Source organism: Lichenostomus cassidix, chromosome Z, assembly GCF_008360975.1.
Source record: "Lichenostomus cassidix isolate B80296 chromosome Z, HeHo_3.0, whole genome shotgun sequence".
In the NCBI taxonomy this organism is placed as follows: domain Eukaryota; kingdom Metazoa; phylum Chordata; class Aves; order Passeriformes; family Meliphagidae; genus Lichenostomus; species Lichenostomus cassidix.
In genome coordinates, this window is record NC_139511.1 from 52,740,464 (window position 1) to 53,028,821 (window position 288,358).

Genomic DNA, 288,358 nt, shown 5'->3' on the forward strand with positions numbered 1-288,358 from the left:
TCTGGACAGGCTGGACCATGGGCTGAGGCCAATATTGTGGGTCCTATGAGGAGCAGTTGAGGGAGCTGGGGGTGTTTAGCCAGGAAAAAAGGAGGCTCAGAGGGCAATTCATTGCTCTCTACAACTCTGTGAAAGGAGGCTATAGGTGGGGATTGGTCTCTTCTCCAGTGTAACAAGTGATAGACAAGAGGAAATGGCCTTAAGTTGTACCAGGAGAGGTTTTGATTAGATATTAGGGGGGGAAATCATGGGAAGCATGGTAAAACATTGGAGCAGGCTTCCTAGGAAAGTGGTGAGTTGCCATCCCTGGAAGTGCTCAAAAATGTGTGGATGTGGAACTTGGGGAAATGGTTTAGGGGCGAACATGATGGTGGTTCTGGGTTGATGTTTGGATTTGGTGATCTTAGAGATCCTTTCCAACCTTAATGACTTTAATAATTCTATGACTCTATCTACAGCCAGTAGATAAAACACCTACAAGTAGGGAAAGTAGTAGCCATAGTGAGTCTTAAATTTTCTCTTACATCTCTCCTTCAGCCTGTAGTGACAGCACTGATTTCTGTTTCTGCAAGTGTCTAATTCAGTGACTGCAGCAATGTGAGAAGCACTCTCACTTTCTCCTGTTTTAATCTACAGTCAAAGCATGTATGTGTGGGAGTATATCATGCAAGTATGGCTTCACAAGGACTGACAAATTCTTAAAACACTTTCCTCTGATTGCATTCCTGGAATGACCCTAGTGCAACTGATGAATATTTGGACAGTTTTATGCCAGCTCATTAGTTCTTGTAACTGAGATTAAGGAAAAGGGAAGAGCATTTAATTAAAAAAAATTTTTTTTAATTTTTTTTTAAAAGGCTGTGTGGAACTTTCAGGGAGAACAGCAGAAGACAGGGTAATGTTTCTAAGCCATATAATTCTGAGTTAGTAACTCAAAAGAGATGGGTCTGAAATAGCTGGGGTGCTGCTGCTGTTTTAGAGAAGTGTCCAGAAAAGGGCTGCAGGGCTCTGACTGGAGGATGACAAGGGCTATTTGGTTGCAAAGGCACCAGTATGGGCAGGGTTGTCAGCATGGACTCTGTCCAGGGCACCCTACTTCACAGGCCTTCAGGACAGGTGGCCCAGCAGATGCTCGAGATACTTAGAAAGCTCTGTTCTGATGGCTGGGAGGAGGAGGTGGGGAGACTGGAAAGCATCCTCTGCAGTAGCTTGTGCTTTGTTTTTGAAACAAATGCTATCCAAAAGCTTCTGCATCTTTATTCAAATTCCTCTCTCCACTGCAGGTCATAGCAGCTGTCAGATCATCTGCTGGGTTGGCTGGGGTGGCACTGGGGTGCTCTGGGGCTGTTTGGCACCTCCCTGACTGCCCCTTCTCTTGGTGGTGGGTTCACTGCAGGGGCCAGGGCCTTTGGCACAGGGTGTAGTGCTGCTGCAAGGATCTGCTGCCCACCTGCTCCCTGGCCACAGCCTTATTCCGACAGGAGGCCAGGTTGACCATGGCCTCCATGTAGCTGCTGACTGCCCTTAAGGTGTCCCGAATGTGGCTGAAAGGCTGCCTGCAGAGCAGTCACAGCTGTCACGGCAGCTTGCTGCTGGATGCAATAGAAGCAGAAGGTGTGTAAGCTTCTCTCAACAAGGGCTGCATTTCTGACATCACTCAGGCAGCTGGAGCTGGGGTAACATGCTGCTGCTTCCCAACACCCTGCCCACTGCAACTGTCTGGGATTGGCTGTGGTGGCAGAGGGACTCAGCTCCTGGTTGTCCCCAGCACCCAAAACATGTCCTGACAAGAGGGATGTTCAGAGATTTCTTGGCACTACAAATGGAAAAGCAAAGAAAGACTCAGGAGAAGGTGGGAGAAGGGAGTCAAAAGCCTTAAAAACAGTTCCCTTGAAGGCTGAAAAGTGGCAGCAGAAGCAGCCCTGTGGCACAGCCATCCCCAAGGACTGCCATTCCCACCTCCCTCTCTTCCCCCATCCTCTCTATTGCTTCCCCAAAAGCATCACAATTTGAGCAAGCACAGGGTACTTGAAGGAGGCAGCCAGGGAAGGCAGAGTAACAGGATGGAAGCCTTCAGTGGCACTCCCAGTCATGACACAGCTGCCACATGGAACTGCAGCATGCTGCCAGCCAAGGCTTGGCACAGAAGTAGCATGCCAGGCAGAGCCCCACAGTCCTGATGGGCCACCAGGACCCACAGGTCCTTATCTGTGTAGCTGCTTTCCAGTCAGCCAGTTCCCTACATATACGAGTGCTTGTTCCTCCCCAAGAGCAGGACTCTGCAATTCCCCTCATTGAACCTGATGGTTTTTTCACCCCATTTCTCCAGGCTCTCAAGGTCCCTCTGGCCAGCAGCCTTACTTCTGGCATATCAACCACTCCTCCCAGTTGTGTGTCACTGGCAAACTTGCTGAAAGTACACTCTGCCTCACCATCCTATTCATTGCTGTACAATATTAGACCCAGTATTGAGTTCCTGGGGTACATCAAGTGTTACTGGCTTTCAACTTTGCTTTTAACCATTGATCACCATGCTGAATCCACCTGCCCAAGCTTGTAACAAAAGTATCCTTTGTAACCCCTTCAAAATTTATTTTAAGCTGCTGCAGTAAAATTAGCACCATATAATGGAAACTTTGCATGAAGTCACATCTCAGTGGGATGTTTGAGCTTCACCGTGACATTCTGGTGAGGCAGATCCCCAAGATTTTGTGGAGGTCTGATGCCCACATAGATACTGCTTAGCAACCAAGAGCTTCTTTAGGAGAAAGCAAATCCTTTGCAGCCTGGGAGCTGGTTGCTGTGACTTCCATCCAGGAAGGAGGCGGAGAGCTGAAACTGCAAAGTGAGTGGCTCACAGCTCATTCATCTCCAAGAAGACACCAATGGCTTTGTACCTCACCCCATGGTCTGTGTTGCTATCTGAACCAAGCACAGCTCAGAGCCAACCACTGCCTTGCAGACTTCCCTGGTGCTCTGAGGACATGAGGACTGCTCACTTGTTTTCCTCCAGAAATTTTTTGCTCATAGGTCTGCAAGAGAAGTCCTGTTGTTAGAACCTAGACTGTTTTGAGAAAGTCTGTCCAAAGTTTATTAATTTCCTCAGTTCAGGTTGCATTAGCCTTATCTTGAGGAACACTGGCCATGTACCTAGTGGGAAGCTGGGGCCAGCTGAGGCTCAGTACTTGCTTGTCATAATGTGAATCTCTCCCTTCACCCATAAAATTACCACAGGAGACCTGCTCCATAATGTGCAGTGTCTACTGACTTTTCAGAGCTCTAGAAGTGGCTTTGCAAAGAGACAGATGAAGGAAAGGAGAAATTGCTGAGCTAGACCAGAAACAACGCTTATTTTCTAGTGAGTGATGGGCACATCCAGAGATGTCTGTCACAGTCCTGTCTGACACAGTCCATTCAGATTATGCTGCAGCTGCAGCACCACTGGCAAAGAGGTGCTTGTCCTGGTTGTTGACTCCAACTGAAGTTGAACTCCCACTGGTATCCTTAACCTTTTATGGAGGATAAAGAATATGTCTTCTTCCCCTGTAATTGTAGCTTTCCCAGCCATGAGAACAAAACAACACACTGTATACAAAGAGGAGACAAAAGGAAAAAAATATGCTATGTTTCAAATAATCTCTTTGTTAGAAGCTGGCTCTAAATCTTTGATATCACCTTTGCTAACTTATCTCATGCTTCTCATTTTTTCTGTCATTTTCATTGTCCTTTAATAGGTCCATTCTGATATGGATTTACATTGCTCTGCCTCTTCATAGGGTCATTTTGGTAAAAATTAAGAGGTTGCTTTGGAATTCCTTCTGTAAATATTAAGGCAGTCTTAACCAGCATCTTACATGATCTGTGGCAACATTTTGGAGCTATTTTTAGGGCCACAGTCTTTAAGGATGGTGTGCAGACTTCACAATCATTTTGCTCAGGGAAGTTCTCTTGTCCAATAAAATTTTAAATTCTATAAGCTTTCTCAAAAGCAATCTGGTACTTGATGTTCCTTGTGGCTCCAGATTTTTTCCTTGTGCCAAATGTAAATGTTCCTTGCTATGCTATAAGCAAGTGACATACAGAAAGGTCTATTTCTTTCCATTTTTCTGATATTTATTTACATTGTTGTGCCTCTGTAAAATATTGTCTTTGCACAAATCCAATTTCTAATCTATTTTCTCACAAATTTTGTATCCACACCTCTCCACAGCAACTTTTCATTTTCTGTATGCTCCCCAACTGCTATACTCTTTTTGTAGTTTGGCTTTTCCCTGACATCTACTGACTAATACAAGAAATAGAGACCAGCTAGTACTGAGTCAAATACCAGGAGTATTTTCTCTGAAGTCTTACTTATGTTTATGTGTTCCCATGAAATATATGTCTTTTGTACAATAGTACAGTTTATGATCCAGTGAAACCTACAGATCCATTCCCAAACCATTGCTGCCATGCATGACTGTTCCCACCCTATGCATGTGTAGCTCTATATTCTTACCTAAGGGTTTTTTCCTCTTGTTCTTCAGATAGGGTAGGGTTATTCTGGGCTCTGCTTCTGTCTTCCAACACCCTTACACCACTGTGACTGTCCCCAGCCTCTGTTGTAGGTTCCTGTGACAGCATACAAATCACTGAAGTTACTCTGAAACAGCAGTGGACTTAAAATTCCTTATTTCATCTGGATATTTTGGAGATGGGAAACATGTATTTTCCAATAAAAATTCATCAACAATAGATGTTTTTCAAGAATAAATTTCATTTCTGCTTGCCTATTTTCTATAAGAGGGCAATATTTAGCAATAAGTATTGAACTGCACAGATTTTGCTGTCAGGACCCAAGACTAGGTGCATTTTTGCCACCCAGTTGTCTCCACTTTTCTTCGTCAGAAAAGGAATTTGAAGGATCTCAACCTGTGGTGTTGTTGATGTCTCACAGCTCTTGAGAAGCTCATTTTATTTTATGCACATACGGCCATCAGCTTGGACAGTGGTGTGTATCTATCGTTAGAGAGAGAAAAAGTTATTAGTAAGAGAAAATGGCAACTTTTGTTTTCTTTTTTGATATGCTGTATGAAGAACAGCATTGTGGTACAAATACAGTGTTCAGCTGAGACTATGCAATTTTGGAAAAATTATTTTGTCAGAAATGAATGAGATTACAAGAGGAATATCCTACCAGTGGTATTGAAAGGGAAATCTAGGTCAGTTCATTGGCAGTTCATTCACCTTTATACCTTTATAGTAGTTCTCCACATAGAAGGGGGAGAGGGAAAGAATTTTCTAGCTCATGTGTGACTTCGCTATTCTTGGAACAGCCTTCACATTACATAAAAAAAGCCTTATGGGCAGAGGCCACTGATACCCAACAGCTGGGATCAGCCAAAAAATTATGTTCCAGATGTGTCTGATTTCCTTTACCTGTGCCACAGTCTTGGAGTGGCACTGCCAGTAGCACTCTTCTGTATGTGAAACTCAGGTGTCTGCCTGTTCTAGACATGGCTGATTATTTTTGATTGAGCAAAAGTGGTAGTGCGGTCGTCTGTGTGTCACAGTGATGTGCACTTGCAGTAAGAAAGCAGTTTACATCACTTTCTGACAGATGACAGCAGTGATCACTACCTGTCCTGAAAAACATGCAGGATGGGATGTGCAAGAAGAGACACTGTGTGATAGTTCCAGAAGGAAAAATATGCACACACCCTGGTAGTCTCATCCTCTTTTCTGTTAGTCATAGACTGAAAGATCTGAGGGGTAAATCCGTAACCAGATCCACTGAGCTGAGGACAGTAATTGTGAACTGGGGGGCCAGTACTTGGCATCTGTTAAGAGAGTCTCTAATAGGTTTTGGTTGGTTCCAGCTGCTGTCATCTGAAAGACATTCTGAGTAAATTGTACTATTTAAGTATTTTGGTGTATGGCAATGTTCTGAATGTGTTCCAGGAACAGTGGCAAAAAATATCTTCACTCTGCTAATGAGTAAAGTTGTTAGCTTCTACAGAGGCCAGCTTCCCAATATCACCGAAATGCCAGGCAGTCTGAGTCAGTCTTGATCATCAGTTTGGGAAAAAATTCACTCCTTTTCTGAAAAATAGCATGAGAGAGGAGTGACCTCCCAATTACTGTGCTGTTCCTCAGAGCTGGGGAATTTGGTGTGAAGCACAGCACAACTTCCTGAGGCTTGGGATGGGCCATGTGACAGACAACTCTCCTATGCCCCAATGCTGCAGGTACAGAAAAAGAAATTTTGGCTTCCATGATGCTAAATATTCTTTCCCCTCTGTACAGCCTAAGCCTGTTTTTCTTTTCTGCCCCTCTTCCTTCCCAGGCAGGGGCAACCACGACCAGTGGAGCTCTGATTCACTTTTCCGTTTGACTTTTCCCTTATGCCACTTTTAGTTAAATGCTTCAGAAAATCCACGCCAGGTTCTATGCTGACAGCAGTTGAGCCCTTGTGAAGAGATGGTGGATTCATATTTGTATAGCCTAGTCTGGAGCATTAGCCCCAGTAAAATGTTATGCAAAGTAGTTGCTGCTTCCTAGCTGGCTTGTCCTATGGCTGCACACATGTCCCTGCCTCACACCGGGATGTGGGATGGTGGGCCTTGGGAGACCTCTGTGTGGGATTTTGCAAAGCTTCCCATCACACTGCCTGTGGCTGCAGAGAGCCAAAGCCAAGTGAGCACCAAAGGACTCAGGTTTGAAGGTGTATACTTATATTCTAAGTGTATCCAGTCTCCTTAACTGGCCATATAACTCCTTACTTCAACATAGTCTCTGTCTTAATATCAAGTATATCTCTAAAATTAGAACTAACAAGAATACTAGGAAAACAGAAGAGGGAGATAAAGTGATTTAAAATTCTAAAAGTGAAAACATTTTTCTCTTATGAATTTGATATGAAGAACAGATGGTCCTCTTTAAAAAAAAAAGAAAAAAAGAAACCCAGAAATTTCAGGCAGAAGAGAGGAGCCTAGAATGAGTCTCCCACTGCACCAGGATATGACCAACTGAAAGGCTAATGTGATTGATTGTGCTGTAGAATGGAAATGTTCATCACTTAGTGGTTCTGATGCAGAGAAAACAGCTCTGTTTGTTGAATTTTTTTTAATTCATAGTTGTACCTTATAATTTTTTTCTCAGTAGCCAATGTACAACAAAATCACATTATGTGATGCTGAAATACACTGTCAGTTGGAAGCCTTAACTGGTCTTCTTAGGATGCATTTTCATGACTAATCTATATGTGCAAGAGCTAGACAATCTCTCTAAAATGATGTTTGAAATGGGATTGCCATTGTGAAGATGAAGGAGCAAATAGTAAGACCTTTTACTTTCTTGATCCTAAAATACACTCTATTTCCAACCCTCAAGATATTTGCTTAGTAGGTTAGGGTGTGTCTATGAAGCTGAATGATTCTTCTCCAGAGATTGCTCTAAAAAGCTCTGTTGTTATTAACTAAAACCACTGCCTCCAAAATGTAAACCCCACTGAAATGGGTTTGGCCTGTAAGAAATTATTTGTCTACTTCAAAAAATCTAGTATTGCTCTTTCCTGATGTCTAATGATGAACAGCTGGTAACTGAAAGACCAGATAAACCTTCTTGAAGTCAGTGCATTACTTGCCTTAGTGGACACCACAAAATCTGTCAAAAATCCAGAACATCTTGTCTTTTCCTTCTGTTCTCACAGCCCTCTTAAGTTTCTTTCTATTCATATGCAAATAATTTTGAAAGTGGAGGCCAAGCAAGTGATTCTCTTATGGTACATTTTTATTTAAAACTATTTGGTTATTAGGTAATTATGCTAGCTTGGTCTCCTCCCATTCCTCTGTGGCAGGCCAGTGATGCTGTGTTTACAAGGAGGTTTGCTTCTAAAACTAACATATAAGGTCCATTTCAAATTGGACTAGTTAAAAACTCATGGCTTGCCAGGTGCCAAAGGGAGAGTGTTTTGAAGTAAACCAGGATTTGGACCTTTCATCTTGCAAATCAAAGGATGCCTCCTCAAATCAAATGCTTTCTAGTCGAGCTTTGTTATCGTGTTTTGTACCCTTCCTTCAAATTGTTTAATTTGGCAGGACTGTAATTACAGGACAGACATGGACAAGTGTTCATCTGAGGCAAAGAACAGTGAGTGAAGCACAAGAGTCTTGTTGAATTTTCAAGAAGCATTTTTCAAGGATGAACATCCTGTTCTTTAAGCCTAGAAACTCAGGGAAATGACAAGGCTGTGCTTTTTTCTAATTGCTTCTGTTCTCCTTTAAAATTACTGCAATCAGTAGTTTTAAAGGGGAACAAAACAGAGCAAGTTCATTCCAATCACAGTGCAAAAATGGGTAAGAACTCACTAGAGGGTCATCAACCAAATTCAGACTGCAGCTGTCACAGAAATAGACATTGAGAAACTTCCTTCACCTCTGCAGAATCAATGCTTTTGTATCACTTTTATGCCATTGTAAGACTTCGATTTTACTGGACTAACTCCTGGCTTATTCCCCTTGTCAACAGTGGTGAGTATATGCATGTTTGTGCATCCATCATTGTGGGAACAGCAGCCCATAAAATAAAATTAATCAATGGAAAAAAATTAAGAAGCATCCTACTAATGAGAGTGTTTCCCCAGAGGCAGAGGTAGAGAAAACTGACTTTGCCCAAGAACAGGTTCTGCATGCTCTGCAGGTTTCATCCTTTGGTACCTGTGTGAAAAGGGCCTTTGTGCTTGAAATTAAATACCCAAAACTGCACTTACTATCACAAAGAGTTTCTGTATGCTACAAAAGTTCCCACCCTGAATACTTGTTGCTCTTTCTGCTTTCTGATACTTCTGCATGAGGAAAGACCATTTTTGTAACTGGAGTTGAATAAAAATAACACTTGAATGTGAAAGATATTTGCTGGGTTTTAGAACATTTTGATTTCTGGAAACAGACCACCTGCTGCGTAGGACCCATAAGTCTCCTAGCTAATAATCTTCTCTGCACTTGGACTAATTTTAGCTATTGCCACTTGAAACTTTTAATGGTTTCAGCCACCTACTGCCTTAACGTAACTTTTACAGCCCCTTTCTAGAACTCTGCCTGTTCATATATCTGTGAATTATAAATAGTTTTATTTGGAAAATGGTCATTGGAGATGGAGGTGGAGAGACAGGAATCATTTGAGAGTAAATAGATTGTTAATTCCCTTCTGAGCACTGAGCTGCTGATTCATTCCCAATCAATTCCCACACAGCCGGGGCTGAGTCAGCCCAGAGGGTGTTGAATAGTCAAGAGCAAAGACAATTCAGAGGATAATGGTTCTGCAAAGTCCAAAACAGAAAAGTGATTCAGAAGGGGTAGCTAAAAGAAGAAAAACACGTAGTGGGACAAAAGAAAAAAAAAAAGAGAAAAACAACAACAACAAAAAAAGACAAGTAACCCCTCTACTGCCACTTCTGTATGGGAAACCAAGGTGTTCAGGGAGCTTAGAGAAGAAACAGGTAAAAAAAAGGAAATGAATGGATGGAAGAGGTGAAAAGTTATTAAAAACCAAAAATAGTATTGGAATGAAATCATCAGAAAGAGCCAAAAAAGAAGATGGGTATAGGCAGAAAATGAAGTTGAAGTAGGAACACACTTCCAGGTATGTCTCAGCCTAGGCACTGACTTCCCATCCATGTAAGTATGCACATAAAAGCTTGTGTCTGTAAATGTCATACCATACACATCCGTGGGGAGGAAATATAAGAAGAATGGCCCTACAGTCAAGGACTTTCTATCTTCACAGATCAAAGAGCATAAGATGGAAAAATAATGAAATTCATATGAGAAACGGACACTTCAGAGATATGTGAACTTATTGGGAAGCACATCCACCTAGATTAAAGTCAGGCTTCTTCCTTGGAGTTTTCTGCCAATTAAGTGAAGAGGATGAAGCTGACCTGGATGCTCTGAATCAACCTGTGAGACATTTCCACAGCCTTTGATTGCTCTACCACTTCAGAAAGTTCTCTAAGCCTCCTGAGTCCTCACAGTGCACTTCTCTTAAATCTGAAGTCCAGTACTGCAGCCTGCTTGGGCTCAGGACAGAGACTTGGCACACTGGAGAGTGTCTTGTGTCGTGCCTTGTGCAGCAGCCTTCTCTCCTTGCACTTTGTTCACATGAAAGGCAAGCAGCTGCCTTGGTGCTGTGACTCCTGCAGCAATAAGCTCCTTGCTTGCATTTAGTACTGCTGAATATACATTCTGCCACAGTAATACAGGCTCTGATTTCCTTCTTCTTAAAGCTTCTTATTTTAAAATAGTTTGTGCATATTTAACCTGAGTTAGTTTAAGGAGGCCATAGGGAAGGCTTGTCAGCAAGACAGAAGGAGATTGTTAGCAAGAGAATATATTGCCTTGAATCAAGCAGATTAAATTACAGTAATGGTTAAGATCTAGTCACAAATTGGTGGTATTAATTCCAAAGCTTGAGGATAAAGCTTACAGGCATGTCCCTGGGTACATTCAGCACTGGTCTGTACAGAACTACATGGATGATGCAAGGCATTCTTGAGTGAGATGCCTAAGTTAGAAGTGTTTGCCCAGTGAAAGGTGTGGTGTGAGTGGAGAGAGGTGGCACCTGAGATGATGATTCAGCTTTCAGTTGGGCCAACTTGGCTTCTACAGGTTCCCCCCAGCTCCCTTAGTGAGTCAAAGAGCACTTGTATGCCCAGCCTTATCAACTCAAACAGATGATTAAAGATAGAAGGAGATGAGCCCAAGTCTACATCCCCAATTCAGACATTAGGATAGGTGTTCAAGTGAGGCTGTGCAAGTTCCTCCAGGAGCATCCTGATTACTTATATGCAGAAGCAAGTCCCAAGTAACTGTGATGGGAATGTTTGCATGACAATTAATCCCATCTCATTCCTCTAGGGAGCTGAGATAGGCTTAGCACTGCATCTAAGCCTTCTGTGTACTGCTCTTATACCCAAACACTTTCCAGAACTGAAGAAAAAATATAATTAACAGTTCTAGTATATTGTTCATAATGCTATGCTCTTCTGCCAAAGGGAGAGACTTGTGTGATTGTGGTTTATGGTCTGGTAAGCTCTTGAAGTTGTTTAAAGAAAGTTGTTTTGCTTTAATTTTGTTGTGTATTCTCACAGAGAAGGAAAACTCTAGAAAACACTCTTCAAACTGAGCAAATACCATTGAGCTTTGAGATCCTCCCTGGCTCCTGGCATGGCTGGAGAGCAAGTTCCAGAGTCTCAGACTAGCTCCTGAGAAATGAGGAGAAATTAAATGGAGGTAGTTATTATATCTCTGAGACATTGATAGGCCTCCAAAGGGAGTGTTCTGGTTGCTGACTGGGAAAAATTACCATGTGATGCCTACAGAAGGCTGTGCTAGTGTGATAGAGCAGAAACCCCGTGAACAGTCATGCTGCCTGTGTCAGAGCTAACCAGGCTGTAGACCCTGCCGGTGTGGCAGTGAGCTTCCCTGGGCCAGCTGGAGAGCACCTGGCTCAGCCTGGTATTGACCAGAGGCTTGACCACTCCATGGGCACTGCTCAGCCATGCTTCTCTTCCTTGTGGGCTGGAGGCCTGAAACCTCAGTGAAAAACATCTGTTCATGTCCAATTCAGACATAGCTCTTTGCTGGACACCCTCTTCATGCCCAATTCAGACATAGCTCTTTGCTGGACACCCTCTTCATGCCCTACCATGCTACAGGCCTAAGGCATTCCTTGCTCAGCTCACTCTCACACATGGGTGGCTCACTCTCACACAGTGGGGCGAGGGGCTCCAAGCAGATTTGAATCCTGGGCATGTCTCCTCTCCCACCACTGCATGGTGTACTTTTCACTTCTTCCTAACACTCTGCTCTGGGGCTTTCCGAGTTTTCTTTGCTGCTCTTCCCACAAGGCTGTTCTGTATAGATCTACTACTACCTAACAACACATTTGAGGGGACAGGGAAGGAAATGGAAGTATCTTCACCTTCTGAAAAACTACAACAGTAGGAGACATGTCAGCTTGAATTGTTCCTTGCTTCAGAGAGTCTTTGGTATTATAGCTGTTACACTGTAAACATGACATGCATTTTATAATTTACACGCTTGAACATATGACTAACTTCAGAGGACTGTTCCCACAATTAGAGTTAAATCTGTATTTAAGTGTTTTGCTTAATCAGTGACCGAAGGCTAATGCAGAAACATTGATTCATTATATAAGAATAAGGATAGAATCAGAATTAATAACACCTTAAGACACTAATAAACTCCTAATTGGTTTCTGCCTATTTGCACTGATAGGATTTAAGAAAAAAACAGTGTACTTGCAAAACAATTTGGGATCCTTATTAAGCAGAAATGAATGGACTTGCCTTAACTCATTATGTTTGACTGGAAAAATTATGTTTATTTTTTCTGATAGTGTAATCAATTGTGTCCAGGTTAGGTGAAAAGCTTTTTATATCAGCTAATTCCTCAACTCTTTAAGAAAATTTTGATAGCAAGTTTTTTCAATAACTCACTGTTCAGTGGCATGGTTCTGTGTGTACATGCTTGACAGATGTGGATCTGGAAACTTATTAGGGTTTTCTTTTGAAAAAAAAAAAAAGCTGGAATAATGATATTTATATTTTATACATATATATATATTCCACCCAGAAAGTAAAAAAATATTTTGTTTGCTTAAAGCATTCATTTTTTGTTCAAAATTGAACATCTCAAGAGTTGGGAGACTGCAACTAACAGAGTAAGAAGCTTGCATTTTAACATAAAAGCAAGTGGAAACATCAAAAATATTGAGTAGAAAAAACCCCAATTTTAAAGGACAAAGAAAAGTAAAAAATTACATAGGAAACTAAGGCACAATCAAGTTAACAAAGTAATGTATTAAGATAATCTCTTGTCTATTAGCAACCTCCAACTGGAAGATGTGAAATCCAAATCTGTTGTCCACGAATATCTGTCTTGGGATATGTTTTAACTCTGTTCTATGGGATGAAGGACCTTATGCAGGAAGTATGTCTTATGAGCTAAGGTACAGTTTCATATCCTCTGGAAAAGACAATTGGCTTCTAGGAATTTGAATCCACTATGTGTGCATGTTTGATCATCTGGAAACTCAGCAGGAGAAAAGGGAGAGACCACAGAATCATAGCATATGTTGAGTTGGAAAGGACCCATCAACATCATTGAGTCCAACTCCAGGCCCTATGCAGGACACTCCAAGAATCACCCCCTGTCCCTGAAAATATTGTCAAACACTTCTCGAACTCAGATGCTCCTACTACAGACTACATCAGTATGTTGGATGGCTTAGGCTGGGTACTAGGTAGTTTAGCTACCCAATACCACACTGGAGTTAAGAAGTCAGCTAGAGTTTTCTGAGAATACTGGAGGGAAAAATATTTTCCTTCACTTTATTCACTCAGTTCAGGTCTTAGGATATCAGGCAGGTCAGAAGAGCAGAATAAACAGAAACAGAGAACTGAGCTAAGCCAGTGGGTGCTCTGGGAGGCAGATCCAGACTTGAACATCATGGCATTTGAAAAATCTCAGTACAGCTTCTCTGCCTGGATACCTTCTGACAGCAACCTCAGACGGGGATTGCATCTGGAGCCGGAGTGCATTAATGTTTGAATAACCTTACTTTTCCAAACACTGAGTTTTCTCCAAATTGTTGTGCTTAATGAATCATATAAATTACTGGCAATTCCAACAGGACACTGACTGAAGTGGTCCACAGTGAAGGAGCAAACTGCTTCTCTCTTTGAACTGGGGTAAAGGTGCTTTACAAATAAATCTCTTTCACAACACTCCTGTAAGGGAGAAACAGTTTGTGGGCTTCTTTTGCTGGTTGTTTTTTGTTTGGGGTTGTCTGGGTTTTTTGAGGGGTGGGGTAGGGGCTGTTTTGTTTCTTTAAAAAAATTGTTAACTCTCTGGTGTGCTATTTCTTTACTTGTTTTTCTCCAACTTAAATCGCAACAACATTATTTTCTTTTACTTTGGTGTTGCACAGACTGGGCAATTTTTAACAGCTTGTTTTTCTCACTAAATTGGAAAAACTGAAATTTCTAACTGAAATACTTCCCAAAGGCAGATGCTTGGGATTGGTGCTATTTCTAGCAAAGGATATTGCTTAATGGGACAGTGCCCAATGGGAACACCAGCAGCTTATGGCGTTGGTTTACCTCTCATTCCTGAGGTAAACCTGATGGTGCTGCAGGTTCCTGGAGACTCTGCTCCCTTAGATGCCACTTCTCCAGCTTGCCTCGAGCCCAAGACAGGCAGAAAAGCTCCTCTCGTGTCCACTGAACACCAGCTACGAATGCAGAGGCACTAAAAACTAGGTATTTTATACCTGTTACATGTGATCAAGGGGGAAAGTCTTCATCCTGTATCAGCCAGGCCGCACTCACAGTTTCATTTATATGCCAGTCAGTGGAGCCAGGAGCTGCTGAGAGGCTGCTTCTCTGAGAATATCCTGCTCTAGTCACACAGTTTATGAGCACCACCATTTTTCTGTGCTGTTTTCCTTTCCAGTGGGAAGGAGGATATTTGGAGCAGAAAGTGCTGTGAGGAATCTGCATGGGTTTAACACAGTTTCTTCTTGCAGAGATTTAACACTGAGTTCCAGCTCTCCCACCAAGATAAGCCAGCTACCCCTTAGCAGCCTGGATCAGAGTCTAATCCTGCCACATCATCATTTTAAACAGGGAGCAAACAGACTTTATTGAATTGGCTAAACTTTCAATTAAAATAATTGGAATGCTAGAACACTACAAATGCTTAAGCAGTGAAGTGAGGACTAGATAAAAATGGTTTTAGAAACCTCTACCGAGAGAGAGAAAAAAGAGCTCTTAAAGAAACCCGAGAGCATAATGCGTCATATCTACCAGGGAGGAAAATAAGTACTAGGAAAGAAAAACATATTATTATGATGATAAAAGAAACTATGTCGGAGTGATTGTCTGCAGACTCCAACATCAAAATTGGATAAATTTCTTTTCCCAGAACTGCAAAAGAGTTGATTCTCTAAATGAATAATGTGTTTACCATGTATTTTCTTGTGCTCTTCATTACTGAGACATTGCAGAAAAGAACTCTTAATTTTTTCTTGGAAGCCAGTAATTGCTACAGGAACAAGTGAGGCTCCTATGACCCATCAGTCCAGAGGTCTGTATATTAGTGGAGAAATCTGATGTTCATGGTCTGATCATAATCCAAGGCTTGCAGGAAGCTACAAAGTGTTTTTTCTTCCTACATATTGCTAAATGACCTTCATAATACATAGTACAGGTCACTATGAGCTACAAATTAATGCTGGGAAGTGAAGGTGCATCCTTTGTAGCAGCGTGGGGATGTGTCAGCCTCAAACATCTGCCTCATTATAGTTGCTGGGTTTGTAGCATTAATATGAAAAACATTCATATGAAAACACTTTAATAACTAGTTTGAGAGACCATGGAATATTCTCTTCCCCATAGAGCAGTCTTCGAAGACTGAAGAAGATGGTTAAACTATATTGGCTGATCTAACTAAACTACATGACTGGATAATTGTTTGCATGTGCATGGCAGCACAGTGTGTGGCTAGCTCTTGCTTTTGAGAACCAATGTGCATGTATCAATGTTCCTGTGTCACCTAGCAAGCACTGAATAGCTGAGCAAGGATGGAGGAATAAAGGTTCTTCTCAGTGTGGTCATCTGAGAAGACTCCACAGGGAACAAACAAGGAGAAAATGCCCGATGAAGTGTTAGTGAGGGAGTGGGAGTGTCACAGAAAACATGTTTAGCCCAGAATGGTTAGTCTGATTAGCCTGTGAGTACTCTGCTTTATCTGATTCCTCATTATGTTATATTGGATTAGACTGTCCCACAGTCCCTGCTAAATCACCTAACTGCTCATCTTTTTGCCCCTGTTGTCTGACAAAGCATGAGCCTCAGGCTGCCTATGCCTATGAGCCTCTCCTTGCACTTAACAAGTGGAGGGTGCTTCCACACTTGTTTCCTCTTATGCAAAAACACATCCCCTTTGTGATCTTTTTTATCTCTTGGCCAAGAAAAATGATCTCCTGCTGCAAACCCTCTTCTACCTTGGATCGTGCTGTCATATGCCTTTACTCTGTCACATCCACCTAAACCAGGGAAAAGCAGGAATAGAGAAATGGGATCACACAGACTTTCTCTGCTGAGTAAGTTTCTAGCTATTATCTGTTTATTTTGTGGTTTTAAACTCTGTTTCACCATCCACTATAAGAAAATACTCTGGCCATAACTTGCAATGAGTAGAGTAGGAGAATTTTGGTTCACCTTTCCAAAACCAGAAAACAGCATATATCTAACATTGCCTTTGCTACTTACACAAGACTAATGGAGAAAAATATGTAGAATTATGACCACGTCCTCACCTGATCTCCTCCTATGTCTCTATGTCTTCTGGCAAGCTGCTTTCTGAGAGCAGTTAGAGAAAACTTGAGCCTAAAAATTAAAAGTTCCTCTGTACCACAGAAAGGGCAGCAGGCAGGACTCCAATTATCTAGCTGTGAGCACTACAAATCTAGTATTTGTATTAGACACATTAGGCATATTCTAGTGGTAATATTCTAGAATTATTTTTTGGTTTGCATTTAGGGACGGATATAGATATAATGGGTGGCTAGATTTCAACTTTTTTGTTCCACTTTTTGAGAGCATTTTGACCAAGCCTTTCTCTGTAGGAATGTTACAACAAAATCAAGCTCTGTGCCATCTCTTAGTCCCTTTCCTGAACCACAACCAGTTGCTGATTGGATTTCCTGCCTTTGACACTTGCTTCTTGCCATATTGGATCCCATCTGGTCATACACCATAAAAATTTAAGATGCTGATGTGCTAGATCTCTTTATACCACACAGGAGGTGTAAACATGGGAGAAATCAATGACCTTTATAAGCCATCAGAGAGAGAAAGTGAGCAAGTATTGGAAAAATGTATGTTGGAGCAAATAGAGTACAATGGAAATACTTTAGGCCTAAAAGGTAAATGAATTTTGTCCTCAATAGTAAATTTTTTTGAGGCAGTTTGAATTTGTTATTAAGGAGAAATGTAAGGACAGAGAAACAGGAAATTTTTGACAATTGATATTTGTTAGACCTGCGGAGGCTCTCTCTGGGAGGATGAAGGGAAAACAGTGGATGGTGTCTGCCTCAGCTTCAGCAAGGCTTTCAATACTGTGTCTCATAACATCCTCATAGGCAAACTTAGGAAGTGAGGGCAGAATGGGTACAAAATGAAGTGGATTGTGAAGTGGCTGAAAGGCAGATCCCAGAGGTTCATAAACAGTGGAACAGGATCTAGTTGGAGGCCTGTCAGTGGTGTCCCCCAAAGGTCAATGCTGTCCTGTTTAATTTATTCATCCATGACTTGGATGAAAGGGAAGATGCCTGCTTAGCAAATTCAGAGGACACAAAGCTGGGAGGAATGGCTGATCCTGGATTACAGCCCTTCAGAAGGACCTTGACAGCATGGAGAGATGCAGAACTGTCAGAAATTCAACAAGGGCAAGTGCAGGGTCCTGCACCTGGGGGAGAACAGCCCTGGGCACCAGCACAGGCTGGGGCTGACCTGCTGGGGAGCAGCTCTGCAGAGAAGGACCTGGAGGTCCTGGTGGACAGCAAACTGTCCATGAGCCAGCAGTGTGTCCTGGTGGCCAAGCAGGCTGATGGTATCCTGGAGGCACTAGGAAGAGCATTGCCAGCAGGTCAAGGGAGGTGATCCTGCCCCTCTACTCAGCCCCTGTGAGGCCTCAGCTGGAGTGCTGTGTCCAGTTCTGGGCTCCTCAGGACAGGAGAGACATGGAGCTCCTGGAGTGGATCCAGTGGAGGGCAATAAATAGTATGAGGGGTCTGGATGAATAGTATGGTTCACCTCTCCTATGATGAAAGGCAGAGGGAGCTGTCCAGGCCTGTCCAGCCTCAAGGAGATAGAACTGAGAGGGGACCTCATCCGTGTATACAAGTATGTGAAGGAAAATTGCCAAGAGGATGGATCAGGCTCTTCTTGGTGGTGCTGAGCAGTAGGACAAGCAGCAATGGGCAGAAACTGATGCACAAGAGGTTCCACCTGAACATGGGGAAGAACTCCTTTACTGTACAGGTGACCAGGTACTGGAACAGGTTGCCCAGAGAGGTTGTGGAGTCTCCCTCACTGCAGGGGAGAGCACTCTGGACACAATCCTGTGCAGTGTGCTCTGGAATGACCCTGCTTGAGCAGGGAGGTTTGGCCATGTGACCCACTATAGTCCCTTGCAACACTACCCATTCTGTGATATGATCAGAAAAATGAGGGAGAAGGAACTTTTATGTATTTATTGCATTCTATAAACAGCTTTTGTACTGGACATCAAAAAGAATTAGAATGGTCAAGAGATTCTATAATAAAAAGATGCAGAAATTCATCAGGAGATCAGGTTCTGCCATCTTCACATTTATACAGCTGAAAATTCACTTTGGCAATATTGCAGCAAATAAAGCATGTCCCACAAATGACTCTGCCAGAAAGATCACCAGTGAGAATTCCAGATACTAGAAGATGCTAGAAAAACATAGATCAGCTTGCAGGCTTAAAGCAATAGAAATTGGAATTTTATATCTGGATATCCTTGCAGATCCCTAGACCTTTTTTGATAGACAACTAGTGGAACAACTGGGAGGTTACCAAGACTGTGCTTTGGAATTTCCTGAGGAGTTTAGCCATAGTATGTCCTAATTCTTGACAATGATTGTGGATATCTGATATCCACAATGGGATTTTATTGCAAACCATGTGTGCAGTTAATTCTACTTTGATTTTTTCCAGTTGTCATGAGTCTTCACTTTGTGGATGTTGGATAATCTATTATTTTTAAAAACCACCACTAGAGATCCAGTTCCTGTGGTAGCACATGAAAATTTTTGGCTTTAAACAATTTTAACCCAAGTGCTGTTCTACGTCACAAAGATGAGAACTGACTCATAACAACTCAAAGATAATGATGATTTTGGATATGTAGTATTGGTTCCCTATCTCTTGAGCAAGATAGTTCCTGGAAAGGTTAAACACCATTCTGGGAGTTCCTTTGAGTCAGCTTTCACCTCTCAACAGACATCTCATCCAGCAGAACCTGGAACTAGATAGAGGCTGTAGAAATGGGCAGAGCCTGTGGCCTTGTAGCCAAGAGAGGAAAAAACCCTAAGGCTTATGGTGCACAGAGAGGGTCTTGGTCAGATGGGGTATTGGTATCTGTGGGTTGCAGGACACTCTGTTGCCTAGGTGAGGGCACAGAGACTGGAGACTGGCATCTATGTCCACTTGTACAGCATCTGCCCCAAACAGAGCCCTGCCCCATGGCTAGGGAGTGCCCTTTGCCACAGCATCAGAGCCACTTTCTTTATCCGGTCGCCTGCTGAGACTCAGGAAGACAGTCTGCATTCTTTAATAGGATCTGCTAATTTAAAATACTGTTATGGTGCAAGTCCCCAGTTTCATCCATCATTGAGATTTAATTATGTGGCACACAGGAAGATTTTCACTGCTTTTTTTTTTCTTTCTTCGATGAAATTCTGAAGGTGTCTCATTATCGTCTCTGAAAGACTTCTCAGAATGTTCCCTGAACTAAGGTCATAATGCTGTTGATGAGTTATGTTCAGTTGTGTTTAGAACGCAGTGAGCATAAATGAGTGGAATGGAGCATGAATGGAATTCTGTCCATTCCTATTAGGCCCTGTACTTCTTGAAAGACACCAGGGATTTTTACCCTACAGAATTTTCTATGTATTTCAGTGATAATGCTCTTCTAAACAGGGGTGAGACTAAGATATTCTGACATGAAAAAGTGATTGTCTTATCCACCCATGGATTACTGAGTCCATGTCTCTAAAATTACAGACCCTGGGACCCTGATACTTAATTATTGACATAAATTTGAACACCATTAAGAAAAGATAATTGGTAGACTCCAAGAAGAGAACTGTTAGTGTTCTCAGAGCTCTCAGCAGGGCAAGTTGATGATAGACTAGATGAGCTCCAGACCTTCCTTCCTGTTAGTACTTACTGTTCAATGATGCTGCTGTTGCTAAGAACAGGCAGCTGAAGCATCATCTTGAAATTCCTATGTAAAAACTCAGACCATCAAGCTCTTGGCTGCTCTGAGTTTCTACATAGGAATTTCAAGATGATAATTGAAGGGGGCAGGTTTTAGAGAAAGTATTTCTTCAGAAAATTGCTCCTCATGTCTCATGTTGCATTCTTGGTGCTTCACCAAGGCATGTTCCCTTAGAGGTTGCTCTTAACCAGTGCTGCCTGTACTTTATGATGATCCAGTTTTGCATCAGAAATTGTTTAAGTCTGGGTAGGTCATACTCTGCTACCTGTTAGTTAAAAGTTATCTTGACTAAATCTTTGTAGATTTGGTAGATTTGGTAGATTTGGCCTCACATGATTTAAAGAGAGCTACAAATGGCACCATGTGACTTACCCCTAAGACTGTGTAGTGCACCAGCCTGATACTTTCAACACATAGATACTGAGCTGGCCTTGTAATGCTGTCTGATACAGAGAAATTTTTCTGGTAAACAAGATGGAGTTTCTGAATTGGTTTTGTTTTGTTTTGTATTGGCATGCATTGCTCTCTCCGACAGCATATTTGCTTGTAGACTAGAAGAAAATACCATGAGAGAAGCACAGCTCCTGTCTGTTCAGGCTGCTAGGTGCTTGTGACCTGTTGAGTCAATGAAGATGTTGACTGTTTGTTAAATATTCTTTGCCTAAGATTTGGTGTCTGCTAACCAGCTGAGCAATTCACTGCAGGTTTCCACTCACATCTGCATAATTTGTATTGCACCCACCAACACCAAAACTGCTGATGTCTGCAGCAGTGCCAAGTGGGTTTGGAAATGACATCAAACACAGCTTGCAGTACATGATCAGGTGTTTCTAGGCCTTCCTTCAAGGAACTGTCGGAGGTCAAGTTAGACACAATATTCCTCTGTAAGTGTATTGCATGTGAGAATGCACCTGTCCTTGTACACTTTCAGCAATGTATTTCAGGTTTGACCCATTCAGGATGTGCCCTTTCCTTCATATATCAGTCATAGGTGCTAAGAATGGTAGCTGGATTTTCTGCATATCATGTGTTTCTTTCACGTAATTCTAGTACTGCATGTTAGAGATGTGATTGTTTCCCTTACCTAAACATTGTATGTACAATGGTCCAGCCCCTTCTTAGTGTTAAAGAATCACACTCCTTGGCAGCTTCTGAAGCCCCTACAACACTCTGATACTGATAAGATTCATGTCAAAGGGGTGATACAGTACCTTTGTTCTGTTTCATTGGTCCTTGTTAAATTTGTACAGACTTCATACAGACCTAGCATGTGTCTTGGTTTTGCAGCTTGTAGATAGTTTTGAATCATCTTAGGTGAAATGTCTACCCCTCCAGACAGTAGAGGAAAGTGACTCTGGATCATTCCAGTCAGGGAATGATATTCATCTTTCAAGAAAGCTTTTGTTATAATCCAGTGGACAGAAACTTTGTTTTTTACATAAAAAGGTGTTGCAAATACCAAGCTACAGATGCCACTTCTCCTGAGGAGTTCTGCAATTCAGTAATGATCTCAGAAATAACACACTGATCACCTTTGCTTGGGACCTGTTTCCTCTGCTTTCATCTATTCTGACTTCCAGTGGGGTTATTCCTGTTTTTCTGGTGATCTGATAGACCTCATCTTTTGCAGGCCCTTCATGATAACTGTGTCTCTCCTACTCCTACTTATCTCAAGGCTGAGAGAGTCAGATCCCACAGCAAGGTCCCTACCACCCTTACTGCTATTTGCTTACTTCAGACTACCTGCCTCATATAAGTAAAGACATTTCTGTTTATTTTGCTGAAGTATGGGGGCTGTTCACATCTGTGTTTTCTCTGTGTTTTTGTATCTTCCAGCCATAATAAGGCATATAAAGCAGAAATCTTGATTTCTGGCATTTTATTTATTTTCACTTGATTCATGGCCATTTCCATTAACCACTGGAACAGAGCTCTCTGGTGTTGAATCTTTTCTCTGCTATTGCAGTAACATATCCCATCCTGCTCTCTCTCGCACCCCTCCATGCTGTGGTGTTGACTTTTCCCCCTGGCTATTTGTGTTGGCACCTTTGGCAATAGCATTTCAGCCCCAGCATTCTTTCCAGGTCAGGAACAGCAGGGAGTTTTCCTTCTGAGTGCTTCTGATAATTTCCTACAAGGTGAAAAAAGAATGAGTGTGTGCTCTGAACTCCCAAATGGGCATTGATTTACATGTTTGGAGTTACAGGTCTAGACAGCCATTTGACTAATGACATTTTGAAAGTGCAAATATGCTTTTTTTTAGCGCACCTTCTGTCATCCTCCTCTAGAAACAGACAATCAAAACGTTTTGCAGGTGAAGCTAGCTCCCATGGCCTCTGGGTATTATTGGTTGTCAATTATTTCTTTTTGAGATCTAATGTTGACAAAGGCAAGTACCTCTCAATAAAGCTTCAGGAGTGGGCTCCTTTAGGTGAAGTTCCCAGTTGTAAACTAAAGTGTTATTTACTGTCTGTGTAGGAAATTAATGTAGGAAGACTAAGCAAAAGACCCTGTGAAAGGAAAGTGGGATTTTATTTTGCAAATCTCTGTGTAAGTTGTTTCTACCCACTGACATTCTCACAAGCAATTATTCCAAAGCAGGAAGGCATATAGTCAAGTTTCCTGACTGTTTTCTTTCCCAGTGTTGGGCATTTGTGCAGCTATGTTCTGTTGTCCTTTTGGGAGAGCTGGAAGAAGCACAGCAGGTGCCACCAGGCTGTACTTCTGTTGCCACCTTTCTTGCGCCACAGCATGGCTTCATCAGAGCACAGGCTGTCTGACCTTGTTGTAAACATCATATTCCTCTGTGTTGATCAGTTTCATTGCTTATGCTCAAGTCCTATCAGCACAAGCCATTCTTCTAACTGTTGCTCTTTTTTCCTGTCTCCTCTGCTTCCACATGCACATTTCCAGTTTATATTAGAATTGTCATATTTCCGTTACAAATGTCTGCACCTGCCAGCAGGTATCAGGATAGCTTGGGGGTGGATATTTTCAAAGGATACCATATGGCAGGTTTTCTCACCAAGTGCAGTCCCATGTCACACACTAATACCAATACAGCCCCACTCTGCCCATCTCACTGGCACTTGTTTTCACAAAATACTAAGTAGCATTTTATATTCTTTAAGAAGCCATACATTCCTGATTCTTGTGGAGGTTAGACCTGGAGGAGGATGGTGTCTTCAAAGAAAAACAACCCAAACTTAGTTTGGAGGAGTGTACCAGTAGGAAGCCACACATCAGGTCGATTCATTTGCTGTGTACCCACAAAACTGGCATCTCTGCTGAAGCTTCAGCCAGAGTATGAAGCCTTTGACTGCCTTTGAAGTGAGACCTGCCTGGGATGAGAGCATCAAAACACATTCGACATGCATGGCCCAGCAGCCCCTTTAGGGAAGGCACGCTGTGCCATCTGCTGTCCCCAGCAGAGCAGAGGCATGCCGGTCATTTTCAGCAAACAGAAATGTTGGCATGGAACAGGGAGTGGTAATACTTTCAGTCTGTTAGCAGAGCTTTCTTCATTCTTTTAGAAAATCCATCCTTTTGGTTTCTTGCCTTAATCTTTTGGGGATCATAACTGGGCCTGTCTTTATTTAAAGCTCGTCTTTCTACTGAAGAAGCATATTTCTTCAGCACTGAGCTCAAAGGATCTCATTGATAAGCTGCTGAGCTTCTGGGGAGTGTCATGATAATGTCATTGTGAGACATATGTTCCAAAGACCTTACATGAAAGATACCCATTTTCTTTTAATATGAATAAAGCTTACTTAAAATGGCTCTAAAGCTGAATAGAGTGTAAACAAATAAATCACATGCAAAAGAATTCCACCAATATAGTTATTCTGTAGTTTTGTATAAAGACATATTATCTTTATTAGCTGTAAAAGCAAAACTGGAATCATCTGCAGGATTTTTTAGTAATTCATTTAATTTCCTGTTTTCTGAGTTATTGGACTTCTAGACCATGATTATTAAGATGGGGACTGAAAGCATCAACTGCTTTTCTTTGAAGATGATACAGGAAACTCAGGAAACTGAAGTTTCAAAAGATTAGCCAGTTCATAAAAGGAATATATTTTACCAAGTCCATGTATATTCCAAGTAGTGAACTAACTCTCAGCTGAGCTGTGGTGATCAGCAGCCTTCATCTGTTTTTAAAAAAGGAGAAATAATGTTTTTCCCATATGTCAAGGACCTGGGAAAAAAGGTATATGTGAAATGGTTGTGTAGCAGTGACAGAAGGTAGGTACCTGCCACCTTTAATGCATCAAGATAGTTGAGGTTCTCTCTCCTCACTGCCTCTCAGTTCCACCTCCACCCCAATGTACAGATCAGATCTTCACTGATGATGTCTTCACATCAAAGCACAGCAAATGTTTTCCTTCTCACGCCCCAAATCCAGAACCAGAAACCTCCCCTTCAGGGAAACCCAAGTATGTTGTTGGGGAGCAGTAAAACCATCACTCCAGATTTGCCCAAAGAATCATTGTCTTTCAGTGTTCAAATCTTTGGCAGCTCTGCCCTGTCTCTGTGGGATCCCCGGGCCTTTGCAGACTGTGGTCTCACTCCCATTAGTGAACTCCAGCAAATATGCCTTACTCTGTCTTCTAGAGATCCTCAAAAGACACACGGTGCAAAGGCAGCAGCATGAACTGACGACACGTTAAAGAGAAGCCTGATGAGAGATGTGGAAACATTCAGAAGGATTCCTCCTTAAAGGCTACATGAAAAAGAGATTAATGGTAGTGCCCATAATGCACATGTCTTTATTCTCATGTCACCTGCTCCCAGGATCCCATGACACCACCCTGTGATCCCTCCCCAAATGTCAGGACATGAGTGCAATCTCACAGAGGCAATTCAGCTCCCCTCCAGACACAGCACAAGTTCAGCAGCCAACCCCTCTAAGCAAAATAAATCTTCCAGGGACTAAATTCACAAATTATCACTTGTTGCCACCACTGGATGTCAAGGGAATGCCCTGGCTGCCCTATTCAACAAATGCCAAACTCCTGCACAGGCTTCTTCTTTGCTCCTGGGGAAGAAAAGCAGTCAAGTAAGGGAACAGAAAGTCTCCTCAGAGAAAAGCTTTTATCTAACTTCAAAGGCAAGATCTTCAGAGAGCGATGGCTTAATGAGCTTATTAGCAAACAAGTTCCATGCTTCTACAGATAATAGCCATATCTGATTTCTATCACTAAAATATTTTGATTATTCCCATATTTCCAATCCAGATCCTTTGAGCTATCTACTTCCAGGACCAAGCCTCAATTGTATGGCTGAAAGGTAGGCCTGGTGCATGCAGATGAAGTGTAATTCCACGACAGCTGGGCTGGGGAGGAAGCAAGTGTCTCAGGGTCCAAAATCCAGAAGATATGCTGTGACCATTCAGTCCAAGCTTTTCTAAACTTAGGCCAGAGATGCATCCTGAATTCATTTCAGTTCATGTTGGAGCAGACCAGTTAGAAAACTAGCCCTCTCACTTTTAAAGTTTCCATGGAGGTGGAACTCCTGCAGCTCTTTAATAGAAGGCATTTTTTGATCTGTTAATCATCCCTAGTTCTGCTCTGCCTCTAATTCACCGGCACCCTTTTTGAACTGTGGGCATCAGGAGCCATCTGAGTGCTTTGGAATTCTCACTGATGTCAAAGACAGACACGTGGCAACTTCTTTACAAGCAGATGCAGGCCCATTTTCATGTCCTCCTTTAGTTGTTTTGGCTCCCATGTCCCATGGGGAGCTCACAATTAGCTAAGTATCTGCCATGAACCCTTGTCCTATTTCAAAATGCTGGGACAGGTTCCCTTTTTCTGCAAACATTCATGATGCTTTGTCGTCTTGGATAGATGATTTGCCATTTAGCTGTATTCAAATGTACTCTGTTTGCTTACCCCACACAGTCAGCCTGTCTAGGTTCCACATGGTTATATCTTTATTTTGCACTCCTTCGCATTCAGGAGTATTTTTTGCCATCTGTGCTGCTAACAGGCAGTGTGATAGAAAATAAAAAGAATATTAGTTATTCAGTCCAGAAACAGCAGGGAGGGTGACTACTCTTCAGCACCCTCCTTCCCTTTTTCTCTCTCTTATGGCTGCTGCCATTTTGGCTGAGCATAAGGACTGTTACAAAAGAGGACAGTGCATAGTAACGCAGATGGAGAAGGGATGCTTTGATTTGCAGTGACTGTGGATGCAAGCATGTGGGATCTGCTCCAGAGCCTCTCCTCTGTGCTCACCCCCACGCAGTCCCTGGAGGCAGGGCATGGACACAGAGATGACCACCTTATACAGCGTGACACTTTTGAGCTTCCTGGCAGGTGCACGGGAACAAGCTCCAAGCTGGCTGTCCAGGTATCCCAGCAGCCAGCCATGGGGGTTTAACATGGCCAGCTGACCTGGCCTGCTCAGGGGGCCTCAGCTGCTGTGACTGCTGTGCCATCCAAAGCCACCTCTGCAACTGGCATGGCCTCTGCTGTGTGATATGTACTCTAAGGCCATTCTGGATTCAGTAATGCTTAACTTTTTAAGGTACTTTTTAAGAACACCTTCCAGAATTAGTTTGTAAAGTATACCTCAGAGTCTTTTCTCATTTTCCTTTTGACTACCAAAGGGAATTAATTAGTATCAGCATGAGTGTAAGAACTGCAGGAAGCAGAACAAGCTATATGAACTTTCTTGAATCTATTCAGCTCCCAGAGAGTTCTCCTCAGACTTCATCCAAATGTCATCCTTGGTTTGCTTCTTTCAGAAACCTACTGTTCCTATGTGTTTAAAATGATTCTCTGGATGTACTATTCATCTGAGCTAATTAAAGCCTGTAGACTAACAGGCACATTTTGCTCCTTTTTCTATCTACAAATGCTGTATGTGCAAAGATGTATGGTAGATTTTGGGGTTAAATTATGGCAGCTTTATGTGTAATAAAAGGGAAATATCTGAGCTGATACTGTTTATTGCAGAACTGGTTTTAAGTGTTCTTTTTATTTCAATGTTTCAATAATAACCTAATAATTCTAATTCCAGGAAGGATGACTATATTACATTCTCATCTTTTAAAATAGTTTCACTTTTATATGAAAGTTAATATTAAATAGGTTAATGTTATAATTTGGTTTATTAACTCTTTCAAATATTTTTTGGCCAGCTCTTGATAAAATTTTTTTAAATTAAAATCTTTTGGCATAATATTTGAAGAATGCTAGTCAGGCATTTATTGAATCTCTGCCTTTTGAATCTATAGTGATTTGCCAACTAAATCTTTGAAAACTCACTCTTTAGTCTGTGTAATGGGCTATTAAGCAAATAAAACAGTGGAGAAATCTAATCTGGAATATATCACTGTATGCTCTATTCTCATTTTTTATTGTTGTCACTATCTTCATAACATTAAACTGCAAGAATTTGGAAGGAAATACATGCAAGACTATTTTAACAAGCAAATATATAATGATGCACAGGCACACTTCTGTCAAGATTTAAGAACAGTGCTCTTTAATTTTTCTTGTGTTTTGGTATTGGTTCATCTGTGATCTTTTATTGTTGTCTACAGTTTGCCCTGTTAGCTGCAGCTCCTTTTGAAAACACAAGTGCTGTTCTCTGCTTGAATCAGCAAAGGCTGTTCTCATAACGTGTATTAAGACCCTGTTGGAATGAAATGTCTGGGTAGCAAACTAGATTTATAGACAGATGGATAAGACAGGCAAATAGATGAATTAGATAGAGATCCAGTCCCAGATGACATTTGTTGAATCAATATTAAAATAGCTGTGTTAAACCACAAGGCTTTTACAGACGGTATGTTGACAGCAGTTAATGAGTGGAGAACAAGAACAAGCTTCTTCCAGAGCAAGGTAATGGAACAGTTTTTCCATTGATAATCCCAGTAAGCCAAGGGCATTGCTATCTCCACATGGACAATATTTGCTATTTAAGACAATATAGTACTGGTACAGATTCATCAGGTCATCTTGTAATCCAGAGTGAGGAGGAGGTTGAAGAGGAGCCTAACACAAAGAAAATTCTATTGCTTGTAACATAAGAGTTACTGCTGTAATTGCACAGGCCTTCCCCCTGCTCCCTGGCTGGACAGCAAGGGAAGGGGATGCTGGAAGAGGTAACCTGAGACAGGCTGAGCTGCTTAGCACCAGCTGTTGGAGGGATGCTCACTGCCGTACAATGACTCTGATACTACTACCGGCCCTTACATATTTCAGGCTGTGTCTCACTTAATCAGATCTGATGCCCCTGCATATAATATTCTGCAATAATATTCATTGCAATAATGCCTTCAGTCTCTGCAAGGCTGGGGTCCTTTCACAGTAGGCATTACAAAAACCCATAGTAAATTCTAATCCCTGGGATTGATAGCTCACTCCTGTTGCACACAAGGGGAACTTTATTTCTTGTGCAAGTAGGAATTGCAGCATACCTTCCCATGTAAACCCATGCATGTCGTTTGTAGTACAAAATTCGGGTAGGAAAGTGTTGCCTGAGACTTTATCACAGTAAGGTAGGCAAAACCTGCCATGAGAAATAATGGGGTCAGTGGTCATGCTAAGGTAAAACAACCAGCTTAAGGGCAGGAGAAGAAGCAATAGGTATTTGAACATGAGTTTAAACCACTACCACTACTTCTGCATTGACCATGAGCCGGGGAGGAAATGTTCCATTAGCAAAGATTCAAACCTTGCATATCACATTTTTCTAAGGTTAAGACAGACAAAAAAAATCAAATTGAAATGAAAGAAAACAAACCCAAAACTACTGAGAAGACATGGGTCTCAAGGACTAGTTTTCTGGCTAGGGGGATGCACAAACAAAATTTGTTATCAACCATTTTTATCACACAAATCCAACACTGATCAAACTATTCCCTACTTTCCTCTTCCTCATGAATGCAAAACAGATTTAAAAAAAGCAGAGGCGCACTGCTATTTAGGTACTTTGAAAATACCTGATGGTGATCAGAAGCCTCTGTGTCAATTAAGCCAGATCACAGCTGGATTAATTCTAAGAAAATTAATATCTTCCACACCTACTGTTGAACCCCTGAGGAGTTGGGTAAAAGTGAGGAATATTATTATTAAATTGCCTCCTGTCTTACCAGCTGGCTGTGCCTTCCAAAAGAGAAAGGTATCCTGAGTCCCCATTTCTGGCTGAGCGACAAGGTTGAAAGTTTCTTGATTTGGGTTTCAGCTGTTAACAGGTGCCATGTCAAAGGCACTTGGTGGTACAGTGCTTGGCAGGAAATCACTCCTGCCATGTACTGTAGCGTCAGTGTAGTCTTGATATGTCCACCCTTATGCAAAATCTGGAAATAGGTCTGGATCTGGAAAAGCAAAAGGCAGATCAGCTCATCATATATACAGCTATCTCCCACCATGGATCTCTGAGGCCAGACTGACTGTTTTGAATAGCCAAGCCTGGGCTGGAACTGTCAACGGCTGCCAGGTTTGAGCCTTTTCTCTGCATTACACAATTTGGAGGTGGCTGGATTAGGGGAGTCTGGGATCTCCACATTCAGCAGTTACCAATATTAACTGCTATTTCAGTGGTGTGTTGATACTCTTACAACAAGGGGTCATCACCAGCTTGTCATGCTTTGTGAAGTGCTGGGATCCTACCAGCCTGCTCAGATTTGGTTTCTTTCTACCAGGGTAGAATTTATATAGGGAGGCTCTTGAAGGGCCTTACTTGGTTTATGATGTCAGACTTAGTCCTTGTATCTCCTCCAAGAAGAAATTCAGAGCTACTGCAGGTTATGTAGACTCTGCACCTGACAGCAGGTGAAATAGGAAGGTATTTTGACAAGATGGGAGAAAATGTTGTACTGCTGTTGACTTTGCCCAAGTGGCTTACTTGGGACTTCATCTTGTCAAGAAGCCATGCAAAGTGGAAATTCCAAATGAAAGGGCATGAACTTCCTTTTTTGAGGCACCTTGAGTATACAACAACTTTCTCGTGCTATTTTCTTTTTTTTTTTTTCTTTTTTTTGGCCTATTCATTCTGACGAAGCTCTTGGGACACAATGCTGTCAAATGAAGTACAGCACACAGAGCCAGTGAGAAATTGCGGTATAGCAGGGTAGCACACTGCCCAGCGTAGGCAACATTTTACATTTGTGCATCTTCTTACTGTAGCAATTTCCAAACTGTAGGGTTTTGGAGCATCTGGCTTCCTCAGGAGGTGATAAGGTTTAAATGCTGAGGTAGATAGGAAAGCTTGTCAAACAGCCATGGTGATTGGTGAGGTTCTAAATCTAAAATCTCATGTTTGTCACCATCTCTTCTAATTTATCTTTCAATGGAGGGTTTTAACAGCGTGAGAAGTAATTAGAAGTAAATACGGAGGTTTTCTCCATCTGCTCATATTTTAAATCCACAGTCGGTCAAGCCTAGCACAGTGAATTTGCATTAGGTTTTACTCTCTGCTATGTACTGTACAACACACTTAGACCCCTAGGGATGTTTCAGGAGGAGGCAGTGAAATTGCCATAGCACTGATCCCCAGATCCCACTGTGCCTGCAGGGCACTAACAGCAGGACAAACTCCAAAGCTTCCAGAGTGTTTTCTGGCAATGAAGACAGAGCACCTCTGCTGTAGGAGCAAGATAGGAAGCTCTGGGTTGAGGAAGATGTGCAAGGCACAGAGAAAGGGTTGCTGTAGGGTATAGCAATCACAGCCAGGCGGGGCAGGATACCAGCAGGAGCTCTGCCACCCCACCTTCCTTTGCTGCTGAAGGACTCACTATCGTCACCGTTTTTAAATTCTCTGCAGTGGTACCCAAAGCAATCCTGACCTGAAAAAGAAGAGTATTTTTCTTTCCTTAGTTCAACGTTCCATCAGGTTAACTAGGCTGGAAAGACAGGTTTATCCTAATGAATCCTGGCCTATATTTCTGTGAGAAAAATGATAAGGGCTTATAATGCAAAGGCATAGACTTAGATCACCTTATGAAAACACTTAGATTGCCTTTTCAGCTAGTGTTGACCTTCCAAAATTTCAAAACCTGCTGATATTGAGAAGTTTGGTGTTTTTGTGGCAGGGACACAGCTGAATGTTTTTGTTCAGATGGACACAAAGTTTGTCAGAATATTCTGCATGGTTATACAACAATCAGGCCTGCTCAGATGACACATCTGTTTTTTCAGACTCTGGCAGAAATGGCATCATAACAGCAATATTTTGTTCCCAAATCCACTAGAAATGAAAATAATAAAAACAAACCAAACCAAAAACCCAACAAAGCTAGTCACTGTCTCCACCTGGAGGCAAAAGGCTGCCTGTCATAACCAGCTCATCCCATGAAGAAGAGATCATGCAGACAACAGGGAATATTTGCCAAAAGCCCCTGAAAAGCCAGGTATTGTCAGCCTCAGGTGTAGTGTCAGGGCTTATTTTTTCTCGTATGAAACATGAATGTAAGAAATGCACTACTACTATTTAAATAACAAGTGTTAACTTCTAACTGCTCTGAAATATTTCTGGTTTTCAAAGAACTGTAGTAGGAATATAGTATCTGTATTCCTCAAGAAGTTGTTTTTCTGGTTGATGAAAAAATCTTCCTCTAATTCTTTCCTCAACAGTTTCTTTTTCTTCTCTTTTTGGAGTCCATAGTATCATGCCAGTGATCTGATCCTTATCATTTCACATCAGTGCATAGTTAGGCTGAAGTGAGTTTCAGCCCAGGGCACTTGAAGCATGTGCCAAGTGTCTGCTTGCTGATGCTGGGGACCAAAAGTCCCCCTCAACAAAAAGCATCACCACGCTCATGGATTAATGTTAAATGCTTATTTGACACTAGATCATGTTTCTCCGTGTGGAAAAGGGTGAATGTGGTCCTCTTTGATCTCCTGGAAAAGCTCCCATCTGGGAAGATGGAGATCCCTTCTCAGTCAGTCAGAACAGCAATTGCTGAAGAGAATCAGGTGAAGTAAAACATGTCTAAACTCCCAACCTGACAACCATGAAATGCATCCTTTTGCAAGTCAAAATGTGACCCAAGGCTCTCTGATACCACTGGGCTGTCCAGATAGTGAGGCAGAGCCTTGCTCTGAGCCATGAACATTGTGGGCACAGTCAGTAAATTCAGTAGAGATTTAGATCAGTACTTGGGTGAGCTGGAGCTTTCCTGGAAACAGCTCAGAAAAAGATTAATCTGATTCTCAGTCAGGAAGACATGCTATCCCTAAGGAGAAGATGTCACATGCTGCAGCGCTTTCTCTGCACTTTCAGAGGCCCTGGGGACCTCACCAGCAGCCACAGAGAAGACAGTATTCTCAAATGGAACATGAGACTTGCTTTTGGGTTGGCTTTTTATCCCAGTGCTATGTAGGACGTGGTTTGTCTTTTCCATTTGCCTGGGTTGAACATTACAGGAAAGAAACTGCAAAGACAATGGAACACAATAGAGGTAAGGGTTACAGGGAGGAAACTGGGAGGACAATGGAGCACAAAAGGGGTAAGGGTTACAGACAATTTTTTGTCTCTCAAGAGGAATTCTACTGTGCAAAAATTTGTGAAACTAGTAAATTTTACCCAGCAGTTTCAGAGAGAAAAAAGCGGCATGACAGAGCTCATGACACTAGTTTTGAAATGTTAAGAGGCAGGGAGGGCTGATCACATCTCTGGGGAAACAGTTGTGCAAACAAGAGGCTTGGTCTCATGGGGGTGCACAGATGTGCCATGGCTGGGTAGCCTGGCTTTAGAGCAGGAAGGACCCCAGAGTGTCACAGCCTGGGATGTAGCTCTGTGCACAGCCCCAGTCAATGATCAAGCAGTGAGCCTTTGTCATCCTCTACCTGCCAGTCACTTAACCACACCTCAGATTCCTGATCTCCGTGTGTGACTTGTGGCTTTCAGGCCCAGTGACAGGTTGGGGCTTCCAGGGCTGTGAACACAAGCTACCATGAGTGTCATTTAGATGTCTCCACTGTCAATAGGAGATGAAAATTAGAACAGGGGTGAGATGAAGCTGAGATACTATTTTAAAAAAACCCTGCACCAGGAAGGAACTTCTCTCTTTACTCAGTACCATCTCAGAGGGTTAGCAGGCTGGACATGGATGTTCTGACCTTGAAGTTTCACCATGTGAGTATCCCACTGCTGTTGTGAAGACACAGATATCTGCACCTGTCTATGTTCAGCATTTCAGTGTGAGGAAAGCCCAGGTTCATTCTGGTCTTTGTGGTTGCCATAAAGTAGTATGATGACTGTTATGTTGAAGGATGCCAAATATGATGAGTATTTAGATGAGAGTTACGTTTTGGAATGGGTCTGTGATGGGTTCAGTCTCACCTGCCAGAGTTGCTCCAGGAAAAGGAAAAACTCAGTGTTTAATGTCAGAGCACAGCTGCCTAAGGAGCTCTGTGCTCAGTGTCTAGCCTTGTGTGTCTTGCCAAGACTGCCACACACAGACACCCTCTATCAGTGCTGCCCCAAGGCCGTGCCTACACCTAGCATCTCTCCAGATCAGGAGCTGCTGGAGATTCAGACTGCTGCAGCTGGACTGCATCTGTGCAAGGTAGTAAAATTTATGTCAGTGGCAACCACCCTGTCATTTGTCGTGCCTTGGAAATGAAGCAGGACAGTACTTGGATGAGAGTCCTCCAAGGATGACGTACATGCTGCAACTTGTGATGGTACTGACTGACTAAGCAAAGTTCGCTTTAGAAGAACATAATTGGAGTGTGCTACAAGCAGTGCTGTTTTTGACATGAGGCATGAAAGAGAAGTCCTCATGGCTTACTGCTATTCCCATTTCAGGAGTGTCTTTGTGTGGGAGTGAGTGTTTAGTAAAGCTTTTGCATCAGGATGCTAGCTTGGATTTGTTGGATGGATTCCAATTCAGGCAGTTACCATCTATCTGCAAATTTTCCATGCTGTTTCAGTTGGCTGCAGGATGATTTTTCATTTCGTGTTCAAATCTGACTTTAATAGTTACTTCATACACTTGAACAATTCCTTTATTTCATACCCAGTGGTGGGTGAAAGGATGTTAAGTAGCACATACTTGGATCCACTTCAGTGGAAGTTATTACCGTCAGTACTAGAGTTGCAATGATGAATAAATCCATGCCGAAGGGAGCAAACCAGCAAAACTGGAGAATACTTCATTGTAAAAGATAGTGTGGGGCTCAGAGTACCCTACTAAATATACCAGCAGCTCATGACAGAAATCTATAGTAACTCCAACACTTTACTAACAGTAAGTGTTTTGTTCTCGGAAGGGTTATTAATGCTTATGCTAACCATAAGAAATTATATCTCTCTTCACTGAAAACAAGCTCAGTCTCTGCAACAGGGGCCAAACTTCATCCTAGATGCCTGCAATTTTCAAATACTCCAAGAGGACTGACTCCTTCTTGGCTACTCAAGTTCCCTCATTTCACAAGTAAACTTTTTTCTTCTCTTGTATTCCAGTTGTTGAAATTAATTTGTCACCCTCTGCTCAAAACTGCATTTATCCTTTTCCTCCCACCTTTCACAACTGTCATGATTATCAGCTCAGCAACGTGTAATGTAGATTCTTGAGATCTGATGTCATCTTGCTTGGCATATGTTACACACTCAAATAAGCTGTTGTGGTGAATAATGTACCATATGTATACCTCCCAGGTTCTCCCAGCATTGTGAAGTCTTATCAGTGCTCTAATTGCGTACCACTTAAACCAGGATTTTGTTATGTAGAGCTCCCAAGCCTGGTGTAACCAACGGAAATAAAATCCCCATCTCACCCTCTCTTCTCTCCAGCTATTTTCTCTGCTCTGCATATCAAACCCTGAAAAGGTTCCAGGAAAAGCCTATTCTTTTAAAGACCTGATCTTTTGAAGACCTCCAGCAGACCCTTCTGGACAATACTGTGGGGATGCTGTGTGCCAGAGTCTGGGATGCTGCAGACCATGACCTCAAGCCTGGGAGAACGAGAGTGAACCAGAATGTCCAGAACACACAGAGTGGTTCCACAGTGTTAACTGCTCTAGCTGCAGGCCATGCCCAGGCCTTGGGTACTCTTGAAAAGACCCAGCAGAGAATTGTCCCAACCTGAAGACAACACAGCAGGAAGACACTCCACCCAAGAGCCCCTTCCTTCTTTTTGCCAGAACTTGGGCATCCTGTTACAGAGCCTCCCTTCAGCCAGCCCTGAGCATGACTGCCTTGCCCCTATCAGCCTGCTCCCATCAGCACCACCTGAACTTGATTTTAAAATCCCCAGCTGCCATGGGCACACATGGGCACTGAGGCAGCAGTCATGGCACTGCTCATGCCGAGCCAGACACACACTGGAGCACTGGACTCCTCTTCTGCTTTCTGAAAGAGCTGTATAACAGGCAGAGCCAGGTTGATTCTAGGGGCAAGGGGCTGCAAGTGGTGCCACAACACACCAAATTCCTACTCAAATGGAGCCTTTCATTTTAACTGATGAAGTCTCTAAAATACCCCCTTTTCTGAGAAACTTCCGTAATGTCCTTTCTTGGAGGAACACAATTAGTCCACAGAAAGTAGTGCTGTCCAACTGTTGCTCATGAACAGAAGTGTCAGCTCTAAAGAACCACCTTCAAAGCTTTAATACTTTCTGCATGCATGTTACTGGCATCATGTGTTTAAATGATGCAAATTTAAAAACTTTGAAGCCATTAGTAGAAACTGGAATATGACCACCATTGTGGTATCTGATTTACAGCTAGCAACACATTCTGTTTTTCCTGGATCCCATTTGCACCCTGGGAAAACTCCAGGAACAGATGGTTTACGATCCAAATTTTATAAGCGGTTCAAAGAGGAGTAGGCACCCTGCATGCTGCAAACATTTATAGAGGTTAAGCATAATCAGCTCCTGCTAGCCACTGCCAACTGCATCAATTAAGTTAGCAGTAAGTATGGGGAAAAAAGCCTAAGGCAATACAGTTTTATGAACATATCATGTTGTCCTGCACAATATTTAAGATTACAGCTAAAGAGCTGACACAGATGAGAGTCCCGTGTCTAGAGCAGAGTCTTTAATATTCATGTTAGGTTATTTGCCAGTACCAGTGGCTAGAAAAATAAACCTTTAGTTTCATTTTACCTTGCAGATGTGAAAGGCTCTTACAGCAGTTTTTGATGAGGAGTACTCTACCTGAAGTGCATTTTTTTGTTAACACTGATCTCTTAATGCAGAGGCAAAAGTAATGGGAAGGTTTTACTTGATTAATGGTCTTTTGGACAACTGAAAAGGTATCTTTGGTAGTCTTGGTTTTGGCCAAAAAGAGTTAAACACTATATATCTCCTCTTTCTTTGAGCAAGACAGAGAGATTCTGGTCAAGGTTTGCAAAGCTCAAATTGATACAGAAAAGTAAAACCCCATCTTCTATAACTACATCTGAAGTGCAAACCAACAAGAAGGTCTGTCTTTGATGTGTATGTTTGATTTCTAAATGTATTTTTTTAAGTTCATTGAGAGCTGTACTTCAGCAGACATCAACAATCAATAGAATATGCAGTCTAATAGTTTTCTTTCTTGCTTACCTAAAGTGAAAAGTCTAATGAGTAGCACACTATTTCTTGCAGGTGAAATATTTCCACAGCTTCCTCTTGATATCTGAAAATATGAAATGCTGTTAAAATCGGCATAATGACTCATTTAGTAGCTCAAACAGATCTGCTCAGAAGTCACTACGACTCATGGAGTATAAGGAATAGGTTCTGTTCCATTAGTCTGTAGGAATAGTGGCTTAGAGGAAAAGATTTCATGACAAATAAATGCTATTAGCTAAGAGCATCCATGCTATAAATGAAGTTTTAAATTTGGAATTTGGAGACAAGTAATGTAATGTACTCCATATTGCAAACAGGGTTTGTTACACAAACTTTACACTGCATTTTTAAACTAAGCCATAGGTGTTAGTAGCTCTAAAATGTCCTCTGGTTATCCATAGGGTTAGGGATTCAAAAGGAAAAATCCCTTTTTTTAGAGTCAGTACTGAAAGAGAGTGACACTCTTTTACTTTTAGGACACAAAGCCTAGGATTTGATCAGTTGGCATCATTTACATATAATACATCTTAGTTTAATATGCATTGAATTTTAATGTGACAAAGAAGTTGACTTCTGGAATCTGAAGAGAATTGAAGTACATTTACTGCTTGTACTGTGACAGCTAGCATTTCATTTCCTGGAAAAATCTACAGTCACTCTGTTCAAGGTCTGCTGAGAACTGCGACTAATTGTGGTGACAAGGCATCATCAAGTTTGGCACTTCCACAGCACCTAAAGTTCTGCTCTTCTTTCCAAAGACCTAAAGACATTAAAATACCTTTGGAGAAAAAAAACCCAAAAAACCCACAGCTCAGCCTCATATGTTTGACTCCTCAGGAAGAGAGTTTTCAATGAAAAAAGAAGTTTGGAAAGGAAGGAAAACAAAATTCACTCATGCTCTATCACAGCTTACGCTGCTAAAAGAAATTCAATCCATTATTGATAAATGGATAAAATGATCCCACCAGCAGCTAGACTCTCCAAGGACACTTTGGGGTTCAGTCTCAAGAGGCGATGCAGCTGCACAGCAGGCTGGGACATATCTAAGCACTAAAGACTCTTCTTTGTCTTGCTTCAGTGTACAAGAGATATTAACACACAATTACAAACATTTTCAGTAAATCCTAAATGTATACTACTGTTTAATAACAGTTTTTTAATCTTCAGGCCCCCAAAAATAATATTATCCTCCTAAAAAAACCTTCCTCAAGGTTTGCCCCGACCAGTAATTTTGTTCTGTGAGTTAAACAAGAGAAATGCATACATGTCTTTGCCAAAATAATTGGTTCATTATATCCTCATCCATATGGCACAGGAGATCCTAGGAAAATATCCTAGTTTCCTTCCAAAAGGCAACATCCTTCCAACATCCACACCAGGCACTGTGCATCTACCTGAAGTACCAAGAAATTTCTTTCACAATTCAGCTACCAAGTAATTGGGAAGGTCCTGGAAAATGATGAAGAGCAGAGGAGCACAAGCAATACAAGTGCTGGTGTCAGGTCAAGGTATTTCATCTATTCAGTTTTGATGTTTGATCTGTGAAAGCATTGGAAGATTCTGTAAAAGTGCACCAGGAAAAAACTAATTTTGTAAAAACATGGAGGGGGAAAAGTGGTAGCACATTAGTAAATCTGCTATTTAATGTGGTCAGAAGAAACAAGTAAGCAATCTTAACGCACCTATGTCGACTTAAAATGACTTTATATTAGTCCTTTCCAGGGTGTGTCAGCTTCATATGAAGAATTACCTAACTTTTTTGTAGTGATTATCTCAAACCAAGTTTCAGGAAGACATCTGGTAAAATCTACAACTAAATGAAGTGTTGCTAAAGCTGAAAACATACAAAAAAGTTATTAAAACCTAAGGCCACACTAAACTGACTGAAAAAGAATGAAAAGGATATCATTATTGTTGAGAGCTAGCAGATAATTGCTTAATGAAAATCATATGGTTTACATCCTGTGGTAATTTCCAAGAGTGTAGCCTATTTTATTTCGTTCAAATGGTCTTTGGAAGAAAAGTGGTCTGGTTTTGTCCTGTACTGTCCCATTTATGGCAATATGCTATTTCAATAATAGCTCTAACAGAGCAGCAGATGCAGTGAAGCACTGCAGGCTCTAAGGCTGTCGAAAACCCTTCAAATAGCCTGACAATTCAGAGAGCAGATGTCATTCTGGAACTTACTGTTTCTTTCTCCAAGAATACAATTTGTGATTCAGGAAGTAAGATACTCGCTCTGTGACAGCAGACAATTTTCTTAATGGTGAACAAAGAATGTCTCAAAATCTATTTTTCTTTACATCAGACTACCAGGCACACACACAAAAAAACAAAAATGGACAGAATACAAGAATTCTGTGTACCAGAAATGTGAATTAAAAACTTGAGAGTAGAAATGCAGTGTTATGCAGATGAGGACAGGACTTTTCTACAAACATGTGCCCTTATTGTGAAGGAGGTAAGGAAATCTTCCTTTACTCTGCCAGATAAAACAGCAACCTCATGCTCTGCAAAGATTTTCCAGACTACAAATCATTTTAGAGACTTGGCGAGTACTTTAACAGCTCTGGAAACCAGCCCCTTGTATTTCTCAGGAACACCCACCTCTCCTGCAACCGGATGAGTCAGACAGCATCCAGGAGCCTCATTCCAGGAATCCGGCCCACTCAGAAACCCAGGAAAGAAGCACAGAGGACTGACATTTTCTTTATAAAAGAGAAAACACAGTGAGAAAATACTCTGGACAAAGCCTACATAGAACATTGAACAAAAGGCCCTAAAAAATTGCCATGGGCTCCTCTTCAAATGTTTTCCTTAATGAATCTATACAGATTAGTAAAAGAGATATCTACCCCCACTCTTCTGTCACTCATATCACACCTTCCCTCATCTAAGCTGTCCATCAGTCTTTTTTCAGAGTCAACCCTTGTTACAGCTATGGGTGAATTTCTGATGCCCCAAGACGGGGCATTCATGTTTATTTGTCTCATCTCTTACTGCCAATGGGTCCTTAAATCCCAGGACAAAAGCTGTAAAAACAAGGATGGTAATATTCTAACATGTGTTGGAACATCCCAAACTAAACATGATGAGCAATTATATGGACAGCTGGCAACTTCAGGTTTAGTCTTCATCTGCTAGAACTGCAGGAGAGCAAACTGGCACAAAGCCAGTGTAAAGATACAACAAAATAAGTCAGATATTCTACACAGAGCCTTCTACACAAAACTGACAGAAGCATACCGAAGTGTGACCTGAGGCTGACCCAAGAGAAAGCTGCGTTAGTAATTTAGGAGAAATATGGGTAATGCCCACTGTCTGTCACTGAGGGACTGTCATTTCAGCTGTCCTGCTTCTCTTTAGGGTCTCTGGTGGCGATTGATGTCTACTGATCAGGGCTGCAAGCAGCACAGAGCCCTTGGGAATTGCTGTCATGACTGCCCATTGCTGGAGGTGGTACCCAGCAGATATGGTGCCTCCCACAAAATATTCCTCGGAAAAAAAAAAGTAAGTGTTCTGCCTGCTTCAGTCCTTTTGAGCATGTCACTCCGTTGCTATGTTCTCTGCACTGGGTGCCACTGATTGCCAGCACCATTTCAACACTTTGTCTTCCCTCTGTGAAGACAGCTACCTGGCTCAGCTAAAATAAGGACACCATATAAACACTATAATCCTTGTGTGCTGCTAAGGAAGCAAGCAGAACAGATGGGAAGCTGCTTTCTTACCCCATGGAAGTCAGGGGGATTTCTGAGTTTCTCATATCCTGCACCAAGGAAACAGGACCTTTCAGGGATTTTTGTGAAAAATAAGGTACCTCTGCCCACTGCAGAGAAGCTACTAATCCACTGGCTCAGACACTTGCCAAGAGCTGTGGAGCAGCCAAAATGAGTTCTCACTTTCCTTAATTCAGAGCAGAGAGCTGAAATCCCTTTCCCACGTAATCACAGAGTATCAGCTATTCCAGGAGAATTTTTGCCTGTTCTGTATCCATCAGTTCCCTTCCCTCCTCTCCAAATTTCTATCTGGGTATGAGCAATCCTTCCTGTCCAATTCACTACATTTCTTTGTAGAACATGTAGGTGTAAAAAATTAGCTTTTCCAACCGCAAGTTGCAGCAGGACATGTGTCACTGGCCACGGAGGTGCTGCAGCTCTACCTCTCACCATGGGTGCAGCTGAGCAGTGTAACATACTACTGGGGGGATTTTTAGAGATATCTCTCATTAGTGGTCACAAGTAAGAGCAACACTCCTTGTGAAATCCTGGCCTGAACATACACAGACCAGGATATGTTCCGTGTATGTTTCCTTTCACCGCAGCAAATGACAATACAAGCAAAGATGGACTCCACCTCCATCACCTGAACGTTGCTTTCAGTAAGCCAGAGCTTTGCAGAGACTTCCACTTTCTTGTTTGTGCTCTCCCTCTCTCACCTCTCTGTTCTTGAAAACAAAAACCATGAGGTGTCTGTGTGAGTTGGCAAGCTGCCTAGCCACCCTTGTCAAAATGGCTTGGCAAATTTGAGTTGAGCATTGATGTTTACACAAAGATTGCTTCTACTTAATGAGCTGCTTGAACTCAAGGCATGTAATTTCTATGCACTGAGGATTTTAATGAAGGACTACATTCTGTATTTTCATAACAGTAAATCACCAACAGAACCCACATGCAACACTCAAACATTAAAAAAATTTGGAACATTGACATCCATGATGAGGTGAACAGCACTGAGGAACATCCTTGTGTCATGGGCTGATTTACTGCAAGATCTTACTTGCTCTGGAAGTACAGTTCTTCCTGGTCTCAGCTTAACTTTTAATGAAACACAGTAAACCTTGCTCACTTGGTTCTGCACTGAGGCAGACTGACTTAGCACATTACAAATAATTTCTTTTTTTCAATCAAACTTGCAGCAAGCCACTGGATTCCACCCACATTTTACCCACAAGAGCAGTATGCTGTAGCTCATGAAGCAGAGTCTTTCAGTCCCAAGTACCATGACACTCATAAATCTCTGACAAAAAGTCATTGAGGGTGAAAACAGATGCCCCTGATCCCTCTCCCTTGATCACCTTTTCTTTCCACCTCTTTCCCAGATTCTTATTCCAGCCTGATCTGATTTGGTGTTTTGTGAGCTGGGATCTGTTCCTGGGACCTTTGCTCCGGGCACAAACAACAAACCATCATGGCACAGGGAACCCCAGACTTAGTCTTCCCTTCTCTGCTTTAACACATCCCTGAGATGGTGTAAAGAAGTCACCTGCCATCCTGGCAGCTACCCCTGATGCAGAACTCAGCTCCAAAACAGGCTGCTCCTGGCCCTTACCACTGATGGGCACATCTCCATTGTGTAAGGAAGAGACCATAGAGTGGGGCTTGGCCTCTGCTCTGCTGCCCAGATCAGGACACAAGGCGCTAGAGGAGCATTAAGCCCCACATCACCATTATCCTGGTATGGCTGCGTTTCACACACATGCAGGATGGCAGTGCTGCTGAGATGTCTCCAGGCCAGACATCACATACCATGTGCCTGGCAAGTGGCTGGGCACAGGGAATATCTTCTCACCAAGAAACATGCCTATGATCAACCACTCACAACAGCTTGTTGCCAACAGCACAGGCCATCCAGATTTTTAAGCTAGTTTGTCAAGCTAACTTATAAAACTGCTATGTCTTTCTGCATGGAAAAGAAAAAAAAAAAAGCACTATGAATGGCTCCCACTGCAATGCCAAGAATCATACCAAGCAAAAGAAACCTACTCAAGGGAGTCTGCAAACCATTTTAACCAGGAATCAAATAGGGTGTTTTTTTCCTTAATGGAGTGCTGTGCTACATTAGCAAAAGTGATGTGACATCATGAATGTGTAAGTGTATATAAAAGCCTAATGTAACAGTATTTTCAAAATGGGGAGGGGCTGGGGGGAGAGGAGGGGAAGAGAGGGGCAGACTTTTTAAAGCAGTCCTGGAAATGTTAAATACAATGTACTTGTATTAATTTGTATTAATTATTAATTTGTAATCTTTTTCCATCTTACTTCTTCTGCAATATATATCTGTCTACAACCAGCTGACACAGAAAAATACAAAATAGCCCTAAGGATATCTACACATAGCTTTCACCAAAAGATTGCCTGGGAGCCAGGAGCATTACATTTGCAACCTGCTGAAGTGGTCCACACCACTTAAAACTGGCAGCTGGATGAGCTGCTTTCGAGGTAATATCTGTTCCTAGGCACCAGCTTTCTGGGGTGGGGGGCCAGGGAGGATGAGGCTCATCAGCTGCCCTGATGTCGCCAGGCCCTGGGAAGCCAGGGCTCTATCCCACACTTGTGCATTGCAGGCACGTGCACCAGAAGCGAACACATCAACCTGAAGTATTTGGAGACTGCAGAGCTGCAGCAGGCAGTGCTCTGCACAGGAAGCAGGCTGCAAACGTCGGTTCCAAGGCCACACCACTGCTGCCTGGGCAGAAGCCTGCCTGACCCCTTGTGTTTCAGACTACCCATTAGCTCAGGCAGTGGAGAAACCAATCAACACAGCAGGTTTTCATCTCATGGTAGTTAGGCAGCCAGGGCTTCCTTTGCACACAGCAGACACAGCACGTGCTGAAGACTCAATTCTTAGGCGTCTGCTCTCAGAAGTTGAATCACACCTCGATATCATCTTTACCCCCTAGCCAGAGGAGCAGCTTTGACTATTTCAGATGCAGACAGACAGTTACTCATATTGACCCCACTCTGGACAGCATTCACCTCCCAGCTTCACAACTCAGGCACACAAAATATGCCAATAAACTAATGGGCAAGCCTGAGTTACCAGGCCAGGGATGACATTGCCCACACCAAGGAGTCTGGGCTTGAATTCCTCTTGCGTAGAAAGTAAAATAAGGATGTACACAGCTGTGCAACCTCACTGGTTGCCTGAGATGGTGTGCATGACTGCAGGCAATGTTTGCTGTGGTCTCTAGCCCTGCTGTCCTCTGCCACTCAGTGAATGAAATTCCTTGAACATTTGTTTGCCAAAATTTCAGAGTCACATAGCCCAGGGCTCACATTTAGTAAGATCAGCAAATGCATGCCTCTCCACTCACTCCTTCCCAAAAGCAGCTGTGTTGAAAGAAAGAAATGGTACTGAAGAGGTGTGATAAAAATTAAAAATCTGATCTCATGGATACGCTAAGCTGCTTCAATTTCTTGTCCTAGCAGGCAGCAGCGGTTTTCTTGGTTTGGTTTGGTTTTTTTTTTATGGACAAGGTAAACCTTTTTACAAGAAAAAAGAAAAAAAATTCCAATGTAAATTCCACAAAAAAACTCTACCAAAATTCCACTAAAAATTCAAAATTTTAATCTTGGCACAATAACTGTTTTTACAAAGACATTTTATTTTTGACTGTATATATTCACAAAAGCAATAACTAAGGCATATTCTCCATACCCATGTTTGTAAAAGAAGAACTCTGGAAAGCTATGTGACTCGATCTTATGTAAATCTTGTCAAGACACAGGCAGTAAAAATTTTAAACTTTTGAATTACTTTTGCATGTAATGGACTGTCAGTTTTATATAGTTATCATAAATATGAGCTAAATTAATTTCAAATCACTGCAACAAATACTCTAGTAAGAGCATGAAGCTTAAATAGTATTTTAAAGTGCTCATTAGAAACCAAACATTTCAATTAAGAAATGTTAAAGATGTTACATTCTTCCATATCAAGTCTGAAGGTACAATATGTACATAATCTACTGTCTTGCCTTTACAAACAGGAAATAATTTATCTGTGTATCTCAAACACGACTAGCAGCCAAAGGGAAGGTGAAAAACTATCTTGATTTGGCCAGAAAAATAAAAAAAAATTTTAAAAAAGCCAGAACAGTCATCTGACACATACAACCATCAGAATTCTGTATCCCAAGCACTGCCATTTTCGCCAATCTCTTTGACTAGTTCTCTTTACACCTACTCATGAAGCACCTGCCAGCATTTTGCCAGTAAGAAATTACAGCATCTCTCTTGTAACAGAATTGCTTGGGTCTCTAGAACTGGCAACGCTGCTATTAAAGAGAAAACATAAATGAACCGAAGAAATATGCTCTGCAATATACTAGTTTGCAGAAAGAAAAGAACTCTGAACTAGACAGACCATCATACAACAAATATTTTGAAAATTTTTTGTTTAATTTTTGAATGAACTGTAGTGCTTACTAAAAAAGAAGACAAAACTAATTAAGAGGCATTTGTGACAAATTTAAAAGCCTACATCAGCCTTCTTATAAAGCCCTAACCAGTCTCTTTCAAACCATAAATGCAGTGTGTTTGCTAGTCAAGTCCCTTGTCCTAACAGCAACTAATCAAACTTCTCCATCTACTACAAGTCTTCTGTGATTTTGACTTAACAGTTTTGCAGCATGTGGTACTATCCTGTGCACAGGTTAAGCCTGTTTCACAAACTACTAATATGAGGTACTGTGAAATGTTAGCATTGTGCATCATTTTAATCCCCATAGCACACATGCTTTTCAATAATCCCCTTCGAAATACATGACAGATTTTCAAAGATACAAACAACCATAAAACATAAACCCACGTTCATTAAAGCACAATAAAAATATTTACCTTCCTGTCATTTCTTTTCATTTCTCAGCTGCCACGAATAGCAACATTTTGTCTTTTCAGACTCTGCAACTGGACTTTGTCCTTTTCAGACAAATAGTACACCCACTCACATACAGTAACATGATTATAGTAAAATAAAAACCACAAAATAAAATAACAGTGAACATTCCATAAGCAGATTTTTAACTTTTGGTAAAAATTTCTGCTAGGCTAAAGGCAAAAATATGCTGTACAAAATCATGTTAACATCTGCAGTAATAAGCTCTTTTTAGCTTAGCTTAGCTTCAGCTTAGTGTACAGTCGGCCTGAACTATGCAATTTCTTAAAAGAACAGGTAGATAGAAGATTGTGAAGCTTTATTTCTTCTCTGCTTGTACCGATCAGCAGATTCTTCCCTTGCAAAACATTCATATGAAAAAAATTTACTGTGGCACTCAGTTGAGTTACAAAACACATGTACAGGCAACAAGAGGTGTCAAGGTGACAAACGACTCATTGGACTGCTTTCTTCTCCACCTGCAGCAAGCTTGAGCGTTGTGAGTTTACGAGGGGGATGCTGAGGACTCCTACGAAGGTTGTCGTCCATCTGCAGAGAAACAATGAGAGCCGGATCTGGCAAACAGCAGAGTATAGATTATACGATTAGTCTTATTTGTCAGGGCTGCCATCATTAATGCTGGGTTGGGATATGTTTACAGTCAGGACCAGGCACAACTGGTGCTTTGGTTTCTTTACACTCCCAAATATATACTTGTGTCAGAGCTGCTACTCATTCCATTACATATGGTGCATCAAGCTCAGGGCAAATGGGTGTGCTTCTGCTCAAGTCATTTTGTCAAGATTACTGAAGAAAGCAACATCCTGTCTAGAGGTCAAATATGATACATTAGCCAAACACTGCTAGAAGGCAGATCAACAGTCAAACTGCTAACATCAATGAATGCTTCTGTATATTCAGCACCATCCAAGAATAAATCTTTTCAAATCAGATATGTTCTGGAGATGCTGAGTGAATTTGTATTAGTCAGAGATTTCAAAAAGTACTTAATAAAGAACTTATGATAAGACCTTTTCAAAGACAGGTTTAAAATTATCTCTGAATATAAACAATTTACATTTTCATAGGAAATCAATCTAATGCCCTATGTGTAATGTGATCTCAAAAAGTTTAGCTAGTACAGAATAAGACAGCACAGGAGAGGATCTGCAGAGGCTGTCCAGTCTATTCCATTTCCACAAGGCAGGATCAGTTTTTTCTCAATCATGCCTGACAAATGTCTATGTGACCCATTGTTTAAAACTTACACAGCCATACTTCAATTCCAGAAAGAGCATCAATACCTAATGCTACAAAAGCTGATCATAGTTAATTATCTATTTCACACACTGTTCTTTTTCAAGAAGAAATGCCTTCTACCCCTTTAGCTAAAGTGTTCTGTCTGTATGAAAGGACTAATTATTCACAAGTATTTTTCAGGTAAGTTGTATAGCTTTTGATAGGTGCTGACTGACAGCCTTAGAAATAACATAAAAAACAGCTAGATGGAGAACAAGCGGGAGAAGAGTGACTGCCAGTTAGTTACTACAGCATGCAGCTGGGAATAAGGAAAGCTGGTGATCAGTCTTAATTTGCAGGACCATTTCTGAGGTTTGACCAATACATTTGCCTCCTCCTTTGCTGACTGTACACTTGCAGCAAGATACCACTCCTTTGTTGGTGTGCACACCTGCAAGACAACGTTCTTTTGGTTGTATTAAGAATACATTTTTAACTATAAGGCTTCATTAATTCCTCCTTCCAAATGATGTAATATTCTTCCCACCTCTCTACACAACACAACTCGCTAGAAAGGAAGTAATTAAAATAAGATCCACTGTACAGTTGCAATTGCCATGCAAGAATACCTGTGAACAAGTTAACCACAACAAAGCAGTAAAATTAAAGAGACTGATGCAAAAGTAACCTTTTCAATCAAGTTGGATTCCTTATTTACAAGCTGTGTGAGTTTCTGCAGATTAGCATCTGCTGTGTCCTGTCCAGCTGGAGAATGGCCTGGAGAGTGAAGGCAGAAAGATGAAGAGTGAAAAGGTATTAACAAAAGCTTTTAAATTCTTTTAGAAATAAACCCACATTGGAGAGAGAGTTCATACAGTACTTTTATGCAAAGAAGAATTTAAGTGGAAAAGCCATTCCATGTGAGAAAATCAGGAGAACTAAGTGTGAGCCATGAGATTTTGCCAGTGTTTGATGGAATCTGAGTAATAACACTTGCTTTTAAATTTTGAATCCTTTCTCCCCAACTTCAGAAATTTCTTCACTTCCCCACAGAAACTCTAGCACAAACTACATGAAATCTAATCTGTTTTGGTGCACAAATGGATTCCTGGAGTACTAATCCAAACAGGAGGGAAGGTGACAAAAAGGATAAAAGAAACTCAACTTACCAGAGACAGTTAACCTGAAGTAGCAAGTTAAAATATCATCACAAAATCGACACAGATTGGGAAGCTGTTTCAAGTGCTCTTGCAACTGTACCCTGGGGAAGCACACTTTATAAATTGGTGCAAGGAAACCAAACACGAAGGCATCCAAGGTGGTAGGCCTAAAAAGCGTGACACAAGAAAACACTGACGTAACTTGAGGTAAGACATTTAAGACTTCTACAACCTAGTTTTCTGGATATGTCAAACACAACTCAGGACAGAATATAGTCAGCTCTTCTATCATTCGACCTTTCCCTATCAACCTGGTAAATGCTTTGTACCATCTACTCCTTTCAGCATCTCTTAATTAGAGACATGCTGGCAAGCTGAAACAGTAATATCAGTATTAAAACATAGTCATGCTGTCACCTATATTGATAAACAAGCCACTCTAAAACACCTTTCCGGCACCACAAAAGCCACGGTGTAAGTATGGAACTAGGATCCCCTCTCATAGAGTGGTCCAACTTCAACAGCTAAAGGAAGAGATCATGCTTTGTAGGACCTGTTGGCACTATGCTGCTGGCCCTATCTGCTTCCTGCTCTGCACACATACCACAGGAATAAGTGCTCCTGGACCTACATCCTCCTCCCGTGAGGGCAGTAGTAACACGTCAGCCTAAAGCCTTTTCTTGCTACACAAAGCCAGGAAGTGACATTCAGTGGCTAGAACAGTGTTCTCCAGTACACCTCACATTTTCTTAGCAGCTGTGGGCAGCATTTCCCTCTCTGTGGAAAAAAGCAGGATAAGGGAGACACCACATTGACTCAGTCCAATGATCTTGTTTGTGCTCTGTTTGCTCAGTCAGACTTATCTAAAAACAGAGTATGAGTATGGGAGAGTATGGGAAGCACTTTTAACATTCTGACAGGCTAAAAAAAAAAAAACCAGTTCAAGTGTTCACAGAGTTGTGTGACACCTTTTTTATTAGCCATTTACCAGAGAAATTAAAAAGAAAAAAAATCACACTCACGTATCTCTGAAGAAAAACTGAGAAGTTCCCAATCTCTTCGACAGGAGATTCAGGCACTCCTTGGCATCCCTGTATATCTGATGAGACACAAGACTGTCTAAGAGCCCTAGGTGTAGCAAGGCTGTAGCACAGCACCATTCCTCATTTGACAGTGTGCTAAACTGTTTCAGTTCTTCTCTTTGACAGAACCAACTTATGAACTACTCACTGCACGACACATACCTGTGCTTCCACTTCCGTGAGACTGTAGAGTGGAGGCCCTCCCTTAGTCAGCAAAATTCTGTTCAGTGCTTCCCTGGACATCTTTCCAGGCAGATACAAACTCAGTGGGAATGCAATCCTTGAGGCAAACCATGGCTTTGTCACACTGCAGTAATTTTCAGCCTCAATCCAGAAAGTGTGCAGCTATATCAACATGAGGAAAAATATAACAGATTTGAATTACATAAGTAGGCATCTCGTGAAACCTAATGTGTAAGACCTCAGTCAGAAAAGCAGAACCAGGAATTATTGTAATTTAAGGCAATCAGGCTCTGTAAAGGAATATACTAATCCTCTGAGTGCAGGAATACGTAAGTAAGGCAATAGCTACCTTCCAAATAAAGAAAAACACCAAAGATAGTCCAGAGATCTATATGCATCTGCATAAAACTATGTGTGTACCATGTATGCAGAGATACACACATGCACACACACACAGAGTTCATATTGAAAATATATTACAAAAAAAGTTGCAGACATACAGCAACAGGTCTGCACTTTCTGAAATTTTGTTTGAAATTTTATGTAAATTTTGAAAGATACTCCAAAATTATGAATTTGAAACCAGGGTCAGCTGAAGAGGCTAGCTTATGGTATCATCTGGTCAGAGTATTTTTCCCAGTACAAACTGAAGCCAAAGTCATTCAAGAGACTCAGTGTCTGTGGGTTTTATAGCTCTAATGTAATTGCACTGAAATGGCAAGGACAAATTGCCATGTGTTATTTAGAACTTAAAAATTAAACTACTGATGGGCATTTAAATTTATTAGAAGTTTTAACTCAACAGTTCAAAAGGCTTTCAGTTGTGTATCTCAAATGAGACACATCTTAATCAGAGGTTTTTCAGGAGAATCAAATGAAACAAGAAATGGCCAGAATAAGGGGCTTTCAGTATACTGTTTCCCAAAGACCAGTAGAAAAAAATAACCTAAAGGAAAAAATTCTTGTAAGTGTGCTTTTAAAATGTCTTTCACAATTCTACTATTATTACTTGACACCCCACAAACACACACTTCTTTCCTTCTCAAAAGCTGCTACATGGTATTTCCAAAAAACAGACTAACAAAGCAACTACAAAGTTCCAGCTTTTAATGTCTCTCATGCTGGGGACCTCTTACAGCATTCAATTCCAAATATTCTGACCATTACAAGGTATTTATCAATATTTACCAGAGCAGGAAGCAGTTTCTCTTCAAGTAGTGCAATATATGCCAGTGTATCAGCTCCTTGTTTTGCAGACAACTCATAATCAGCATTGTATTTCTAGAATTAAAACAAAACAAAACAAAACTATAAAAATAGTCTTACACAGAACTTTCAAAATAGATGATCAATGCAAAGTTACTTCAAACTTAACAGCTATCAAGGCCATAAATAGATAAACAATTTTTGGAACAGAAAGCCTGCACTCACTAGAATTTTCCTTCATCAGACTAGCTATGTCAAACCTTGCTGCATCTCCCTTTTCCACTTTCCCATTCTTAGAGCTTTGGGCCCTCCTATTACCAAAATAAATATTGTGTCTCCTTCCTATTTGTTTCGAAGCAAATGCCCAGTGACACAGAAGCAACTTTTCAATGCTGAGAGATGTAGCAAACCTCTGCTAAGTGTGCCTTGTTATTTCTGAAGAAGGATCTGACACTTCAGGTGTAAGCATAAAAAAAGGCACACATTCCCATATTTTGCTTTTAATGAACATCCTAAAAGTTAAGAAATTGGATGCTAACAATGTCAGTGACCAGATATACAGCTAAACTAATGTACTTACTGACTGAACTTTTAATTCTAACACTGGATTCTTTTAAGATACATTATAACAATTGATAAATTTTAAGGGGACTGAGTAGATTTGCTTCATTAATTTATAAACGAAGGGCCAGCACCGATACTTGGACATCCGAGAAACAAGTATATAATGGTTATACTTAAAGAGGATATTTTTCCCCCCAACATTACAGAACCTTTGGTATTAATATGTATACCAAATCCAAATTAATCCGAATGCATCTGAAACTTCTGAATTTCAAAATAAGTGTCTCAAATTCCATCTCAAATGCAGCTTTTTAGATTCTGTTTTTCTCCCTATGAAGGTTTATTGTTTCACTAACATGGCATTCACCAAAACACCTGAACAGACAGGAACTGCATTTCTAATGTAAAAGCAGAATAATGGGTTAGAGGACCATCTTAGGAATAAAAAGATGATGCCATGGTTTATTAGACATATTTATACTTTGTGGAAAGCAGAAATTGCACAGCTTTATTCTTTGTAAATGAAATATTACGAGATCTACAAAAGCAAGCATGAGGCAATAACAGGGTGTGCATCAAGAAATGCCTGCAGACATTTTTCTATTACAAGCTATGGAAAAAATACATGGATTAAAAACAACGCTGTACATATTATCTTTCAAAAGAAGAGCACTGGGAAATGACCCATTTAAACTGCTAACCTAAACTGTGATATTCTACGTCTGCAAAGTCATAATGACGTTAAAAGTGTTATAATTACAAGCAGGGTGATCAGTAAGAAATTGCTCAATAAAGTTTGTTTTCCTTTTAAATTCAATTAAATTTTTTCACGCTTTTTAATTTTTTAAATCTTTCACACAACTAATGAGCACACTTTTAAAGAACAATTTCTTATCCTTCATTTTGCAATTCTCATGCATGTATGAAAAAAAGAAAAGCACTGGCTCTGAACTAAATTCCAAGGTTTTGGAAGCCTGTACCAGTGTTTAAAGGACAGATGCAAGAGTCACTCAAGGCAAAGAAAAGAAATCTTTTTGAAAGAGACCTACCTGCTTTCTTAAGAAGTTTAGTATTTTTGCTGGCTGAGAAATAACAGTGTCTTTTGATACCAGGACTGGTATATCTCCTAGAAGGCACAAATAAAACAGTCAATGATTTGTATGGATGAGTTCTAACATAACTAAAAAGCAATCAGTCACTTTATGTACTTCCCTTTTCTCCGCAGCATGCTCAGATTTTCCTGACATGTAAACATAAGCATAGAATTTTACACAGCAGGGGAGTTCCACCAAGGTTACAAATACTCTTAGTCTATTGTGGCCTTTACTAATAACAAGACAAAAAAAGGGGCAACATCAAATCAGACTGAAGCCAATATTTTCTGCTAGATGTCCAATCCTTCAACAACCAGGCTACTTCTCTGAATTTCAGATGTTCATCTTAAGACAAAAATTCCAACTCAGTCCAACTGCCCTCTCAATTCATTCACCTCTGAGCCTCTTCACTTTTTCCTCTGTCCTTCCCCTCCAAATCCATTTTAACCACCCTTTTTCTCTAGACTTGCTACAACCACTACCTAACCACGAACTACTCAAAGAACTAAATAGCTCCCCTTGCCCAGAAGTTGCCTGGACAGCCTTTAGTTATAAGATTGCAGGATCAAAGCTTATAAAGTCTCTGTAACAGGGGCCACCTTACTGCACATTCACAACATAACTGCCACAATGAGCCCAACAGGACAGCACTAAATAATATTAAAGTATCAATTATCACCATCACTTACTATTTAGACTACTTTTAAAATTAATTTTATGTATATTCTTTATGAGGAAAGCTACCAAAATTCTAGCAAGTCCACCAAGCTAGTCTGTGGTATTTTTACCTAACAGAAAATAACACACTGAAAAGCAAGAACCAAAGGCTCCACTTCTGCATGAAAAAAGTACTGCCTGAACTGATAATGTGGTTAAGCGTAAATGACAGAGGACTTTAACCCTGCAGTGATTTTACCTCTCTGAAATACACCAGGACAATTACTGCTGAGCAAACAAATAAGCAATGAGAAGATGCATCCAAAACAAAGAAGTCCTCTCTGACAGCTCACCTTCACCTTTTCTCAGCCAACGCCTCTAGCTCAGCACATTGCTAAACATCTGTGCTGGTGTAAGCTATACTTGTTGAGGCTCACATTCCACTTCCAACTGTACCATCCCATGAAGCTACAAGTAAAGAGCTCTTTGATACACAACTCCAGCTACTACCTTTATAAAAATGCAAAGTGCAAAAAGCTTACAAATTTGCTTTCCCTATACCATCAATTCAGACTGCCTGACTGAAACAGTTATGTACTTGGCATTATTGCTCTGTTAAATATCTGCTGCTTCACCCATACACTTCTTAATAAATTGTCCTCTGAAGCACTTTATTTATGCCTTCCATTATTTTATTCCCACAAATTCATTACACTTGATCCTGTGAAGCCATTTACCGGGGGCAGACTGCATTCAGGAACACAAACCCAATGGAAATGCAGAAACTGGAACCTGCATGTATAACATGGCTGTCATGAAAACAGTAAAGGCTGCAAAAAGGTACCTTTCGGCGCTCTCCAGGAGTTATTTATAGTATTCACTATCAGGGGAGCACCAGCAAATTTGGCGTAAGCCTGCAATAAAGATTGGAGAGCAGGGGAGAAAACCTGTCACAATGTGTAAGAAAAGCGTAAGACAGAGCTTTAAAAGTTGATTTAAACACCTTCGTGCACTGAGAACCAACCACCAGCAGGTGCGCGACAGGCTTCGGTCAGGCTTCAGTGCCCTAATGCGACTCCAGCGCATGCCGGGCAGAGGCCCCGCAGCCCCGGGAAGGGCGGCAGCGCTGCCCGCGGCTCCCGTGGGGAACGAGCCAGGGCCGCGCCGCGGGCCCAACACCGCGCCTCCCACCCCCGGCCTCTCCTGGGGCAAAAAGGAGCCCCGCGGGCGTCCGTGAGGGCGGCAGGCAAGCCCCGGGGTGCCGCCGCTCCCCCCCTCCCTCCCGGGCCGGGCGGTGGCCGCCGCCCGTTACCATGACGGTGAGAGACTCCGGGTGCAGGGACGGCAGCCCCCAGTCTCCTCCCCAGCAGCTCAGCTCCATGGGAGCCGCCATCTTGTCCGCCGCACCGGTCGGGCAGCGCGGCGCCGCTCCCCCCGCACGGCGGCGCCCGAGCTCTCGCGGCCGCGCGCGGGGGCGGAGGAGGCGCTGAGGGCGGCGGGCCGAGGGCAGCGCCGGGAGGGCGCGGCGGCTGGGGCAGCGCTACCGGGTACAGCCGCCCGGGCTCGGAGCTGCGAGGGGAGTCACAGAGTCATCGAATCGATTGGCTTGGAAAAGACCTCTGAGATTACTGAGTGCAATCTGTGAGCGAACACCGTGTCAACCAGACCATGGCACCAAGTGGCACGTCCAGTCTTTCCTTAAACAGGAATGGTGACTGCACCACCTCTCTGGGCAACCGGTTCCAGTGTCTAATCACCCTTTCTGTGAAGAAATTCTTCTGCATGTCCAGCCCAAAGCTCCCCGGCAGAGCTTAAGACTGTGTCCTCATGCCACCCGCATCCCTTCCCATGAGGCCGACCCCCGCCGGCTACAGCCTCCTTTCAGGGAGTTGTAAAAAGCGGTAAGGTCTCCCTCGAGCTTCCTCCTTTTCTCCAGGCTAAACAAACCCATCTCTCTCAGCTCCTCCTGACAGGACTTGTGCTCCAAACCCTTCCACAGCTCCATTGTCCTTCTCTGGACTTGCTCCAGCACTCACTCTCCTTGAATTGAGAACTATGGCTTCTTGTCCTGTCACTGCTTGCTTGGGAGAAGAGATTTGCTCCTGCCTGGCTACAACATCCTTCTAGGTTGTATCCAGATGGGGGTCAGCCTTTGGGGAAGGTACATGGATGGCCGGTAGCTGTGATCCTGTGGGAAAATGCCCCAGCCGTAGTCCTCATGAAACACTTTTGGTACTGTCTTGAGCGAACCCTCACCCTCTGGCCCTGACACTGCACACAGAATTGTAACTTTTCATGCAAGCAAAAAAAAATTGTGGCTCTCAATCAACTGTGGAGAGCCATCATCAGCAATTTGGTTCTAAAAACAAGGAGATCAGATCATAGGTTACCAGTTTTGACCAGGTTATAATGATAACTCATTCAGTGTGGTTTTAACTGCAGACCTTTAAAGACATCAAGTTGTCAGCTGTTTGTTCCAGACCTTGTGCAGACGTGCCACAGCACGTCTAAACACTAAGTTTCCATCCTTCCCACGAAAGGAAAAAATACCACACACTGACTAAAAAAAACCTCTGGACTGACCACCCTTATTCAGGTCTTCTGTGCATAAAGAGAATAGGAGGAGAGTAAGGGTAAAGCTTCATTTCTCCTTTCCCCCTGCCAGACCCACGATTTCAGATTCACCTGAAATTTGTGGAAGAAAGTATCATGATGAAGACTTGTGCCACAGATCTGAGATCATTCTGCTCCCTTTTACGAGGAACCTGGGAGAACAAATACATACCCACTTTTTTCTTCAGAAAAAAATACCACTGGCAATGTTGACAGAAGCTTTTTTTTTTTAATGGCTACATTACATTTTTCCCTGTGAGGGCTTATTTAAGATACATATTCTTAAGGACATTTTTTAATGTCTTTTCCTCCCTAAGGCACCAGCTAACTTCTACTCAGTCTGTCCAGATACTTTGCTGTCATATGTTCACTCTGATTGCCTCACTGAGATGCAAAGCTCTGAAAGAGTATGGTGGATCCTAACAGCTGTGATCCCAAAGATCTATTTCTCTAAGGAGTTAGAGAAATAGAGTTAGGGCTCAATACTGACACCAGCCCTATTTAGTATCTTCATCGATGACCTGGACAAGAGGATTGAGTGTGCCATCAGTCAGTTTGCAGGTGACACCAGGCTGGGTGGGAGTGTTGATCTGCTGGAGGACAGGAAGGCTCTGCAGAGGAATCTGGACAGGCTGGACCATGGGCTGAGGCTAATGGTGTGAGGTTTAACAAGACCCAGGGCCAGGTCCTGCCCTTGGGTCACAACAACCCCAGGCAGTGCCACAGGCTGGGGCAGAGTGGCTGGAAAGCTGCCCACAGGAAAAGGACCTGGGGGTGCTGGTGACAGCAGCTGAACATGAGCCAGGGTGTGCCCAGGTGGCCAAGAAGGCCAATGGCATCATGGCCTGGATCGGCAGTGGTGTGGCCAGCAGGACCAGGGCAGTGATTGTCCCCCTGTACTGGGCACTGGTGAGGCCACACCTCAAATCCTGTGTCCTGTTTTGGGCTCTTCACTGCAGGAAGGTCGTTCTGGTACTGGAGCACATCCAGAGAAGAGTCTGGAGGACAAGTCCTATGAGAGGCAGCTGAGGGAGCTGGGGGTGTCTAGCTGGCAGAAAATGAGGCTCAGGGGAGACCTTATCACTCTATAACTACTTGAAAGGAGGGTTTAGCCAGGTGAGGGTCTGTCTCTTCTTCAAAGTAACAAGTGACAAAACAAGAGGAAATGCCTCAAGTTACACTAGGCAAGATTTGGATTAGATATGATAAATTTCTTCACTGAGTTGTCAAGCATTGGAACTGGGTGCCCAGGAAAGTGGTTGGAGACACCATTCCTGGAAATGTCGAGGACATTTTTTAGTGGTGAATATGGTGGTGGTGCTGCTGACTCAATGGTTAGACTTGATGAACTTAGAGGTCTTTTTTAATGAAAATCCTAACCTTTCTATGAGCCATCATATGGCTTTTCTTAAGGCAGGCTGCAAGAAGGTTTAGGACGTAAATAGGGACATAAGCTTTGCATTGCCTTCAGCCCAGTTTATCTCTGTGTTGTTGTGGAGTCTGGAGCAAAGATGAAAAGAGAGGCAATCTCTAACTTCCCTCCCCCATGTCAGGAACTTTTTCCTCTTCATTGCCTGAGTGGAATTCCTATCAGAGTAAATGAAAAGGAAGTAGGTGCACTGAAGATGGATATATGACTTGACTTGAAAAAGTGGAGCTTCAATTTGTGTTTCGGAAAAGCAAAAATTCTTTTAAGACCTGTCTTTGAAACTTGAAACCCTCGAAACCAACCAATTTTTTTTTAAATGAAGCAGTGTCAAAACCAAGAGTATTGACATAGATATGGAAGGATGTAGTTTAGAGCTGATATTTCACTTGCATTAAGATTTCTATGTCTTAATTGCCCATGAATCCTGATTTTTAATCATCCATATAATTCCATAAAAACATTGAGTCTGCTGATGCATGTTAGGAACAAAACATGAAAGGTGAATTAAGTAGCAGGGATTCTTTTCCCTTACTCTATTATTTTGAAATTGAACAAGCCACAGACACTTCTGTAAAGTAACATTTGTAATGTTTGCAGCTTCTCTGTATTCTGTGCACTTAAAATCTCACTGATTTACATAATCAGGTCAAATATTATAATGATTGAGGTTTTCTTGCAGATTCTATGTTAAAAATTACTGTCACATGCTTATGACTTCTTTACAAAATGTGACTGACATTATGAAAGTTTCTTGGAAACACAGTTCATTAATCATGTTTTGTTTCTTGATTCTTATTTGACCTCCAGTAATTTAAACTGAAGTTTATACTTCAGAGAATGCACAAGAGTGAAAAGGCAATTGCTAGTATTCCATTGTTTTCATGGAAAAAGTTGATTAGAAGATCAAATAGCCCCTTCTAGACTGAAAATAAACATTCTATTTTGTGAAATCCTTTAAAGAAGGTTGTGCTTGAGCACAAAATCCCCTTCAGTTCGTAACATATTCCAACAATAAAACTCATCACAGGAATGAAAACTGGAAAAATTTCAGTGACCTTTTATGTACTAAGTTCATCAAAACATGGACTTAAGCTTCTTTTTATGTGCATTGTGAACAAGTTCCCTTCTGTCATATTGTATCCCGCTGCATGGTCTGCCAAACATTGCTTTCATGTGCATTCTTTGTGAGGAAGCACAAAGAATAAGCAGATACAGATCAAGAACAGAATATGGCCCTTGCAAATCTAACACTGATGAATATATAATACTACAAACAAAATCCTCCTCCTGGAGGACTGCTCAGCACCAGTGCAAGAGAGTCCTCTGTAGTTAAATCAGAAGGGAGGAATGGCAAATTATAATTACTTAATAAATACTTTTGTCAGATAAGGAAATCTTTCAAGAAAACATTTCATATGTTTTGATAAACTCAAATAAACTGAAACAACACAAAGTACATAATAAATGCCTGCAAATTACTGATGATGTTCCCCTTAGGTGAAATCAAACTTTTACTATCCTTTTCTCCCCCACCTTTTTTTGTCCAGAACTGTAATGATTTTACAGACCTTCATAGTGTTTTCCTGTAATGCACTTAAGTATATGTTTGCAAAAAATGCCTTCATTGAATCAAGGCTTTTCCTTAATAAACAGTAGAACATCATCAGAGTTGCTCTAGATCCATGTATTAGCCTCTGCAGTGTCATTATTGTCTCAATCCTTTAGGCTGAGGACAAATTCTGAACCAAGACTTCTTTTTAAGGAGCTTGTAGCACTCGAAGTCCCTCTTTTTCTTGTTACATGTCCTTGGCTCTTGCTCTACCCCCTTTAGCCTCCCTCTTTCTCCCTGCTGCACAGCATTCTGCACCTGATGCTGTTTTTCTCACTTCCCTGTGTAGCTCTTGGCCAGCCCATTGACACTACTACATCATCCTGTCACTTCCACTGCATGGACAAGGATGTGGGAGTGAAGCTGACATATTTCTTGTTGTAAGGAGACATATCTAGAAGAGCAGTGGGGTGCCGAGGAGGAATAGCATAGTGCTGTGACACTGCGGGTACAGCAGAGCACCCTTCTGCCTGGCAAATGAGCAGAGGAAGAAATGGGCAACTCAAGGAGCAGGTCAACACTGCTAACATGAATAAGCTAAGAAGTAAAGGGTGTGTTACAGGGTATATGTCATGTGGGGAGGGCAAGTGAATAAAGTATCTGGCTGAAAGTATCTGAAAATCTCGCTGGGCCTGCATTGGAGAGCAGCCCACAGCTGTGCTCTGCACAGTGCCGAGCTGCTGAGGCAGCCCCTTTGCAGCGCTCGCAGCTCCCGCCCTGCAGCGTGCTGTGTCTTGCCTCGGACACAATGAGCCCCCCAAGGGCTGTTCTCTGTGGTGCTCGTTAGATGTATGCACCAGGCCTGATGTGACTGAACATTAATCAACACTACTTTCCTCACTTAACATAAACTTTCCCTTCTATTGTTGCCCTACTTTTTATGATGTAAATAATATCCGACAGCTCCAACTTTTCCAAATGACTGTGGATAGCAAGCTGCGATGGGGCCAAGCAGGGCTTCCTGGGTTTCTGATGTGACAGGTTCATCAGCAGAGCTGATGCATACACAGAGGTTCAGAATGAAGAGGGCTGTGCAGCAGGATGCAAAACCCACTATGTGCTTGGGTTTCTCACTTGCTCCCTTTCTGCTGTGCTTTCTTAACAGCAGTGCAGAGGCTAGAATTTTCTGAAGTAGAGGACAAACAATGGGATATCCTAAGGGAACACACGATGCTTAAAATTATTGTAATTGAAAGAAGAAGGGGTTTTCTTTAATTGACTTTCGCTAACTTACTGATGTTGGGAGTTTATTAAGACAAACAGCTTTTTTCCATAGTCTCAGTCTGGTCAGTTTGAGCACTCCCAATGCTTCTGAGGTCTTTAAATGAAATAAAGGAGCAGATAATATGTTCCTCACTTTGCCACTCAGTCTTTTAGAAACCAAATTTGCCCCAGCCTGCAATCTGCATGACCCCTTTTAGTGACACTCTTCAGTTAGGAAAAGTGGAGTAATTAAATTCATACCAAGACCAAGTCTACACACCAGAGCATCCCCATTTGTTTTGACTTGGGATATACATGAGAGAGAATCTGCTCTAATATATGTGAAACCCTTACAGCTGATACTCGAAATGTGATTGCAGAGCAGGCAGAGAAACTTGTGCATTGTGAAGATGACGGCTGTATTACTGTTAGAAGACAAACAGAAATTTGTGGTCACCATCTGCTAAACATAGGGAAGTAAGAGGAATTTTTAAAGTAAAATGGTGCCAACCTCGAAGTTAAACATCCTACAGTCAGCAGGACTGGGTGAACGAGGCTGCATTATCTTCATGCTTCTGACACTCTTCTACATGCCTCACCAAGCTGGTGTTTCTCTGAAGGACTGTTTGCAACAGCACTGGACTTGCTGTCCCTCCTAAACTTACAGAACTCTTACTTGGCTCTTAAAGAACATCCAGTTCACTTTTGAGACCATCTTCTTGTGACTGGTAGTAAGCATAGCTTCTAATTAACAGTTGAACCCCATGATCTTAAAGGTCTTTTCCTACCTAAACAATTCTGTGATACTATGAATTCAAAGCCATTACACACATTTCAGTTTCCTGGGCTCCTCACAGGGCAGACTCCAGCCAGGGTCCCCACAGGTGTTGATTCTGGCAGGCGTCGCCAGGACCTCCGGTTCTGTCCGACTCCCCCAGCTCCACCGGTGCCAGTCGTTCCCAGCTCGGGTCCCGACGGCGCGCTCCCTCCTGGTCCACGCCGGCACTTGGCTGTCCCCCGCCACGGCCCCCACCACGGCCCCCGCCCGCCTTCGGGAGGGAGTCCCGGCCAATGGCCCGCCGCCTGCCGCCAGCCGTGCCCGGCCCCGGGGCCGCCCCCGTTAAACAGCGGCGCCCGGCGTGGAGCGGCGGCCGTCCCTTGCCGCCCTGCCCGGCCCGCGGCCGCCATGGGGTGCGAGCGCGGCGCCGCGCTGCTGCTGCTGCCGCTCGCCCTGCAGCTGTGCCCGGGCCGCGCCGCCGCGCCCGCCCCCCGAGGTAAGGGCCCGCGCCCTCCATGGAGCGCTTTTTCCTTTCCCCGCTTCCATGGAGAAGGCTCTGGGCTTGCAGCGTCCCGTCCCCTGCCCTCTGTCGGGAGCCCATCCTGGCAGCGAGCAGGAACACCTCTGCAGGTGCCAGGGAAGCAGGAGCCGTCGCGGGCAGCGGGAGCCGCCGCTGCCCGTCGGGGCGCAGAGCGCGCTCGCAGAGCCGCCCCGCCGCCGCGCTGCCCCGGCGTCCCCCTGCCGGCTGTGTCCCGTCGGACTGGCCATGGGGACCGGAGGTCGCGGTGTAGCCGCTCTGTCAAGCCGCCCCCATGCAGCCTGCAAAAAGTGTTTTTCTAGGTAGGCTGGTAGGTACGTGGAGCATCTGAATAGCCCTTTCTCGGTTGCAAGTGCTCCTAAATTTGAAGTGAATTTATAAGCCATGAAAACTCTTTGGGAAAACTCTACTACAGAGTAAGGTGCATAGGAAAACTCGTACTTCTAAACCCAGCATTGCTGTGGCGATACTATGCACGTAGTAAGTTAGGAGCCGCTGTATTTTAGAGCTTGAGTAAAGTGGGTGGTATCGCTCTGCGGTATCAGCTTGTGACTGGAGCCAGCTTGGCTGCCGAGTGCAGCAGTTAGTGTAACTTCATGCCACTGCAGGAGCCTTAAAGCTGTGTGTGGTTTTCGCTGCATTTTTAACCCCCTCCATTGCCTTACAAAACGATATTTGACAATTGAATTGGTTATTACTTAAACAGATCTATAAGACAGCCAATCACAGCAATACAGCTGCATTTCCAAAAGCCTTTGCTGAAGACCTTTATGATGCAAAAACATTTCAGAAAATCGTTGTAATGACAAGTTGCATATTGCCTTTTTTAAAAAAACAAGATGCATTTCTAACTTCTCAGGGACAATGGCCACCGAAAAACTACGCTCTTAAAAATTGATGCTTTCAGCCTCTTGGGGTCAGTGGGAAATTGTTGTGGTGGGGATTAGGATTTCACTCCAGCTGTCTAAATCATCAGTAATTACCTTGAAAAGTGTTGTGCAGCAGTGGAGCAGTGTTTACATCTACGTGAATGATAAAGTGTGACCAGAGAACAAACTTGGATGCTCTTAAAAAGCTGGTTTGACATTGCAACATTTAAGGCAAAGAAAGGATGTTTTGAGTTCCATGCTCTCCTGTGTCACTAATTTCAATTCTCCATGCCTCCTCATCCTAACACTTCCCATCATGTCTTCTAGCTCTCATCTAAAGAGCTAGCCTTGATGGTTTTGGGCAGATTTCCAAAGTGTGGTTTGCCACTGTCTCACCATGTGGTTCATCCCTTGTTAGCATTTTCTTCAGGGGGTGAGCAGATCTCTTCTAAAAACCACAGAAGGAAGGTAGAGGAGAGAATTCCTGCTCTGTCTCACAAGCAGGCTCAGTTTAGCCTGGTGGGTATGCGCAGTTGTGCTCAAAGGCATGAAGGCATTTCGGAGTCATCACTCTTATTGCATGGATTGAAACCAGCTGCTTGTGCCTTTCAGCTTTAGCAATCCTATTCTATACATTTGCTTTCAAGTCTGCATTTTTAGGGAGAGGAACAGAGATGAGGTTCTTCAAAAAAAGAAATGTGAAATTCTTATGGATCATTTTCCCCCTATTCCTTCCAAACAAGTAATTGTCTTTGTATCTCTAAGAGTTGTGTCTCTCTGCCAGCTCTGCTAAGGACATGAAATTAATTTTTGTAACTCCCTTGTTCTTCCACTAACTATATTTGCTCACATGTGTGTAAGCTGTGCTTAAGGATGGATCTGGTCACATAGTGCATCCACATGCTGGGCAGTGAACATATCCCAGGAAAGGGTTTGATAACGTGGTGCTAAAGGATCCTGCTGAGGCACTGTGCTTTGCGGAACACAACTGCCAAACTAATTTGGGTATTCCTTTAAATATGCATGTGTCAAAAATTTCAGTAAATGTTTTCTGCAAGGTTAGACAGATATTTCACTGTGTTTAGTGATTACTTTTGCAATATTTTTAAGTGACTCTAGCATAGATTTATTAGTATCACAGGAATTGATATAAATTTAGTCAATAGGTCCAGAAGTACTGAACAAAATGTATAGCTATATACTGTGCTCTCAAAGTCTTTGATATTGTATTGCATTGCTCTGGCTGAAGAAACACAGTTATATTTTATGAATGGCTATTACTTGTAAAATGCTGTTGTACAGAGTAGTGAGTTGCATTTGAATCTCTCATGTGGGCAATTGCTTTGCTCCCTCTGCACTAAACATGATTAAATACCCAGCCTTTTGCTTCTGCTGCCCGTGTCACCGGTTTCAGTGGGAGCAGTGGTTGTCCTGGGATGCTGTAAATCAGAACTCAATAAGAGAGAAGTCTTCTTCTCTTTTCTTGTCTTCAGGTTCATCTTAGATATATGTTTTTTCGTTGTTTGACAACCATACTACTAGTGCAGGCAAATCAAGGGCCAGATATTTTAGTATTGTGTCCTGAAAATTCTCAGTAGAGTTGTGAGATCCTTGGACCCCATACAAGTGCAGCCTTCAGTGATGATTTCAAGGACCTCATGAAGCGAAGGGAAAAAGGTCTTCATTTTTTTTCTCTTTTTTAGAAACTGCATTAGCATTTAGATGAATGGATACTTCAGAATGAGTGATGTGAGCAGCATGAACCCACAGTCTAGTATAAGGGAACAGGGTTTCCCTCATGTCTGTGGAAAGGTCTGTGTGCCCACGTGATTGTCTTTCAAGTGCTCTTCAGGTTTTTTCTGTGTGTAGCGTTTGGAAACACTGGAACAGTAGGATGGCCTGATCACCTTAGTAGAAAACAACAGCTTTAGGGTTGTGCTGACAAGGCTCATCTGCAAAAGTCTAGTGTTTTTTCAGCCTGAGAAAGTAAATTTATTAGTACAACCATGGGCTTGAATCAAGCAAAGGCACAATGTGCTGTCATGGGCCTTTGCCATCTTCCAGGTGTTACGGCTCTTCTCTGGTGACAGCTCTGCTTGTTCTGGTGTGGGAGAAAAATACGGCCCAGCTATGGTAGGCCAATGAAGTGCAGTCATATACAATAGCTCAGTATGCCCTTATGTTTAAATAACATTTGTGCATAATAATTTATCAGACTTTATTGCCAGGGTATGATATATATAATTCTTTAATTGCTGCAGGTTGAAACAGGAGATAATCAAGGAACCTAACAGAAAAGTTTGTTGAGTTTGGAGACATCATGGACTTAGGAAAATTGAGGAAAACCCCAGTTTGTTGTTTCAGTGCCGTAAGGGACGTAACTGACATACGTATGCATAAAATTGTAGACACTGCTGATGCATTGTGGAAAAAGTAAAATAAAAATTTGAAACAGCTTTCACTATGCCTTCAGGGTTTGTTGTTTTGGGGTTTTTTTGTCAGGCCTGTATTTCTTTGTTTTCTGTGCCAGAAGGGAAAGATGAGTCTTATTTATATAAGATATATTCTGAAAAGTCAGTGAAGTGAGAAGAAGGTTGTGAACATCATATTGTTTACCTGGCTGTCTGGCATTTTAATTGGTGACCTGCAAATTCTATAAAAGGATCAGCACTGAAGAAATCTGTCTGAAAATTTTAATGCTGAATCCTTATCTAATTGATACGTGAACACAAACATCTGAGTTTATGAAAGCAGAAATAGGTTAAAAAGCTTTCTGTTGAGGTGAATACTCAGAAGAGAAGAACTTAGAAATTACTTGAAAATATTTGAGTATCTCAATTTGAAGACTAGATATTTCTATGTTAGCAACTTCTCAATAATACATTTGAAAAATAAAAGTTGCTACAATAGTGTCAGTTGCAACAAATTCTAGATATTTTGATAGAATAGTTTTAGCTGGCAAGCACCATCTAGTCCAAACTTTCTGCATGTGTGGGGACATGTTTCAGCAGATCAAGTTGCTTAAGATATCACTTCCAGTGCCAGGGGTTTGAACTTCACGATCTTTACAGATGATCATCATATTGATAATTTTTTTAAAAAATTTTATTTAATGTAGGTCAGAGTTTCCATATGAAGAGTGTACCGTGTCCAAGATGTGGCTTCAAATCACTTTCTTCTTTGGTCATTCTTATATTTAAATTGCTTTTGAAATTTGCTTTTGTTTTTCCAGTTTTTGATCTTCTTCCTTATTCCAACAAGCGAGTGGTACTGAACGTCTTGCAACAGGCATTTGGGGATCCTATGCTAAATGAAGTGTACTTGCTCTCAACATTCAAACTACAGCCAAAGAGCACAGCCACTGTTTTTGGCCTATATTCATCAGCTGACAATAGCAAGTATTTTGAATTTACTGTAATGGGAAGGATGAGTAAAGGTGAGTTGCTTGGAATATGTATGGTAGAACTAGTGTTGCATTTGTAGTTACTGGTGTGTGACAGATGAATGTTGACAACTGTGATTAACTTTTGTGCTTGAGTCATTCTTGCTGCATGCTGTCACCTTTCACATCCCCTCTCACTCCTTCATCTCTTTCCTTCTTCTCCTTGATGCTGTTGTTGATGTTGAATGTCTTGGCCAGGGGGAGCTGACCTGACAATCAGCTGGTGTCTCAACTCAGCTGTGGTGCTTAATCTGAGCAAAGCTGAGAAAGGAGGAAAAAACCATGAAGAATGGTGAAAGGGGTCGGTTTGGTTTGGTCCTTTTTTTTTTCTTTTCTTTTTCTTTTTTTCTTTTTCCCCTAGGGACAATCGCTGGTTCTTATTACTCAGGAATGTGAGGGACACACGCACATGCTGCCTCATGCATATGAAAGACAGGTTCTTGTTCCGATGACCCTGGAGATTAAATGTGACCATGCAAGACAAGTATTCCCAGCCCTTACAGGATGTGATGGGGGAAATAAAGTGTTTGTTCTTTATTTCTTGGAGTTAATTAATCAGTGTAGGAACAGCAGCAGTTTTAGAAATAGAGAGTTTAATTGATTTCTAAACCAGATCTTGGATATACTACAATTTTAAGATTCAGTGAAAGGTTGTTGAATTATGTGTGTTGTTGCTGCATTGACTTCACCACTACCATAGTAATTTGCTACTGAGTAATTAGCTGAATCAAATATACTGAGGAATTTCAGTTTATACACAGGGAAATTATTCGATATGCTGCAAAAGAAGAAAAACACACATTTTTGTTATACATCGTTGGGGAATGTGTTAGATAAAACATTGGTAGTTTTATCAGGTCTGCCAAAATCCTTCTGAGGTAAGGGAATAAGCTATGTACGTATTGGATATGTGGTCACATAGCCTTATTGGTAAGTATTATACAATTCCTGACACTGAGTTACTTAATTGCTACATAAACGATAGATGATTCATACTCCCTCTCTCCCTCTCACACACGCACAATTAGTGTGCAAATGTTTTACATATATATCTAGTAACACATATGTGTACACACAAATGTGTCTATATACATAGAGGTTTGAACATATGGAACTCTTGATTTTCAAAAATACCTGCATGTCTCATAGTTACTGATAATCTCCTAAGTCTGATAAAGTGTTTCTTGTGGAAGGTTACATGGTTCCTTTCAGTTTTGTCCTCAGTAGGTTGGTGTTTGAGAAGCATCTGTGGACAGGACAAACACAACAGTGGCATATAAATAGGCAACATGAAGCAAGTTGTCCCGTCAGTGACCAGTGTTGAGTAGATGGGGGACATCTGTAACCTGACTGATGAAAAGGATTGACCAAACAGAGGGAGGTTTTTTGCAGCAAAACTGCTCATTGGATCTCTTTGCTTTCTTATTGCTTTAGAGCACCTTGTTCAAGGCATGTAGCAGTGAGCAAGTAGTAGGCAGTGTTTTCATGTGTGATTTCTCTGGAAGTGTTAGGGATCCCATATGGCTGCTTCATACAGTAAGTTAAACTGCATCCAGGAGATTGTCATGTGAGCTGAAAGTATGGAGTGTGTGAGATGTTTGTGATCCTCTCAAGACTGAACGTCATCACTTAAGTGGTGAGCCAATGCTGGCATCTCAGCAAAATGCAAAGTCTAAATATCTATGGTTTTGAAGAATAGATAGTACTTTCTCTGTATGGTATTTCCAGTTATGCACCCAAATTTGATCTAAGGTGCTCAAAGCAGGCCTTAGTTATACTTTAAAAGTATGTCATACTTAGTTATACTTTAAAAGTATACAATAAAACCATGTTCTGGTGTTATTGTGATATAACTGATAGTAGCATGTTTATAACACCTAAATGTTTTTAAAAGCACAGGTCTGAATTACTGAGTTGACAGCTAAACTTATGGTAGACAATTGTGCTTTTCAGAGGCAGATAGCATACATGAATTTTTTTATCCTTTTAAAATTATTCCTTTAAGGAGCAAACAGCAGTTAGTGTATAGAAGAGTTGTAATTTAAAAATTCTGTGAAGCAGCTCCTATTTTAATCAAAAATCTGTTTCTTAAGCAGTACAGGTGACACTCTCATGAATATCTGTAAAATATTCAAGCAGAAAATGTACTGCAGGGGCTTGGATGAGTTAAATCTTACAGAGGTGGAGGCTGTGATCCAAGAAAATCTCTCTTTAAAAGCCTACTCTAATTTACCAGATAAATATTTGTCTTTGGCTGAGGAAAGAATACTTGATCCTCCTTCCAAGCCTGATTCCACCTTGTCCTGAAACTATTCTGGCAGGATGTGTTCTGGGCCCTGCCTGCATCTCCTCTTTCTTTCTCTAGGCTACTGTTGTGTTTGGTCACTCTGAATGCAGGGCCCAGATCCAAAGACCTGGCTTTTATATCACCAGGCATGCATAATATTCACAAAAATAAAATGCCTGCAATGTACTCTATCTTGCCAGATCTTTGTGTTTGCCAAGAAATGCTACCTTTTAGCGAGTTACTGGTGACCTCATGCACCTTTCCGGAAATCTCAGCTCTGGCAGTGTTTCGACATAGACAGCAGTGAAAACATTCCTGATATTGATCACAGCTGTTGAGGCTCTAGCACTACTGTTGACTTCAAAGATAGAGACATACTTTGCCCCATTCACGCTGGCATAAATCTGGAGATTTTTTAATCATTAGACTGAGGAATTAGAAAAGTTTTAGGGAGTGTGTGTGCAGTAACTTGGGAGGTCACCCACAAACAGGTATCATAGCATCAAAGCAATTATATTAGTAGTGGAAATATGGGAAGGTAGTTTGTGAATTGGACAGAAATTGAATGGTTTCAGTGAGCAGGTGTTGTTAGCTCCAAAGTTAGTAAGAGCTTTTACCTCCACCATATTCACAGTATTTAGTTGACTTAGTGTCAGACCATTGGTGAGCTCTTAATGCAACTGTAGCAGCCTTCTGTGAATTTCAGAGTTTTGCAAGAGCCAGCATGCATGGTGTCTGTGCAGGTTGATTCCTCATGTGCATAACTGTTCCGATCAGGAAATAAGGGACTGTCGGCTGGTGATCAGTGGGATCTTTGAAACAAGATCTATCTGATAGTGTAGGGTAGTGATACACTGTCCACATGCATTCAGCTCATTGCTTCTGCAGATGTACAGTTGGAGAGCCAGGGAGAGATTTTGTGGAGAGAACTAGCTAGCTGATCTTAGAGATCTGGCTCACAGATCCTGGCTTACTGATCCAATTTCCTTAGGAAAGAGACTTTTTTTTTTCAATATTATTCAGCAAATATTTCTTGTAAGAGTATTTATTTGTCTGCTGTCATGTTTTTTTGATGGTGCATTTTACTTAATAAAATGAAAGTTTTTATCAGGTAGATCAGTCACTAATGCTTTTAAAAAGAGTTGAGAGGAGGCTTAGTCATTGCTAGTAGTGGAATATGCCTTTTCTGCATTATATTTTGGTTTGACTGAGTATTTGTTACAGAGAAGTGCAGGTTATTGGCTTGGAAACATGTGTCCTTTGGTTTTTAACTATGCATTTGGGTATCCTCATAGATGGCTTCACTGTATGCGGTATGCATCACTGAAATTGATTTTTCTAGTTGTACATTTCTGCTACAGAGTATTTCTAGGTATATCAGATATGTACATACCAAAGTGCTGACTGCAGGCTGCCTGCTAAACTCTGTAACTTTACCACTTGCATTTTAGCACGTTATGCCCTGTAAAGTGACTTTGGTTAAGCTATTTAGAGAGGCCTGGCCAAAGCAGAGGAAAACTCAGCACAGGCAGAAGAGCTTTACAAACAGGGAGTCATGTAAGCCTCCTGGTAGTGCTGCTCTGAGAGTCAATGTCCCATTTATTATTACCATTATGTCTGCATATGGGATGCATTTACAAAGGCGGACGTGTGGAAAAATACCAGAGCAATGGCAGATTTCCACAGGATCTTCCTTGATCAGCCTTGGGCTATGTGCTACCCTCTGATAGTCCTTCTCTGTATTTTGTCCTAGCGGTGCTGCGCTATCTGAAGAGTGATGGAAGGCTGAATTCTGTGATCTTTAGCAACACCCAGCTTGCTGATGGGAAACCTCATGCTGTCATCTTGTGGCTGAGTGGTCTGCAGCAAGGATTGAGCACAATAGAGTTGTATTTGGACTGCCTGCAAGTAGGTGCCATTGAGGACCTGCCAAAACCATTTTCAGCGCTGTCTCACAAGCTGGTGGCAGTTGAGCTGCGCACTCTCCAGGACAAGCCACAGGTGAGTGTGGAAAGTGGGAACAGGCTCAGCACTTAGAGGGATCACAAGCGATCCTCTGGATCACTGAATTCAAACTTCAACCCTTCCAGCAGCCAAGCTCTGTACAGTAGTACTTTAGTATTAAGTTGTGAAATAAATGTAAATATAAGTTCCCTATAGAGCAGGTGAAATCTTAGCTTACATTAACCCTATAATAATCATGCTATTTGTTTTTTAAAAAAATCTTAGTTTTTTTTTAATAAAAAACCAAAAAATTAGTGTCTCCTTTGCTTCAGTCTAGGTGTTTTTTGGGGACTGGACTTTTTGCAAGGACTTCGCTAATGCAGTAAGGGCAGCTTTTCACTGGCTTCTTATAGCTGTTCTCTATGAGCAATGTTTGTGTATGTGGCTTTCCACTTCATGATATGCCAAGAGACCAAAACAGGCAAAAGAAAGGGGAGACTCTTGTGGTACCAGCGTGCAACCCTCATCTGTTTGACTGCAATAGCTTTTCTTCTTTTGTCTGCTAACCAGGAGTTGACATAGCTTCTTGTCATCTCCCTATAAGCAGTCCAAAATAAACAGTGTCTTCCACAGAATCTTCCATCATCATTTATCAAAAATATTTATGAGGAGGTGCAATGGCACTCTGCCCCCAAGGTTGCCTGCTTACTTTGTTTCATTACAGGCTTGAAAATTGTTTTTATGGAGAATGAGTGAGGTACCCACGTTCCTGACATGAATATATGTATCTGTTTGAGAGGAGAGGAAAAAAGACTTCTTTGGATGCACTTACAAAAAAAACCCCAAACATATGCCACAGATACAGAAATATGTGAACTTCCTAGTATGTGAGATCATATAAATTGGAACAGTAAAGAAAAGTTGGGAATAAAACCACAGCTATGTGAAAATCTGCAAGGCAAATATTAGAGATTTTATACAGTTCAAATGGTCATGGATAGTCCTGAAGGGAAAAGTGTAGGAGCCCTGCATGCATAGGAAATGGACTACTTTTCTTAAAAAAAAAATATTATTTTGTCTGATACTTCATACTTTTTCCATTGCTGTACCAGAATTATGAGCTCTGTTTTTCTTGTGAGCCCAGGATACACTAGATGAGCTGAAGCTGGTAACTGGAGGAACCCTTGCCGAAGTGGGGAACCTGCAGGATTGTTTTCTTCAACAAATTGAGCCTGTACCTCAGTATACTGGTAAGGCCTGCAACTGGGAGTTAAAATTACTCCTGATGATACCAGTGCAAGGAAGCTAATGTATGAGTATTGAAAATGTGAAGAAGCTTATAGTTAAGTAATAACAATTATTTGACTAAATTGTAGCTATGACAATTTCCTGTAAATGTTTTAGAAATAGCTCCATTTGGAGAGAAAACAGTCACCGTGGCTGGTGATAAAGGAAAGAATTGTTGTTCTAGTTTAAGACAAGTCTGTAATGATTGAAAGAGGCTTTTTAGCCTAATCTGGAAAGCAAATTTTTGGGACGATCTGTTTGTGTCAGCTTAATAATAATTTAAGTATTCAAACTGCAAACAATTGCAGATGGAAAGTAATGCTAAATGGGATACACAGCTACAGGCTGTATGAAAATAGGTAGATAAATGGAGTAGCAAGACCTGTCCATGTACATATCCACACTGACAGTATTCATCTCTTGAGCACTGGACTGTCTCCAAGAGGGGAGGAACAAGATGTGAAGAAGTTTGCAAAAGAATATGTTTATGCCACAGCTACAGAGCCTGTAGGTCTGTGTGGGAAAAGCCAGTGCAAAGTAGCCACTAGTCCTGCCACAATTTAACCAAGGCTTTTGTCACCTGCTGAAGGGGACATTGATTTAAAACCAATTCCTCTTCTGCCTGTGCCGAACATTGTGGAGACTGAGCTGGAAGAGGAAGGAAAGGAAGGAGCTGAGGCTACTGGGATCCTTGCAGGGCCCCAGGTTTTAAGTGAGGGCTAGACTGTCCCAGCTGTAATCCTCCTAGTCCATCTGCCTTTCTGCATCGTATCTGAGGGATAAGAATAGAGACAATATGTAGAACTTTTATATCAGAGCATCCTGGGTACATCACATGAATGTAGGCATCAGTGGTGTGCAGTGATAACAGAATCTGGTTTACATTTTAGTTCCGTTGCACATACTTCTATTTCCTTGGTTCTTAACATATATGCACTTAGGTAAAAAAATTAGTTTTATCCTCAAAGCACTCTCTTTTTCACTAAATCAGTAGGCATTTGAACATGGAAGGGAAGGGTAATTCAGTGTTTACTTGTGCAAAAACTGACAGCTCTCTCACAGCGAGTTTCCAAATTACAGACTTGCAGCTTTCTCATTTGTAACTTTTGCTCACTAATCAATAATGCAAATGGTAGTATACAGACAGATACTGTCTCTCTGTGGCTGCCTCCATCTGGCTTAGACTCTTAAATTCAGTTAACTTTCCAGTGGAATTAATATAATTAATAATAATAAACAACTCACATGAATACATTCGAAGTCTACATAGTCAAATCCACCAAAGGGAAAGGTGGATGTTCCAACAGCAATTTTAACTCAGCTGCCTTGAACTTTGTGTATGCTTCATGATTCTGTTTTATGGCAATAATATATCAGACAACAACAATTTTGCCTACTGCGAGGAAAAGCTGGAATGCAAACTCTTAGCTGTATGGGGGATAAGACCTATCTATCTTGCTAAAAGTGTGTGCTTTCATGTTAATTGGAAGATCCATGGGAGTGTATTGGACCCAAATAATTGTACATGGCTTTGACTGTGTACCTGGTTATTGCTCATTGCTTTGGCGACAGCATTCCCTCCATGTTCAGTCCGTGAGGCTGAGACACCTAAGCAGTGAGATGAGACTATGATGATTGGACATGGGCTGAAGATGTATATATTTGGATCTTTGTGTCTGGGTAGGAAAACAGAATAAAAGATGCACTGGGTTTGGTGGATGAGATTAGTCTGCTGCATGTGATCATCATCACAAAATCATTCTGTTCAGAAGGGATCTTTGGAGGTTGTCTAGTTCATGTAGGGCACTTGAACCTGACAAAGAAAACCAACCATGTTGCGCCCTGCCCAAGGTTCTTTTAACCAAGTTGCTGTTAGAGACAGTATGTCAATATAGACCCAAGGGCAAGAGTATAAGGGAATGGAGTCTTAGTGTGGTTTTCTCTGAATGCTTCACTATTCTCCAACAGTTCATGGTATTCAGAGCTCTTGACTCAGAGGTGAAGTCTGTGTGTTTTGTACTCAATATATGTTTTCGGCCATGAATCAGTCCAGTCAGTTTTGAATGCATGGTCAAGAATGTCTCCTGGCAAGAAAATTCATTGCATATCCAAGGAATATCTCCTTCTGTTTACTTGGAACTTGTCTTTTCCTAACTGCACATATATCTTGTATGTGCAGCTTCTTTGGTTGATGATTACAGGCTGTCTGAAAACTTTTTTCTGGTCAGTCATCATGTATCATGATCAGTAATCATGGCTCAGTCTGTGGACAAGAAGACACAATCTTCCTGTGTTCAAGAAGTTGGACAATGTTCTCAGGCACATGAGAATTCTTGGGGTTGTCTCATGCTGGGTCAGGATTTGATCCAATGAACTTCATAAGTCCCTTCCAACTCAGGCTGTTCTATGATTCTTGAATATCACTCTCTTTGAATGACACGTCAGGATTCTGACTTTGCCAGATGGGGACCAGTGTGCTGCTTGAGCCAGAGAGCTGTTGTTCCCAAGAGAGGTAAAAGAAATACCTATGAGGTGTTTCATGGTAGCTAGTATTTTTGCATTTGCTCTGCCTGGGCCAATTAGCTGTGCAGTGAAACTGGTTGCCTACTCCAAATCCAAGGTCCTGTACTTGAACAGGTTGCCCAGAGAAGCTATGGATGCCCCATCAGGAAGTGTTGAAGTCCAGGCTAGATGGGACTTTGAGCAGCCTGGTCTGGGGAAATATGTCCCTGCCATGCCAAGTGAATCGGACTGGATGATCTTTAAAGGTCTTTTACAATCCAAACCATTGTGTAATTCTAAACTGCAGCATCCTGGCAAGAGAAAGACAGGTATTTCAGTTCCCTGGTCAGTAATACTTCAGAGCAGTCTCTGAACTTAGTTGTTACTGTGAAAGCCATTCTGTTATTCATATTGTTGCTGACTCAAGAATATAGAACTAGGGGCTAAATGAACTGAGGAGTTGCTTTAGTAGGTGTGGTATGGCTGAGAGAGGCTACATGGAAGGCCCAGATAACTGCATAGCTTCAGGCTGGTACCTTTTGCTTACCTGCTTGCTCCTGGTCTACTATATTGTGTACCGACAGCTTCCTTAAAGGCTTCTCTGAGTTCTTATCCCTGAACACTGGTCATTCTGCTCCAGGTGGGATGTACTATTGGAATTGGTTTTACTGGAAGACAAAAAACCCAAAACGAGGGGTATTGAGCTGTTTCTGCTCTCCTGTCTAAATTTGCATACAAGATGTGTAGTTCATGGCAATGTAACGTGTTAAGTCCACCTTAGTGTTCAGCAATCTGCAAAACTTAACTACAGAATAGATCTGGTTTTGATTTTGATGCTAGCCAACAAACAGCATCTGAAGTCTTGAGAATTTGTTGCAGATTTCAATCAATAAGGCCTGAATGAGTCTTTGTTTTAAAAATAAAACAAAACCAGATCCCAGCATCTGGGCTGACAGCCTGTGTCCCAGGTTCCACTATGGAATTCTAAAATACCCATGATGTTATGTCCTGCTGTTGTCACCCAAATAAAAATAAGGCAAGATTAGGACTAGAACAGAGGCAGGCCCTGAAACAGGTGATTCCTGACTCTCTGAACTTGTTCAGTGTTTTGATGAGAAAATATGAAGCAAAGAAAACATAGTATGTGAGGAGTTGGACGGTTCCCACTAGGATGTTTGGAAACAGTTAGACATGCTTTGAAGTACAAAACAATGAGGTAAACATTAAGAGAAGCATTTTTCATATAAGCTTTCAGTATTCACAAAAATAACATGTGAATAAATCTCCCTGAAGCTATTGGGCATAATATCAAAATATCCTGCCTGCCTAGACTGTGAAAAAGCATATATTTGTGAAGTTTGTTTTAAAATACAGACTTAGAGAAGTAAACAAATATCTGCTTGAGAGAGGTACAAACTCAGATGTAAGCTGCAAACAGAGGCAACCACAAGCTACTGTGCTAAATATGCTCTCTGCTTCTTCTCTTTCACTGGCTCAAAAACAATGTTTCATTTCACAGATAAAAATCTCCTGTGAAGAGCTTGGGTTGGATGTGGTCCTTCCCTATGACTTATTACAAATGTAACTTTTGGTTTTGTCTTAGAGATCTTTAATTTGTTACTTTGTATTGAGGACTGATTTTGGTGTGAGTTCACAGTGGGCTGAGTAGATGTTTGGTGAGTCCATACAAACGCTGCACCCATCAGAAGCAAATACAGCCATGAAACTTGTGTACAGTGTGATGAGCTGCCTTGGAGAAGAAAAGCCAAGTGACTGTTGCAGTTACTAAAAACATTGTTTTGTCAGAGTGGGCACTGTTGATATGTTAGCAGAGCTTCTCAGTGAGCTTGCTCAGCAAGCTGGGTAACTTCACTCTGAAAAATATGTATGAATCAGTTGCAGTGACAACTGTGCCAGCAGGGCTAAGAAAGTAATCAACTCCCTGTACTCGATATTGGTGAGGCCTTACCTCAAATCCTGTCTTCAGTTTTGTGCCCCTTACTTTAAAAATGAGATTGAGGTGCTGGACCATGTTCAGTGAAAGGCAACAGGGCTCGTGAAAGGACTAGAAAATGTGTCATATGACAAACAGCCGAGGGAGCTGGCTTTGTTTAGTCTCAAGAAGCAGAGGCTCAAGGGGGCCTTATTGCTTTCTACAACCACTTGAAAGGAGGGTATAGCTGGGTGGGGGCTGATCTCTTCTGCTATGCAGGCAGCAAGAGGACAAGAGGAAATGGCCTTAAGCTGAGACAGGGGAGATTCAGATTACATATTAGAAATTTTTTTTCATCATTAGGTTGGTCAGGCATTGGAATAGGTTGTCCAAGGAGGTAACTGAGTCATCTGGAGGTGTTCAGATGGTGTCTGGATCTGGTGCTGCGTGATGGTTTAGTGGTTTAGGGGTCATAGTGGTAGTGCTTGGTGGGTGGTTAGTCTGCATGATCTTAAAGGTCTCTTCCAATCTTGATGAGTCTATGACTGATTCTATGACACCCCTTCTGCAGGATGTCTGCCCCTTGTATGCATATATGCTTCTGGGTCCCACCTGGCCCTCCTGTCCCTAATAGGTTATCACAAATACCCAGTCCTGAAATCCTGAGGTTTCACATTGGGTTGCTGGTCTCAGGTCTCAGGAAGGAGCCAGTAACACTGGTGGCATTAGTTGCCTTAGAGAACCTCGATACTGAAGTAATGGTAGAAGAATCATGATCTTGTTTTTCTCTCTGTGGAGAGTTTTCTGCTTGGCCCATTCCTGTGGTATATGACGAGTTCAGTCCAGAAAAGCCTGGAGTTCATGCAAATCATACAAAAAATTTGAGATAAATACTGTGTTTGCTCTGATGGTTTTTACAGGGCTTATGTAACAGTAATGTCTGCTCTCTGTGGTTCTTTATCTTATATCTCAGAAATTACCATGGCAAATGAAGGAGAGTTATGTTGTGCACTTTTCATTGCTGTTTCCCTGCAGGTGATTTTAATAGGCAGCTGATGGGTCAAATGATGCAGATGAACCAAATACTGGGAGATGTGAAAGACCTTCTTAGACAACAGGTATTGTATAGAGGATTTAGTGTGAAATATCCCTATTTTGCCCCTTTGATAGAGTCAGTTGAAAATGCATGTAAGCAATAAACCCCTGTGTAGAGGTCATTGCCTTGGAGGCATGACACAATGGAGAATAAATACACATATAGGCCCTGGTACCCTGCGCTTGCAAGGAGGGACCATTGAATGTGGGAGTGCTGGGGACTTGCTTATTCAGGTCCAGAAAAATTAGTGGCTGGTGAGGACACAGAGTAGCCATCCTAGCCCACTATTAGATAGCTGTGGGTCTGTTGCACAGAACTGAAATTGCATTTGTTTCATTTACTGGTCGGTGTCAGAGCTGGAATTGCTGGTGGCACATTCCTTTGATTAAACAAGGACCTTTGGACCTTTAAATGTCCTATTGATGAAGGCTGGACTGGAGTACATCCATTATCCATATCCTTAATTTTATGGAGTATAAAGAGCATCTCATTTAAAACAGATTTTCTATGTTGCAGGGTTTGAGTGGCATCTTGGGGTCTAATGGTTCTTCTTACAGCCAAATGCAAACTGGAACTACGTGTACCCAAATAATACTTATTTTCTGTACTCTCAAGGTCAAAGAAACAACTTTTCTGAGAAATACCATAGCTGAGTGCCAAGCATGTGGTGAGTATCCCTGTTATTGCCTGTAATCTAGAAGACATATATAGATTTGTTTTAAAACTAGTATTGATCATGTTACCTATATGTGATTTCTCAAAAGTACTTTTTAAAAAATACTGTGTCCAAAGTTCTAGATGTATTTGTATTTGGACACAAATTTAAAATAGATTTTCATTAGCGAAAAAGCTTCTATAGACGTGACAATCACATATTGGGGGATAAAATGCCACTAAACCAAGTAGTACCGCTCAGGCTGTACTGTGAGATCTGACTCTGCCACAAAGCTGTGCAACATGTTCCTGTGGAGGGAGACACTGTATCCCAGCCATCTCGTGCACAATCTTAGTAGAAGGACAAGGGATGAATAATGTTCTGCTCTAGCTGTTCTGCTTGGTCTCAGGAAGATCCTATGCAGTCTACCTGAAGTTTGATTCTGAGTTGACAGTCACTAGTTAACAGCAGTAACACTCAAAAAGTGGTCTTCATCTTTTCTCCATATGAAAGAAATAAACACTTTTCCAAATACTACTGCATGGCCCTCCTACACAGCTGACAATCAGGACACAAGTGCAGTCAGTATAAAGACCAATATACTCCCTTTACTATATAAGATGGATGGTCTTAAACTCACCAGGCCTTTTAGCTGATTTCTTCTGCCTGTCTGTCAGCCTCATCAGGATTCAAGTTAAGCTCTAGGCAGGGTAACTTTTATGAGTAAGTGCCAAATGAAAGGTCAAATTCCTACATACATTTGTACAAGGGTTCAGTACCTGCCAGAGTCCCAGAAAACCTTGGGCTGGTCTCTGTGCACCAAAACTTGTGTAGTTGCATGGTTCTGCAGTGTTTGTGCGCTGCCAGCTGCTGCTTCTTTATTCTTCTGATCTGTAGACTGTCAGAGATGCTGTTGTGAAGCCATAACATTGCTTTTCTTACGAAGTAGTAGTGTTGTCCATTTAGCCAGAGAAATGCCTTGTACTTGTACCCTCATACTTGAGTCCCTTGGTCTCAGGTCACAGACTTCTAGAGTTTCCTCCCTGGCCAGCAGCAGATATGTTTTAGGACTAACTTAGCAGGAGGGCTCCCATATGTAGCTGGGAGGAGCACACGGACCTAAAAAAATAGCCTCAATTTGCCCTTGCTGGGGACACAGTAACTTCCTGGGCCATTCCTGGCATGGAGTATTTTCAGCCACAGCACAGCTGGCAGCAGCACAGGGCAGAGACATGAAGTGTCTTGGGGATTTCTTCAGAATGCTTGCCAGCTGAGAGCCATGATGGATGTTTCTTTCAACCACTAAAATGGTTGCTCTTTCTGCATTAAAGGTTTGGGAACCGTGAGTTTTCCAACGCAGCTTCCTAGGCGCACTAAACCAAAATGTGAAGTAAATTCCTGCTTCAGGGGAGTGAGGTGCATGGAGACAGCAGAGGGATTTCAGTGTGGGCCCTGCCCTGAAGGACTCACAGGAAATGGAGTTACATGCTCAGATATTGATGAGGTAAAACAGTGACTTTCATTGAATTAAAAAAAAAAAGCTAAAAAGCAACTGTTTCATACATATCAACGGGTTGCTGATAGTTGCTGTCTTCAGCATTTCCTGACTGCTTGCACAGTGAATACTAATTCATTCTGATTTGATTTTATATCCCTATTTTGCTGTTTCTGCAACTTTATGAAGGTTATATATGTGAAAACTTGAAATGCTCTGGTCAGTTGAGAAGTTATTTAAAGGAGCTTAATGTTTGGAAAAAACCCCAAAACCTAAACCCAACCAAAACAAACTTTTGACATTGTCATTTCTATTCCACAAGTAGCTTCTGTTACAGGCTGCAGAAGCACTTCTTGTCAATATGGGCTTTGTTTCTTTAAATTTTTCTGCTCCTGAACCAGCCTTGGAGACCAAAGTCTTCTCTTCAATCCAAACTGGAGCCATGTTTTCAGACTTACTTTAAAGGTCTATGAAAGAAAATAAACTATTATTGTCATTGTTCCTTTTGCTTCTTTGTGTTTGTGTTGAAATACAGCAATGTTGACTTAAGTCTAGTTCTTTTTTGTGCTATATGTTAGAAACTCAGAGCTTGCTTGTATTGAGGACTGAATTAATAAATTTACAGTATCTAAAATGATTAAAGAAAACCTGTGTTAATTGGAAAGTGACACTTACTCAGAACAGAAACAACAAAACCACTTACAGGTTCACTGAATTTTTTCTGTGGGATGATTTTTACCATTACGCTCTAGTCTTTTTTGTGGAAAAACACCTGGATGTAGTAGACCAAGGAACTAGCAGAATTAGGTCATAAACTGCGCCTGTGGATAACACAGTACTACCAGTGTACCTGTTTAATGATGTAAAACAGCAAAAGCAATTCCCTTTTTGTCCTTCCTAGCCAGGAGGAAAAATGCTTTGACTGCTCTTTTGATTTACTCCCTCCTGTAGACCATCAGTAGAGAGGATGTGATGTGCATAACTTATACCTGTCTGGGAAAAACACTGTGGAGAGAAAGTGAGTTGAGTGTGGCAGTTTCCTGAGGTGTTGGCAATGTCTCTTGTTTTGCCTTACATGACATGAACTGTGTCTGCTACAACAGCAGGTGCAAAAAATGGAGGTGAAGCTCTGAAATGTGAATGCAAGTGGTGGATCCAAGACAGCTGTGGTGTATGTTTCATGCTACAGACAGGGTGAGAGACTCAAGTGAGCCTAGGAGGAGCCTGCCAGTACAGATGGGTTTCACCTCCTGAGCTATTTTCAGACTGAGGCAGAGCATGGCAATAATCTCCTCCCTGCCATTTTTAAGGTTGGAGCAACTCTGCCCATTACAGCAGTGGTGGGAAAGGAAACTGAGACTGGTATATGGTGGCTTGATATTAAAGTTGTTGTCTGTTAGCAGTCAGGCTCTAATCACTGGAGATTCATATACCCTCATCTTCTTGCCACCACTCCACATGACAGATCGGCTCTCACATTAGAAACAGCAAGGAATTTTTGCCAAAATTTTGTCACAGAGATACAGTCTTGCTTATAATGAGGTCTTTATGTGGACACTGCCATTAAAATGCCACCTTGTCAGGAGCAGGTTTGTTCACCAGCAAACACCTACTTTATCAGCTGGACTTTTACTTAGAGTTGTACAGGGAGAAATAAAGAAATAATAAATGGCAATAATTTTGAATTGTCTGATTAGAGGGGATGTGCCATAGTACGGGTTTTCCTGAGTTAGCTGATATGAAGGAAAGTGGGGGGTTTTTGTTTGTTTGTTTTGGGGGGTTTTGGGTGGGGTTTTTTTTTATTTTGGTGTTTTTTTGGTTTTGGGGTTTTTGTTTGTTTGTTTTGTTGTTGTTTTTTGGTTTTTTTTATTTTAATTTATTTAAAGTTTTTTATTAATCTCTTTTGGGAGAGCATCTTTCTCCTGAATGAACTATTTCTGTACTTCCTAATAATAGGCATTTATGAAGAAGCTACTTTACAAATTTTAGGTAAAGAAAAATCTGGAACATTCCTCACTAAGAGCTGCTGTCATCTTTTCTGAGGTTGTTAGCATCTCTGCAGTATGCTCCCTAATTCATTACCAGTTCGAAGACGTTACTTTGATATGCTGGTGCCCATTATGATGGCAGCTGCAGCTCTGCTCTGTGTGCTGTGTAATTTGGGTGCCCTCTGCTGCCTATAATAAAGAATCTACAGCAAAATAAGGAGGCACAAAATGTCTGTCTTAGGTTTTGCATTTTCCTTATATTATTGATCAGTGTACTATTAACAAATCCATCTGTTAAACACACTTTGATATTAAATATACCTTTTCTTGCTTCCGTGTGTGTGTTTGGTTACAAGCTGTATGTCTCTTGCACATGGATATTGTCTGGTGGTTTGTTCTCTCTCCATCTTGCAGATGTTTTTCTGTTAGTGATGCAAGGAGAAAAAAAGGCATATTTAAAAAATTATTTAATATTTCTTTCTCATGTTTCTCATTTATTGTTGTCTTTGAGCCCTGTGCAGCAGGATGGCATGTTGATATTTTTGGTACTCTTATAAATGTTACCTAGCAGCTAGTGTTGATGTTGGAAAGGCAGCAATGTGGGATGTATTTCCCAAACTGGCACCACAAAACCAGTTAAATCAGTCACAGCCATTTTGTAAAACTGCGTAAGGTGATTAAGTGACTGGTGCCTTCAGGACAAGGGTGATTTTGTGGATATGTGATATTCTGGGAGAAGTTCCAAGGATTGTCTGTGGGCCTCTGGTCTAGAAATGTGTTGGTGCCACTGACACATCCCTGCTTATCTGGTCTATGTTTGGATTCCTTCTGGCTATGAGATTTGTCCAAACATAAATGAAGGAAAATGCTGCTGCCACTTCTATGTGTACAAAACACATTACAAGGGGTGTTTGGAGGGTTGGAGTTATGAGGCTTTCCTGATATTGTGGTCTGGACACCTCAAGGGGGCTTTCAGCCTCCAAGGGATCTGAATCTGCCAAGCTAAATGAAGGATTGAGGATGAGAGGTTAGGACAGCTACTACAGGCAGTAATGCAAGGTTGCAAATGTTACAGAGATAGCTGAAGACCTGCTGAGGTCAGAAATACCTGCAGAGACAGTTTCCTCTCTGCACAGAAGACATACAGGTGTTGACTGTAGCATTGCTTTTCGTGAGAGGTGCGTGCACACAGTCAGAGTCTGGATGTTACTGAAGCACGAACCTGTGCTCGGTTCGTTTTTTCTTTGCAGTGTCGTTACAACCCTTGCTTCCCTGGAGTGCGATGTGTGAACACTGCTCCGGGTTTCCGATGTGAGACCTGTCCTCCAGGATATACAGGACAAACCGTGCAAGGGGTAGGACTCAGCTATGCCAAGAGCAATAAGCAGGTGAGTGGCAGCACCCCCATGACAAGGTGCTGGTTTTATATTAGCAGTGCATCTATATTGAATTGTATTTATTTTTAAGTCATTCCATAATTGCCTTATGCTGTTAGGCAGAGCTTTGTGTGTTTCAGTTAGAGATCTGAATTGTATTTGCTTAGCTTTGATGGGAGTAATAACAATCTAAAACTCTTTATAGGCATAGAGACAAGAAAAAATGTTGTTATCTTTGTAAGCATCTCTGATCAGCTTCAGGGAGCTCTGTTGATTTCTGTAAACTGGGTTTGAACTAGGAAGAAAATTATGAAAAAGGCCTATTTTACTGTAATTTGTTTTGCATATTTCTGTAAGCACCCTGCAATGGGAACACAGGTTTTGTGCAAACTCTTGTGGGTCAACCAGAGTTCATCCTAAAGTTGAAATTTTCTATTTCATAGTGTCTTTTCAGAGTTTGGAAAGTTAGCCTGTGGGTATGTCTGTGACATTCTGAGACCAGTTTCAGGAGAGGCTATGTCTGTTTTCTAGTTTTAAATTTTAGTGTTGTTTCTTCAGGCTTAAATCTCAATAAATTGACATTATTTTTATTATTTGTGGATTTGGTTTATTGCTAGGTCTGCTTAGATATTGATGAATGTCAGAGTGGTGGACTGGGACTCTGTGTTCCGAATTCCCATTGCATAAACACTTTGGTAAGCACCTTTTCATTTATGGTGTTAAAAACTGATTGTTTTAAAATTCCATGAGGCTAGGATTGGATTTATAGGTCTGATGGAAGAGCTGAATAACACCATTTGTTTCTTGGCTTCATATAAATCAAAGAATCCTTTTCTTCTTTTCCTAATAATAAAAAATCAATGCTTGATTTGTCATTAACACATCTGTCTAACCTGTATACTTATTACATTCCCTGAAGAATAGCAGAAGCTCTCCTCTCCATACCATCTGGTGATGTGTGTTTATGGATATGTTATTGCAAGGAACTTCCTTTGAAAGATTAAACCTTTGCTTCCCTTCATCTCCTGCCACCTGAGAACTGCTGCAACCAGATGTTCCCCTGGGTGCTCTCTTTCTAGCAGTATACAGTATACAGCTATCCCTCCAAATAAATGGAAACAAGGAGAGCTGCAATTGGTACAAGACTGTTAATGCCCATAGATATTAAACCCAGGAGAGCAAGCATAGGAGAAGTAAAAATGGTTTGAAAGATGTTAGGAGCCAATAAAAAGGGCACACAATCACTTTAATGCTATGAAGCAAATTGTATGTAGAATCACATGATCATAGAATCATTTATGATAGAAAACACCTTAAAGGCCGAGTCCAGCTGTTAACCCAGCACTAAAATCCCACCACTAAACCACTTTCCCAAGCGCCACATCCAAACCTATCTGAACATTCTCAAGAATAGTGAGCCCACCATTTCCCTGGGCAGCCTGTTCCAATGCTTGACAATCCTTTGCATAAACAAATTCTTCCTCATTTTCAGTCTTAATCTCCCCTGGCCTGAGAGGGCCTGAGGATCTGAGGCCGTTTCTTCTTATTTGGGAGGAAAAACTGAGCCCCCCCCATCTATAGTTTCCTTTCAGGTACTTGTAGAGTAATAGGGTTCCCCCTGGGCCTCCTTTTCTCCCAGCTAAACACCCGCAGCTCCCTCAGCAACTCCTCACAGGACTAGTGCTCCAGACCCTTCCCCAGCTCCATTGCCCTTCTCTGGATGCACTCCAGCATCTCCTTGTAGAGAAGAGCCCAAAACTGGACACAGGATTCAAGGTGCAGCCTCACCAGGGCTGAATACAAGGGGAGACAATCACTGCCCTGGTCCTGCTGGTCACACCATTGCTGATCCAGGCCAGGATGCCATTGGCCTTCTTGGCCACCTGGGCACACCCTGGCTCATGTTCAGCTGCTGTCACCAGCACCCCCAGGTCCTTTTCCTGTGGGCAGCTTTCCAGCCACTCTGCCCCAGCCTGTGGCACTGCCTGGGGTTGTTGTGACCCAAGGGCAGGACCTGGCCCTGGGCCTTGTTGAACCTCACACCACTGGCCTCAGCCCATGGTCCAGCCTGTCCAGATCCCTCTGCAGAGCCTTCCTGCCCTCCAGTAGATCAACACTCCCACCCAGCCTGGTGTCACCTGCAAACTGACTGAGGGTGCACTTGATCCCCTCGTCCAGGTCATCAGTGAAGGCATTAAACAGATTTGCCCCTGTATTGAGCCCTGGGGAACAACACCGGTGAACAGCCACCAGCTGGATGTAACTCCACTCACCGCCACTCTCTGGGCCCAGCCATACAGGCAGTTTTTTACTGAGTGAACAGTGCACTTGTCCAAGCCATCTGCTGCCAGTTCCCCTAGGAGAATGCTGTAGGAAATGGTGTCAAAGGCTGATCCACTGAGCAGGTTACCCTGTAACAGAACCAGCAAGACTTACCTTTCATAAATCTGTGCTGGCTGGGCCTGATCCTCTGGTTGTCGTGTACATGCCACAGGCTTTCTTCATAGCAAGAGAAGGATTAAAAATATCTTTCAGGTGTAAAGATGGTCCTTCCTGCAACAAGGTATCGCTGAGACCACCATTTGTGTTCAGTGTTAGCTTTTCTTGTGAATAAGCTGGTTTTCTTAGGGCTGCTTTCATGGTTCAGTATGTTTGTATCTTTGTTTTTAATATCTAGAACATTTAGTCACATGTTGTTTCTTGCTGCATTATTAAACATGACTAGTCCTCTTTGGGAGGCCACTGGGCCCTGTCTGCAGAGGGCAGGCACCAAGTGTCCTGCCATCTGTCAAAACAGAACAGTGTGGGGTTTCTAAATCTGTATCCCTTCAGAAACAGTCTGGTCTGGAAATGCTGCTTCAGAGGCTATTTTAACACATACCAGAGCTTGCTATAGGACAGAACATAGCAAGCAAATTCAGCAGACTCCAGAAGATACTGCCCTGGCGTCCATTAGGATAAAGTGCGCGGGCTGGTGTGTTTTATATAGGCCATACCATTTCCATGGCCCAGGGATAATTTTACCCTTCAGGCATCTGTTTATTTTCATCTTCATCCTGAAAGAATGCAGCCAGAACAGAGTTAAAGTGTGTAATGAAGTTAGGAATAGAGGACAAAAATAATGCTAGTCTGGGTAGTAAATAGATTTCTCTATGATGGTGGATTAGAACAGTGTGACAGCTCCTTCAACAGACTTTGTACAGGAAGAGTGAAGTTGTATGAAGCACCTCAGTTTCACCAAGGGTTAGATGCACATGTTTGTCAGAGATCTGCCCATTTCTGTCCCTTGACATGTAAAAAAAATATTCTCCATAAGGTGAAGAGATTGTTCTCAATTAATTTTATGTCTACAGGTCTACAAGAATGTGAGACAGAGATAAAAGCCATATTAGAAGCCTAAAGAGGACCTCACCTTATCAGAATTTACCTGTTTATATCCCATATGGTGATTGCCCCAGCACATAATGAGATTCCTTGGCTTAGCTCCTTTGTGTTTGTTTACACAAGAGAGTGACACATACAATATACATATGCATGTGTTATGGTAAACCACAGCAAACTTACATGGATGTTCTTATTGCAGTGTTAATGAGGATGGCTCTGTGTTCAGCTACAGAACTCTTTTCTGAAGAAGAAGATTTGGATCAAATTGGCTTAAAAACATTTAAGCTTAAAAATAAAATGGGACAAAGACATGATGAACTTTCTTGTCTCTCCTTGATTAAAATTTGTGCCCAGTTGCCTTCAGATAAACTGATGGGTATGCTTTACAGTGAAATAAGATCATCCAGTCTGATTAATCAGCTGCTGCTTAGAGTTTTGCACAAAGTTTCAGTCACCTGGAAGCAGCTCAGGATGATGCTGGTAGGGACAAGGCATCATGAAGAAGCTTTTGCTGCTGCATGACTTTTCTTTGGCTTAACAAAAGACTAGTCTAAACAGGCAAGAGTTGAGTATGTTTTCCAGCATGCACTCTGGGAGCCAAATATAATTTTCTTATAGAAAATTAAGTTTGTTCACAGTGCAAGAGGCCTCAATGGATGAAAAACTACACTTGTGCAGCATAAAGAGTGTGACTTAATTCTTGCTTGTGTGCTTGCTTTCAAAGAGAAAAAAGTCCTGTTAAAAGGCTGGCTGGTGATTTTATTTTCTTACAGGGGTCTTACCACTGTGGCCAGTGCAAACCAGGATATACAGGAGACCAAACCAGAGGATGCCAGGCTGAACGGAGCTGCAGGAATCGAGCCCTCAATCCATGCAGCATCCATGCCCGTTGTATTGAGGAGAGGAGAGGAGAGGTGACATGTATTGTGAGTTCATTAATTCATGCATTTTTACAGTGAAACCCAGCTTTTCTTAGGGTGGAAATCAGAAGTCTTTGTGGTCATTTTTTATAATTGGGTGTTTTACCAATTGTGGCAAACTGACCAAGACCAGCTGTGAAAACTGGGCTGAGACTATTTTGAAATTGTTTTATTCTTGCCACACGTCTGTAAAGCAGCCGTATTTGTATATCATATTTACTGTGTCTGTAATTAGATCTTTAGGAATCACTTTTGTAGCCTTTCTGTGGTCTCCTCAGAAAAGACTGTCGAGCGTTGCTCTACAGCAGACATCACAAGGACAAATTCCTCGCCTGGTGCTCAGCTACATAGCTGTGAGTAAGGATCCTCTCTGCATAGCCAACGTGCCTATATTTGCTGGCTGGTAGAGATGGTGCTTTTTCAAGTGAGATCACAAATTCCAGGCACAGGGAGGCTGTACTATGTTTACCAGCTAAGGGAGCAGAGGAGCACCAAGTAGCATATGAACTTCCACTGTAAGGGTATACTGAAGTATATTACTTAGTTTTTCCATCTTGCAATGGAAAGCAAGAGACTAATACTGTGTCCTAAATTTGGATACAGTGCATGCTTTTGCTGGCACTTGCTTTGGTCTCATTTTTAAGTGTATCTGTTTCAAAGCAGCATAATCTAGGATATTTTAAGTGCATGCTGTAATAGGAAGATGCCTAGATACTTGTATTAGGCAACTCCTGGTTTTAAGGGAAAGCCAGATTTTGTTATACAGTTCTTTGTAAACGTCTTCGACACAAATGATTTGCTGGTTTGAAGCAGTAATAATTTAATTGGCTAGGAGAAACTTGTGTGCAGATGCATTTGCTTTGCTGATGTAAACTTAGTAAATGTCAACACAGTTTTCTCTTAAAACTTCCTCTAGTTGCAGGTGTGTTCTTGAGATACTGCACAAAACACAGTGATCTCATCTAACCTTGTGCACCTCGACAAGATGCTAGGTGCATACTCTGCCTAGGTCTCCTCTTTCCTTTTAAGTCAACTTTCAAGTCAAGAGCCAAAATTAGTTCCTGAGCAGTGTCTACAAGAAATCCATAGCTCCCACTGAAATCATTAGGTGTTGCAGGCACACATTCCAGTTGACATCAACTTGCAGCTCTTTCTAGCTATGTCTAGATACACTGCAGCATCTCTCAGTGTGGAAAGAAAATCTTTGTTTCAAGCCCTCTGTATCTCATTGTACTTCGGTATCTGGTCATGACTTCTGAATTTTTCAAGAGTGATGTGAGTTTTCCTTCTTGAATATTTCTACAGTGACTCATTAACCTTTTGATAGTTCTGCCATGATGTTTTATTGATAGTGTGGCATTGGCTGGGCTGGTGATGGTTATATTTGTGGAAAAGATGTTGACATTGATGGCTACCCTAATGAAGAACTCTCCTGCTCTGCTGAAAATTGCAGAAAGGTAAGAAATGCTTTCTTAATTCTATAATAATTCAAAGCGTGAAGGGATAAAAAGGAAGACTGTGAGAAACATGACTAGATGGAGTCATCTTTTTTTCAGGTTATTGAATTTTATTTAGTCTGATGAATCAATTAATTAATAATAGGAAAAAGTCTCTCAAAGTATGAAGGCATCCAGTTTACCTATAGAACACCAGACTTGTTTCCTTTTTTGTCTAGGACAATTGCAGATTTGTCCCAAACTCTGGACAAGAAGATGCTGATGGTGATGGGATTGGAGATGCCTGTGATGATGATGCAGATGGAGATGGCATTCCCAATGAGCAGGTGCTGTGTATAGATCAGGATGCAGGGGTCTGTGCAAACAGAAGGATTTTCCATTGCTGCAATGGGAAGTGATTCTGAAATCTTAATCACTATTTGCCAGAGATAATACTATTTGCCAGAGATTGTTCCATACCCATCACTGTAAAGGGCCCCTTAAATCTCGTCCTTTTCTTTTATATAATGTTTGTTCTTACAAGACCTAAATCACACAGCCTTAAATCCTACCTGTGTATCCTCCATCAGGATTTTATCATTTAATTCTAGAGCTTTTTGTGTATAGAACTTGTGTCCTTCTGTCAGACTCTCCCATAGCATGACTTTCAGGAACATTACTTGAATTAACATCTGTCTATTTATAGAGCAGGTTGACCTGACAATGCATTTCATCAGGGATCCAAAACCCACATAAATTAATAAGTGTCTTGCCAATAACTTGAAAAAGCTTTGGATTGTGTCCTCAAAGCAGAAGAGGTTTCCATGTGGGTGCACAACAGCGGAATATATCAGAGGATAAATTCAGACTGGAATGGCTGTTTTGTTTTCACCCTGAATTCTTACAAGCTGTTGTTCTGTATTAAGATCCTTTACTGATACTGCTTAATGTGCTTCCAAGGAAGCCAACCAAAACGTGCTTTCCAGAGTACAAACGTCCACGTGGAGCTAGGGCAGACTAGGAGTCACAGAAGGTCTGTCTCACACTGTTATGCCACAGAGGTCCACCCTACATTCTGCTAGCTTAAATCAACTGGTTTTATTAATGTTCTAAAAGGAAAAAACTAAATCCTCCTACAACTGTAAGTCTATTTTTATGTTCAGCACCTTCATAATCAAGTAATTTCTATATTGTTGCTAGTCTCTGTTGTTCTTCTCTTTGTGCAAGAGGATGAGGTCATGGGTCTGTTAGATGGGTGTAGAAATTTTATACCACTTTGAAACAAAATTTCCTCCGTTTACCTCCTGTTGGAGTTTAAAATTCAATAGCTTGTTTGAAACAAACAAATAAACAAACCCACCAAAACCAAACAAAAACTTTTACCTTTTTGCATCAAAAAGTTCTTTCCCCAGTTTCCAGCTTTAGTTTGAGTCTGTACCAGAAGAGGGCAATGGCCTTTCACTGAGAGCATCTGCAAACCTTGTCAGTCTCTGAACTGCAGCTTTTGAGAAGGGCCATGTGAGAAAGCTAGAGCACCACAACAGGTTCCTCACCATGGACGCATCCAAAATGGCAATCAGAAATCAAGGTTATAAATAAATATAAATAAATAATATAAATATGAATTATATTGGGTGTTTATGATTAGGGTTCCTACAGTGTAGTGCAAAGCGGAGCTTTGAGGGAGCAAGTGAAGTTTGATCCAGAGCTAATATTCACGTAAGATGTCAAACTGCTCTTTTCTTTATTTTTTCCTTTTTTTTAAGTAGAAATAAATACAAGAGTTAAATAAATCAACTAGAGTAGAAATTAAAGATTCATTACCTGACTCATGTCTGATTCTGTGTCTCTTGCAGGATAACTGTGTCTTGGTTCCCAATGTTAACCAAAGAAACAGTGACCAAGATATCTTTGGAGATGCTTGTGACAACTGCCGTAATGTCCTGAATAATGACCAGAGGGACACTGATGGTGATGGGAAAGGAGATGCTTGTGATGATGACATGGATGGAGATGGTTGGTGATTTTTCACTTCCAGCTTCTCTGATGTTATTCAAATTTGCCCAGAGTGCACCACATGTTAGATTTCATGTCACCCGCTGCAACACATAGTCTTTCTTCATGAAACCCTTAATTTAGTTAATAGTAGCCTTATTATTTAGTTAATATTTAGTTAATATTTAGCCTGCATTGGAAGCACTGTACACTGTAACAGAGAAACCAAGCTATGTTTCATGTAGAAGTTGAGGTTGTTGGTGATTCAGCATTTTCTTAAATGTACAAACGTCCCAGAGCACCCAGCTGCTGCCAGTCACCAGTACCCAAGGGCTACATAACATATTATTTTCATTGCTGTAGGAGGCTTGAAAGAAGTGAAAACTCACACCCCTTCAAATGAAATAACAAAGATGAAATATCCCGTCTTGTAAGCTGTGATACAGGAACAGGATAGAATCAATTGTGTGTAATTAATGGGTGTGATAGGGTAGAAAGACGTTCTTTAGCAAGATGTTTCTAACTACTATTAAAGGAATGATGCACACATAAATATTTACTGCGCAAGCTTATAATTTCATTGCAGGATTAAGTAATTGCTGGAAAGGAATAGTGTCTTTACTGTTTTTAATGTTTATATTGTCCACTAATAAATATGGGAATTGTCTTTAACTAGCATGCAATCCACTTTTCATTAGGTGTTAAGAACCTTTTGGATAATTGTCAGAGGATTCCCAATGAAGACCAGGAGGACACAGATAATGATGGTGTTGGTGATGCCTGTGACAGCTGCCCTACAATCAGCAACCCAAACCAGGTTAGCTGGCAGAAGGAAAAATTATCCTTTTTTAGGGAGGGGCACTGCTGAGGCCTAAAAAGATGCAAGAGAATGAAGCAGCCCATGCAGCTATAGTGTTTATATTTTAATAATAAAGTATATTTCCTGGATAATGTAATATAATGTATATCTAGGTACTCAGGAGAGTTTTACAGACCTGCAGATTCTCCTGACATGCGAAAGCAGAATCACCAGTTGTGCTCTCATGGTTTGGGATGTTGTTAGGACCTCTGCCCTGCATGTATTTTCTACTGTCATGCTCTGATATAGGCTCTAGTCCCACAGAGTTCTATGCCAGACTCCACAAAGAGGTGTAATTTCATTACACTTGATATTTCTTTAATCAGGACAAAATTCTGGTGTCTTTATTTATCAAAATTTTCAATGCCTCTAGGTGAGAAGTCATTGTAACTTTTCATATGTTGGAATTCTGATTCAACCCTTTATGACTAATGAAAAGTGTTGGAAACTATAGAGTAACACAGTATATTTTTAAAGATGCTTAAGAAATAAACCTTGGTTAGAAATTAGAGATACTTATTTTCAGTAGAAGAGGAATCTTGCGACTTCAATTAATTTTAACTGTGTTTATTCACCGTGTTTATTCACTGTCTTTTCTTTCAATAAAACTGACTTTTTGGTTAGATGGATGATGCCAAAGAGAAAATATATTCTGTAAAACAAGAATATATATTTCATGCTTTTATTTTAATTGTACTTGATTTGGCTGTGTTTTGATTTAGTCCTGCAATTTTAATAGATGTTCTTGACAACTGATGCTGGAACTTTCTCTGTTCCTTTTTGCAGTCAGATGTTGACAACGACCTGGTTGGAGATTCCTGTGATACCAATCAGGACAGGTATGCTGTGAGACAGGCTAGTTCTAACACGAAACATGCTGCTGATTCCTGAGGAGCTATAATCCCTTAGGCTAGCCTGGATTTAATTAGAGAGATACATTATTTCAAAAACAGTGTTCAGATTTATTAGTCTTGTTTGTTCAGTTCCCTGTGGTAGTATAGTTACAGAGCCCTCAACCTTGACCTAATTCACACAGGCTTTCTGTGAGTTCCTGTGGAAGTGACATTCAAGCAGTTCTCTGGCTATAAAACCCAGAGCATTGATTGGAGCTTCTTAGTGAGAAAACGTCTTTTTTTTTTGTTTCTTTCTTTCTTTTTCATTCCTCTTTTGTTTCTCTGTTTCCTTAGCAGAAATTTCACCATTAAAGGCTATATGTTTTTCCTTAAGAACCTAGTGTTTCAGAATTTTATTATCAAGTGTAAAACACTTGCAGAGCAACCCCTTTGCTTTAGCACAGCAAGACTGGAAAGGATCCTCTGTCTGTGGCTTTCATATGCCTTGGGCATTCACCAGAGCACATCCCATGACAAACCGCCTCACTTGTCTGGAAGCAGTTTTGCATAACCAACTTTAGGGATGGCAGGTCCTCCTATGTGCACCTCACTTACAGGAAGAGACAAGGGAAGTGATAAATCCTGTGCTGTCACAGCAATTTATCAGCCACCAACAGCTGAAGGGTTTCAGCCCAGGGCCATCAGTGCGTGCTGCTGTCTACAAAGGGGGCTGCAGGGAGCCCACTTCCATGTCTCTGCAGAGATTATTCCCAGTCTTGGGCCACTAGCTGCCAAAGCCATCAGCATTTTACTCTTAAGTAGATAGTTCTTTGGTTTTTTTGATGTTTTGAAAAAGGACTTTTCTTCCCCCCATAAACTTCACTAATGTGTATGATGCATTTCCTGGTAGAAATGCTGTAACTCTGCCTGAGGTTAACCTTGCAATACACGTGTATGGTGCTCATTGCATTTTGCCTCAGTATTGTGTAAACACTGATTGCTCTGGCCTAAAATTAAAGCCCATTTCTTAGGCAGGGTGAGGTGGTTGGGAAAATGCATAGCTATGAGCCATAGCATGACCTTAATTTGGCTTCAGATCACTTCTGCTCCACTTGTGCTAAGCAACAAGCTACCAAGGGAAAACATGCCTGCTTATTGTCAGAAAGAATTTTTGTTTTGGTGTGTATACAAAACATACCACACTTCAGGCATTTTTCTTTTCATGGATGCACCTAACTGGTGGCATGGAGAAGTTATGCAGCCACCCCATAACTTCTTGAACCTTTTCTGTAGTCTGTGTCCCTGTTTCCAGTGGCTCCTCACTGTAATTCGCTGATGCAGCCATGGCCGGGGGGGATGCTTGGGAGCTACAGACCTTCTCCTCTATTTCTTACTGCATTATCTCTCCTGCAGGACTGTAATCATAGAATCATAGAATCATTCAGTTTGGAAAAGACCTTCAAGATCATAGAGTTCAAACAGTAACGTAGCACTGCCAACTCCACCATGAAAGACTTGCTATGCAGGAGGGTGAGAACAGTGCTTGTTTTCAAACAAGTCTGATTTCAGGTGCTCATAGAGAGTCTCTGCTCATAGAGAGTCTCTCATAAAGTTTCATTTACACTCATACCTGCCTGTTCATGGGCACTAAGACACATGTGCACAGAAGACAAGGGACACAAGGTGTTCCAGCTCTTGCTGTCTCCTGAGTGCCTTTTAACTGGTGACACTGCACTTGTTGCATGTTCCTCACATGCTCTTTAGGAGTGGACGTTGTTTGGCGTCTTGGGCTCCAGTATGTTTCCCACACCATGAAAGGCTTCTTTTTCTTTTCCCTGTCTCGTATTTTTATAGGTCCTGGCTTGGTGTTTGCTTTCCTGCCACCTTATCTTAGTCTCCTTGTTCCTGGTCTCTTTGCAGTTCAGTCACCTGAACAAAAACAGGTTGTGTTGCCCACTGGCGTGCTGCCGGTTCCAAAGCTGCCACTGGTGTGTTTCCCCTCCAGTGCTTGTGCTGTTCCCTGTGCAGAGGCAGGAGCTGATACTGGCATGCCATTTCTTTGTGTTTCTGTGCTTGCAGCGATGGTGATGGGCACCAGGATAGCACAGACAATTGCCCTACTGTTATTAACAGCTCCCAGCTGGACACAGATAAGGACGGGCTGGGTGATGAATGTGATGACGATGACGATAATGATGGCATTCCGGACCTCTTGCCCCCGGGCCCTGACAACTGCAGGCTGGTCCCTAACCCAGGGCAAGAAGATGATAATGGTAAGATGGGCCTTCAGGATCAATTTTGATTCTCAGGCACTGCATTCATCTCCAGGCATTACTCATGTGCACCAGGATGCAACACAGTCACTGCCAGTGCATATGCTCATTCCAGGAAGAATCTCAACACTCGGGCCCTTTAGCCAAAACAGAGGCACTTTCTCAGGCACTGCAGCCAGCAGGGCTGACACTCTGTCTGCTTCTTGGACACCCTGATCCAGTGGCTGGGCCAGATGTGACTAGTTGCTGCACCGTAAATCTCCTTTCACTTCTCTGATGCATTCAGGCGACGGAGTTGGCGATGTCTGCGAGTCTGATTTTGACCAGGATACAGTGATTGATCGGATTGATGTATGCCCTGAGAATGCAGAAATCACCTTGACAGACTTCAGGGCCTATCAGACTGTGGTGTTGGATCCAGAGGGGGATGCACAGATTGATCCCAACTGGGTGGTTCTGAACCAGGTAAAAATACACTTGGTCTTCCTTACGTGTCTAAGAAAGATAATTTGGAAACCACAGTAAAACTGGCTCTGTAATCACTGAACCTCCAGCAGACATGAAAAGTGGAAGCTGTTGGTTGATAGACTATTTTCAGGAGTAATAATGAAGAAACTTCCCTTTAGCTTTTTTGATGGCTTGAAGCTTTGATGCTCCTAATAATCTAAAATAACTACATGCTGGCCAACTTATTCTGGGTGGAGTTCACTGCTGCCAGAAGGCAGACATGTATCACCCTGTTGAAATATTTCTGTAGCAAGTGAGTTTCGTGAATCATTCCTAGAATTTAAAAGTCTGACTTGTTGAATAACAGAGTATTTCATAGAATCACAGAATGGTTTGGGGTTGGAAGAGACCTCAAAGGTCATCTGATTCCAACCCCACTGCCATGGGCACAGACACCCATCACTAGACCATGTTTCTCAGAGCTCCAGCCAGCCTTAAACACTTCCAGGTTTGGGGCATCTACACCTTCTCTAGGCAACTTGTTCCCGTGCCTCACAAACCTCACAGTAAAGAATTTCTTTCTTATATCTAATCTAAACCTACTCTCTTTTAGTTTGAATCCATCCCCCTTGTTCTGTCACTGCATGGTCTTGTAAAAAGTCCCTCTCCACCTTTCTTGTAGGCCCCCTCGGGTACTGGAAGGGCACAATTAGGTCACACTCAAGCCTTCTATTTTCCAGGCTGGGCAGATCCGATTCTCTCAGCCTGTCTTCACAGGAGATGAGCTCCATCCATCTCATCATCTTGTTGGCCTCCTCTGGGCTCACTCCAGGTCTATGTCCTTCCTGTGCAGGGACCCCAGAGCTGGACACAGCACTCCAATACTCCTAGATGGAGTCCAGTAACTTACTTACACTAAGAAATTATAGCCTTCAGGAGACTAATGCATTCTGAGTCACAGGGAACACGCAATTTATTCCCATTTCAAAAGTCTCTGCCAAACCAGCTGGGATGTATACATCTTCCTTAACCCACTCCTGGCAGTCAGTTTAATCCTGAATTCTGTGATCCAACTGTATGAGCTAAGCCTAGGAAAAGCTCTCTTCCTCCCACAACCCTCTTCCCCTGCACCCCAGTTTTGGCCAGATTCAGATTTCCAGAAGATTGTGGTAGGGAAAGAAAGTATCAAAATACCAGTCTGACTAATTCTGCACTAGGAAAAGACAAATCCTTCCTGACTCAGGGTATGCAAACAGCTGAAACATTAGTATTTGATTGTAGTTCTCACTGATTTTAGTTCAGAGCCACAGATGTCACAGATATGTTGTGAACAAGCAGAGGAGATGGATGAAGGTGGTGCTAGAGGGAGACCAGAAAAGGCTGTCAGGCTTAGCCAACCTAGATTGTCACACATGCTAACCACCCTGAATTTGCCCTTACAGGGGATGGAAATTGTGCAGACTATGAACAGTGATCCTGGCCTTGCTGTTGGTATGTACCCTCTTCTGAGATTCAAGTTTTGCAGCATAAAATCCACAGAATATGAACACATGTTCTGCAGAATTGTTTTTAATTTGTGTGTATCCTTAGGTTACACGGCTTTTAATGGCGTTGACTTTGAGGGCACTTTTCACGTGAATACAGTGACAGACGACGACTATGCTGGCTTTATTTTTGGTTATCAAGACAGCTCTAGCTTCTATGTAGTAATGTGGAAACAGACAGAACAGACGTACTGGCAAGCGACTCCCTTCCGAGCTGTCGCAGAGCCCGGCATTCAGCTAAAGGTACTGGTGGTGGCCCCTAGCTAAAGACATGGTGCTCACTGCAGCCTGGCTATGCCATCCTGCCATGTGCTGGCCATGGACTAGGCCATCATGCCATGCATGAGCCAAGCCACTGCACTGCATGTCAGCTGTGCTGCCCAGCTGCTGTTCTCTATTTGCAACTGCTGTCAAAATGGTTAAGTCAGGCAGCTGCCACACAGCCCTTTTAATAGCACTGTTTTTTAAGGAACTTCATCTTGCCTTTCTTATCAGCTGGAGCATTTAGTCTTTGCAGTGATTGTGTGCTGACCATGACTGGTCAGACTGCTTCCTTTTCCTTTGTCCAGATAGCCAGCTGGTTGCTTGGTCCATGTAGGCAGTGGCTGCATCTGTGTAACAGAAGATAGGGGCGTGTGAGCAGCAGAGAGGATACTTCTGCAGACTTGCTCCTCACTAAAAAAAGATCTATGGTTCCTGAAAGTGACTTTTCTTTGTGGTAAGTGTTGGAAAATTGTATTTTTGCAGGCTGTAAAATCCAAGACAGGTCCTGGTGAGCACCTCCGCAACTCCCTCTGGCACACGGGGGACACCATTGATCAGGTCAGGCTGCTGTGGAAGGACCCCCGAAATGTAGGGTGGAAAGACAAAGTCTCCTATCGCTGGTTCTTGCAGCACAGACCCCAGATTGGTTATATCAGGTAAGAGAGGAAAGAATGGATAAGGTGAGTACAAATACATGTCTGCCTGAGCTAGTTTCTCAACACATGATTCAGATGATAACCTGAGAATTTGTATTATATCTGGGCTTTGCACTGATGAAGCCTTATAAAAGATCAGACTTTTGAAATTCAGCCTGCAGTTCTTTTCCTGGGACAGACAATTCTAAGTTAAGCCTGTTTGTAATGGACCATCTGTCTTTTTTAACTGTGCCTTATCCTCATAAGCTCTTTTCTGGCTTTAATACCTTGTTTTCCAAGCTACTGCTGGCCAGTGATCAGAAAAGCAATGTATTTCAAATTTTCTTAATTTTGATATTTTAGAATATTTTTGTTTGAGCTGGCATAATTTATTTATGTATTCTAGGATAATAGAATTAATAGAAATTGTCCACTTAGAGGCTGTGATTCTGAGACCAGTAATTATCTTGATGTGATAGATTTGTGATTACTTAGCATATATTCAGAAAGCTCGTCAAAGCTTTGTAATGCATGTTATATATTCTTTCTTTTTAGTGGGGAGGGACGAAATAAAAGTTATTAATATTAAAGAATCACCATTCAGGATGAAACATTTTACTCTGCAGCATCCAGCAAAGAAATCAGCAGGAATTTTACTTGTAGATCAAGGCTGATGTTAAAATGCAAAAAACTAACTGCCCTGGCACATCAGCTCAGGTTTTTCAACCTTATAATAGAACAGAAATATGGGTAAGTCAGTTGTTCTTCAAGAAAATCACCACCCTGCAGTTGAGATGAAGTAACTTGATGGTAAAATTATTTCACTTCACTGGTACAGAGCATCATCTTCAGCAGTAATTGGAGTGAGCATGATTGACTTTTACTCTAAAATGGATTAAGAACATTTATACTGTTAATTATTGTGTCCCAGCCACAGCGCAGTAATGAATAGATCTTGGGAGGTAACTTATGTTTACACCAATCAGTTGGTGAAGCTGCTGCATGAGCAAACATCTATGGCTGCAATCTCTCCAACCAGCCAAAGTAGGTACTCCCTGTAACTGGGAAAGGTAGCAAAGCCCATGTCACAGAATCTTTTAAAACTTTTAAAAGGCAGACAGGCCTAAAGTGCGCCTCTGCCAGCTCTCTGTCCATTCTCGCTGTGGTCTGGTTAGGCCAGAGCCACAGACCACTATGTGTCTAGCAAAGATTTTCCGAGGCTTCAAGGAAGCCTAGGAAAAAGTCACTTGAGCCAGCCTCTCCCATGGAAATTTGCAAGACAACAAGTTCTATTCATTGTACAAATAATTTTGAACTGCCTCAGCAAATCAGTAAATAAACTCAGAAATATAACAGGAATTGGGGTTTTTTTTTCTTATTTTATGAAAAGACACAAGAACTTTTCATTTCCTTCACCACTTGCTACTTTCTTGTAGGTCTGATCAGCAGTATCCTCATACACAACAGGGCTCTCTGGGCTCATCATCCTCTAGGTCATCCCACTACCCCACAGGCAGAACATTTGGTGTGGACAGTGCTGCAACAAACAGCTCAGCTGGCTCCAGTGTGGTCCTGCTCAAGCCCTCCATACAGGGCACGCTCTGGGGAGCTGGTGGGGTGCAGCTTCTACAGAGCTATTTAAGAATTTGCTGATGCGTTTTCTAACAAGAAGATGCTAGATCAGCAAAACAGTTCCTGGAGTTAATCATATTCACATTTTTAAAGAAATCTCACAGACAAGTTTAAGATTCCAATGGTTTGTTTGAAACTTTTCCTATTAGAAAAAAAGTTCAGCTTCAAACTGTGTGAGACGATATCCATCTGGCCCTCTTCAACTGATCTAGTCTGGTTCTCCTATCACTATCAACTGTGGAAAATTTCAAGAGCTAAAGTGCTCAGCCAAACTGACTACAGGAAAAGAAACATTCCAAGGCTTTAGGATATGTAGAACCCCCCAAAACACCCTCCCTGTCTGGCTATTGCCAGCATGCAGTATTGCTTCAGTTCCCAGCCTACAGAGGAGCTACCTTAACTGCTTTTTCTCCCCTGGGCTACAGTGGAGGGATAGCATGTCCAAGAATAGAGTCTCCATGGATAACAACATTACTTTCAGGAATGTTGCAGCCTTAGAAAAGAGACCTAATAGAGCTTCTGTTTGCTTTCATTAAGGGCAAGATTTTATGAAGGCTCTGACCTAGTGGCAGACTCTGGTGTAACTATAGACACCACGATGCGTGGAGGACGGCTTGGAGTTTTCTGCTTCTCTCAGGAAAACATTATTTGGTCCAACCTGAAATACCGCTGCAATGGTAATGTTGCTCTTATGTAATTTTAGCTAATAATGAGCAAGCAACCATTAAGAACCAGTAGCGAGGCTGTTGGATTAAGCCATTTTGCATCCTTTCCTTTGCCCTTCCTTCACAAGTTATTCACAGCTGTGAAATGCCTCCCCTGATACCAGCAGCACACTGCAGCCCAGCCAGACAGGAAAAGACACCTCACAGCTGCTCCTCCCAGAGCAGTCACTCTGCTGCAAAGATTGTGCCAACTGAGTGGAATAACTGTCATCAGAGAATTAGGAATGTTATATAAAACCAACTGACTGTGAGAGCTGTATGCACACAGTAAATACAGTGACACCATCATGGATGTAGATGTCTTGAGCTTTAAATACAAGGTGAAAAACACCTGGAGAGCCAGTGGGCTCAGGAACCAGGCATCAGTGTCACTTGCACACTTGCTGGCCCATCCTGTGTGTTGGGGTACAAGACCATAACATGCCTTTCCTCCCATGTAGGAATGCTCCTGGTTCTCTGGGAGTGTGCTGGCTCACTTCTCTTGGGAGAAGAGTCTTTTAGCTTAGCGCTGATCATCTGCTATATAAAATAACTCAGACCTTGGTCACTCACACAGAAGCTGTTAATTTCAGGGTATTTCTGCCCCAGCAGTTCAACTACCTTGAACTGGGGCTGAAGGGACTGCCCCATCTCCTCTCAGCATGCATACCCAGCCTTTGGAAAATGATTTACCATCCAAGTTGGACTAGTTTCCTTGTCTGCCTTCTGTGGATCTAAGAAAGCAAGTCCAGGACTGTAGGAGAGAGACATGGCCGCTCTGTGGCATGTTATGCTGATGGACTCTGGTACTTGGACACTCACTACATCTAGGCTGGCTCCTAGAGGTCACAGTTAAACAGGGAACTTCTAGACAGTAGTGCTTACAGATAAAAATTACTTCATAAGTATTTTCAACAGTATTGTGGTTTCCCCAAGATCATGCATCAAAGCTGCCACTGAGTCACACTTACATGGCAATGAGCAGGCAAGTGGCTGCGCTGCAGGGGCTACATTAAGTCAATGAAACCCACTCAAAAACTCTGGAGTCCCCCCAGTACCTCTGCTTTCATTTCAGACAAGTTCCTACATTTGCAGAAAAGGTTTGAAAGGCATTTCAAGCCTTTAAAAAGTGCTCAACAAAAAGCAAAGGACTTACCCCTTTTTTTCTACATATTGTGTGTGTTTATATACACATCCTTTTTTTGAGTTGAGAGCTACCTCTCCTGCATAAGGGTGGAAATAAATCAGAGTGAAGCTGAGGTCATGCAGCTGAGCTTTGCTGCTGTGGCTCCATTTCTGGCTGCAGCTTTAGCTCTGTGGTTGCTCTGTGGGTGTCCAGATAAAATGTTCTGGGATCTGGCAAAAGCAGATTGCAAATAACACTTCAAACAGAACTGTAGCTACTCTTGTGCCATTGGTCCATCTCCAGCTCCCTTGCCTAAGTCTCAGGTCTTTATGGCAGTTGCTGTTGGTCCTGTGGTTAATGCTTTTTGTCCCTTCTTGTGACCTGGGAAACCATCACAGGGAAGTTGAATTAGGATACATGAGAAACAGAGATGCTGACACTAAAAATGTGTCTGGCATGCAGAGCAAGACAATCACTTCTCTTGGCTTTCTGGTTGGTGTTTATTGATAAAAATTTAGGAGTGCAGGCCACAAAGTTTTCAGAGATATGTAATTTAAACATTGATAGTATACCCTTGTGGGCTGGCACTGTAGCACTCACTATCTCGTTAGCCTCTTTGTGTTTTTTCCGTGGGGTACAGCTAAAACTGATAATACTCCCTGTTCATTCTTAATGTGTAAACATAGAGAAGAAACATGTTACCTAAAAAGAGAGTAGGTGGGTAATTTAAGTGCTCCTTGATTTTGTCAGAAGAGAATAAACTTTTCCATATTTTCCTGTTTTCAGACACCATCCCAGAGGACTTCCAAGAATTTCAAGCGCAGCAATTTGGTGTTGGGGATATTTAAAAAGTAAAAGCAAACTAACATTGCTATTGCAAACAGTAAAACAATATATTTTAAATCCTTATATGATTGTTGTTGTTGTCAGAGTGCAACCGCAGCTTTGTTCTCATTGATTTGACTATGCCAGAATTTTTTTTTGTATAAAAGTGAAAATAAAAAGGAGATAAAATAGATTTGGGCCTCACTTGTTTTCAAATTTGCCCTAAAATCTAGAGAGTTGCATGTAAATGGAGCAACAACCTGCTTAAAACACTCTCAGTAAAAGTTTGAATTTATTGCCTTTTCGGATTCAGTATTAAACGGGGTGGGGAAGAAAGTGAAACTTTCTCTACCTTGAATGTTTCATAAACAGGTTGCATCTGTCATGACGTGGTTTGGAGCTGTTTGGCTAAGCCAAATAATACCTTTCCAGGCCTCCTATAACAAGCTGTATCCCCTTTAGAACAGTTTAAGGCCTTTGGAGACTTTTATCTTTGGCAGACCTCCTCTTAGACCTGCCTGCCCTCCTACTCCCAAAAACTGTAACTGTATCACATCCTGTGAAAGCAAAAAAAACTGATGGCAGAGCATTGTAGTCACATCCTACGACTTGCATGTGACTAAAACTAACAAGCAAAAAGACTACAGAGATAATAAATGCGGAATCACCTAGATAAAATAATCCTAACTTTCACATACACAAAGCCAGGCTTTAACCTGTAGCCACTCAGAGCCGAGCTCTCTAGGTAGGTACTGCAACATTATGCAAAGAAGTCACCAAATTAAAACCCCAAAACATTGTATTAAACATTAGTAACTATTAGGAAAGGACTGAAACCAGAAAGCCGAAAGAAAGTGTATCACAATGCACACTCTAATTTGAAGTGCAGGAAGGTATTAATACAGTGTGCATTTTTACTACATTCTCTTTCAAAACGGAGCTAGGAAGGGAGAACAAGCTCCAAGGACTGTTGAATAGATAGCGGTTACTTTAAAAGTAATTATATACTTTAAAAATAACTATAGGATAGTTATTTTTAAAAGGACAGTCAGAAATGGAGGGGAAGGGAAGAAATACAAAGGGAAGGAGTACAGTGAGAGTTTTAAAATCGGAAGTAGCCCTGGGAAAATGAACAGCCCTAGCTCCTTCCCAGCACAAAGATACAGGGGTAATGCTGAATTAAATTATCAGGTGAGAGAATTAAACAGCAAAAAAAACGTTTCCTGTTCTCAGTACAATAAAAATACCCTAAGGATATTACAAGTTATCAGAGGCTTTGGTAACTTGCAGAGTTTTCCCATGGACTCGTCCAGCATTGCCAAAGCTTCTTGAAGCAGGGCGGCCCTGGGATCTGCCCCACAAGGGATCCTAAAGTCCCACTACAAAAAGCATGATGCAGGAATGTTCCTCTGGTTCCGTGCTTCATGATGAAAGGTCCTCCAGTTTCAGTCGTCCTTTTCTCTTGGCTTCACTAAACCCAACCACTCCCCAGATGTCTGAGGACTGAAAGGCTATTTACTTTGAAGCAATACAGAGGGCATTGCCAAATTAGGCTGAAAAGATGAGAAAATACTTTTTTTTTTCTGGCTGAACATGGGCTGTAACTGCAGTATTGTTCATTTATGAAGGAGAACACACACTGTAAAACAAATTTACATCTTCCTTATCATACATTTGCATTTCACCAGGACCCCCTTGTCCGAACAGAAATCCTCTCTGAATGGCACAGCCCAGGCAGAAGGCAGTCACTATGCTCACACACACCACTAGTGAGGAACAGCTGGGGCCTGCAGTGCTCACATTTTGCATCAGTGGTCTCCTCACAGTGGATGCGACACGTCTGGCCCACCCTGACCTGTCTGCAGCACAGGCAGTACACACCAGCTCCATCAGAAAACATGATTGCGTTTGGCCTTCAAATCCCTGCCAGGCTCCAAAGTTCTGCTCAGCAGAGGCTGGGAGGCAGCAGCCCGGTCCTTTGCCTTATCAGCTGGCTTACCACAATGGAGCTTGCCTGTTTCCAGGCCCTCTTTCAGTCCATGGACATTGGAGGCTGAAACATGAGATACAGGCTCTGCCTCTCATGCTGTTGTCAAAGGTAACTGTGTGAAGCTGTGAGCCTCTAACCTCCCCCGACAGAAAACATACTGGCTTGCTCTGCGGGCAGCCACAGATACTAACTACAGGTCAGCCAGCCAGAACTTTTGTGTCCCAAGGTGCTATTGGGACCTTATGATGGGATGCTGGAGCTTCCTATGTCTGTTACATTGATACACCAACTGCTGGGCCACCTACAAGCTCAAGACTAAAGCCAGCTGTTGCAGACAAACATTTGCCCCAAGAAGATCATGGTCTGGGCTTGGGAAACCTTCTGCCTCTCACATTCTCATCAGAGATTGTGCAGTCCCTGTTTAAAAGCATTTAAACAAGCTTCTCTTGTCCATGACCCCTTTTTGGACTATAGTACAAAGCAGACACAGCTCAATGTGTGGCCTCTGGCAAGTGAAGACATTGCAATCTCGCATCTTTAAAACTGAACATGTAGCTCACTCTTGACCCCACCGCCTGCACAGCAGGGCTGCTCTCAGCTGGAGCAGGAGCTGTAACTACTTTGAGTAGTTCAGAGTCCTGCAGCTTCTGTACCAGGATCTAACACCTCAACAAAGGTTAACTCTTTCCTGTGTGCTGCATACACCATGGCAAACACACTTCAAGTGCTCCTGCTCCCTGAAGACCATCTGGTTGGAATCACAAGGAAGGAACGTCCTGCCAGGATGCTGAGCTGTTGGTTGAGGGCAGGACTGGGCAGATTGGTAAGAGGCTGTGGAGCACAGGACTGTCTCAGCCCTTGAGCACCACTAAGGAACCTGTCTCTGCTTTGCTCCTAGCTCCAAACACACACCCTTCCAGCTGCATGCACCAGAGCTCTCATGCACCACAGCTGCACAGGGAGTAAGAGCCACCATTGACTCTTCGAAGCTTGGTCAGCAGTTTCTCAAAACCACAGGGAACTGTGTCCTGGTGTGGGTCTGGTCAGCTCTCTGGCACAGGTGCCACCAGTACCAGAAGGCAGGCTGCAGCTGGCACATGCTGAAACAGGACATGGATGGTGAGAGGGAAGGAACCACCACCTCTGAAGACAAAGCACTTACCCTAGTGTGGATCTCAGCATGTCAAATTCAACAACTGCCCACCCCACCATCTGGGCAAGTGAGGGGAAAAAATATTAAACATCAGAGATCTCTGTCTCAAACAGCTGCACAAGCTTCAGTGCTACATCGACCTTGAAGTACTTTGTTTGCACTGTCAGGGTATCTTACACATCTCAGGCATGGATTGTACAGAACAGATGCCATTGACCAATCTCTGCAATCTGCCATTGTCCAGTATCACACTCTGGAGAAATACAAAAATAACAGGGACAGTGAGGCCATCTAATATTCCCTAAAGCTACATTTTTTGGTTAAACAACACCCAAATTTAGTGAACAAAAAAAAGACCAACCAATTTACTTCTACTGGCTCAGTAACGGCTTAGCTCATATATTTACATATTTTTTAAGTTTCTCCTAGAATGAATTGAGTTTACAACTTTAATGTATAAAACGATTCATTTCAAATGTAAGAAAAATTTTATTGGTCCAATTAACATTAAATCTATAACAATACATTCACTCAGTATACAAAAGGAAGTGTCCATAAAAACCATTAACATGCTTTAAAAAGGCAAAGCTGTTGACTATTTTACAGTTAAGATCTTATGATTCTGCAATCTTTACCAATCCTTAAAAGTCAAACTATTACAGTTACTAAAGACCACAACACTTGCAAAAAAGTTAAATAAACTAGCAAACTTCCACTTCACTGGGCTACAGCTTAATAAAATAAAACCACACATACACACCAAAAAGTTCCCTTGAGATATTAAGAACCTTGAAAAAGACTAATTTAAATCCCCTCACCATTAAGAAATTGTGTTTACATTTTGACTATTTTGCATCCAGTTTTTGAACATGGCATATATAGGACTGAACACCCCACACTGGTGGTGAACAAAAAGCAGGATCTGAACCCATATGTTCCTAGTAATTATTCTCTCAGCTTGTATATTTAAAGTAGAATGACTTCATCTGTATGTTAATTCTCCTTGCTTTAAGTCTGCATGGATGTCCAAAGGACACCTAAGCACCTGGACTTGTATCCGTAAGAGGAAAACTAAAGCTACAGTATGAACAATGTTCTGTTATTTCACCTTAGTTTTCCAAAATTCTTGGCTTCACACTTTCTTCTTGGCTTCACACTGAGGCTTCTTTGGCAAAAGCATGGCTGCACTGCTGCACCCTGCAGCTCTGGTGAGCAAAAGCCCTGGAAGCTTTAGGCTGCTGGAGTGCTGGCGACTGACGACTGGGCCTCTGAACAAGTCTGTGAAATTGTCTGTATGCTATGCACTGGGAACTATCGGAGACTGGCAGGCAGTAGGAAGCCAACGTGGCTTCTATCTGAAATAAATTCTAACTTTTTAAAAACAACATTATTGAACAGGTGTAGAAAGAATCAAATCCAGATTCAATAAAAAACCCCAAACAAATGGGATTTAAGGCCTACTTGAAACCTATAGAATTTCTTCGGGCATTGCAAAGCAGTCATCATACCAGCCTCTCAAAGTTGCTGTTTTGAACTCTGCACAGTGTGTCTACATCCCCATCCTGGGGCACTTGGGCATTCTGCCATGAGGATGTAGAAAATGCAGAGACATAGCAGTTCCCAAGCTATGTATCCTGTTCCAAGTCGCAAAAGCCAAAGCTTTCTAAGCACTTGACCCCTGGCATTCTGTTGTACAGTCATGTGAAACACTGAATTCTAACTACTGTTTACAAAACTGAAAACAGAAGTAAAATGTCATGGCATTGATTATGTGTTTCCCTCTCACATGAACTCGTAGGCCACTTCAGAAAACAAGCAGTTTTCACAAAGGAAAACTGATCCGTGTAATAAACTATGATCCTTGACTCTGCTTCAGTGCTGAAGGTTGTCCTGCTAGGAAAAGGAAAGGCTCAGTAAGACTTGGCAAAGAGGTCTTTGCTAGTTTCTAGCACCAAAGATATCCCATGTGACACGCAGCAGGTTGTCTGGGAATGAAGCAGACTTACAATGCCTTTAAAAAACAAATCCAAGGAGAAAAAGGCAACTAAAACAAGGAGATATAGCCTACAAGCAAAAGACATTCTAAAGCCTGGAAGGAAAGATCAGAGCAAAATTTTAGTTATGGATAATCTTAACTAATCTAGCTACATAGGTACAGTCTTATGATATTTTGCTTCATCAACTTACTTAGGAGAAAAGCCTAGCAGCTTACAAAATCTTTATAGCACAGTTTAAAAACAGTCAGTGGATTACTTTGTTGCTGATCTGTTTAGAGATGCCCACGATACTCTGGGCTCCTCGCCAAAGTTCAAGCAGCAGTATCTTAAGTACCCAAATTCTCCTGATCCCATCATTCAAAGCCATAGAACTGTTAAAAACCAGCTTTTTCCCAAGTGCAATGGTTGCTTCCTTAGTAACAATGTTCTAGCCCAGAAATGGCTGAAGCAGTAGCTGCAAAGCAATTACATTACAGATGCGTAATTTATAATCTCAAAGCACATACAGACTTGTAAAAAGGTGCTAAAACACTAAATAAATAAATAAATAGACATGCAGTGTTTATGATTCTGTGAGGGGACAAACCCTCTCTCTGGACTATGCATACATTTGCAACGCTGAATCATGCATTTCAGAGGAAAGCAGCCCAACCCAGACAAGATTTACCACATCAACTGGGTACGCACAAGCTGTTTGAACCTCGTGGAAATGCTGGAAGGAGAAAGCTGAGAGTATCCCAAACATGCAATACCTTCGATGTGTGACTGCAGTGGAGCTCCTTACTTGGCATCCAGCTGCAAGGGCTGCCTGCACACTTTGAGGAACTATGTGGCAAACAGGAAACAAGCATATCCATCTGCTTTCCACACATTTCTAGTAAAGTTTTATCGTCTCATTTGTTAATCCAGTTACTTGGATTCAAAGACTTGCTCTCCAAGTCTGTCCCACTGATTTTACCCCAAACAAGAACCAGTCACGACTGTGCCTTTTGGTCGTCTTCATGAGGAAAATTAAAATTGTTCCAGTCTCAGACGATAGTGCAGCAGTGACGTCCCAAATAGACTTTATGATGGCAAATTTGAAAACATAGAAAAAGCCAATAAAATTGTTTCACTTTCCCAGCAGAACTTCTGTCAACACTACCTGTTCCTCCAAGAGTCTACTAAACTACAGCATTATTTCAAATTTAAATAGAGGAAATTTAGTATAGGACGCATTCTCTGGTCTTGCTGTCTTTGTATGCTTCCTTACTTCACACAGCCCAAACCCACTAGGAGCCAGTGCTGCACCGCTTACATCTGGGAACAAATTCAATGAACAATCGTGGCAAAAGGCAGCATAGACACTGTGCAGTGAACTGCTTCAGCAGACAGTCACCTGCACTTACAGGTATGGGAAGAGAAAGTTACCTGTTTACAGCTTGAATGTTAAATTACTCATTTATTTACAAAAGCATCAGGCTACTTGTGAGTTTTCTCAGTTATTTTTCCACTGCACAGTAGTATCTGAAGCAGTCTTATCCCCAAAGGTTTGTCAAGCACAGATTATTTGGTCTTCCACATGCACCCTGGGTCTGATTGTGCCTTGTACACCCTGGTGTAACATGCAAGGCAGCATCACCCAGTCAGAGGCTCAGTCCAGGTTTCCCAGTTCTAGTGCCACCTGAATTAATAGTTATCACAGCAGTAGGTATATGAAGGCACTTGCAAATTTTTTTTAAAGCCCATTTGCATGAACTGTTCAGAATCTATGGGCTGGGAATTTACTTCCTTGACCCGAGCCGAGGATTTTGTAGTGTACTTGCACATGGAAGTTCACAGTACAGATTTTACAGCAAACACTAAGGCTGTAACATTTACCTGGCCAGCAGGAAGCCTTGTCTTGGTGAGGAACTAGAGGCTTGGCACAACCAGGTGCCACTAGTTACTGATTCCTTAGAAAGGCCTGGAAGTCCACAGCTGGATCTGGGGCATCATGGACATACAGGCCCTTGAGTTACTCTTTTTGGGGGTTTTCCCCAAAAAATTTGCTCAGAAGTAGACAAAACTGTGTAAACAGGCACTGCCCTATTCCCACTCTATGTATACATGCAGATCTAGATGCTTAAGGTCAAGAGTTGGTAGTAGGAAAGGATGAAAGAGCAACTCAGTGAGGTGAGTGCTGTGTAACAAGAATGGACTCATGCCTCACTGTGGACTTTCTTTTTACAGCCTTGGTTCCTGTGAGCAAAACCTATTTTCCTAAACACAAACTATATAAAAAAGAGCACAAGGAGGTACAGAAAGTCCTGATGCAGATACTTTATGAAGTAAGTGTTTTCGTAAACAATTAAGAACATCCAAGGGCCAAGATATGTATTAAGATCATCCACATTTGTGACTGGGATGTCTGCCATCAGAACCAGAGAACAGGTACTATTCCCTGCCTCATAACTTGACATAGTGCATGCCTTCTTCTGTAAAGCTCATTTCTCTGATTGTTCTGTTACAAAAAACATGGCTAATTTAGGGGGAAAAAAAAAAAAAAGCTTGATTTCTATACACAACATATATGGCACTAGAAGGCAAATCTTGCAAGCCTCTAGGGATCAGGCAAGGCAGGAGCAAGAGCCTGGACTATCTGAGTTGCAGCACACTCTAGCACTGGATCAAAACTGTTTGTCAAAACTGCTGCTATGAGTTAGGTGGGACAACTGTTAGTCATCACTGCACAGCCCATAAGGTCTTATCTTAGAGACACAACAGATAAATGCTTCTGGATTGAATATGCATTAACAAAGGCCTTTTTCTGCTGCAGAAAAGGCCTTTTTCTGTGTAGTGAGACTACAAAGGCAGGCAGAAACATTCTGACAAGTCTCCATCCCAGCAGAGATCTTGGCAGGATCAGAACGTCCCAGCAGAAGCAAAGGGAAAAACCTGCCTCCCAATCCAGAGCTATTAGTTGCTTTTCTAACTCAGTGTCAAAGCCCAACTTCAACTGCTCTTTTTAATTCTTGGTGCAAACAAGAACACCAAGACTCCTCCTTCCCTCAGATCTCAGGACAGATGTATTTTGAGGCTCTAATCACTGGGATAGGTGGTATAAGTGGACAGGACTGCAGACCTGAAGATTTTGTTTCAAGTAAGAGTGCACAGGGTGGGGAAGATCACATCTCTAGAAAGCTCCAAGCAGAACAGAAGCCCTGGGACACCATAGCAACAAGGCAGCTAAAAATGGAAATGAAAACAAAACCAGAATAGAGATCCAATATACTAAGATTACTCACTTTGTGGGCAGTAGCCATTAATTATTGCAACAGAACAACTAAGGCATGCAAATCTTTTGGCCAACCCCTTGGCGTTTATGCTGTGCTTTTCTTTGTTTTGCAGATAGCAGTGGATGAAGATTTAAGGCTCAATCATATTTTTTAAAAAGAGAGAGCTGCTAAATTGGTTGATATTTCACACTGTATGTGTGTGTGAACATACATGAAACAGCTCCAGGACTAGCTTATGTCACAAATTCATCCCACCAGAATGTAAACAACTATGGGGATTCAACCCTATTCAGCATTCAGGGCATTTGAGCCATTGTTCTACCACTAAATCATCTGCTTAAAGAAAGAAAAAAAAAGGTGACAAGGTAGTGTTTAATATGGTCGAGTCATTTGTACTAAGGCAGCTGCTTGTTATATTTGTGTCTTCTGGTTTCGCGTGACTGCTTACTTCAGTGCTTGGAACAGGAGTTCCACAAAAGAATTTCTGTCTCCACTAATATATTGGTTGGCAAGTCCCATCCTAACAGCAAAACTAATAGCAACAGAGGAGTATAAAAATATAGCAGTTAGAAAAAATACTTTCCAACCAACACACAAGCAGAAAAGATGATGACACACTATAATCCTTTTCTGACCATCAATGCATCTAAAATATTATAAAACTAGTCATGGAAACTGAACTGAAGATCCTGGGAGATCTTTAGACACAAACTGAAACAACAGGGTAGAAAAGTAAGCAAGCACCCCACTTTTAAATTTAACAGCAACTGGCAGTGCTCCCCTAACTATCATTTTCTTAACAGCAAACATTGTGAATAAAGAATGTACTTTATCTTACATCCCCATGCAGTACACTCTACATTTGAGTAACATGGCAAAGCAAAATGGGACAAAATTCAGTTTGAGAATTTGTGTGTAGAACTCCCCTTCAGTTATTAACTGGGCTAAATCTGAATTGCATAAAATATCCAGGTGCCTTGAAAGCAATAATAGAATAAATACTTTACTATAGTTGGTACATTCCTTTCTCAATCTAGGTATACAATAACTTAATATATTTAATACTTCGATAAACAATTTTTAGTAGATGCTTTGGCAGTCAAATTCTTATATATTCTCTTATTTCTACAGAAGTATTTAGATACATTTTTGGAAAAAAAACTATCTGGATACTACTTACAAGAATTATATGCTGTACAAAACAGCAGTCCAAATCATCACTGCAAACTGTAAAAAAACCAGTTAACAAAAGAGTATAAAAAGGAATGAATGCATATTTGCTAGAAGATACCAAATATTCATGGGAAGTAAGAAGATACATCTGCACCATGATTTTTTCTCTTCTTGTCAATGAAGCCAGAGAAGGATTGTCAGTTATTTGAAAAGCATTTCACTTATTCCAGTTTATGCAACAACTGTTTTCTACACACCACACACAAGCATTGTAAAGTTTCAAAATAGATTTGTTCCCTTAGGCAACGCTTGTTCACGATAATAAAAAAACAGTAAAAAAAATCTTCAATCATTTGCTTAGTCTGACTAAAAAGGTAATAAATGGTACATTATGATAAGTGGGTAATAGGTGTTTCCGCATTCCACCAAAAAAAAAAAAAAAAAGAAAGGAAAAAAAAAAAGAAAAAAAGAAAAATGTAAAATGACCTTTTTACTGTTCACACTGAGAACTCTCTGGTTGGGCAACAGAGTGGTGCAATAAGAGTCCATAAGTACAGAAAGACACAAAACCAACAGGAGACCATCTTAATCCAGAAGATAGACCAGGTTCCAGTGAAGAATTTTTCAATCTGAGCACTTTCGTAACTGTTAAGGGAAAAAAACCAAAACAAAACAATGAACTTTAACAATAAACAAAAGACTTTAACTAGGTTAACCCAGAGGAGGCAAGGGACAGCAGCCCTTTACAGAGTAAGATCTTGCTCAAAAATGCCCGAGAAACACTTGTAATATCTCTTCAAACTTCTACCATAAGTATACAAAACACCCAAATAGCAGAACTTCCTGTTCACATCTTCCCTCTCAACGGAGAGACGTTAATTTCTCAGCATTAAAGAAACACACTTACTGGAACCAGTGAGTTACTGTCATCATCACATAGAGAGAAGCCAGGAAGAAAACAAAGTGGAAGTAGGCATAACTGTACACTGTGCCCTTCTTCTCATCGTAAACCACTGTCTGGCCTCCCCTTTTCTCAACATGCTCTTCAGAATCAGCTGTAAGATACAGGAAACAAGAAAGTTGTGCAAATGTAATGAGAACTGAAAACAGCAGCTGGCTTCACAAAGAACACAGCAGAACATCTATGGCTGATTCAGGAAGGTGTGATTGACACTGAGTAGCACTCAAATATTTCTGCACCCTCAGGGCACTGGCCTAAACCCTGAGTCAAAAACTGGACTAACACTGAAATCCTGCCTTGTATCAGCTTCCTGGCTTACTGAGCAGATTTTGAGCATTGAGAGCATTTAAATTGCTCTACCTATGCAATATTTTTCTGGCAAGTCCAAGCTGATAATCCAATTGTACCAGGTCTGCAAACAGGACACTCCCTTCCTATCTCACTCCTGAACTGCAGCCCTGCAGAGCGGCTGAGCCAAAAATCCAGCAGCCAGTTACTCCCACAGGCATGCAAAAAACAGAGGCTGCTCTTTGTGTGTTGCCACAATGAAATGTACTTCAATGAATTATTAACTAGCCTTGTATTTTTAAAATGGTGTTGTGACATCTCTTGCTTCCCTGTGTAGCCTAACTTTGAGCTCTTCATCTGCTTCAGTTTGCATTCAGTGCTCTACTGAATGAGGGCATGAGCAGCTCTCCATCCACTGCTGTGTCCTAACTCTCTTCGCTTTGGTCCAAAAGCCACAAATAAGGTAAACTGTGCAGTGAAAATATAATTACCATCTCCGTCAGGTACACAGCAAAAACAGCAACGAGCTACCTGTGGAACAGACAACAGAAGGGAGTAAGAACCTGTGCTACAGCAAAGAACAGCTGGGGAAAGAAGGTCTGTTATGTCTAAGCTACAGACACTAATTTAGAAAAGCCTGGTTTGTATTTCCGACCAGCACAAAACTCAAATTAGAATTTGCCCAGTAGCTCATAACAGCAGTTTCCAAGCTTTGGAAAAACCTACTCAGTAAATTTGAAGAAATGAGCCAGTCTTTAAAAATTACCCATTTTACATAACTCTAGGTCCAACACAGATGCAAACAATTACGACAAAATGGTGGAAAAGCTACACTAAAGTACATTCATATTTAGGGGACTTATCTATTTAGATCTACATTCAAGTGCTTTTTAGGACATTTCTATACTAAGACAAAAGTACAAGCAACTTTTGAAGTTCTGATGCATTGGTTGGAACTTACAACTTCACCAGTGTAACTCTGAAATATACTTATCTTTGCAAGATTTTGCTGAAATGGCACCAGAATGAGCACAAACAGAATGAGTAAAAGCAGAAACCTGGTTGTACTGTTTTATTTAAATGAAGATTTCCCTTTTTTTTACCTGATGGAGAAAGAAAAGCTGAAATTTACACTTTTTGTGTTAAATGGTAATGTAAATGGATAAAAGGTGTTGACCATCCAGTAAATACTTATTTCCTGCACCAGCCTACAGTACAAGTCAGCATTTTGAATCAACAATATAGTTTGTACTGATAATATCCTTCTCAGGGATTTTAATTTGGTCTGATTAAGACAATGAACCCTGTCAGGAAAATTCACTTCCATAACAATCACATCAATCAGACTTTAAACTACGAAAGTGTATTAACTTTGTTTACTTGTATTAGTTTACAGTATACAGTGCAATGTAATGAAGCACTGGAATTTTACTGGAGACTTTGTTATTGTTCATGCTTAAGTAAAATAAACTAAAGGACAGCCTGGAAATAAAGACTTTGCTTCTTGGAAACTTAGAGCTGTCCATGAAGGATAAAACATCTTGGCCCTGGACAGCCAAGATAAGGCAAGCTTCATAGGGACCTTAGAAACCATACCAGCATCATAGATAAGTAACTGTCTCAAGACTTACTTAAAGGATGTCCAGATCAACAGACAAGCAGCAAGACTGCTGCAGAAATACAGTTGCTTTGCGAAGTTTTATTATGATTAGTAATAATGGTGTGGGTGCCAGTGATTAGACAAATCATGCTGCGCCTGAATGCCTGAAGGGTAGAAGACCCCTGTGTATAACTACATTTGGGGTGCCCCAGTTTGGTTAGGATACCTCACACACATGAATAAATATTTATGCTTTGTGCTTCCAACCTTTATGTTTTAGCTTCTCTACTCTTACAGCAGCTGGTTGCATATTTTCCCAGACAGGTAATTCCCATTCCCAGGTAATGTATCCAGCAAAAACATCGTGGCAGGTTTACCCTGCATATCCATGACTACCTCTACTCACCAGGTTCATAAAATCAGGAAAAGCCAAAAAACTCATTCTTTTTCAAAACACTGTCCAAGAGTTTAAGTAAACCCCTTATTCTGCACTTCCTTCTACTCTTGTTGTGACAAGCCTCACCTGCAGTGTCAGCCTGAGATACCCTGGGGCTGCACTCGCATTCTGAAGCAAGCACTGGGCTCTCTTCAACATTTTAACCAGTTGCAATTAAGCCCTGGCACGGTCTGACTGATGACATTAGAGATGCTGGCACACGCCCCCAGCCCCTCATAATGCCCTCAGCTGCCTCCAGCACAGACATCGACAGACCCTCTCTGCGCTGGGAGACAAAGGCCCTTTGCCACAGGCAAAGCAATCAGAGTGCAATTAGCTGCTCTTCACCAGTCATTTCTTTATATTTACATTCAGTGGCTCTTGTACACTCTTTAAAACCCAATGGTCCCGAACTAATCCAGTGGGCAAGTACTGTGGCTGATGAGATGGCCCCTCCCAGTGAGGGGCCACATCCCAAATCCACGCCTGCCAAAGGTGCCCAGCCTTCCCGTCGCTCCTCCATAGGGCACAGACCCACACCTCTGGAAGAGGCCTCCTACAGTGCGAGGCCAGCAGAGGAGGAGCAGGGGCAGGAAAGGCGGCTGTTTTCTCTCCGGTGCTCCCCATCCTGCCCCTCAGCACGGGGTGGGAAGGCACAGGGCCCATCTGGATCTGCCTAGGACAGGCCATGCCAGGTCTCAGTGCTCCCTGCCCAGCTGGCAGCAAGGGCTGGGCTGGCACTGGCACCCTCTCCAGCCGCAGCATCCTCACACAGAGAAGTTCCCTTGGCACCCTGGCACTCCCACACTGAAATGTGTTTTGTTTCCCCATGCCCAGCTGCTGCGAATACCAAGGGCCTCAGCACATACCTCTGCATTTTTGAACTCTCACAAACACTCTGATTAAAGACTTGTGAAATAGAAGCTAAAACTGCAAACACAAGTAACATCAATGCAGAAAGAACTAGGGATGGAGATTCATCTTCTGAACACATATGCATATTTGAAGAGCATCGCTAGCAAGCCTAAGCAAGGGAAAATTATTCAGCAAAACCCCACTCATTTCCCAGAGTTTTTTGGGTGTTCCCAGGACAAGGAAGCCAAAGAAATAGGCAGGTGGAATGAAGAAACCTGTACAGCCGAAATGGGGACAAGAAATATAATTGGAGATGAAATTATAGCAAAAATAAAGGAAATACCAATGTATGGAAATAAAAATTAGAGATAAGAACTTGGGATCATAGTTGCTATGAGAACAAAGGCAAACAGTTCTGAAAATGTTCAAGAATGCATGCTCTCCTTCTAGCGCACTTTTCCTTTAAATGAGAGGACATGAGCTCATGTAGACCACAAGATTTATAGGAAGTCTGCACGACGCTGAATAAACTCCAATAGCAGCAAATTATTTCAGTACATAAAGGCACCTCCATGGGACCAGCAAGACCTACAGAAGGGCCACTGTGGACAAATGTTCTGAACAGTCCATACCCAGAAGCATACAGGATACATGCTACCAACACCAGCTTCTGTATTCACCTAATTACAGATTACTGGCCATAAAAACCATAGTAGTAAAAGCATGGGTGAAAGTCTGCACAGAAATCCTCTGGGAAGAAGCAAGAACTCACTTCAGTTTCAGCTGTTGCATATATTCCTCTCAGTGCCTCTGAACTTGCACGTGTTGTTGAGGTCAAACTAGGAGGAAAAGAAGATAGTGTCAAACCCCTGAGCATAACTATAACCCCAACAGGGTGACTCTTCAACATCACAGAAAATGTAAATAGTCTATTCCAATGTCTGAGCTAAGCATTTGACTGGATGCTATCATCAAGCACTAAGTATATGAAAAGTTTGTCCTGCACTAGGTATAAATCAGCCTGGCAGATGGCCACTGGCCAGCTCAGACTGAAGCATAAGCTTAAAAGTAGGTCAGTCCTGAAAGGTGATGAATTCACCACCATCTGACAGCAGCAAAATCTAAGTGCTCCAATTTGCAAGTCAGAAGAGATCTCCCCTGCTGTGCACAACCAGTGCTTTTATACTCAGTTCACAGCCATCACTTTGGCTCAGCATTTCTGTAAAGGCTTTGCCAGAGAACTCACAGGTCACTGGCAGCAGTCAGTTTTCAAAAGGAAATTACCAGCAACTGTTGTCAGTGTACAAGTTCCAAGAAATCACTTTCTTGCATGACTGTAGTTGTCTGGGGGGAATCCTTTCTAGTTTCTTCTGACAGGAAACACTTCTTACCCAGTCTTGCCCTTTTCAGATGTGAAATGCAAACTTCCCATTACCCACAACAGGGAGGCTTTGGTGTACACACTGAGCCTTGGTAAGCAATGCTTCAAAACACTCCCCTTGAAAGTGTGCTTACCTCCCCAGTTACTTGGTACACTTCAGTAGCAGGCTACATAAATATTGTCTGTATCCTGAAACACCTCCCTGAGGCACTGGAAATGCCCTTCTGATGTGAACAAATCCACGATATCCATATTTATGTATTTTATACCAGAACAAAATGGAACACATATGCATATTTGATAAATAGAAGAGTAAGTCTCTTGTTTTCACTTCAAAAATATGAAGGGGTTTTTGTATGTGAATATTGAAGTGGACTAATTCAGAAGCAGAACCTGCTCAAAAACCTGCGTGCTGTCTCCTGGCAAGGTGCACAGCCAAAACAAGTGACACATCACCTTTCCATCACCAGCAACTCCCTGTCCCAGAGCATGACTTAATTTATTAAAGTGAGCTGCAATAATACAAGGTGAGCATGAAAGGTGAGCATCATGGGCACAAGAAGGGTTTGTTTAAGAGCAGATCAATAGCAAATCCTGATTTGTCTTGTGATATATTTGTCTTCTGATACTGTGCTTGTCATTTGTTCAAAGGAAACCCTAAACCCTCCCAAACTTTTTGTTTCTTTTAAAGACCCTGAAGGACACTCACAATCTCTGCCAGGAGGCCTCAAATATTTCAGATAGAATTTTTAGGTAAATGTAACCGCACAGAGTTTTTCTTATAAAAGCGTAAATGTAGGATCAAAGAACGCTGAGATTATTTGGGATCATGGACAGGTGGAATTTTTTTTCCCTTCTGCCTCTAGATCTGAATTGCCCTATTTGATTTTAATGAGATATATTTGTTTCAAAAGTTGTACTATCTTGAACATTTTTGGCTAAAACTTCCAAAATTCTGAAGCTGAGGATCATAAGAACCTTCCAGCTCGGCTCTATACCACATCTCTCTGTGATTTTGCATGAGGCCTGCTATAAGCCTTCACTGTTTGCACCACAACATTGTATTTACAGAGAGGTAACTGCAAACTGCCAGACTTACCATGAATATAAAATGCAGCCAAACAAAATCGTAGTACCTAAGCCAGTGACCAGGTTTTCATCTCTGTGCAGGCCTTGACTGAATTCAGGTACACAGATTGTGATATTCCGGTTGTTTTCATCCAGGACTTCACAAAACAGAACAAATAAAAAGAACAGTTTGCAGAGCTCCTTTCATTGCATTTTAAGGTAATTTTCAGACTGAAGGTTTTCATTGAAATATTTTATTATCAGACAGTAGGTAGGTAAATTTTGGTTGTTTCTATCTATCTTTTAGAAAGATCACAGAGAAAAAAATGGGTAAATCTGACCTGGCAGATTCTGTGTTTCAGGCAAAACAAAAATGCAACTTAGTAGAGTACTAAAATTTCCTGTTTGACCACAACAGACAAACAAGAGAAAAAAAAACCAAACTGTTTTGTGAACTGAGAAGTAAGTTGGAAGTCTGCCAACAGTTCACCCAAGGCTCCAAAACCATGTAAGACCAAGATAGGACAGACCTCAGTCCAGAAATTTGACAGAAAGGATGCCTTGAGGACAACTATGAAATTCACACACAGTGAAAAAGGTGCTTGGTAGTTGCCCTGTTCTCAGACTGACACACAAAAGGCCAAGGAAAAAAAAGATGCACCAGCTACAGGCAAGTTTTTATCTTGACATGTAAGCAAATCCTACTTTTTGAACTGTGAAATGAAACCAATTCAGTCCTTGATATTCCAAGTTGCCCCTGGCTTTTTAATATCTCCCTGGAGTCAAGGCAAGGTACACAGTACTCTGCAGCATCATCCCAAAGCAAGAGATGACAGCTGCACCTTGTATCAAATCAAGAGCTTTTTCCATCAAGGTTGCTTAAGGCATCTCCTCTTTCCTTCCAGCAGCCATGAAACACCCCTGTTGAGGCAGCACAATTGTTCATAGGGGCAGAGGGAAAAACACAGCAAAGGCTACATCCAGGTTAAACATAAACTCAAGAGTCAGTCCCCTGACCCAGGGGAGAGGACTTTGTATGCCCCTGCAGGGCTGCACAAACAGCTTTATCAGCACACAGCAGGGACGGCACCGAGGTGAGAGAGAAAAAAAAAAGGATGACCAGCCTTTATAGAACACCTCAGCCAGAGATGTACAGATTCCTCCAGCTGTGTCCATCAGGGACACATCTGCAGCCAGGCAGGTCCACTGTTTGGCAGATGTTTTAGCCAACTCTGGCACCAAAAAGCTAAGGCAGGCTGTAATTAGCACCGATTCAAGAGACACCACTTTCTGTTCACCCATTCGTTCTGAAGACATACAACCCTTTTAGGGTTTTGCAAATACTTGTAACTTGCATTTTCATCAGACCTTGTATGCAAGGTGTCCAATTTGCAAGATGGCCAATTTGGAAATTCCACCTTGACAAATGAGTAACATTAGGTAAGTTCATGGCACACCTGAGTGACAGGGCCTGGAGCACCACAGCAAGTGCCAGCACCTTATACATTCTCTAGCCCATGCCACCTTGAAAGCTGACATGCAAATGTGGAGTCCTCATCACCCAGACAGGGGAGGAAAGAGCATCTCTGAGAGCAGATAACAACCATGAAAATTCTCAGGCATGGGAAGACAAGGAAGTCTGAGAGTGTGCTTGATGTATACTCTAACAAATGCAATAACCATGCTTGCAATGCATACAAGAATCAGAGCATTCACTTAACTGCTGAAGACTTTGTCTGTGACAAGCATGAAGCATCACAAGGTAAATGATTTAATTCCATTTATCACTCTCCTCCCCTTCCTTTTCTTTTTACGCTGTGTCAAGACTTTTGAGTAACTCAGATGCCTTCTAAATTAGATGCCTTCTAAATTCAACTCTGTATTAATTCAAAACATTGCTAAAGTTCCATAAGTAAATTTTACACCTAAATACTGTCTGGTTGACTTCCTAACTCTGGAATGCTCTTGTGGCTGTATGTCTGTACCTACCCAAGTGTGACAATTTTTTCCCCATCTCTCCCCTTTCTTATTGTATAAACGTTTCCTTCCTGCCAGTAGGCTTATTTTCATCTAGTTATTGTTGTTTCAGCTATTGAACACCAAAAGTTGAGCAATAATGAAGAAAGGGTGTTTTAGTACTAATTCAAACCAGAAAAATCTTCTCTAAGTGAAAAGAATGCTTCCAGTCCAAACATATGAATCTGATATTTATTTGGGTAAAGGAAAGTTTGAATGATGCTGTAAAGTCTTGCTCTGGTTTTGTAGTGTAAAGAACTTAAAACTCTAGTGAATTCCATACTCCTGACTTGCAATGCCAGTGGCTGGAAGGCAAGTGGAGATGAGGAACTCTGCTGAAGAACAGCATCATCTCAACTGCAACATAACCCCACGTCCTTCCTCAGAACATTTCCTCTCAAAAAAAAAATTACAAGTGGTACTCAAGTTTTTGCTCCATTAGCAGTCCAGTGCTAGGCTATCTAGCAGACTAATTCTAGGAGAAAAAAAAGTCATATTAGTATCCACTGTGATGGCCTGCACCTACTAACTGGACCTTGTAAACTTCTGGACAGAGCTGATCACCCAGCTTCTTCCGGAGGAATCCAAGAGACATTTATTCCAATTCCTTTCCTATCATGTGACCAAACACATAATGTATTTTGTCATATCCGGCTTTATGAGAATCTGTAGTTGCCGTAGGAGAATTGACAACAAGACTTTGGGAAATTTGTTCACAGGAAAGGGGAAATCGTGCAACAGATGCAACTCCCTCAAGGTAAGTTAAGTGCCTCTAGAACAAAGCATTTAACACACATGGGCAGTGCCAATTGCAGTCTCTTGGCTGCACAGATTTATTTGTACTATTTGCAATTTCTTCTATGAAGACCAAATCCAGAACTTCTCTATCCCTGAGTTTGTTAATTCAGGTTTGCTGAATTCTTCCTTTTAATACATGGCATATCTAAAAGAATTTACATAAAGCATTAGATAACTTACTAGTTTCTGGTGGTTTGCTGGATAGTGCTGAGAAAGTGAGGTACATGACGTAGCAGCTGATAACCCCTGACTGCAGCAAACCAGAATGGGGCTGGCCTTTACAAGAAAGAGGAAAATTAGTTACTTTTGTAGACACTTAAACGAGCTGCAAAAGAAATTTATATCCTTTAAAGAACAGCACACCAGTATTTTTCACTTAAGGCAGTTAGTGTTTGAGGCCATTTAGATACAGTTCCACTGCACAGTAAAGAGAAAAATATCTATCCTTTAGTTCTGCTGGCTGTTTCAGAAAAGCATTAGAGATTCCCACGTAAATAAAGAATAACCTCTGTGCTTTTGCCACATGCAGCAGCTTTTCAAAAGCTATTGACAAGCTGCCACAATAATTTTATTTGCCTGTAAAATCTCTACTGGAGTCACTCTACTATTTTCAGGCCCAACGTATGCAAGACACTAACTGCACACAAAGTATGAAATAACTGCTGGCAACTCCTTCAGGCCCAAACTTAACACATGGTAAATCACAAGAAGTCAAAAGTAAATGGTAGAACAGTGGGCAGTGAGCTTGACAGCTACCACTGCCAAACTTAGGTAAATTTCACAACACAGTGAAACACAGTGGCACAACACAGTGCCAGCCATCAGCAGGTGAACCTTCTCAACATTATGTGGCCTCTCACACCTCTTTAGTTTTAGCAGTCAAGCTGACAATGAGCAACAGCACTTCACAATCTAGATAAAGAGTCAAGAGCAGCACCAGCTCTGAATGGTCACAAGACCTTTCACCCAGACATGGTTTATGCCTCCAGGCACACAACTGTGGAAGCACCAGAAATCCAGAAGGAGAAAAGGTCAGTGGACTCACGATTCTGGACACAGGGTGATATGGCCACCAGTGACACAACGAGGCACAGGCCACCGTTTACTCCAATCAGGACCTTGTTGTACATGCAGCCCTCTGAGCGTGTGTAGAAAAGAGCCATGAGGACCAGAGCTGCCACAGCAATGGAGTACAGGATGAGAGTGACCAAGGCAAGCAAACCGTTCCACACCTGCTTGTGGTTTGCACCTGCAGTCCTGGAGAGAGAGACAAGCATCTTATCTTTGTCTTCCCTTCCCCAGAACATAAAAAATTCTAATAGCTGAATAGTTCATATCCTCAAACACAGAAGACAGTGTTTACTTTCCCGAAGCATGTGTGCGTCACTACACCATCACAGACTCTTGCAAGGTTCCTACCCATGAAACAGAGGGGAATATTCCTTATCATCAGTGTTTATCTTCTGTTTCATCACAACAACCTCCTTCTGTTATTACAGCCCAGTGTTAACCCTTTGAACTCCCAGTCTCTAGGATCAGTCCATCAGCATATCTCAGCTCAATACTTCAGGGGTTTCCTCAGTGGCAACTCTAAAGTGTCCCAGGCTGGGCTAATGAGTGGTGCTCTCCACACAATGAAAGCAGAATCACATTGCATGACATGGCCTCTCTTCTGCCCCTTGTACGTCCTTGATAGTTTTACTACTCTTTCACTCAAAAAGCCTCCTCTCCATTTGGGTCTAACCACCAGTCTCTCTCAGCTGAAGTGTGGTCCATCTTTCTTCACCTTCCAAACACCTCTTGCAAAGACCACCAGGGTTTAGGGGGAGCAACTAAAAGAGTTGTTTTGACACAGTGGGTTGTTTGGTGGATCCGAAGTCTTTTTAGTGTTTCTTTTTTTCTGTTGTTTTGTGGAAACAGGACTTATTTTAAAAGAATATCTAACGTAAAGAGAGCTAAACTTAAATGCTGCTGCTGGAAATCTTTCATCCACAAAAAAGCAGCTACAGTAGCTAGCACTAAAAATATTTGTGATATAACAAGTTCTCACCTCTTCCTCCCTGAAAACAGGAATCTAACAAAGCCAAAGGTTTGCTAAAACTCCTTCTCAGCAGGTGTTATTTTAACTAGAACAAGAGACGACTGCAAGAGTTTGTAGAGGAAGAAATGCAAGACAGAAAGAGTGGAGGTGGAGGCAGGAGTTCCTGCATACATGTGGGAAAACAATTTAAAAATTTTAAACTGATGAGAGGCAAAGGGCTAGGAATGCAATAGAAAATATACTTAAACCAGAAATTAAGTCAATCGATGCCCAAGTGGTGCGTATCTAGGTTGATAATGGAATCTTGCATATTTAGATGACAGGAAAGAAGCTGAACACATATTAGAAGTTCTCATGTTGAAAAAAAAATTGTTGTGCATTAAGCTGACAAAAAAATGCAGGATTTATCAGCTTCCAACATTGCACAGAGTTTTACTATTACATTTTGGAAATCCAGTTTTATTCTCTTACACCACTCTACTTAGCAGATGTGTTTTCATATAAAATATAAAATAACTTATAGTAAGATGTCCTTGCATCCTAAGACACTACTACTTAATGGAAGCCAAGCAATTCAGTCTAAGAATACATCAGCAGAGCAGAAGTGAGCGAAGAGGAAACACTTCTGCTGGGGAAGGAGAAAGTAGATGAAGTAAATGTGAACAGCTCTGAATATTGACATTCAAGTCTCTTCTTTCAAAAACTACATCCAAGACACTTTTACATTCTTTGTTATGAGAAAAGTACTGGTCAGAGTCCACCAGAATTTTAAGCAAATAACTACTTGCCCAACACATACCAATTTTTGTTCCACTTGTGTGCAAACTCAACCAGCAGGATGAGCTGAATGGCAATGAAAAGGAATCCTCCTGTTGCTCCCACGTAGCGCCAGGCTGCAAGGCAGAGAGGCAGAAAATAGGTCAAACTGCAGTCGCCTTTCCCTTGAGATAAAATGGATTTATTGTCTATGCAGTGAAGCTGTTAATGCTGTTTGAGTATCTCAAGCCCACAAATGTAGCAGGATACTAGCGTTTTCAGATGAAAGGCCAGCTCAGTTAACTGAGATTAGCTCCCTGATGAATTCAGTCTGCAACCTGCTACACTCTCCACATAATCACGTTAGGACAGCAACTGAGTTTCCCCAACCTAGAGAATTTTTGTGGAGACTGGGAGTTACTACATTCAGACAGAAAATACTGAAACCTTTATTTGTGACTGGCAGAAGTCTGGCAGTGGTGTGAAGGCATTTCACAGGAATCTAAACCCTGAAATTGCAAGGTACTGGAACCTAGAACTAAAAAGAGTAATTTCTTCCCATCCGGATTCCAGAAGCACAGAAAAACAAAGGTGGGGCTTATCTATTCACAAATGCTGTTCCGAGCCACTCCCAGAGAACACCTGGTATTCACAGACTGGTTTTAAGACAGGTTATTTGACTACTTAACTGTCGACCTACATATCCTGTATTTAGGTAGATGTGTGGCTATGTCAACAACAGATCTCTTATATGCAACATCAGAAGTCTCCGAGGAAATACAGATGCCTATTTTAATTTTCAACTGTATATACAGCTTGTGATGTGCTGCAGTGCATAGCCTATAAATTACTCCAGGTGTGCAGCTGATTTCAGTGAAGAAAAGACCAGGGAAGTGCACCAGCAAAATTCAGCCATATCCTTCCACTGTGTTTTCCTTTTGAAAAAAGCACGTGTAAGTTAAGTGGGAGAACAGGACAGTCAGGGCCGTGTTTTCATTAGAGATTATTTAATTTTTTCCTTACTCTATCATAAGCTCATTATTTGAAAGCAAGCAATAATGTCTTTGTCTGGTTTGCTATAAATATATTGCATACACTTGACAAGCATTCTGTTTTTCAAACATACAAAACAAAAAAATTGATGAAGTTATCCTATTTAAAAGTACATAAAAGTATGGCAGGGCACAAAGTGGCATGAGTATTTGGGAGAGGAAGGGTAGGAAAAGTCAGACCACCAGTGGAGTGAATAATTAAATAACCACATTCTCATGATCTCCCACTACCACAGTATGTTTATGGATCAGTCACAGATGAGGTTAGCATGGCCAGAGTGGATTTAACACTACAGCTCACAGAGACCTAGTGCTTGCTCATGATGTCTCTCCTCCATGATTAACAAACTGCTGAGCACAGAAAGCATGACAAAATATTTTATTTTTTAAGAAAAAAATAAGCAGTTGGGAGAATGACCCCCTCCCTCAAAAAAAAACCCCAAAACCAACTAACCAACCAACTCAAAGACAGTGTAAGTTTCTTGAAAGGAAAGAAGAGAAGGAAGGAAAGAAAGGAGAGGGAAGAAAACCCCAAAAACAAACTATACACAAACCATCTGTAAATCTCAAATTCAGGGGCTGACTAGAGGTCAGTTTAGCAACAATTGCAGAATACAGCTTTAGAATGAAAAGTCAAGAGCTAGTTTGGGGAATAAAGCTTGTTATGCTGTCATCTCCAGATGACATTAGGCTGCTGTTGAGAATCAGCACAAAAAATTCTGTTTCTCCTTCTCCGCAATCACATCGGTTCCTGAAGACTTTTCCCCATGAAAAGGGACACTTGCTCACAAGTACAAGGCATTGTACTGCTACATCTTTCTAATCCAAACAGTGAATGGGTCCTAAGGATAAACACATCCAGCCATCCCATGATTTCACAGAGGAGATGGACAAGGGACATCACACTGAGCCAGGACCAAACACATTAAGAGCAAGAAGCTGAATTAGACATGTCAGTGGTTTACTTGTAGTGGTTTTTACTTGAGTTTCCCAGAGTACTGTGCTTATAGTCTGTCTGCCCACTCTGTTCTCTTCCCCATGTCACTCCTTCCTCTTGCCCTTTTAAACATCCTGGCTAGAGGAGATGGGTGTTAAGAACAAGGTAACCAAGCAAGTCTTACTGGAAGCAGACAGCATACACAACTGCTTCTCTGCATTACTGATCCCAACCCTCTTCACCTTTCCAGACCCAACAGCTTAAGAGCTTACAAGTAGCCATAAGATTTACCTATTGCAAATGTAAGAGAAAAAACTCACCTTGGTATCACTAGGATTTTTACTCCTGGCCCACAAGATTCCTGTGAGACTCCCCTCCCAGCTGGAACCTCAGTACTGGGCTAGTACCAGTGTGCCTGCGCAGTGCCACCATGCCTTCCAAAACTGGAAATGCTTCTGACATGGCATCCTCAGCAGAGCACTCAGACCAGGGCCCAAGAACTCTAATTTTACCCTACTGTATGTACAATACCAACCTGAAAATGAACAGCATCCCGAATTCTTTTGGGGCACTGCAGGTGTCCAGGCAGCAAACACCAGTGCCCAGCAGGTTACTGTGCCTCCTGGAGCACTGGCACCTCTTCACAGTGCAGCCTGGCTGCTGCACTATGCCAGACCTACCTCCACAAGCCAAACTAAAATGCAGCTCTGTGTTCTTGAGTAAACAATTCTGTCTGCACCATGCCAGTCCCCTGTTTCATAAAGTATTTGCAATGCAGCACTGCCATGGTATGGTTACCTACCCCTTTGGTGTGCTCTTGGTCAGAAAAAAACATGGTGATTCCTGCACATTCACACAAAGACCACATAGTCTGTGCACACACTATCCTCCCCAAACAGCTCCAAATATCCTTTTTGCACCTGGCCTGTAAAGCTTTTACTGGAAGAAAAAAGGCAATATTCATATTGATCAACCTCTCACATTTATAACCACTCACAAGATAGTACAGAACAAAGCTGCATAACCAAACAAGAGGACATACCATTGAGGAAAGTGTCCTGATCAGGAATGAAGAAGGCTCCTGAGCACATTGCTGCCAGAACTATGAGTTTAATAAGCCAGAATCTGGATGAGAGAAAAAAAAAATCTAGTTGTAACAGGAATGAGAGTACCACAAGAAATCTCTATTTAAGGCCTAGTGAGGAAAAAAAACCCCTTCTTTGATGACCAATTACCTCTTTAGTTAGTTTTCACTTGACTGCATTTTTTCTGACAATAGGAGAGAAGTAAAGTTTTTTCTTTCGGTTAGTTGTTTGGGGGTTTTCCTCTGCCGAGTACTACACACAAGTGGAAAGCTGGTGGCACAAACTTGTAAAGAGATGTAAAAATTAAGCAATCAAACAAAAAGCTCACCCATTATGAATGTATGCTCGGCAGCTTTTGCTGCTGTCAATTTTGATGGTGAACAGGAAGAACAAAAAGAAGAAACAGGCCATTCCAAAACAGACTTTGTACACTGCAGAGTATCCCACCAACTTCTCACACATCTCTCCCGCCTGAATACCCTTGCACATCTGCTTGTAGAAAGGAATCTGAAAAGCAGAACACATTATAGGCTGTTAGAAAGGGGATGAGGCACACATAACCAAGCATGTCTGTGCACCACTGACTTTTAACTGGCTTCATTTAATACCTTTCACTTTTGACACTCCTTCAGCCTGGATTTCAGGGTTCAGAGGGCATAAAAATGTCTAAAACATCAGGGACTAAAGTCTTCCAGACCCTTCACTCAACTCCCTACAGATCCTTTGTGGTACAAGTCCACCTTCCTTCAGCTCTGTTGGCTCATACTATCCCTGCCCATTAGTGTTTATTCCCTCACCCAGGGGACTTTCTCCCTTCTTCCTATGCTTTACAGCAAAAGACTGCGATTGCTTCAGTAATTCAGTTTACATGAGACATAGCAGGACATAGCAGGGGCTTGTGCTGCCCCAGGTAGAAATGCAGAGTGAAGCACACCCAAGTATCACATGGACAGCAACCAGCCTGCTCTCCATCACAGCTTCTGAAAGGGCGTTGCGCCATTTGACCTGATTTTTTTTTAAATTAACAGAAAGGTGGAATATTCCTGCCTCTCTCGACTCATTAAATATTTGCCTTTGAGGCTTTCCCCTCCGAGAGGAAAGCAAACAGCTGCACATTTTTGCTTCTGTTTCACCACATGAACAGGATGCTGGGTGTTCAAAAACAAGCAGGTCTGTGTGGCCAGGACCCGGTGCTGTGAGGCACCTCTGTGCAGACATCTGCCCCTCACAGCCAGGGAGCCATTCAGCTGCACAGAAACACAGGAATTTAATTAGAAAACCACTGTCCATCTCAAAGAAAAAAGGGCCTCTCTGTATGTTTACAGCCTTCAGCTGAGGCTGGAAAGACCAGCTGAACAACCTGATGAAACTCTCTGGAACTGACTGCTGGTACCTGTACAGGTGGCTGGAGGAGAGAGAAGACAACATGTGGCAAGACACAACATGCACAAATCGATAGCTGTGGCAAAGGAAACACCTTCATTCAGCAAGCAGGTCAGTACACAAAGCCATGACAATGAAAGAACAGGGCCTGGATGCCAGCCATCAGGCAGCATTCCCAGCCGGGTAGAAAGCCCTCTGAGATGCAGGAAACAAGGGATAAACAAGTGAACTGCCAGCTTCCAGCCACCAGGCTCTGAAAGCCTGTCTCTCTCAGGAATGTAGGTAACTTCCATCCATGTTCTATGAATCCAAACCAGTCAGGAGCTCAACAGTCCTCCCAGCAGTTTCTCGAGGAGCTGTTATTAGCAGCTCACAGCAACAAGGGTAGCAAACCTAACCACGATATGGAGCTGATCCTAGGTGGGCTAGAGCTAGCTGACGAGATGAAAATTGGTCTGTGTGGTGTTACAAGAATGGATTCAAGCTGGGCCACTCCAAGCTGCTCCTTCAGCAGTAAGTCAGAGATGAACGGCTACTGCGTAAAGAAGCTGGACATTAAATGAGTAGCTGTGGCTAATTCGCATCCAAGACTTTTTGGAAAGCTCCTGAGAAACGGTCAGGAGCATCAGCAACACTTTTCCCAGGTTCTGAAAGGCAATGAAATGTCAGACTGGGCAAACATGCCAGCATTCAAAATGAGCAAATGGATTGACTGGAATAATTACAAGAACTATCAACAACCACAGAGATGCCAGGGCAAGCCAAGGGGCCACAGTGATGCCAGAGAAAGCCACTGAGCTATCAATTAATGCATTCCTGTTCTTTGCTTATAATAACCATCAATCAGGAGAGGTCAGAAAGCAGCACAATATTGAACTAAAAATATTTCTGGGAAAATTACTTGTTTGATATAGATGACAGTACTCACCAAGGAGACAGATTTCTACAAGATCTGTTCTCTTTACTTACAAAACTTCCAAAACAAAACAAAACAAAACAAAAATACCATAAAACTTGATTGACTGACTACCTAATTAAAAACAGATGTCTGGGTAATCATAGGCACCTTCTTTAATTGCATAGGTTTCTACATAGATCTTGACGGGATTTTTCACCCCATATGTTCTTTCCTCCTGTAAGTATTAACTTCATTACAAGTCTGGCTGAGAGAAAATAGATGGATTCACAAGAACAACAGCCCAGTTAGCCCTACACAAGCAACAAAGAGCTCAGCAACCATGTAGTATTCACCACACTATGCAGTAAAAAGTGATGGCCACAGGAACAGTCCTGTGGGACTGAATGCCCTTTTAGGAGACCCGTGGTCCTGAAGGAACAAAACAAGAATAAAATCAAACTCTTGGAGACCCCAACAGATAACAAACACAAACACAATGCTGGGGACAATAGGACTGATGTAATTAAAAGGGCATGTGTTTGTGAAAGGATGGTCTACTGCTGGGAACAACTGATCAAGGCTTATGTGACTTCACTGAAAGACAAAAAAGGTTGATGTTTTTTTTCAGTCTGCATCTCCGAAATATATTCAGCTACTGAGAAGCCTGCCCACCCTATGTGATTTACCATGCTTTCCATTTGCTGGATATTTTTGACAGCTGTTAAGTCACAGATCAGTTACTTGCCAAGATACAGGGAAATAGCTACTTTTATACCTTTAAGAGCAGCAGAAGCTAAATTCTTTGGCCTCCGCCTAGAGGACAAAGGATTCTTGTTGCAGAAACTCGGTATCCGCTCCAATAACACAAACGCCTCAGCTGCTGCGCAAGCAATGGTGTTATCACAGCAAAGCTGGCAATTTTCCTGCATGCACTGAAGCCCTCAGAGATGATCAACAACTTTGAGCAGCATCTACAGAAACAGGGTGCCCCAGACTTGCTCTGCTCTCACTGCAAGCTGCAGGCACACAGAACCTGCTCAGTGCTAGAATCAAACACGGCCATGCTGCACCAGCCCCGGCCGGACAGGGTCTGTCAGCACCCAGACGTGTGAGTGCAGCAGCACGGCACTGAGCATCAGATGGCCTCAGGAAGAAAGAAGTGGGTAGAAACAGGCCTGAAGGCACCTGCTTTCATCTGGATGTCCTCATCCAAGGAGGGAGAATATGGCAGGCAAACTTTGTCAAGGAAACAGAGAAAGCATGAAAGAAAATCTGTGCAGGTGGGAAAGCAAGAGCAAAGAACCCCAGGTAAAATCACCTGTCCTGGGCATCTGACAAATGGAATAAATAAAGAAGAAAAAATTAGACCAGAACAAATGTAATCTTGAATCTATGGCTAAATTTTTATCAGAAATATACAATGGGCACCTGCACTCAGAATTCTTGTGTTTGGTAGCATATTTGGGGTATAACATACAATAATGCAGTTAAGGGCTAAGATATAAACCTAGCTGGGGAAATAAGCCTGAAGGTAAGTTTTGCCAGAACATGTGACTGACCACCTAGTACCAAAATGTTTTCACACAACTGAACTGAGTTTTACTGATGTTTGTTTTCCTGAAAACATCTTTCTTATTTTCCTTTTCATTATTTAAGTAGGACAGGAATACTTTCAGACTGAAACCATTAGTTTTGAAAGAGCTTGTACATTAAAAACGTAATTTAAAAAAAAATCAAAACATTGTTTTGAGAGAACCAAAACAATTCTTTCCCTTTTCTTCTTTCAATTACCCTTTCAAAGCCTGTGAAATACAATGTTTTGCTTCAACAGAACACGTGAGAAGAGCTGTATCTCCTTTTTTAGAAAAACAGCATAACAGGAAAAACAGAATAGTAGGTATAGAAGGTACAGAAGCACTTCAAGTTGGGTCCTGCTTTGCTTCATTTTGGAACAGAGTCAAGTCTCTAAAGCATTTTGTGTTACTCCATATTGGTCTTTTCTGTATTTCTTCTCCCATCACCAGGCTCACATGTCTTGACTGAAGATTACCCCACTTTTTGCCTTGATGTTTTTGCTCCTGCAAAACCTATTTTACATCCTCCTATCCAAAATACTTTCCTGGACATAACCATCAGCTTCCTCCCTGTTCCTCCATTGTCCCTTGCTTCTTTCCCCAGAGAACTACTACTGTAGATTTGGGAATTCATAGCGAAACAACTAAAGGGAAAAGAAACACCTCTCACTGACAAAATAGGCACATGATTCTTTGCCAAGATTTGCACTACAATTTGAAATTCTCTCCCTAACATTTTTTTAAAAAATTCTAATTAAGATTAATCAAAAATCTGACTTCTCTCTGAAAAACAGGGAGTGAGATCCCAAAAACATCATGCAAAGTATTTGCTTGCAGTCTGGCTTCAGGAGATAGGAGAGTTCAATGACCCAGCCAAAAGCAAAGAAATCAGTAAGTGCACAGCACTTCCAAAACACAGTTCACCGTTGAAAAGCTGCTACTGGTTAGTCTGAATAAATATTTTCAAGGTGCACTCTATTACAACTGTGCTGAATTAGCTTCAATGGTCTTTGAAATTTTAACAGCTCTGAACATAATTATTAAATTAGAGAGCAGATAAAGAAAGCCTACTTTCAGATGGTCTATTTCCCATTCAAAGACATCAAATGCTCTAAACTAAGAGAGTGATTATCTTTCCACTTCACACTAACAGCTACTCTTTGTGCCATTTCTTCCCACACTGAGCTTTCAAGACTATGAACTGGAAAAGAAATTTGGCAATACTGAAAAGCACGTTGTTGAAGGCTTCTTGAATCACTTTTCTGTTGGATAAAGAGTATTTTTTGTTAGGGATACAAGCTGCATTAAAACCACACTACTGATGGAAAATAACTTTATGAAATTTGGATATGAGCGCATAATTTGTCTCCCACACGCTTAAGTTCCTTGGGTTATTCACTTTATTGCCAAGCTAAGCACCCAGTAAGTCAAAGTAATTCCTGGCAAGCAATTTCAGCACACACATGTTGAACAGTTTTTAAGTCACAGCTGACAACCAAGCATCATGTGAGTACTGGGTGCTCCTACAGGGTGGTCATCAATTTCTGGTGGCCCAGGGTATGAAGGTGGTACTGGGGTAACTCATGCAAGGTGCTACTAAATAAAAGAAAATTAAGACAGAAGATACAAAGAGGGTACAATTGGAAGAAAGAAAGGTCACGGGCAGCAGAGCACAGAAGCCCTCAGATCAGCCTGCTATAAACCTGCTGGTTCATCTGTGTTGCAGGAAGGAGGAGCTGCCACCAGCTTCTGCATCTGGCATGCTGTGGAGGGAAGTGCTTCAGAGATGATCAAAAGTCAAGTGCAGAATGCAACCAGGGCATCAGCTTGTTCAGCAAACTGGTTCAACAAGCAAGGAGCCCTCACTATGCAACCACAGCACTCTCTTGGGAGAGGAGCACAAAACAACTAGATGCCCACAGTGTGGGAAGGCTTCTGAACGTCCAGGACAAGAACATACACAACCCCAAAGTGGGCCCAATGATGCATTTGGTGCAGAACCTTCATTTCGAAGAATTAAGCAATGCAGCCCTTGTTCTCTCTACTTAAAAGCAGACTTTTATTACTGTAGTTTGTAGCGGGTGAGAGAGAGGATTTGTGCTACTTGGGTGGCTTATGAAACCAAACCAAATATGTGGTACAACAGGACCAGTGTGCAAGCACAAGCAGGCTGGTGAGCATTAAGCTTAGGAAAGTTATATTAAGACTCTGAAAGAAACTTGAGTTTTAAAATCTAGCTTTAGCCACAGCTCCTTTCATGCTTTTGAAGCCCTTTAATTAAAAAGACAATTAGAGATGAACAATATTTGCTGTGGTTAGAGGCCATGTGAACACAATGATTCAACACACACTGAAGAAAACCCCTTGTAAAGGCTCTGCAGCATTGTGCTTTGCAGTAGTCCCTCACACCAGGAAGGCAGAATTAATATTGCAACATTTGAAGAGTTATTTTCTAATTTGCTGCTTCTGCTGCTAAACAAGCTACCAGAGTCAAAATCAGGGTTAGACTGAACTGATTTGTTCTACTAAAACAAGTTCCCTAATACTTCTCCCTCTTGTGACACTGCCTGCACAGCAAACCTGGGGTGGGTTCACTGCAGCGGATTTCTGCACCAGAGAGGAAGGATGCTAGGCCTTGGCTCTTCCTGTTGTGAAACATACTCAATGGGTGACAGGAAGAGGCTAAGCATGGAAAAATCAAGAGACTGAGCATGGAAAATCATCCCATCTGGGTCTGGGAGAGGACGGGTGGAGGAAACTGACCACCTCTTCTGAGGGAGCACTCTTATACACAAAGAACTGTGGAAGGAGCCCCATTTTCTTCCAGGGGAAGCAGTGACTACATTTCTGTTACTTACGTGAGTTTTCATTTCGTTAGCTACTGTTGTTGACATCATGACACAGCAGATGATGGTCACAAGGATGAAGTAAAGCGCGTACATGAAGCGGGTGCTGGTTGACTGTTTTATCTTGGGGCAGCATTTGCAGCACAAGGAACAAGCAGCAGTACCGCAGCAGCAGGCCAACTGGAAAGAAACACAAAAAACCACAAGTCAAAAACTCACCAAAACCCTCCACCTTAAGGTTTCTATTGCAAAAGTCAGACAGGGAAGTTGGGAGCGTCCTGAAAAACTTCAGAATTTCTCAAGTCCTCTCCTTCCAGCTGAGCAACTTTAAGTGGAAGCAGACTGTCTTGTTTATCAAAACTCACTAGTTCTAAGCACATCAGTTTCTAGCTTTCCCACATTTGCTAAGGATGAGAGACAGATTTTCTTGTGTATTTTAGTTTTTTTCTACCCACAACTGAGGGCCCACCAAGATAAAAACCATGAAGCATAGCGAAAAGCATGTAATTACATTATTCAATAAGGAAAAAAGTACTGAATAAATCCTGAAAGGGATCTCAATTGATGTTCATCATTTTCTTGCTGTCAACAGTATCACTGACTTTCAAAGAAATTGGATTCACCTTCCCTGCCTTCTACTTTTAGAAAAGGTGTATATAAAATAGAAAAGTGAGCCTTATTCATATACATAAGGCAGCACTGTCCTTGGCCAGACCCTCCTTGCAATAAGCAGCAGCTCCATATGGTTCCTGTGCTTAACCCACCAGCCATGACCACAGGAGGGATTTTTGGACATCAGCAGGCAGCCAGGAACAGGGAGCCACCCTCCCAGGTCTCACTGCTGCCAACCCAGAATAACCTCATCCCCCTGTACTCCCACTTTCCAGGGCTCCCTGAGGCTAGGTATGGTGTGCCACCAGAGCCTGATGCTCAAGCACACCAAGGCTGCTTTTTGTCAGTGTTTCCTCAGCTTTTGGAGGGGCCACGGGAACATCCAGAGGCCCTTCTGCTTTCAGCAAACAGTTGTACAAGGTGGATGCTTGCCAAGGCACTGAAAATGCACAAGTGCCACATTTCAGTCATCCAGACAAAGTCCACTGGTTGTGTGTGCCTTCAGGTGCCCAACCATCATGCACTATTTTCTTCCCAGGACACTTCCTCTTCCAGCATCAATGACTTGTCTGATAAAGTAGAGGGGATTTCATATGTGTTTGCAGACATATACATCTAATTCCACAGAGTCTCACAACCAGATGGCTTGCTCAAAGAGCCCCAAATCATTTTGAAGAAGTCTCTTGGAAAGACTCACAGTTTATCATTTCCTTGCCATGACTATCTCTACAACACTCAAGCTCATGCTTCCTGTCTTCAGCCCCCAAGAAGGGGGTGGCAGACTGGCCCTTTCCTTGCTCAGCAACAGCTCTTCAGCTGCAGAAGACATAAAATGGGGACAGTCCAACCCAGCTCCCATGCTGCTCTTCTCTCCCCTCACCGCTGGATCTCATGCCAGAGGAGATGGGGCCTCAACGCACGCAGCTGCTAAAACTGCTGCTGCTGCAAAACAGAAATGCTCCCCAAAACCCAGAGCTCCAGCTATGGGGAATAAACAGAACAGGGTCATGCTGGCACCAAAGCTGGAAATTAAAAATACCATATGCAAAAGCACATCATGCACGTATACTTTCAAAATAGAAGGCAGTAGTGGTTGAATGGCAATTCCATTTTTTATAGGTAGTGAAATTGCATTACCAAGTTCAGGATATAAGGAAGCTATGGCAAGTTACTGATTCAGCAAACAAATGAAATAACAACATTTCAAAACAAACACATACCAGAAAAGTATAATTCACCCACTTCTGAATTATAACCAGAAGAATAAAAAATTAAGACCAAAGGTTCTTTTAACCTGAAAGAATTTGGTATCAGCCCAATCCGAAGAATCCACAATGAACTTCCACTGCTGGCCTTAGCATAACATTAACAACTACAATATAGAAGTAAAAAGGTATGCAGCTTTGGCATTTGTAAGGAGAAAAACATTTTCCTACACCAGGTGCTAGAGAGCTCTGCCAGTAAAATCTCATCTACATCCAGCAACGTCTGTTATTCTACTCCTGGGTCCCTGGAGCTGCTACTTAAAGCAACAAATACTTAAATAGAATATATAATTCATTTGTGTACTTTTCCACATTACTTAGGCTTTAATGATAGTTTCTAATACTGAGCACATGCCCTATAAATAGCAAATATTTGTGAAAAATACCAGTATTTTCATCTTTTTCCAGATGCAGCTCTTTAAGCACTCTGAATAGCCATGGAAACCATAGAAAGTTGGTTAGATTATTCAGCCACAGTCCCAAATTTGGTGTTTTGGGGGGTTTTTGTGAGGTTTTTTTTTCCCTTTTCTTTTTTAAACTGTACCACTAACATTCCAGAGTAAGCCACGATGAAATAGGTGTTATTCAAAAATAAATGAGAACAGCCTCTGTCCCAAAGAGTGAATGTTGGCCACAACCTACTGACCCAAGAGGTTTCAAAGATATTATCTTTGGGTGACAGACTTCAAAGCCCACATATACAAAGAGTTCTCTGTTAAAAAGTTTTGGTCAACATGCAGCAAAGCCACACAGATATTCTGATGCCACATGGTTTACTGCAGGCTTGGTCCACCTCACTTCTCCTTTGCCTTTTGACTGCAGTGACTCCAGGAGCTCAAAACCCACCACATGCCAGCAACAAGTTTTTGTCATGCTATAAAAAACAGACTGTGAAAAAAGTGAAGTAATAGCAAAAAACTTTTTCAGATTTAGCTTACCGTTGACCAAAAGCTCCTCCAAAGTATGTGGTTCTGCAGGAGGAAGGTACTGTGTAGTTTTTGAGACAACACAGAAAACAATGAAGGCTTGTGACCACTGCCAGCAGGCAGGCCTTGAAAATCCAGGTCTGTACGTACAGAGCTCCTTCAGTCTCATGATCCTCTCAAGCCCAGGTTCTCCAAGAGCCCAGAACGGTGGCACCTAAAAGCCCTGCTTCTCTGCCCTTTTTCATCCTGCACCATGTTCTGGCTACAAGTCCTTCTCATCCAAAGCCTCCCACAAGTCAGGCAGTAAGCACAGCCAGCCCAGCTCTCTCTCTAGCTTTACATCTCCTCACCGGCTGAACACCACAGTCTGACAATAATTGCAAACACTAGGCAAACATTTGTGCTTTCCACAAACACTCACCATCAGCCAGCTCCCTCACACTAACCCACCATGACACCACAGCACAGACCAACTGCCTGCTCTGATCGGTGCTACTCGTTCAGAGCTCACAGAGAGTACAGCGCCAACTTTCCTGAGACCCCAAAATCCCAAAACCTAATATATTTGAAAACAGACTGCACCAGGATTTGAACTGTCTGCATGATGGCTGACTTGACTGGTTTCACAACAGCAGCTGCAGAAACCTGTGTGGGAAATTTTTCTGTTAAAATATATCCAAAGCACGTTCCACATACATTTCTTCTGGTAGCCAGGCTGGCTTAACAACGCCTGGCTCCCCCCAGCCTTTCTCCTAATGATGCCAGAGTTGTGGGTATGATCCCCACACAAGCCATTCACATAAGAATTGGACTCAATGATCCTTCCAACTCAGACTAATCCGACTCCTCTGCCAGCCACTCACTCACTCACTCACTCCCACCCCTGCTCCAGCACCTCATGAGCCCTGACAGTTCTTTCTTCTGCTAGGGGTGACCAAATACAGCAGCCTAGTGGCTTTAAAATAAAACCCAAGGTATGCGAATTACGTATCAATCCTTCTCAGCTGTTGATTTATTATGCAACAGCAGCGACAGTTCTACCATTTCACAGGAGGGCACAGTGCAGGGGCAGGAGGGGAAGGCAGAGGTGAATGTCTTGCAGCTGTCATACACGCCTTCTCCCCTCCCTGAACAGATGTTTCCAGTGGCGTTTTCCTACCACCTCATTCCATGTGAGTGCTGTAGGTGCCTGCCAATGCAAGGAACAGTAATTTTGACATCCACCCAGCAAAGAGCAGAAGTAAACAGACACGTAACAGTCCTAGTTCATGCAAACTACTTTTCCCAGTCCAGGCAGGCCCGGACATATTGCACAGTCCCATCTTACAACAGCCTGGGGAGCACCTATGGTTAAAAAGAGTTAGGTTAACAAAACAGGGTAAAAGCAGGCTTACCAACTTGTGCACAAACCGTCAGTTTCCTACAATAAATACTCCACCAACACACACTTAACATCTGCCACACACTCAAGTCTTGATTTTTGCAAGCTGTGATCCAATCTGATAAATCAGTGGAATGAGGTTATGAGGGTAATGTTAAGCACATGTAACTGTTTACACACAAGACTGAGAAGTAAGTGAATCTATCTTGCCTGCTGCTTTTATAGAGACAGTGAGATTTTAGAATGTATTTTCCACATACGTTTCCAAAAAGATCATGAAGGTTTTACAAAATACTTTGTGTAGTCATTAAAGTGAAGAGTTTCAGGATCACTGCCCAAAATAGCCTATGGTATTTTTAAATTATACAAACCATAGGCAAGTATCAAGCTTATCACAACAAAGCACTTCCTTTTGGGAGATTTCAGCAGAAATGGTAAAAATCAAAGGGGATAAGAGCACAATGGGAAAAAAAAAATCTGCATACTTCAATGAAATGAAGACTTAGCAGCTTTTCACTTCTTGCCTCCTAACTGACAGCCAGGCCAGAGCGTCCGGGGAGACTGCATGCCTTCCAGCCTGTCCACCGAGCACAGGAATGTGCCTTGCTGAAGCTTCTTTTCATGGGGGCCTAGAGCAGCTTAGTTTTTCAGGCACTGCTTGATTACTTGACTATCAGCATTATCTGGGCCATAAGATTTGCAGATAATGCAGTCACTGAGCTGTTAACAGCAGTGTCTATCAAAAACACCCAAACATCTACTCTCACAGCTACAGGCAGCATCCGAGCAAGCTGGACAGGCAAAGCAGCCAGCCCTGTGTGAAAAAGATCCTGAAGTGGCTACACACCTGCCCTTGCTTGACTTATGGTTTCAGAAAAGAGTGTCTAGAAGCATTTTGTTAGTGCACTGGTTCATGAAAACAAGACATGTCTGATGCCAGGTGTCCTGAGTGTTAGGAGCTGGTCTCAGACTATCATTGAAAACCTACTGCTGTTATTCATATGCATTTTCCAAAGGCTTCTTCAACTGATCACATGATTACACAGCTGTTTGTCGCTCCAAAGCAACTAAATTCACCAAAAAAGAGGCTTTATTTTGTCCTTTGTCTGACTTAACTGGCTTTCCACTGCTTTTTATTTAATATTCAGACTCACCCTGTGACTTAAGCCAAGAGGTTTTGTAAACCAACATACCAGTTAATCAAGTGATGACCTATTTTGAGGAGCATGTCTCCCACTGCAAACTGTGCAAAATTAAAACAGACTTCAGAGAAAAGTCACGCCAGTCCAGACACTGCCTGAATAATGCTTTCCGGTGAGGGTTTCCTGCCCTCAGCCACCATGGGACACAACCTAGGAAAGAAAGCTACACAGAAAGTTGAACTGTGGGTGAGCCACTGCCAGGCACTGGCACAGTTGAAGTTAAGCTCTCTGTGCACAAACGTTACTAAGTGGTGAGTCAGCTCAGCATTAGAAAATAACATCACTGCAAAATGTCTAAATTCAAGTCTGCTCAACTGTTCTTCTCCTGATGATTTTGGAAAAACCAAGTCAATTGTTTAATATGACCTAAGCCTCACAGTGTATCACATCACCCATCTCCTCAGTAGCACAGCTATTTTCCATTAGCATAGACCATCTGCATTTGACAGAGTATGAGGAAGATTGGCCCTCCCTCTGCTTAGTTAAATCTGACACTGAAAATAGAAAAAAAAACAACCCTACCTTCTAATTTGTCTGCTGCTGCTCCCCAGGCACTGGTTCCTGGTGAGGCTTTCTTTACTAGCTTAGAGAGCTAGTGAAGATTCTGCCTGGTCTTTTCTCCCTGCTCATCAAAGAAGGAAACCAAAACATTTATCCTCAGTCTCATTTGAAGGCTGTAAGACTTCTCCTCCCAGCACCTAAGTTGTTCAGGATCTTTTTTTCTTGCAAAAAAACTGGAATTTGCCCAGTCCCTCCTACAAAATCATGGCAGTTCAACTGCCAACAGTCCAGCAAGTCACCCCACAGCTCTCCCCAGCATACAGCCACAAAGGGGGTGCAACTCAGCCTCACAGCACTCCATGCACAAGGTGGGCAACCAGCTAGATGGCTGTACTTAAAAAGTTGTATTTTATTTACAGAGGAGTCATGCCATCTGGGTTACATCAGCTTCAACAGTAGTCTCTGCTCCACCAGTCCTTCCATCTGCCTGTGTGCTTGTGGGAGCAATTTTAAATATCCTCTCAAGTCACTGAGGAAAATAGACCTGATCCTGAAGCTTCTTTGTACTGATCCCTTCACATTCTTCACTGACAGAAACCTCTGCTGGGCGACAGGTTCAGCTGTCCTTTCCTACAATTTCATATTTCACAGTTTTCTCATCTGCAGGTAGTTCAAGATCACATTGCAGCCACTTCTCAAGCTTCACAGCACAGAAGATATTAACTGAGCAACTGGAAGATGAAAGATAAGTCAGCAGTGGCAAAGTCTGACAACTGGGGCCATCCCTTCTGACAGAGAGCAGATTTTCTCCAGGTTAGCTCTGATGTTTGAGACCAGGACTCTAGAGGCAGAATGGCACATGGTGCAACATGCTGCATCTCCAGGTACAGAGAACAAAACGCAGGAAAGTAACTGCCTAAGTCCAGGTACCACTAGAATGAAGAAAAAGTTAAAATGAAATTTCCATATGCATTGACTTTAAAGAACATAGCTGGAACAGCTGCTTTGCCTTTGAATGAACAGACAGCTTTGAGCTGTTCCTCAACACATTATGTCTTTAAAAGATGGTTTCAGTAGTGAGTCCAGGAGGACTTTAGGGTGGGAAGTAGAAAGAAAAGGTATTAGCACTTTTTGTACAGAGTGACAAAAGCCAATAAATTGGTACAAAGCCTTAACTCTTTTTCATCCCTTCATATTTAGAAAAATAACTTGTTCAAAGAATTGTTAAAGATGCTCCAGTTTAGATCAATGTCACAACAGTCACACATTTTTCTAGACTAGCACGTTCAAAGTGGAGCCAGCTCATGTCCTGACATTGCTTCTTGACGAGCATTTTTAAATACAATGCCTATATCTTCCTGATACAGGAAATATTCCTGAACCACTGTTTTGCTAGTGACTATTATAAGCCAAGAGAAAAACCCACACTACAGATCTTTTCAGAAAATATTAAGAACAGTTCCTGTTAAAACTCTGTACCAGAGACTACAGGTTGCCACATTGTGGATCAGCGCTGCTGGACAGAAGGAAGAGCAAAACTTTATGTTTTCAGAGTGTTAACGTTTATATGTTTAAACACTTGAGCACACACCTTCTTTAATTGCTGGAAGATCCAATTACTAAACTGCAAACGTTAGTTCCAGCATAGCTACCACTAATTAAAATGATGATGAGATCACTAGGTGTGCAGGACTCCCTTCAAAACAGGCACAGAGCCATCTTCCCTCCACACACCATCACAGGCACACACTGCAGCCCCCCAGCTCTGGCTGGCTGAGTCCCTCACTGCCTCACACTGCAGCACATGCTGATGCTGAACCTTATTGCCCAGTTGACCTAAACAAGGCAGTGGATCAAATCCCACTGGCAGAATGGTCAATCACAGCCTAAATATCTTGGAGGCTAGGCATTTAACATCCCAAAACATATTAGGGCCTGCACAGTCGAGAAAGAAATGAAAGCACTGTTGACTGGCATCCTTGAGAAGGACACTGGAAGCAACCTAAGGTTCAAGCATCTTCACACGGCTAACTTGAGAACACCAGCCTCAGCATGTGTTTGGGATGACAGCAGTCACTGGCTCTAACAAGACTTTCAGCTTGTGCCACAGTCCTAGCTCAGGCTTTCATCTAATTGCTCCCCTGAAATGTCTTGTACCCACATCTAACTGTGAGTGCACCCATTGCAATGGAAGTCCCAGTAATGGGAAAAACATATCCTGGAATATCCACACCTCCAAAAACTAAAATAAAAGCAGCAGTAATATTTAGATCCTTCTGCAGGAAAGTACTCCCTTGCCCTTAAAAGTGAAAGCTCTGCTCTTACACTGCCTTCACTCCACAGCTGTGGAGCTATGGGTGTTTAAGGCATTTTTTTTAAAACCACAATATAACCAACTCTTGGGGTGCAAGACAAAAAGTCTAAAAATGTAGGCAGCAATTGGAAATTAAGCAGGAATGAGGAAGACTATCTTCTGCCTCTTACACAGTAACAGAGAAAGGATTCCAACCTAGAGATGCAATGTCAAGTGATACAACACTTAAAGGAACTCCCTGTCTTTTGGCCACTTTCTCCTCCTTTTCTGATCACTTTTGAATCCAGCAGTAAATTTTATCCAGCTATGGCAGGCAGATGGGACTTCAATGACAAGCTATCATAGTTTCCTTGAAAACAGGCAAAAGTTTTAGCAGAGAAAATAAATATCTCTCAACCCTGAGCAAGGAAAAGGCTGCAACACAACTTCAGTATTCTTTTAGAAAGGGAACCAACATGAGATACACACCTCAGTGGACAAAGATGCAGGAAATCTGGCTTTGCTAATTCAATTATTCAGGAAACCATTTATTTAAAGCAAAACCTCCATGCTTCTGCAAACTGGGAAAATAGTCCTTCACCATGCTGTTTTTTCTAACATATTTCAGTGAAGTACACCACAATGTTCTACATCTGAGTTCAGACAGCTAGTTTCATCTTCTATCATGATTAATACTAGCAGTGGCAGGGGTGTAGAAACACCAGCAGCTATGTGTTCAGGTCAAACACACTGAACAAACCCCTGTCACCCAAGAAGACCATTTGCAGAACAAGAGATGTGTTTTGGGGAGCACTGGGTGGAGTGGAGACAGGAACACCACCGGCATCATCCCACAGCACTGCGGTACACCACAGTACACATATGTGCTGTAATGCTCCTGTGACCTCAGAGGCTGCACAAGGGTGACAGGACCACCCTTCTCCCCTTGTAATGAAAAGAGCAGACCACGGGGACAGGACTGCAAGCCCCCTTCTCAAGCTGCAGGGGCGAACAGGCAGTGCCAAAGGCAGGCAGTCCCAGAGTGCACAGGGACTTCCCTCCTTTCCCCAAAAGCTATGAGTCACTGAAGTCATAAGATGGGCCGAGGTCAACCTTATAAATACAGCTGCACTGTTTTTACCCGTTTTTTTTTCCTTAGGAATTAGGAACCATCAGAATTAGAGGTCTGAGTATAACATGAAAACCTGACAATCTAACTTGCAGTGCATCTTCTATTTACATCATGATACAATTTCCAAGAGCAGAACACTGTTAAGAACATCACTCAAGATTTAACAGACCTGCAAAAATAGTTTCATAAGCTTTAATAGCTACCAGTTCTAATTGAAAAATTAATCTTCTTGAACAACCCAGCTACAACATTCTGTCCTCCCAAAATGGATGTTAACGATCTAAATTACATTTATTTAACTCTGGAAAAAACATATTCATTCTAATACAGATTTTCCGCAACAGCTGTTTTCTTTAACCATGATCTCAACTTTATTCTCTTGAGAATAACAACTGAAGAAAAGCCAAATATAAAATCCTGTTTCCTGTCAATTTAAGCAGAGTTTTTATGTAATCAAAAGCATTGTGGAGGCCCAAGCCAAACTGTATTCTCACTGCATTTCCAAAATAGTTCTATCGATGAGACACAAGCAAAAGAACATTTAGCAAGCTTATTACAGCTCAGAAACCTAAAAATTACATTTGTCTTCAAACCAAAGTTGTGCATTGCCTAATAAAAAACAAATGCAAAAATTAAAGTTTACAAATGGCCAAGTTCCTTCATAGAAAGTTCCCAGGGTCTACTTGGCAAGGATGCAAGTCACACAGTAATGTTCATTAAGATAATTTTAAATAATTTTGGAAATGCAAAATCAGCATAACCAAAGTACACTGAAGTCCGGCAGCTTGCTGCTATATCCTTTAACAACAGGGATCTGGGATGCAAAACCTGAATGCATTCATTCTGACAGGCACCATCAGCTGAGGATTTAGCATGGTTTGACCCCAAACCAAAAGCACCAATCACGCAATGTCTGCTTCACACCAGGAGAACTTTCTGGAGTGAAAATTAATAGTCATATTAACTCACAATAACATTTTGATATCAGGAACAGACATCCACGAATGACAATTGCACTTAAACAGCTCAGAAAGACAACACCAAAGTTCTCAAGTCAGTTCTAGGAAAGCAGATCCACAGAAAGAGAGAGGCATGCATAACGTATGTACAGGGCAAAAATACTTCCCACAGAAAATCCTCACGCTACAGGATATCAAACCCATTAAACTACTGTATTGTAGGAAAAAAGATCAGGGACCTAACATGAGAGTTGTTTTGCAGAACTCTTAAGTTTCATCTTTCCTCAAGCACTTAATCTCTGCTTCTGGACATACAGTTAACTTCATCTTCAGGGGAACGCTGCAGGAGAGGCCAAATTCCTTCTTGATTTTCCAGCTTGATTAACAGTATCCACAAAATGCCTGAGGAAGCTTGGTTGAGACAGAATGAAGAACTTCTATCCTTTTCGTTTTTCTTGTGTATTAATCATGTTAAACAAACATCCCCTTTTCAAGGCTGGAATAAATCAAGTAATGGAGGCAAAGACCAGTTCTCATTTTAAAAATGTGACACTGCGTGCTATTGAAACATGGTTTATGCTATTTATTTTCTTAGCTTATAAAAATGTTGTCCACACTACGTTTGCTGGTGTAACTCCAGCAATGTGTCATATTTAGCATAGGTAAGTCTTACATCAAAAGTAGTGCTTAAACCAGCAGAATAAGCCTCCCCAGGGGTTTCTGGCACTCTGACTACATCTACCTTAGGGCTTTTGCTTCATTTTCAACAACATTGAGGAGTTCAGTTTATTTACAGACTCCAAAGTGACACATCAGTGTCAATTAAACACATGACTATCAGAGATTACTACATGGGGTAGGGCCAGAGGCTTTAAAAATGTCTCAAAGGTTGGTTGCGCTAAAGCCATGGCATTTACCACTGAGCATCACAACAGTTTCATCCTCTATTTAGTATTTAAATTACTTCTCCAGGAGAAGTACATTAAAAAAAAAAAAAAGCACAATGAAAATGCAAAGAGCTATGAACCACTGCAATAACAGCACCTACTAAAAGCATTTTGTTGTGCTGCTCCCCAACTTGTTTCACACGCTGCCAAAATGGTTTTGAAGCAGCAGACATGGAGGCCCTTGCTTTAAGAGCATTATTAGCAAATGTAGTTCCTGATGTCCCCGACGACCACAGGGCTGTTTGGAGAGGACCAGGGCAGCTCTCAGAGGACAGGCAAGTGGATGCATGCTCAGTAATCCTCCTGTCCCACTGAAGACTGAAAGAACCTCAGACAGAAGACCAAATCTAGCCCAGGATTTCAAACTACAGGAAAGATGTAAGACTTTTCCCAGGTGGTTCACACAAAAGCAAGTGAATAAGCAGATTCTGAAAGTGGGCAGAATGAACAAAGGAATAGAAATACCAACAGAATTAGGACCATAAGGTCCTAAACATGTAAAACAGTATGCATACATATTGTATACATATTTAAATATGTAAAACAACAGGAATAAGCTCACTGATGAGTCTGTTGCAGACAGAAGTATTAAAGGGTTTCTATTGCACAGAGATTTGTGAAAATAAAGCACGAAATAAAGTGCCTGGGGAAGATGTCCAAAGCAACAACTATTAGGAACAGGAGTCCTTCCCTTGAGTGCAACCAAGAAGGAGATTTGGAAAGGGCCTCACTACTGCCTATCTCCTGCAAGCCATAATCTCTCATCCATGGAATCGATTTAAATAGGTAAACAGGTGCACCGTGCTAACATGTGGAGTACTGAATCCCCACCCCACAGATGCTGAACAGTCATCTGCACTGCCCTCCATCACGACTTGCTCTCATCCCTCATTTCCTCTGTCAGCACCTGAATAAGCCGAAACTTTCCTCAAGCCGAATTTAAAGCGATTCGTGAAAGGGTCTGAGGACGTCCATGCAGCCAGTGCCTACCAGATTGGTCAGGACCGTTCCAATTATACCATAGGATCTCCATCTCCCCACCACCTGGAGACAGTGGCTATTACCAGACCGCCCCTCGCAGCTCTAAAGAATCTACTGCCCCTTTGGCAACTGCGCCGTGCCGTGCAGGGTTTGGGAAGGCCTCTCTCCATGCCGGCGCCTCCACCCGCACGCTGCCCCGCCGCGGCAGGCGGAGCGGAGCGGAGCGGCTCCCGCCTGCCCGCACGCACCGCGGGGACAGCCTGCGCCCAGCCTCCTTCCGACACACGGGGCAATCTACCCACGAAACTGGCACTGCGGGCACTCGCAGAGCCTGGACAGACACCCCGCTCTCTGCAAGGACTGCTTTCCCTCTGCCGCGCCGCTGGCCCAGGGAGCCGGCAGGGAGCCGGCAGGGAGCCCGGCCCGGAGCCCGCCGAGCCGCGGGCAGCGCAGGGAGGCGCGCCGGCCCCTGCCACCCCGGCCTCGGCTGCCGCGGACAGCGCCCACCGCCCCGCCGGGCGCTCGCCGGGACCTCGCTCCCCACCGCGGCCGAGGAGCCCCCGGGCGGTTCCGCAGCGCCGTGCGGAATGTCCGCCCGCCCCGCACACCTGCCGCGCTCCCCGCGCCCCGACGCTACCTGGCCGGCGCAGCAGCGGGCGGACATGCTGGCGGAGCGGGGCGGCGCAGCTCCCCGGCTGCTCCCGCAGGCAGGAGCGCGCAGCGATGGGATGTCCCGGGCTGGGCAGGGCTGGGATGTCCCGGGCTGGGCAGGGCAGCGCGGGGCCGCGGGCGGAGCGGCACCGCCTCTGCCCGGCTGCCGGCCCGACCCGGCCCCGCCGCCCGGCTTCCGCTGTCGTCAGCCCGCGTGCGAGCTCCGCGGCCTCGCTCCCGAGCCGGCGGTAACGGCGGCAGGAGGGTGGGTCGGTGTGGGGCATCCTTGGCAGGCTGTCCTGTTTGCAAGGTCGCTGCTGAGATCACTTGCCTGCTCATATACCCTCTAAAACACCTGGTTCTAAATAGCTGGAATCTAATAAATTCGCTGGATAAGGCTTTTAAACAGGCGGATCTTACGAGGCCGGGCTTCACATGTAAGTTTAACGCTGTAGTGCACCAGCCCCGGTGTACACTGCTTTGGCCGGCTTACAAGCCCGTTCCTGCGTGGAAAAGCCGTGTTTGTTCCAAGGACAGCTGTAAGGCTGTACTTTCTGAACAGCAGCTGAGACCTTTCCTCGGTGTTTCCGAAACACGTTCTCAGCCTCGGTCGCTTAGAGCCATGCGCAGTACCAGGCAGGAGCCAAGGATTTCTCAGCTTCCCATGTGACGATAGGAACTTGCAAAGCCAAGCACAGATATGACAGGCATAAGATGAATGTGTCTTTACAGACAGACTGTGTGAATCTGCTTTTAGATAGGGCCAGACACTTGTAGATAAGGAAATAATGAGAGAACCCTTTAATTTTAGAAAGATTTACTAATTGACATGGACTGCTGCTCAGTCAAGGTCGTGCTAAATTCCTGAACTTTGTGAAGAAGAAGAACAAAGAATTAATACGGTTATGAACATTTCCTTCTCTTTCCAGGGCAGACTTAAAACTAATTTTAATGATCACGTATCGTGTGTTATACAGGAGGGCTACATAATTACGGGACATGGAGCAGGCAGATTGAGAAGTCTGTACTTTCACAGGACTTCTCTGTCTCCTTTGTGGGCAACAATCTCTAGTTACAAGAATTTTCTGTACAGATAGGAATTACTACTGCAAAACTATGAAAAGTAGAAATGAAGGACTCTGTGGAAAGACTCCCTCACCTTGACTGCTTTCTGTCCTCCAAGTGTGTGTGTGTGCGTGTGCATGCTGTAATATTTAAGGTAACTATTTTAAACTCTATTTCTAGTCTTAACTGCCCTTATTTTAGGAATTCAGTGCAACTACAAGCTATTATTCTGAATGTGGGTTCATACGTGTAGATAACATAGCAGCACCTACCAAGGAAACTGGGATGGATTGCAGGGTGTAAAACCCCTTCTTCTTTCCTCATGTATGCAGAGAGTTGATGCTTTAGAAAGTGGATTATATGATGAATCAGCATTACATAATTTGGTGTTATACTTGGGACCAAAGAGACCAGTTACTGTAGGGGAACAATTAATGTAAAAAACAGACATGTTTTTAATAGTTCTCCAAAAGCTGCATATTGCAGCGACTCAGCCTCGTGTTTCACGGGCAGCACCCCACGCCGCACAGGTGGGGAGCCGTGCGGAGCCGAAACACGCCGCGGGTGCACGTGGCACCGCGGCGGGCAGTGCAGCTGCAGGGGACACGAGTCTTCGTGGACGCACGGCGAAGAAAGAAGTGTAGGGTCTCAGTCTGTGGTTCCAAGGGATTTATTAGGGTCCACAGGCACAGGGCAAAGGGAGAGGAAGAGGGACAGAATGCAGGGAATGGTAAGGTACAGGGAACGAGAGGCTACGAGCCCAGAACAAAGCAATGCAGAGGGTTAAAAGGAGAGGGAAGAGGGGCGTGGTTAGCTCCAAAGAGCCAACCAGGGAAAGCCAGAAGGGAGGAGATAAGGAGGGGAAAAGGGGTTACACCAATAGGTTTACAGCAGAAGAGGGTAAACTAATAGTACCTTCAGCTAGGGAGAGATTTCTAGAACATAAACCATATACAGCTCGTGTAAATATGCATACCCTAAATCCTACTAGCACACTGCAACAGCATATAATGAGCTAGAGGCAAGGTATGTATTTACCACTCTTACAAGATTAATTCTGTCAACCATACGTTTATTAAACTGCAAAGGACACCAGTCTGTGGGCATCTGAGAGCACAGTTCAGGCTCTGATGTGGCTGATCTCCTGCTTTGTAGAAGCAGCAAAAGTCCCAACCTCAGGTGAGGACTCCTCAAGTCAGGACTGGGGCTGGAGGCTCAGCACACCTCTAATTTATAGCTCCTTTCCCTGGAAGCTGCAGACATAGACTCAAGAATTGAACAACAGACAGGAAGGCAGCATGAACAGCCATCAAGCAGCAGGAAACCACTGGTGTATTTAACTTTGAAACACAGTCAGCTTTCCAAAGAATGTGGTTAAGACATGGGAACAAAAAAATCACAGCACAGTGAGAACTCAGCAAAACTGCAATCATCTTCTATTTCTGTTCCAGACTTCTTATACAATTGCAAGAAGCTGTCTGGTCAGGCTTTGTTTAATTTCCATATCTGCAAAATCAACTCAAAATATGAAGGAGAAAGTGAGTTTAATTAAAACATGAAACTGTCTTGCAAAGAGAGACTGGTGAAGGTGATGTATGGGCATGGTGGAAGAGTGCCAGTGGCTGTACCACACGTCAGCCTGTCTGCGATAGCAACAAGCATTCACTGGGTGGGGAGCACCATTAATTCACTGCTCTATGCAGGTCTGTTAATGCCAGCCAGTGTTATGAATAAATCCAGCCTTTGCACTGAAGAAAACAGCAGAGCTCAGTAATGGACTTTCCTATCAATTAGAGCACCCTAGAGCTCTGGGATGTGTGCCTTGGCTTTTTCAGTAAAAATTCGTCACCAGAAAGGCTTGAACTTCCCTGCTGTGTTGCTGGCAAACATTACTCGGGCTAATAGCAAAGAAATGTGCAGATGTTACTACATGGAAGGAATTGTCACTCTCAAAGTATCAGTGCATTTAGAGTAAGTTTTATCCATCAAATACACATTGTGAAATCAGACAAGACTGATCTGATTAACTAAACAGAAATCTGCAACCAGTAGTAATTTCTGCATCAAAATCTTCCTTTTGGTAGGGGGCCTCTTTAAAGAGATGCTAATTCTGATTGTTACACATAATGGTGGTCACTTCTGTAAATTTGGAATTTGTATGCCCGTTAATTAAAAAAGGCATGAAATTGTTTTTTTAGAAAATGTGTATTTTGGTGGAGCCTAGTAGTTAAGACACCAGGCAAAAACATAATTATGGGCAGGATGAGAAATGTCTCTGCATGTGCACACACATGTTCTGGAAACCACAACTCAGATACCCATTTGGAGCTCAGAGGCAGCCAATGACCTTACCATTTGCTACAGTTGTTTCCTGTGGAAAAGGTAATCCAGTAGGGAAGCACTGTGCAAAGGTGTGATCAGACAGCAGAAGTAACTTACTTATCACCTGCAGTTTTATTTGTGTGTCACTGCAAGACCATCTATGTCATGCAGTCTAGGTGGCTGCAAATCAAAAGTTGTGACTTTCTCCAGTTTTTCCTGAGTATGTACCAGCACCTGAATTATGGACCACTTCTCCTCACATTCTTGTAGGTAGCCAAGGATTTCCAGAACCCTTGGCCTTTGGACATCTTCCAAAAGATAGCACACCCTAGGAATCGTGCCAGGAGCAGCTAGAACAGCACAGTATGTCTGAGCTGCAGGCCTGACAAAAAGAGAGTTGGAATATCCCGGTACTTGTTACTGCTGTACTGATCACCCTCATGACTGCACATGGAGGTTGGGGAGGCACACAGAACAACCACGAGAGCAACATGAGCTCCCAAGGCTCTGCCAGAGGCAGGCAAGAGCAGCCTGCAACGGTAAGTCTCTGAGGTTGGCTGATTGCAGAGATCATCAGTGCATGTGGGGCCTGTGTGGCACATGAAAGAGGAATGGTCCCCAGTCATGGTATAACCAGAGACTTTTATTAAAAGTGTGTATAGCTTTTTATAATATTTTCACTATCAGATTAGAATAACATGTGCCTGGATAGCCAGTAGCATAATTGATCACACAACTGCCTCACCAATAGTGTAACTGTCCACACATTCACTAACCAATAATATAAGTGATCACATGCCTAACATTCACATCAGACGTTTTTTCCTAGAAAAAGTGCTTATATAACAATTTTTCTGCAGCTACTGTGGTTCTGCTACCTGTTACATTTTAGAAACTTTGATACATCTCTCCTGCCTTGACTGAATACTCCTTGCTCTTCTTAACCAAGCAGTCTTTGTTCTCTTATTACTAAGTGTTCTTTGTTTTCTTGCCCCACAGGACTGATACACACATGGAACTGCCCCTTCCAGAACAATGGGTTGCTCATAATGCTAAATGGTGGTATCTTCTTAGATATCTTTATTAGTGTTTTGTAATTCACACAAATCTTTTCTGGCTGGTAGCAGATATTAATTTCTAAAAAATTATCAATGCATATAAGTGTTCAAATTTGGTTAGATTCTGGTCAAATGAAACTTGCTGGACTTTAAAGAAAGCATTGCATAGCACTTGAAGAGTTTAGTATTAAAAAAATCACAAGGCTGGTATTTCCAGGTAAATTTGCTTAAAACCACCTTTTCTTGGAAAATGATAATTTAATAAGCTGGTTGCTCAATTGTTTTTCCACTCCAATGTTATTTTAGAGTGGATTAAGATCTGCATTGTCTATTAAGGAAATGCATCAATCTGCATCAGCAGGTTAATCTTTGTAACTGAAGCATAGAAGTGTAGCATTACACAGCTTTGCACTGAACTCCCCAGTGCTGCATTTGCACACTCTTTGTTGCCCCTTTTTAGCACAGTGCCATGCAATGCCACTTACAAATGGAATTCTTTCTAAGGCCCCAGCCACTGGATTCAGTAGCGCATTGCCTTCCTAAATCAGAATTTCATTACACACGACTCAGATTTTGAGTCACAGCTAATACCTTTACCTTAGGAACAAGTGACATAGACATTTAGCTTGGGTGATGCTGAGGACAGTGTGCTGGGAGAAAAGGAGACAGCAATGTATGCCAGCATATTTACACATTTCTGACACTCGGGTAACCAGCCAGCAGCAGGGTGTCTGGTGCTGGCTGGGAGGCACTGAGTCTTACTGGAGTTAATGAGTGACAGAGGGAAGAAGGGAAGCCTGTGTATCCCTGGGTTACCAGATAAGGTCAATATAAAGGGTCATACTAAAGCAGCTCTACAAGGATATGAGGTTAAACAGGCTCAAGCTGATAGACAACCCAGTTCTCCATCCTTTCAAGGAACTTGAAGCTTGCAGAGTGATGACTCTCAGAAAGACAAGCAAGCACTAAGTTAAGATCAGACAGTTGTTACCACATCTGACCATCTGCCTTATTTCTCTCTCACACACAGCCTCTAGCAGCAGGAAAAACTGAGCCAGTTGTAAACCAGTATTTCACTCCTGCAATTAAGTCTGATAGATTAAAATCAGTTTCTACCGTCTTATATGAAGATGAAAAATATGGTGGCACTGTCTTTTTGCACTATTGACTTCAGGATGCTGATGTGAGAACACTAGAGGAAGCTCCTGAACCTGAAGGTAAATTTAGAGTAGCAAGAAAAAGACAGTTTTACATTTGTCAGCTGTTGGGGCCTGGGTAATGGAGGAACTGTAAAAGGTATGAAAGAACAAAGAAGAACTGTAAAGGGTATGAAAGAACAAAAGAGCTGCAGTTTAAAATTGCTGAAACTATAAGAAAAAATTGCTGAAGCAACATGAGAACTAGGGAAGCAGGTAACAAATTATAACTTACTGTAGCAAGAGTTAGTTTTGCTTTCCTATGCTTTTGCACAATATTTATCCAATCATAAGGTAGAATTATTCATGTGGACAAGGCGTGGGGTCCAATCATAATTATGTGTGATCATGGTACGATTGTGTGTATGGAGCAAATTGTATTATAAATTATGAGCTTATACAATAATAAATTATCTATTAGAGCATCATATTGGTGTGCTGTAGTCCATTTCCTCACACAACATTCTGGTGACCCCGACATGATCTTCGCAAACAAAGGAGATCCAATGTGACCTTCGTAAACAAGAAGACAAGAAGACTCGATGTGATCTTTGCAAAAGAAAAGGACACAATGTGATCTTCACAAAAGAGAAGATGTGACGTGAATACTTCTCATAGAAGAAGAAGGACATCAGACGAAAAGGCAAGAGGAAGACTGCCATGCCAGCGGAGGTAAGCCAGGCTGTTAGAGAGAGATGGGAATCCTAGGCCTATGTGATATATGGCAGAATGGGAGGTGCAGAATCTGCACTTGAAAAGGTGGCTGTAAAATGTACGTTACAGATTGCCACTAAAACAGAGACTGAGTTGAAAAAAGAAGAGACAGAGACACTGCTAAGTTGGGGACAGCAAGGAGCAAAATACAGGGCAGTTATTTTCACTGGATTTTTGGGATACACTTGGAAAAGAGCTTTTGAACTCTGTAGCTGTAGGAAACAAAGAGGTTGTAAACTAAGCTCCCATGTGGAAAAAAAATGAGATGAATGTTACAAGCTGTGTCCTCTGAGGCAGAAATGACATTGGCACTGAGACAGGCGTTATTAGATAAAAAGAATGAAAAGGGAGCAGAAGCAGCTTCTGCAAGGACAATCTTAGAACAGCAGGTGGCAGAAGCGGCAAAGAATCCCACTCTCCCTTATGAAAGCTCACTATTGTCGTATACGCCACCTCTGGAACTGGCTACAACTCCAAAAGCGTTCCCTGCGATTGAACTAGAATTTTGGAGTGGTGCATCTAAAGTGCCTCCAGCACCGCTGATGCCCTCAGAAATGATGCAAAGTGAGCAAGGGCAGGAAAAACCACCTGAAACAGCAGGAAGCACTCCAACATTGCAGGTGAGTGGACCACAAGCAATAGAACCTGCCTCTGTTCCTCTTCTGATGGACACGGAAGAGAGTTCCCCTAGACTCTGTCCTAATATTCATGAGGAAGACTATGTAAGAGAGTTATGAGAGGTATTACAACAGCAAGATCACAAGATGCAAGAAGTATTGGAACAAATGAAAAGGCTAGATGGTGGGTCTAGCAAGACAAAACAAATGATTGCCTATGATAAAGCTGCTAAGGCAATTTTAAATGGCTTAGAGGAACTGAAAAAAACTTTCAAGAAAAGCCAGGGACCCCGAGCTGAAGCTGAATTGACCAGGAAAGAACAGAGATTGAAAGAAGAGCACATTCACAAATGGGCAGTACAATATGTGGAGGATGGAATGTGGGAAACTGAAGAAGCTGAAGAGTACCTACGCAAAAAATTTGGCCAGTCTGCAGTTGCACCAAAATCTCGATTTGCAGGAATGCGAAGAGCAATGGACCCTCCTCACACAGTGAAGAAAAATCAACCGTATAAGCCAGCACAAGCATATTCTTCAAACTCAGATAATTCTTCAAGCTCAGATGATGATGCTCCTGCATCACCTGTCAAATCTACAACATACAATTCGGGACAAAAGTGGAAAGGAGTCATTAAGGAGGCAGCCATGGAAGGAGTTATGCTGCCTCCTAGTCTCACGGCTATGCCTGTTTATGTTCAACAAGGGAATCGTTATTGGGCACCATTCGACTGGAAGATGGTGGAAGGCATACAACAAGCCATAATGTGGTATGGCATGGAAAATAAACATGTAGTGCAACTGTTGACCACATTCTTCACAAGTCAAGTTCTAATGCAAGTTGATATTCGTGCGTTAGGAGAACCTTTACTGCCACCTACTACTTACTTATTGTTTTTAGAGAAATGGCAGCAAAAGGTTGAAGTGAGACCCATTGAGACTAGCATCAATTGATGCCCTCATGGGACGTGGCCAGTATGCTGAAGGGGCTGCACAAGCTGCTCTTCTTCCACAGATATTACAACAATCACAAACACTGGCATTAGATGCACTGAGAGAATTACCTAACACTGGCTCACCTTAACCCCCATATACCACAGTAAAACAAAAACCAGGAGAATCATATATGCAGTTTATTGACAAGCTAAAAGAGGCCATTGACACTTCACCTAATCTTGACGTGGCAGCAAAAAATGCAATGGCAAAAAATTTAGCAGTAATGAATGTGAATCCTCAATGCCAACAAATTATTGCTGGACTGGGGAAAACAGATACCCAGCCAAAAATGATTGAAGCATGCAGCAGAATTCCAGCAATGCAGATAGAAGCTAAAAAAGCTCAGATTCATGCACAAGCTAATGCAGCTGCTCTGGCACTCGCTTTGAAAAGAAACATGAAAACTGGAAAGGGTAATGGGGGACTAAAAGGTTCAGGGTGCTACATATGTAGAGACAAAAGACACATGAAGAAAAACTGCCCAAAAAAGAGGTTACCAAGCAAAGGGCAAGCTCCTGAAACATCAGAGAAATTCCCAGGAACCTGTACCCAATGTGACATGTATGGGCATAAGGCAAAAGAATGCAGGTCAAGGTTTAAGAAGGATGGAACACCACTGTCAGGAAACTCAAACAGCGCCAGGACACAGGGCGCTACGACAATGAAATACCATCCAGCAGCATATCCAGTCCAGGCTGCCTTGCCAAGCTCTCAGCCGCTGCCAGAGGGAGTGCAGGTGTTGATTTGGCCGTAGGAACAGACACAACAATAACAGATAAAAATGTGCATATAATCCCTTCAACAGTTACAGGCCCATTGGGATATGGACTAAGTGCATTATTGCTAGGAAGGTCATCCATAACAAAGCGAAGTATTTTTGTGTTGCCAGGAGTTATTGATGCAGACTATACTGGCCCAATTGGAATAATGACTCAAGTTTTGAATCCGCTAATTACTCTAAAACAAGGAACAAAAATTGCACAATTAATATCATTCCGAGCAGCAGTACCCAAAGCAGAAGGAAAAATCCAAGGACATCAAGGATTTGGTTCCATAGGTCGTCCTGTAGTTGCAATTGTACAAGAAATGACAGCTTCAAAACCATGCCAAACAGTTGATCTTGAAAGACCTCATGGAGTAACTTTAGGAAGGAAAAGGCTGGTGTTGGATTCAGGGGCAGATGTAGCAATTGTTCCACATGATGCTTGGCTGAGAGAATGGCCACTTGAGACAGTCAGTACCACAGTTGTTGGAATAGGAGGTGCTTCTCCTACCCATGTGAGCCCACTGTTTATAAAGATCACATACTGTCAAGAAAGCATAGTGGCACATGTAAAACCCTATATCCTAAACACAACTGTTTGGATCCTTGGAAGGGATGTACTTGCTCAGTGGGACTGCATTTTACAAACACCTTTTTAGAAGAGACCATTGTGGCGAGCAACACCCAACCAACTCTAAGGCTCACCTGGTTAATGTCAGCACCTGTCTGGGTAGATCAGTGGTTGCTACCTGAAGAGAATCTCGCACATTTGCAAGTGTTAGTAGCAGAACAACTTGCTGCAGGGCATCTAGTACTGGCAGCGTGCTTTTTAGCTTTGCAGCTAACCCGGCTGGCGGGGCTGCACCCTACGCCGTCATAGATAGGGAGCAGCCCGTCGTGGGACGGCTCAGGGTAACGCAGGCACGCAGGCGGCGCGGGTGACAGCGCCTGGCTGCAGCATCCCGTGACTGCCTGGGGGCTTGGACTCACGGCAGAGAGACGAACAAAGAGGCGTTGAACTTTTGGCTGGGGTGTCTCCAGGGCGGGTTTATTGACGGAAAGCTGGGCAGGAGCGAGGGGCAGAGCAGGGAGGAGAGAGGCAGAGAGCCTCGAGCGCTCAGGGACAGGAGGTTAAAAGGGGATGGAAAAGCTCCGAGGAGCCAACCAGGGAAGGGAAAAGGGGCGGAACATGGGAGGAACTAGGGGCAATAAACCAATAGGGACGGAACGGGGAGGGGTACAAAAGTGGGGAACCAATGGGGTACCGAACTGGGGAGAACACTGTAGAACTTAAGCCATAAAAAGAATAGGGGAGGAGGAGAGCATGGGGCCAATCCACTGCTCACTAAATATCTACATAATCCAGGGACCGCAGGGGATCACGGTTTCCCACGGTAACCAGGAGGGCACAGATCCATAACTCAGACCCAGCTGCCTCCCTCCTGGTAACAATCCCCCTTCGCCTGGCCATCCGGCTCCCTACGGAGCTGAGCCACCGCAACATACTACCATCCACGAGCCCCTGGAACACACCAGTTTTCACTATCCTGAAGAAATCAGGAAAATAGGGATTATTACACGTTCTGCGAGCCGTTAATGCTGTGATGCAAGATATGGGACCTCTACAACCAAGACTTCCATGACCAATGATGCTACCTACAGGCTGGGACATGGTTGCCATTGACCTGAAGGATTGCTTTTTTACTCTCCGATTGCACCCAGATGACTGTGAAAAATTTGCTTTTACTGTCCCATCTACCAGTCGTGCCGCTCCAGCAAAAAGATATCATTGGGTCGTCTTGCCACAAGGTATGAAGAATTCCCTGACCATGTCAATGGTATGTTGACCTTGCCTTGCAGCCATTTAGAAAAAGGCATGTAGACATGCTGTTGCACCACTATATGGATGATTTACTGCTGTGTCACAAGAGCCCTATCCCTACAGCAGTAGTGGAAGATCTCAAGAGTGAACTGGAAAGATGGGGTCTAGTTATTGCACCTGAGAAGGTCCAAGTGTCAGCACCTTGGAAATGTCTCAGGATGACTCTTACAGAATCACTGGTGCGCCCTCAAAAATTGGCAATACGAGCGAACGTACATATGTTCAATGACATTCAAAAGCTAGTGGGAGACATTCAGTGGATATGAAATGAAGATTTACAGCCTTTATTTAAGTTGCTCTGGAAAGGCTCGTCACCACAGGAGCCCTGAGAACTCACCAAAGACGTCCAACAAGCGCTACAAAAAATAGCAGAAAAGGTCGCCACTGTTAATGCATCTGAACTGGCACCTGAGTTGCCAATCGCGTTGTATATTTATAACACAGGCACAGAAGTATCTGGAATCCTAGGACAATGGGATACATCCCAAAAAGACCCTTTGAAAATTTTGTAATGGGTATTTTTACCCTTACAAGGCAGAAAAACTATTACAACTCACTGGGAGGCTATAGCTCAAATTATTTTGAAAGCATCTTCACGATTATTATCCACTGCAGGAAGAACTCCTGACAGACTAAGCATTCCAATTAACCTTGGTTATTTACCACAGTTGTGCCAAAGAGATGAGCACATGGCACTTTAATGGAAATTTAGGCACTGGTGGACAATCATTACCCATCTCATCCAGTTTTTAAAACTCATTTATCAATAGAGGAACGACTGGTTGTAGTAGATAAGCCTTTACAAGCTCTTATAGTCTTTACCAATGCAAGCAGTAAGACCAAAAAAACAGGATTCGTATGGCAAGAAGAGAGAACCTAGAAAAAACTATCATTGTAGCAGAAATATCTGCTCAAGTTTTAGAGCTACATGCTGTCACTGAAACCCTGCAACAATGGCACACAAAACCCCTAAATTTAGTAACAGACTCAGCATATGCTGTTGGAGTAGTAAAATGCATACAACAATCGCTCCTCAGATACATTCAAAACAAATTACTTTTCAACATATTTGAGCATTTGTGGCATGTTATGCAGCATCAGAGAGAACCTGTATTTGTCACCCATATAAAAAACCACACAAATTTGCCTGGTGAACTGGTGGAAGGGAACGCAAGATAAACAAAGCAGTTTCTGTCTTTTCTGCAAATAAGTCCAATCAAACCAAGAAAGCTGAAGCGCAAAAGTCTCATCAATTTTTTCACCAATCTGTAGTAGCATTACGTTCTCAATTTCAATTGACAAAAGCTGATGCAAGAGCAATTGTTGCAGCATGCCCTGATTGTGCTCGTGTGCCAATATTACAAACGACAGGAGCAAATCCTAGAAGACTATAGCCTTGACAAATTTGGCAAACAGATGTAACTGAGTATCCTGCTTTTGGAAGGCTTAAGTGCATTCATGTATCCATTGACACATACTCTGGTGCCATGTCTGCAATGGCCCTCACTTCTACATCAGCTAAAGCTGTTAAAAAACATTTGCTTAATTGCATAGCAGTACTAGATAAACCAAATCAAATCAAAACTGATAATGACCCTGCATATCGATCTGATTCTGTTAAGCAGTTTATGCAGACTTGGGAAATTTTACATGTTAGGGGTATTCCATATAATTCTACTGGTCAGGCTATTGTGGAGTGTGCTTATCGCACTGTAAAATAATATTTAGACATTATTTGAAAAGAGGGGGAAATGGGCCCACAAGAAGTGCTACATAAAACACTATTTGTTTTGAATTGGCTTAACCCCAAACAAGATATAAATTTGCCACCCGCAATGGCTCACGGGAAAAATAATTAAAAAGATTTTAGGCAAGATTCTTATTAAGGTATTTGTCCCTGAGTCAAACAATTGGGAAGGACCTGAGCAATTAATAACGTGGGGAAGGGGATATGCTTGTGTTTCCACAGACGATCAGTGCTGCTGGGTACCTGCTAAGTGGGTAAAGCCGTGGATTGATGGACCAGTTCATACAGCAGAACCAAGTGACAATATCTCTGACTGCGGAAGTGTTTCAGAGGCTTAAACATCGACTGAATAAGGCCATTACACCATGGTTTAATAAGTTGCAACAAGGGAATAATATGTATTCAAGGGATTTGCTAGAGTTTGGTATCCATATGGGGTTTAGACCAAGAGATCTTATGCCTGAACAGATTAAACAATTGTATTGTGTTTGTCCACAGCAAGGATTAAGCTGTAGGCCTTGGATAAAATTGTGTTGTCCTGACTGCAATAGTATTTTTTGGTGAGTGACACAGAAAGAAGACCAAGCCAGACATTGGATGTGTCCTACTTGTGAGTTGAAGGTAATAGAATTCAGTTTGCATACATTTTTTGAGCAATGTTTAGGAAAATCTTTGAGCGAGATAGAAGGTAGAGAGAATTTTGATTTTGCTGAGCCAACTACTGATAGAGAAAGACAATTTTGTGCAGTTGTTAATTTAATAGAAGATATAGGGACTAGAGTCACTGCAAAAGTAATTTTTTATATAGTTAAGCTTACTGCTTTACAACAAATTATAGACAGTACACACATTATAGGGTACCAGTGTGGATGTGGAATTGCTGTTCCAGGAAGCTGGTGGGTGAGCGGTAGTAGATGGGAGGTTGAGAAGAGACGATGGGCGTGTTGATCTTGGTCCTTGTGATCTGCATCATTCAGGGTGCTGGGTGGACAGCAGTCATGCAGACCAAGAAACACCACGAGATTTTAAAGTTATCATGGAGAGCAGATGTTTGGCTTACATGGGCAAATGTTACTGGCCAAAAAGATTTTTGTTTAAGCATGACAAATCCAGAAGACCCTTTTAGAACATGTTTGATAGGTGTACTGCTGGAAGAAGGTCAAGTTAACTTCACTGGCTGGTATAATGAGAATACATATAGTAACAGTTGTAAAATCCCACTCAGTCACATGAGTAGCGATCAATGTCTTGACCATTTTCCTTCTATGAATGGGTCATGTTGGCAAAAATCCATAATTGAATCATTAAGTAAACCTGTACCCACCTATCTTCAAGAGCTTGACTTACTGGCTAGTGTTGCTCCATGGGAACTGAGTAACGTTATTAATGCTCACAATGCTTGTTACAATATAGAACCTCAGTTGCAACCTTGGAATGGTACAGGAGCTGTTAATTTTGGGAATGATTTTGAACAATGGCTGGTGAAACAAAGTAGAAGGGACATATGGTTTAAGGGTTATCAAAATGTAACTGGAGAATCACTGGGATGGCCAATCACCAAAACAGGATATCTCACTGCAAATACTACAGGAGGGTATTTGCTTCCTCCTGGAGTGTTTTTGATCTGTGAAGATCGAGCATGGAATGGCATTCCAAGAAAACCGGTAGGAGGACCATGTTACTTAAGAAAGCTTATTCTTTTCACTCCACGCATGCGAGATCTGGTGAATCAGTTGCAATCGAGCAGAAAAAAGCACTCTACTCCTTAGTTCAATGAGAACTGCAATGACAAGGTAGAATTGCCGTCTCTGGCAAAAAACATTGCATTAGGTATATTTTTGCCTATCAGTGGAACAGCTGTAAACGCAAAACTGTAGACTTGCTTGTTGGAGTGAAAAGCAGTTTAATCTTACATCTCGTCTGATTTCAGAAATGTTGCAAGACATTGACAGTATTAGACATGCTTCTTTGCAAAATCCAGCTGCAATAGATTTTTTGCTACTAGCACAAGGACATGGTTGTCAGGATTTTGAAGGAATGTGTTGTTTCAATTTGTATGATCACTCTCAAAGCATCCACTTGCAATCCAAAGGTGAAAAAACATGAAGCATATTGGAGTTTCTACAGATCCATTGTCAGAATGGTTACAGGGGTTATGCCTAAGTAGATGGATAGTGGGTTTGCTAAAAAATTTGCTTATGCTGTTTTTGCCTTTTATACTAATATTGCTATTTTTCCCATGTATTATTCGATATTCAATATTCAAAGTTTAATTGCCCATTCTGCTGGCATTGTATTTAAAGAGAAAGGGGAGATGTAGGGGCCTGGGTAATGGAGGAACTGTAAAAGGTATGAAAGAACAAAGAAGAACTGTAAAGGGTATGAAAGAACAAAAGAGCTGCAGTTTAAAATCACTGAAACTATAGGAAAAAACTGCTGAAGCAACATGAGAACTAGGGAAGCAGGTAACAAACTATAAGTTACTGTAGCAAGAGTTAGTTTTGCTTTCCTATGCTTTTGCACAATATTTATCCAATCATAAGGTAGAATTATTCATGTGGACAAGGCGTGGGGTCCAATCATAATTATGTGTGATCATGTTATGATTGTGTGCATGGAGCAAATTGTATTATAAATTATGAGCTTATACAATAATAAATTATCTATTAGAGCATCATATTGGTGTGCTGTAGTCCATTTCCTTGCACGGATCCCAACAGCCAATTCAGTAGGAGACTTCTTCAGGACTGCCAGATTGCAATTAACTGTAAATGATCTGTTAATTTTCTTTGACAGTGAACCTTTTCTTAAATTAAAAAAAAAAACCAAAAAACCCATAGATGGCAAGTCCATGCAGGATAGTATAAATATTCTTTGAGGATACCTGCCTACCAGCCTGTCCCAAAGTGGAGATTTCCCCAAATCAAAGCACACAGCATTGCTACATACCTGTTGTGTGAGCTTAGCATAACTGTCAGTGCCAAAGGAACAAATGTCCTCTGGTAGGCAATAAACTACACTACACTAATGCTTTCTAGTTAAGAGTAAAGTGCCTCATCTCCTTCTTCCATCTCTGCAGATAATTCTGCTCATATCACAGTCATGAATACTATTACTATGGAAGCTTTCTGGGCACAATTTGACTGGGCAGCACAAAAAGAAATGGTTATAATGCTAATGGTCTCTGTGGTGTTCACACAGCAAGCCCCCCAAAAAATCCTTGTGTGGGACCTGCCAGTCTGTGGATTTGACTCTTTGGAAGGAAGAGATAGAACCTATCCGTCATCCTGTCCTTTTATTTAAAAGGAGTTTCTAAAATGAAATAAATAGAAAGCTTCTGAATAAGTTGCCAAAAAGGAGAAGAAAAAGATTGGAAACAGTAGAATGGAACAGAGATTATATGACTCTAGTTCAATAGCATCAAAGTTTTACTTAGGAAAACGTGAAAATGAGAAATTGGCATTATGTGATGAAAAAAGTTTGGCCAAATGGAGTTCTCCCACTAGCAAGACCAGAGCTGCTTCAGGAATTTTCCAGGTAGTGGTGGGCTACAGGAGGATTAAGTCTAATTCCCAGAAGGTCTTCCGGAAGATTAGGCTCAAGAGAAGACTTTCCTAGGCAGTGTTTTGGAGCCAGAAGAGTCTGCAGCCATGCATGTCTTTTCCATAGGCATTCACATTACTGGATATCAGCAAGCTGTATGTCAAAATACAGCCTGCCAAAAGTGTTCAAAGCACTCCATTTAGTTATCTGAGAAGTTTTTCTATCTCAGCCTGATAAACTATATGTAGGCATATCTGTGGTTTATCCTGTAATTTTATTACAGGCTTGTGCAGAGAATAGCTTAACTCAGAGACCAAGCTGACATATCTGAGTATAAAATGCAAGGGTGAGCAGAAGGATTAAAAGAGGCCCAATGATAGCCTCTTTTGTAATGACCCCTTCCTTTTCTTGGAGTACTAAAAGGTCAACTGTGAAACCTGCTCTGTAAAAGAATCATTGCACAGGAGCACATGGAGCATAAACATTTGTGCACCAGAAGAAATGGCTGAGCTACGTGAGCAGTGCACATGCAGTAATTCAAGAGAACAAGAACAATAACAAAAGCCAAGAATGACAGGTAAAAACAAAGAATTGGCAGTGCTACCTGGAGCGCAAGGCCACGTCATGTATAGAATACCAGAAATGCAAAGCAACAACTGTATTTTACAACTCAATCTGGCTCTGAACCCTCTCTGTCAAAACAAAAAGGCTGCCGGGATCACACAGCATTGGCATCAATCCAGAACCTGGGAGAGAAAGGAGGATGTGATAGCTAGCAGTCCCTTTTCTCCATGCCACCACAAGTAATCCTGGCATCTATGAGAAAATTAAATCAGTTTTGTTTAAATCAGAGAGCACTTTTCTCTATGGTGTGCTCATACAATGAGTTTTTCTACATCTATTATGGCAGCAAAGTGGATGAAGAAAACAAAGTTCTAGTTCGATTATATAAACAATACCAGTACAATGCGTAAGTCACTCAAACTCCATCTAGTCTCGAGGTAAAAGCCATCATGTTTGCAAAGAGTAGTATTAACCTTTCAGGAAGAAACAGAGTAACTCATGATAAAAAGATGCTAAAGGCTTAAGAAATGTCTCAGCCCAAGGGAAAAGGAATTATGTTCCTGTTTGCTCAGGTGTACTGAGAGTTTTGCACAAGCATGCACATTGCATGCTCCAAACAAACCATGCTTGATTGTTGTGGCTCTGAACAGAAGCCAAACAGATTGCAGCAGCTGTATATTCAGTAAGTTGGTGTGACTAGAGACAGATTGCCAGTGCTGAAGCATGATTAGCATGATATAAAGCTTACAAACTAACCAAGTCACAAATTAAACAGTATTTAGGTGACTAACTGCACAACTGCATATTATATTCACCACAAATCTCAAATATTTCTTTCAGAGTTCTGACCTAAGTCACAAAAGTTAAATCAAACCATTCAAAAGCCTGAGATTATGAAAAAATGTTGTGCTGTCCTTTCTCTGATCCTACCTTACTCTGTGACGCACATACATTTTATCTGTGCACAACACCATCACCAAAAGCAAGAAAATTTTAGTCCCTGACACAAGCATCTTCACTCAGCTCCACTCAACTGAAACAATTCAGCTGAACTCAACTGAAAACAAAGACTTACTGCACACCCTCATGGTACAAAACAGGACCCAACTGTACATATAGAGCACAGTACACCAAATTGCGGTGGGGGAGCTGGAAGGAAACAGCTCCTGAACTTGTATTATATAAAACATTGTGCTTTTTCAGCATCTGCTGTAGCAAATGTGACTTGAAGTGTACAAAACAATAGTCTTGGTCACAAAATAGCCTCTCACTTTGTTTCACCAATTGACAGGGGCAGTTTAAAGGACACAGACACCACTGGAAAGAACAGTCTTACTTTACTATGAATATTAAGGGAATACAAAAGTAAAAAGATACCTTCCATAAAACAATAAGCTTACTATGCACACAGTATTAGCAACAGCAAAAATAAACAAGGTAATGCACCTAATCATTACTATATGAGAGAAAGGATGGTGATTGAGACAGATACATCACCAATTGCCCAAATATTTTACCATCATCTAGAGTCTGACATTTCTGGGGAGCCCCATTTCACAGCAAGGACCTGGAGGACCAGCGAGGACCCTTCCCAGCAATTGAGAAAATCCTCCATGGTGTGTCCACTTGTAGGTGACAAATTCACCCCGAAAGTGAGTCCAGCTTTTATAGGCCCAAATCAGCAAGTCAAAGTGACCTGATTTTAACTGTAGCACAGAAGCATCCCCTGGGTCTGATGGCACACTTCCCTCCCAGCTGGGGCCAGGGCTTGGCCAGAGTGCAGGCCTGGGCTGGGAGAGTTTTCCATAAAATACTCTACTAATAGGCCTCTGTTCATATCCGTTGGGAAGCTTTCTTAGAATGATACATTTCTTGCAGATAACTACGCAAGGTTAAGTGAAAGTTTCTAAAGCAGCCAGTTTGGTGATAAACAGCTAGCATAAGCATCTCAGTCATCTATTTTTAGCCAAACAATACTGATGGTGTTAGTCACATAATGGCCAGGATTCATCAGTAAGCCAGCTCTGTCTTAGGCCTTAGCACATCACACTTCAAGCCTGCTCTTAGAGGGCACAGTAACCATGCTCTGTGCACTAATACACTGACTGCTCATCTAACCTACTCTACAACTTTTTCCAGTAGGAGCTTAGAGGATTGCTACTTGTTCTAGGGGGAAAGGTTTCCTACAGGGAAGACTACTGTCTAGACAGATACAGCTTTTTGCAAGAAAGAAATGGTGTTACTCCCAAAGCAGCACTGACAGAATACTTAACATTGTCATACAAACATTATCTGTTATAGCCAATAGTTGGGACACTCACTGAAAAATGCAGTATCTGCTTTAGGGAGTGAGTTTCCAGGCTTTTAGGACTACTTAGAAAGATGCACTAGATAAATGAAAAAGTTTACAGTACTCTTAAATCCCACTTCCCTATTCAGATTAACGTATTTTTGGAACATGTGCCAGCGAGAAATAGGACTGTAGTTATCTTAATCCTCTAGCCTGCAATGAGGAAGATGATGTTTGATTAAACAGACAGTGAAAACTTACAGAACAAATGTTAATGGATAAAACTTTTCTCTACAGTCTCAATTAGATCGTAGGAAATTTTCCTTATTTTTCAACTGCCACCAACAAATCTCCAAGCTACTGGAAGATTACTAACTCTTCTCCCTTACAAGGCCAGCACACTTCACATTGGCCCAAGTAGCAGCAAATTGCAGGAACACACAAGCAAGGTGATGGCTGCTGCTCCTCTACAAGCCTCAAAGTCCTGTACTATTACACTTGCCCCAAAACTAGAAAAGAGAATGCTGAATGTAGTTCAGAGGCAGAAAGGGGACAATGGCTCAGCAGGTACCCCTGAGATCCACTGCAAAACAACATTGGGCACACAGTTCAGATGCAGCAACAGCATATGCAGGCTTAGTTCTCTCCATTGCAGAAGTCTGATTACGCAGCAGAAACTTTGCTACCCCTCCATACTGGAATTCAGGCAAAGCTGAGTGGAGTGTCTGCACTATGGATTGTTCAACAGACACAGGCTAACAGGACTAGTATACTGTAGTTTCCCTGGCTGGATCTTCTTCCTTTGTCTCTTACTGCAATCTTTGAGGCTGTGAAAGAAACCATATTTCTGTGTTCTCAGGTAACTTCTCCTGAAGACTGGAATTGGAAAAAAACACCTCCAAACAATTTACATTTAGTCTGCACATCATATTGTTTTCAAGGCAGTGGCTGTGTCTTTGGAGAGTCTTAATGCATGACTACTGAGAGAGCATATGCAAATGCATTTGTTAATACTTGAGCCTACAAACTGAGACAAAAAAAACCATCCTGCCTTCCTTTCCAGGGATACATTTTTACTATAGGTCTGGAAGACGGTCATATGTTCATCTAAGCTGCAGGTGAGAAGAAATAGTTATTTGTAGTTTCCCCCTTACAGTGTACATCTGTACAGGATAGCATGTGATTCAGCACAGAAATTCTGCAAAATTAGTCTGTGCACACCTGCAGCCTGCAAGCAGTTTTGACAGTTACTGCCTCAGAGCACAACTCAAAGTACCAAGACAGCAAACTAGAGAAAGGGACCTTTATTTTCAAGAATGTTTTCATTGAAAAAACAAGGGTTGATGAAACTTTTGTTTCAGTAAGGAAATAGTAAATTCATATTTTACATAAGAAAATATTACAAAATAACCATCCAGCAGCTTTTACAGTGTTTTATCAATGACTGGAACTCAGGTAATTTTCACTCATTTTCATCCACCATCCACATCAAAAAATCAGTTTTTTTGGCAATCCTGAAAAATGTAAATCACATTGTTAGCAAAGCATAAAGGTCCAGCCCCTCCTCGAGGTTTGATACCATTCTTGAGATACATACAGTCTTGACTGCTAAATGCTGCTTATGACAGTGGCAGTTCATGATAACTTAGCTCTATCAGTGCTAGCTCTATCACTGGCTCTCTCCTTTAATGTTGGTTGTACTTGAGGAGCTACCTTTGAAACCTTCTGGTTCTGCGAGCCCAGCTAAAGCAGTAACACAACATTATGGAATGTTCCGTTATCACATTAGTAAATACATTATGTTTCTGTTTCCAGCTGGGGGAAATGATACTGCTTTTTATACCAATATTCAAAGAACTCAAAAAGTAATGCTAACTTCCTAAATGCCTCATTTATAGCCAATCTCAAATCTCCTAGCATTTAACACTAACACACAAGATTTCCTCTCGTTGAATATGAGACTTTTGGAAAGATGTTAAAGCAATTATGGCTCTAGCTTGATACAGCTATGGAAACTGCTCATTGTCAAATGCACAAATTCAAATTGTTAAGTCAAGAAATCAAGGAAGCATTTCCCTCTTTTTCCTGTCTTTTAGATAACAGGCGTATTTTAAAGTGTATGCTCCAAAACATTAATCACAAACCCTCACAAGGAAAAGGATGTAAAAAGCTTAAATTAATTGCCTGTGCTTTTGTAACTTCACAAGTTCCCACATGTCAGTTGACCCATGGTACTGTGGTCAGCAGACAGTGTGCAAGTATTCAGCTGTTTACGTTTTTTTTTCATCAAAATCTTAAAGTAGCGAACCTAATATATTTTACTTCTAATTTGATGAAGACTTAGAAAAAACAATTCAGAGTGCGTAAAAAGTAAGTTAAACCATAGTAAGGTAGCTGTCTCTCTGAAGTAAAGACGAAATGCACTTTCACAGAAGTAGCTCCATTATAAAAAAGTAACACTCATATTAAAACCGAGTCTCATACTAGCAATAACAAAGAGCTGATGCTAACTTCACAGCTGCCACCTAGCATATTCCAGCTGTTAAGACCAACTCTGAGTTTAAGAACCAGTAGCTACCTCCTATTACTAATAGAAGGGCCAAGTAATTTAGGATCAGATACAGGCCTTGAGTCCTGAGCACTTTTCCTGCCACAAAGATATGAAATACATGCTGCTGTTTGGGGAAGACTGGAGGAGGATCACAGAAGTGTGCTTAATGTTCCTTTTCCCAGAGTGGTCTTAACAGTTAACTTACCTTATGAGAGTGAGCAGAAATCTCCCTTCTGAATCTGCTCTACATTCTCTAGCCTGCCATTTCACAGAATCATGCTATGTTTCAGGCTTTTTTTTTTTCTTTAAGTGGTGTGAAGTTAAATTACTTCCACCTGAGCAAAATGTCTCAGGAAAGAAAAGTTCATCATCATATCCTATAATTTGCTGGGCAGTATCACTCTCCATTACAGAAATTAATGGAATAGGATATTTCTTCTAATAGGCTGCTATGCATCACAGAAGAGCCTTTTTTGTGCTAATTTTGTTAGAATACAGAACTAAGTTATTCTGATCCCAAATTATATAGCGTTAAAGGGCCAGTACCCAGGGAATTAGTTCATTAAAAGAGTTTTTGTTCTGAAACACTAGAAGCATCCCATTCTCACTAATCATTCTCGCTAATCACCATTTAAAACTGGTGTCATACTAAGAAGTTACCTTGATCTATTCCATCTGTTCTTTTCCTTTTTAAATTTAAAAGTGCATTTTGTTGCTCCTTTGCAGCTTCTGCAGGACAGTTGGGTCTTGGCAGCTGATTTCCTGGAGTGGGTGCTGGTCGGTTACTGAAATACTTGTGTTTCAATGCCTTAACGATAATGGAAGAAAAAGAAGCAAGTAATTAGTATGAAATGCCAGAACACAATTTATAAAGAGGTTATAATGAAACAAAGCACTTGCAATTGGGTCTTAACTGCGTGAACACTTTTATACTATAGGGTGGCGTTGGGGCAAATAAAGATTGTGTTCTTAATCACTGTCCACCCCACCTGGATTTGTAAAGCAAGGGATAATTGTGTACTCTCATTTTTAACTAGTGCTCTGACAACCTGACAAAACTCTAAACTGTTTTGTAAGAGGTCTGGTATAAGCAGTTTCTACCTATGAAGAGCTTACATTCTGAATAGACAGATAAGGATAAAGAAGACAGGAATAAAGAAAAATCAAAGGTATGTATCTGAAGTCTTAATCAGATTCAAGATGTGGACACCAGCTTTTGTTAGCTTTTAAGATGGGTTTTTCCTCCATACTGCTTTAACTGTGGTGTTTCTGCTCTGTAAACTGTAAGAAAGACATCACTCCTCTTAGAGCAGAAGGCAAACACTAGTCAGCAAGGTTGGTTTCATGTAGTGGAATTACATACCTTATTTTAAATTTTAGGAACCATGAAGTGTGGTTAACAAAAAGTGGCTGTTTCTTAGGTAATCATTACTCCTGCGAATACCAGTTACATTATATTCAATGCCAGTTTAACACAGTAAGCACAGGTTGTTTCCTGTCTTAGACTGTGGCATTGTCAGTCAACAGTTTAGACTAGAAAAATAATACACATTCAAGTCACTATCCTACAATATGAACGGAAAAATTATTTCATTCATATGAACTACTACAGAGGTGTCTCAAGCATAGCAGCACTAATTATCTGGAAACTTGTAAGTTATATGTTATTAAAAACATAATAACTTATGTTAATAAAGATGGTGGCCAAAACAGCCTGAATGTGCTCTGAAAAAGTCTTCTAGTAAAAAGGTACATAACACATGCACTTATCTCCTGGATTCAGATCCAGTGTGTCTAACCAGCAATGAGGAAGTCCAGGCCCTAAGGGGACAGCTGTTTCTTGCATGCTTCCCTATCAGAGTAAAGTGACACAAAAACCATTTTCAAACTGCTAACTGGTATATCTTCTTCACTGCAGAAATCAATATTCTGAACTACAACATTCTGCAAGACTTTTCTTCAAGTCCTTCATTTCTCTCTGTCAGGAGTAGTGAAATTGAAAGTATAATGGAAAAGGATACTTAGATCAGAATGATGGTTTAAATCACCACAGAATTTTATGTTTAAAAAGTACCATGAAAATTTAAATTAAATTGAAGAGACTAAATGAAGTATAGACAAAAGCCTTCAAACCCAGGGAACAAGGTAAGTTATATTAAGACTCAACCTCCAAGTTTTAGGTGACTGAATTTAGCATGTCAAATATGACTGTCTGAAGGTCACAGCTCATACACATTTTAGTTGTCTACCTTCACGCTATACTGGGAATGGAGATGATCCATGCCTTTCAGAGTTTGCTCTATAAAACACTGGGATTACGTTTCTAGTAATTCACGTGATGTTTCATTTCAAATCCGCCTTACTGGCTACAAAACACATTTATCTGATACTAACAGCAGATTAATGAACATTAGGAGATAACCCACATGCACTATACCTGAGTAGCTGTAACTCTAGTGCAAGGATTAAATGTGAATAAGCCTTGAAGAAGATTGAGCAGATCATCACCAGCTGCACTGAAGATATGTTGAAGTGGCATTCCAGGAAAAGGTTTAAATGTGACATAATCTGGAAGACTTGTCATCCCCTACAAAGACCAGAAATTGAATGTATGTTTTTTCCCTTAGGAGTTCAGCTTTTCACAGAAAGAGAATTTCATATGGCTGTCTTTCAGCAGAAGGAACTAATCTTTCAAAACACGTTGCTAATGCTTGCTCACCAGAATCAAATCAATGTAGGAATAGTAGGTCATAAAAACATTTTTTAATAACTGTTACAGTTGTTTTTCTCTTTCCAAATGATCTATCCTTCCCTTGCTTTAGTGGTGACCACTCTAGAAGAAAAAAACTGCTAAAGAAAGTGTGAAACAACTTTAGAGTGGTCAGACAAAAGAAATAAAATTTCCTTCAGTGAACTGACATGGTGGGAGGGAAAAGATTCACAAGAGTCTGTCTTCACCTTCCCCGTGTTAGAAAGTTAGCTGAACATCATGTGCATTTTGGTTTGAAATGCACAACTGAAACTTTCTATAGGCAATGGGAGGAGGGAAGGAAAATATGCACCAAGCAGTTAAATAAAAGATTAATTGCATACTTTTTTGTCCTGTAGGTATGAAATCAATCCCATTGTGTTCACATTCTAGCATAAGATTTACACAGACAATTGTAACAGACAATTACCCAAACATAATACTTTAGTAGTGTTTTAAGTCATTTAAACCCCTAGTCGTCACACTTCAAGTTTGTCCAAGTAAAATAAAATATGAACACAAAGTCAAAAATGTGCCCAACCAGTTATAACCTTGATAGTAAAGGTTTCAATTATTAGAAAGTACGGGTTTGGAAATGAACTTGCAAATGCATCATCTTTGTTGTGTTAGTCAGTCTTCTATTCTCTCCTCTCCCCACCTATATCTTAAATCTTCCTCTCCAAAGACAGCAGAAATATCATTGTGAAAACCCTCATGAATTCCATTTATAAACCTGGAGCAGTATCAGAATTCTGTGGGGTTAACAGTGCCTCACACAGCATTTCTCCATTTGGCTACAGCTCCATTTTGTGATCACATACCACAGCATTCCAGCACCACTTACACTAAGGAAAAGCAGCATGGAGAGGAAGCAGAGGTTTACAAGTCCAGCGAGTGCTTCCACAACTCAACAAAAAAATAACAGCCTGATCAGGGAATTCAGGACTCCCTATGCCTGTCAACTGGTACAAGCAGCTCACAGATGTTATGTCCCACTTCCCTGTCAGTCTGTTTAATAACCATGGGTAGGTAGGTCATTGTGTGCCCTGACAGTAAGTCTGGCATGGTGTTACTTAATTTGCTGTCATCTCAGAGGTAACTGTACTACTAATTTGTATTTGTTACAGTACCATTGTTGAGGTAAATTGCTTATCCCTAAAGCTGTTGGTCTGCGTTTCTTACTCTCTCCAAACTATAAGTTACTCAGGCCAGCTTGGGTCCCTAGAAATGGTTTCTGCTTCTGAAAGTGATTAAAGCTTTCCCGATTAAAGCACGCTAATTAAACAAGCATCTCAAAAACATTAAGCAACAACAATAATCTGACACCAGTAGCCATGGGAAACTGCACATAGAAAGGAAACCAAGAAGTGTTGTTACTGTTGTTATTGACCAGAGGTTTGCCAAGAGAAACAACAAACCTCAGCTGCTTCATGAGATGTAAAACTGCCTTCTAAAAATCTACTCAAGTATTCTGGCATAACCATTTAATTTCAAGAGCTAAAATAGAGAGTGTAAAACCAGTGTCAGTCTGTTAAACAAAAAGACTCACAGGCCACTGTTCTTCTGTTGGAGTGCCCAGTGTTTCAAATATCCTCGTCAGCTGGTCAAGATCAGAGTCTCCAGGCAAAAAAGGAGCCTGGAAAAAAGAAACAGCATTTGTTTGAATAAACTTCTGAACTTCAATTTTAGGGAGAAGCTTTGAGTGACACTTCATAAGTGCAAGGCAAAAACTCTCTGTATATCATCTCCCCACAAAGAAGTACACTGAATATTTGAGCATTCTGTTATGCCCAAAGAGATTCTGAAAGTTTCCTGAACCCAGGCTTGATTTCATTGACTTGACAGCAGATAGCTTATATATCAGGTTACACCATGACCACATTAATGTAAAGTAAATAAACACAGAGAAGATTTTATATCTCAGTTGTCAGCCTAAAGTCAGTTGGTCATGGTGATCTTTTCATCACCTGTTCTCTGGAGTTAGCTCTTATATATTGAAGTGAATCATAACTGGATTACATAAGTTAGACTTATGAAATGAAATGAAAACATGAGGGAGAGCAGAGACCCACTAGGCAAGAAAAATGCCTGATCAGTGTCACATCGCATTTCAACAAAGCAGAAGACTGAAAAGGCGATATCTGCCCAGTCCAACTAGTAGCTTGTATATCATGCACACAAGGCAAGTAAAAAGAAACTTGTTGACCAAGGCAAATTTAAGAATGAGAAGCAGTGTTTAATTAATTAGAACAGAAAACCCATAATGAACATCCTAGTAGACAGGATACTAAATTTTGGCATCATGACAGCCCCTTGAATACAAACTGCTTTCATAAAAAGCTCCCAGAAGTTGCATTGTCTTGAAAAAGGACAGACACATTTCAAAATATCACAGTGATAAAAACTGAACCATAATACACTTTCCATTTTGTGACAAGCCAAGGAATCAACTGAATTCAAGAATTATTTGCTTTCTAACTTTGCCTAAATGTATTCAGCTTAAGACTGTCTAATGCATATTTATGTACACATCACCCGTGCTGATTAAAGAGCTAAGGTACATTCCCATGTCTGAGTTGCCAATCAAATTGGACTACCAGACCTATTTGGTGTGACCAATCAAGGCAAAAGCTGTCTTTCAAGGTGTTTTCACACAAAAAGTTTTCCAGTCTGGTTATGATATGGCACAAAAGCATTCAAAGTAAGGTGCAGAAACCAAGCAGAGGCCACTTAGTCATGAAAGATAAATTACACTGCAAGCTACTTCATGCCTTCAGCTGTGTCTGTTTCCCTGCCCTCCACTGCCCCCTCACACTTTCATGTCTTCTCCAAATGTATAATAAACATTCTACTTCAGTGGAAAATATTCAAGGACCATTACATTTGTGTATCCCACTGAGAAAAGCCACAGGATTATCCTGATGTTAACCTTCAGCTTCATTCCACTGCTGACTACTAACCACAGTTTAGAAAAAAAAAGTTAGACTTCTGCTCATTACAAATATACCCACAATTAGGTTACTGGTGATTATAACTGAAGAACTGAGTGTATAAGAGACAGCCCAGGCATGTATCTGTGATACATTTCTAGAAGAATAGTGAACTAAAATAGATGTCTGTAGACTGCAAGAGTTACCTACTTGACCTCTCCCAAGGCAAGACTGACAGTTTGTTGCAACTGTTTTACCCCAATGTTTTTACAAATTTCCAACACTTGTGATGCTTATGGAACCTGAGTCTATTCCAAAAAGTCACTTTCATTACAGTTAACAAGCTTTTGGAAGTTTTCCTCTAGCCTGTCCTCATTTGCTGTTGTTAGCAAGAAAGAAGAAACCCACATAAAAAGCTGTAAGGCCCTGAAGAGCAAACACAAAATGCTTACATTTAAATACTTACTCTGAGGAGCAATTCAGCTAAGATACAACCAACAGCCCACATATCAACACCAACGCCATACATTCGAGCGCCAAACAGCAGCTCTGGGGCTCGGTACCACCTGAAAACAAAACACGTTTTGGGAGAATCACTGGCTTTGCTCATGTCAAATGCTGTATGTATTGTAGCAATGCAAAAGCTTAAAAAAAAAAAGATATTGCTTCTGCTTATATTCTACCCTGCAAAATGTTTTGTTTAACAAAGGATGAACAAAGCTGTGAACTCCTCACCATAGGGTCACTTAAAATCACAAATCAACTGCAGTTTCAACTGACCTCATTACAAGTATCGAACTGCAGACATTCAAGGCAGAAGGTTTTAACATGAAAGGTAAACTGAAATTCCCTTAAAATTTTATGTTGAAGGAATCACAGCAAGACAGAATTTCTTCCATCTTCCAAGAATCTCCATATCAACAGACCTAAGTATAGTGACTACGTTTATGCAAAATGAGCCTTGGTGTTTAAAACAACTACTTACACTACCTAAGAACAATCAAGTTTAATGCAATAAACGTTGCATTTGAAACTACTGTAGATTTTCTGTCTTTTGAATAAGGGTGTTAAACCAGCTTTGCCTGAATAGTTTTAGCATTATAGCAGTCAGAAAGGACTGCATATTTTTCAGTCCTGCTTTTCAAAGAATACCTTAAATAAGCATGTGATAAAAACCATTTATAAATATTTCAATTAGTTCAAGTGTTTTTGTCTCAAAATATATAATGTAACTAGCTCCAAAAATGGTTCTAGGTCTCGTGATTATCGGAAAGTAGCAGCTGTCTTGCATCAATATCCAGGCTTATAAGCAGATATATACTATTTTCACACATTTCAAAAGAGTATAATTTTGGCAGATACCAGAACCACCTCCACAAATGCATATTCTAGCAGTTTTTATGGAGACTTTGTTAAACAATGCTTCCTTGTGCTTTTTTTATGAGGCTTTTGCCACATCACATGAGCTAGATGCCACTCTGAATATGTTGATTTGACATGACATATTTCAAGAACATCTATAAAACAACTACTGGGTAGGAAACAAAACAGGATGTCTTACCTTGTTACTACCTGGTGTGTATAAACTCTGTTTGGGCTTCCAAAAGATTTTGCCAAGCCAAAGTCAGCCAGTTTTAAAACTCCATTTTCATCTAGCAACAAATTATTTGGTTTAAGATCCTGTCAGTATAGAAAGCAAATTACGAATTTTGTCAGTATTGATAAAAACAGACATACAATGAATCTCCCGGCAGATGTGTCATAACAGTATTCTAAAATGAAAGATCTGATTCTACTGTAAAATCTACAGTGTGAGCAAAAAAAATTTAAACCCTCCAGGAAATAAGTACTTCATCATATATGAAAATCACAGTGAGACAGACCCATTTGAATATGAACCTATTTAAGCTGCCGGGTTTAAAAAAGCCACTTGATAGGTTTTAGATTGGCTATAGGAACAGCAGTTATGTTAACTACATAGCTGCCAACTAAATAATAAAAAGACCTTGTCAATGCTTCAAATAACTGCAGAAATCACAGTTGTGGGTTGACCTCTGGCCAACAGAAAAGTATCCACACAGCCATTTGCTCATTCTATTCTAATCCCACCTGCCACTCTCAGCACTACAGGGTCAAAAGAAACAATCAAAAGCAAGAAAACTCTAGGATCAACATAAAGGCAGTTCAACAGGTGAAGGAAAGAAGAAAAAAAACCAAGCAAACAAGCAAGGCAATGGAAATAATTCACTACCTCCCACAAGCACAGCAATACAGAGACTCCAAACAGCCAGTTTGGAAACTAAAATTTCCACTTTTTTCCTCTACCTCAGGTTTTACTGCTGAGCAAGGCATTACATGGTATGCAGTATCCCTATGGACAGCTTGGGTCAGCTGCCCCAGCTATGTTTCCTCCTTACTTCTTGCCCAACCCCAGCCTACCCCCTAGGGCAATGGCAAAGTGGGAAAAAGAGAAAGCCTTGACACTGCCTGATAGAAAGGAAAAAGTATAAAGAGTTCAGCTACTGTGAAAAAAAATTAAATCCATCCCAGCCAGACATAATTCACAGTGATACTTAAAGCCACATCTTACTGGAAAACCTTTTGTATAAGTATCCAAGTCATAACCACATCAATAATTCTTAACATTTCTGGTACTGCCACTATCTCCCCAACACAGCAAAGATGAATGTTTATGGAATGAGAATGTTTGAAATCCAAAACCACCTTCATTAGACTTTGAACTCTAATTCTATCCAATGTGATTTCTGTAGCAGGATGAAGGTTGTCAATTTAGTACATGCTTACCCTGTGTAGAATCCAATGCTGATGTAAATATTCTAATCCTTGAAGTGTCATCAGCATATAAGCCTTGATGTGAGACTGTGTCAATACAATACTTGTATCCTTTATTATAACCTGCAAAGTGTTAAAGTGATAGTAAAGCTCAGCACACAAGACAAACTTATTTCCATTCTTTAAACTCAAAAATTATTTCAGTATTTAAGACAAAGTTCAAATTGCCAGTCACATATTCTCTACCATTTCACCTTTTTTCAGAAAAATAGCTCTATTCTGGAGATAAGAAATTGAAATGAGAAGTCCAGATAGCTTATGTAAACCTTGCATAACCAGCCAATGAAAAAATGTGTGGGAAAGAGAAGCTTATTATTTAATCCCAGTTCCACATAGATACCCAAACTTCCAAGACAAAGATGTACATAAAAAAATTATAAATGTGTCAGTAAACTTGAAATTGTTTCCACTCATTCCTTCTTTCTCTTTGCAACCTAAGCAACTAATCTTTGTAAATACAACAGTTTCCTCTTCTATTTCCAAAAAAGATCAGAAGGTATGGCCACTTTACTATATTTTTAAAAATCTACTTAAGTTTTTTACATTCTTTGATTTTTAACATTAAAATTCTATGCAAACACCCCAAAGCTTGCTTTTTGATATTACTGTCCTCTTCAGTAATAGCCTTTCGTAAATTTTAGTTGTTTGAGTTACAGAAGAGCGAAGACAGCACAAATTTCATTTATGGCGCATATGCTTAATGACAATAGACTGCAATCTCAGCAGCAGCCAGAGTGATACCACAATACAGTTTAAAGGTTCTGTATACCACAGCATCATGTAGTACAAGAGCATTTAATTTTTCTTTGTATACTGATCTTCATCTCGAAATGTTGCATAGCTACTATGCAAACAGAATGAATCCTCTAAAAGTCAACTCATTACTAACATCTATTAGCAAAAATCTGATCTAACCTTTTCCAGTCTTGAATTCATCTTAATTTCAGCAAGCCTGTATCTGCAGTGTATTGATTTGCACTTACCTAGCATTGCTACATTTGAAAAAAATGTTTTAGGTGCATGTGATTTTACTACCGTCTTGTCTCTTGGTGTATTGTAGTGTCACACGTGAACACGTTTGACAGTATGCTTATCAACTGCATTCCAGAAGCAATGATCTATGACAAAGATTCCATGCTCTGACCAGAGTATCAGGAAACTAATGTAGTAAATACAACTTGTTTCTTTAAGATCATGCTGACAAACATTTACAAGTAAAGGAATTAATCAAATGAGATCTCATAAAAACTGAAATTATTCAAGTTACTTTTAAGGCATGATCTTCATCAACTGACACAATTACAGTCACCTTTCTAATACGGCCAAATATAAGGCTGTTAAAGTAGCATTTTCACAAGCCACATTAAGACACTGAAATAAAAAAAACAATCTTTAAAAATCTTACCTCTAGATCTGTTTCCATAAAGTCAAACACCAAACTAATATTGGACTTGTGTCCAAATGCATCGATAAGCTGCAAAACAAAATATATTATGATTAAGCATGCGCTGATTCTTCCAGTTTTTTGAAATACAACACCATTGCAGTCTGCATGTGGATTTTCAGCTTGTTGACAATGGGCTTGAAGCTCTTTGACTTGTAACACAAAAAAATCTTACTCAGATTAGCTTCTTAACTCAGTTTCCACACCAGAAAAAATATCCCTGTTAAGTAAAGAAAAAGCATTTTACATGATAACCCTTCCTTCCCGGAGATAGGAAAAAAGAATTAACTTTATTATGTTAAATACAACAGATAATGTAATGCACACCTTGTCCTCAAAACTTTGCTGTTCTACAAAACTCCTACCCTTTACTGAGACCATGTATTCAGCCCTGTGTATCTGCTTCCAGTAAGCATACAGTATTTAGAAATTTTAAGTGTTAGGCTTATTAACTTCAGATATTTTCAGGTGTGTGTTAATTTTTGTAGGTAGCTGTCGCTGTTGAGCTGCTAGCAGAGAAAAAGACCCGGATTCTCAGCGTGGCAAGAAAAGAGAGCTTTATTATTTTGATTCCATATAGACTTTTCAGAGGTCACCCAGATTGGTCAGTCAGAAACCTCCCCCTAGGCCTGACTGGCCAGGCCTGAACTGTCCAAATCTCAAGACACTGCTTTTAATAACATCCAAACTTTATCTTTGTTTATAAAACACTGGAGAAAATTCTCACGGGAAAGACCTGTGCTAGCCACAGGTAGCTTTCCATTATAAATAAAACTCTTCAGAGAACATCCAAATAGCCCTTTCTTAGGATGAAGCTGTGTAATGATAGAATCAGTTTTTAATTTGAGATACCACAAGCATGATGCTGAGTGAAAGGAAGAGATTATCTAGCCTGGTATTCTTTCAAGGTGAGGAAGGTATGCTCTCCATGGTGCAGCTCATTCCTTAGTCTCAGTGGAATGACCATGTGAATTGGCAAATTGCAAGGTACTCACTTGAATAGTTCATAACAGCAGTAACTATGCCCCTTACACTGTCAAAATCCATGGAAGTTTTTTAAGAACTACTAAGTAGCACAAAATTCTGTATTGGTTTTAGCATGTGCTTATGAAACTGCTGATCATAAATTTGTCTAACTCCTTTTTTTCCATTCCGCATGCTAAGAGGTTTTAAACACATCTCTTATTTCCAGTACAATGGGGTTTGGAAATACCAGTTCTGCATCGACACCAGCTATCACCTTGCCTTTGCAGACCTCCACATTCCCAACCTTTTCCTCTCCAAAGTGATGAATTCCTCACTTTTTCATAGAGAATATGCTCCATCCCTTCACCATTTCAGTTGTCCTTCTCTGCATACTCTCTAACCTTGATAGTCCAAGCAATCACTTTGAGAGTAAATTCACAATCCAGAAGAGAAACATATTTCCACTTTGAAAAGTATATGGAAAATTCATACTTGGTCTACTTGGTCATATTTGACAGACTTTCTAATCATCACTATGAGCTAACTTTAAAAGGTCTTTAGCTCCAGCTGGGTATCGGTAGGTAAGTCCACCAAAATGCAACTGAAACTGAAAAGATAGAGGTTTTACTCCTTCCAAAAGAGATTTTAGATACCGTATGTGTGTGCTAAAACCTAATAAGTCACATGACTTCCCCTTTATCATTGCTTAAAAAAGCGTGGTTTTTTACTGTCACCAGTTCCATATGAAGCAAACAATCAGGTAAATTCGGTAGGAGATATTAAAAATCAAGTAACCTAAATTTCCACAATTCTTCCCACCAGTAATATCTACGTAGCCCTTGGCTAAAATGCAAAAGGATTTAAAAAAAACCACTTTGCCTATGTTATTGAAACAGGCATTTTGCCATAACAATTGTTCAACTAGCAAAAGTATTTGAAGACTGAGTCTAGAACTAGTATGCATTTTACTTACACCAATAATATTCGGATGGCTTAGCTCCTGTAACAGTTTTATCTCCCTGAGGGCAGTCCTGTTGATTCCTACATTGATGGAAAGAAGAATAGAAGATGAAAGAACAAAACTAAAAACTTTGGATTAAGTTCCAAATAAATCTCTCATTCTGCTACTCAGACTATTTACTACTACAAGTTACCTTCTTAACACTCAACAATTTCCTAAATAACAAGTACATTTACATAACTAAGTAAATTGCTGCAGAGTACAAGTGGGCATACACTTTCTTCCACAGTAAGTCCCATTTTACACCACAGTAATTGTTTAGATTATGAAGCAACATGTCTACATTTTGGCAGAAAGGGAAAGTCCTACCAAAAGAAAAATCACCTTTTTCAGGGTATGGGACGGTTTCTTTTAATTTTAAAGCAAAGTTTCATCTTGCAAACATCAGTTCCTCAGCATATCTCACTTCCAGAAGAAGGCACACTGACCAACCTCAATAAATCTCTTTTCTTTCTGACATAGTGCCATCTAATAATGCAAGGCACACGTTTTTCTACATTCCAGCCATAGCATATATAAGGCATAAAAGAGAGCGTGACCAAAACCTGCTCACTCTTGCCTGAACTTTTTCACAAGCAGACTTTATAGAGGAAAAATCAGAGGCCAACAATGAGCAAACGGTGCACTTCAGCAGTCACACTGATGGCACTGTATCAAACCATGATTCCTTGCAGGGTACCAATTCCTCTTTCAAAAATGCTAATGTGTGTGGCTTGTATGAAAACTGACTGGCAAGCAAATGCTCCTGTGATATATCATGCAGGAAGTCACAGGTGCATGTGAGCTGAAAAAGAGTGTTCTCCTAAAGCTTAGGATATGATTCAATGGTAAGACCAGCAAAGTTTTGGGCAAAGCTACATGGATTACTTTACACTCTTGCTTTGCCTGTTTTAATTACATGTTTTGGAATCAAATTGACAATGGCTACTTTTGGGTGGACACAGCCTTAGATGAAAACAAAAAAGCATGCCATGTTATCAGGTAACACAGGGGAAGCAGACATGATCATGATTTTTAGTAATATCTTTCATCTACAGACACTTTGGAGGCCAAAAATAAAGACTGTCCCTAAGGGCCATTAGGCCCTGAAGGCCAGGTAGATCATGACTCTCAGGCAGTTGGCTCAACTGAGACTCTGGGATGAGTGAGCAGTTTCTCTTCAAAAGAAAGGAACTGGAGAGTTGATGACAAAGACTTCACTGTAAAGCTGGTAACCTGATGCAGGATTCCTGAAGGACAGCAGCCTGCACACAAACAAAATTCTGCTGCACCACAGAGGCTATATGAGAAGACCAAGATTACTTGGTTTCAATTTGCCATATCCATGCCTAGAGGCACATGGCTGGTCAGAGAACATGCACTACAGTGCTGAACATAAAACAAAATGACACAGAGACAAGAGTTCTGATCTTGTTTTTATCAATTTTGCCTCTGCATACATCACAAAAATAGAAAAATGGAAACATCTGAAAAGGGACACAATCTCACTCATCTTAAACATTTAAGGCACAAAGATCTATTGACACAAAAAGGCATTCTAAACTCAGTGATGTTGTTGCTCAGTATTAGTATTATTAGTATTAGCTATATTCGTGTTTGCATTCCACTAAAATTGAGAAGTTATATACTCATATTTAGATACATACCATGCATGCAGGTATCTATGCTGCTTTTGGCTGTCCCTGCAGTTTGTGAAGCGAACCTCTACTAAGCCTTACAGCAGGCATTGAGCTCAATTTTCTCAGCCAAGGTATGGTACGTGAAATTAATTCATCAATTTAAAAAAAACAAAGCAAACAAAGCACATCTACAGCATGTATTTGTTTAAAACTCACCATCTTTAGCTTCTGATCTATGACCCAGTTTAATCTGAAAAGAAATATTTCACATTAAGTAAGATTAAGATGGTGGGGAACATATATTTTAGTATTGCTCTTCTAAGACAGAATAAGCTTCAGTATAATGAAGCACTTCACCAGCTAGGTTAGTTTTAGCTGGTTTTTTCCCTCTTAAAAAGTAACTGTCTCTACAGCATTAGATTTTACAAAAAATAGCCACAATGGCACTGAAAACAGACATAATGCAAACTGACAGCATAAACTGCTTTGTAGCCACAAAGCTTTATTATACCACCAATGAGATTCTCCTCAGGGAGAAATGAGACCTAAGTAATTGAGAATTATCTTGGAATGATTCTAGTAAAATTAGCACAGGCCAGAAATTTGGGCTGGCTTAAAGTCCTTTTGTCTCAATCATCTAATGCCCTGAAATTTCAAGTCCAGAATCCTACCACTGGTATTTCCAGCTGATAAAAGTTAAGAAAATATTCTGATAAAACTAAGAATGCTTTTCACCACAGCCACTACCAGTAGCAACCATACAAGAAAAGTACTGCAATGCTAAAAGGGATTAGTGCATTAAACAAAATTACTTACTATTGACACAATTCAACTTGCCAAGTAGTGTCTTGAACTAAAGAAACCACTGTAACATGCATTTTCCATCCCTCACAAGGAACAGCCTTGCCAGAAATCAACTGGAAGCACCACACAACTGGTACAGCCCAGGTGTGATGATCCCTGAAAAACCTGGAACCCCACAAAAACTTTGTGGAACAGGTCCTAAGGGAGCCAACTCAAAAAGATGCCCTCCTTGATCTGCTGCTTGTCAACAGAATTTCATGAGCAAAGTGGAGATTAGGGCTGTCTTGGCCACAGTGACCATGATGCAATTGAGTTAAAAGTCTCTGTTCACAGGAGGAAAGTGCCAGCAAAACTTCAACTCTGGACATGGCAAGCGCAGACTTCAGGCTGCTGAGTGAATTAGTAAGTAAAGTCCCCAGGGAAAATGTTTTTGCAGGTGCTGGAGTCCATCAGTGCTGGCCACTTTTTAAGCATTACCTCCGAAGCGCACAAGCCCAGGCAATTCTCTAATGTCACAAGTCAAGCAGATGAGGCAGACGGCTGGCTTGGCTGAACAGGGATCTCCTCTGGATATAAGGTAAAAAAGGAGGTGTATACCCTGTGGAAGCAGGATCAGGTGACATGGGAAGAATACAGAAAAGCTGTTTGCCACTTCAGTATTTATTAGAAAGGTAAACAACGTGAGATGCCAACCTCACTGGACAAAGCTGCAGGAAACAAGGCTTTGCTAATTCAATTATTCAGGAAACCATTCGTCTAAAAAGGACAGGACTTGAGGCAACGGCATGAAGCTGATTCAGGGGAGATTTAGATTGGATATTAGGAAAAGGTTCTTCATCCAGAGGGGCTGGATACTGACACAGGCTACCCAGGCAAGTGGTCATGGCACCAAGCCTATATGAATTCAAGCAGTGTTTAGACAATTTTCTCAGGCACATGGTGTGATTATTGTGCTGTCCTGCAAAGGGATGAGAGTTAGACTTGATGATATTGATATGTTCCTTCCAACTCAGCAAATTCTATGATTCTACAAATTCTAAGGAACTTACTAAAGCATGATATTCTGGACTGAAGGAAACTAGGCACAGCAGCAGGAAAGATTTAAAATAAAAGAAAAAAAGAGCCACAATTAAGGTGGTAGTAAAATCTGCAGTTTAGATATGCGTGTGTGTTGTTTTGTTGAATAAACCCAACAAATAACCAGGTATTTAAGTCACAGACTATACAACCGTTCAGAAACTCAGAAACACAACAAAGCCACTGTCTCTTCTTGCGTGGGGTGGGGATTCCAGACACGTTGACCAGATCATTTAAACAAAACTCTCTAGAAGCAAAAACGCATATCACCCCATTTCCCACCAAGTCGGACAACAACAACAACAAAAAGTTGTTAGGCAGGTCAAAAGCAACCAGACACTTAGTGACACACTGAGAAGACATTCCGGCACTCACCTTCTTAATAGCCACGATTCGGTTGTTCGTCTTGTCCTTGGCTTTATAGACGGTGGCGAACTAGGGACAGAAAGAGATGCTGCCGTGAGCAGGGGCTGACGGGCCACTTGACGGAGAGGCTGCCAAGCCCTCCGCAGGCCCGGGGTGGGCACCGCCGGGCGACACGGGCCGGGCCCAGCCGGGCTGCCGCAACGCCAGGGCCACGGGCGACCCCCGCCGCGGCCGCTCACCTGCCCCTCTCCAAGGAAGTCGAGCTTCTCGTAGCGCTTGGCGCGGGCCCGCGCATCCATGGCCGGCGGCGGCGCGGCGGGAGCGGGGGACGCGCGAGGTGCCGCGACCCGGCCCGCCGCTTTAACCCCGCGGCGCCTCCGCTTCCGGCCCCGCCCGGCCCGCCCCCTGCGCGCGCAGCGGCCCGAGGCCAGGCGCATGCGCCGCCGGTCCCCCAGGGGCGGGCGCTCCGCTGTGGGGTGCGGCTGTGTGTGCCTGGCGGCTCAGCCCGCCGCTTCTCACAGAGGCTGCTTCTGTTCTCACCCCAGTCTCACGTCTGACACCCGGAGAAAATTCTGCATACTCTCTGCGTAGAGAGTTTTGTTAATAGAAAATTATTTTCTAGAAAGGGTGCTCTCAGCCACTTTGTTACGTTCTAGTGGACATTCTTAATTATCCTCCAATAGTTTCTTCACGATGAACAATTACCGACAATATAGTAGTTAAAACTACCATTCAATAGCCATCAGAGATAAATACTTCTGGAGAAATTCTCTGTTGAAAATTGATTTTCCTACATGCCCAAGCTTTGCTGTTATTTACTAAATTAGTCTGCAAGATCAACGAAGCTGTGTAACTGTGAAGAACAGCCATCATCTCTGAGAACACTTCAGTGTCCCTTTCATACCTGTAAAATCATTCCCAGCAAGACACTTTGGTGAGTGAGCCTTACCTCAACCCCTGGAAAAGTAATGGAGTGCCATGAACTGGGGGCCATCTCTCTCTGTGTGGATGACAATGTGATCAGGAATGGGTTCACTAAAGGTAAGTCAAGTTTGATCAACCTGACTGCCTTCTACAGTGAAACAACCACCTGGATGGATGAGGCAGAGCAGTTGATACTGTCTACTTGACTTCAGCAGGGATTTCAACACAGTCTCTCACAACATACTCATAGACAAACTCAGGGATGTGGGTTGGATGAGTGGGCACTGAGGTGGATTGAGAGCTGACTGAACAGCAGATCCCTGATGGGCACAGATGGTTTAGTTGGAAGCTTGTCAATGGTGGTGACCCCCAAAGGTCAGTGCTGTTCTGTTTAATTTACTCATCCATGACTTGGAGGAAGGGGAAGATGCCTGCTCAGCAAATTCAGAGGACACAAAGCTGGGAGGAATGGCTGATCCTGGAGTGCAGCCCTTCAGAAGGACCTTGACAGCCTGGAGAGATGCAGAACTGTCAGAAATTCAGCAAGGGCAAGTGCAGGGTCCTGCACCTGGGAGAGAACAGCCCTGGGCACCAGCACAGGCTGGGGCTGACCTGCTGGGGAGCAGCTCTGCAGAGAAGGACCTGGGGGTCCTGGTGGACAGCAAACTGTCCATGAGCCAGCAGTGTGTCCTGGTGGCCAAGCAGGCTGATGGTATCCTGGGGGCACTAGGAAGAGCATTGCCAGCAGGTCAAGGGAGGTGATCCTGCCCCTCTACTCAGCCCCTGTGAGGCCTCAGCTGGAGTGCTGTGTCCAGTTCTGGGCTCCTCAGGACAGGAGAGACATGGAGCTCCTGGAGTGGATCCAGTGGAGGGCAATAAATAGTATGAGGGGTCTGGATGAATAGTATGGTTCACCTCTCCTATGATGAAAGGCAGAGGGAGCTGTCCAGGCCTGTCCAGCCTCAAGGAGATAGAACTGAGAGGGGACCTCATCCGTGTATACAAGTATGTGAAGGGAAATTGCCAAGAGGGTGGATCAGGCTCTTCTTGGTGGTGCTGAGCAGCAGGACAAGAGGCAATGGGCAGAAACTAATGCACAGGAGGTTCCATCTGAACATGGGGAAGAACTCCTTTACTGTACAGGTGACCATGCACTGGAACAGGTTGCCCAGAGAGGGTGTGGAGTCTCCTTCACTGGAGATACACAGGCACCATCAGGACACAATCCTGTGCAATGAGCTCTGGGATGACCCTGCTTGTGTAGGAAGGCTGGAAAAGGTGACCCACTATGGTTCCTTCCAACCTGACCCATTCTGTGATTTTGTAATCTCAATCAGTAGAAAAGAGGAATGACTCTGTTAGATTGTTGACTTTCCAAATGGCTAGAAAAATATTTTAATGGTGCAGACATCACATATATTCAATTGCTATTAGCCATCAATATAAAATCCTTCTCAGTCACAAACTGCTATGTTGTGTATTGTGTCAACCTTCTCACCCATCATATGGGATTTTATTAAAGCTATTAGAATAATTTTTAATATTAAGGAAATGCTTTTATTGTGAATATAATACTTCATTCTTCAACAGTGGCCAACAAACTGTCTTCTACACCTATTCTGGACCTCCACGCTGTAAAAGAAAAGCATACAGTTAAATATATCCCACTAATAGAGTGAGATCAAATTCTCTTTTGATTGCACTGTTATAGACTGAGAGACATAGTTCTAGTTTTAATTTCTAATTTAAATATTGATCTCTTTATCTATATAAAAACAGGCACAGATTGTCAAATATCAGCATCTGCCAGTAATGGCTACATTTTTTTCAAGGGAGAATACAAAAAAATCAACACATACAACCTGTAGTTACAGTTGCTTCCATGTCTCTTTCTCTGAAGAAACCTTAAATGACTCTTAAATTTAAAAATGTCCAACAAACACAAGGGTAACAAACACAAGTTTTAAAATTATTTTCATTGCCCACATTCCAAAGTGCAAACTAAAAACAAAGCCAAGTGTAGTCATTACAATCTTTATGAGAAATCATAAAGGTATTCAGTTAATTATTTTCCCAAGAAAATGGTTTTACAACTTACCTCACTGTTGAGCAAATTTATGCAAAAAGTCAAGAAGTGTATGCTGTGGGAAGTAACTGATTTTATTTCTACCACATAGATGCAGCCTACCTGTATATATGAAGGAAAACTGATTTCCTGTACTAACGTGGTTTGCTGTATATGTCCTTATCATTTAACAAAGCTTTGCAAGCATCTTTTCATTTCAAACTCACAACCACCTCACAAATTCCTCACATTTTGTGCATTCTCCCTTTTGAATCATCAGTTTTTACAACTGAGAATTGTTACAGAACAGAAGCAAGTTTTTCTTGTCTTTCATGCACAATGTCATATTTGCAAGTATTGCAGAAAATATTTATATCAATTTTAATGAAATTTTTCCACTACTAGAAACACAAGAGTTAACTGGCTTATAAATAACTTATAAAACTAGTTTGAAAATATTTTGGACTTCGATCACCTGGTAGTTGCATTTCCTGATCTAAGAACAGACTCCTGCCTAGCACGGTCAAATTACACATTAAACAGCTGTTATAAAACAGGTAGTGGTGGCGATTAATGCAGGCTGTGACTATTGCCAGCTTACCTGCACTAAGTCCAAATCACTGTACTCAGTGGTACCACAACCTACTAACCAGTGAGAGTTGGGTACCTTCTGTATTAAGAATTTGTACCTTGGATATTGCGAATCAAAACTCTGCAAGTCCACAGCACACACTTACCAAGAATTACTATGCAATACCATACAAGAAGGTGTAGAAAAAAGCTAAAGAAGAAAACTTACTTGAATATATTCAATCTCTTCATCTGACATTTGTTTCCTTCTGTATTTCTGAGGTAAGGTTCTTGTTAACTCAGAAGTATCTGGTGTACCTTGAACTCTACTAACAGGTGAAATATTTTGAAAGGCTGTTGATATGCCTCCTACAGATTCTTGTGCTTTTGAAGCATGGAGAGATGGCACACTTGCTTGTAGAGATTCCTGTACTGAAACCCAGATTTCAAAGCCATTTACAGAAATATTACTAGACTGTCAAATTAATAAGCAGCCAACAAAACCTACCACTGCTTGAAAATCTTATTCATTATAACAAATACCTAAAATAATTAAAATACTCTACTTTTCACAAACTGCTTTTATTGTTGTTAAATTATCAAGTGCAGAATCTAAAAATTCTGACAGTAGAGTAAAGCATATTTGAATGGCAGAAACACTGATGTAGAAACAGAAGACATATCAGCATATATCCTGACAGTGACTTTTTCACTGGGAAGCTCTACTTGGAGAAAAAGCGTAAAGTTCTGTAAATGTTTGTGTGTGGGCACTTATGTAGAAAGGTAACTGAGATGATGCTTTTCATTTACCGCAACTGCAAAGACAGAGAAGTGAAAAAGAGCTATAGGCTTTCAGAAGGATAAAGCTCAGAACCACAACAGACCACAACATGCAATGCACTGCTGTACCCATTTTAAATATTACAAAATTGCATCCTATCACATTTTGTTAATGATGTGCAGAATTACTACCAAGTATTGGGCATCAACAATCAATGAAATGCAGAGACCAAGGAATGCATGAAGTTCTTCACAGGCGAGGATCAGGAATTAAGCTTCAGAATTCACATTAGAGAAGTTGCCTTGACTGTGCAGATAGAAGAGATGACAAAAGGGCAGTGTTTTCACAGCCAGCATTCAGAACCTTAAGTCTGTCCCACCATGGCTCATTTTACAATGGAAATACACAATTAACCCACTGAGCAGGACAGAGATCACAGCAATACGTTTATTTCAGCACTCAGTCCTATATATATAAGGATAAAACACCTGACAAAGCAGAATGCTTCCACAGAAGTCCTTCCCAGCGCTCCAGAAAAATGAGCAAGACAAATGCAACATCTAACAGCTGGACAGAGTCTCTATATCAAGTAGCATGAAGACTGCATGAACCAAAGCATGTGAGCAGCAAAAACACCACAGTTTTGCCTGCCTCTGTTCTTCCTTGGCTCCAACAAGACCAATGACTACAAAGGAGAGGAGCCAGTTTTAGCCTTAATGAGTCTGAGGCAGTTGCAGCCTTGGGACATCAAACACCTGCAGCATTGTGATCAAGCCACCATTGAGAGGCTGTCAGTCATAATACTGTATCTGAAAGTCCCAGTGTGGTTCAGAAATGATGGAAGATCTCAAACAGAGCAAGGCAGAAGTGAGGCCATCAGAATCAGCATACTCTGTACTCTGAACAGGGGGCAGAGTGTTTTTGTTTCAAGAAATAAAGTACCTTACCAAAAAAAAAAAAAAAAGGAACAAAAAAAAAAAAAAGCACTTTCTCAAAGTTTGTTTCACCTACCACAAAAAAGTCTGGAGATGTGTCAAGAATTTACCTCTACTGTATGTTTCAGCCTGAAGCGTAGTTGGAGTAGACTCATTAGCCACGTAGTAATAGGAAAGTAGAATTTGGCTGGCCTTTCACATCACTAGTTGCTCTGAAGAGCCATTTAGCTCCATAGAAACAACAATACGGTTCTGTTAAATACAGTTTTTGCTACAGCATTCAAGAAAGACAAAGTAGGTTGCCATCTACTAACAAGATGACAGATCCTGATTAAGGTGGAAAGTCTAATGTACTTTAAACATAGAGTCACAAGAATCTTCTGACACAGAGATAAACAAGAGGTAAGAAAATTTTCAAGCTTTTAAGAAAGTAGTTCACTAGCATGAGAGGTGGTTCATTTGACTGAACTGTGCAAAATGCACAGAATTTTGACAGAAAATTATTGCAGAAAATAGTTCCTGGAGAATTCACAGGTAAGTCAGAAGAGGCATTATGTGAACTGTGGGGACTTTCCAATGCTAAACTAAACTTAAAGCTAAATTGCAGGCTTGATAATGCTGTGGCAAATAACATGGCATAGTATAATTTCTAAAGAAGTGAGAATATAACAGAGCCTTTAAAGACAACTCTTACTTTCTTTCAGATCCTTTGTTGACACAAAAAATACTTCTAAACCAACATATTGCTAATATAAATCTGAGGTTTAAATATAATAGTATCAGGAATACCATAAATATCAACATAGGTATAAACATTAATGTCAAAGATTGCAATGATTTTTTTTCCCTCAGCCTCAATTAGTAATGTAAGAAAATACTTCTTAAAATGTATAGAAGGGTGGCTTTCTCAGCTATAATCATGTTTTGAAAATACAGAAAATACATCACACACTTCAACTAAGAAAAAAATGAAAATGCAACATAATTTATGCAAACACCACTCAATACCTAAAGCTATTCAGACTGACTTGTGCAGAGTAATTTCAGTGAATATTAGTATTTGGGGAAATGTGATTTTGTACAAAAGCAGATAAACAACAGTGGAAATCTTTTTGAATCTTTCTTGAGCAAAAAATAAAGACATGCATGTATTATATATGTATACACAGAAAAGAAGTTGTAAAGTCTAAGAGTTGCCTTCAAACCATATCAAGTATGTTTCAGAAACCCTGCTCGAACTCAGTTCAGTTGTATAGCTGAAATAGAGAAATTGGGTGCTGGTTCTCATATAAAACAGTTCCCATTAAAAATGTGGTGCAAGCTATATCCATACACAAAATACTTACTTTTAGGTCTGGGACCACTTTTTCTGTCTGGGAACTTAATTAACGGAGTATGTGGCTTGACTACCTAAAACAAGACCGGGTTGTTGGAGAAACAGAGGTTACCTTCAAACAATAAAATGGAATGTACAATGTATCAAATAACCACTTTCTAGTGCTACTCTCTGCACTACTCCTCTGATACACTTACTACTTCTTGAAGTTCTAAGTTTACCCAGGAAGAATTTTACTTTAAAAAGTAGTCCTGCACCTTGATGTCCAGAGTGGGTACATGCTTTGTTTTCCTTTTCTCATCAGTGTGTGTGTATGCAGAAACAGCCACTGCTATTGCAAGAACAGAATCACAATGCAGTCTGCTCTGGTGAGAACCCACCCAGAGTGCTGTAAACACCTCTGAGGCCCCCAAACCAAAAAGGACATGGCCCTGCTGCAGTGAGTCCAGAAAAGGGCCATAAAGACGATCAGAGGGCTGAAGCACCTCCCCTGTGAGGACAGGCTGGGGTTTTTAGCCTGAAGAAGGCTCTGGGGGGATCTCAGAGCCCAAAGGAAGCAAGTTTGGATTAGAAAGATTATGAAGATTAGGAAGTAATTTTTTACTTTGAGGGTGGTAAGCACCGGCACAGGTTGCCCAGAGCATCTGTGGTTGCCCCATCCCTGGAAGTATCCATGGCCAGGCTGGACAGGGCTTTGAGCAACCTGGTCTAGTGACGGTGTCTCTGCCCACGGCAGGGGGGGTTTTATAACTAGGTGACCTTTGGTGTTCCAATCCAAACCATCCCGTGGTACCACAGCACTTAAACACGGAATCGCGAGCTGTTCGCTGCCTGTACCAAGCACTTTCACCTTGGAGAGGCCAAGCCAGCTCTGCGCCCTCTGCTATCACAGCAGCAGGCACCTGCGACACCGCGCGCGTGCCACAGCATGCCTCTGCCCAAGGACACCGGCCGTCCCGGCGGCATGCCCTCAAGCCGCGGCCGCCTCAGGCCTGCTGCTCGGCGGCGGCAGCGCAAGTGAGTCCCACCGCCCGAGCCAGGGCTCCGTCTGCCGCAGACAGCGCCGTTCCGGGCTCCCTTACCTGCACCGCCCTGGTGGCGGCCGCCATCTTGCTGCCCATGGCGACGAGCCTGAGGGGCAGCTCCTGGCTCCGCCCACAACGGTTACGGGCGGGGCCTCGTGCCTGTGGGCGGGGCCCGGCGCTGTGGCCCGGCCCGCCAAACAAGCCGCTTTACGAGTCAAAAAAAACTCCAAACCAAATAAAACATATTCAGAAAAATCACCATTTTATTCTTATTTAAGATCAAGGCACCCGCCTAAAAGAATAGCTGGTGACTACTCATTAAAAATGAAGATACACACCAAGATAAAAAGGGACACAATACACTCCCGAAACATGCTACAATCCCAGGAGCTAGTTTCCTTCAAATATCAAACAACCAACATTTAATAAAAGCACAAATAAAAAGCACTAATAAAAATATGTAAATAAAACAGTGCTTAGCTGCACAGCTGACAGTATGAAATCACCTCTGCAGACAAGAGTCACTGTAAACAAGAGCATAAAATTCCTGTGTTTAAAATGATTCATAAACCCTTAATAATAAAAATAATGCCAACTCCAGACTTGCTAATAAATTTTCCTATTTGAGCATTCCCCTGTGACACAGCAGGATCATGCACCCTGCCTGAGCTCTGCAGCCTGCTGCTCCGCAGGAAAGGGGTGTCCACTTTTGCATGAAACCTTGAAACATTTCTTGCATTATTGTTGCCTTTCAGGGGAAGAGGAGCGCTTGAGACAGGAAAGCCATGAAGTGAATCTTCAGGTGGTTTGAATTTCATCAGCTGTACTACCTGGTTCAAACGTTTGCTGTCTACCAGAAGTTCAACTTCACTTCAAAGAATTGCTTGGACACAGTCTGATTCTCTAGAGAGAACATCTTCCAGAAAGGTTAAATTTTAAAACTCTTGAACTATGTTTTTGAGATACACGTAATCTATAAAATTTAGTTAAAATGCGTACACTGTATACAACGAAACGTCACTCCTCCGACTCACTGAAGATAGACATTTTTTTCAAGATGTAGAACAATTTCCTTTAAAGATGGATCTTCCGCCCAGTTAACTCTGCTTCCAATTATGATGTTCTATAAATAAGAAAGATTTACAGGTTAAAACAAGCTCTTGCAAAGGCCAATTCCTAGTAAAATATCTCAAATATCTCCAAGCTTTTTAATTTTGAAAGCCCTTGAAATTCACAAGTGTTTGAAGTAGGCAGGATGGGGCGGGAGGAAGGAGAAAAGAAATATTAGTTTAGATGCTATTGTTCATACAGATGCAAAAAAACCCCCAAATCCATCCTTTTTAATTTCCTAGAGGGGCTTGCATCCTATCCCTGTTGTAAACACAGAAACCTAGAGAATGATTTTAAGAACATGAAATAAAGTTTGCCTCAAACACAAAACAACACAATTAATTTTCTCACCCTGCCATTCTGGATTGAAAACGGGAATTTAAATTTAACCAGAGGATTTGCTCTACCTATGGCTCAGAAAATTTCAGGAATATAAAACCAGGAGATATCTCAAGATTTTCATGTAAACCCCAGTAAAATGTTAAATTTCTCCTTCTCAATTTGAGATGTAAAAATGCTATCAATGCAAAATAGTAGCAGCCATAGCATGCAGTGCAGAAAGACAGAATACTCTTTCTGTCCTTGTCATTCTTACACAGCCTGAGACCCTTCCACCCTAACCCAAACCATGAGGTTTTCTTCCTGACCTTGCATGACTCCACACTCCAGCTGACCTGCCAGCCAGCTGCATGGATACAGACAGTGGGAAGCCCCTGACACATGGGCAACTGAAAGGGCAGAGGCTATGCTGCTGAAAGAATTTGGAGACTGGCTGTGGCTACAGGTCAAGGCTTTCAGAGGGCTATAGGGGCTGACACAAAAAAAAAAAGAAGGTATGTGGTTAGCAGGGGTGGATGGAGGCTCACTGGTAACATGGGATTAATACCTATTTATTTTTCCTAACTGTGAGATGGGAGAATTGATTTGGTAGGGTGCAGAGGTGACTCAGAGTAGAAAGAAATGCTGTGAAAGACATTCTTCAAGAAAATGCATTATTTTGTGCCTTTAAGGAAACAAAGATAGATTGACTGACTGTCTCTAAATCCTGCAAACAGTGCAAAGATGCTTGTGACAATTTCATGTTTTTAGCCTTCAAAGCAATAAAAATATTCCTTCCATACTGTTTTTCCATTACCACTGTTAAACTTAAAACTTCTGGAAAACACAGTTTTGTGTTGTTGAAGTTATATTTGACATACAGTAGGTTTTCTTGAGTGCAATGAAAAATTGCAAATTGGTTCTAAAAGCCACAAAACATTACCTGGAACACATTTTGAATTACTGTAGTAAGCTCTCTGTCTTCTTCTAATTTACTAAGCATCTTCTCTCTTTCAGCGACATTTACACTTGCTTGTTGCTCCTGTTTCCTTTTCATCATGTTCTGAATTTGCTGTAGTTTCTGTCCTTCATCTTGTTTTAGTGCTGTTACATTATTAGGAAAACGAAGCATTAAGAAGTAGTTAAGTGAACAGTAGAACTGAAGATACTACCTTTTGTTCACAGCCACCTAAAGCACTTCCACTGCAATAACCCTAACTTCACACTCCCCTCTGTTTCCTCCATTATGCCTCAAGATATGTCTTTCATGAAAGAGGCAACACACGTGGCTACCTGGTATCAAACTACAACAAATGGCTCCCTGGCTAACAGCAAAACGAAGTACATTGTATGCTGTGTACATTTTCCTCAGACAAGGACTGTAATTTGCATATCCATCCTGTACCTTATTTTTGAGTGCCACAATTTTGATAGGTCTTTTTTATATGTCTTTAAGACATTACATTAAGTTATTACTCTTTTTTCAGATTTCATTGAAACCAAATTCCAAAGTCATACAAGGAGCATATGGACATGACCCTTGAATATTAATATTTTTATAGGAAACTAGGCTAAAAACTAGATCACTATTAAAATTGTTTAGGTACAGTTCAGGCACTGAAAGAATGCTGGCAGAGTATTCCTTCCTTTATTTGCAAAGATATGAAGTATGTTCATTTTTCCCATGTGAAGTTATTTCATTGTGTTTGTTTGTTACTGTCAACATAATCACAATTCCCTATGTGTGAATCAAACAATAGCTGTTAAAATTGGTGGCAAATCTGCTCATGAAAGAAGGAGCATTCAAAGAATACATTTACCTTATGAAGTTCTGAATATTGACTTCACATCTAAATTTGACCCAGTCTAACAAGACTACTGAACACTAATATATACACACGTCTTTGTAAGTAATTCCCCTCCCTATTCTGCAAGCATTCATAAATGTGCAGAATAACAAAAAAGTATCATTTAGGTGCTGTAGGGCTGATTTAAGTTACTAAACAATCTGTAACTTTCAGGGGAGCTTACATTAAATAATAAAATGCTGCCAGATTGTTTTTGAGTGTTGTCTTGCATCTCTCATTCTAGAGGGTCAGTCTCATGCTCAAGTAGGGAACACACCAGCTCATCTCTACAGTATTTCCTACTCTTTCAACAAGTTGAGAGTTCTGTTACTTCCCATGTAAATTAATATTGCTACAAGAAGAACTTCAAACTATTACATTAAAATACATTACATTAAAATACCAACCTAAGTCAATACAGATAATACACTTACAGAGTCTTTTCCTTTTAATGTCAATCAACTGCTGTTTTTTCTGATGTACTTGCTGAAAGGGAAAAAAACAAAAGGTATTCCCAGACTCTTGTCTCAAAAAATACTGAAGGATGCTAATTCAATCCACAAAAGCAGCTAAGGACAACTCTAAAACAGACTTTCTTACATGTTCACTTCAAGTAATCCTCTCAACAACTTTGACAGCAGTAGGAACTGCACCCTTATCACCACATATTTAGCTTCAAATGACTTGTGCAGTCCTGTTGCTTTCAAAGTGTGCTCCTGCCCATGCTGAGGTTGGTTGAGCTATGCAACAGCAACAGAAACTGCAACCGCCACTTACCTGCTGGCTTTCAATTATTGTCTGGCTGAGCAATCCTATGTGTTTCACTGTTTCCAGGATCAGACTAAGGAAGGAAGCAGTTGCATACCTTAAGACCACTAATATGAATCAATATCTTAAATTTCTCATTTCTCATAACAGCAAAATCCTATTACGTATCTGCGCAGTTTTCTTTTTACAGTTAATATACTAAGTATCATTGTAGAGGCCAGAGTACCCTTACTTCCCTCTCAGTTTCCCTCAGATGTCCTTGAAATCTGTCCAACATTTTAAATCACAGAGTTTGGAAGGCATCAAGAAAGCATAGCCATCTGGAAATGGCTATGAATTAAAGTTCCTAAATCATGGAGATGCAACGTCTTAGCTGTATTTCTGACAGAAATTAAATTTCTCATATTACACTTCATATGCATGCACCTGTTAACATTGGGTAGGAAACTAAAAGCTAATTTTAAATATGTTTAAACTTTCAGGATTTTTTAAAGACATTTTGCCCCATAATTATTAATTAATAAAGGCAGCAGAGCAGAGGCAAGGCCGTGTTACAAGCCCATAATATGTGCTTAGCTATTATAAATGCAGGTAATTCAGGCACTAAAGACAAAAAGCTCTCTAGGCTACAAGCAGTTCTCACTAGTGAATCAAGAGTTACAGTCTCTGTAATCAAAGGTGGGTAAATTCAGACCCCAACTGTAAATCTACTGTGGGCATGAGGTCTGATCACGCTGATTCTAGCACAAAGTGGACAGTATATCTTTCTGTCAAATCTAGAAAAAGGAAGCTTGCTTTCACAAGAGGTAGAATGAAATAATCTACAAATATGCCACAATAAACTGTGCAAAGTCCATTCCTTTCTAGCCATCTGATCCCCAAGAACACCCTACCGTGAGTCCTCGTCACCATCTAGATTCACTTTGTTTCTCAGGACCTCCATAATTTGCATCCTGCATAATGTAAGAAATAGCATATGACTGATGGTAAGAAACTGAGAGAAACAGGAAACAGAGAGAAGCAGATTTAAGTAAGTAACAGAAAAAGATAATTTCTAGGATTCCACTTTTGTCCATTTTCACATTGGAATGATATAAACAAAATACTCAGTACCTTTTAAATATCACACATTTTAAATTACAGAGCTTAACTCTCAGAACAAGAAAGAAGTATCAATGATTACTTGTGAGAGTGAGAGCTCTTTTTTCTCTTGACCAACATATTTGGACACCATTAATCCCAGTGTCTGCAGAAAGGAAGCTGGGCAAAGGTGTGAATTCAATGAACAGCCGTGTAACACATGGGATATCTAACCTTATCAACTTCCATATTTTCATATGCATTTGGGAAATATTGCCAAGAAATATGCTTAGTGATCTGTACAGTCACACTTTCACAATTGTGAAGGAACTTCAGGGTTTACACATTTCAACTGGTAAGATTTCAGTTTCAGTGGGGTTTTTTCCTTTTGTTTTCCACAGCATATCCATCTGCATTCCTATGGTTCAATGGTACTTAAAATCTCCACAAGCTCCCATATCAACTTAAAATCCTGTTTTAATCAGACCTATGTATATACACATCTATGTATGCACACACACAGAGGAAACCTCCAAATAAAGAGTGAATAAAATTTTACCTCTGCAAGGCCAATGTCTTGCTCTGGAAAGAGACTTTTACTTCCTCTATAGCTCTTTGCAAATCTTGGGTGGCACTGAAAGACAAAAAGCAACCAGAGAGACAACCTGAGTGTGAAGATAACAAAGTTTAAAAGCAGTGTCACACTTTAACTTGCTTTCTACATACCAAAAGTAAGAATTTTTCACGTCAGCCACAATTATTAGAGCCAGGACTAATTTAGCATGTAATTTCCCGTATTATTGAATTCTAGCCATCACACAAAGGACTGCAAATTTATAAGACACATCAGATACAGAAGTACATTAGAAGAATGAATAAAGCATTTCCTCCGCACATTTCCTCTTAGTTTCCATTACCTTCACCAAACTTCTATAAAGTACTGACTATTAATCCCGCAACTCAATAAGAAGGAATAACTAGAAGAGAATTTTGATGTGACATACCTCTGGATACATTTGTCTTCAGTTACATGATCAAGGTCACTTTCTTGACCTGCAAAAGAGAACATCACTAAAAAAGCACAGCAGACTTTTAAACACAATATATAGAGCATACAGGATCAGCATTTTTTGCATAAACAAGTTATTTCTTACTTCTACCTCCAAGCTTTATTATCTCTTGTACTGTTGATGAAACTACACTATCAATCAGCTGTATCAGACAAACAATTAGGCTTTAAAATATTTTAATTTAGCACTTTTCAGATGAGCTAGAGCTGGCTCATGACATTGCTCTATATATGCCACTGGATGTTTCAGTGGAAGTGCATCTATCCAACTGCATCCTGGGCTGTGTCAGAAACGTGGCCAGCAGGTCAAGGGAGGTGATTCTGCCTCTCTACTCGGCTTTTGGCAGACTCCACCTGGTGTGCTGCATTCAGGCCTGGGATTCGCAACACAGGAAGGACATGGATCTGTTAGAGTAAGTCCAGAGAGGGGCAATGAAGATGATCAGAGGGCTGGAGCACCTCTCCTATGAGGAAAGGCTGAGAGAGGGATTATTCAGCTTGGAGAAGATTGCATGGTAACCTTACTGAGTCCTTCCAGTCCCTGAAGGGAGCTTATAAGAGAGTGACAGAAAAACTTTATACTAGGGCATGTAGTGACAGGACAAGGGGGAATGGCTTTAAATTGAAAGAGGATAGCTTTAGATTAGATATGCTGTGGGGTGGTGAGGCATGGTGAAGCACTGACAGAGACTGCCCAGAGAAGCTGTGGATGTCTCATCCCTGAAGTGTTCCAGATCAGGTTGTCAGGTTGGATGGACCTCTGAGCAACATAGTCTAGTGGAAGGTGTCCCTACCCATGGCGGGGGGTTTGCAACCAGATGCCTTTAACTTCCCTTACAACACAAATAATCTCTTGATTTTACAGGTAATGGAAACACCTTAAATCAGTATTGCTCCCAAACACTTGGATAGACTTTCGGCAAGACTTCAGGCCCAGTGACCAGATTTCTGAAAACAATCACTACATGTCAGAAGAGTCTAAAGTTCAAACCCAGAAAAGAAGGGAAAGGCCAGTGGGCAATAACTACATAGCGTCTTTATAAACATTCAAACGCGTCGAAAAAGCTGCCTAGAAAACGCAGCAAAACGTGCAGCCAAGAAAAACATTTCATTATCGTAAAAAGCACTCTTGATAAATTATTTTTAAAAAAATAATATATACAAAAGTTTATATATATATATATATATGCGCCACGTCGCATTCTTTGTTAGTGCAACATCCCACTGGGAAGAGGGATGCACTTACCGCAATGAACGGCCGCGCTGTACTCCACGAGCTGCTTCTTCATTTGGTCCCTCAGGCTGCGACGGGAGGAAAGTGACAACGGTCAGGGCCCGCGCACCCTTCCATCCCACCCCTGGGCTGCTCCCCGTCCCGCCGGCACTAACCGGAGCAGAGCGAGGACATCCCCGTCGACGCCACCCTGGGGCTGCTCCGGGGCTGAGACCGAGACCGGAGCCGGAGCCGGAGCGGGAGCCGGGGCCGGGGCCCGCTCTAGCTCCCGGGGCCAGGCGAACGCCGGGGCTGGCACTCGCTCGAGGGCTAGCGCCGCCATCACTGCTCATTCAAACTGCGCGCTCCCGGCGGCCCGCGCGCCTCGCGCCCGCGCAGAGTAGCGGCGTCGGGGAGATCCACCCCCCCATTCCCCCGGCTGGCCTGAGGGCGATGCGGCGGCCGTGGTTCAGTAGGCGTAAGGGAAAAAAAAAAATAGAAATTGGCAGAGCCCTAGGTAAAACTCAGTAATCCTTCCCTCTGACCTAGTGTTCGCGTGGGGATAGAAGCAATACGTGCAAGCTACTAACGGAAGTGAAAAACAGACTGCAAAAATAACGATGAAGTGAAGTCCGCTGCATAGAACCAGAGATTTATATGGGTTTAAGAGCAAGTGCCGCTGCTAGTCCAGCACAATGATCCTGTTCACCATTAACCATGGCCTCAAGTGTCATATCCACACATATTTTCGAACAGGCCCTCCAGCACAACTCTGGGCAGCTTGTTCCAACGTCTGACAACCTTGGACAGTCGGTGTAGTTGTCTGAGGGAGGGTCGAGTACAACTCCACCAGTCGATCTCCTCCTAGAGTCCTCAGTACTTTCTCTTTCAGCTCTGCCACCAGGCTGAGCAGATCATCCACCTCACACAGCTGTTCTCTCTCCTGCCCCCCAAGTCTAATCCAGCAGACGCTCCACCACCACAAAGCAGAGCCCATGCCAGTGCTCCTGTCCATATACCACCACTGGGGACCAGCCACAACACTGAGCTGGCCCCAGAGCTCACCCAAACTCTCAGCACTGGTCACAGCCTCCAGGGAGCTCACCCAAACTCTCAGCACTGGTCACAGTTTCCAGGGAGCTCACCCAAACTCTCAGCACTGGTCACAGCCTCCAGGGAGCTCACCCAAACTCTCAGCACTGGTCACAGCCTCCAGGGAGCTCACCCAAACTCTCAGCACTGGTCACAGTTTCCAGGGAGCTCACCCAAACTCTCAGCACCAACCACACCTCCAGGGAGCTCACCCAAACTCCCAGAACTGGTCACAGCCTCCAGGTAGATGTTTTGCCCTCCACCCAAGAACAAAAAACAGGATAAAAGCTTTAATAAGTTTAACACAAAAAAGGTGCTTTGTACATACGGTGAGCAGCATTCTGCGTAAAGTCACACAGGAGTTAAAAATTTTTAACCAGAGGCTTAGCCAGATCCCAGATAATAGGAGAGTACAACCATTCAATGGTGCTTATCTTGGTGTTGGTGGTGGTGGCATATTTTTACATGATTGCCTGCAGAGAAATAAGGTTGATTATGTTTACCCTGTTCATGAAGTAACCCTATTTCAGCTCACTTAAGGCTTGGTGGTCAAGCCAAGCCCATCCTCATACACAAACCTGGTTCACGGATGGCTCACGCCACCTGAGCAAGATACAGAAGATACTTCAGCTCAGAAGTCAGCAGATCTTATTCAAGTCTCTCTGCAGTAGCTCAACCAAGCCAGCCTCGGTCTGCCAGGTATTGAGACATAACCACACATACCTCCCCACACCCTCAGATTCTTACCTTCTGCTTGGCAGCACAGTTATTCACGACTACATTCTTTGCCACGTGCCACATAACTGGGAGAATGTCACTCTCAGTGTAAAACGTGTAGTGCTGTATTCCAAAACGGTAACTGAAAGGAAGGGAATCCATTGGTAAGAGCATTAGAATAGCCCAAATACACTGGGTTCTTGGTCTTCAGTTTTGCTTGGATAATTGTGGTCTCTAGTCTCACAGGGGGAGGTTTTAGCTGATACTGCCCTACTGCTGCCCCCTTTTAGTGGACTACAGGGAGACAAAACCACGGCGGAATGGAGGAGGCATGCACCTTATAAGAGTGGCCTTTTAAGCTGGTGCACAGGCACACTGAGTCACAAAGCAGGAGGTGATCTGACAAGAACAACTTACCAACTTGCATCCGCTGAGTTACAGAGACAAACAGCAGGCAGCTGCTGCTATCCTGGATGGAGGGAAGTGAACCATGCCATAGTCCACAATGCACAGCTCCATCAGGTACTGGGCCAGCATGTATTGTTCACAGTTCACCTGCAGTAAGCCAGAGTTGAGTATTGGCTATCTCCAGGGCAAGAGCATCCTGTCAAGCCTTGGTTTAGTTAAGCAGGAAGAAATATTTTCTTAGAGAATACTTTCAGAGCTACAGGGTTGAAATTCAAGTGGCCTAATCAAAGAGCAATTCCGTGTTATATTAGGCTGCTCATAGTCTAGGACCTTTCAATAGCAGTCTAACCGCTACCTGCAATATCAGGTATGCATTTTAACACTGAGTTTTCGTGAGTTAGGCTCACGTCACAGGAACAGATAAATAAAACCTATTTCTACATGGGAGACAGGTCTCAACCAGGCTCAGCTGCAATACTCAAAAATTTTGAGCCATTTTTACAAGTTGCTACAGTTAAGTATTGCCTTTTCCAGATGCAGTTTACATTAACACCTATTCTCAACACTACCTCTGCAATCTTTGAAGCTCTTTTTAGGAAGTGCAGAGGGAGGGGACAACCCAGAAAGAAGTCCAGGGCTTTCAGGATCTTCCTCTCCATCTGGCAGATATGGGTGTTTGACCAAGTGTGATCAGTTACACAGCGAAAGTTTCCAATATGGCTGAAAAGTCTCTTCATATTTGCTGGCAATTTACATAACTGTGACATCAACCAGCTGCAAATTTGTCTTGGAAACAGCATTGTCCTGTAGCAAGAAGCAGTAGACATTTATATGAATGACTTAGCTCAGAACACAGATTTTCAAGGTGACATGGTTTAGACGCTGGCCAAATGCCAACGTACCCACAGCATCTACTTGCTCACTCTCTCCTCTGCCACAACTGGGCAGAGGAGAGGGAAAAAGAGAAGGAAAAAAAACCAAACTAATACACTCAGGGCTCATAAGCTGAGATAAGAACTGAGAGACGCTGCAAGGACAGGATAGGCTCCTCTTAAAGTTACAAAGTGAAATTTTATTACTACAGAAAACGAAGAGGATAATGAGAAGTAAAAACAAAGTCCTCAGACACCGTTTTCTCTGCTCAGCCCCCTCCCTCCTTCCCACCAGCAGCACAGCGGGGAGGGCATGGGGGTTTGGTCAGTTCACTATCACAAACTTCTGCTGCTACTCCAGGAGAGGCAGCTTTTCCTCTGTGTAACCATGGGGTCCCTCCCACAATAGGCAGCTCTCCATGAGCGCCTCCTGTGTGAGTCCAATCTCATGGGCAGCAGTCCGCCCCAACCTGCCGCAACATGAGATCCCCCACGGGCAGACAGTCCTCCCAAAACTCCTGCTGCATGGGGTCCATTGTCCATGGGGTGCAGACCTCTGAGACCCAGCTGCTCCGTTCTGGGAACAAGGCCTCTCTGTCCACTGGGACTCCCACTGGATTACAGCCTCTGCCAGGTATCCACCCGTTCTGGCGTGGGCATCTCCCCATGGGCTGTGGGTGGATCTCTGTATCCCCCGTGGACCCCATGGGCTGCAGGGGGACCACCTGCTCCCCCCATGGTCTTCACCACAGCCTGTAGAGGACTCTCAGCTCTGGAGCCTGGAGCACCTCCTCCCCCACCTTCTTCACTGACCTTGGTGCCTGCATGTTGTTTTCTCTCACATATTCTCATCTCCTCCTCCTTCTCTGGCTAGAAAGGAAGTGCCCCCCTCTTGCTTTGATTTCTTCTTAAATATGTACTCACAGAGGCGTAACCACCATCTCTAATTGGCCCAGCCTTGGCCAGCAGCATGTCCATCATCTTCAGGGCCATCAGGGATTGGCTCTGCTGGACATGATGAAAGCTTCGAGCAGCTTCACGCAGGAGCCATCTTTGTGCCCCCCCCTGCCAGCAAAAACTGGGCCAAGCTGAAACAACACACAAGGTAGTCAGTGTAAGGTTTGTTCTATAGCAGGATGTTCATATCCACTTATATAGAATAATGATACATCATCTGTTACCTCAGTTGGTGCCTGTGGGGGTTTTAGAAGGCCATGAGTTTAAATCAGAGAGAGAAGTTAAGCAGTTTTGATACATCAACTCACTGTTCATAGCCAAGAGCTTTGTGTGGTCCATGTAATTGAGAATCCAATGTCCTTTGTTGGTCATCTATATTTTGTTAAGTGTATGTCCAGTCATGTAGGGTGTTACTGACCAGCACTAGTGGTCAGTACACTTTAGCCTAGGGGGAAAGCATTGCCTGGCACTGGGCAACAGACACGTGCCGGAAGTGATCAATGATTGAAACTGTCAAGTACAAGGTCTCTTGCAGGAGCCCAAAATTCATGTGAACTTGGACAAGCCAGTCTGTTAGTATGGCATGCATATTCCCATTGATTTTCTGTCCACCCACGTATTTGCATCTGACAGGTTGTTTTTCCTGTGTGGAAGGAATAGAGTTAATAGAGTGAATCACTTAGCTGAAGCATTTGCAAAGCCTAGTCTCTACGGTATTGTGAGGCATAAGCCTTAGGATTATAGAATCATTTAATATTGGAAAAGGCCTCCAAGATCGAGTCCAGCCTATGACTGAACACCACCTTGTCAACTGACATGTCTGGTCATTTCTTGAGCACTTCCAGAGAGTGACTTTACTACTTTTCTGGGCAGCTCATTCCAATGCCTGACTACCCTTTCAGTAAAGAAATTCTTCCTGGTATCCAGCCTGAAACTCCCCTGGCATAGATTGTGGCCATTTCCTCTTGTCTGGTCCTTATCCTTGTGAGGGAGTTTGGTACAGACATAGCCCATAGGTGTAGACCACAGGGCACAAGGTTTTCTTGCTCACTAGACGTGGGCTAGAAAGCACATAGTACTCGTACTAATAGTTGATTGGTCTAACAACTAGCATCTCTTAATCAGCTGAGTTCAATCCTGCATTTTAAAGTTGAAGGAGGCTTACTAATGCCTCTGGAGAAATCACAGGTGAAAGTGAACATCAACTCCAAGGTAAGCTACGCCTGCAAGAACAGGTTTACTGCAAATGTCACTAAATGTCTACCAACCGCCATGTGTCTCAGATACTTGTAGATGTCCTCCTCATAGCTGCTGCACAGGTTTGGGTCATTACTATCGTCCGTATCTGGGTATTCAGACTGAAGCAGAGCATTAGAAAAAGCCTGACACACTGTGTCTTCTTTTGGAGCACATTCACATATTTCCATGGGGATTGGAGAGTAATGCTCTGGCTACAAGGAAATTCAGAAAATCAGCGCAGACAGCACCTCCCTCCACAGCCCAGTGTGGGCCAGCTGCAACCCTGCAGCATGGGGGCACTGCAAGAGCTCACGACCCCTATTTCAGGGCACCAGAGGAGGGCACGGCTCTGCCGCATCGGCAGCCAAGCCCTGGACTGGGAAGGGGCACACGGCAGAAGGAGGTCCAAGGCGGTACCTGGGACGGCTCTGGCTGGGGCTCCGGGGCAGGCGGAGGCACATTTTCCTCCGGGGTCGCGGCCCCGTCGTGGGGGCGGCCGCTGCCCCATTATTGCGGACTGGCGGCGCGCTCCTCATGTTCGAGGGATCGGCTACGGAGCGGAACTGCAGGAGGGCGAGAGAAGGTCGGTCAGCGGGACGGCGCATATGGGTGTGCGGGCAGGCTGCACCGCCGCGCGCCCGGCCCGCGGGAACGGGGGAATTTGGGAAAGCAGAGAGCAGGACACGAAGCGCCGCGCGGCTGCCTCCCCCGAGCCCTGGCCACACAGCGCTCCGCAGCCCCGCCCGCCCGTCGCGCAGGTAGCCAGGGCACTGCGCAGGGCACGCGGGAGCAGTGGGACGGGCGCGCCCAGGCGCCGCGCGTTTAGAGGCCCCGCCGCCGCCGCTGATTGGCCACCCCCGCCCTCCCACTGGCCGCCGCGGCCGCGCATGGAGCGCTCGCCCGCCAAACCCGGGCGCTGCTTTCGCCCTCACGCCTTCTGTGATCAGGGAAACCAAACTGCAGGACATAAAACATTACTGCGAAATGCTAACTTTTTCCTCCTTATGTACACACGTACTGCTCGCTCGGAGTTTGTTTCAAACCTGTTTAATCGTTCAAAGTGTTTTGTTGCAACTCTCTGCATACGCATCTGGTGACTAGATTGAACCTCCCCACACACCCCCTCCCAGTATTAAGACGTGAATCAACTGGCCTACACCTGTGATTTGAAAACCTGCCCACACAGCACAGTTCCAATAGATCTTGTGCGGAATCCTGAATCCTTCTTTGGAGGATTATTCCAAGATGAAACAAATTTAAGATAGGTATTGAAAGATACACAAAGCTTATTGCTATTGCCTTCCTGCCAAGAGAGCCAGAAAGAACACTGAGCGTGTGTGCTGGGTAACATGCAAAAACCTGCCAAACGCAAGCTAAGATGCAGGTTTGCACTTACCTGTGGAGTATCAAGGGCTCATCTTCACTGCCATGACCACTGTGCCAGCCACCTTGATTTGTTTTGGGTTCTTTCCTAAAGACATTCTTGCACTTTCCAGTAAAGAAGTCTCAATTTACTGTCCATTTCAGCAACTTGTCAAGTCCAAGACTGCTTCACAGTTTAGCATTCTAAACCTGAACTTCTTCCTTGAGTAAGGTACACAGAGGTACAGTCGGCTACAGTACACCTGCAGCTGTATCATGGTATTACAAAAAAAAATCGAGTAAAGTACAGGATACCATCTTGAAGAGGTGAAGTTTAGCTGAGTGTTAGGATGCTCACTGATTTATTACTTCCAAATTTCAAATATTGCATTTGCAGTTATTAATACAAAAAGTACAAAAGACTTGTTTTACAGAGTGGTTTGAGTTATGATTCTGAGTCTTCCCAGGGAATAGAAAAGTGTCTTTACTTTTTTTTTTCCCTTCCCCATTTTTCACTGTTAAACCTGAGGATTTCTCTTTTAAAAAATAATTTGATATAAATGTAAAATGGTAACGTGTATTTGCTCTGGTGCATTAAGTGTAGAAATCAGATTGGTATGCTGAGACATAATATAAAAACTGTGTATTTCTATTTTCTAACAAACTATGCAAAACACAGGACTCATGTTTTTTTACTCCCCATAATAAACTTTTTTTTCATTCCAAGAGTCAAGCTATCCTTGAAAGAAAGAAAAATATTTTCCAGCTGATTATGTTTGCATTCCAATATAAACTACTTCTATTTCCCACTGCTAACAAGAAATTACAATACCAAAGTTCCACACTTATGAGAAAGTATGGAATGTATCTGTGCTCATCTGCAAGTTGCAAGACTTCTGTTTAATAAACACCAAGTATAGTATATAAGTTTCACATACACAGCAAGTACTCAAGTCCTTCTTATTTCCTTTATAAAAGCATCTCAATCCAATTAATAAAGGTAGTACACTTAAAAAAAATTCAAATATATAGTGCATTTGTTTCTGTACATGTATGTGCAAGATCTCCCAGCAAAAATACAAATATGGAATCCAACAGCTTGACCATTTACACCTCCTTTGGCAAATACAACTTCGTATCACATGATGTAAGTACCATCTTTGTAGTATTTCATGGATTCTAGTTGCTGAGTCATTGCAAGGACATCATGAAATCCTGTACTGAGTCCAGACATATGTTGAAAATAAGCTTCCTTCTCCACTTGGACAGTTAAGTTGTTTACACCAGCATCTTTCAGAATTGCTGTGACCTGAACAGAATGGTATGGTTAACATTAGTATTACACTTCACAGGTATCTCACAGTAACTTGCAGTATTCTGGCTCTGAAATGCAATGAAAAAACCTCAGATCATTGTAAAGAATTCAATTCCCTGGAAAACAAAAAGTAGTTTAAGAGGCTGTGGCTTTACAACTTCTGCACACTGGGTGATTCTCAGTGTCTTGCATAGGAAAATATGTATCTTTTAAAGGAAAAGAAAAACCCACAACGAAAAGAAAAACCCACAACAGATAGGTAGTGGTAATCCAGTTATGGACATGTGATTAGCACCTAGATATCCCTATTGTTTATTGCCTGTTTTGCAGGCCTGTTTTCCTACCTCCCCTTCTTTTCTCAGAGCAGATGTAGTGCCACTTTCACCAGTGAGTGGTGAGGTTCTAGCAAACAATTCTTTAGGCAGCTAACTTCAAGCTAGCAGGCCAGGAGTATTACAGTGTTAGGGATCAGCTCTGAGACATTAATGGAGAGCTACAAAAAATATCATACACATCAGCTTGAAACTTCAGTCTGTGACTGAAAGGCAGATGCTGAGTAGGAAATTCAGAAATTAAGAGTCTAAAAACCTTGCACTTTACCTGCTGTACAATTCTCTGTTCCATCACATCCGATATCACTTGCACATGTATTGTGCCTGCCACAACAGTTGCAGAGTGACACCAAAAATGAGGATCTCTGTAGGATATGACTCCCTCTATTTTTTGAATCTGTGAAGAAATTTCATGAGCAACAATTAAGTGATTTTAAACTTGTATATGTACATGGCTATTGGTGGATAGTATTTCACACGGAAACAAAACTGTGTAGCACAGCCTTCCAACTAAGCTACATTCAGAAATATCTAGTATTGAAAGGTCACCTTGCTACTACTATAAAATTCTGGAAGGTAAAAGTTAAACTAAATGAAAACTCCAGAAGAGCAATGCTAAATAGGATGAGGAAAAGAATCCCCTGATTTAGTTAACAGATCACAGGAACATACATGGGCAGACTAACCAGAATGCTGGTTTGGCATCTACCATTTCTAGAGCACTTGTTACTTCACTGTTTAGCAGCTACATCTAGTTATTATAGCTGAACTTAATTCAGAGACATAACTTATTTTCCATAATTTATAATTTTTTCCAATTGATCTTTGTTCTGAGTTGCCTGTGATGGTTTTTCAGCTGATCAGGCACTGTGTTTTGCATTTCTGCCTAAAACTGTTTTGATGACACACCAATGCTTTGGCTATTGCTGAACTGTTAAGGCTTTCTCTTTTCAATCAGGCAGTTTCAAGGCTTTCTCTTTTTTCCACTTTGCCATTGCCCTGGTGAGTAGGCTGGGGGTGGGCAAGAAGTAGGGCTGTGACAAAGCCAGGGCAGCTGACCCAAGTTGTCCAGAGGAATATTGCATGCCATGTAACACCTTGCTCAGCAATAAAAACTGGGGTAGAGGATGAAGCAGGGATTTTGGCTTCCAAGGGGGCTGTTGTTTGGGGACTGCCTGGGTATTGATCTGCCTGTGGAAGGTGGTAGGTACATCACTTTTTTTCCCCACCTCTTCCTTCGCCTGTTAAATTATATGGTTCCCAGAGTTTCGTGCTTATGCTCCTCTGTCCCACTGGCAGCGGTGGTGGTGGTAAAGTGAGCAAGTGGCTGTATGGATGCCTGGCTGCTGGCTGGGGTCAACCTACAGCAAGCGTATTGTTTTATTGTGATGTGATTTTTAAAATGCTTTTCCTATGATCTTTTAATGAATTGGTCTTTGTTCTCAAAAAGTACTTTCTTTTTCCTCAGCCTCTCAGAATTACTGTCTTCCCACATCAAAAAAAGAAACCACACTGCACCTCACTTTCCTTTAACTACACAAATCTCTCTCAAGTAATTCCCATTTGTTCTTTTATTTCTCATGCAGACAAGAAGACATTTGCCCCTCTAGTAACTGACAGGACACCATAAATATAGTCATACTTGAAGCCTCTGTGTGATGGCAACCTCAAACAACTTTTAACTCATTATTTTACAGAGAGGAGTTCTCCACACTGAGGTCCACACTATGATTCTGGGCAGGAACTTAAAATGAGGCAACAGCAAAGACTAAGTACAGCCTCAAGGCAGATGCTGTACTGCATCAGACAGGAAGAGAACAGACTAGAATGAGAAAGTAATTAGGAAAAACAGCTTAACTTTTGCCATCCCACCTGCTGTGATCCAGTATACCCTTCATGATATGGACAAATCAGAAAACCTGAAATTTCAAGCTCATGATATAATCCTACAGCCTGAATGTTCATAACAAGTTTAAAAAGGCTGCAGGTTTGGGGAACTGCCATATGACTTTTTTAGTGCTATGTACCTTTACCACATTGTTATTATACTTGTCTGAAATCATGCACTACCCATAAAAGCAAAAACCAGTGAAAATCTTTCTAGCTGCAGAACAACTTTTATCATTAGAACTAGTCATCCTGTCACTTCTCTGCAAAATAAATTTTAAACAATGTGAGACATGAAGTTGTGTACGACAACAGAAACTGTCTGAATGAACTGCTTGAGTTCAATAATCATTGAAAACAGTTACAGCTTTGTATGTTTGTATACAAAAACATTTAGAATTGTACCTTTTCTAAAGCAGCATGCAGATCTTTCTCCTGTTCTGGAGGTATCCTCAACAAAAGCACTTGACAGGCATCTTTCAATAGTGGAATAACACTAAGAAAAATCAATGTGGCAATAAAGAGAGAGCAGAGTGGATCAGCAATGAGCCATCCAAATTGCTGAATAAATATCGTGGATACGATAACACCAACACTGCCAAGAGTGTCTGCTAACACATGCAGAAACACACCTAAAACCAAAACAAACAGAGCGATTAACAGTTCTGTCTAAAACATACGTATTCGTTCAACAGCAGAAACTGAGTAGGGCATACAAAATATCCTCAAGATAAACCGAGATTACTCTCTGCCTAACCTGGGACAAAATACACTAAATATTTAGGTTTTCTAATGTTTAATTACAAATTAATGTAAAAACAATTTTTACTTTATATGGCAGTGATCTAGGTAGGTATGTATCCACAGACTAAAGTAAATGTGAATAGTCTTTAAATTGTTAGTGGGATTTGTACATTCAGCATAATCATTTAACTCTGTATGTAAGGACTCATTGATCCTTAACAGAGAGTTAAAATATCAATGTACATACACTGACTTGCTAATGTGGACACACATTAATTTACTGGTTGGTTTTTGTATCCCAATTCTACTCCAATTTTACAAGATAACTGTATTTGTGCTATGGCTACGAATATTTTACATTACGCTACTTTAATTGTGGGTTCATTCTCAATGTACACTCAATGGGCATAGAAAAATACTCTCTAGCCATGGGTAATATTACTGCTAGTTAAGTGCCAGGATTTTAAAGAATATTGAAACATGAGTATAGGCAGACTTTACAAAAATGACAGACATAATGAATATGAACAACCAGGATAACAAACTGAGTTAAGACATAAAATAACCAATGAAATATAAGACTCTTCACCATATTCTGACAAGCTTACACAGAAAACATCATTCCTTTATAGTTTTTTTTTTAATAAGCAACAGTTGGTAAGTAACTACTTTCTAACTACTAGAGAAAAAATTCTATGCTGAAGTTTTATATTGAGTGCCCCTCTCAGTTAGCTTATGATTTCAGATTTGAAAGTTTACCACCTTATCTTCTGAATCACAAATAAAAGCATATTTTATTGCTGGTCTGTATTTGTTCTCCTGCTTTGTATCCCCTTCCCAGTGGTTTTACAACCAGCTGTCACATGATACCTAGAAGCATGGTAGTATCTTTATAGTTAGAGACTTTGTACTTTCATTTCCAGTTTGAACTCAGAAACAGGGACTTTAAGCGTTTTGAATATGGTTTACGGTGACATTTTTTAATGTTAGTGAAGACTGCAGATTACTGCTTTTTATTGTTCCTTATGTATTAAACACATATGCACAGAAACATTTCAAGTTTCTTCAAGTTAAATTCATAAATGGTTTGAGCAATTCCTGTATAGCACATTTAATAGCTGTCAGATTACTCTGGAGATCACTTTTTAGATTGATGCATAGTACTGCATAGGTCTGATTCTGAAAATGTTCAGTCTCCTGGAAATTGCGTCCATCACTTACGATCCAACAATCTGTACTTGCCTCTCATGTTGGCATTCATGCCTCCTCCAGAAGACCCATGGGAATGTCCATGGCTGTGCCCATGGTCACTGTGGGAGTGGCTGTGCCCGTGGCTGTGGCTGTGGCCATGGTGAGAATGGCTGTGATCATGTGCAGGACAGCCTCCCCGAGAAGCCCCATGGGAGTGTGCGTGGCTGAAGGCACAGATACCAACAAGGTTTACAATCAGTCCTCCTACCGACACCGGCTGTGAGAGGGAGAAAAGTCTTTAACTTCACTGCATCATCACAGGTATTCAAACTTATTTTCTAGAACATGGTAACCAGAAACACCATGCGCTTAATCAAGGAAAACTGTGGAAGCCCACAACTTTTCTGGGCAACCTGTTCCAGTGCCTTACCACCCTCAGAGTGAAGAATTCCTTCCTAATATCTAACCTATACCTACCCTGCTTCAGTGTGAAGCTATTCCCCCTTGTCCTGTCACTAAATGTCCTGGTAAAAAGTCCCTCTCCAGCTCTCCTGAAGGCCCTTTCAGGTACTGGAAGGACTATCAGCCTGGAGATAAACATAAATTAACCATTAACTGCAAAACTACACTGAAACAGAAGGACAAAACTTACAGTTAGCATGTTTGTATCTATGTCTGGAGGATCCACCAGTCTAGCCACTGATTCCATGAAGACAAAGAAAGCAATCACCATCAGAAAGAGGCCATTAATAAATCCAGAGAGAATTTCTACACGTCCATACCTGAAAATAAACATATATATTTTTGGGAGTGAAGAATGGGTACTCTGAACAAATGTCAAAATTATAATAAATAAAGTTATAGTTCTTTTAATAAAGCATTAAGAGGCTATGTTTTTTTCCTCAATGCCACAGAATCATGTCTCAATTTCTGAGTTATTTTTTTCTGATCAAGAGGTTGCCAGTTTCCATCTGTCCAAACTCCATTAGAATAAAGCACATATAAGTATTCTCTTACATGTACTGCCCATTCAGGGCTTCAAATTGCTAAACTGCTATGCAAACATATAAAGTTTAATTATATCAGCTGAATCTAAATCTGCATATGAACACTGATTTTTAATGTAGATTTTTGTTTGACATAAATGCATATATAGAACAAGGTAATTTCTAAATAATATTCACAGTGATAAAAGTTTTACTTGTAGAGATAAATGAAAATTACATTTCAGACACATTTTTTTGCAGGCGTAAGAAGAGAATAGCACGACCACAAATGGAACAGAAGAGACAGCAAAAAACCCACAGAAGCATGCATTAGTAAAATATCCCATAGATGCCAGGACATTTTGAAAATAGGCAAGAAGAGTTAAGTCTCAAATAGTCCTTAAAGAACCCAAGATACATACCCATAGGAAAATATGCGAGTTGCTTTCCACCTTGTCATCAGAGCTGCAAAAAGCCCCATCACTAATGCAGAACAATCAAAAAGCATGTGAAATCCATCAGAAATAAGACCAAGGCTATTGGTCCATACTCCATAAAAAAGCTCCACGAAAGTGAAAGCCTAAAACAAAATAGAGTTTGAATTTTGCCTCAAATATTAACTTGTGTGTTAATGTCTTGGTAAATACCAGGATATTCTTTTCCTAGAATACTTGATACTTTGCAAAGGTATTGTTCAAAGTATTTCTAGATCGTTTTTTCTCTCCTCCAATACACAATGCATTCCAAGTCTGTGAAGAGGCATTTTTGAACCTACTGTCCTTAAAGCCTCACACATAAAAAGCCAACTCTTTACAGGAGTAAATAGAAGTTTTCATTTTGAATTTTAAACTGACATTCTGCAGACAAAATTCCAAGCATTTTATCATTAAAAAAGTAAGAGCTCTGATCTGATACATTATTAGTGTAGAAGTAATACTGTCTATAAATCTCTTTTGCCGATATTTTCTTCACCACTAAGCTGTTTAAATTTTAGGAATTGGTTCTGAGAAGGGTACACAAAGAAACATTTTTAATATATACCTTTACCCTGCACATTTTATTATTATTAATCCATCTGCCTAAAAACCTTTTTCCAATCTTTCATATTCCATAATGGAATTCCTTACAGTTAACAAGGTTACTTCAAGTTTCTCCCCTTATTTTCCTGAAGATCTTTGCAAATGAGGTTCTATCAGTTGTGCTTACTGCATCATCTTTTCCTATTTAAGAAAGAGAGAAGCTAGAAATAAATCTAGCCTACTCCAAAATGACATTTATCAACCCCACACCTTCTATTTTGTTACCCCCATCCTTGAAAGACTTACCAGTTTTACCTTATCTGCTGGCAACATTAAGGTATATGAACCTTAGATATACTATCATACAAGTATTCAGTTGCTGGAGTAACCCTTACACATAGAACCAGTACTGCACTGTGACAACAAATCAGTGACCACTAATTAAATTACTCTATCAAAGGCCACTTTCAAACCAATCGATTATGGGAATCTTTTAAAGAATAACTTCTTAAAAATATATTTATATACAATATACATATTACTCTATACAGTATATATAATATACGGTATTATATTTGCACTATTGTGATTGGGTTTGAAGAAAATAAACATGCACTTACCAGATTTAGGCACAAGAAATAGAAGATTTGCCTAGAATCATACTCCTCCAGGATTTGTTTCAGTGACTCCTTAATAAACCGGGGCAATGACTGAGAGCTTTGCTGTAATGCATCACCCATGAAGTTATAGAGAGGAATGCCTTCAGGGGAATAGCCAATAAGGGTACCCTTCTGCCCTTTCCTGGAGGGGGAGGACAGGATATTGGCAGCTGCAAGGAAAGTATTGAAGTTTTTGTCGCTGTTTCTAAGCTTCACAACTATTTTACAATGTGCTTAATGAGCAATCAAAGTTTACATGAAATTTGCAGGCAGCAATGTGATTGTCAACTTCATCTTGAGGTTTATCATTAGATTTCATTGTATGTAAGATTTGATAGTCACTTCCACATTCCTTTTTTTTCCACAGACAGACAGTAAAAGAGTGGAAAGCTATGGGCTGCCTCATTCAAAAGAATCCATAAAAGCTCATCCAAAAGAATTCTGCACACCTCAATTTTCTGATTGGCTTCCCACTCACACAGATCATTAGAATTTAGACAAGAATACATACACAAAACAAAGAAGACAGCACTCACTACCACCCCTCCAGAAAGAACATGCTCTGTGCTTTCATGGTGTGGTGGCTTGTTCATAGCTCGAAGCTGGTCTGTTATTGGATGTGTCCAAAAGTTTCCAAAAAGCAGTGCACTAACGAAAATCAGAAAAGATCCATATCGAGCACATGTGGAAGCTTCCATCTTCACAGAGCATATGGACTCCACGTAGAAATCCAGGATCACAACAAAAAAGATGACTGTTATGAAAGGCATGATGAGAGAAGACCAAGACTCTACTTTACTCTGAAACAAAAAATAAATTTCAAACAGGACTGCTAACCAGAAGCGTGATTGTATATGCAGCACTAAATCTAGCTCACTTGAATTACAAGTGTTTTCACTAATCCATAAAACATAAATACTTCTATACTTTCAATGTATCATATAAATACAACATTCCAGACATAGCAAGTCACATAGATCTAAAATGCACTACCATACTTTATTTTAAATACTTTCACATTCTTAAAAGGTATGCTATATGCAATGCTATGGTTGCAACGGCCTACTCTCCCTATGCATGCAGGCATAAAGAGCATTTTTTAAAATGACAATAAATAATCTACTTCTTAGGGATAAAAGAGCACTGTATTTATATAGTCATTAATGCTTGTGAAATGTTAGTAGATGAATCCAAGGTATAATATCTGAGCTAAAAGGATGAAATAGTTATAACACAAAAGTGGAAATTAAGGTATCACACAGATGAAAATCAAATATAGAAGAAAAACATAAACAAAGATTGCTACAAAAACAAAGACAGCAACTTCGGTAATTTTAAAGATATTTTAAAGGAAATATTTAAATTGCACTTACAAGCATTACAAAAATGATTTATCTTTGTACTTATTATCTTACCTCTGTTGTCAGAGAGAGAACAATAACCCATGGACACAACAGAAGGACGGAAACAAGATGAGACAAAGCTTGAAGACGCTTGGCTCCACCTACATCTACAGATAGTTTTCGGGATGCCATGTGAAAACCAACTTTGCAGCACAATGCCAGTACCAGAAGCAGTACTCCACCCTGGAGACAGAAAGGGATTCCATTAGCATTTCTTAAGTACCAAAAACCTCACTCCAAACAGTGACACAAGGAGAAAAGATTAATGTACTTTCCTCAACTTGGCAACAGCCAAAACTAGGACATTTCCTGTAATTTTTACTCTAAGTAAAAACAGTAACATAGCATACATGGTTATGCCTTAGCACTATTCACAACAGCCTAATAGGAGTTGAATTTTAAAACTCTCAATAGTGTTCCTTGCCATACACCAGCAGCAAAATGGTAGCAAACAGCACCTGAGGAAGCAGAAAAATCACCCAAAGCTTGTTTTCCCACCTTTCTTTCCTAAAAGCACGTTAAAAGCATACACAAACTCCTAAAGGTTCACATCACCTTGTCCTCTAGATGTTTCATAACCTTTTCACCCACTTACCTTTGATCACACCATATGATATTTCTTCACAATGTACTCTTTCAAAATTGTTCTGAAAATGAATTACAAGATACAGAGCATCTCATCTCCCTTACACCACACTTGCTTTTGTGCACCACTAACCAGTCTTTCTAACATCTGATTTATTTTATATTAGTATTTTCTCAGCTGCTCCGTATTTTTTCCTGTTTCAGTCCTCAAATGCAGCCACTCTAGCAAGACTAAGCTAACCCAATCAGACAAGCCAACTCTGTACAGTAAGGTTATGATATTCAGAAATTCATACAACCAGTTACAGTGGGACTATCTTACTGAGAAGTATCAGAATCTGTGTCTTCAAATACAGGTCTAATGAAGAGGAAAGACTGGGGAAAGCTAAAGATGCAGCAACAAAACACAAGCCCCAAAAGTAAGTAAGAAATGGCTTGTATGTAAAGCATTATAAACATCCAGAACATTGATGACAGAATATTTAATGGCAATTTTAATGAGACTTTTTAGGTTATGCATTACAGAGAGTATCAGCTATAGAGGTTGACTATTATATGTACTGTATGTATTGGCTTGCTGAAGATCCTCAGTATGTAAAAATTACAGTGCTAGTTCAGGTCCAATATGGGGTGGGGATGTTCAGTCTTTTGGGTTTGATTTAGGCTTGAATTAACTCTGAGCTGGTGAAATTCTTACCTACAAAACTTAGATAAATACTGTAAAATACATGTTATTTACCTTGTGATCTGCAACACCCAGGAAAGCAATGATTGTATACAGAACATGGGTAAGAGCACTGTCATGATGCCCCTCAGCTAAATAAAAAATTAAGGAATAGTTTAATTTGAAGAGGTTTTTTTTTTGTTTAACCAAGAACAACAAGAACAGGCAAAGGTAGCAGAGCACAGAAAGAAAAAGTAAGCAAACTGAGCTTTATGGTGTGTTGGCATGTGCAGCACAGCAATGGGATCAGGCCCAGCACTCAGCATGGGTTTATGAAATGTGGGTCCTGATTGACCAGCCTGATTTTCCATGACAGGGTGATCTGCCTAGTGAATGAAGGAAAAGCTGGGAATGCATGGACTCCAGCAAAGCCTTGGACCCCATTTATCACACATTTATTAGTCTTCCCAGAGAAAACAGCAGCTCCTGGCTTGGAAAGGTGCTCTGTTCACTGGGTTAAAAAATGCCTGGATGGCTGGGCCCAGAGTGGTGATGAGTGGAGTTACATCCAGCTGGTGATCAGTCACCAGTGCTGTTCCCCAGGGCTCAGTACAGGGGTAGTTCTGTTCAATGTCTTTATCAGTGATCTGAATGAGGGGATCAAGTGCACCCTCAGTCAGTTTGCAGGTGACACCAGGCTGGGTGGGAGTGTTGATCTGCTGGAGGACAGGAAGGCTCTGCAGAGGGCTCTGGACAGGCTGGACCATGGGCTGAGGCTAATGGTGTGAGGTTTAACAAGACCCAGGGCCAGGTCCTGCCCTTGGGTCACAACAACCCCAGGAAGTGCCACAGGCTGGGGCAGAGTGGCTGGGAAGCTGCCCAGTGGAAAAGGACCTGGGGGTGCTGGTGACAGCAGCTGAACATGAGCCAGGGTGTGCCCAGGTGGCCAAGAAGGCCAATGGCATCCTGGCCTGGATCAGCAATGGTGTGGCCAGAAGAAGCAGGGCAGTGATTGTCCCCCCTGTACTTGGCACTAGTGAGGCCACACCTCAGATCCTGTGTTCAGTTTTGGGCCCCTCAGTACAAGAAGGACATTGAGGTGCTGAGGTGTATTCAGAGAAGGGCTATGGAGCTGGGGAACACTTACAAGGAGCAGCTGATGGAGCTGGTGGTGTTTAGCCTGGAGAAAAGAAGGCTCAGGGCAGACTTTATCACTCTCTACAACTATCTGACAGGATGTTGTACCCAGGTGGGGGTCAGTTTTTTCTGATAGGGTAAGAAGAAATGGCCTCAAGTTGCACCAGGGGGGATTAAGATTGAATATTTGGAAGAAGCTCTTCACAGAAAGGATTATCAAGCATTGAAACAGGCTGCCCAGGAAGAGGAACACCTTGGCTGAGTGAATATCCCTGGAGTACTTAAAAGACATACAGATGTAGCACTTAGAGGCATGATTTAGTGGGGGGCTTGGCAGTGCAGAGCAAACAGCTGGACTTGATCATCTCAAGGTGCCTGCCAACCCAGGACATTCTATGATTCTATTCTATGATTCCACTCACTGAAAACTACGTAAATTCATCAATAAGGTTCCAGAATACACCATTTGCATCTGTAATTCCATGCTTTTATTGTTCCCCTGGAAAGTTTACTTTCACCTTGTTAATTTTTACTGCCCATCCTTAGATGTACTATTTTTTGTCAGTATACTATGATTAGATGATCAATTCAAAACTTACTTCAAAATCACTTCTAATTATAATTTAATTCAGTACACTCAATTTCACTTTTTCTCTGCTCCAGTACTAAGAGTCACTTGCTCTTACACATAGCAAGAAAGGATACGATGTTCTGCTATTTTAGCCATGAGGTCATCATTATCAAAAAGTAGTAAGCAGATGACAGCTATGATGAAAAATGCAGCACCTCTTGTCTGTAAAAAAACCCAAACAAACAATGAACAACCAAACAACAAAAAGCCTCAATTATTTTTATAATTTGCTACAACAGATTACTATAAAAAAATCCAGGAAATCAGTCACCTCTTCCCTGCTTCCTGATCAATGTAAGCATACTTCCGTAAGAAAACCATGAATGAAACCCCTATTATTTTTAAGAAAGTGACCCTGATAATATAATTTCACTTTTTTTCTGGTTTTCAGACTATTCAGTCCAGATAACTCAGTACAAATCATGACTGCAGCAAGTTAGAAGCTGGTAGCTTACGAACTTTAAGTGTGATTACTTTCTTCTCCATGGTGTGGTTTTGTCTGCCACAACGCACCGTGACTTCAGCCTGATGATTTGGTATTTTCTAGCATCAATGAACTACAAATAGGCTCTGTACAAACTGTTGAATTTTGTCTCAAGGGACCTAAAGGCAAGAGAACTATGCAAAGGCTATGAAAAAGAACAGCTCTGAAGTGTTTTGGGGGGAAAGGACAGAGGTAGCTATGAAGTCCCAGAGCTTTCACCACTCAGGCTTAAACCCCTGCAATTTTTGGTATTGTTCATCTTAGCTAGATACTGAGCTCTGTGTCTGAAAAATACTATTGCAATTTGTCTTTTAAAGCCACATAGAGCTGTCTTGTTCTTGTTTCAGGAAGTCAGCTGACCAGTTCACTTCATAAAGCTGAAACATTCAGAGGACAGGGTTATTGCTCCCTTGCTCCTGAGGCCTTAAGATACGCAGCTTAATTGCCAAATGTGGCCCACTAAGATACAGACTGACAAAGAATCTCTCTGCAGCTCAACATCTATCATTTGAGTAGTTGGCTGGAGAAAATTTTTTGTCTTCTAGATTAACATCTTCATGCTAGATGCTGTAAGCTTCTCAGTTTGCAGGGCCATGAACACAGAGTGTCAGCACAGATGACTGTGACTTTAAGGCTGCCTGAAAGTGCTTAGGGGACTCCAGCACAGTTGTGAGACAGATTTCAGAACTCCCAGCCTGAGATGGCACCAAAGTGAGACTCCCCTTTAACAGGAGGTATTTTCCTCCAACTGTTGCTGGTTTTGAGTGAAAGTGCTAAAGACTGCTAGGTACCGAGATAAGTTTGTTCCATTTAGGGCTGATTGGACATATTTAGAGAAGACTTGCAAAAGTATGTGCAATGGGACCTGAGACAAAGCATGCCTCAAGTAGAGGTCTTCACATAAATGAGAGGGCCCAAGTATTCAGCACACACAGGATCATGCAGACATAAAAGTACACGGAGAACTTTTTGGCAGAAAGAAACAATGTATGTGAAAAGCCAAACACATTCAAGATTCTGGGCCAGGAACTGGAGACTATATCGCTGGACTTTAAGGGTCAGGACCACTACATGCACATATGTTCTTTTGTCGGTTTGAACACAAAATCCCATTACAAAGAATACTGAAATGCAAAAATAATTCTCAAGGTTCTTTTCCTCCTGTAAACAGAAAAACTTCTCAGGTACCTGGCATGATTACCCAACAGCTTCACCTACTGTTCCTCTCTCAATGCCTATTTATTAAGTAGTACATGTTACAATTTCACCACTAATTAAACTAAAAAAACATTTCCTATTAACATGGATCCAAACGACAGTTTGTTCTAGGTAGAGAAATAAGTGAATTTATAGGATTCAGTATCTTTTACATTTGGTAAAATAGATTCTTAAATACCTTTGCTGGTCCTCCCCCTGAGCTTGTGAACAAGACACTAAGGAGTGACAGCACAACCACATCACTGTGCTCAAACAGTAACAACGTCCTATAAAAAAGTGAAACGAATACTCCATTTACAATGAGTTTATCTCACAACCTTGATATATACTATTTCAGCTAAAATTAATGGCACAACAAAGATTTATCCTGTGATTACAACAACAGGTTTAAACAATTCAAAAGAATAAACACTGATTGATTTGCCATTACCAGCAACAGACCTAGCTGCAGACAACCATACATATTATAAAACAAGAACTTCCAGATTAAAATTATTCTATTACAGATAACTTAAAATTGTATTTTCTTCTAGCAACACAACAAGATATTAACATGCTCAACATGGAGTTATTATTCCCAATACAAGACCTCCTCTAAACCAGTTTCTGCTCCCAAAGAAAAAAAAGAGGTCCTGTTGTGTTGTATTACATCCTGTTTATTGAGATGCTGATGATCTAGTAGCTTATGCCACCTCAAAACCTCTTAATTACTGAAAATAAGGAATTCTAGCTTACATGCTACTTCCTTCAGACAGCATGTAACAAGCTGTACTGACAGCTTTCCTGAGCACAACATGAAAGTAATTATAGTTGTCAAGTTTACCAAATGCTTTTGCAGTCCTCTGCATAGCAATACAACATGCTAGGACCCATGTAACCAGCTCTGTTTGGGAAGACTGCCAGCATCCAGAAAGACACAAGAGTATTAACTACATTAATATTATTAATCACCGTAGTATTACCTTCGGGTATGCCTTCTCCTGTGTAGATGATAAAACTTCAGTCATAAACTACATCATTTAAGGCTTTACTTCCCTCTCTCTAGTGAAACATGCTTTCCAATACACTAAACTTCATTTTTGGAAGTCTACTTACTCTTTTATAGTTACTCAGTTAGTAGTGCTAATACACAGCAGAAAAGGTTTTACCTGATTATGCACTAATATTACCCAATTCCATCACATAGCATACAGCCAACCAGATAAAGAAGTACCCTGCAACAAGTGCAGAAATTGATTCTAGTCACTTGTCATAGGAATACCAGCTAATACCACTAGCCATCAAGCTGTGGACTCCAAACAGGCAAATAAACAATTGGCATTATATTCATGAGAGCAGTGAAGTGACGAAAACTGCAGTCACTGACCTTGTTGTATCACATCAACTGTTTAAGCACTATCAAGGATTTCACTGGCATCTCATAGTGAAGAAAATTACCAGTTCTACAGAAATTATATGTACTTTTTTTCCAAGCACTAAAGACTTCACAGGAAAATTCATAAGGATTCACTTAATTTTTCGGCATATACATCAAAGGGCTAGCAGCATGGTCTGACAGACAGGAAACAAAAAGCAAAAGAAAAAGACAGGGAAGGACCACAAAAGAAAAAACAGTATTCACTGTAGATATTTATTTACCTCAGTGGTCCACAAAGAGTGAGGCCAAAAAACCACAAGAGTGAAATGATACATCCAACAACAGCATGCTTAAAAATTTTGATCCACTGCAAAAGAAAGGTATTTCATTATCATTGTCTCCAGACTTTCAAAATAAACACTCCATTACTAGCACTCTTTTAGCATGATAGCTGTAGAAATTGAGGGGAAAACATGTGCTTTGCAAGTTCTATCATTATAATTTAGAGCATGATTATCTTTTCAGCTACTTTGCCAGGCAACTTTGCCATGGACATACTATGAACCAGAATTTTTTTTCTACTACACTACTAGATTCTGTAACATTGTCTGAGCTCTCTTAAACAAAAAGCATGAAAAACAGTTGAAAAAAGTCAAGTTGATTTACCTGTTTTGTAATCTATTGTATATATTTGATAAACATTAAAAGAACTAGATAAAACTTACAAAGTAGAGACTAAGACTTTATGCTTACAAATATTTATTTGTGTGTTAAACTCTTTCTTCAGGAAGCAGGCTACAATTCAGATATTCAATAAATTATTAACTTTAAATGCAAGTTCTGGAAGAAAACTATTTCGTAAATATGTTTAAAAAGGCAAAGTACCTGCAACAAACATCTTCAAAATACTGAATTTAAATTTTTTAGCAACAGTAAAACCAGACATTAACAGATTTTTCTGAACTCAATCCAAAGATGCAACTTATTCCTGTCCATGTTTTTAAAATTCTGCCATACATGTCTAGTCACGAAAGCAGCAGACACAAGGAACACTTCGAGGCTATCCCTCAGATTCTGTCTACTTAGTGTATGCACTGGATCAAGTTTTTGTGCACACAATTAAATAAACCCAAGATGAATATGAAGCAGGTGAAGAAAATTTATTTCTTATGAATCATCAGGTTCCAACCTGGCCCTGCTCTTAGTTTCTTGGGATACTGAGAGCTCAACAAAGGTTTGAAGAGCAGTTAGATCAGGCCCTCACCACATGCAGAAGGGACTCTTTCATTGTGAGGGACAGCACTGGAGCATTTCGACATTCTGGCAGTCCAGAAATTGCCCATCTAACTGTCCAAGTCAGCTAAGTAGAGTAAGCTCTTTTTGAAAATCCACTCCTCAAAGTACATGCTTGCATGGTGATAAGAACCAATCTTTTCACTATATTCTCAAAAGTGGCTGACAGAAGCTAAAAACTCTGGGTGTTTTAGCTCACAAGACACTGAGTTAGTTACACACACTCGAAACTGTAACCACATCTTCCAAGTGGAGTAATCTTTGTTCCCCTTTCACTTTTGGCAAGAGTCATGTTGCCAATATTTACAAATATCTGAGTCACTCTCACACATGTCAACTCACCTGATGCTTGGTTACCACTTTTCCAGAAGAAAATGGTTTTTGAAACAAAACCATAAAAATTGCAGACCTGTCAAAAGGAGAAATTTTTCTCTATTAGTGTTATTAGCAGTCAGCTTTTTATTCAAACCAGTTCTAAACAACTAGGTCTATTATCTCTGGCTCGGTTTACAAAATAGCTCCCTCTAAATTTTTTCCATTAACAGGCCACACTGACTCTACATTCACTGGTTATATTTTCCCTGCTGCATTACCAGTGTCAATACCAGTAGCACAGTGATGACAAGTGGACTTCAGTTCTGGTCAACTTCAAATTCAAGTTCTTGAGAGCATGGCTAACGAGAAGTCTACTTCTGATTTACAAAAATTCTAAATAACCGATCTCAGAAGTTTTGAAGAGAAATAACACTCTGATTTTTATTAGCAAGATAGATACGGCTTACTCATATGTAGAATGTTGAATACACAGTCCTGGAGGAGAAGACATAGCACACAACCTTTTCAAGTGGGATCAAAAGTGATGGGCAAAAAAAGATTATCCAAAATCAAGGACATTTTAGTTTCCCATGCTCTGGCAGCAGGCAGGTGCACAAGAAGCTGGGAGGCAGCATGGCCAGGAGACCAGGCCTGAACAGGCCAAAGGGATGTTCCATACCATAGATGCCATATACTGAGTGTATTGGCTGGGGGAGCTACCCAGAAGGGGGCTGATCATGGTTTGGGGATGGGCTGCGTATCAGTCACTGTGTGGTGAGCAGTTGCATTGTGCGTCGCTTGTTTTTATTGGGTTTTCTCTCTCCCTTCCTTTTATTATCATATTTGGCTTATTAACTTATTAACAGTACTCGCAAGTTTTATGTTCTCTTTTCCTCCTGATTCTCCTCCCCAGCCCCCTGGGGTGGGGGAAAGTGAGAGCACAGTTGTGTGATATTTGGCTGTCACTTGGAGCAACAGTCACACCATGACCAACAGCACTGTCAGCACCATCAGCTCTGCCAGAGCAGGCCCAACTTCGAAGGTGGAAAAACACTGAAGTTTCTCGAGGGCAGAGAGGCCTTACAAAGGCATGTGGAAAGACTAGAGAGCTGGACAATCACAAATCATATGAAATCTAACAAGCAAAAGTGCTGGATTCTCCACCTGTGGCGAGGTAACCCTGCTTGTATGTGTAACGTAGGGGACAAAAGGCTGGAGGACAGTCCCACAGAAAGAAGTCTGTGGAGGACGTCTGTGGGCAAGTTGAATATAGGTCAATAAAAACGCAGCAAAAAGGGTCAGCTGTGTCCTGGGGTGCCTTTGCATTCAAGCACAGCATCACCAGCTGCCCAAGGAAGGTGATTGTCCCACTCTGCAACGCACTGATGTGGCCTCACCTCAGGTCTTGTGTGCAATTTTGGGTACCTCCATTTCAGAAGGGCATCAATATGTGTCTGGGGCTGGCAGCCAAGATGGTGTAAGGTCTCAAAGGCAATTGAACATCTGAGGTTGCTTGGTTTACTCAGCTTAGAGAAGTCTGAGGGGTAACATCTTGGCACCTTCCTCAGTGGAGGGGCAGTGGAGGAGCAGGTGCTGATCTCTGGTGACCAGTGACAGGGCATGAGATGGAATGACACTGCATCAGGGTAAATTCACATTGTGCATCATGAAAAGGTTCTTCACTGAGAGGGTGGCTGGCCACTGTAACTGGCTCCCTAGGAGTTTCACAGCTCCAGGCCTGTCAGAACTCAGGGAGTATCTGGACAACACTACTGATCATATGTTTAAGCTCCAGGTGGTTGTGTGAAGAGCAGAGAGTTGGACTTAATGGACCTTACGGATCTTTTCCAACTTGAGACACTCCAAGATACTGAAATTACAGTGAACGCAAATGTGAAGCAAAAACACTGCTATGTCTGGATTTACTATTCTCCTCTTCGAATAAACTGTCACGACATAATGCAGGGTTACCAAGCCTGATGCTGTCAAAGAACACCCAAAGTAGTTGTACGGGTTGGGGACAAGGCTCCATCCCCTGCACACTCACCCCAGCTGCACTACGAAGATAAACTGCACGAGGTGGACCACTTTCAGGAGATCATAGGATTCAAACAGCCCCACGGCTTTCAGAACCTTGGCGAAGCACAGCAGCACGATGTACCGAGTCAGCCTGCAGAAGGAGAGAGGCCGGGTCGCACCTGCCACGCCACCGCCTGGGCCCGAAGCCGCAGCGGAGGCCGCCGGCCCCCCCGCCCCCGGGAGGCCGCGGGGCGACGCCCGCTGGCCCCCTGAAGAAGGGACGGCGACGGACCGCCCGCCGGAGCCATCGGGCGGCCGCTCCCCCCCCGCCGCCGTTACCGGGCGCTGGGCACATCCACAGGCCCCAGCGCGCCGCCGCCGGCCAGGGCCTGCCCGCCGTACGGCTGCTCCATGGCGGGACGGAGGGCGGCAGCTCCTGCACGGAACGGCTGCGAGCGCTCAGGCGCTCAGGCGCGGCCCGCCTGCCCTGCGCTCGGGGCACCGCATCCCCCCGGGCAGCGCGGCGGGAGGGGAACGGGACGGGAGCCGGGGGAGCGGGACAGGAACGGGGACAGCGGCACGGGAACCGGGAACGGGAAGTACGGGAGGCAGAGCGCCCGGCCGCGCGCGTGCGCGGGAGCAGTGCGCAGGCGCGGCGGGGGCGGGGGCGGGGCTGTGGCGAGCGCGCTGCCTGCCCTCAGCGCGGGGGGCGGAGCGTGGTAGTGAAACTACTTTTCTTCTTTTTTAATTTAATCTTTTTTAAAAATTGCATATATGTTTATTTTGAGTTACTATGGCGCAAAGCCGTGTGCCAGTATCAAGCATCAGCACATGGTCTCCCTGCAGACCGCTTCAAATGTCCTGTTGAAACTAACGGGAAAACTGAGGCGGAAGATTGGGAATGTCCATATTGTGAGCTACTGCTTTCTTCCGGGCATGTATCAGCTGTCTGGTTTTGGTTCCCAACAAGTGATTTTGGTACATAGCTCAGCACTGAGGCAGGGAAAGGAAATCAAGAATGTACTGATGTATTGAGCTAGCTCAGCAATGGTCAGTGGGATACTGGATTTCTTTGGGAGACTTGGGTAGACTAGGAAGAGATGGAGAGATAGGAGCATAGAGGCAAATTTGCTGGCAAATAAAATTTTCATAATGTCCCTGGTCAAAAATCAAAGATTTAGAAAAATTATTTACAGATTTTCAAATTATTCTCAGTGCAGGTGAAGACCTCAGCATGGCAAGCGTAAGCCTATTAAATGAAATGCCGTCTCTGCTGTTCCAGCTGCCTTGTGAAGACCTCTTCAAAGTTTAATCCACAGGTCTTGTCTCCTGTGGAAAAACCCCTCAGTTAACAGCTTGGAGTCGCTGAAGCCCATGGACCAACCACAAGATGTCGGTAATGCTGCAGGCAGGGAGGGGTGACAAGTTTATTCGCGTGCGGTGTGCGCTGTGTCCGGGAGATGGAGGTGTTGGCAAGCAGCACACGGCAGAGCATCGCGGGCGGGAGGCGGGCTGGCTGCATGGCCCGGGAGCAGCGTAGCGACACCGAGTGATGAGCAGGAGGGCAGAGGGTGGGAATCAGCGCGCCGTGTCAGAAAAAAGGCTAGTAAGGCATGGGTGAGAGCTTTCTGGGACCAAAAAGGGGGGAAACACAGAAAACAGAGGTGTGAGTTAAATGACAGCATTGCAAAACCCAGGAGATGCAGACATGGATCCTCAATGCTTTTTAAGGATGGGCATATGTGGCATGCTGGGGCAGGCTGCTGCCCATCAGTGGTTCTCCTGTGTAGTGTGTGGTGATTGCTCACACAAGCCCTGTGGTGTTACAGTTGCTGGCCTGCCAATTCACTTGGCTGGTGTCCACTGAGTGCCTCCCCAACAGGTGTCTAAGCACCTGTGCCACGTGGCGTTCTCTTGTCTGCTGGAGATACCGGGCTGGAGTGGTGGCATGGCACCCCTGCCTAGGCTCTGCACCCCAGAAGGACCCATGGTGCAAAGGAGCCTCCTGAGAAGATATGTGTCCTGCCACATCTGCCGTCCTGTCTCACCTGTATATACATAAACATACCTAGGACGTGAACTCAGACCTGTGTGTAATCTTGACATATTGGAAATACTCTTCTGGCTTGTTAGCCTGGTGCAGTGGTATTTGGTTTGGCCAAGAGGTGTCTTGCTGTCAGCATGTGAACTCTGTTCTATCTGAAAACATGTAATAACTTTGCTAGCTTTGAAAATACACATTACTAGGCCCTGCCAGGGTCTATTAAATGTGCTTTTTGATGTGTTTCAGTGGAGCACCACTGCACACATAGATAGCTAACACCCTACTGCCAAGATGGGGGCCAGGTACCTAAAAACAAAATTGCAAAATCAAAAACCACATGGTGAAACTGGTTACGGTTGTTCAAAGGAATGGTGAAAATAAAGGACTAGTAACGAGAGCGAAGTTAGTGTCTGCAGGAGCAGCTGAAGGAGAGAGAAACCAAACTCCCAGAATGGATAGACCCAAACCGAGAGACTTGATGATTGAAAAAGAAGCCATATGCAGGGTATGGGGTTCTTGGATAGGATTTGAAAGGGCTCTTATTTAAACCCTGCAAAATGTACAGGAATGGGGAGAAAATCTGGACATAAAATCACGTATAGAGATATAGTGTTTCATTTAGTTCTAAATGTGTATTAAGCTACAGTTTCTGTTTGCTTGAATGTTGCATGTTCCTGAAGACTTAAATTGTGAAATCAGAGGATGTAAAAGGTTAGAAATCTGGGGAAAAGGGTATTTGAAGTTTTAGTGGTGGTCCTAGGGTGTCTGTGTTACGCCTCAATGAAAATGTGATGTGCCAAGGAGAACATAGGCCTAAAAAACCTCCCTGTGAAATTATAAACCTGATTGTTACTGCAACCTAGTGAGACCAGGGGAAACTCAGAAGGAAAAGGCTCAGGGAAATTTGGGAGCATAATTTTTTCAGTTTTCTCCACTAAATAAGATCTTGGGGCAGTTGAAGCAAAAAAGGACCACTTTCTAAGTGATGTACTTCTTTTTGTTATTTCAGGATTACAGTTAACTATGGTAGATTAAGGGTGAAAAAAAAGATTCTCCTCCCTGTGAAGGCAAAAGTACTCAAGCTTGTGTTTAATGAAGAGTTGCTGTCATTTCATGTTTGGACTTTTGACCTGTCAAGAAACATCAAGCATCTTCCTTCTGCATTGAAAGAAATTATGTCCGTGGGTGCCACCAAATGCAAGAGCTGGCTCTGGCCTTAAGTCTGTGGGGAGGTACATTCAGGGTGGTAGCTAATGTCCTGGTGAGGGAGCTCTGGCAGAGCTGTGCTGCCAATGGCCATTTATTTCAAATTGTGCTTTCATGAAGAGTTTTGTTTGGAATATATAATAATAGCTTTGTGTTTATTGAGTAATGATGACACAGATATCTGTTCCAGGAAAAGTTAATTTGGATTAGCTAAGTAATTGGAATGGCAGAAAATGTCTTTCCTCTTTGACTCGGCATGGGAGGACAGTGACTTTGCTAAGACTTGACTTCTGCACTTCTTCCTTCCAATTCTAATGCAAGCTGTGCTCTTTCATTTTCCAGCTAGCAGAGAACAACTAAGTAGAGAACAGCATTGTTGAGAACTGCACGGATATCCATGGTTCCCATCATCATACTAAACTCACACACATCAATTTGCAGAAAATTTCAGACAGTAGGTGTCTGAGGAAGTGAGGAAAGGAGGGCAACTGTCTCCGAAGTAACATTGTGACTTAGATTGCTATGAATCTCCATCTCTTCTTGTGCTGGTGCTGTTGTATATACATATAACTATGCAAACTAGTGAAATTACAGTGATAGAAGAGAAAGTAAAAGAAATAAAAAACCCTCTGGTGTAGCCATTCAGAGAAAATGATGTAGAAAGCAAGCCTAATTGTGACTTAAAATTGAAATTTTTCTGTTCTAATACTCCAATATTAACTATGTTGCAGGAATGAAAAGGGAAAAAAGGGCTGATAGAAAATCAGAAGTGCCTGAAAATCAGGGTCAGTCTAGAGGCTTTTGTGATTTCCTGTAATGTGACATAAACCACCTATTGTATTCTTGCAGTGGAATTTGTAGGTGAGGTCCAAGTAGCAGAAAATAAAATTTGAGGAAACAGATGCAGGGTTTCTGTGCTAGCATGAGAGTTGTGTTTCTTATCAGACCATTCACAGAGTATGGTGTCTCTTCAAATTTACATTAGGTATGCTAAAATGTATGTTAGGCTGTATTCTGCCATGTCTGTTGCTTTCTGTCATCAGAAAGCAGCAAAATGTTTAATTTTGCATTATGAGAATGCTTGTATTTAGATATAAGCAGCTTTTTTTTTTTTGCTTGGACTTGTTAACACAGGTGTCTGTCAGTGGTTTTCCCTCCTCTCCCTGCACTCACTGCAGCCCTGACACCATGTTCTTGGTGTGGCTTGGGCTCTGCCATGCTCAGCACAGACAGAGCCACTGGTGGGGGATCTGTCTGGCTCCGGCACTGCTGTGTTGGAGGGCAGTCCTAGCTCCTCCTCCTAGCTCCATGCTCAGGTGTGTAGCCCTGCTGAGAGCTAGTCTGCAGTCTGACCTGGATTTTCCCCTTGAAAATCAAGAGTCCCCAGAGATCAGTCCTTCCTTCTGTGTTTCCCCCTTCAGGGTTTGGCCCTTGGATAGTGGTGAGGCATGCAGAGAGCTGAGCATCTACGAAGGTCATGTGTGTGGTTTGATAAATGTTTAGTGAAAGGAACCCATACAGCAAGGGGCAGAAAAGTGATGTGGTTTCATAGAGAGCTGAGTAGATGACAACCTCAGTCGTAGGCCTGTGATTTAACAACAAGATCAAGTCTTCATTAATTTAAACTTATTTAGTAATAAATCTGAAATAAATACTTGAAATTTTCTTAGGTTTTTTTGCAGTTTTCCAGTCAGAATTAATTAGGTGCTATGAGTAGAGCAACTGAATCATTAGAAATGATTCACTGCTTTTCTTCCTTAGGATGTGAATTCGCACATGTTCTATTTTACTGATGGAGTGAATTCTACTTTAGGAAACCCATGGAGTATGGCTAGTGTGAGTACAGAGAAATACATGATGCTAACTTTCTGTCTAAACCCAGCAGCCTCAGTGAGCTCTTATTTTGTATTGTCTTCCCAGTGCCAGACCTGAGTGATAAGGAACTTGTTTTGATGGAAAGGTGAACCACATAAACCTCCTTCAATGTCATTTTGCCTCAAATTTCCCCATTCCCCGTGTGACTGAAGGCATCAATTATGGGTTCACAGTCATGTGAACATTAGCAATAAAGCATTGTCTTCTTCAACCTCCAGGATGATACAAAGTCAAAGATATTCAAAGTTATTTTATGCCAGCTCACCTATGTTTTCTAGAAATAGTAGAAAATTGGAGAGAGCTTGTAATGCAGGCAGGGGAGATGATGGAGACATGATAAGTTCAAGGCAATGGATAGTCCAAGCTCTGTGACTTACTTCACCACCCTTCTGCCTTCCCCCAGAAACTATCAGGGGCTTAAAAAAGAAATTCTTGGGCATCATAAAAATAAAAGGCAAAAAAAAAAAGCTTTAAAGCTCCTGTATTTGGGCTTTGTTCTGGCTGACTGTGCACTGTATGTGCTTTGTTCTGGTGTCAGCCATGTATGACCCACAAGTAACTGCTTGGACCTCCAGTTCCTGGTTGTGGAAGACTGCAGATGTATGGGTTGGACATGATGTGGATGGTGAGCAAGCCCTGCCTCAGGAACAAGCCTGATCCAATGTATATCTCACAGTACAGGAATATTCAGAAAGCTCTCCATGCTGACAGAGATAAATGGAAGCTGTAGAAAAGTGATAGAAAGCAGAGTTCAGACTATTCTCTGTGGGTGATATTCCTCTTCATGTTTTATTTCCAGTTATTTTAAAATTAAGCCATAAATCGAAGGCAGAATTCACATTACACATTCATCTCCTCTTCTGCAGGCCTCAGGGGGACGGCTGGACTACTTTATCAGGATGGAGAGTGGAAGGTTTCTGACCATTGCTGAGCTCTTGTGTGTATGTATGTGTACTGCTTGAACAGGCAGGTGTTTTGTTTTGCGTTGTTCTGGTATATATCATGCTTTTCCCCCATACTGTTACTAGTCAATACCCATACTGGTATTCCTCAGGTCTTGTTGTGACAAGCTATATGATAGGATCTGCTCCCAGGAGAACCAGGACTTAGACTGAGGATGCATTTTTGCTCATATTGGAACATAGGGTTTTTAATTTTATTTTAGATTATAAACCTTATTATCACAGCAGGTAATGTGGCAGAGGAGGGAAGAGAAATTTAAAAAGGCATGGTGAACAAAGAAACATTTTTCTCACCAAAACCATAGCTAGTAATGATAAGTGGGTTATCTGGAATGACTTTTTAACCACTGAATCATCAATTATCCCTGAATGAAATTTTACGTATTATTGAAGCATTTAGGATGGTCTTACTATGTGCAGATTCTTGTTTGTTGGGTAGTTGGGTTAAACTCATACTGGAGACTTTCCTCAGTGAAATGCCTGTCTAGATCTCTCTCCTCCACCTGGGTATTTATTTTCACAAAACTCTGGGAATTGGATGTCTCTAGGACCTCTGCTGCTCTATCAATAGCAAAGGCTGGCCAACAAGTCAAAATATCTTAGCAGGAGATGAAAGCAAAGCCATTGAAATTACCTGTAGTCAATACTTGGGAGAGCAGGCTGATAGGAAAGCACACACAGAATCATAGATTGGTTTGGATTGGAAGGGATCTTAAAGGTCATCTAGCTCCAACCCAGGGTCAGGGACACTTTCCACTAGACCAGGTTATCCCATCCAACCTGGCTGTGGACACTTTCAGGGATCCAGCAACAGTGAACCTAGCTAGGAAATAAGGTTGTGAAATGGTTTGGCTGGCTCCTGGCACATGTGGCCAGGCTGTCTTGAGGTATGGATTTGGCTCTAGCCCCAGAGGAGCTCATCAACATGTCTGCTCACAGCTAATTCACTCTGAGATCTCAGAGGTTTGTATGATGGAAGGTGGCTGGCTGGCTTAAGAAAGGGAGTTGTGTGCAGTTGCTGGGGGACCAAATGAAGTGTCTTCTGGTCGTGTGGAGGAAGGAAGGGAACTTGAAGGGTAAGACCTTGTTGGAGAAACCATGGAAATGGAAATGAACAGAAGAAATGCCACAGGGGGGATCTTGAGGAAATCAGCAGTTGAATTAAAATGGAGGTGCTCTGATGAACTACTTCTTGCATCTTTTTCTTTCACAGGCAGCTGATCCTGCCTACAGCTCTGAACTCATGTTTTTGTACTTCTCAGCTTGCTCCATCTGCTCCCACTTGCTGTTTGGCAAGGTTGAGTGTTTTCATGACTGGGCTACAGAGTACTAGGCTTTTTGGCACAGCTGGTGGCTGGAATTAAGGATTTCTTTGCATTCTGGCTTGGCAGGCCATGCTTCTTCTCACTGCAAATCCTTTTGGCTTTTGCCACCCAGGCTTTTTTCTTACCTGGCTGAGTGTACCTCCCTCCACCTAGCTAAAGGTGCAGCATTACCCTCCCAGTAGCAACAGTTAGCCCTTGCAATAAGCACTGCTCAGCACTGCTTCTCTCCCAAATGGACCAAGTGGAACCTGTGGGGCAGAGTCTACAAGGACATCCTTTCTAATCTGACAAGTGACAATCCTCTAACAGAGCTTCCTTGCCTTTTGGGGGAGTCTGAAGTGCTGCAGCTATATTTCACACAGCCCTCTGTGGTACTCTGTGTCAGGCAATAAAAACTAGCAAGAAAAGGGTATGGTCAGTAAGACAGTTCCCCAGATAATTGTGGAAGCATGTTTAATCTTATGTTGCTGTGAGCCCATTGCCTGTTTCTTGATGCCAGTGGTCAGAACATTTATCATAACTGCTCTGTATTATCTCAGCATGCCATGATGTCAGGCAGAGTGAGAGTCTCCCTTTGAAGTGACCTTTCTTTCAGTATGTGGATTTAGCAAAGGAAAGGAGAAAGGATTTTAGTAAACATTATTGAAACAACCTGCAATCAGTGAGCTCACTTGCAGCAGATGCTCCTGCTTGAACAGTTGCTTTGTGTGCACTCAGAGGGCAGCAGATGATGGGTGGCCCTGTAGGATCATGGATGATGAAGAGCAGGATTAGACACTGACATCCACAAGCGTGGTCCACTGAAACCAACGGAGTGGCCTGTTGTGTGAAATCTGGATTTGTTAGTGAGTACAAAGACAGATGGGATGTGGAAGAAGAGGATTACCAGAATTCAGGAAAAAACACTGGGTTAAGTAGTTAGTCCATACTGGAGATGGTCAAGCTGCTCTCTGTCTCCTGATAAACAATAACTGGGGTTATGAGCTGAGGGAGATGGCATGTCTCAGTCCTTCTAGTGCAGCATGTTATAAAGGCTCATTTTGCTCATGGCTGAAGGAGCTGGAAGCACTTAAAATATGCCCTGGCATGGAGACCTTGAGTATCACAGCTGTTAAAACACAGCCACTGGCAGTCTGGAGGGATGGTGCTAGCTCTGTAGGTTCTCAGAGGTGGCTGGACACCCAGCAGCTCAGCCTGAGCATGCTGTGATAATAGGCTCAGCCAGAGCAAGTGCATGCTGCATGCATATAGAAGGATCCTTAGGCAGCCCAGCATCAGGCTACTGTGACCACACCCTTCCCAAGGTGGCATAGCTGAGGGAGGTAAAGCAGGCCTGTTGCTCCCCTTGATCTATCCTGCAGACATATCTGGGACAGTGCTGGTACAAAACTGGTTCAGCCTGACCAGCTGCTGCAGATTCCTCCTATGAAGCTGGGGACATCAGAGGAGTGATGGAACTTCACCAGGGAGATATGATGGCCCTGTAGTCTTTGGAGATGCAGCTGCTGGAGAAGCCTGAAGCTGCAGAGCCAATTGAGTGACAAGAGTGGCAGAGCAGCATGGCCATCTGAGATGCCAGGAGAGAGATTTCAGCTCTGATGGCAGCCACATTGCACAAGAGGATCTGAGGAAAAGCCTGGAAATGTATCTGGGACAATTTACGTGTGTTATAGCTTCATATCCTCTGTAGCACCAAGACAGCAACATTCTTTCCCCTGATGTTCCTGTTAGGAACTTTGGCATTGTTACCAATAATAGCCAAGATCAATCCCTTCTGCCCCTTTCCCCCATAAATATTGGCATGTTATAGCCATGCAGAGTACATCAATGTCTGTATACTTGCCCGTCTCATCAGGACCTATAGACTAATTCCAGCTGGAGATGTAGAAGCACATATTTAAAATAATTTTGAGAATGACAGTCTACATAGAGATAAGACATACCATAGGACGGCACCTTTGAGGGGCCTTTGCCTCTCTGTGTTCACCCTTTATTGAACTTCATAGAAAACCTACATGTAAAAAGTATATTTTTGATATTTCTTAAGAAGGAAATCTTCACCTGGAGGTTGTGTTCAACTGGAAAACCCCAGCCTGAGAGGTAAAGTGTCAGAAAACCAGACTCCAGTAGCTCAGTGAGTTCCAGTGCTACTTCTCCCTCCCTCCCTTGCTCTCTCCAGTGGACGCGTGGACCTGAGAGTGGGTTTGACTCAGTTCATGGGCATCCTGACACCAAAGGAGCTGAACTAGGTGGAGAAGCTCACCTCATCTGCAGAGTTGCCATGCCACAGATGTGCTGTGAGTGGGGCTTGGGGGCACTGGCCAGGAGGGAAGGAGGACTAGGAGTGAACCTGAGGGATGGAGCAGGTTTTGTTTCTGAGGGCATGGAAGAGCCAACCCCATCCTACATTCTTTAGGGGTGCACCTATAAAGTGTAGCTTACTGAAGGACGTTGTTCCATTTGCCTGCATGTTTTGACAGTGTTAGTTGTTACCAGGTTTTATTGGTGCTCTTTGGGGTTTCATTGGCTAGCAGAGACCAAGCCCTCAGGGCATATGACAAGGGATATGAACTAGAAAGACAAGCAGCCTAGTACTGCAAGAAGTCACATTTCTTTACTGTAAACATCTGGAAATTCTTCACTAAAAACACCGTATAGAAAAACAAACTTTGATGGAAACTAGATCAAGGAATGACTGAGCCTATACTGAGCCTGAGTTCATATGAAATTAAAAAATACTCAAGAAATCCAGGAGCTTTCTTGGCTGTCATGCAGTGATTTGAAACATTTTAATTGTGAATGCAATTACAGTTTGTGTTTTTCCTGAGGTTTGCAAAATTCTAGCTAGCCTTTTTGTTCTCCTTTGTTTGCATCTCCTTATGTTTCTTGATTTTAGAGATTACCGTGGAAGAAACCATGTATTATGGGAAAGATTGGTGTTACTATATTTCTGGCCAGGCTGAAATGAGGTGTTTTCAGAATCTTTCCTGGGAAAAAAAAGCATGGGATACTGTCATTTTTCTAAATCAGGTAATTCTGGGCACTTGAAAACTATGCCTCACAATGCATTACTGGTTGCTCTGCAAATAAAATCACAGGACTCTGTATGCTGGAATATTGTATTGCTTGCTTTGCTGAACCGTACATTGCACATGCAACTATTTAACAAGGACTAAATTTCCATTTACATGCCAGCCTCTTTGCCACCTGGGCAGTGCAGTGCAATACTTAACGCTGATGTATATATGGACACACAGCTACACCCACAGCTACACACAAATGCGTGCATTTATCACTAAAATATGTATACAATATGTCTATATCTAGATATACATTTTACCAAGAAATCCAGACAGCAAGTATGAAAGCTTTTTGTTACACATGGTCATGGTGGAGTTCTCCTCTTGACAGCAGCTAGCAAATGGTCAAGCGAAGAATCAAGGGTCAGCCCCTTTTATGGTATATGTACTGTTAATACAAACATCATACTCTAAATGCTGATCATATGGAAGTTAGTGCCAGTTCTGTCATTGGTTCCAGAGCAAAGAGGAGTTGGCAGAAAATTCCAATTTACACCACCTTCTTAATGGTTTCGTCTATTAAATTTAAATTGCTGGAGACTATAACATAAACATGGGGGGTAAAAAAATGTAATAAAATGGTTTAATTTATTTCTGGGTATATCAAACATTTGTGCTGATAGTAATTTGATGTTCTTAATTTTCATTTTAAAATAAACAAAATCACGGTGATGGGTGATCTCCTAATTTCCTGTTAATAGAGTTTAAATTGAAAAGCATTTTTCAGTGGGAGAGCTGCCCATATAAATTATGGATAGCAATTTTGTTCAGTTTTTAAGCTCTTCTCTTCTGGCTGGAGATCCTTGAGTCATAAGGCATTTATAGTTTCTTTAACAATACGTAACAACAACAGAATTCGCGTTTCCACATTCATCTGTAAAGATGTTAAAAGCATATTTTGTTACAACAAAGAAGGGCAAAATCAGTGGATTACAAGAGAGAATCCCAATCACCTGCAGCTCCTTCCCAGCCTTGAAACCCATGTCTCTCTCTTCCCTGTGATAGTGATTCATCCATGTCAGTCCACAACCAGTCAAGCAGAGGGCTACTCAAATGAGAGCCCCAGCTGAGCCATGCACCTCGATGAAGGGAGGACAGGATCATACCCACAATCTTGACCACATATCAGGCCTGCAGGTTCTGCAGTCCAAGTCCCACCTAATTTAGAACAGAGGAAAGAGAAAACTTCGGGACCAAGAGATGATATGTCTCCAGTGTACTGGTGGTCCAGTGCAACCTGGGCTGAGCAGTTGGATCACTGGGCAGGATAACTGCATGAGCTGATAGGGGATTGGGACCTATATGGATTTGAAATCTTTAGTTAAGCTGTATACACTTAATCTTTCCCTCCTTGGAATCATAGATACACATAAATGGATGTGTGTGTGTGTATATCTGTATCCGTATCCATACACATATATGTATATATGTGAGCCATGTGCTCAGTAAGTGGTAGGAATTTCTTGCTGATGATGAAGCTGTGGAGATATCTAGTGAACAGAGGGAAGGGGAGGTGGAGGGCATGGGTGGGCATGGGTGCAGGGCCTCTGCCAAGCCAAAGGCCCAATAAAATCCTAGCGTGATGTCCTGGTCCTCCTGAAATGAACGGAAAAAATCTCACACAGGTTCTGAAGACACTACTTCACATGGTATGAACAAGATATGAAAAGTGAACTGATTCAAAAGAAGAAACCCTGATGAACAGTGAACGTGGAAGGGAAAACAGGATGCATATATGACATTTTAATGGGGCTTTATTTTAGCAACATGTTTTGTTCTCTTAGGGTGTGATGCAGTGTAAAAGTGATTCCTTGACTCCAAATTTATCTGCTTTATTGGTTTTGAGTCACTGCCATAATTTTATTGATTTTTTTCTTTTAACAGTGATACCATAAGAGGCCTCTAAAGCTAAAACATATAGTGAGTGAAATCTTCTACATTCGTTTCACTTTGCAAGTCAGCCTCCTGTGTTTAAATTTGGTGTTCTGGGGTGCACTTTGAGGCTTATTGTAGCTATATAAATGGCCATTATGTGGGAATAGGAAAAGGAGAATTCTGTCCTTGAGGCTCATTTTTGATGTCTCTGATTTGAGATTATTACCACAGCAGGTTGCATCAATCATATTGGATATGCAATAAATGACCTCAACTGTTTGGAAGCCATTAATCAACAAATCATCAACAAGATAAAACTTAGTGTCTCTTTTTGTGTCTTTGAACATGAGGGACAATTCCTGATTGTTCCTGATATGATATAATCCGAAGAAAATTGCTGCTGATTTCCTTATGGGCTAGTGTGGTTTTGTTTTCCTGATACCAAGCTTTCCTGGTGAGTTTATGAAGTCCTGTGGGCTGATATCAAGGGATGTTTTGCTGGCTGCTCACTCATTGCAAGGAAATTCAGAGACTAGAATGTGTTAATTTTATGGATGTGATCAAGTTGTTTAGGAGATTTTGTCTGTGGTCTTGAACTGATGCTAGTGCACAAGTGGTGTTGCTTGGAACACTGATTTTTAAGCATGAAGAAACATAAAACCCCTAGTATAGTGTGTTCTGCAAAAGTATTGGAACATTATCATGTGTCTCATTCTGAAATGGTGCAGGGAGCTAAGGAAGTATGTTTTTTTATGGGAGATAGGACCTGAGGGAATGGCATGAATCTGTGTCAGGATAGGTTTAGGCTTGATACTTTAGGAAAAGCTTTTTTGTTCAGAAGGTGGTTGGACACTGGAACAGACTTCTCAGGGAAGTGGTCATGACATGAGGCCTGCCAGAGTTCAAGAAGCATTTTGAAAACACTGTCAGGAATGTGGTTTGATTCCTGGGGGTGTCCTGGGCAGGGCCTGGAGTTGAAGACCCTTGTGGGTCCCTTCCTAGTCAGGATAGTCTATGATTCTATGATTCTGAAATATGATTTACAGTCCACTGGTTTTTGATGTTGCTGGTCCAAAGCATTGACTGCTTCAGAGATTCTCTTCATTAGGCCTTTCAAGCTCAGTTCAATTTTCCTGGTGTATGTATTTGTATTTTAACTTTAGCAGAGTTAGATCTTAATATCTTTCAGATCATAAAATAGGCTTTTGCAATGGGCTTTTGCAATGTGTCTTCTGCTTATGAGAATGCTTTAGTTAGCACAGCAGTTCTGTCTGATAGAAGAGGTACAATATCAGGAAAACTTGATTTCAACAGTCCTGAAATGTGGTGCCTAAGCCTGACTCAGTGACATGCACCCACCCCTGATGCATTTTTAAAACACCTGAAAGTCAAACTCTCAGCCAATGCAGGTTTGTGCAGCTCTTCCTTGCATTTCCAGTATTTATTATGTAAATACCTGCTCACCTGTGCCAAACTTCAAATAAGTGTCATCCATTCCTCCTGGAATCTCTGTATTCCATTCAGCATTGCAATGTGTAGTAGTGGGCCTCAAACCCTGGCTTGCCTGTGTTCACAGTGCAACTTTTGGAGGAGCCAGATTCACTGAGTGACCAATAATCTCAAAAGAATTTGTCTTTTGTTCCCAGCAGGAATATACCAAGAAACACAAGAAAATCAAAATTATGGAAGATTGTAATCAATTTTGCTTTATCTTTATCTCACTTTCTTTATGGAGTTATATGATTTGCAGTGAATTAAATGTATAACACACTTTATCTGCTATGGGGTGATGCAGTGCAAACTAATTAGGAATTTTTAGGGGACTGTTGAATAGATACATGAGTGTAACAGAATGAGCATGGTTTCTAAGGGTTACCACAATGGTTGTGCATTCTTTATGCCCAGTAAAGCTGGGTCTCAATTAATAATATAGAGATACAACATCACATCCATACTTCTGTGTTGGAGACTTCTGCAACAAAGAATAGCACCAGAAGAGCAAGTGTGCTAATAAATATAGTGGTTTGCATTATACATGTTAAAACTATGACATACAGTACTTCTACACACCCATGATATTTGGTGATAAAGAGGGAGAGGGACAATAAAGATTTCTGGTGTTAATTTTAGAAATCAGCTGGTAATTCAGCTAAGTTGCAGTTTTGCTAATGCATTCTGTGGCTGATGAAATTCTGCTATAAATTACTGAATTGCATGTATCTGTGACTGCATGCATTAAAACCATAAATAGTATTTTTGGGTTGTCCTACAGAATGGTAAATGTGCTTCCTTCACTGACTGACATGGGACCTCAAGATCAGCAGAAGGCAAGAGAGTTAAATCTTGGTTTTCCAAACACTTCTGCATGTCCTTAGCTTTACGGCTAGCAGCATCTATTGCTACTAATGGCACTCCTCAAGTGCTTAGAGGTGAATTGATTTTAAAAGCTTGCAGGTGTGTAGGCTAATAGCATCCCAGTGTTGGACCATGGAGAAGCAGAATAAAAAATATATCCCAAAATGTACCATGTTAATTCAACAAATGTATTTAAGTTTTAATTATTTATAATATTTCAGAGTATACTAGTAACTGTTCTGTAACATATTGATAATAATAATGAAGTCTGAGTAATTCAAGGTCTAATTACATCCTCTTGCAATTAGGTTGTGCTTAGAAGAAGAAGAGAAAGCACCAATGCAAGTTCAAACAACAAAATATCATTCAGCAAAAAAGTGCCAGTTGCACTAGATTTCTAAAACTTTTAGGAATATTGGATACTAAGTAACTCTGCATGTTTTAATAGATGGGATTTTTTAGGTTAAATGGATAATCTGGAGTCTTGATTTACTCGCAGTGTTTGTGGTAAGAAAAGCAGACTGTCCTGCAATTTGTATTTATTGTATTGAGAACCTACAAAAATCTCAAAATCTGCTCCCCATCACTTTATTCATGGAAGAGGCTTTGCTACCTTGCGTGGGCCAGGTTGGAGCAGCATAAATGAGAGCTGGCATACACATGATGCAGTGGCATTGATTGTTACAGCTGTGAAGGTTAGTGCTAGCACCAGCTGTGGTTTGGCAGGCACGCTAATGGTGGGTCCAAGGGTTTGTCTTGGCTGGCCTGGGTGATGAGCACTGTGAAGGAAAAATTTCTGTCTCTGCTAGAAAAGGTCAGATCCCCAAGAAGGTATTTGTCTTCCTACTAAAGTTCCAGGGTGGTGAAAAAGGCTCTAATGGCTGATGGGCACCTGTGTCTTAGATGGCTGTCCTTGTTTGTCCTGTGTTGCCTACTTTGCAGTGCTCTCCTTTACCTCCTCCCTAGTGCTGTCATGAAGAGATCACCAACATGTACCCTTTACAAATAGATCAATAGGCCAAAAAGGTTGATCATTAGGAGGATAAGACCTCCCTAGCACATTGGCAGTTGTTTTATGATATTTCTGATTAATGATTCTATTTTAGCCATTTCAGTGCTCAGCAGTCTTCATTTGTTAGTGTTGATAGTGGAAGTCCATGCCTTGCCTGAATCTGAGTTATTTTGACCAACAAACATGAATTAAAATCAATAGAAATGTCATTAGCATCCCAGTACTGTGAAGGATAATATGAACATTTCTCATGCATTCAGTTTATTAAAATTTGCTAAAGTGTGAAATATGTATGACAAGTAATGATGTTTTAATCTTTCACCAAGGTAACAATTGAAAGCTGATTGATTCCATTCAGTAATTATAAAATCAAAATGATGGAAGATTGTAATCAAGAACGATTCTGTCTCATACTTTGTCATGCCTCCATGCAAGATAAAATTCTTATTTGTCACATCTCTTTTATCCAAAAAGTAATCAAACTCCTATTTGCCCAGTTGATATCTCATGGCTAGTTGGATAGCAAACTTTTTTTTTTTAAACTCTGATGAGAAGATTAAAGCAGTCTGCATCCACCAAAGCTGCCAGGTTTTCCAGGAGAATGCCATGGGAGACAGTATCAAAGGCTTTACTAAAGTCCAGGTTGACAACATCTAAACCCTTTCCTCATCCACCAGGACAGTCACTTGGTCATAAATGGAGATCAGGTTGGAAAAGGCAGGACCTGCCTTTCACAAATCCCTACTGGCTGGGTCTGATCCCTTGGTTTTTCTGTATGTGCTGTGTAATCACACTCAAGAGGATGTTTATTCCATAGCCTCCCCCAGCACCAAGGTACTTAGCTGGATCTTCCTTCTGACCCTTCTTGTGGATGAGCATCACACTGTCCAGCCTCCATTCATCTGGAACATCTCCTGTTTGCCCAGACTGATGATAAATGATGGAGAGCAGCTTGGTGAGATCTTCTGCCACCTCCTTCAGTATCCTTGGGTGAATCCCATCTGGTGTCATACACTTAGGAGAGTCTAAATGGCTCAGCAGGTCGCTAACTACTTATTCCTGGTTTTCAGGGGGTTTTGCTACTCCCTGTCCCATTCTACCAGTTCAGGGAAGTGGTGGCTCTGAGGATATCCAGCTATCTGTAAAAGACTGAGGCAAAGAAGGCATCAAGTATCTCAGCCTTTGTCTAATAAAAAATATCTCATCCTTGTCTAATAAAGGATGGAGATTTTCCTCAGACCTCCTTTTGTTTGAAGTATTTATAAAAAACATTTTATTACGTTTTAAAGCAATGGCCATGTTGAGTTCTAGCTGAGCTTTCACCTTTCTAAATTTCTCTCTACTACGAGCATCCTCATACGCTTCCAGAGTTGCCTTCACCTTCTTCCAAAAGTCAAAAACTCTTTATTTCCCTGAATTTGTGAAAAAACTCTCTGTTCAGGCAGGCCAGTCTTCTTCCCCACTTGCTTGTCTTTTGACACATGCAGATGGCTTCCTCCTGCACCTTTAAGATTTCTTTCTTAAAATGTGTCAAGCCTTCCTGGACCCATTTGTTATTAAGGACTCTTTCCCAGGGAACTCTATGAACCAATGTTTGAACAGGTCAAAATCCAAGGCAGAGGATTTGTCACCCCATTCCTTACTTCAACTCAATTATTTCATGATATGATTATTTCCTTATTTCAATTATTTCTGTGTCCAAGACACTTTCTGCCCACTACAATTCTCACCAGCCTTTCTTTGCCTGCAAGCAGCAGGTCTATCAGGGCACTGCCTCTGATAGACTCACTTATGAGCTGTGTCAGGAAGTCATCTTCCACACATTCCAGGAACCTCCTAGACTGCCACCTCTCCCTGTGCTGAGTTTCCAGAAGACTTTCAGCAAGGTAAAGTCTCCCACAAGAAGAAGAGCTAGCACTTGTGAAACCTCAGTCAGCTGCTCATAGAATTCTTCATCTGACTCTTCATTCTGGCTGTGTAGCCTGTAACAGACTCCCACAAGCGTATCTGCCTGTCAGCCTTCCCCCCTGATTCTTACCCATAGCCACTCAACCTTGTCATCTCTGTCCATGGGCTCAGTGCAGCAAAACACTTCCTAATGCACAAAGCCACTCCACTGCCTCTGCTTCCCCACCTGTCCCTTCTGAAGAACCATTATAACCATTGTTGCAGCACTCCAGTCATGTGAGTCATCCCCTCATTTCTGTGATGGTGACTATGTCATAGCTTTCCTGCTGCCAATGGATTCCTCCTGTTTGTTACCCATACTGGGTGCACTGGTGTGGATGCACTTCAGTTTTGCCCCCAGCACTAGGTTCATCTCTGCTGAGCCTGGTTTTATCATATTCCCCCTTCAAACCCAGTTTAAAACTCTCTCAATCAGCCCTGCCAACGCACGGGCTAGAATCCTTTTCCCTCTTTTAGACAGGGAAACCCTTTCCAGCACACCCGGTGCCCTATAAAACACCCCATGAACCAAAAAGCCAAAATTCCACCGGTGGCACCAGTCTTTAAGCCACAAGTTGATCAGGTGGCTGTTCCTTTTGGCATTCTTCCCTGCTACTGAATTAATTGAGGAAAACACCAATGCTCCTGTGCTTACAACTAGTCATCCCAGTGCTCTGAAGTCCTTTATGATTGCCCTGGGACTTCTCTCCTCAATGTCATCACTGCCAATGTGGGCAACAACAGTGAATAATAATCAGAGTGCTGAGTCAGTTCAGGGAGTCTTCTAGTAATATCTGTCACCCAGGCTCCAGGGAGGCTGCAGATTTCCCTGTGGGATGGATCCAGTTGGCACATGGGAGCCTCAGTTCTGCTCAGAAAGGAGAACCTACAAAACACTGGGGATTTGCCTTTTATATCCCCAAGGGGGTCACACAATTTTAAACGTCAAGAAATTAAAAAAAAAAAAAATTCAAGATTTCTTTGGTTTTCTAGTGACGCAGCAAAGGCAAAATCTGGCCCTGTGCTGCTAGGAAGAGGAAATTTTAAATTATTTTCAACTGCAGCTTCTCACTGCAGCCTTTTGCTTGATGCAGGTTGATAGCTGACTGCTAAAAAGAGGACTCTTTCAGTTGTCTAATGGGATTTTTGGCAACCTGCTTGTTAGAAGGATTATTTTCTTTAACAATATTGCTATGGGAATGCATCTTCGAAATAGCCTGCTACATTATTTTGACATGACCTTCATATCTTTTGAACTTACAGTTTCTGGAATTCTTTTTCTTCTGATAAGAAGCGATGTTGCTGGATGTGCTTTTTCTAATAAACCTTGATGGATGATCAGGAATAAAAAAGCTGGTATGTCTGATGACTTGATAATTTCAGGGTCAAAACAGATTTTATGTGTTGATCTTCTTTCACTTGCTGATGCATCTGTTTGACCAAGCAGCTGGTGCATAAGACCTAGCCGGCAGCACACAGAACACATTAGGAGAACAAAGAGACTGTGAGATTGAACCAAAAAGAGGCAAGAACAGCATTTCCTCACTGTTCTGCATGAAGGCAGAAGCTGCTCTGAGAGGATACAAACTCAGTTTTCTTTTTGGACTTATGGCCTCTTCCCCCCATCAGATTATTCACAGGTAAATTTGCTTTTCACTCTCTCAGAAAGACCATTTTCCCCTCACTGGTATATTTATTTATTAGTAACATTATTTGTAAAATGCGAACTTCATTGGCTGCACTGTTATGATGTTATCTCTATGTGCTTCTGTGAGAATGTAACAATGTCATGAAGAAAATTGATGTAAAAATGATGTGAGTACATAAAATGGGATTGACAAAAAGTAATAAATCACTGCTGGGCTGAAGAACAGACCTGCATGTGTAATGAAATACTTCAGCATTACATCATCGTTTATGTAACATCTGGCAGAGCCTTGTATTTCAATGCTGCTTTGAATCAGGATCATTTTTTCGTCTCTGATAAAAGACAAAAACAAGCCTCTAGGTTTTGCACATACAAAACTGGAAGGGAAAAAAGAAAATAAAAAGCCTACCCTTAAAATACCAGAAAACTGGAAAGAAAAAAAAAAAAAAGAAAAAACCTATCATTAAAATACCCATGTCAGTTTTCCTGTGAGAAGTTCTGCCATCTCCAACTGGATGCAAATAATGTAATGACTGAGATGCATATAAGATAGTTAACATCCTAAAAGATTTTTTCAGTTTTATAAGAGAAGCATATCTTTAATATGGAAGGGATTTTTTGAGGTTATTTCCCCAAATAAGAGTTTTTCTAATCTGTATCATTGTACATGGCTTGGAACCAGACTTTTAGCAAAAAAAAATGCAGGTGTGAATTCTATGCACTTGATAGTTTTCCACTTTGTGTTTTTTTTTTTAAAAGGACAATAGAATTATCTTTATTCTGTCTCATGGGCGCTACTTCAGTGTGGATTCCTCCATCCAGGCTGTCAGCAGAGTCTTCCTCACCCCTAGGGTGGATTGTTCTGCCCTGTTCACCTGTGGTGCTAGGCAGGACAACACGATGTGCTGGTGGGGTAAGGATTAGTTGAAGTGTGTTTAACTGGCTGTTGAGGCAGATGAAATCAGAAATGTGAGTGTCTGCTGCAAAAATGTCTGGATGACACATTACCTGTCTGAATTCAGTAGAAATCTTGCCATTAATTTCTAGGGTTCTTGGCTCTTGCCTTGTGCCTCTTGCCTCAGAAGGCTTTGGGAGGTCGTGGTGTCATGGTGGTGGTACTGGGACGGTGCTGCAGGGATCCAGGCTGCCAGCTGTCCCAGCAGCTGTGACTCTCTCCTTCCCCAAACTTTTGGTGTGTGGCAGCTACCCAGAACGCAGCACTGGGGTACTGACAAGAACTTGCTGTATCCAAAAATAGGCTTTTTGCTTTCTTTTTTTTCCATACTAGGAGGAAGTAGAACATGTTGTCAAAAAGAAACCACTGTTTATTTAGTTTTTTGTCAGTTGATCAAGTAGCATGCAGATAAGCCATGGTTACTGCGTTCTCTCATCTCCCAGGGATTTTCATGTGGTATGTTTATCCAGCAGTATAGGACTGGCTGCTACATACATACAGCTGGTTGTTAACAGCTATTTTACTTCCCCTCCATGTTTTCCCAAGGCTGGTACAGAATGGTAGATCTTGATTCACATCAAGTAAAATGTTATATCTGAGTTTGTTTTTTCATAGTGGGAAAGGCAAAGGTAAGAGGAGCAGTCCCAAAACAGCAGTCACTAAAAACGTGATGAGGTGCAGGTGTTTGGAGTGCTTCTTTTCTCTTTCTGACCAGTTGTTAGAGATACTGAAAATATTGTTTCCTTCATTTTTTAAACCAGCAGTGATTTCTGTTGATTTTCATTTGGAGGAGGGAGGTGCTGAAGAGCATGAAGATCATCGGAAGTAGGACTGTGTAAAACTGGCAAGAGGTAGAAGAGGGAAGCAATGGCCATATGGTTGAAGTCTGAGATTCAGAGTCAGGATGTCTAATTATTATTTCTGATTTTCCAGCAGGTGACTTTGGGAAAAGAAGTCACTATCAGTGGTTAGAGCAGGCCATGTGCAGGGCCACAATGACTCTTTCTGGTAGCTGAGGCAACAGTGGGATGGTTTAGAATGGAAATCCCTCTTTCCAGCACCTGAGGATTTTGGATCAACATATTTTTCCCTTATAGAAATGTCATGGCAATGTACCAATGATCTTTGGATTTCCAAGGGCAAGGAGAAAAACATTACAGCTCAGAGGCATATCCATGACATTTTTGATCCTAGACATTGCAAGAGTGGAAGCAGACTGTCACATCAGGTTACTGAGTAGGGGTGATGTAAGGTTAGAGCACGAGTGCTGGTGGAGGCTCAGACCATCTTGAGGTGAAAATCAAATTGTGATGATGCCATCTCAACCAACTCCTTCTCCTGTAATGAAAAATAAATTGCTGTGGTTTGAATGATAGACCTTTGCAGTGAGGTGATATCTCCCCTCAGGACTTTCTGCAAGACTCCAAGTGAGACCTCCAGTGAGGTTCCTTTGCATTTGCAGTTTGTGTCTGTGCCCCTCATGCTGTGTAATGGCCACAATTTGAATAGGTTAATAAAGGACTAAATTATCTAATGCTAGTAAGGGTCTCAGTTCCCTGGGAAGGATGAGCTGACAATGCAAGAATATCTATGAACATCACTGAGAACTGGCTTTCAATGAGAAGTGTCCTTTGATAAAATATTGTCTGAATGGAAAGTGATTTTTTTAGCTCTGGTTGCTTTAATCTTTGCAACATTGTCTGTGAAGAAACCTGGGACCTCTTCTGGCCTGAGAAGTCCGAGGAAAAGCAGGTAGGCAGTTGCTTTGTCTTCCATACATTCCTGCAGTGGTTTAATCAACAGGAACTTCGGTCTTTAGTTTCATCCCTGTCCTCCTGGGATCAGAGCCCTGGTATTAAGGTGTGCCTCCATGTCTAAGACTGAGCAGTATGTTAGCAAAAGAGAATGAAGATACCTTCTCTCTTGCTGTTCTTTGCCCTTGGCAGGGGCAGAAGCTGGTGAGGAGCTGCTGCTCTAAGAATAATTGCTTTCCCCAAAACTCAGTGTTGGATCTGCCTCTTACAAAGGGATTGCCTTACCCACCTAAACAGTGTGTGGGCACTAGCCTACATGGTCAAAGACCATGTCTAATTCAGTGTAGGACAAGGTTTTTGGGTAGTCTATTACTGTGCTGAGCAGGCGACAGCATTTTATTTTTTAATGGACCAGTAATGTCTTCAAGATTTAGTCAAGCACTAGGGCAGGTGCTAATACACAGCACTGGGACAGGCAAATGAGTATGCCCAGTCTGCCAAGAAAATGAGAGTAATTCTGGAGAAGTGAAAGCAATCACTCAGTGAGGGGAGGGCTGAAATGGTGCGTGGGTGGCCGGAGGCACCAGAGTTGGTTCACTACTGCTGCTGGCTGAGGGACCCCATTCCCCACAATCCCCAATGTCCTGTGACTTCACAGCAAGGGCAAGATGCCCTTGTGATTTTACTCTGCGTAGGAGGAGATAAAGCATGGATTTTTCCTTTTCTATCAGCCTCTGTAAGAACTTTGCAGGCATGACACCTGTTGGGATGTATGGCTATTTTATGCACATTTGCTTGTGTGATGAGTTGGTTCAAATTAAGGGTCAGTTGATGCTAGGATCCAGGCACCTTCAGGTTGATAACACTTGGATCCCACTCTCTGAAGTCCAGGGCTTGTCTTAAGGTTCCCTTCACCTGTGCCTGCACCTTCACTGAGCATGGGCAGCTGTCCACCATCACTGCCACTGCTCTCTGCCTGGACAAAAGGCTGTCAGTAAGTAATCACTGTGGCCACATCAGCTTGTGGAATCTGGTACAGTAATCAACCAGCCTTTGACCCTTGCTCAGCAATAAAACTTTTAAATAATCTTATGGAGTTAATCCACCACCTAGCAAATCTTTCCCTGCTAGTGTAACAAATAAAGGAGCAGTAATGGTTGGAGAGAATAAATTTTGTGTGAGGATGCATAACTGTAGCATTTCAGATTTGTTTCTTTTCCCTTCTTGACAGCTGCTTAGCATTTCACAGATGCACATATTGATAATTTTCCCCATCGTTTCCACATCATGAAGCTGCATTTATTTCCCAGATCATCAAATTAATTCAGCCAAGCAATATTCTGTTACCTATTTAAAAAGGAGACTGTGGACAAACAAGGCCAGGCTGGAAGAAGAATTGATTAGTAATGTCATAGCTGATGATGGAAAGTTGCCTCCCTAAAGCCTCCATGAGACTCTGCTCCCTGCTTCCCTTCCTCACGATTTTGTGGAGCTCTAGGAACAAGGGAAAGCAGAAGGGAGGCAAATCCTTCATCTTCTACCCTTGCCTGTGCCCATGCTCCCTGTTCTTGCTAGGCAAGCGTTCCACTCTTGATACCCTTTGTCAGGGCTCTTCTGGCAGGAGAAGTATTAAATCTTCATTAGTTGTTAGCCTCAAGATTACCACAAGCATACCATGTCAGGTCCATGCAAAATATTCAGCGAGTTTCTGCTGCCTAAGGTTGTTTCTGCCTTGTTTCTTGCCTGTGCTGGTCACTCAGGGCAACCTTTGTTAAAACTATTGGGCTTTTCCTGATTGCTCTTACATTATGTTTTGTTTCGTTTGAGCTGGTCACATGCCAAGTTATTCCAAATTTATTGCAGATGAGGTCAGAATCATACAATTGTTTGGAAACAATAAGTTTGGGTAATATAGTTTGGTAATTTTTTCACTTTGTTCTCTGCTATTTGATGGTTTGCTTCCAATGTTCTTTTCTGCTGACTTCCAATAGAGGTCTCTTGCTTTATAAACAACTGAATTGATTTCCAATATAGACTTTTACTTCCTTGAAAACAGATCTTCTCAGGGGAAATTGGCAGTTCTCTGTGTATATATTTTCTTATTTGTATTTACTTGGAGGAGTTGGAAACCCAGAGACAAGATTTATGTCAACAAATCCCTCTCCCTCTTATCCAATTTAGTTGTTTTAACATAATGCAATCATTTTCTAAATCAAACTGATGGAGTGCTTCCTAAAGGCATTACACCAACTGTATATCTGGAATCATATTTGCCTTCTTTTATTGCATTAGCACCAGGCTTGAACTTTTCAAATTTGCATTGTGCTTTGCAGAAGTTCTCAGGATATTTGAAGCAGTTTATAGCTAGAATCTGGTGTGTTTTAAACAGAGACCAGAGAGTGAATTATAGAGCAAAGCATGTGTAGAAATGAGATTTTAGTTTCATGGAACAAGTGCAAACTGGAATGAGTAAGCAAGAGGAATATTGCATTTTCTGTGTGGGTTTGGAGGCACTGCAAAATGGGGTTGCTGTGTTACATACAGTGCTGACCCTGGGTGTCTCATCAGGCTTTCTAAAAGGTTTTGCTTCTGCTCTTTGAAGAAGGTGCTGAGTAAGGATTTGACATACAGCAAAAGTGTATGAGCAGAGAGTGCCTGGGGCAATACACTTAACACCTGGGATGTAATGTGATGATGCCTCTGCACTGGCTTTTGGCAAATATGTCTCTTGTTATTTGAATACTGTCTTTTTTTCACCATATGATCTGACAGTATCAGGCATCCTTCTCAAGGTATACTTGTAATACTAATGAGTGGAATTTTCAAAAACACAAATGAGATTATTATGCTTGTCCATGCTTTTGAATATCTTCTCCCTTGTTCTTGTGTGGGTAATTCAGTGATAATTCTTGGTCACACAGAGCAATGGGTAGTTCAGAGCAAGCTGGCTAAAGCAGGCTGCACAGAAAATAAGACCAAGAACATACAGTGAAAGGGAAGAAGAAAGCTCAGATGAAATTGGTTCAGGCACAGAAGTGAGCTCCCCAAGGTGTGCAATGGAGAGGTATGTCAGTGCAACAACCCTCTGTGTGAACAGGACCACAGTCCCTCAAGTTCTCACGGAGCTTATGAGAAACCCTTCCCATTTCTCAGTGCTTGGGGCATAGTTAAACCACAGCTATGCTAACACCTTGCATGTTACTGAGATGCCACTGAGATGAAAATTCCATCAGAGCTGGATGCTTTAGGACACTGTTAAAAGGTTGTGGAAGTAATCTCTTCCAGTCTGGTGTCTTTTGGTAACTCTTACCATCTTCCACAGCAGAGGCCAAGTAATCCTTTCGTAAGTTCTGTCCCTTTCAGGTGCACTGGTAGAAAAATGGGTGGAAGAGACGATCTCGGGGTGCATGACTGGGTCCAAGCAATCACATTGCAGAAGAAGAGTAAGCCAGCAGTGGAGCAGTGAGGGTCCTTGCAATTGCACTTCCTGTGACATGAGTCTAAATGTGTTTCATAAGCATTCCTTTCCATTCCCCACGCTCTCAAAATGTCACAACCAGCTATTGGACAATAGATAACATCTAAAAAATCTAAACATCTAAAAAATGAATATCAGATGATGAATAATAAATTGGCTGAAGATAGCTGACAGCTGGAGTGCAAACTTTAGATTTTAATAAATAAATAAAATTACAGTGACGAAAACTATTTTGAGGTCTGTACTGCAATTCTAGGAAAAACATTACTTAAAAAAAAGGTAGTCCAACACCTGCAAATGGCACTTGGACTAATGTCCGGGCTCCCAGTATAGAAAATTAAAAGGAAGCCTATAGTATTTTCCTGCAACACAGATCCTGTTAGGTGTTGCAGGCATTTCTGAAAGATATGAAAATAGCCATGGGCCCAACTGAAGGACCAAAGAACTCTGTGTGCTGGCTTGTGGCTGGCATTTTGGTGGTCAAGGGATAATTTCTGATGGTTTGGTGATCTCTTCACAAATCCACTGAAGGGGAAGGTGTGGTCAGTGGAGGATGATCAGGAAAGGTACCCAGCCTCTGTCCTGTTGGGAATGAATATTCATGACATGGATGTTTTGGGGTCCACTGATACTTTTGCCCCTTTTGCTCTAGCCTCTCTACAGTGTGGCTTAGCTCCTCTGTCTGGAATAAGCACTGGGTAAAAAGTTGTTAACCACTGCTGCGTTCATAGCCGGTGCACTACATTTTCCCAAAACCCAAGAAGTTTGTGGTGTTGCAGAGGTGTGTGGTCTAACTGATGCTGTTCCTGCTGACATGACACTAAACCAGCCCCACTGATGGCTGCAACACACTCTCTGAGATGTTAATTGAAATTAAGACGTTTAAAACACCCTCTCGTCTTATTGACTGCCCACATGAGCAATTTTACTTACAGTCTTTTACTATTGATTATATTAGGAAAGATGAAAAATAGGAAACCAGCATTGTAGAGAATAGGTCAATTTATTAAGGCTCCCTCTCCAAATTAGCTGTTTCAAAATCCAATATATTAACAAAAAATCTGGTTTTAGTGAGAAAAAGAGTCGTTACACTGTTTTTTCTCCTCACTTTTTATTGTTGCATTTTGCAAGGAAATGATGAAGCTGTGGAGTGCTTGACTTCTGTCCAAATGATTAGTAATGTATTTTTACCTCCCATAATCACATTTGTCACAGTTTCAAACTGCAACAAATTGTCAGCAGGTCCCACATGTATTTCTGCTTGCCATAGATCAACAATGTAGTGTTTCTCTCTGTGTTATCAAGCAGCTTTCAAACCAAAGCCTAACATGTGGTGCTTGGTGTTAATGCAATTTATAAATATTGAAGGAGCTCACAGAGTCATAGTTTTGAGGAATCCCTCCACCCTCAGGGGCAGTACCATGCAGATGTGCTGCTGTCTCCTGTGTGTGGCCAGTGACTGAAGAAAAGGGGACATCCACCATAGCTGTGGCCGTTGGCAGTGGTAGGGCAAAGAGTATTGGGGGAATTTTTTAATTTGGATGGTCTTGTTAGAGAAAGATAATAGAAATACCTGAAGTGGTATCCCTCACCATTTTTCATGGGTTTCCCTTCCTGTGGCATATGTCATGGATAACTGAATAGCCAGATTGATGGCAAAATCCCAGAGAGGGATATGATAAAGCTGTGTAGGAAAGGAAGGATTGCCTTCCTGCCCTAGAGTATGATCCTCCTTCCTCACGGAGGAACACCATGCTGATTGCCTTCCAGCCACACATCACTGTCAGGCTACACCTAATTATCTCTGCTGTCCCCTGGGTTTATTTCAATCCTGAATTTTCAAAGGCGGTATTATTGTCCTAATAGAATTGGCACACTGCTACATGTACTGAAATGGGACTGAAATGCAGAGACTGGGGAAAGCAATGTTCATACCCAACACTTGGGTGACAGCCTGTATGGCAAAAATGGCAGTTCAGATTCATGCCTTGTATCAGAATTTGGTATTCGTTGCATACACAATGGACTTAGAGAATCCGTGTGTGAACAGGGAGTGGGAAACATGTCCTCTCCTCTGCTCCCCAGCCTCTTGCAGCACCTTCATGTGACTTACATTGTAATGTCACCTCTGATGTCAGCGGGTTTTAACTCAACAGTTAAATCTGCCACAGGAAATCAGTAGCAAGCTGTCCTAACTTGATTTTCCTGACCTGGGGACCTAATTCACCACCACCTTCCCAACACACAGATTTTCAGATTTCATTTTTTCCTTAATGCAGTTATGAAAGGGTACTATTTTGTACAACATTACAGATCTGCTGGCAGGGTAGAGAAGAAACCCGAGTCAAATTTGGTTGTTTCTTCATCTTCAGCCATAAATTAACTTGCCAGCAGGGGACTCCCTCATGACTCTGCCTGGGTGTTTTCCTCTACCAAGGAAATGTTATCACAAGGTTTAAAATAAAGGATAGAAAAGGTATGAAGCTGTGCATGTCCCCAGAGTGGGCTTGAGGTGCGTTTTGGCTCTCAGAGTGTGTGTGGATCTTGTTTCTCTGTGTTGGGAAGCTCAGGGAGGCAGAAGGCCATGTTTGGTCATGGGACCTGAGCTCTCTTGGTGCTTTGCCCTGTGAGGAAGAACAGTGTTTGAGATTGCTATTGGGATAGAGAGCAGGATTTTGGAAAGCTCGTTGTGGGGGAAGTCTTTCCAAAACTGACCTAGGCTCCAGCAAGCATCTTGGGGAGAAAGGCCAAGTGCCTTGGATATTGAAGGAAGGACAGAGAGAGGTGGCTGCTGCCAATGGCTCATCCACCAGAACCTAGTGATTCAGTGAGCAGAAAGGGATGCCTTGGGGTGTAGTGGGAGCAGGGACATCCCCCAGAGCCCCTGAGCCTTGGCCCCAGAGCTCCTCAGCCTCCCTTTACAGCAGACAGGGCACTGAAGTTGGCATGGGGTCTCCCCACCCTGGGCCCTTTGTCAGAAACTCAACACTTGCTGCTTCCAGCCCTTCACTGAATGCTTGCACACAACACTTGCACTTTCACAGTAACTACTAATGCTAACACACAGCAAACACTGCATACTGTCACAGAGGAATATTATGTTACATTTTATTACTGGAATAATTATATTTTTACCACTTGCTGGTGTGGTGGGAAGGCTGTTTTCCTTGCTTACCTGCTTCTGACTACCCTTCATGCTCTCTTTTGCTGTTGAGATATGCTGTTTATGGTATATAAGGCACTTCAAGTGATTTTTTTCCTAATGGTGCACTATAAAAATCTAATGAGTTAGTGGCCCCTGGGATCCTGTTGTAATCCAGCATGGCAGGCTACACACTGCCAAGACAGCTCCAGCAGTGTTAGCTGCACCATCAGCTCCTGATCCCACCCCTGCCCCACCAGGACATGCATCCTCTCTGCGTCTTGGACATCCATCTTTACAAGCACAAGCTTGGGATGCAGATGATTAGAGGGTGAGACCAGGGGGGCAGAGCCACTGTGGGCTGTGGAACAATGACTGCGGGGTGTGGGAGTCTCAGAACAATGTGATTACTATGGCTATTTCACAGCTAAATGTTATGATGATTATTAAATAATGTTTGAAATTGGGTCATGGGATTTGGCTGCAGAATCCTCAGCTTGTGTGGTGCAGCTACACATAAGGTAGGAGGTAACTAATTTTATACTAGTCCTGGTTGTGACGTGTGGACATTTGATTTTAAGAATGAATGACTGTTGTCAGGGTGGGAACCAGCCCTGATCTTGGAAGTGGATATGCCAAAACAAATCTCCTAGAACAAAATTTGGGATCAGTACATGTAAGCAGAAAGAGCTGACATCTTTGAATGGATTGAACATAGACATAATCTTTATCTCCCCCAGGTACATCTACTCTCTGTCCAGTAGTGGTTTTTTAAGTGACTGCCCTTGTATGTACTGATACTGCTGATGTGAAAAGATTAAGTCCTTTCACCTGCCTTAAACAAACAGCAACAAATGAAGACCAAATCACTCCATTTTTAGAGAGGTCACTGGATGAGAGTTTATCCTGGTCAGAGTGTCTCCATGGATCTGCAGCCACACTTCAGAGACCTGTTGAGGGGAAGGGAATATGGGCTTTGGATGTTTCATCCAGCTAATATTGGTCTTTGTTGTGGCTTTTACAGTCTTATAGGAAAATTCTAGTGATTTTTCAAAATTCTAGTAGTTATTGAATGCTGTTGACTTGCCTTTGAAAAAATACCAGAATGTTGTATTTATGAGACCAATCATCAATCAGGCAAAGAAAGAAAGAAAACCCAACAACCCAGGAAGGCGAATGGTGATAAAGATCCCAAATAAAGTCACTCTTCTCAGCGGGCAGAAAGTCTGATGAACTGAAATGGAAAGTCCTTCTCATTGATTTCACTGGGAAAAGTAATTGACTTTGAACTCTTTGAATAAGTTGCAATCTGTATTTAATTTCTTGTCCAAGGAAGAGAATGTAATTTTGTTTTTCTTGTGGCTGCTATTAGCCCTAATGTCAGTTGCACAGCTGAATCTCTTGCATCAAGCTCCAAATTTACCCCTGATGTCAGTGTGCTTAGAATAAAGCAAAAATCAGCCTTTCATCTCTCAGTTGCTTAAAGGATCATGCCATAATACCATATTTGTTAATTCAAAAATCTGTCATGTCTGTACATGCACAAATGGAGCTAAGTATTCTGAGGAAACTCAGAGAAATGTAAAGACTGTAATTTAACTTTTAGACATTAATGCAACCTATTAACTGAATATATTCTGAGAGTTCTAGCAAACATGCATATTTTTGCCTTGGACTGCCTGAATGGAGAGATTCAACACTGTAGGCTGTCAAGGTCACAGATACGAACTGCTGGTTTTCTGCTGGTTAAAGAGCCACTTTAACTTTTGAATTACATGCATGCAATGCTAAGTTTGTTGTCATCCATTCCAACATGGGCAAGGAGATCTGCATCTGACACCAGTGGAGCCACAGAGCAGTTTCCTCATGTAGATGTATTTTGGTGAGATAAGGTCAGTTCTGTACTGGGACAGCCATCTAAAGACAGAGGAACTGTCCTTGAGCTTGGGCTCCATGTCTTACCCATTCCAGTATGAAGGATCTGATCCTGCAGACCTTCCTGAAGTAAAAATCTGACATGTGGTCTCATTGTCCTCATTTCCTGGATATGCACAATCTGTTTTCTTCACCTCTCACATAGGCTTGTTTAGCCAAAGATTACAAGGAGGAGAAAATTGTTTTGATAATTAAACTTTAATGATTTACACTGGAAGTCTGGGCACATTACACTTTCAATCACAAATACAAACAAGATCAGAAAGCTCATTTAGAAACACATCTTTCTGGAGAAATAACGAGTCTTGTTAAGGCTCCAGATAGCAATGTGTGCTGGAAAGGCAGCAAATGTTCAATACCAACCCACTTGAAAGATCCTTTAAAATTACAAAAAAATTATAAACAAACCATTCTCTGAATGAGGATTTGGGGTTATTTGTTTGCATTTATCAGCCTTTGTTGTAAAAATTAAGGGACAAAGCTAGTCCAGACTGTTTTTGAAGTGCTCTGAGATGGAGAAGCCATGATCTTGAGGCATGGGCAGGTGAGGTGGCCATGCCTGGGTCACTGAAGAGGCACCTTCTTTACCCAGGACAGAATATTACTCCCATGCTCATAGTTTCACAAATAAAAAAGTCTCAGGGAAACTGGGAAAACAGGGGACAAATATATTTTAAAATTATGCTAAACTGTTTTAAATGCCCTTTTCCTCAAAGAAAGGAAAAAAATGTGATCCAAATACATCTGCTTCCCAAGAGAATATGTCTTCTTTTGTGCAGAATTGAAAATCAGAAGAAAAATTTTCATTTTTCCAGAAGTTGTTGCTTGTCTGATATATACTTGGAGTTTTCTGATAAAAACAGAAGATGAGCAAAAGTATTTCTGTAAACAATCTGTAACATGGGGCTAGTGCATTACAAGGAGCCTCAAGCTGCAGGAACAGCCTGCATTGTAGATATTCATGGCTGACTATGTGCAGACCAATATTTTGTGCTGTTCTTTATTGTATTTGTTTTCCTTTTGTTTTTAATGACAATCGATACACAGATTTGCTCCACAAATTCTGACAGCTCAACGTTGTTCCTTCAAGGACATTCTTGTACCGGTGGAGTACCAGTTATTGTCTTACTTTTTAGCTCTTTCATCCTCAGTCATACACTTTTCTTTTAATACTAGTTGCATATTAAATTCTTTGGACTTTGTCATCATGTTTATCTCAAAATTCTTTTTGTCTGTTTTCATGAGTTTATACAAGGAACTTTTAAGAACTTATTTTCTGCTGCACCATTGAAAATTTTACTAGCCACTTTACATGAAGTTCTGCTACAGAATTTTGCTTTATCTTATTAACAGGCTTTTAATTTATCTTTTGTTAGTATGTGCTGTCCCAGGCTATTTTGTTTGAGAACATGACTGTTATCGCCAACCATGATGACAATTTTGCTATTCGTATTAAAATCCTGTGAATGTCTGAGCAAATAGGACAATCTGGGAAGTTGTGGAGTAGCTCCCCTGTAAAGGTCAAACCTATAGACACTGCACTGGATTAACGATGTATGGCACTGCAAGGACTCAGAATAACGTAAGTCAATGAGTAACGAACTAAACCCAGAAGTAATTTCTGGACACAAAGGTCTAAGGTGATGCCCCTGAGGTTGTTTTTACCAGCATTACCAATTTTTCTTGAGTATCAGAAAGGCTGCCAGAAACTCCATGGCTTTCCAGCATCTCTTGTCTTTCAAAACAAGTCCTAAACCTTTATATGTGGCTAAGGCAAACACCTGCCTAGCCATTATGGGAAGGAGATACGACTCAATGGAAGACTTACCTTCATGGCATGTCTGGGTAATCCTCTACAGCAAAGGCCCCCTCTGGACTTTGAGGTTTCATCAGATGTCATGATATTCAGCTAGTTCTGTGGTGCATAGTTCCCTGTGCATCATTGCTTTTGTGTAGCAGGCTATACCACCAGGCAGATTTTACTACTGACTTTTAGTTAAGATCTCATCTGAAGCTCTTGATGTCATTGACTGGGCACTGTTGCTTTGATGGCAAGCAGGTGATGTGAGTGGGACATAGTTTTAGTCCGTTCATGGCAGAAATGGTAAGCTGTGAAAATGTCTGACTGTACATTGATAGACTGCCATATGTTGTTGCTTGAATTCTTACCTGTTTTCTGTCTTCTTCAATGTGTTCATGAGACATTTCCTTTTTGGGGCACATATGCTGCTGTAGACTCTCAGCACTTCAGCATCTGAGCTGAGTTTATCCTTACAACCTGCCGTGACTAAAGCAGCATTTTTCTCCTTACATTTATTAAAGACTGAAAAATTGCTAGCAAGTTAGTAAGTGGCTTGATGAAGATCACAGAGCTATTGCAGGCCAGGAAATCCTATATCCAAAACTCATGTGGTAAATTATACCACTCTTCCTCCAAGACTGTGTAAACAGACACTTTCTAAGTCATAAGGGACAACCTTAACAACAGACTGATAACACATTAAGGTTTTTGCCTTGTGGGTCTAGTGTGAGTTGGAAGAGCCCTTGGGCAGTGCTTCTAGCTGTGAGGACTTTTGTCTTTGAAAACTTTGCTCTTGAAGAGAGCCATTTGGTGGAAGGTAACTTGAATTTTCTTCCGGTTTCTAATCCTGAGGAAACATAGTTTGAGGCAACATGCACCAAGAAGAGCTTAGTTGTGTTTTCACTAGATTAATATTATAAATCTTTTTGTGATGGATATTCCCAGATTATTTGTAGACATAGGAATGAGATGTAGGCATTTTCTGTGCATTGCATCATAATTTGGTGGACTGGGTGGACTTGAATTATCTTCTGATGAACCTGAAGCAGCAAAGAAAGATGCACTTTTTCACCCCCTCTCTTTTTGGGAAGCAGAGGAAGTGGTCATTTGATCAGTCACAGACATTTAATTTCCACAGCTAGCTTCAGATTAACAAAGCTCTAATCAAGACTTTCTTGGATGAAAGGAGGTGTATTTCTGTATGGCCTGGCACTGAAGATGTGGCTTATGTAGGTGCTTGACTTCACCCTTCATCAAAGTCTTCTAATCCATCGGTCTTTTTTAAAAATGAAATAATGTTTGGAAAGTCCATGGATGGGGCTGTACTGAGAGGTCTGGAAGAATGGTTTGTCATGGGGAAGCATTACAGGGTTGGGGTGACTGTAATGCTGAGATAAATTCTAAACCTTATGTTATTCAACACTGTTATCAGAACTCTTTTTGCAAAGAGAAAAGATTTTCTGTTTATTATTTTATGTCACCCCAAGGATTACCAAGGGGTGCTACACTGATTAGTAATTTCTGCTGGCTCAGCACACTCAGAAGGACATCTACTTAAACCAAATAAGCTTTAGAGCATTAAAAGTAAGTCATAGACCAAAGACAGCAGACTACTATCCTTTCTTTACAAATGGGACACCTTGGACACCAGCCTTGACCAGGGAAAACTTAAGGTGGTGACTCCCATCCAAGGGGCTTCATCCTCTCAAAAGAATGTTATGGAAAAGCTGGTCCCACTAAGCTCACCTCACTTCAGTATGCACACAATATGGGATCAAAGCATTTGCTGTCTTGTTATCTATCAGAGAGGTGATTTACTTGTGATGAGAAACTCTTCTGTGGAGAGAGAATAATAGCTATTAAAAGAGAATTTAATATAGTGGAGAAAGGCATAACTGGCTGGAGCTGTAGTGCAGGGATGGTAGTATTTCTGGAGTAAACCGTGGAGGCAGAAGATGGAGTTTCTATTTCCTGACGTTTTCATAACATGGCTGGATGTCCAGACAGACTAAAACATCTCAGTCAGGCTAAAACCAGCAGCTTTCAGGTCAGATGCAAGTGCAGGATCTGTCTGCCTCAGGCATCTCAGGCACTCATTAGGAAATGAAATGAATCCTTCCCAGAATCCTCTGTAGAAAAGATGGTCCAGATTAAGTTGGTGCAATGCTTTTTATAAACTGCATTTATAAATTGAACTGTGTTTGATGCTACTTGGAGACATCCTCTGAAGGACCATGGCTCCATTTGCACCTCACTAACTGCTCAAACACCCCCTCCTCCAGTTGTGGCAGCCACTGACAGCCGGGTGTCCTTCAGAGACCTGATTCCCAGTCCCTGTGGGCAGCAAGTCCTTTGTACTGGTCTGCTGGGGCTGCTGCACCGCTTCCATCTTTGGAGTTTAGAAATAATTTTTCATTGTTACCAGTTACACTTACATTTGTGATTTAATTAAGCCTATTTTGAGACTGACATGCATGAGGTCACTTTCTTTGCTTGTTTTTATTTCTAAGAAACATATGCATAAGTAATACCAAATATGACATTTCTTTAACACCTGCCCTTATACACTGATAGGTAGAAAACAATAAAGTTTAGAAATAAACATCCCTGTATAGACAATGCAAACAAAAGTTACACTGCAGACAGAAAAACAGTCACAAAAGGAGTTGTTTTAAATGTTCCACTTCCTAGCGGTTAAAGGAGATTTCTAAGTGTGTAGCAGGGGCAGTCCATCAGTTGATGATCAGTGAGACCTTCTAGAAACTTTTTCCTAAAGGGAACAACTTCACTGGATATGTGAGTGGAACCTCTGGTGAGGGCAGAAGGCTGTGTGCAGGTGTGAAGTGGCTCAATGTGCAGGTCTGAGGGGCTCACTGCCTTCTGTGAGAAGGAAGGTTGCCAGCACGTGGCAACATTGGCTATTGAGGCATTTGAGCTAGAGACAAGACAGGCACATAATGCAACACAATTTTAGCTTGGTATTTACATAAGTAATTTACTTTTTGCGATTATGCCCTAAGCAGTTGGTCACCTGGGGCCATGTCTGAGCCTCTCAGTGTTACTGTCTCCAGGTGGACCATCAGACAGAAGCAGAGCTGTCCAAAAAAGTGGGCAGGAGGTGCCATGGGCTCTCAGGGTGCAGGGCTCACAGCTGTGAAGGCTGTGGGGAGCACTGGTGGGGCCTGGAAAAGCACCCTGCCCTGCTGCCCTGTCAGCAGACTGGGAGGCTCACCAGCTGAGTGCCAGGAGTAGGTTCCTGTACACCTGAAGCATCTTTCTGCTGGAGGTAATTTTCACCGGTGAGACCTTCATTTAGCTGTCCCTTCCCCCGAAGTTTTAATGACATCTAGTGCAGGCAATTGTTCGGGGTCACAAGGTGGTATTTAAATTTGTGTCAGTGTGACAACTTCACTCTCTTGCTCACCTTTCTGTTCAAATCTTGTCCTGCCCTCTTTCTTAGGTGAATTTGGCTTTGTCAGTGACTAATTGTTGTCTGCGAATGTTCTTCTCTCACTCCTCCCAACAGGTATTGCAAATGGACACTGAAGAAGTCTCCGGGCATCTGAAATTGCTGTAGACAATTTATTTGTTCCTACACCCTCTGGAGAGGTTTTTTTCTCTCCTAGAGAAGACGTCCAATGAATGACACAGCAGACAGGGCAGTTATTGGCAGGTCCTTTCTGATGCAATGGATAGCCTGGAGCATTCCTGCTTCCTCTGAAATGAAGCAGTCCAAGTGTGACAAGAGGTAGAGAGTAGTGGTATGGTGTAGTGGAGGACTACCCATGGGGGCACATGCAAGGGCTCCTGCCCAGGCCCCTGGCCAAAGCAGGACAGCAGGTTTTCCACCTCTGCAGACCACCCAAGAAATGGCTGCTCCTGCCCAGGACACTGAGAGGCTGGCAGGGAGCATCCCACCAGCTTTACAGCCGTGGCCCATGGGTATGGGATTGCATCTTTTGGTGAGACAGCACAGAGCAGCACCCTGAGGACTGTCTGCCTTTTGGATAAGGCTTATCAATCTTTTCATGATGGATATTCCCATCTGCATAAAGTAGGGAGTGATATTTATTCTCTTTTTACTAGAGCCTTTAACTTTTAAATAGAGCAGAAGAGAAATTGGTTTTATATGGATTCTTTCGCTCTTCCATATTCCAAAGCACTTTTACAGAGCAGTTAAGTTAGGATATAGCGCTGGTAATTCAGTGACTCTGGGCAAACGGGGCACTCTGAACTGCACCATATATCATGGCACCCACCTCTGCTGGATGTGATGTGCATGCCATTTGATCTTTTTTAATACTTATTCCATACCTGCCCTTGATTTTGGCTGACTAAATCCAAGGCATTAAATCTGTGCCTCAGTACATCTTTAAAACACCTTTTAAAAAGGATGTTTAGCACTTGTGAAAGTTTCCAGATAAAGGTAGGCTTGTGGAATACACATTTTTATCCCCTAATTGCAATGCCAAGGCATTCAAATATTCAAGGGGATTTTAAGAAGCAGCAAATCAGCAGCTGAACTTTGCTGAGCTTTGTCTGTCTGTAGGGAAGACTGTCCTGATTTGGTGTCCTTTTATTGTAAAAAGTTCTATTCCCACTGATAAAGAAAAGGGCTTTTTCCTTGTGGGGGATAACTTTTGAAAATAAAGGACAACTCTCTTTCCTTGAAAATATCTTTATTTACCTCTAAAATACTGGGCCTCCTGTGTGTGTGTGAGACATGCAGGTGCTGCTGGTTCCTCTGCATTGGTGGTTAGTGGGGATGTTGACACCAATAGCAAGGAGCACAAGACAGCTGCCCAGTTGTGGGAGCTGCCTCAACCAGCCAGCCTCAGGAGAAACAAATACCATTTCACCAGTTTTTTAACCCAATCAGTGCTGCAGAGCAGCAGGTGGTGCTTTCTCAATAAATCTGAGCCAAGGCTGTGGCAGCTGAGGAAGCTTTGAGATATTATAATTCATACTGGAATACTGGCAAAAGATTTTATTAATAGCTGTATACTCTTAAACACACTGCTCCATACCAGCCCGTAACTCTTGTGATCATTCATTTTTGTCCTCTTATTTGTGCCTCTGAAGTGAAATAGTAAATAATTATTTCTGTACCCCAGAATCTTCCCATTAATTTTCATTAATGATTATTTCAGTCATTTTCAAGATGGTTCTGTAAAAATTGTGCTAGTATAATTGACCAATTCTCTCTCTCATTTCCTCTTAGGCTACATTATTGATGTCAAGTGAGAACAGAATCCCCCTGAAGTTTGAGTAAGTCCTGAATTTGGCTCAAAGGCTATGCTGTGCTACAAGCTTTCCTCTCCTATTACATGTTGTATCCATTACTTTTAGCAGAAGAAATAATGAACTGAACAGAAATGGGGTATCTTACTTCTGAAAAATTATCAGGAGAACACATAATAGATACAGTTGAAAGACAAATTAATTAGGGCTTAAAAAGAAAACAGAATGAAAATCAAAACATTTAGGGCTGGTATAAAATGGCAAGCAGACTGTATTCCAGTGCAAACTACTAATGGTTAAAATCTTCTTTCAAACCCTCATAAATCAGAGTGGCCTCACAGACTTTAATAGAGTCATGCCAAAATTACGCTGGTGTAGTCAGCTCATTTTGGCCTTACAAACTTGGCATTTGTCATTGTAGGTCTAATCCAAACTCTGTGGAACCCCTTGGGAATCTTTATATTCAGATAATGGGATTTGGATTGGATGGTATAAGTTTAACATGAATCATAATTAGCTCAATTTGGTATTTTTATGGCTCATAATATGCAAGAGAGCCGCATGAGCCAGGTGGAGCATTGATCTTGTTGCTTAGGGATGGAAGTGAAACCATGAAGTGTTTCACTTAGTCCACCTAATTTCAATCAGATGGTATCTAAGTAATTACCAAATCAGGTAATTACAAGCTTGAGCCCTGACCTCATATCATGGGTTCTGTCTTCTGGTGCCAGGTCTCCAGTGAAGTGATTCTTCTCTTTTACTTCTCATGAATCTTGGCCATTCATAATACTCATATTGTTGATGTCATCAATTACATTAGTATTTAATATACATCTTGTCTCCTATGTTTGCTTAGTTCATTCTGTTCTGTGCATGTAGTGGGCAAGAGGACCCAGAGATCACAAAGATCTCATTTACATTGGATGATGAACTTCAATGAAATTATTCTTGGTATATAGTAGCACAGCACAACTACAAGTCTGAGGTCTACTGTAATTCTGTTGACCTACTAGCATGGCATTGCTCGTGCTGGGGGTAAGGAGCTGTAGTTGACATGTATACATGTATATTTACATAAGGATTCTTTAAAATGGCTGTTCATGTTCAAAAGGGAAAAAATGTATTCTCTGTTCATTGGGGAGCTTCTGGAGTTATAAGTCTATTGTTAACAGCAGCAAAATTGCCAGCAAAATAGCCCAGCATATTTCATGCTTGGAAGCAAAATGGCACATACCAGTACATAAATCCCTTGTCCAAAATCCTCGTGCAGTAGAAAATGTCTGTCACTTTCTGTACTGATGAAAGGAAAACAGCTTACTGCCAATATGTATGAAGAGACAAAGCCTTTCTTCTAGTTTTCATCTAAGAAACAGCAGATGAAAGGAAAGGATGCTTTTGTACCAGTATCACATAAAGGGTAATGAAATTGGAAATAGATTAATGATTTATTATTCTTCCAGCAGCACTCAAGTATATGGGAAAATTGGCTTTTGGTATATACAGTAGCTGCTTACACAACATGACTAAAGAAAGACCCTGTGAATATGCAAGGTCCCAGATGAAGGAGGCCTGAAATGGAAAACCTCTGTTTCTACAGCAGGCAGGACTGTGTGGCTTTCACATGGCTTGCCAGTAATTCACCAGCATTTACATTTGATCTTTGGCTTGCAGAATCATTGATTTAGTAGGGTGTGAAGGCCCCTTCCCACACCTGCCATTTGCACCAATAAAAATGATTATGTTACAACCACCTATTTTCAGGTGTCAAGCAGGAAAGCCATCACCTGGGATAAGGGGAGAAGTGGTGGTGCAAATCTTGTGCAAGATTCCGAATCACTTACTATGCTGAAGATAATGTGAGGTGTGTCTCTTGGCTGTAGGACAACCATTTCACCACAGAGAGGAGGAAGTTGTTCTGAGTAGTCAGGAGTGGGAGATTATTTGCTAGCAGAGCTAGCAGAGATGATCTGGACCAGGAGAGCATAGAGAGTACACAGCCCCATTTTTGCGTGTTGCCTGGTGTCATCCCTAGGGGAGCCGCTGTGCCTCTGCAAGAAAAAGTTCTCCATTCTAAGTGAATGACCCAGCTACTGGGGTCTTTTTGTTAGGGTGGATGGCAACCAGTTCCCTATGACCTTGTGACTTAGAACAGGAAAGCAGATAAAATCTTGAAATGCTGTGTGAAGCTGGAAAGCCGTGTTTCTAAACCTGATTTGAAGCAGCACCAGACTGCCTGAGGTGTTGTCTCTCTATGCCAACATGTGTGATGGAGGAACAGGCTTGGTGCAAAAAGCACATGTGCTCTTTGTGAGGCCCCAGCTGGTAAGGAGGTATGCAGTACAATTTCTTTTTTGAATTAATATTCCTCAAGCAGGCCCTGGGACTGTATCTCTTTCTTAGATCTCTCCAGTTAATGAAACAGCCAAATACAATCATCTGGCAATAGAATAGCACTTCAGCAATACAAACAAAAAGACGCTAATTTGCATTTGTGCCAATACCATTAATGTAAATTGGTTATTAGCTATTTATGCTAAAAGGCTGTAATAAAAATCATAAAGGTAGTTTTATTAACTACATTTTGCTCTATGAAATCCATGCTAGAAGGCATGTTTTGCAATCAGTTGCAATCAGGCAATATGGCATTTGCTCCACCTAACTAACATATTTATAAAGAAATTACTACCCATTTTTCTTCACTTTGCATTTTATAACACAACACTGCTATGAAGTTAATAGGACAATGCCTTTGCAGTGCTTTTGTAATTCAATTGCAATGTTGTATTGTTCTTTATCATATCGTTCTCATGCATATGTAGGAAGGGGTAATTAAAGAAAAAATGGCATTTACAAACAATTATAATGCAAGAATAACAAGGAGGGAAATGTGTTTCAATCATTGCTTTTAAATAGGGAGGTAGGGAAGACTGGCAATAGCAGGAAAACAGAGCAGCACCTGATCTGCCCTTCTGGTTTTAGTCTCTTCATGCGTCTGTGGCAATATCTTCTGGGTTGCACGAGTCAGATTTTCCCTTATGTGGTGCTGTCATACCCATGCTGATGGAAGGGAGAGCCTGTGACCTCCTTGATTCCTAGCACTGCCATTCCAGTGTCATGCTATGTCCCCGGGGCCTTTCTGCAGCACTTGTGTACTGAGTTCCCGTGATGGTGTGGTGATTTTTTGCCTTTTTCTTTTACATACCTTTTCTATAGTCTCTGTATTCTTACCATACATATCTGTAGTTTTTGCAGCCTTATATTGTAACTTAGTTCCAGTATTTTTCTAGGCAGGAAGACAAAACATTCTAAAAGTCTCCCAGTCGCAGGCTGGAAGCCCCTATGCTATCTTGGTTTTCTGTAGAAACCAAGGTTTCAACCAAAGTTGAAACCAACTTTCTGAGTCATAGTTTTGTAAAGAGGGTTCAAGCCTCATCTGATGGGGGAGATGTTAGAAGTTGCCAGAATAGGGGGAACATTACTTCATCTATGAAGCTTCTTCTTGCAGAATCTTTGTCAGATATGCTAATTTGCAAGATCTATAAAAATTGTATACACGTCACGCATGGTGTGCATCTTCAGCATTTTCCACCTTGACACACTGTGCACCTAAGAATCCTTGTTAATACTGAGGTAAAACCCTTTTTGTCCCTTTAACTGTTTCTGGCTCATAATTCTAGGACCAAAGAAAAAGGCATCACCCAAGTCAGGCATGCAGGCACTAATGGCAAGAGAAAGGGAAGAGGTAAGTCTGCTGGAATGAGGATAAAGTATGTTGGAAATAGCATGCTCTTTGGAGAAAAGTCCAGAGGTAGAGTGTATGCATACAAATGGGACACCATGCCTCCCTCCCTCAGCCATGTTGTGTAAGAATCTGTGTGAAGCGTCAGAGAAGAAGTATTGCATGAGATGCCCAGTCCCAGACATCTCAGTTCATGATGTCACTAGGGCTAGACTTAGACAAGGATTTCTTCTGGCAACAGAGCCAGAGACAGCATCACTGACCTCCTGCTCTCCTTGGCCTGGCTCTCTTGGCCAGCAAGGTGTCATAAAAACAGTTCCCCAAAACCCAGCTAAGGAGAACAAACCAGCTGAACTCAGGTTGGTCCCACAATCCAGTTGTACCCATCCCCAACCAACTGTCCTGGTGCAGCTGAGGGGGCTTGTGTGAAGACCTTCCCTGTGGCAGGATGATGTGCCTGTGTGTGATTCCTACTTCCTGCCCTAACCATCATTGCATTAGGCACTTGGGGCTGAGGTTCTGCTCTGTTCCTCTCCCAGGAGGAGCTGCATTTGAAAATTTGATGTCAGTTCCTCAGCATGGGAGAAGCTCCAGGATGTTTTGGACTTGAGGAGCTATTTTGAGCAAACAAAAGGTGCCGGAGTGTGGTTTGAGGTTATCAGATGAACCTGTCCCAGCTACCTGCCCCTTTCAGGGGTAGTGGTAGTGCTTCAGGCATCCAAACCACACCTTCTGATTTGGCTTCAGCACCATGCAAATGCAGTTTTAGCCAGGTTCCTTGCTTACTCCTTGGACTGATGCTTGTTTGGGGAAAGTAGGATGAGAGAGGTGAAGCTGCATGCTATTCCTTTCCCAAAAATTAAGGGTTTTAAATTCAAACAAAGCTACAATATCCCTAAAAGCAACTGTAAAATTGGAGGTTGGTTTCCTATTTCTGTAAAAAACTTACTCTAATGAATGAAAAGGTCTTCAGTTTAATGAAATCATATTCCAGTGGAATTTCAATCTTTCACATTGGAATTAGAAGTTCACATTAAATTATATTATTAAATTATAGTGTCACCTAACCCAGCTATATCTGATCTCTAATAGGCTGATGTTAGTTATTTTAAGGGAAAGTAGCTAGTTTGGAAAAGAGGCAAGTAAACCTATTTTTTGTTCAAAGAGATTTATAAAATCATGGTAAGTAATAGCTATCAGCTAGCTCTGAATGTAGGAATAGTTTTACCCCAAGTACATTGGCATTCTCCATGTGAGGATGTACAGAAGACTCTGAGCATTTACATTCCATGACACAAAAGAGTCTGGTGCTCCTTTTGTTCTGGTGAGGAAGACCAGTAGACTATTGTTGTGGTGAGCTGATATCAGAGACTCCTCAGTTGTTTGCATTCAGTGACCCTGCAGTAGGTTGTTCTTAGAGGGTTCGTGTTGATAGCAAGGAAAGGGGTGCCATGCTCACCTCTGACCACTTGCTTGGGAATAAGCACTGGTGGCTCTGGCTGCAGGGCAGAGCACGAAAAACAAGTTAATAATTGACCTATTATCCGTGTTTTCCATTCTTGGGACCACAGACATAGAAATGATAACATCTGTTTTTTCAAAAACTTCTTATAATGAATACAATGTTTTTACATCTTCTGTTAAAAACAACAGACATGGTAGGTCAAGGACTGAGTGATTTGCTGTCTGTTTTTAATGAGCATTCTTTAAGGAAGGAGAGATCAGATACTGCTAGGGAGGATCATGCAGCATTCAGAAAACTTTGTGAATCAACCGCAATAGGCTGAGACTGCCATTTTTCGTATGGCTTTTCAAGTTCACATAAAGGTTACATGGCTACCAAGATGAAAAGCGCTCATCTGTTCTCTTCTACCACAGCCTTTTCCCATTACTAAAAATGAGGATTGTGATGAATCATGTCTTCAGATGAACATCAAACACAAGTCCACAGTCTTCAGTGAGCATTAAATATAGATGTGAATATAAATAGAGAAGAGGAAGTTATTATGTAGGAAGAAGGAGGATAATAGCTAGTCACAAGTCAGATATTTAACATGTGCTTTCTATTCTCTTGGTATCCTACATTCTTTTATCTGGGGAGAAGAGGGCAATGGGTTAGCATGACCTTGTTGTAGACTATAGGCTTTCAGCAGAAAATTAGGATGAATAGTTACTATTATCTATGAAGCAATTGTGATTCTGCTCTATCTCTGTAAATATCTGAATGGATATTTCATCCAGCTTTGTACTTACATGTCTTCATTAAGCAGTATTTTGTGTCATGGCACAGAGGAACCCCAGAGTTTAAATTTTCCTCATTCATCAAGGGGCCTGCTTGCAGAGAGCCTGCAACTGAACCTGGTCTTACCACCCTCATCTCTGCTCAAGACCTCAAGGCTCTGCTCTTCCCTCCAAGCATGGTGCCAGCAGCTACAAGTGTGCTCTGCTTTTCCTCATTTGACACACGTCGTGTCTCTGATGTAGACTTGTTTAAGCATGTCTGTTTAGCATGCTGCCACTATGCTGCAGCATTTGGCTTCCTGGCTGTATCTTGTTGGAAGATTCTGTCTCCAAAGGCCTCAGTGCTCAGTTCATGTACTGGACTTCAATACAACTACCACAACCACATTCAGTGGTTTTTCTCCCTTCGTTATATCAAAAAAATTCTGGGTATAAATGCGAGATCACTGCCTTAGGTGCACCTACCACCTACCTGGTTTGTTGCAGACTGCAGACTGAAAATGGCATGGTCTATTGATGCTCTGTATCAGGCTCATGGTAGAACCAGAGAAACGCGTTACAAAGGTAAATGAAAAGTTGCATTGTGTAGGCAACCATTTCAACCAGGCTAAGGTAAAACTTACCACCAGCTAGCTTCCTCTTGATAAGGAGGAAGGTAGGGAGGTAAGGAGACTTTTCAGCCAATCACTCTTGGAATCTGATAGATCTTACTGTATTTAAATGTACATCAAATCACTGTTACCTGTTTCATGTGAGATTTCAATTATTCTTCTCTTCTATTGAGAAAATACCAAACAACCTTGTTCATTAAATCAAACATGCTAGTCACCTTTTCTTCACAGTTTACCCAAAACTATTTTGTGCTGAAATGGAAACACATTTCTACCTTTTGAAGATGGAGTTGGGACACTTTTCCATGTGAATTTGTGGAGTTCTTAGAATGCAAATTTTAAAGACCTTGTTCATCTAGTTATTCAAAGTTAGAAATTTAACAGTGAGATATAATGGAAGAGCCTTTGATGATTAAAAATACTTTGTAACTCTAGGTTAAGACAGGAAACTTTTTCTAAAGCCATTTAACGCTTAGGAAAGAGAATCAAAAGTCATAATTCAAATACAGCCCCTTTGATTAAGTATTCCAAAGATAAAAAGAGTCCTCTAGAAACTCTATGAAGATATTTCTAGCAGAAAAGAAGTCATACTGACTTTTCATATACAGGTATTCAGTGGATGACTTCACTGATCAGAAGAGCCCTTAATGATTTGTCTTAATTGTTACTCATCAACACCACAGCACCATCTGTCCTGAAGTGGTAATTTTCTGTGATAGCCGTGTAATACCACAACAGCAGTGCTCTTCAAATATCAGGATATTGAATTAATCATAAAGGGATTTTCATTAGCGCTGGGAAAAGCTGCCTCAATTTAAAAGACTTTCTTTAAAAAATCCCTGGTCAAGCATCATTTCAACTTTTCAAGGAAACTCAGACACATGTGATAAACTCAGCAAGGCTGCTATGCCATATGCTGGTCCTGACCCCTCTGGGAATTCCTATTAGCAATGTTTCTGGTCTTTCCCTGGGAGTTCTTGCTTTAAACTTCTCATTTTCTCCTGCTTATAGTAGGGCACAGCATTTCCTTCAGACTCTTTGCTTGGCTTTAGTTACTTATGAAGTCAAAAAGATTGCTGTGTACTTTTCAAAAACTTTCAACTTGATCTACTTTGATAATGACTCTTCACCAAAAGATGAAAATCTCTCACCAAAACCAGATGCTAGTAGGGTTTTGAGATGTCTCTGCTAAATTTTAGAGGAGTGCAGAGTCCAGGCAAAACATTTGCCAGTTGACTTTGATACCTGCCAAAGTTTTGAAGTTGCCCTGGGAGTGCAAGCTAGCTGAAGACTTTGAAGACAAGGAAGAGCAGATAGGAGAGACCTGGTAACTCCATGGAGACTAGGGAAAAGGATTATTTCAGCACATTGCGAGCAGGTACAGATAGAGCACAATCCTTCCAAGTATGCAGCCATTTGTGGTATGAGGAAGTTAAGCATGCAAATTCGGAGAAACTTCCCTGAAATGAACTTTTTGTTTCTGATTTGACTTATAGAAGATGTGTGTGACTATCGACATGATATAATTTTAGTATCTGTAGGGTTTTACTGCCTGTGAAATGTGAAAACTTATAAGTCTGGAAAGACCCTCCATAGCACTGCATGTCCATCTTCCATTGTGACTAAACAGGTTACTTTTGTTACCATGCCTCTGCACAAGGCTTTGCCGGCAGACTTGCAGGTGAGTTGTTCCAGGGCTTCACTATGCTTGCTCCTAGAGAGCTTCTCATGATGTCCAGCTTGTATCTAGCTAGCCTGCTGCAGTCAGTCCACTTAGTCTGATCTGTTCCATCAAAGGCACTGGGACAGCTGGCTTGTTTCCTCTTTGCAATAACCTCTTATATATTTTAAGTTGAATTCCCTGCAGATGCATTCTTGATCAGTGCTTTGGAGATAACATTCTCTACAAGTGTGGGTCCTCAAGGCTTTCAGAAAGGCAGTGGAAAGCAGCAGCTGTCTAAATGCTTCCAGCTGCTGCTAATAAACTTCCCTCTCTTGGCCCTGAGCTGTCTGATGGCACATGCTGTGAAATGTCAGGAGAGGAAAGCCCCTTTGGCACAGAGCCTGTCTTTCCCTTGCATGGATGAGAAGGACTATGAACCTGTCTGGGCTGCTGTAATGGTGCTAAGTGTGGCTCTTTGTACTGCTGCCCAACCAGCAGCCCACACAAGCCTGCAATTGTCCTCTTACCCATTATCTGAACACATGGCTGCTAACCTGTCCAAAATGCCTATTTATGGTCTAGATATCACTCCCTGCTGGACCTTACTGTTACAATTGAGGGTTAGCTATCGGCATTTTGAGTTCCAGTTTGCCCAGGAATTAAAATAGAGGCTTTTAAAATTCTTGTCTTGTCTTTTCTTTCATATGGTGGGAGATGTGACAGTTTTTTCTGCCCACAGTCAGAAGAAATCAGCTCTGTTGCAAAGAGCTTGCTGAAAGCAGTCAGGTCACTTTGTGTGCTCTTACAAGCATCAGGATGAAGTCTCATCATCATCAACACACAAATGACCTTATTACAATGATTCCTTTTGTAAATACCTAATTTTTAAATGCTTCTTTGTTCCGTAGCTGAAATTGCTTACACTAACAGTATAAGCCAATTGCTTCCACCCTATTGATGTGATGGGAGATTAACCCAGGAATAGCTCCATGGGCAGTGGGATCACAGACCTGCTGACAGATTTCATAACAATATTTCTGTTATGTGTGGGGAAGATCCTGGTATGAAATGTATATCTGGATGTATCTCTACTACCATATTCTTAAAGCCACTGAGAATTAAGAGTAACTTCACACTTCTGCTGTAGTTTTTCAGCTCGACTGTCTATTGTCTTCAAAAAAAGCACTAGAAAAGGGATCTTGAACTCTTACAGGCTCTAATAAATATCCCAAGGTTTGAAAGTTAGATCCAAGCACCATGAGAGAAAACAAATTCCTGTGATTTCAAGAGGGTGAGGACTTTTTCTGGAAGGATTTTCTAGGGCTTATCTGCACCTGCTTTGGAATAGCAGAACGGAGTGTTTGGAGTGCCCTCATCATCCCCAATAGCACAGACAAGGAATCTGTTTGCCATCCCTAACACAGTCATTGCTCTTTCTCATGTTTTCTCACATGGCTTTACTCATTGATATTTTTCTTTCATCATGTATCATTTCTTTAATTTTTTTTCTTCAAACTCTCCCAAATGTCAATATGAATGATTTTCTGCAGGAGCAAAAGGGAAGAGTGTAGATGCTTATATTTTACCTTGTTTGAGCTTGACAAGCCAATTGACGTGTAAACAGTGTAACTAGTAAAATAGTTGCTTTCTACACCCTTAAATTAGGCCTTAAAGTTATTAGCCAGTTTTTCCTGTGTAAACCTGAAGAGTATTGTAAAGCAGCAAGGTCTCTCAAAAGCAAAAGAATGATCTGTTGCAAGTAAATTTGTCTCTTTCCTCTTCTTTTTGTCCCTGCTTTTGTATTACTACACTGTTAAGAAGAAGATTTAAAACCATGCCAAGTCAGGACCTATAGAATTATAATGTCAATGACATTTGAAGAAACTGGGATTTCATGTACAGCCTCATTTATTTTAGCATGTAAAGCTAAGTAGAAGAACTTAGCTTCCAGAGGGTTCCCTGAAAGGTGCTCAGTTTCCAGTTGCTGAGGAAGCTGTAATAGACACCAGTGAAGAGTGGGAAGTCCTTGGGGTATGAGCATGGAATTTTCTCCTGGCCTGCAAGAGGGCAGTTCCCAATGCTTTGCTGAAAATACTTAAAAGCGTGCAACAACAGAAATACGTGTTCCATGCCTATGTCCTGTTCCTGCAGTGCTACTGGTGAAGGCAAATCACCTCTGATCTGGGTTATATAGGGTCCTTCCTATCTCAGGAGCACCAAATGTGGGCTCCTTACCCTGAACCTTGTTCTGCCATTGGGAACAGGACTGTGAGGCTGCATGTTTTCTGTGTCACGTCCCCTGGGTACAGCTCCTTCTGCATCTGTGAAGCCATATGGGAAATATTAGAAAAAGTCTGTTCATCTCTGTTTTACTGGTCTGAGAAACTCCATGTATACTTATGATGCATCATACAGAAAAAAAATAGTAAGGAATTTGCATGGTGTTTGGTGGGACTTTTTGGCTGCTGCTTCATATCAATGAGAAATGTCTCTGGGTTTGGGACTTTGGGGAACAAAACAACTTGTTGCCTTGCTGTCAGTAGTTATGACAGGGCAAAGAAAAGGAAAAAAAGGAAAGGAATCTCTATCAATGTGCCTGGTGTGAGTCAGTAAGAGCTCATGCTGATTCATTACCAGTGGAGGTCCTGGAAAGGAAATGAGAACGGAAAAACAAGAATGGAAGGAAAAATCCTATTTATTTTTTTTTGCCATGCACTAATACACATCACTGACATTGGAACCGCTGCTCTCTAGAACAGACATAGGTCAGTTCAACCTCTTCCCTAGGATTTCTCACCCTACAGGAGAACACACAAAATTCTGAGGGGCAAGGAAACTTGGGAGCAGGTCTTTTTAGTACAGAGTAAACAGTGGGAAGGCAAAGAGCCAAGGACAGTGTGGAAAGGGCAGGTATGAGCCAGAGACAAGCCCAGGTCTAAAATATGACTAGAACTAGTGCAAACCACTCGATGGAGTCTGAGTCTGAACTTAGGCATGGCTACCAATGACCATACATCTGTAGCCACTGCTCCCCCTGTTATTTTGGGATATTTTTTCAACTGCAGTAATTTTTTGTTTCTTTGTGGACCCAAGGAAATACACCATTTTGCTTGGCTGATATCACTGCTGAGATATATTCTAAACATTTAAAGAATCACCCTGTGCAACAGGGATCATAATGTTCTTCATCTTGACTGCTGCTGTGTTCTTGATCTCTTAATATTTATTCCTTATGAGTGTAAATGAAGAATGGGCCTGGTGCCCAGATAGTTATAATCTGAATTTACGTGGCCAATCTGGCACACAACACAATGCACTGAAGTGACATTTCCATCTTTCAAAGTGTATTTGTTTTTTGCTAGAGACATAATAGCAAAACCATCACCAAATGATATGATTTCTAAAACTTGCCCTGAAAGTTCCACTTTATTGAGGCTCTTGAAATATTTTTTTTCTGCATTACAGCTCACATTGTCAGTCTTAAAGTTTGAGTTTTAAGAAGTAGAATGTTAAAAACATTTTAATGTTTTGATCTGGTGTTCAACTAATCTGAAATGGAGCTTCCCATGGGGACTCCTCTGTCTGACCTCAGACTCACTCACTACCCAGTTCAACTTGAAAATGTTGTATAGCTCTGTTAATTTGTCAGGGAACTGGGATAAGATTTGTGCTTGTAATCACACATGAAGAGCCACAGCAATCTATCCTGCAAATGCTCAGGAGCTTAAATTTAACTGTTCTTTTCAGTGAAATTACTTGGGTGTTTGAAGTTTAGCAGGAGCGAGTGAGTTTTCTAGAACTATATCCTAATTAGCTTCTGAATTTGGTACAGTTAAAATAATTCTAGAAGTAATAAGCAAAAAGCATCTGTGTATTGTGTTCTAAAGGAGAATACACCTTTAAGTTTTCTCTGTCTGGCAGGAACATGTGATACAAAACAGTCACATCTGTCTTTACTAGCATTCTCCATGACACCTTAATGAAAATTAAGATATTCATGTTTCCTGTGCCAGCATCACCCTGGCATTTATTAACTGGCTGAGCTAAAAACTAGCCTTAGATAGAAATAATGAAAAGATGAATCCAATGTGACTTGATGATCTCTATAGTTAATAGTCTCATTAGTGATGTAACTGTTTTAAATGATGGTAGAATAACTCAATATGCACATTAATGTAACACATTGATAGATCATTAATTATCCAAATGCTGCACTAAATTAGGGTCTTATATAACTCCAGGGAATTCACATCATGCCAGAAATAAAACTGATCCATATTATTCTCAGTATGATTGTTATGACTAAGTTAATACTGGTTTACTATTTAAATAGCTGATGAAAGCCCAGACAGACTTCCTATACAATGAGGAAACCATGGGATTAGTATCAGGGTCTTTTTTTAGAGTTTTAGAGCTGGATGGCCTCAAGAAGTTACACAGCCCATTTCTTGCTGGAACACAGGAGCAATGATAGCCAGGTTCTTCCTGGCAGATGTTTGTCTAATCTGCTCTGAGGAAATCTTTAATGAGAGAGATTCCGCAACCTTTCACGGCAATCTATTCCTCTGCTTGACATCTGTAGTGTACATAAATCAGAGGACATTCAGAGATGCTGAAAGGCAGCCAGATGCCTGCCTCTTCTAACAATCAAAATATGTTACTCAGGTAATTTTGGTGATTTGGGTATTTGTGACCTTGATTTTTATTTGTTACATGTTTGCTAGGCTATTTAGTAATCAGATACATTGAGGCTAAAATCAGATTGTCTAGCATTACACTCTGGATAACAATGTTATGATGTTAATACACAGTAAGTCCATCCAGAGGGTTGTCCTGTATGCTAACTTCTTCTTAGGCAGGTATTTGCTGGGTCTTGTGCAAATGCCTCTTACTCAACACTGATGACCTTGGTGAAGCAATCTCACCCAGGAAACAAAACCTTTATCCAGCTAAAAATGAAGGTTCAGAGGTCTGAATTTATCATGATTCCATAGTTGGAATAAGTTAATTTTCTTGGTAGCCATTAGGGGACTTGTACTGTGGTGTTTTAATGCTATCAATGCTTTATATAGAATTGCCTTGACTGTAACAAACATTGAGAGAGTGCCTAACTGATTGTCAGACTCCTTAAGTAGCATTGATTTTACTGCTGCAATATTCAGATGATGAGGTAATTGCATCTTATCAGCTTATTGAAAAAGTCTTGTTAAAGCAGTCAATGGTCATGGACTTATCTAGCTTCCTCATGTCTCTTTGTTTCTGTTCTTTTTTTTTTTTTTTTTTTTTTTTTTTGATCCATTGCATCTGTTCTGAAAGGTGAAATAGTTCTGAAAGGTGGAATAGAGGTAATGACCTTGCTCTGTGTGCACAAATATCACATGGTTAGTACTGTTGCTTCCTGTTCTTGGGAAAGATGTCAGTCTGTGGTTAGGTGCTGACGAACATGAACCTTCAGTGGTGCTCACCATGTCAGGCAGAGGAAGACAACAGGAGTTTAGCTCTGGAGAGAACTTGCACACACAGACACTTGCACTCTGCACACATGTGAAATGCTGTACTACCTGCATGAGATATTTATGCCAATGAGCTTTGCAATGAAAATGGGAGTTCTGGTAGTTACAACTTGTGTGAAAACACAGGTTTTTCTGTGCTGTGAAACTGTACTGTGCTGTGGTGCTTGCATTGGCAGGAATGTTATTAAATGACAAATTGCCCATGCTGATTCACAGTGCTCACAGCCATCCGATGGCACCCACAACTCTGCACTGCATGCAATCTGTAAGACCCTTGCCCCAGTCTGAGTTTTATCTTCACAAGAGCCTCCTATATTTCTGGCACTCACCTATTGATCACCAGCTGCCAGAAATTTTAATCTGATTACAAGCAATAAAACTGTTTTCTATCTCTGGTGCCTGACTCAGGTTTCAGAGCAAAGTAAAAAGTATGACATCATCCCTGCTTGCATCTGCGTTGGATAGCTAATGAAATTACGTGAAGGGTTTGAAGACCATTAAAGTTAATGTTGATCCTTATTATTATTAAGAGCACTTTCCAATTTACTGCACCACAGGGCAAGCTTGAAAGCACCATTTTTCAAAGGTGTGTACACTGCATTGGATTGCAGCGAACAGCCCTGCTGGTGGTAGAGGATGCTGGCAGAAGAAAGAATCAATTGTAAAATTAATTGGCTAAAAGTCTGTACAGCTCCTTTCCTGTACAGATCTACACCTCCCGTTGTTTGGTGATAATAGGCACAATAGTGGCCTTGGGGTAAGAAAGCTCCAGGTTGGCTCTCGTGTCTGAGGAGTTGGAGGTTTGCAGAGGTTTCCTCTTGCAGCCTGCTGTGGCTCTGGGACTACATGTGGCATGGCTGAGCTCTGTGCAGGTGCAGAAATGCCTCTGATGAATTGCAGCATAAGCCTGTGAATCCTCTCTTTACCTGCTCCAGCAGGATGGTTGGGATTTTTTTCTTCCAAAAATTGATATTGACATTTTGAGGCTCAGACCAAAGATACTCAGATACTTAATGTCCACTTGCATGAAATGCCTCTGATCCTAAGTGCTTTCACTTCTGTAGCTGCCTGGGTTTCTCTGTTTTATATGAGGGCGAATTCAAGCTGAACATGATAAATACTGATACACCCAAAAACTGAGATATTTTGTGTCAAAGTCTTTATTTGCTTAAACGATTTAAATCATATTGCAACAAAATGACCTAAGGCTTCCCCTGGAATATTTTGTTATCTGAATATTTATTGCATCTCATGACATTGTTTCTTCAGTCCACCAGATAAAGAAGTATTTTACTCCAAGTGATACAGATTTTTCATGAACTTTATGAGCAGGTAAAACTGTTTTCTATATTTTAGAACTTCAAAGAGTGGAAGGAAGAGCTCTTTGCATTGGTTATGGTATGAGCAGGATGAGCCTCTAGGGATCCCTGTGTTTTGCTTACGAAAAGGTGTCCCTGGTCAGGCTTCAGTTATACAAAAAGGTTTTATAGGCAATGACAAAAATAGAAACTGCCTAAGTCACATGTGAGCTTTCAAAACCAGCTCAAGAAAGTGGCTTAAAAACTTGACCAAGCATACAAAGGTTTCTTCAGCACAAGAACTGGCAGGCAGACAGAGGCAGTGAAAGATGCAGATGTCTTCTCTTCAGGAGTTTTTGGGATGTGTCTGCCCAGCAGTCTGACAGTGTTCCAGGGCTCAAACTGTCTGCTGTGTTAGGCAGTGCTGGCAGTGGGACTACAGTCATCTTTGCTTCTCTAGTAAGTTTACCACATAGTAAAGGGTGTCCCCAGCAGAGAGGAACAACTAGGAGTAGTCTAGATACACCACTACCCTTATCCTGACTTGTTGCTTCATTTCCTCAGCATCTGCTGACTGGCAGCACAAGGCAGAGCAAAATTAGACTTGTTATGTCTTTTCAGTGGGACCATTTTATTCATAAGAAGGCAGTTTCCAAGTTCAAAGAGATGAAAACTGGGAGAGAAACCTCAGAGATGCTGTCCTATTAGCTAGCTCATCGCACTAATGTTGCGAGCTTCTCTACGAGTCTGGCAGTAGCTCTGTAGTTCTGATAGGCATCTTCTGAACAGGAGTCATCCCTGGCTGATATACACTCATAAACTGCTGACACAAAGCAACGGGTTTAAGGAAAGAACATGAGAACACTGGAACTTGGAGAAAAACATTTTATTTCACACAATCAGCTGTTTACTGGTGGAATTGAAAGGTCCATCCATGCATTTCCTTCCTGCTTCCTGATGCATTCATGAGGAGAGGGGAGACACAGCCACAGGAATCCTCATGAAGGGTTATTTCTGCTTTTCAGTTTTGCATTGCCTTGTCCCATCAGGCTCACAAAACCTTTTTAATGGTCTGTACTGTCTAAGGAGTGGCTGGGAGAATGTTCTCCCTAGAGTGAATAATGGTGCTTGGTTTTCCAGAGAGGCCACTTACAATGGTGGAAGTGGTATAATCAGAATGACTGTGTCATTTGAATCTCTTCTAAGCGTTTTCCTATCAAATTTTTATTTTATTTGGAAGATGTATAGCACCAGCCTTAGCGCAACAGAGCAGCATAAATTAATACTGGCTAGATAAGGAACTGCATAAAGAGACAGGACAGGCAGAGATGGCCCTAAATAAATAGAATGGAACTACCAAGAGGTCTGCCTCTCATTAAAAAAAAAAAAAAAAGTCTCCTTTCTGCAGACATTACAGTTGCTAAATACAAAAAGAGGAAGGGATAGAGGGAAAATTTTAAAATAATATGTGCTGCCCCTCAAGAACATTTTTGTTATCTGTAACATCCTTCCTGAGTGTGAATTTGTATGGAGAGGACATTTGCTTATGATAGGTTTTCTTACCAGGTACTTGCCATACTGGATCCTGGGGACAGGTGGGTGTAGCTCCTAAAACAGTCAGAGTCAGCATGGTCGAAAGCAGTGAGGTATACTTTCCTGGCTAGAAGCCATAGATTTTCTTTCTTTTTTTTTTTTTTTAATGTTGGAATTCCACTGTGGAGATATTAAACATTATGACTGCATTAATATTAGAACCGATGTTCTGAAAATCAGAAATTTCAGTGAAATTATGGACTGCACAAGGTATTTTCCAGCCGTCTGCACCATCATTGGAGCTTCCGTATATTTTGTTCCCTCATTTTCATGTATAATATATTGCCCATCAGTGTGCTGCCAAGTGTTGCAAACCAGTGAGAGTCAGTGGTGATCTGCTTGGAGGCAAAGATCAGACTACAAGAATTTGCTCTCTGCAATTTGAAATAGTCACTTTGAAATAGGGGAGTTCCCTCTGAAAACTGCAAACAGTAATATTCCCATTTCAGGCAAATGTCTGTTGAAATACTGGTCCATTTCCCCATGTACTAGGGATTCAGTGGTGCCTGCAGTTCTGAGGGAAAGCCAGTTACTCAACTAAGAAATGAAGAATATCTATTCAGAAAAAGTCCCATTTCCTTTCCTTAAAAAAAACAAACAACAAACTCTAACCTGTGAAGTCCTTAGGTTAGAGAAAGCACATATCATTGCAATGAAATAATGAATATGGCTCCAGACCCATAGTATGTAACAGTTGTCTGGACATTTAGGGCAAATTTCTGAGAAGCCTGACTAAAGCACCTAGAAGCAAGCACTACAAGAGGGTAATTACAAGAACAGTAGGTGCTAACTTGAAGCCGAACTGAGCATAGCCTGGCAGTTAAGTCTTTTAAGGCTTTGAGTGTAGGGGATCCCTCAGATGCCACAATACTGTGAGGGCAGGCTCGTGGGTATACTTTCAGGTGGAAAGACATTTCTGGGTGATGCAGGAAGGTAAGGGGGTGAGCAACCCTTCTGGTGTTTTCTCCGCTCACCTTCCCTAATTAGGGAAGAATGCAAAAGCTTAGCCCTTGTTGAGTAGCCTCCTCAAGTGAGCAGTTGAAACATCTTGCCTTGTGCTTGCTGAGACACTACATTTGTCAAGGGCAAAAATCCTGGTCAAAGATCCAGCTGAAGTTGGGTGAAGCATCTCAAAGTCCAGACTGTCTTTCTCTGTCCGTTGTACTTCTTGTGTTCAGTGAAGATCAATGGATCAGATGTCCCAACACAGCATTAGGGAGTGCAGCTACTTTGACAAGAACATTCATTGTGAATATTATGAAAAACTGAAACTGTTGATTAAAACTTACTAGTTTCCTTCAGAGTCAGGCTTTTCAGACAGGGGTATATGGATTACACAGTCTGGTGCAGAGTTAGCCTGTGGTGATGTCTACCCCAGCTTCTGCTCTCCATAGCTGCCACTTTTGGCTATGGTATCTAGCAGAAGTATTTAGGAAATTGCTTTAAAACTGCATCCATAGCAGGAGGAAACAGCCATCCAAAAGCCAGTTTGGAGTCACCAAGGGAGCTCACAAACAGGACCTATAGCAGACCTAGTTAACAACCTGTATTATAGAGTCTAGAGACTCTGCTCCCAGAAGACCTTGAGATATTAAGGCGGGTTTTATAGAAGCCACTGTGAAGGTATCTTCTTTAAGACTGCAATAAAAAGGTACAACCTGTGATTCAATTGCTTTTGTTAGTCAGCAGTTTGGTGTTAGCCAAGCCAAGGAACAAGCTGCTATTTTGTCTTCTTCCCTCACTCCTTCCTCACCAATGTGTTCAACTATCTGTTCACCCACCTATCATTAATCATAAATTCAATACCAGGCCCCCTGCTAGGTGGCAAGATTTCACTAATGCAGGTTTGTTTTAAAGAGCTTGTTCAATAAATCTCTATCAGGATCTGTGTTTTTTTAATTGCCAGCTGGCCCCTTTTCAAAATGCAAGAAATTTTCTTTCCCACATCCTTGTTGCATCTTAGTTGAGTGGAAAAAGAAAAGACAAAAAAATAAAAAGGCCTAGCTAGTGTAAAGTAGAAGGATATTTTATAGAAATGCATGGATATACTGGAACAGACAATTCTTTCCCCTGGAGTGATGCAGTTTGTATTTCAAGAATTTGGAGTCAGATTCCTCCTTCCTCCTCCCGTGGGCTGTAGAACCATGCTTCAATCACAGTCCAACAAAGTGCAAATTTTGTAACAGGTTAAATAAAAGAGCTTCAACTAATTTACAAGCTAAACTGTGATATATTTCACTAGCTTACCACACTTTAGCATTTGCTTCAGAATAATTTACTGCTTATATATTGGGTGTTCTATCTATACAAAACCATATTGATGGCTGTTAACTTATAAAAATAGGAGAGTGGGAAAACATTCTAATTTCTCATCAGTGTAAAAAAATATAAGAAAAAAAATATTAACACATTGGATAATAGCTTTCTAAATAGAATTGGATGAGTTTGCAAGGAAGGAGTCCTCGGCACTGATCCTGGCCCCTCTTGGAGCTGGAGTCAGTGTAACACATTATTCCCAGTTTTGGGAATAATACACTTTTAAAGAAGCAGTTAATTCAGGCCAGATTCTGCACTGATCTTCATACCACAGATCTGGTATAATGTTATTATTGCTAGTGGTGTCTCTGGATTGCAGGAGTGTCACTGGTTCAGAGTCACTGGGCAGGCACCATCTACAGCCTGGCCCCACATTTCATGGTCAGTGCAACGATAGCTGGGGAACTAGTGAAAAGCAACATATAGCCAGTACAGAAAGCTACACTTACACAGAGAAGTGAACAGTGGCCTGTCCAGACACTGGTTCAGCTAATCTCCTGGGAAACAATCCTTAATAACAAAGGGCTCCATGACAACTAGACATACTTTAAGGAGGAAATTTTAAAGGTGCAGGAGCAAGCCATCCCTATGTACTGAAAGATGAGCCAGTAGGGAAGAAGACTGGCCTGGCTGAACAGAGATCTTTTGCATGAATTCAGGAAAATAAGGAGAATTTTTGACCTTTGGACATAGGAGCAGGCAACTCTGGAAGAGTACAAGGATGTCATGTAGTCATGCGGTGAGAAATTTAGAAAGGCGAAAGCTCAGCAAGAACTCAATCTGGTCACTGCTTTGAAACATAATAAAAAGAGTTTTTACAAGTACTTCAGCAACAAAAGGAGGTCCAAGGAAGATCTCCATTGTTTATTTGACACGGGAGGAGCATTGTCAGCAAGGCTGAGGGAAAGGATGCCTTCTTTGCCTCAGTGTTCAACAGAAAAACCTGATATCCTCAAGGCAATCAGCCCCCTGAGCTGGTAGACAGGGACAGGGAGCAGAAAAGACCACTTGAAATCCGGGTGGAAGCAGTTAGTGACCTTCTATTTCACTTAGATGCTCACAAGTCTCTGGGTCCAGATGGGATCCAAGGTTTCTGAGGAAACTGGCAGAAGAACTCACCAAGATGTTCTCCATCATTTATAGTTAGTCCTGGCTAACCAGGGACATTCCAGGTGACTGGAGATTGGCCAGTGTAACACCCACCTACAGGAAGGATCAGAAGGAGGATCTGGGGAACTGCAGCCTGTCAAGCTGACATTGGTGCTGGGGAAGGTTATGGAAACAATCATCTGGAGTGTCATCACACTCAAGGCATGTACCGAACCAGGGGATCATGCCCAGTTTGCACGGGTTTTTGATGGCCTGAGGAACTTGGTTCCCTTTTATGACGAGGTGGCCCACCTGGTGGATGAGGGAAAGGCTGTGGATGTTGCCTACCTGGACTTTAGTAAAGCCTTTGATACTGTTTCCCATGGCATTCACCTGGAAAAGCTGTCAGCTGATGGCTTGGACAAGTACACTGTTCACTGGGTAAAAACTGTCTGGATGGCTGAGCCCAGAGAGTGGTGATGAGTGGTGTTACATCCACTGGTGATCAGTCATCAGTGCTGTTCCCCAGGGCTCAGCATTGAGGCCAAATTTGTTTTAATATCTTTATCAATGATCTGAATGAAGGAATCGAGCACACTGTCAGTCAGGAGGGCTCTGCAGAGGGATCTAGACATTGATGGGCCGAGAACACTGAACACTTGCTGTTGTTCAACAAGTCCCAGGGCCAGGTCCTGCCCTTGGGTCACAACAACCCCAGGCAGTGCCACAGGCTGGGGCAGAGTGGCTGGAAAGCTGCCCAGTGGAAAAGGACCTGGAGGTGCTGGTGAGAGCAGCTGAACATGAGGCAGGGTGTGCCCAGGTGGCCAAGAAGGCCAATGGCATCCTGGCCTGGATCAGCAACAGTGTGGCCAGCAGGACCAAGGCAGTGATTGTCCCTCTGTACTTGGCACTGGTGAGGCCACACCTCGAATCCTTGGTCCAGTTGTTAAGGAAACTTCTGTGCCCAGTCATCCAGGAGCTACTGTGTCAGTCACTCTCACAACACCTGAGTTGGGACTGAAGCCCTGTCTCACCTACACGCCCCATACTCATGCAGTCAGATCGGATTTCCTTACCAGCTCAGCCTCATGTTTCTCTTGGCAGTCTCAGATGTCCAGATCCTTAAAATTATTTAATCATGGCATCATAACAAAATAACAACTTGTACTGGTTGCCTCCATGGATGGACCAGAACAAAGGCTTTTATATATATAGGCTTTTATACCCTCATATATAAAAGCCTATATATATATATATATATATATATATATAGGCTTTTATACCCTCACAGTGTAAACGCAGGAAAGTCCCTTTGTTCTGTAGAGTTGGCAGTTCATGGCCTCTTGTCTGGGGCTCTCCCCACCCAGAGCTGAACCTGCAGCTCCCACTGCAGCTGCACCCTGAGCTACCTGCACGGAATGTATTCCTGAACACTGTTTATGTGTCTCATGACAAGCAGGACATTGAAGTGTTGGAGTGTGTCTAGAGAAAGACAGTGGAGCTGGTGAAGGACCTGGAACACAAGTCCTATGAGGAACAGCTGAGGGAGCTGGGGTAGTTTATCCTGGAGAAAACGAGGCTCAGAGGAGGCCTTCTTGCTCTCTACAACTGCCTGAGAGCAGTTCTTCACTGAAATGATGGTTAAGCATTGGAACAGGCTTCCCAGGGAAGTGTTCAAGAAGTAACTGGGCATGGCACTTAGTGGACATGGTGGTGATCAGTCAAAGGTTGGATTCTGTGATCTTGGAAGTCTTTTTCAACTTCAGTGATTCAGTGACTCTGTTGTTCAATGATTGTATACTGTTTCATTGCCATAATCCTTTGGTGGTAGAGAGACTCTTATCCCAATTTCACAGAGATTCTGAAAAATAGATTTACCAAGACTACAATTTTCAAGCACTGGAAAATATATTTCTGTCTTAAATCTGCATTGGATTGTTTCAATTTTGACGTTTTAATTTCAGAAATAACAGAGGAATTCAGCTGAAATTGCTCAGAGTTGCATCTTTAGTTTAATCAACTTAAGTCTTTAATTTTGGCTTAATTTAATTTTAATATTTAATTAATCAAATCTTTAATTTTGTCTTTTTAATGAGAAGGCTGTTTGTCCTTTATATTTATTAGTCAATTAAAAGGTGTAAAAAGCCCCTACAGGAAATGGTGGCATCTGCCCAGCTTTGGTCAAATTTGTAAGTTTTTGCAGCCTGAACCAGAATTACTTCAATACACACAGCCAAGGCAAGCAGCACTGCAGCAAAAATGTGAAAAATGGCCAGTTTATGTCCTGCACAGTACCTTTTGCACCATTGCCCCTTAGTACCACTTGCCTGGTGGCTGTTGGCAAGGCCTGGTTCAATCCCCACTGACAGAACAGTGTATGACAGATGATAAAGCAAGTCTAGGTGGAAAAGTGTCCTTCTTATCTACCTTCTTTCTTAAAAAAAAACCAAACCCAAACAACAACAAACCAAACCAAGCAGACAAACAAGCAAAACAACAACTAAAAACTCCAACACAAAACAAAAAAAACCAGAGAAAGTTGGTTGGTTTGTTTTTTTCCCATAAGTACTTTCCGACTATATGCATTTCAAACATTTTGAATCTCTGGCACTTTTCATCTTTGAATTCAGAGAACTTTTGTCTGAGGTAGTAAAATCACTTGCTAGCTAAGCCTGTTATCGAGTGGAAGAGGATTAGTTTTTTTTTTATTATGAGAATGACCTTATACAGAGCATATGACAGAGGCACTTTTTCCTGCTATCAGCCATGTTTTCCACCATTAATCTACTTGACCACAAGATGGGATTTTATTTACTTGTTTTCTCAGAAGATACATGAAAAGGATTTTAGAACTTGGTTCTCCCTACATTCTAATAAAACCTTTCATAGAAATTTCAAATATTGGACAGAAATATCTTTTTGTCTTAGCCTGAGCAACCAGGAAAGTAGCAACTTCACCAAAAAGGAAGTGAAAATGTCAGTTTCTTACCATAGCAAAAAGTGCCCTCTGAGCTGGTTTCTAACCTCTCTCACTCCAGATTAATCACTTCAGGTCTTCAGAAGAGTCCCTTTGAATTTTTACCTGTGTGAAGGAGTTTCTTTTCCCATTAGTACAAAATGTGGATTCTCTTTCTAACTCAGTTTGTCCTAAGTTGAGTGGAGAAAGTTGGCAATTTCCCGTCTATAGTTTCCCAAACTTGGGTGCCCCAGTGCTCCCAGTCTATGTGGCTCACTTGCAGCTCACACATGACAAGAGGAGGTGAGTGGGACTCCCAGGAATGTGATTCATTTTGTCTTGAAGCACAAGCAGAGATTAGCTCAGATGAATTGCATCCTGAGGCTTTAGCTCAGATAAATAGCAGGCTGAGTCTCTACTTGGACAACACTGGTAATTTAAATTGTTTGGTCCAGATGTTGTTGCCACACCACAAAAGTCCTCAGAGAGTGTTCACAACCCCGATGTCCCTGAGGATCTGGACCTGGGGTCTCAACACACCCCACAGCCCAGGACACCATTTCAGCCACTGAGGGTGAGGAAGGGGCTCCAGCCATCCCTTCTGGTGAGAGCAGGGGCTGGGGACACATGGACTGGCAAGTGTGCCGGTTAGGAGCTGGAAAAGGATCAGTGTCATGGCTTGTCCTATGGTCAGGTGCTGCTGTCCTGACAGTACAGCCAGTGGCTGAGCTGCAGTGATAAGAACTCTCTTTCTCCTGCAGCCAGTGCTGCCAGTCCTCCTCAGGGTGGTTGCAGGAGCCTGACCCCGAGTGGCTGTCAGGACAGCTAGAGAAGAGACAACTGAGCTGCTGCACCTCAGAAGGACTACATTACTTGGATAGCATGACAATACAGAAAGCCTGTAAATACCTATTCTGAAGAAGGAACCTGAATCTCCTCTAGCTTCCCCAGATCCTCTCATTCTTGTTGAGTTGTGGCATAACCTATTACAGCATCTCTAGTATCACACTGTGCAGAGCGTTCTCATACCTTGACAATAAAAGGTGCCTTAAAAATGTAATTATATTCTATATCTGATGTTAATATCATATTCTTTCAGCTAATGGAGGACTTTTGCAGTGCCCATTTAATTTCCCTAATGTTAAATTTCTAGACAAATTTAGCTATGATACACAGGTTTTTTGTTGAAAAGGATTTTTCCTTTTAATTTCTTCCAGTTCTCCCTTTGCAGAAAGAGGTCTATTCTGTAGTGCATATTGTTCTCTGGAATATTCTCACTCCAGACTACTGCTAGCTGCAGACAAAGAAATGACCATTTTCTCAAGGGCTCATTGTGGTGGAGAAATTTGTTTGCAGTGCATTGCTTGAAATGTATTTAGTCAGTTGTAAGTTTAAGTTCATTTTAAGCATTAGGAAGTATTTACCTACTCTGCCTTGACCGTCTGAGGGCAGTGTCACCTAATACTTGCTGGAAGTGATATGCCTTGTCACTGCAAACTGTCTGCACTGCACCCATCCTCTAAGGCTGTTATCCAAAACTGTCAGACATCAAAAAGAGCCTTTCCATGTATCTTAACTATACCTTGGACTTGGTTATATTTCACTCACTCTCTGGGCCAGTGTCTAGCTGCTGTAAGTATTTTTTGTCACTGAATCCATTTTGGGGAAAAATCTACCTGATTTTTCCATCTAGACCTGAATCTGCATGGAACCATGACTGGCCTTCAGGTCAGAACTCTCACAGACATCCAACATAGATTACTGGAAAGTGCTTTTTGCATGATGAAGTTTATGCTTGCTTAGAGGATGACCCTGAGAAGAATATCTGGTTTTAAAGACTTCAAGAAGTAAAGAATCTACAGTAGTCTTTGATAAATTGTTCTATAGGCAATCAACCTTGCTGTTAAAAAATTCCATCTTATCTTAGACTGAATATGTTTAATAAGTTCACATTCCACTGGATAATCAGTTAGTCTGAATAAGTTGTCCTTCAATTAATTTTCTCTTCGTTATTAATGTTAATTGTATATTGTGGAGAACGGCAAACCACCAGACTCTCTTTTGGAGGTTTCTATTAATTACATCCTTGCTGGCATCTCTCTATTTTCCTTTAATTCTATCTCCTCCTGAAACAAAGCCTTCTGTATGTGGTCAAAACAGGACTTTTGGGTAGGAAGAAATGAGAAATCCTGTGGAAGGGGCATCAGTGAGAAAGGAATATGGGGCTTCTGCAACAGGTAGTCGACACTTGCTAGATTTCCTCCTCTGGACTAAAGGTACATAGGATGGGGATGATGGGAAAACAAAGAAGACAATAGAATGGTGGTAATTTATACCAGTTAAGAACCTGATCTTGTGGTTATGCTTTATACCACTTAGTTGTGGGCAATTGAAGAGTGGCTTGATTTTGTTTCAACCCACATGCATAGGTGATGACATAGAATAGAAGATACATTTATATAGACATACTTCATAGTCCTCCTTATCTTGCCTGGAGTACTTACATGAACACTGCACAGTTACAAGTTCCTCTTTGAACTATGATGGAAACCTTTGCAATGTGATTTCTTCTAGAGGGAAATGGCAGATTATATTGATTTTGGGGAGCTAACCACAGAGATAAAGTAATGAAGCAGTACCCCTTGATCTTTCTCTAGCAACAGAGATATTAGGTGGCCAGATTCTAGATAAATGTCAAATATTCAAGTATAATTTTCATAGAAATGTGAAAAATATCCCTAAAGGCTACCATGATCAGCACAGTAATCCCAGCATGTTAGGAGTTTGTTCACCGCCTTAAAGCATTAAATTTAAGAATTCCTTCTTTCATGATTGGTGCTGAGAAAGCTGAATATTGACAGTCAAAGTATAGTGGTCACTGAAATTCAGGCATTCAATCAAACACCATTGTACCAAATGAGAGTTAATGGTTGTCTAGGCACCAGTAACCAGCTCTGGGCATAAAGGACTGAAGAAATACTTTGAAAATGCAAAGGGTTTTCTGGAAATTTGCTTTCATTGCTTTCACTGCCATGATCTCATTGCAATTACAGAGACATGGTGGGATATCTTGCATGACTGGAGTACTGTCAGGGAGAACGGCCTGCTTTTTCGAGGAAAGGTAGACCAGCAAGGCAAGGTAGTGGATCTGCTCTTTAAGTGAGAAAGCAACCAAAATGTATCCAGCTCTGCCCAGGGGTGGATGAAAAATATGTCAAGAGCTTATATGTAAGAATGAAGGGGCAATCTAACATGGGTGACACTGCTGTGTTTGCTACAGCCCATCTGATCATGAGGAAGGAAGTAGACAAAGCCTTCTACAGACAGCTGGAAGCAGCCTCATGGTCAGAAGCCCTCGTTATTGTGAGGGAATTCAATTGCCCTGCTCCAAGACAACACAGTGAGGCACACACACACCAGGAGGTTCCTGCAGAGCACTGATGAAAACACTTTGGCACAGATGGTGGAGGAGACAATGAGGAGAGCTGGGCTGCTGGACTTTGTACTAGTAAACAAAGGACAAGTTGGGAATGTGAAAGCTGGGGGCAGCCTCAACTGCAGTGACCATGAGATGTGGAGCTGGCTGGGTCTCCACATCTCACTGAGCTTTGTTTCATGCAACTAGTCTCATCACTAGTTGTGTCTTGGGCCCCTCCTGATTAGTGCTACAGTTTAGGAATTGTACTGCCCAATTCAGTGCCCAAACCAGACTCTGATCTCTTGCTCCCCCTTTCCTGCCCCCTTCCCACTGCAGCAGGATGGAGTTGAGAACTGGAGGCACAAACAGTAAAGATCAGAGATTGGGATAAAAATAACTTACTGGAAACAGCAATGGCATAAGAAAACAACCTGTAACAGCAACAATATTAATTAGAGAACTATACAAAAGAGAGGGTGATTCATATGCAAAAGTACTCACTGTGGAGCAAATGAACAATGAGGGACAGCTTTCCCCCTTCCACCATGTTTTTTTTGACTGGAAGCCACGCCCTTCTTCTCAGAAGCCAGAGAGTCCCTTTCCCCTTCCCCTGGCAATGATGTGAGGTGGTATCAAATAAAATCAAGGTCCTTCTTGGCTGAATCTAGGATGGCTAGTTACTGATGATTATCCTACCTCATAACATTTTGCTTTTCCCACAACCATTCCTATTCTCATACCATTTGTCCTGTTCTCTGGGAGATGAGAAGTCAGATGCAGCATTGTCTCAGAAACGGAAATGTTTTTAATCTCATTACCATGAGCAATGATCCTCATCAGCCATAAAAAGGTGAAGATGAAGAAAAACCAGGTAATTGTATCCTTGCAGCAGATGATTTATGTTTGTTTTTTTGGAAAGAAAATAAACAGAAAAGTAAGGATGAAACATCTTCCTGAAGGACACCTTTACACAGAGTGTGTTACCTGCACATAGAGTAGATGTGCATACTAACATAAACCACTGTGTTCCTGGGCATTCACGCCATCTTACTTGCAGGTTTTCATATCCTCTAGAAAGGAAACAGAAGAAGGTGGGAGGACAGAGACTGCTGGCACCAGAGAGAGATGGCCCATACACTGTGCTGGAATGAGACAGGAGTGCAGTCTTCTGTGACCATCTGTAGAGCATTTCAAACCAGAAGCTGTGGAATGGGGTCATGAACTGGCCAGGTAGACTGATGTCTTCACTCCTTGGAAAAACAAGTTAATCATGTTCTGTCCTAACTGAGAGCTGTTCTTGGCAACTTAACCCATATACTGGAGAGAGTGGAGGGGAAAAAGTGCAGAGCGAAGCCAATAGACAAGTGTGTTACAGGGTTTGGTTTCTACATGCTTAGGGAAGCTGTTCAGTTGCACAGGAAAATGTCTGATTGCTGACAAAGAGGATACAAAAT

At 41.8% G+C, this 288,358-nt stretch overlaps 7 protein-coding genes and 1 long non-coding RNA gene across 16 annotated transcripts; 1 reads left to right on the plus strand and 7 right to left on the minus strand.

Annotated features, from left to right (window-relative positions):
* Positions 1-29,343: 29,343 nt before the first annotated feature.
* Positions 29,344-42,332, minus strand: LOC146424917 (uncharacterized). Its single transcript, XR_014846703.1, has 4 exons — positions 41,878-42,332; positions 39,223-39,323; positions 36,607-36,679; positions 29,344-29,427 (listed from the first exon to the last, which is right to left on the minus strand). It is a non-coding gene; the product is annotated as an uncharacterized LOC146424917 (long non-coding RNA).
* A 1,607-nt stretch (positions 42,333-43,939) lies between these two features.
* On the minus strand, positions 43,940-53,909 carry MTX3 (metaxin 3). Of its 6 annotated transcripts, none has more exons than XM_085042038.1 (10): positions 53,768-53,909; positions 53,300-53,369; positions 51,754-51,830; positions 50,123-50,215; positions 48,914-49,096; positions 48,692-48,768; positions 47,679-47,836; positions 47,198-47,286; positions 46,872-46,960; positions 45,755-45,819 (listed from the first exon to the last, which is right to left on the minus strand). In XM_085042038.1, coding segments are annotated over exons 1-10 (918 nt in total). In that variant the 5' UTR covers positions 53,849-53,909; the 3' UTR covers positions 45,755-45,818. The 6 variants fall into 6 exon arrangements, with proteins under 6 accessions (XP_084898163.1, XP_084898162.1, XP_084898168.1 ...); XM_085042040.1 differs by lacking the exon at positions 45,755-45,819 and adding an exon at positions 45,830-45,845; XM_085042037.1 differs by lacking the exon at positions 46,872-46,960 and having other exon boundaries at positions 43,940-45,819.
* Positions 53,910-60,452: 6,543 nt separating this feature from the next.
* On the plus strand, positions 60,453-100,554 carry THBS4 (thrombospondin 4). 2 transcript variants are annotated; one of them, XM_085042722.1, is made up of 22 exons: positions 60,453-60,583; positions 64,727-64,930; positions 68,977-69,224; positions 70,312-70,417; positions 75,925-76,007; positions 76,502-76,652; positions 77,972-78,144; positions 81,374-81,511; positions 82,117-82,194; positions 85,657-85,809; positions 87,156-87,260; positions 87,479-87,586; positions 89,096-89,255; positions 89,933-90,051; positions 90,880-90,932; positions 93,006-93,199; positions 93,486-93,664; positions 95,089-95,137; positions 95,237-95,433; positions 95,938-96,110; positions 98,259-98,398; positions 100,338-100,554. In XM_085042722.1, exons 1-22 carry the CDS (start codon positions 60,496-60,498, stop codon positions 100,397-100,399), a joined length of 2,961 nt encoding a protein of 986 aa, XP_084898848.1. In that variant the 5' UTR covers positions 60,453-60,495; the 3' UTR covers positions 100,400-100,554. The 2 variants fall into 2 exon arrangements, with proteins under 2 accessions (XP_084898848.1, XP_084898849.1); XM_085042723.1 differs by having other exon boundaries at positions 76,601-76,652.
* Positions 95,200-164,687, minus strand: SERINC5 (serine incorporator 5). Of its 3 annotated transcripts, XM_085042725.1 has the most exons (13): positions 162,803-164,687; positions 131,934-132,101; positions 125,549-125,727; positions 125,178-125,260; positions 122,190-122,283; positions 120,395-120,606; positions 119,530-119,625; positions 116,567-116,693; positions 114,859-114,925; positions 111,687-111,726; positions 110,854-111,001; positions 110,433-110,591; positions 95,200-95,801 (listed from the first exon to the last, which is right to left on the minus strand). In XM_085042725.1, exons 1-12 carry the CDS (start codon positions 162,848-162,850, stop codon positions 110,444-110,446), a joined length of 1,410 nt encoding a protein of 469 aa, XP_084898851.1. In that variant the 5' UTR covers positions 162,851-164,687; the 3' UTR covers positions 95,200-95,801; positions 110,433-110,443. The 3 variants fall into 3 exon arrangements, with proteins under 3 accessions (XP_084898851.1, XP_084898850.1, XP_084898852.1); XM_085042724.1 differs by lacking the exon at positions 95,200-95,801 and having other exon boundaries at positions 103,989-110,591; XM_085042726.1 differs by lacking the exons at positions 95,200-95,801; positions 162,803-164,687 and adding an exon at positions 144,758-144,976 and having other exon boundaries at positions 103,989-110,591.
* Positions 164,688-164,815: 128 nt separating this feature from the next.
* CDK7 (cyclin dependent kinase 7) lies at positions 164,816-182,318 on the minus strand. Its single transcript, XM_085042727.1, has 12 exons — positions 182,145-182,318; positions 181,915-181,974; positions 179,875-179,908; positions 177,992-178,059; positions 176,014-176,082; positions 174,561-174,671; positions 173,317-173,435; positions 172,222-172,321; positions 170,375-170,461; positions 168,514-168,663; positions 166,737-166,884; positions 164,816-165,039 (listed from the first exon to the last, which is right to left on the minus strand). Exons 1-12 carry the CDS (start codon positions 182,202-182,204, stop codon positions 165,014-165,016), a joined length of 1,032 nt encoding a protein of 343 aa, XP_084898853.1. The 5' UTR covers positions 182,205-182,318; the 3' UTR covers positions 164,816-165,013.
* Positions 182,319-184,192: 1,874 nt separating this feature from the next.
* Positions 184,193-189,670, minus strand: KGD4 (alpha-ketoglutarate dehydrogenase subunit 4). Its single transcript, XM_085041911.1, has 4 exons — positions 189,599-189,670; positions 188,527-188,590; positions 185,694-185,896; positions 184,193-184,461 (listed from the first exon to the last, which is right to left on the minus strand). The coding sequence occupies exons 1-4, from the start codon at positions 189,635-189,637 to the stop codon at positions 184,444-184,446; spliced, it is 324 nt and encodes a 107-aa protein (XP_084898037.1). The 5' UTR covers positions 189,638-189,670; the 3' UTR covers positions 184,193-184,443.
* A 116-nt stretch (positions 189,671-189,786) lies between these two features.
* CENPH (centromere protein H) lies at positions 189,787-197,329 on the minus strand. Its single transcript, XM_085041910.1, has 9 exons — positions 197,123-197,329; positions 196,980-197,035; positions 195,669-195,717; positions 195,224-195,298; positions 194,478-194,537; positions 193,594-193,657; positions 193,251-193,302; positions 191,913-192,073; positions 189,787-190,664 (listed from the first exon to the last, which is right to left on the minus strand). Exons 1-9 carry the CDS (start codon positions 197,287-197,289, stop codon positions 190,572-190,574), a joined length of 777 nt encoding a protein of 258 aa, XP_084898036.1. The 5' UTR covers positions 197,290-197,329; the 3' UTR covers positions 189,787-190,571.
* Positions 197,330-203,926: 6,597 nt separating this feature from the next.
* Positions 203,927-223,461, minus strand: SLC30A5 (solute carrier family 30 member 5). The gene is made up of 16 exons (XM_085041857.1): positions 223,172-223,461; positions 222,861-222,983; positions 220,841-220,907; positions 219,487-219,572; positions 218,027-218,114; positions 216,221-216,308; positions 214,454-214,530; positions 213,142-213,312; positions 212,238-212,526; positions 211,688-211,896; positions 210,471-210,628; positions 209,715-209,844; positions 209,114-209,339; positions 207,533-207,759; positions 205,509-205,637; positions 203,927-204,902 (listed from the first exon to the last, which is right to left on the minus strand). The coding sequence occupies exons 1-16, from the start codon at positions 223,243-223,245 to the stop codon at positions 204,732-204,734; spliced, it is 2,313 nt and encodes a 770-aa protein (XP_084897983.1). The 5' UTR covers positions 223,246-223,461; the 3' UTR covers positions 203,927-204,731.
* Between the last annotated feature and the right edge of the window lie 64,897 nt (positions 223,462-288,358).

Coding starts and splice junctions, on each gene's coding strand:
- MTX3 (XM_085042036.1), bottom strand. CDS start 53,848: ATGGCGGCTCCCATGGAGCTGAGCTGCTGGGGAGGAGACTGGGGGCTG. Junction 48,769..48,913: donor TCACGGAAGTGGAAGCACAG/GTATGTGTCGTG, acceptor GTGTCTCATCAG/ATATACAGGGATGCCAAGGA. Junction 47,837..48,691: donor CAGTTTTTCTTCAGAGATAC/GTGAGTGTGATT, acceptor CACGCTTTTTAG/GCCTACCACCTTGGATGCCT.
- THBS4 (XM_085042722.1), top strand. CDS start 60,496: ATGGGGTGCGAGCGCGGCGCCGCGCTGCTGCTGCTGCCGCTCGCCCTG. Junction 64,931..68,976: donor AATGGGAAGGATGAGTAAAG/GTGAGTTGCTTG, acceptor ATTTTGTCCTAG/CGGTGCTGCGCTATCTGAAG. Junction 95,138..95,236: donor TGATCCTGGCCTTGCTGTTG/GTATGTACCCTC, acceptor GTGTATCCTTAG/GTTACACGGCTTTTAATGGC.
- SERINC5 (XM_085042725.1), bottom strand. CDS start 162,850: ATGGAGGATTTTCTCAATTGCTGGGAAGGGTCCTCGCTGGTCCTCCAG. Junction 125,261..125,548: donor CGAGCATACATTCATAATGG/GTGAGCTTTTTG, acceptor TCTCTCATCCAG/ATTCTGGCTTATTAAACTCA. Junction 111,727..114,858: donor ATGCAACAGCTGAAACTGAA/GTGAGTTCTTGC, acceptor TCTGTTCCACAG/GTAGCTCGTTGCTGTTTTTG.
- CDK7 (XM_085042727.1), bottom strand. CDS start 182,204: ATGGATGCGCGGGCCCGCGCCAAGCGCTACGAGAAGCTCGACTTCCTT. Junction 176,083..177,991: donor GCCATCCGAATATTATTGGT/GTAAGTAAAATG, acceptor TTTGTTTTGCAG/CTTATCGATGCATTTGGACA. Junction 174,672..176,013: donor TTATGGAAACAGATCTAGAG/GTAAGATTTTTA, acceptor AACACTTTGCAG/GTTATAATAAAGGATACAAG.
- KGD4 (XM_085041911.1), bottom strand. CDS start 189,637: ATGGGCAGCAAGATGGCGGCCGCCACCAGGGCGGTGCAG. Junction 188,591..189,598: donor CCGCCACCAGGGCGGTGCAG/GTAAGGGAGCCC, acceptor GTCTTGTTTTAG/GTAGTCAAGCCACATACTCC. Junction 185,897..188,526: donor AAGTGGTCCCAGACCTAAAA/GTAAGTATTTTG, acceptor TCTGGGTTTCAG/TACAGGAATCTCTACAAGCA.
- CENPH (XM_085041910.1), bottom strand. CDS start 197,289: ATGGCGGCGCTAGCCCTCGAGCGAGTGCCAGCCCCGGCGTTCGCCTGG. Junction 193,303..193,593: donor CAATAATTGAAAGCCAGCAG/GTAAGTGGCGGT, acceptor TTTCCCTTTCAG/CAAGTACATCAGAAAAAACA. Junction 192,074..193,250: donor CATTAAAAGGAAAAGACTCT/GTAAGTGTATTA, acceptor ATAATGTAACAG/CACTAAAACAAGATGAAGGA.
- SLC30A5 (XM_085041857.1), bottom strand. CDS start 223,245: ATGGAGCAGCCGTACGGCGGGCAGGCCCTGGCCGGCGGCGGCGCGCTG. Junction 220,908..222,860: donor ATCTTCGTAGTGCAGCTGGG/GTGAGTGTGCAG, acceptor TCCTTTTGACAG/GTCTGCAATTTTTATGGTTT. Junction 207,760..209,113: donor CATGAATGCCAACATGAGAG/GCAAGTACAGAT, acceptor TTTTGGTTTTAG/GTGTGTTTCTGCATGTGTTA.